The sequence below is a fragment of the Sciurus carolinensis genome, chromosome 2 (genome assembly GCF_902686445.1).
Source record: "Sciurus carolinensis chromosome 2, mSciCar1.2, whole genome shotgun sequence".
In the NCBI taxonomy this organism is placed as follows: domain Eukaryota; kingdom Metazoa; phylum Chordata; class Mammalia; order Rodentia; family Sciuridae; genus Sciurus; species Sciurus carolinensis.
This window is the reverse complement of record NC_062214.1, coordinates 163966827-164180796: the sequence shown is the minus strand read 5'-3', so window position 1 is coordinate 164180796 and position 213970 is coordinate 163966827. Positions and strand designations below refer to the sequence as shown.

General features: G+C 47.0%; 2 protein-coding genes and 2 pseudogenes across 11 annotated transcripts; 2 read left to right on the top strand and 2 right to left on the bottom strand.

Annotated features, from left to right (window-relative positions):
* The first annotated feature begins 8684 nt into the window (after positions 1–8684).
* Positions 8685–9089, top strand: LOC124976612 (2-iminobutanoate/2-iminopropanoate deaminase-like; annotated as a pseudogene).
* Positions 9090–24762: 15673 nt separating this feature from the next.
* On the top strand, positions 24763–142095 carry Sptb (spectrin beta, erythrocytic). 2 transcript variants are annotated; one of them, XM_047538086.1, is made up of 36 exons: positions 24763–24955; positions 76183–76381; positions 89956–90107; positions 91357–91530; positions 92443–92534; positions 93142–93222; positions 93525–93640; positions 94167–94279; positions 95069–95256; positions 97079–97196; positions 97855–98013; positions 99023–99325; positions 100033–100183; positions 100860–101730; positions 102730–102867; positions 108181–108937; positions 109377–109579; positions 109682–109772; positions 110896–111042; positions 112894–113157; positions 113525–113731; positions 114219–114308; positions 117014–117292; positions 117684–117814; positions 118768–118972; positions 119246–119620; positions 120922–121166; positions 122781–122919; positions 123357–123441; positions 124220–124416; positions 124682–124731; positions 125167–125245; positions 135942–136189; positions 138401–138574; positions 138871–138913; positions 139057–142095. In XM_047538086.1, exons 2-36 carry the CDS (start codon positions 76234–76236, stop codon positions 139222–139224), a joined length of 6981 nt encoding a protein of 2326 aa, XP_047394042.1. In that variant the 5' UTR covers positions 24763–24955; positions 76183–76233; the 3' UTR covers positions 139225–142095. The 2 variants fall into 2 exon arrangements, with proteins under 2 accessions (XP_047394042.1, XP_047394044.1); XM_047538088.1 differs by lacking the exon at positions 24763–24955 and adding an exon at positions 73609–73627.
* LOC124978349 (uncharacterized) lies at positions 121872–121972 on the bottom strand (annotated as a pseudogene).
* Positions 142096–143339: 1244 nt separating the features above from the next.
* Plekhg3 (pleckstrin homology and RhoGEF domain containing G3) lies at positions 143340–186298 on the bottom strand. 9 transcript variants are annotated; one of them, XM_047541382.1, is made up of 18 exons: positions 185387–185405; positions 159670–160056; positions 158481–158578; positions 157295–157364; positions 156980–157026; positions 156723–156873; positions 156504–156635; positions 156166–156348; positions 155879–155971; positions 155532–155618; positions 155297–155330; positions 154862–154960; positions 151052–151090; positions 150671–150693; positions 149837–150199; positions 149219–149332; positions 145279–146698; positions 143340–144830 (listed from the first exon to the last, which is right to left on the bottom strand). In XM_047541382.1, the coding sequence occupies exons 2-18, from the start codon at positions 160015–160017 to the stop codon at positions 144103–144105; spliced, it is 4029 nt and encodes a 1342-aa protein (XP_047397338.1). In that variant the 5' UTR covers positions 160018–160056; positions 185387–185405; the 3' UTR covers positions 143340–144102. The 9 variants fall into 9 exon arrangements, with proteins under 9 accessions (XP_047397338.1, XP_047397339.1, XP_047397334.1 ...); XM_047541383.1 differs by lacking the exon at positions 185387–185405 and adding an exon at positions 183648–183666; XM_047541378.1 differs by lacking the exon at positions 185387–185405 and adding an exon at positions 171801–171819.
* Between the last annotated feature and the right edge of the window lie 27672 nt (positions 186299–213970).

Here is a 213970-nt window from a genome sequence, read left to right as displayed (position 1 = left end):
CAAGCACTCTACCAGCTGAGCTATATCTCCAGCCCTGATCTCATGTTTTGAAGCATAGAAAACAATCTGCATATTCACAAGTGTCCTTTTCCCTTCTAAGGGCAATATTGTATCTTGTTAATTAAAATGAGCAAGGGATTTTGAAGAAAAAAAGTTATCTTAGTCATAAGCAGAGAAGTTAAAGAGCTAAGGACTATCTGCCCCAGGAAGTCCTCCATTCAGATCTAACCATGTTTTTCAGGAAGAGAGGCAGCAAATGAGACTAGGGGAAGAGGTGGACAGAATTAGACATTTAAGTCTGATTGTAATAATAGGAATATAAAAGTATCTGAGGGTGACAGGCAGAAGAAGGGAAAATTGAGACTGTAAAGTGGGAGATTAGCATTAGGAATGAAAAATTAGTGGCATAAAACAAAACAGCAAAGACCTATTTTCTCTTGTGGGCCACTATATAATATAAAGTTTGCAAGAAACATTTTAGGATTATCTTCTAATAAAATATTCTCTGGGACATACCGTATCCATATGAATCATTTTAAAGACTTGTGATGTCAATGATGTATATCAAATATACCAGGACCTGTTGCAGTTTTTGCTTCAAAGTGTCTCTTGAAAAATGGAATCAGCTGAGCACAGTGGTGCACACCTGTAATCCCAGCGACTCAGGAAACTGAGGCAGGAGGATCACGAGTTCATAGCCAGCCTCAGCAACTTAGTGAGACCCTGTCTTTAAATAAAATATAAAAATGAAGGACTGGGGAAGTGTAAGCATCTGTGGTTACCAATAAAAAAAAAAAAAAAAAGGGAATCAATTTAGGAAAATCTAAATGTTAAAACCATCCTACTTGCTGGTTTAATTGCTAAATTATATATCCCTGGAGCAAGATTAAAGTTTTCCCTAAAGAGCACAGTTTGAATCTCCTTTTATTTATTTATTTTTATGGCTCTGGGGGATTCAACCCAAGGCCTCAAACATGCTAGACAAGCATTCACCACTGACCCACATCCCCAGCCCTACTTTTATTTTCTTTTTATTATTTATTTATGTATTTATTTATTTTGGAACCAGGGACTGAATTCAGGGACCCTTAACCACTGAGCAATATCCCCAATCCTTTTTATTTTTTATTTTGAAATTGGATCTTACTAAGTTGCTTAAGGCCTCACTAAGCTGCTGAGTCTGGCCTTGAACATGCCATCCTCCTGCCTCAGCCTCCCAATTCACTGGGATTACAGGCCTACACCACTGCACCTGGCTTATTTAAAAAAAAAAAAAAAAAAAAAAAAACAGGTAAAAGAACACACAAAATTTATTATATGCCAAAGACATGGGTGTATTAGAGTCCTGAATCTCCTTTTAATACCCCCTTGTGTGTGTGTGTGTGTGTGTGTGTGTGTGAGAGAGAGAGACAGAGAGAGAGAGAGAGAGAGAGAGAGAGGGAGAGTTACTGGTGATTGAACCCAGGGGCACTTTAATACTGAGATACATCCCCAGTCATTTTTATTTTTACTTTTTAATTTTGAAATAGGGTCTTGCTAAGTTGCCCAGGCTGGACTCAGACTTGGCAATCTTCCTGCCTCAGTTTCCCAAGTTGATGAGATTACCGTCACGTGCCACCATGACTGACTTGAATTCCCTCTTTCTATCAGTTCTTTTCTTTTGCTTTTTATGATGCCCCAAACCAAGAGGCTGGAAGAATACAGTGCTGATCATATCTATCCTCTCCCTCCTTTGCTTAAAGGGGTTAAAGAAGTTCTCCAAGCCTTCGTGGTAATATTGTCAGGCCAATTTCACAGATGGAGGGAAGGAAGCTCACCTGCCTGGCAAAGGCATATGCCACTCTTTCAAGGACAGTGTGAAATAAGAGTCTGTGGTTGTCTTTATCTGGCATCCCTGCTTGGGATGAATGAACAAGCAGCAGTCCTGGGTAAACACAGTATACACAGGCAAGTCTGGCCTAGGATGGGTACACCCAAGCTCCTAAAAGTTCAAGGCTGTCAATTTTATTTTTCTTAGCTCAGTGGCCAAGTTGGACTTTCTCCTTCATAGACCACTTTGGGTCACTTCCCTAGTAGATTATAAACTCCAGTCTTTCAAACACATGACAGTTAAAAGAGAGCTCCACCACTTATTTTTGATTCCATTTCTTCAGTTCTGTTCACTTTCTTTTCAAATATGGATTATCATTTCCATATGAAATTTTCATGATATATGTCAAAAATCTCTGCTGTAGTAGCCTTCAAGGAAATATTGTCTTTCAAATCTTATGTGGTTTGGAATGAATTGGACAATTGAAACATAACCAGGTGTTAGACATGTTTTATTTTGTTGTGTTTTGTTTTGTTGTTGTTATTGTTGTTTTTTCTTCTTTTCACTTAGTATGTGCCCCAAGGATACAATAGCACTCAGAGCAGACTTTTGTTCTCTCCCACATGTATTGACTCTGAGAAGTAAAGGGGTTTTAGCATTTTTTTTTAGAAAAACTGGGGAAGCACAGAGAAGGAAATCAGGAGGCTCCTGTTCATCCTGGAGAATGGACAGCTGATGGAGGATTTAGTCCAAGGCAAATGGGACACAAACCACACTGGAATCAAGAAACCTAAGTAGTGTGGAAAAGAGTAGTTTTGACTCTGAATGAAGAAAGGGTGAACAGAAGTTGCCAGGGATATTTGGGAAATAACATGGTGACTTAGAATTAAAATGTTAGATTCTGGTTCTAATTGCATTTTAATAACATGAGGATAAATTTCAATTTTCTCATCCGTAAAATAATGACAATAACAAATATACCTCTCTCACAGGGTTGCTTATCAAGTGATTCGCAAATGGTATGATATATGAGTATCTCCATGTGATGCGAGGTGTTAAAAATAACTCTGGTCTTAAGTCTGAGGTGGTAGAAGGGAGGCTCATAAATGAGGAAAGGGAACTGGTAATGACGAAAGCCTGCTGGCAATGGGAATCCATCCGACTGAATGGGGTGAGACTGGTGCCCTAGTGGTTCTGCCCAGGTAGTCTGTGTGTACTTGAAGACGGAATGAATAGGTGAACTGGAGAGGACAGTGACCTGAAGAGTGGGTGAGGGAGGGAAGCCACAGGAGATGGAGGGAGCCAACGGCCAGGCTCTTCCAGGAAGGGGACTTAGAAAGTTACCTAAAGGCACAAAGAGGCAGGGAGCCTTCTCTGTAAGTGCCACTTTGAGTTCACCACTGATTGCAGATTCCCAACCCTGCTTCTGGGTCATTGTACTTCTTTCTCTTTACAAAATCATCTGTGTAAAAGAAGTATATGGCAAGGTTTGAGAGGACCAAGCCCGTAGACAGTGTCAAGAATATAACAGTTATTATAAATCTCATTATGTCAGTACTTTACAGGCTCCACAGTTCTCTGTTCCCTCAGGATAAAGACCACATTTCCCCCCCACCTGGTGCTGAGGATTGAACCCAGGGCCTTGAGCTTGCAAGGCAAGCACTCTACCAATGAGCTATATCCCCAGCCCAAGACCACATTCTTTACTGCAGCTTTCTAAGTCTGTTAGACTTCAGCCCCAGTATCCTTCTGCAGCCCCGCATCCTGTTGCTTCCCATGCTTTTCCTGCTATTTCTAGTCTAACAATTTCTTCATGACCTTAACCACACCATTTTTTTTTTTTTTTTTTTTTGTACCAGGGATTGAACCTAGGGGCCCTTAACCACTGAACCACATCCCTAGCTTTTTTTTCTATTTTATTTGGAGACAGGATCTTGCTGAACTGTTTAGGGCCTCACTAAGTTGCTGAGGCTGGCTTTGAACTTGCAATCCCCCTACCTCAGCCTCCCAAGCTGCTGGAATTTACAGGCGTGTGCCACCGTGCCGGGCCCAAATTCTTAACGTCTTCTTTCTAGTTTTTTGTGCACCATTCCCCCTGCCCACAATGGCCCTTTGTCTGCTCACTGAACTCCTATTCAGTTTCTGGGATGCAACTCCCACATCACCTCTTCCATGAAAAGTAGACATCGGTGTCCCATCCTCAGTTCCCATAATAACACTTTATTCATTCTCCTGTTGTGGCACACACTGTGAAATCCTTGAGAATGGTGCTCGTTCCCCAGCTCTTAGCATCAGGTTTGGCACATAAAAAATGCTCAGTATTTCCTTTATTGATTACAAAAAGTTGCACAGTTTTACACATCCCACTACCTTACCCTGAATGCCATGGCCAATAGCAGCCACCATTCTGTCTCATGGGGACTTCACTTTGTTCATTCCAGGTTCTTCTTTCAAAAGGTTTTAAAATTTCAGAAGGAAAAAAAGGAAAACTTTTTTTAAAGGAGTTTTTGTTAAAAAAAAAAAAAAAAACTTTTTGAAGTCCAATGTCCTCTTCTTCTGTAATAAATCACCCAAAATTTATTACTAAGTCATGTCTTCATGCTATACTCACCAGAAGGAAGATCTGCCTAAGGCAAGGGCAACAGTATGCCCTAAAATCATTTGATTTAACACTTCAAAGTTCTTTAGGAAATGATCTGTAAACCTTAGAGTTCGGTTTGTCACCTTATTCCTGGAAGTTTAGCAATAGCTTCTTGACTTCAGTTGGTTCTTTGCAGTAATTTTTCTTTTTCTTTTATAGATTACTGAATCTGTAATGGTGCTGTGGTTTGAGTATGGTTTGAGTGTGTTCCCCAAATGTTCATGTGCCAAAAGCTTTGCCCCCAGTATGGCCATGTTGAGAAGTGGTGAGTCCTTAAGAGGCAGGGCCTAGTGGGAGTTAGGCCACGGAGGTATCACCTTTGGAAGAGATTATTGAAGTTCCCATAGGATCCTGAGAGCAGGTGATTTATTGAAGAAGAAGAGGATATTGGACCTCAAAACAGTTATTTAACCAAAATTCCTTTTTAAAAAACTTGCTTTCCTTGTGAAATTTTAAAACCTTTTGAATGTGGGACCTGGAGTGAACAAGGTGAAGTCTAAATGAGACAGCTAGAATGGTGGCTGCTTTGGTCCGTGGAATTTGGGGTAAGGTGGTAGGATGTGTGCAACTGGGTAATCAATAAAAGAAATACCAAGCACTCATTACGTGCCAGACCTGATGCTAAGAGGTGGGGAACAATAAAAAAAAGTGAGTCTGACTCTCTCTTGCTTCCTGTCTCACTATGTGACCTCTCTCTCATACACACTCCTAAGCATGATACCAACCACCATGTTGTAATGTAGCCAGAAGGCCCTCACCAGAACTGAGCAGTGCCAGAACCATGTTCGGGCATGGGTCTGGCACTCCAAATTGTGAGCCAAACAAATTTCTTTTATATGAAGTACCCAGTCTCATGTATTTTGTTACAGCAACAGAAAACAGACTAAGAAAAATAATTTGTTGGTTTGAATTGAAGGAAGGTAGAAGACTCCTCTACCGGTCAGTTAATACTTGAGATGTCTACATCAGAGAGCTTTTCATTTTCAAAATAAAAGTGGTGCTCCAAATGTAAATATACCTTAAAAAGTATATGATAACATTAATGCTCAGGAATTCAATTCAATTCATATAACTAATGTTTGGAATATCTCCATGCCTGCCTTCAAGAGGTTTATATTCTGGGAAGGGAGTAAGATAAACCAATGGTCACAATATAGTGCAGAGGCTACTCTTTGGGATGTTCCTGGGGCCCAGAGAAAGGGCAGACATGTTAGCTTGGGAGTGGTTAGAGATGAGAGAGGACATAGACTCAGCAAAGACTTTCCAAAAGAGTTGATGCATCAGGAGACTCTTTAAAATTGAATAGGCACTAGATAATATTAGGCAGTGTATTTCCCCATGTAGCATAGATCTAATTAATGTCAAGTTATTTCATGATAAGAATAAAGTTTTGACCCTTCAACAGGGAAAGATGACTTCATAATTACCTATAGGTCCATCCCTGGTAGATTCATGCAATGAATTTTAAAATCACTCAGGTTCTTTTTACTATATATCAGGATTACACTTGCCACCAATGTGTTCATGTTGTGACATACATAAGTGTGTTGACATACGAAGTCATATTCTCGTTGTCACTTATTAACCATGAAACACTTGGCAAGGTAATTGCCTTCTCTGTGCCTTTTATCTCATTTGCAAAATGGGAATATACTTTCTCCATCAAGTTGCTGTGAGATAATTAAGGAGATAATCCTCATAACACAAGATCTGCTCTATGTGTTAAGAATTCCATAAGTGTTAGATTGATGATGAAGATGAGTCCAAAGAGCCTACTGAAGATATGAGAATAAGTAAGTAGTTAATCAAGGGATGGTAACTAACTACAGACTCCCAAAGCAAGAAATCTTAAGAAGTCATCTAACGTACTCCTCTGCACCTCGGACAATCAGTGCTTAAATCAATAGTGTTTTGCCCTGCCTCCCACTAAGGGCCCTGAATATACAGGGGAAAGGACTGGGGGTGGAGGGGAAGAATGAAAAGCAATCACAAGGGAGGAAGAGAATGAGAGGTAAAGGGAAAAGGAAGCAAATGATCAGACAGAGGAGAGAGGACATACACCTCAGTAGCTTGCTTGCCATTAAAGTTGCTTATTCCTGACTTCAATTTTCTAAGGAAGATGGTGACTTTATTTGTGTTAAAACAATCAAAAAAAGGGTTTGGGAACTCCAAAACGTCATTTATTCAATAATCCAAAGAGGTCTAGGTATTAAAGGTCCTAGAAGGAAGAAGTGTGTCTCTGGAGATGTTAGGTTAGGGAGTCCTCTTTTTTTTTTTGCACCAGGGATTGAACCCCTGGACCTCATCATATCCCCAAACCTTTTTTATTTATTTTTTTATTTTGAGATAGTATCTTGCTAAGTTGCTGAGGTTGGCTTTGAACTCACCATCCTCCTGCCTTAGCCTCCCAAGCTGCTGGGATTGCAGACGAGCGCCACCGTGCCCAGGGGGGAGTTTTCTTTTCTAAGGAACTCTTTATTAAACTCCAGAGAATATTTAGAGGGCTTCTAGAGAGATTCTTGTGTTTCCTAAGACTGCTGATGTTGCTGGGGCTGCTACACAGAAACAAAAATGTCAGGCAAATGTTTACAGAGGAAATCTCTCTAAGAACCAAATTTTAGAGCAGTCAAAGGCAAACATCCTTTTATTACCCCATGTAAAACTGAGGAACACTGCCCGTGCCACAGTCACCTACTCGGTAGGAGGGATTTTGGTAAGGCCTAAGCTGTTGGTAGTCTGAAAAAAATTATTTGCCTTCCAGGAGTTTTTCAACATTGACTCACAGCCCTCTTTGATTTTGACCTGATGCTCTTTTGCAGCATTGTTAAGTATTTAATCCTGAGAGATGATTCTGTCCTAATTCTCTCTCTCCACATGTCTTTCATTTTTCAGTTTGTGTTCCAGTTTATTTTCAGAGCCTAAGCTATCCAGACTGCCTGCCTCCTTTTTTCTGTTCTTATGTCTTCTTCCTTTTCCTTTGGCTACTGGTAATTTAGCAGGCATAATGCTGAACTGGGGCCAGATGTTAATTAAACAAAATAAGACAAGCAAATGAAACTTCCCATATTGGGTTTTGGGTTAGTCAGCCACAGCAGCATTTTCTTAGGTATTTTGTTTTGTTTTAATGTGATTTACATAAAGGCCCCTTGGTTGGGGATGTCCTCTTTATTCTGTGTGACAGAGCAATGGAAAGAAGGTGCTGTCAAGAGAGAGACCAAAGACATTTCTAAGAGACAGGGCAACGAGGCAGAATCATAGGCTGTGACCACAAGCTGGGCCTCACCAAAATCTTGAGGAAATTTTGATGTCAAATTCTGTTTCTAGGGACATCAAGATTTTTTACTTCCTACCAGAATGACCATTTGGCAGGTTATGAATTTATTGCTTTGAAGATTCACTCCTAACCCCTGTTTCATTCTTAAATAACAGTAAAGACATCATCATGATGAACAAGCAATTTTTGGTTCATCATACATGTAAGACACTGATCAGGCACCATATATATATATATATATATATATATGTGTGTGTGTGTATATATATATATATATATATATATATATATATATATGTTTAGCAAAAAATAAAAACTGCCAGATAACACAGACTGAATGCCAAGTGAATATTTTATAAGTAGGCTGACCATAGAGCCCAGTTTGTCCTAGACAGTCTGAGTTCATGACCGGTTTATGGTTCAGAGTAATTGTGCCCCCTTTAACACTCAAACATCACAATTTGGGTGATATATTCATTATTGTTATTGTATGTACAGACCAGTCCTCTAGAATTTAAGGGGAGGGAGTGATTATCAATGGCTAGGGTGTTTGGTGGGGAGTTCAGGGAGCTGGTGGAACTTGAATAGGACTTTGAAGGAAGAGTTAGGACATAGGCAAGAAGAGAGAAGCCTACAGGGAGATATCAGGAACAAAGGGATCAAGATGGACATGGGAATACAGTAAAGCCACAGCACAACTCCAGGGGACGTGGTCCACATCATGTTCCTCTCTGAATGGCCCCCTCTGGATGGTGCAACTCTTGGTTCTACATGTCTAACATATTTGGGAAGCAAATTAAATATTCAACTGGAGAAGAGAATTTGTGTAAGAACAGAGTACAGAACAGACAGTGGAAAATAAAGATGTCAGATTAAGAAATTAAAGTTTTAGGTGAGAAGCAGGTGGGGCTGGTTGTAGGGGTTTCTTCTCCTTGAGGAGTATGAGAAGAAGGTCTAACATGTCATCCCTGATCAAAAAAGTGATCAGCACCATGAAAGCCCCCAGGGTCACTGGTCCCTATCCTAAAGCAGTTGAAAGGACCATTTACATCTCTGGACAGACAGGCACAGACCCTTCTAACAAATAGCTTGTATCAGGAGGGGTAGTAGCAGAACCTAAACAAACCCTTACAAACATGGGTGAAATTCTGAAAGCGGCAGGGTGTGACTTCACTAATGTGGTCAAAGCACCTGTTTTACTGGCTGACATAAATGATTTTAATACTGACAATGAAATCTACAAACAGTATTTCAAGACTAATTGTCCTGCTAGAGTTACTTACCAGGCTGCTGCTTTCCCCAAAGGAGCACATGTTGAGATTGAAGTAGTAGCTGTCCAAGGACCTTCCCAATTGCAGACATAGGGTTGTTCTTATCACGACTTTAACATTTTGCCCGGGTGCGGCAGCGTACACCTGTAATCCCAGCAGTTCAGGAAGCTGAGGCAGGAGGCTCATAAGTTCAAAGCCAGCTTCAGCAATTTAGCAAGGCCCTAAGCAACTCAGTGGGACCCTGTCTCAAAAAATAAGTAAATAAATAAAAAGGGCTGGGACATGGCTCAATGGTTAAGTGCTCCTGGGTTCAATCACTGTACCAAAAAAAAAAAAAAAAAATTAACATCTTGATTTTTACAATTGATGTTGGAAAAATATATATGTATCTAACATACCTGAAATTATCATGGAAATACTATATGATAGAGAGATTTCATATGAATTGAATATTAGATAATGAATCCAGTTACAGATGCTATAAATTATAGCTATGTACACTCATTGATGAATGTGGGAGAAGAGACAACTCATTACACAGTCACTCAAATAAATAAAGTATGAGAAAATAACACGTAGGAAAGCTGAGTTATTATTCCTGAAAAGTAATAAAGAGCAATCTAATTCAGTAAATTCTATTAATTTAATGATGTGAAATATTATTTTTCATGTTAGACTTGTGATTCTGATTTTACTTAAGTAAAATAAATATTCAATCTTGAATGGTAGAAGTAAAGGAGAAGAAGGCTGGGATTGGGGTTGCAGCTCAGTGGTATAGCGCTTGCCTAGCATGTGTGAGGCACTGGGTTTGATTCTCAGCATCGCATAAAATTAAATAAAATAAAGATCCATTGACACTATAAAAAATTTTAAAAAAGAAGTAAAGGACCAAAATTTTATGTGGACATATTTTTCTAATGAAAATAAAAACCATGCAGATTTCAAAAAAAAAAAAAAAAAAGAAAGAAAGAAAAAGAAAGAAATTAAAATGTTGTCCCATGGGTGATAGGAATCTAATTGAAGATTTTTAAGCAGAGAGTGATACTTACAACAAAATGTTTTTGGAAGATTAATATTCCCAACTGAACTGATCACTGTTTTGAAAGGAAAAGAAAGTAGAAGGAGAAGTAGTTTTAGAAGTGTTGGAAATGCCTAGGAGAGACATGATGAGTCTGATGTACTATGGAGGTTGAAGGAAGGGGATATGAGGAGATAGACTTGCGAGAGCCGCAAAGGCAAGACTGATAGGGTTTGGTAACTGCTCAGCCACCCTAGGAGAGAGAACAGTCAAGAATGGTGCAAGATTTCTGGGCTGGGGGGTGAGGCTTGGTGGTAGAGCACTTGTTAATCATGTGCTGGGTCCTGGGTTCCATCCCTGCCACTGGTTGGGGTAGTGGTGATAGGATGAAGCCTCCTCTACTTGTAGTTTTAGCTGTTTGGGAGGCTGAGGTGGGAGAATCAATTGATCCCAATAGTTCAAGACTACCCAATGTTGCAAGACCCTGTCTCAAAACAAAACAGGAAAACTTGAGATTTCAAACCAGAGGACTGAGAAATGGATGGTATCATTGATAAATGTGGAGTCAACAGAAGGAGTTAACTTTGGGGGGAAAAGATGAGCTCTGTTCCAGATATGTTGACTTGGAGACATCCATCTGGAAATGTCCAACAGGAAATATTAACATAGAGCTGAGACGGTCATGCTAGAGATGTGGATTACCGAATTCTGTGTGAATTAAGAAAAGGTGTTGCCTTCAAGATTATAAATAGTCCAAGATTATCACTTGGGTTTCAGGTCTATTTTGTGGAGTAGGAAGGAATACAGTTTGCAAAGACAGCAGAAGAGAAGGCCCAGAGATAGGGCAGAGTGGAGTCAAGAGGATCAGAGAAGAAGGAGGCTTCATGCTGGAGAGGTTGGCCTGCAAAATTAAATGACTGAGGAAAGTCATGGTTTTGCCAGTGTGGATAACTTGGAGGTCTTTGGCGGGGGTGTAAAATTTTGCTGTTATTTTATAGGTGGGCTTCCTGCTATAATATAATAAGGGTTAGGAATGAATAGGTGGTGAGTCAAGGGAGATAAGGTATGAAGTCTGACCTTGTAAGGAATTTGGCAGGGAAGGGAGAGAAAAATAGGATGAAAGTTCATGGAATGGCCAGGATTAAGGAAGGATATTTTTAAAGGGCATAAGAAATTCTTGCTCTCTGTTGAACTATGGGGAGTGCTTTATTGGCTTAGAATAAATTCCAAGTTTTCAAATTGCTTGCAGTACCTTTCTTCCTCTGAATTCCAACCAAGAAGCTTAGTATAGCAAGGGGGTCAAGGGTGGGGGTGTAGGGGAGGAAAGCCCCACAGGGAGAAGAACTTAGAAAGGATTCAACAGGGAGTCCTCAGTGGGTGATTGAAAGGGACATCATCTTTTCTCATGGAGTTGGAGCCCTTTCTGTTCAGGCAGGAACCATATCTATCCATAAATGGCACAGATATTCACCTTAGGAGAGGACATCCCTAAAATACTGAGGAATGGGGCTGATGGTGGAGCTCAATTGTGGAGTACTTGCCCAGCACATGGGAGGCTCTGGGTTGGATCCCTAACACCACAAAATAAATAAAAACTGAGGAATTTTTAGGTCGTGTTTGTGTATTTGAGATTTTTCTAAAGCCTTCAATCAACCCCTTACTTAAACAAAAAAAAAAAAAAAAAAAAAAAAAAAAAAAAACCTTCCATGGTCCACAGATTGCTCAGCCCAACATCCATCCTTCCTGCTGTCCCGCCCACCATCCTAGTTCAGGACCCAGTACTTACTTGTCCCCTTGACTGCTGTAATGGCCTGTCTCCTGTCACTCTCCATTCCTGCCATTGCTGCCACTCAATCGCCTAAAGCACCCTTCTGATCCTATCTGCGTGTTACCTAAAAGCCTTCAGCAGATTCCCATTGTCAACTGAATTAGCTTTCAGGTTTCTCACCCTGATTTTTAAAGTAACCACAATAGAGCTTTAGTTTACTTTTTTTTTTTTTCTTTTTGTCCCAATTTCCACACTTTCCTTGTATCCAAACTGATCTTCAGCTTGACAATCAACAAAGGGGGGTTACTTGGCCCTTCTATTTGAAGTAGCCATGCAAAATTTCCCTAGGACAACAACAGCCAATTCACACAGGAAGGTGGGTGGAAGATGCAAATGAGGGTCATTTTCACTTTCTGCTAAGCTTGATCTTGTTGTCTGAACCGTCCCCTGCAATATTTTTTTTTAACTTTTATGTGGTATGTACCAAATTCTGCCTTATATTGGAGTCATTTGTGTGCTTCTATCCCCACCCTGCTAGAATGGATGCAGCCAGAAGACAAAATAGTCCTCATCTCTGATCAAGGTCTAGTACTGTCATGCACTGGGGGCATTTGATAATTTTTTTCTTTTGGTACTGAGGACTGAACCCATGGCTCTCTACCACTGAGCAATATTCCCAGCCCTTTTTATTTTTTGCTTTGAGTCAAGATCTCACTAAGTTACCCAGGCTGGCCTTGAACTTGTGAGCTTCCTCCTTCAGCTTCCCAAGTTAATACATGTTTTAAAATTCCCTGACTGGAATGAAAAGAGATTTCATGTTGCCTTTGCTCACCATCTCTCAAGAAGATCTTACCCCTTCCTATTAAGATGCAAATGTTATTTTAATGTAGCATCTGTGTGTCTCTCCCCTGGCTATAAATACCTTATGAATTAGAATATAAGAAGCTAGAAGACAGGCACTGTATACAAGTTAACCTAATTTATCAAATGCTCAATTCACAGATTTATGTGAATTTATGCTCTTAGTAGTGTTTTTAATAATTTTAGTGATAAATCTACTTACAGGTTATTTTACCAATCAGGGCTCTTCCATGAGAATAGAACTACATGTAAAATTAAGTATTTGTGTATAAAGTTCCTTATTTTTTTTTCCCCCTGGGGAGAGGGAAAACAGCTTTCATCAATACTCAAATATTGGCCTGTTACCCAGGAAAGAGTAAGACCCATTTGCTGGACTCAGTGCATTTAGAGAAATGTTTTATTTTGTCCCCGTTGATTACTTGTGAAGGAATTTTTTTAAAACTTCAGTAGTTGTTCCACAGACAGCAAATATAGCCAAAGATAGAGTTGTTTAGGATAATTCCTAATGCTGCTTCCTAACCTCTACCCGGTTCCTGCCTATGTTGAGTCTTGCCTGTCACTGGACTAAAGAATAGCAGCATGCAATCACAGACAAGGTGTATAAAGAACTCGCCATCTGTCACCTACATCCTCCTCTGCCCTCCTTCTTTTGGCATTAGGGGCCTCTGCTGTTTTCACCGGAGGTTTCTACCCAGGTGCTTGTATCAAAATTCCTATGTGACTCCTTCTTTCTCATGCCAACCCTTCTGGTGGAGCCTGCAGTTATAGTTAAGAGCTTCCTTTAAGAGGAATAAAATCTAACAGCGCCAATCTCTGACACTGGATCCATTAGCTTTGCCTGGTGAACTTTAGGAAGAAGGGAGTGAGAGGCAAACTTTAGCTTATTGTTAAAAACCCACTTCTTGGTTAGATTTCTGCAAAATCTCTCCTACTCATTATTACTGATTTTTCTCCTTTCTCTCTTATTCCCTTTGGGATTCAGTCTTCCCTAGTGACTTAATTTACTTAATGTTCTAATTAGTGCAACTTCCACTCCAGCGGATTTCCTGGGCTTTCACATCAGTGCTTTTCCATATGATAAACTCCATTAACAATTCTCTGAACATTCAGAAAAAGGAAGCAGTTATTTAATGCAATGAGCTGTACCTCATTTGCCCCCATCTTCTGGTCCAAATTTCTTGGCTATCCTGGAGCTTCCTCAGCAGATAATTTCATCAACAGAGAATTAGGACTGAGCGGTGGCATCAAGGCCAATGATTGAATGGACTCATTTTCTAGCAGTTACTGTCCATATCATCACTGAGTTAAAAAAAAAAAAAAGAGTTTTTTGTTTTGTTTTGTATTTTGGGTACACAGGGGCACTCGACCACTGAGCCAGATCCCCAGTGCTATTTTGTATTTTATTTAGAGACAGGGTCTCGCTGAGCTGCTTAGTGCCTCATTTTTGCTGAGTCTGGCTTTGAACTTGTGATCCTCCTGCCTCAGGCTCTTGAACTGCTGGAATTACAGGTTTGTGCCACCTCATCCGGCTAAAGAAAATATTTTTAATGCCCACGGAAAGCACCAACACTTGGGAAGTTTTTTTTAAAAATGCCATCTTCCCAGTAGTGATGTAGATTTGTCCTGATATACTCTTCTTTTTCTTTGAATCTCCTTATCTTATCCAGACATGATTAGGAATATAGTATAATCTGGACTAGGGAATAAAAAGTCAAGTGAACCACATAGACTATTTGATCTGACATTCTAAACAATAGTTCTCAACCTTGGCTGTGCTTTTGAACCAATGGAGGGCTTTTAAAAAATTGATGCTTGGGTCTCAACCCCAGAGATTCTGACTTAATTGATGTGGGGTGCAGCATAGCCAGTGGGAACTTTTAAAAGCTAATCTAGCTGCAGGCAAGGTTGAGGACCAGCAGTCTAAAGTAATCAAAAGGACTAACAGTCAGCTTCAATTAATGAACAGTGTCATGATACTGTCAGAAGACAGTAGAGGGCAGAGTTGACTTAAATTTATATACAGATAAATTGTATAATGGCAAGTAGTTAATAAGGTAAATAGTGTAAAAAGTAAGTCGTTAATAATGTACTTTGCGGTTGTCTTTTGCTACAAAGCTTTCATTTAACTCTAAAGTCAAATTATTTTGTGTATTGAATTTTTGCGTATTAGGAATTGTCCAAACCAGCACACTTTTGAGATTCAAAGGAGCTCTCTTAATGATCATGCCAGGACCACAGGTACAAAAATCAGGATTGTCTTGGGCAAACAGTGATATGTAGTCACCCTGTGGCCACCAGGTCTTCTGTAGAGAAGAGATAGGATCTGCAACATGGCAGTATTACTTAGAACAAACAGCAATTAACTATGTACTTGTGCTAAATATTAAAATCTTCAGTATTAGTTTTGTGTATGCCCATCTATCATTGTTCAGTACCACAGTAGTACCCTGAGTAATAGAAAATAACTTAAGACAGATTTTAAGTGTCAGGCATTATATAATTTGGTCAGGAAGAAAAAACTGATATAGGATATTGCTCTGGTAAATAAAACACAAGAAACCTCCTCAAAGATCCTTTCAGGGAGCAGAGTATGAAATATAAAATAAATGAAAAACTACTCACAAATACTACCCTAAATTGCACACAGGCTGTCCTTGGCCTGTAGTGACTTTTTTGGAGTTTTGCACTGTGGTGCTTGCATACCTCCAGCACTTCAGTATGCAGACACCAGTGACCTTCCGGAGTTGCTCTGGATCTGAACCTTTGAAATTCTCCTTGTGAGCACAGCTCCTCTCATAGGTGCCCTCTCTAGCTCCTAGATAATGAACCTAGATAGCCATTGACCACCAATTGAATCAATGGACTTAATTCAGTATGGGAGGCCTGATACAATTGGTGAAAAGCAACTACCTGAGAAGTAACAGAAGGATCCCTCAAGGAGCTTAGACACAGACCTCTGATCCCACGTGGAGCTCCTCCTATTGGGTGTTGCAGCCGCACCCCACACTTTCTGAATGACAACTCTGGTGCTGACTGTATTTATGACCTCGCACAAGGTTTTTTTTTTTTTTTTTTTTCCCTATCAGTTTTTAATTTGGGTTCAGTTTTATTTAGGAAGCCTATTTTCCTCCTTTGTTGATTTCTCATATATGGATCCTTATTTAATTTAAACTGCACTTTAATATCCTGCTTTTTTTCATGCTTAATAACTGGTAAGTGTAAGTATCAGGATTGATTAGGCGACCTTAGGAAACTCACATAATCAAAGCATGTTCGTAAAGAAAACAAAGCTATGAAGATCTATCTGCCCTGTCCCTTAAGTAGTTAGGATTATTTCTTTCCGTAGCCTCAAATTGGATCCCAAGGCCAATCTGATGGCTTGACAAATCTTCCCATTGTGCAGGGGTTGGACTGGGGAGGAAATGAGGATGGGTCAGTCCAATCCATCTTCACACTGCTGATATCACCAGCTGAGGAAAACAGATCAGCTGTGCTGTGTTTGTGAGACGAGATGAGTTCTTCACTTTGTGGCACATTTATTTCATGCTCTGCGTTATTGAAGATAATATTCAGGCATTGTTTTCCTGCTATTTTATTCTTGCCCTGGTCCTCATCCCTATCAAAACTTATTTGGAAGAAGATTTAATATTTTCTTCTGAGGACTCTACTACGCTTTTCCCAAGTTGAAAATAGCTTTGTTGCTTACCTATTATGAAAATATTCTATGCTTGTGAAATATCCAAACGTCATAGAAAATCACAGAAAGAAATAAGAATTACTCTAAATCCCACCACCTGAAAATGAGATTTTGGGAGTATTCTTCCTGATACAAATTTTGTTGTTATTTTTATGGGCTGAGGATGGAACCTAAGGGTATACCACTGAGCTGCATCCCTAGCCCTTTTGATTTTGAGATAGAGTCTCACTAACTTGCTCAGGCTGGCCTTGAACTTACCATTCTCTTGCCTCAGCCTCCCCAGTAACTACAAGTACAGGCATGCACCACCATGTTCTAACTGGTATAAAATAATTTATTTCTTAGTTAAATAGAAATAATTTGGAGCCTTAAAATTTTCAATAAGTCATGACATTTTCCCTTCTCAATAATTATAAAAACCACATCATCTTTTAAATAGTCATTTATGTGTATATGTGTACACCATAATTGGTATTAAGAGGGAAATTCCATAGACCAATTAAATTTAGTAGAGTTCATTCAGAGCAAAGCAAAACAAAACAAAGCAGAGCAAAACAAAAATGATTCATAAATCAGGCTGCTTCCAGAACCAGGGAAGGATCTGAGAACACCAACCAACACTATCAGACGGCATTTATAGAAAAATGGAAGTAAGGCATAGAAAACAACTGATTGGCTATAGCTTAGTCAATCAGGCACTCAGCTGGTTATAACTGAACCAGTTCATTGGTTGCAGGGCCTCCTGCAACCAGCCAATGCTCAGTCACTCTATATTGGTTTGGTGAGTTGGACTTGGTAAGGTGTCTATTCCAAATCCATGGACTTCCGCAGATTTTATTTAACTTTGGTTTAACCAATTCCATTTTGATAAGCATTGAACTGAATTGTAATTTTCATTATAATCAACATACAATCATATTTTTGTATGTTATTAGCACAAGTATTAAATATCAGAAGTTAGATCTAGCTGGGCATGGTGCAACAAACCTGTAATCCCAGAGACTCAGAGGCTGAGATATCAACTTTGAGACCAGCCTCATCAACTTAGCTAGGCCTTAAGGACTTAGCAAATGGCTATCTCAAAATAAAAAGTTAAAAGAATTGGGCTGGGGTTGTGGCTCAGTGGTAGAGCATTGCCCAGCATGTGTGAGGCACTGTGTTGATTCTAAGCACCAAATAAAAAATAAATAAAGTTAAAAAAGTGGGGTGCTGGGATGTGACTCAGGGTTAAGCACCCAGGTTTAATCCCCAGTATCCACCCCACAAAAACAAAACAAAACAAAACACAAAAACAACCAAACTGAAACAGTCTTTAGAGGCCAGTTAATTCAGTGCCATCATTTTGCAGATGAGAAGCATGCAGAGTGTTAAGAGGAGATATGATATGATCCAGGTCTTTTGATTCTGTATCTACTATTCTTTCCAGCTCATTCTGCTACTGTCTGAAAAAAAAATGTTCTTGGCTATTAAAATTTTGCTAAGTGGCACCAACTTTTCTTTCTTGTTCCAATACCAAAAAGTTGTACCTTAAAACTAACTTCCCACCAGGGTCATTGCATTTGATACTTTATTTATGGAAAAAGATAACCAATTCCTGTACAATCTTTGGGATGAGAGCAGGAGGTTTGTCAAGGACCTGAAATCACATGACCTACTTGTTTGTTTCTGGCAGTATTTGGTGGAGATGAAAGGTAGGAGTTGAGAAACAGGTTAGGCGGTGCGTAGGTCAGCGATGGAATCCTGATGCTCCCTCACAGCTCTAAACCTCTTCCATAAGAAGGATCTGTGGTTCCCTTGGTTATGTTTCTGCCCTGGAAGGTCCAGAGCTAGATGCTTAATTAAGGACATTTTGAGGATGAAGATGATAGAATAGAATAAGCAGCACAGATAGCATAATTATTTGGCACATGCTCAGCGTAATTGGGGTCTAAATTCTTGAGTTAATTATTTAACTTAAAATATTAGATATGATATGGGTCCCTTACATTAACCATCATAGCTTCTTAAGTTAAGAATCATGAGATATTGCTTCCTGAATAAACAAGTCTAATAAATAAGGGGTTTGAAGTTCTGCGTGATGTTGGAAATTGCCTAAACTCTTGAATTTCTTTATTGAGCAATAAGAATAATGATAGCAATTTACCATACAAAATCAGATAAAAATCATTGTAAAGCATTGGCAAAAAGAAAATGATAAATAATCTTCCAAAAATAGAATTTGTCACAAACTAAAGAAAATGAGGAAAAATTATGTTTTGATAAGAATCAGTTGTATTCTATAAAATACATCATGTTTGAGTTGAGTTCCTTGTAGACTTTAAAGCACTGAAGAAATATTCAAACTGAAGTTGAACAGTTGCAGAAATATTCCAAAGAATAGAAAATGAATGAATTTGCAGAGGTAATGGAGCCTTTTATTGTAATATCTTCCCAAACTTTATTGAAATTTCCCAAAGGTCTTGGTTAGTATTATGAGAAAATCCTTGTGAATTTATAAACTGCTCACTGACAAATAAAAGCAATTAACACAACCATTTATGTTGCAATAATTTTCACATTAACACAAAATAGTTTAATCAGTTGAATTGTTAGAATGCTAGCTGTCACTCCTTATTAACAAACTCAGTTTATAAATTATTTTTCCTCCCCTTGATTTGAGTTCCTAGCTTGATAAATATTAATAAAGGAAGAGAACAAAGGCTTTGGGATTAGGTACTGTTGATTATTCACATACAGGCTATCTCAAGATAGAGTGTTAATGTCAAAATAACATTATCTTACTCATTATCATTCATTTTGACCCACTTTCCTTTGTTTTGTTTGTTTTGTTTTGTTTTGTGAGACAGAGTCTCAGTGGGTTGCCCAGGCTGGTCTTGAACTTGCAATCCTCCCATCTCAGCCTCTAAAGCAGCTGGGTCTATAGGTTCATGCCACCATACCAGTCTCTTCCTACATTTTTAATTCTGTGTGTTCAAGGTGTGGGCATATTCGAGCATAGGGATTGGAACAAGGCCAATAACCAAGGATGAGGTCTAAAGATGCCACTGAGGCTGGAACAAACACAGACAAGTCATTGACCATCACTGCTTGCTATACTTTGTTATCACCTTGGAAGATGGAAGACCCTTGCCCCATAGGTGAACCTGATGGTAGCGGTGAGAGTAAGATCTGATATTTGACCCCATTTCTCACCCACAAAGGGCATGAATGTGCTGAGGTAGCTGAGGAGCTGGAGAAATTCAGGCACGAATACTGCCAGGTATGTCTCAGGGAATGTGGATTCACTTAATAACTTTATTCAAACATAGAGAAGTGAATCACTTAAATATTCACCTTTTAGTTTCCATGATTTGTTTATTCATTCATTGGTTCATTATTCATGCATTTGTTCACTCATCAGACCTTTATCAAATTCATCATAAGATGTATCAGAAGTACTATGCTAAATTCTGGGAACTATATCCTGAAAGCAATGGTGAACCATGGGCAGTTTAAAGTAACAGAGTGACATGATCAGATTTCCTTTTTAGAAAGTAGACTGGCTGTGTTGTGGAAGAATTTAAGGAGAGTGAAACTGGAGAATGGAAGAATGGTTAGGAGGTCACAGAAACAACTGTTTGAAGTATCCAAAGGGAATAGTTGGATCCTGGTCCTCAGCCTCTCTCTATTGTAAATGTGGACTTTTCAAATTATACTTATTAATAGTTTTTTGTTTTATTTATTTTATTTTTTGGTACTGGGAATTGAACCCAGGGACACCTAACCACTGAGTCACATTCCCAGTCCTTTTTAAAAATATTTTATTTAGAGACAGGGTCTTGCTGAGTTGTTTAGGACCTCACTAAATTGCTGAGGCTGGCTTTGAACTTGCAATCCTCCTGCCTCAACCTCCCGCGCTGCTGGGATTACAGGCGTGTGCCAACACACCTGGCGCTGACTTACTGCTTCTTCACCTTTGAAAACTGGAGGATATAATGCCCCTAGATGTTCTAGACATGGAATGGAAATTTCAACTTAGTATCATGAAATGTATAAAATGGTAAAAAAAGAAGAAAGAGTAAAGAAGAAAGAGCTAATGTTATTATTCTTATGCTTTCTTGTGTTTTGTTTTGTTTTTGCAGTACTGGTCATGGAGTCCTGGCCCTTGCACATGCTAGTATCTTGAGTTCTTGATTCCTTCATTGTTGTTAGCAAGGATTCGAATTATTCAGATTTGGTTTGCTATTTATGTTTTAAAGTAGCTTTCTAATACACGTTTGTAATTTAAAGTGGCTTATTTATTTACTTCAAATGAATGGCTTTGGTTCTGTGATTCAGTAAAGACAGTTTTTATTTTTTATTTTGATTTTAGGATCAGTTTAACTCAAGGCACAGTGTTTGTCTAGTTCATTATAGTTTTGATTTATGATTTAATTTTATTCAAGATTCTAGATTTTATAAATAAAATACTAAACTTAAGCTGTTCATAAAACTGCAAATTATATTTAAAAATCTTTATCAGGCTCTCAATTCAGTAGGATTTTATAATTTAAAATTAATATTTTTCTTCAACTCAGAAATTTTATTCTATTTTCTTATTTTTTTCTCTCTCCATTCTCTTTTCTTTCTTTCTGTAACTTCTATTAGACAGGTATTGGACCTTGGATAGCTCACCTCCATGGTTTTCAACCATTTTCAAGAGGTTCTAATCTTCTTGTTTTTGCCCTGTATTTGGGGAAGTAATTTTTTTTTTTTTTTTTTGGCTTCTGCTTCCACTAATCCACTTAGTAACTTGGTCTGTTCTGCTTATCAACTAATGAATTTTTAGTAACAGAAATTTCTCTATTTAAGACTTCTCACTTATTTTTTTTTTTTCCTCATGGATGAAATATCCTTTCCAACCTTGCTGAATAAAATTCATTTATCTCCTGTTTCCTTTATTTAACTTGGTTTCCTCTGATGCTATTTCTGTAGCTGTTTGGTGCTTCTCTTTCATCGTATTGGTCTTCCTCCTCCCACAAAATGTTTGGTGATTTTGATGATCCAGTCATCTCTTGAAGATAGGCATGGAGATATTCCAAACATTAGTTATATGAATTGAATTGAATTCCTAAGCATTAATGTTATCACATACTTTTTAAGGTATTATTCTGTCCCAGGATACCCTCATCTTATATTGTTTGGCTGTTGCCTAAAATTTCCTAAATGATTCCTTCTAAACTTTTGTTTTGTTTTGTTACTGGGGATTGAACCTAGAAGCACTTAATCACTGAGCCATATTCCCCAGTCCTTTTTATTTTTTATTTTGAGACAGAATCTAGCTAAATTGCTAAGGCTGGCTTTGAACTTGTGATCTTCCTGCCTCAGCCTCCTGAGTGTCTGGGATTACAGGCAAGTGCACTGCAACTGGCTTGAACATGTTTCTGTTTCTTCTGATTTTCTCTATGAATCAGGGCTTACCTCTTTTCTGTATTTCAGTATTTCCTAAACATTGAAAAGGAGAATCACCCTTTCCCTTATTTCCCTGTGATTTTAGATTCCTAGTCTCTTTATAGCATATCTTTTTATGTAATTTAGAGTTGTAAGAGAAACTTAATTCTTCTACTCAATCCTCTATCTCCAACCAACCTTCACCTATTATTTCCTTTATCTCCTCTATTTATTACCAAGTAATACAAGCTCATGGTAAAATTTCAGAGAATATGGAAATAGACAATGAAAGTTCCTTCCCATTTTAGAACCTTCTAGTGTCCTGACTTGCATCCTCTTGGCCTCCCCTATTGATTTCAGTTGGAGTTGGGTAGACAGTTCTGTGAGGGTTTCCCCAACTCCTTGATGATAGCATTAACTGAGCCTCAAATGTATAACCTCCCCTTTTGGCTCCAGAACTCTCCAATGCTGCAGATTGCCTGGGGTAGAGGAGGTTGAAAATGACGGTGTTAACATGGGCAGGGACGTTGGCAGAGCCAGCTATTTGACGAACAAGAATGAAGACCAATTTTCTACCCTGCACATAGACAATTCCAAGAGACATTCTAAACACTTCTGAGAAGGACCCTGCAGACCTGACCCACTATTGTTCACAACAATGACCTCAACAATGGACCCTTTTCTCAACATTTCCTTCTACCTCCTTAAGTCTCCCCAATTTCTCATTCCTGCTCCCTGAGATCTGCCGTTTTTCCTCCCTTATTTGACAATGCCCTTTCCCTCTGTACTTCTAAACTTCCTCTGTCCCTCAGTTCTGATTTATCATTTCACTGTAACTCTATTAGCCGTAAAGCATTTGAGGATGCTGTCAGGATAACAGGATCTGTAGCAAATGAGGTTGTATTGAATTATTTAGCTTTCAGCTAAAGTGGAGATAACTAAAGCAGCTGAGCTGGTTTGTAAAATCTTGGGGTAATCTGCTGCTTTGGAGCTTTTATCATATTAATTTTTTTCTTATGGTTGAAAATTATAAATTTTAAGAATACAAGAAAAATATGTATGCAACTATTCAGTTAAATGCTACAAACCTATAGCTAAGGAATTATCTCTTTGGGGTAGTATATAATTATGTAGTGGCAGAGCTGCAATTCTAAACCATAGTGAATTTATTTAATAAGTTTATTCATGCAAGGGTTTTTGAAAAACATAAATACATAATTTTTCTTTTTTTTTTTTTCTCTTTCAAAAATAGATCAAGGATTTCTACTTGAGATATATAACAGTCTCGGCTTTTGAAGTTGGCCTGCTTTTCTTGAGTTTCCTTGCCAGAAAATGGTTCTTAAAGATTTTTTTTTTTTTCACAAAAGAGACCTGTTTCTAACTCAGTAATAAAACAAACGATTCTTTTCTGTTCTTTTCTTTGTGCTTGGGATTGAACCCAAGGCCTCCGCAAACTGAGCTACACTCCAGCCCCTACAAATGGATTCATAAATGTTATCAGCAAAGCAGAGAGGGGATGACTGCTAATCTAATAAATGACCATGACTATTCTTGTATCATCTTTCCTATACTACTAGAGTCTCTTGGGAAATTGAGCTGTAATAAGGTCCTAGCAAGAGGGGATGGAGTGAAGGGTCCTGTGGCTTTGTAATACCTGTCAAGTTTGTCCCACTTAGCACTTAGTGTCCAGATGCCTACTCTGAAGAAGTATTGCTGCAGCAGACAGTGAACTATCTTTGCATACATTCAATATATAAACTAAGCTTGAACATCTGGCAATTAAATACCCTTTCCCTGAGAATCTTGGAAAACAGCATAATTATATCCCCAAACAAATAACTCAAGAGTAAGGCTGTTTGCTTGTTAAGAATACCAGGCAGCATCAAAGTTAAAATTCTCTTCCACATCTATGCTCTTTTAATCTCCACTGCCATCTTCATAATACCTGAGATTATCTGGGTTGATGGCTAGTGAGAAATCATCCCAGGCACAGCAGGTAGAGAAGAGAGATGAAAGCTAGAGCGAGGCGTACAACAGAGGCGTACAACAGACCTTACTGAGCAATGACCTTGTGTTGTGAGAAAGTCAAGAAAATGGACTGCCTTGCAAGCTGCCCGTATTTTTCTGTCTCTCTCCCGAGGTGACTCCGAGGTGCCTGTGGTTCCTCTTTGGCACAACTGGTTTTAGTGTTTACTCTGGCCTACTGTATCCCACCTTATCCAGACTTGCAGTGAGGAAGCCCACCCCCGCCGCCCCGATTCCGGGACCTGGGCCGACCAAGGGGTGCAGGTGGGCGGGTGTGGCGGCTTGCCTGTTGATTATGGTGCCTGCAATATGCGATCGCCGTGGGACTGCAGGCTGCGCGCCGCCAGCACTGCCCGGTTCGCCCGGACTGCACTGAGTATGCAAGCAGAAAACAGCGACACTGAGCCGGCAGGCTGGGGGCGGGGGCCTTGGGCCCAGTGCCCACCCCCTGCGCTCACAGCGTCTGCTCTCACCACCAGCCGGGAGGACCCCGCCCGGGAGCACGCTTTCTAACGCACCAGCCCCCGGAACAATCTGTCCGTCCCCAACACGCCGCGGCGGGGGCGCCACTGCCTGGGCGCCGGTCTAGCCCACCCTACGTCCTAAGAGTGTCTTTTAATGTATTTTAAAAAACCGGACTGTATACAGTGGGGACGCAGGGCGGGAAAAGCTGAAGGGCTCATTTTTGCCGCCAGGTTCGCCGCTCTGGGCGCACGAATTAGGCCTGAGCTGCAGAGTCAAGCCCTCTTCCCGCTGTAGGGGTCTCAGGGTGGCACGGGATTAGGGGACTGGAGTGATGATGGGGGCGCCCTGGGTTCGGGCTGGGAGGCAGAGGCCGGCCCCGGCAGCCGGTGGAGGCCGGGCAGGTGCCCCCGGGCGCGGAGGCTGATTGGCAGGTGCAGGAGTGGGTGGGGAAGGCGGGGGCTGGGCCTGGCGCTGCGGGAGGCTGCGGCCCCGCCTCCCCGCCCCCGCCGCGGGACTATCTGGTCCCGGCAGCAGCGATGTCCCCCGGCAGGAATGTCCCTCCTCAGATAATGTTATTTATATCTCTGGGCGGGTCCGTGGCTCGGCAGCACCAGGCGCCCTGCGGCCGCTGTGCCAGGAGCCCCGCGCTGCCCTCCTCCCCCTGCGCCGCCGCCGCCCCCAGGCTCGGGGTGGCCGCGGCTTCAGCCCTAGCGCAGGTGAGTCCCAAGAGGGCCCAGTGACTGGAGGGAACTGGGTGCGGGTGCGCAAGACTGGGGCGCGCGGCGCGAGCGCAGGGCCCAGGGGATCAGGTGGGGGCCCTGTCCCAGGTGCCAGGCGTGGAGTGGGTCCGGGTACAGGGCCCCGGAGGCCCTGGCGGCTACGACAGCAGTCATCCCGGGACGCGGGAACCTGTGCGGGCTTCTGAGGCGCTTGGCGAGCTGGGCGCTAGCTTTGGAGAGCCGGCTCCTAGGGAATCACTTGGGGGCGCTGGGAGGGAGGTGAGGGGGTGCGCGTTCATGGCTTCCTCCTCCAGGACCCCGGCCTGGGAGCGCAGGGGATCCGACCTCCGCACTGCTCCCACTGCCTCCCACTGCCTCCCACTGCCCGGTTTCTCAGCCTTGGTGCTGCTCAGGTCCTCTTCTAGAACTTGGCTGCGCGTTCTCCGGTCGCCCTGCGCCCAGGCGGGGAGGACAGGACAGGGCAGGGCGGCAGAGGGGGACGGGTCCTAAGGCGCTGGGCGCCACGAGAAGAATCGTGGGGGCGGGTGGCGGACAGAAACAAGATCTGAGTGCCCCGAGCCATACTTTAAAGACCCCTATCCTTCCTCTCCGGAATAGTTGCTCTCCTCCAAGCTTGCACAGTCCACGCTACCCTCACCGCCTCACCGGCTACTCTTCCTCCAACAACTTGGCCCCAAGAAATAGCAGAAAGTGGAGAAATAACCGGAGCTTTTACGCAATCCCCAACTCCCACCAACCCACCAGACTTCCAAAGAGGGAAAGTAGCTGAAGGGCTTGGAACACTGTTTCCTTGACAACGAGTCTCAGGTAGAGCCTTGATTTATAGGCTATTAATATCTAAACCACTGTTTTCAGTGAGCAATTAGAGGTGCCATGAGTTAATAATAACAGTTTAATACACTGAAGGAAAACGAAAAGAAGCCACCATTTTGTGTGTGTGTGTGTGTGTGTGTGTGTGTGTGTGTGTTTGTAAAATTTTAGATGCATCTTATTGGGGATGGGGTGGGAGATTATAGTGACAGTCTTTTTGTGCTGAGAACTTCTGTGGGGAGGTGGTAGGCTGTCACTTCCAGAGAGGAGGCAGCGGTGCGAAACCCATGCCTGTGGCAGTCACGAAGTATACTTAAGTTTCTAAGGTGATTCAGATAGCCCCTCAATGAGACGAGTCTGCAAATAAAAAATTCTAGGCACATCTATACTGCCCGCTAACTTATCCATAGCTTCACAGATGGTTCTGAATTTTATTCTAAAAATGACCCTTTGATCACTCCCTACATTGTGACCCAGGGCAGGTCATCTCCTATACTAGGATCATGCTTTTATTCTTGCAATGAACCCAGAATGCCCAGAATACCATTGACAACTCCTTTATTTATTTATTTTTTTATATTTGTTTTAGTTGTAGGTGGACACAATACCTTTATTTTATTTTATGTGGTGCTGAGACTCAAACCCAGGACCTCATGCATGCTAGGTGAGCGCTCTGACCTCACTGAGCCACAACCCCAGCCCAACAACTCCTTTTTAAGTACAAAATGTTTGTTGATCTGTACTGGACAGCCAGCACCCAACCTGGAGAGGCTGGTGCTTCCCTGGAGGTTTTTGGGCTAACTAGCAAAAGGAGTATCAAGCTTACATTGAAGAAGAGCCTACCAGCCATGAAACCAGCTGATTCCATAGGTGGGTCATAGATTCAGAACTTTATCAAACGCCTGAGTTAAAGCACAGTTGAAAGACAAAAACTCTGTATTATGAAAATGTGATCCCTTACCTATTGCTACAAGTTTTATCAGTGGCCTAGTGGCAATGGTTGGGGATGAGCCAGCCCTGTAATCTTGAGTTCTCGGAAGACTGCTCATGGAATTGAAAGCACCCAAAAACTCTCAGGCATCTAGGCCGGGCCTGGTAGCACAGGCATATCAAGTTTTCCTGAGTGGCCTGCCCAGCAGAGAGCTGGGATACCACCTTTCACTCCTGTCATTGCTTCTTTCAAGTGTTCTGTAGGTGTCTTATAGCAGGATACCTGCTGGATAATTAACTTTAGCGGGGAAAGGCACAGTAGGAGGCAGATTCCCATCCGGAATCATATTTGGCAAAGTAAAAATGACTGTTTTTAAGGAAACAAGGTGTGAATGAAAGTTTTGAACTGAAGTCAGACAGTCTGCCACAGTTCTGGAAACAGATTGTTTTTAGTAAATAAAAATAATAGGTTTCACTTCTTCTGTCTTTTATGTACCAGTGCCTAACTTGGTACCTGTCTGGTTAGTGGATTCTCAGTTAATCTTTGTTTAATGAATAAATGAATGGTCAGAGTTTTCTTTGTATTATGCTATTGTCACAGTAATTCTGCAAGTAGGCTTATATCATCAGCGTTTTAAGTGAGGAAACAGGTTCAGGGAACTAAATAACTTGCCTCACATCACACAGCTGATAGGAGATGGGCTGGGATTCAAGCTCAGCTGTTTGGTTCCACTGTCTTTTTGAGGTTAGACACTCAGCAGAGGATACAGAAGTACAGGTTGGAAAGATTTGGGTGTAGCATTGTCTTTTAGTCTCACCACCTTTACTCCCAGGACCTCAGACAATAATATTGTTTATATCACAGAAGCTTAAGAAATATTGCCCAAAGACAGCATTGGACACTTATTTGCTCAGAGGTTTTTAGCCTTGCCCATTATTTTCAGGTCATTGTTTCAAGGACGGAATTGTGATTTTGGCAGTAGTCAAAGCATGGATTTTTTTTTTTTTTAAACAGATTTTCCTTTCAGTTCTGGAAGTAACCAGGAGGGCTTGATGATGCATAGGGACAGTGTGATAGGACAGAGGATGATTATAAAAAATTCATGAGGCAGACACTACTGGAGTTGGAAGGGACCTTGGAGGTCACTGAGTCCAGTCTTCTGTTTGTGTAGTTACTTGCTTAAAGGTGAGACCTGGCTGGTCATTTTTATGTCTTCTGTACTTCTTATCATTCTACCCCATTTCTTTATTCTTTCTCTTCTCTCTTTCTCTGTCTCTGCCAGCAATGTGTATTTCCTGAAGTTTTGCCTAACCAACTACTGAGATTTTCTTTCCTTTCTGGAGAGCTTATGAGAAGACATATTTTAATATCCAATATGTTCACCTTAGTGAAATCTAAAAAAAGAAAAGGTATTGGGGACAGGCAGGAGAGGAGACATTCATGAACATTAAATGCTAAACTTAGTTTCTAATCTCCCTCTTGCTAGTTAGGTATACAGACGTATACATTTTTACACAAAAGGTGTGCACACTACTATCTGGAGACAGTGCAAATCTTAAGGCAAATGATAATGTGATATTTCTGGGGGAGGACTTTAGGGAACTATTGGGACTATTGGATACCTGTTTTAATCTAAACCTAATCATCAGATTGCTTTTAAAGAGTTTTGTTTGAAATTTCAAAATTAAAACCAAAATGTTATTCTCAGCTCAAGGCCAGAAATGGTAGGAAATGTGACCAGTGGGAGGTTTGAAGTAATATAAAATATATTTCTTCATTATCCATGATTTTTTTTATAACCTCAGACCTGTAGGTTACCATTTATCAATTGACTTGGGAGGATTGGGAGTGAAGTTAACTGTGCTGTGTGAGCTGATGAGAAATTTTATTTTATGATGAGGTCTAGCAGGGAAGTCCATGGATACTGGACTCTGGAACCATGCAGTTATTACAAGCCAAAAATGTAGGGCAAAGAATACTTGCAAAGAGGTATTTTATCTTCAAAGTAGTTTGTGTTGACTCAGTTGGTCTTTATAGACAAGTCTTTGGTTGCTTCTCTATTTTAAAGAAATCTGGGGAGAAAGAGTACACTCAGTGGTCTGTGAACCAGAATCATCAGGCACCATTCACTGGGGTTATCTTAGAGATGTCTATTTCCTCTGACAACCCCAGGAGGTAAAGGTCTCCTGTCTTTGGAGATGGAGATCAAGGGAAAATGTAGGAGGCAGTCTGGAGAATCCACTGTCAGATCTGACTCCACTCACTGAATGGGCCACTCCCCATGGTAAATATTTAGAAAATGCCATAGGGTTTCCCTTTATTGCTGCGCTTGCTTGCTCACTTGCTTTCTTCTTCTTCTTCTTCTTCTTCTTTTTTTTTTTTTTTTGTTACTGGGGGTTGAACCCAGGGGTGCTCAACCACTGAGCTACATCCTCAACCTTTTTTATTTTTGATTTTGAGACAGGTTCTCACTAAGTTGCTTAGGGCCTTGCTAAGTTGCTGAGGCTTGTTTTGAACCTGCAGTCTTCTGCCTCAGCCTCCTGAGTTGCTGGGATTACAGGCATGAGCCATCGCACCCAGCACTCTGCTTATTTCTTAATTCAGTCAAGCAATTCAAGTTCTTCCATTTTCACTCAGCCTTAGCTGGACATCAGACCACCAGGGGTTCACCAGTCTCGACACTCACAGAGCAAAGGCAGGCACAGAAAATGCTTCCTCATTAAATTGGCTAGCATATGTCATTCCCCGATCACCTCTTCTTTTGCTCTTTCCTTCCCTTGGTTACAGGAAATATTAAAAGCTGTCTTCTTCCTCCCTCCGCAAGGCCTTCTCAGGCTTTGCCATAATGTTTTATTTCCACTCTACCTGTGCAGACCTGGCTGAGGGTATAATTAAAGGGCAATTAAAATCCAGACATATATCGTGTTAGCAGTGGGGGCAAAAGCGGGCTTCCTTTCTTTCTTTGATTTGAATGCTATAAATTTAGCAATGAAAAGGCATGAGACTAGAAAAAAAAGGGATTTAGCACTGAACTGGGCTCAGATCATCCAGAATACTTATGAAAAGAATAACAGGGCACTTTGACAGTCAAAGAACAATAATTGCTTTGAATTATAGTCAGTTCAGGAAGTTTCCACCATTGTGAAAAGGAGCAGAAACTTGGATAATCCTGAAAATGAATAGTTTGAAAATGATTTCTATTTGTACCGGACTTAAATATGGGTGTATCTTATATGAGAATTTATAGCTCTTCAAATAAAACTAGGCGTGCTTAGTGACATAGCTCATGGGAAGTGGAAGGAGGTTTGGAGCCTAATTCTGACCCTGTTTCCAAAAGACCCTTAGGAGTGGTGGAGCAGCTTCCCCTTCCAGCATGTTTCCTCAGAGTGCACAAGTAAGAAAGGGCCTTTCGTAATGGAAGCCACAAGTCATAGAGAATCAGAGCTGGGAAGGCCTGAGAAAACAACTGAGATGTAATCAAGAAAAGCAAACACTGGGTATTTACTGTGTGCCTTACACTGGTATGGGCTGAGGATACAAAAAGGGTTCAGGTGGAGACCCACTGATCTGTTGGAGAGCAGACTTGCAAGCAACCAAGGATTCGATAGCATGCTTGTGAGAACGGTGTTCTGAGAGAAAGTCTACAAGAGGAAGGTCCTGGAAATCCTCTAGGATTTCTGTGGGGGCTTCTCCTTCCACATCCCACGTGGATGAGGGAAAGAGTTTCTGTTGGAGGATGGTGCCAGCTATCAATTAATCACCAAGAAACTTATCTAATCAAACACAAGAGTCAATAATGCTTTCAAATGGAAGGGGGTGTGGCAGACTGGGCCATGCCAGATCTGGCTTCTAACAAGATGGAGAAACCCACCTTCACCTTTATTTATAGTTGCACAGGTAAAGAGGGACTGGGAGGGGCTCCTTCTGTGAGGAACAGGATGGGGTGGAGTTAGGGAAGCCATTTGTTTAGAGAATTCGCATATCCTCAGATGGTGAGCCACCTCTGTACAGGGCCACCTACCCCTGACTGCCTGAAACAGTCTCCCATGACTGCCAGTTCCTGGGAGTCAGACCTCTGTATCCCAAGGCTCAGCCACGTGTGATTCTGCTAAACATGGATGGCTTCCCACAGATTTCCATGATGGAACAAGGGGAGATGGGTAGGTACATGGCCAGACACAGATGTGCAATAGAGTAGGGAATGAGGAGCAGTTCCATGTGCATGGAGTGTAACCAGAAGATGACAATGGTTTGGGATCCGTTTGTAAAAAGTTTTGAAGTGCATGTTAAAATCAGTGCAGGTTTTTAAGTGGAGGTGTGGGGAGTGGGAAGACCTGATTCAGATCTTTGTTTAGACAAAGCTCCCTAGCAGTGGTGAAGAAAATGTGAATTAGAGTTCAGTACAAGATGGACTCGTTCCAGTGCAGGGCGACAATCACACAGTTGATGTATAGCCCACTCCAGTTTTCAGTATGCCTTTGTATATCACCTTTTATAACAACCACGCAAGGGGAAGATCTCAATATTCCTGCTTTATAGGTGGGGAAACAGGATTAGAAATGTACCCTGATTTGCCCAAGGTCCCCCTACTTGTTCATGGCAGAACCTTGACTTTCACCCAGTTTCCTAGTTCCATAGTTGGGGCTTTTTTTTTTTTTTTTTTCCCCCAGATCCTCTCCTCCATAGTGTAAGTGAATATTCTGGGCTCTCTAATTGAGACAGTGATTGTTTTCTTCCTTCAGCAAAACTTTCCAAGTTCATTGGTTTTGGAGAGAGGGAGAGGGAAACTTGTTGTAGTATTTACTTTTTAAAGTAGCCACAAATCCTAAAGAATGGCCCTATGGAGTATACATTGATGTTGTTGCGAAGCAGAAATTAATGGATTCCCAGTAGCATGACACAGATAAATGATGGTTTATATGCCTGTCAATTGGTGTTTTCTCCTTTTCTATCCTTTTCCCCAAGTTTACTAAGTATCATTATGCTCATGCCTTATTTTGGACTTCTAAACCTCTTTTTGTTCAGCGATCTCGAGTGCCTTGATTTGTGCTCACATTCATCTTCAACAAATATTTATCAAGCTCTTATTTATTTGTCAGACATAGTCTAGACCCTGGGGATATAGCAGTGAATATGGAAAAAAAAAAAAAGTCTGACGTCATAGAGCACATCTGAACACTAAATGACAACAATAAGCAACAAATGGATATAGATGATAATTTCACGTCTTAAAAAGAAAAATAGCCCCAGGCGTGGGAGGGTCCAAGCTACAGGGGAGACTGAGGCAGGAAGATTCCAAGGTGAAGTCCAACCTGGGCAACTGAGTGGGACCTTATCTCAAAAAGAAAACTAAAATGGATTGGGGAGGAGGCACAGTGGAAGAGCATTTGTGTAGCATGCGTGAGGCCCTTGGTTCCATCCCCAGTACCAAAAAAGAAAGAAAGGAAAAATAAAGCACCACGTCACAAGGAGGGGTTCAGTTAGGCAAGGCAGGACGGACAGGAAAGGACTCTTGGATGAGGTTTGAACTCAGCAGAGACACAAAGGATGTGAAGGGGGGCACCCTGGAATGTTTGGGAGAAGAGATTCTGGTTTGGATTTTAGTTGGCGTGAGATAAGAAGCCACTGGAAGTTGTGGCAGTGTAGTGACTTGGTCAGAATCATGTTTAAAGAGGATCTCTCTGAGGAGTGAGTGGTTGTGGGGAACAAGAGTGCAAGTAGGAAACCCAAAGACAGTCCAGGAGAGAGAGGATGGGTCAGGGTGATGGTGGTGGTGATAAGCAGTTGGATTTTGGGTATATTTTGAAGGTAGAATTAATGGAATTTGAATGTACAGGATGAGAGAAAAATAATAACTCAAGGACATCTTAATTGTTTTTGGTCTAAACAACGACAAGAATAAAAAGGCCATTTACTTGAGATGGTGATGTATTTTATCCAATGTACCGTGGTCTATTAGTTTTGATTTCTGTTTTCATTGAAGATCTGATTTGGAGTCGTCTCAGGCAGAGTTTTCGATTAAACATATCCAAAAGGAAATGTTTTATTGTGGGTGATTCATGACATCTGTTTGTTTGGAAGTGAAGCCTTAGACGGGCTGTGCACTCTGTGCTGTTTCTTTTACGTCATTCTCACAACATCTCCATTATGTGATGGAGATTAAGATAGGGTAGAAATGAGATTGAAGTACACTTTACTTTATGATTAGAAGTGTTTTGAACTTACTGGTTAAAGCCCAAACATTTTTTTTAATGCTTTCAGATTTTCAGATTAAAGAAAACTTTTGAAGTTGTATGAAATGAATTCACATACATCGTTAAAATGTATATCCACATTATACAGGGTATATAAGGAAAAATAGAAGTCTTCCCCTACCTCCAGTCCTACTCTAAGAGGCTACCACTGTCATGTCCTTTAAGAAAACAGTTTTCGAGAGCCATGAGCAGTGGTGTACTCCTGTAATCCCAGCACCTTGGGAGGCTGAGGCAGGAGGATTTTGAGTTCAAAACCAGCCTCAGCAAAAGTGAGGCACTAAGCAACTCAGACCCTGTCTGTAAATAAAATGCAAAATGGGACTGGGGATCTGGCTCAGTGGTCAAGTGCCCCTGAGTTCAATCTCTGGTTCCCCCCAAAAGAAAACAAAACAAAAAAGTTTTCTACCAATGAAGGATCTCCCTCTCAAACCATTACAGAATCTCAGGGCATCACATGACATCCTTCTCAAAATCTTCCAGTGGCTCCCTGGGTAGAGGTGGAAATCTAGACTCATCAAGTTGACATTTAAGAACCCTTGTACTTTGCTCCAACCTTTTTTTTTTTTTCCCTCCCCTTATCTCTTACGCTGTACAATTGCAAAAGCTCTACTTAAACCAGCTTGTCTGCCTCTGCTCACTGAGTCCTAAACATCCATCAGAACCGGGTCGAAAGGGTGGGCAGTCTTCCTGGAATAGGCCATCCCACAGTGATCTCTGCCTTCTTCAAACGTGTTAAAGAGCCAGTTATTTGAATGCAAATACTGACTGTGCATGTGCGTAGTACTGGAATTTAACGCAAGAGCACTCTACCTCTGAGCTACATCCACAGCCCGGTTTTTAATTTTGGGACAGGGTCTCACTTAGTTGCTGAGTCTAGTCTCCCAAGTTGCAGTTCTCCTACCTCAGCCTCCCAAATGGCTGGGATTACAAGTGTGTGCCACTCTGCCCTTAAGGGCAAGAACTAATTTATTAGTCGTAGTTATAGGTCTTATATAAAGCTGTTGTGCTTTTTGCATATAGAAATTCAATTAGAATTTTAAAAATATTATTCAATTTTAATTTTTCTATTGACATTTATACTTAGAGTGATTGTTGAAATGTGCACGTTGGCAATCATCTCTTCATGAGATGGTGCTGGCACACAGGGATTATATTAACTAAAAGTTGTCAGACGGTGGCTGCCCACAAAGCCACCTTCTTAGTGGGTTACAAAGGCGTCCATTCCTAAGCTGTGGTAACTGGATACTGTTCCTTCACACAAAGAACTTTCTGACATGCCTTGACTCATGATCTCCTGCGTTCTTCAGATGTCATTGCATCTAGTTGTCAGAAACAAAATGTTTTTCTTTCTCCTAAAAAATGATGACTAGTTAATGAACATAGCAACCGTGCAATCAAAATGTAGCTCAGTGGTTGAGTGCCCCTGAGTTCAATCCCCAGTATCCCCTCCAAAAAACATTTTTTTAAACTGTGATGGATATATATAACATACAATTTACCATTCTAACCATTGTTAAGTGCATAGTTTAGTGGCATAATGACATTCACATGCTCTGTAACCATAACTGTTATCCATTTCCAGAACTTTTTGCAGCTTCCTAAACTTAAAACACTCTGTCCAATAAGTGCTAACTCACATTCCCTGTCCTCCCCATCGATTGATGGACACTTGGGTTGCTTCCACTCCTTGCCTATTGTGAATAATGTGGCTGTGAATGTGGTTGTGCAAGTATCTCTTCAAGACCCTGCTTTCACTTCTTTTGGATAATAATATACCTAGGAGTGGAATTGCTAGATCATTATATATTCTATTTTTAACTTTTTGAGAACCCCATCCATCAATTTTATTATTTCCCCCTGATGTCTGATCTCCAGAGGGAAGGCAAACACATATTCATGCCCTCACCTTTGGGACCACATTAAACTTGAAAAGTATTTGAGGACACTGTCTTTGGAGGATGGTTTGTCATCAAAGTTCTAGGATGTGTTCAAGATTAGTTTGCCTATTTTTAGATTGTACACTTTTGGAGGACAGGCAGGTGTTTGCTTTGGAGAGCATGTAGCCCAAACTCAGGTGGGGAAGGTGTACATATTTATATGATGATGTACTTCAGCCACAGAGTCTCCTTGAGCAGGATGACGTGAGTCTGGGTTGCTTCCAGCTCCTTTTCTCTTGCTGTTTGCCCTTGGGCAAAGAACTTCCTCTTTCTCTGACATTTTTTTCAGGGATTTTTTGTGTGTGATGGCCCCTTAATATTTATTATCCTCAAAAATATCGTTGCAGATTCCCTGTAAAACTGAAGTGTCACTCATCATCACTGCCTTCTTGACAGTCCCTTCCCTGTCAGGTCTCTGGGTGGCACTGAACACCTCACACCTCCTCCTTTGTATTTTAGGGCACCTTTCCCATTCCTTTGTTACGGGATGGGTCATTTGTTTTGTTATTGTCAACTTGCCTTCAATACCATTTGACCAGGCTTCTTGTGATGGAGAACTGGGTCTTATTCTTTTTTTTATTTAATATATATATATAAATATATATATATATATATATATATTATATATATATATATTTTTTTTTTTTTTTAACTATTCTCAGCACCTAGATCCTTGCTTGGTACAGAGGGGAGCAACTCAGAAATATTTATTGATTAAACAACTAAAGAATGAATGTTTGAAATTATGTGTAACTGAGTTAGTGCATATTTTAACTTTGAAATGAAGCCCTATTATAATAATGCATTTATCACAACAATGAATCCTCACCTATTGAGAACTTAGATGCTAGGTACTGTGCTGAAAGTTTTCATGTGTATTTATTTAATGTCATATCCAAAATATTATTATCCTAATTCAGAGATGAGAAAGATCAGGCTTGAAGAGGTTAACTTACCCAGTTACCCACCTACTACTAGAGTTAAAGCTGGACTTGAACCCAGGTATGTTTATTTTAGAGTGCTTATTTTGAATGACTGTGCCAGCTCAGATTTGGGTGGAGGTCAATATAACATTGCTGTTAATTCTTAGAGTTTCCTTTCTTTTCTTTTTCTTTTTTTTTTTTTTTTTTTTTTGCGGTGCTGGGGATTGAACCCAGGGCCTCGTGCTTGCGAGGCAAGCACTGTACCAACTGAGTTATATCCCCAGCCCTCCTTTTATTTTTTATCCTGCTTTTTTCCTGATTCCAGTACTCTACCACCAACCTATACTCCCAGCCCTTTTTATGTTTTATTTTGAGACACTATGTTACCCGGACTGGCCTCAAACTTATCATCCTTCTGCCTCAGCCTCCCAAGTCACTGAGATTACAGTTATGTGCCACTGCACCCCACCTATTTTGCAGTGTTGGGAATCAAACTTAGGGTCTTGTGCAAGCTAGATAAGTGCTGTATCACTGAGCTATATACCTATCCCCTATCCTGCATCTTTAGTAGTCTGAAATGAGAGGTAATTAATTGTTACTTTATATTTGCAATGATTTACCCTAATAGGTTTGAATTCCATTATTAGCTTTTAATAAATAATTAATGTTCTGAATCCCACTTACAACATAGTTCTTCGACATCCGAGGATGGAGATGCTAATTAGTACTGCACCATATAACCATGTCACAAGACAGCTGTACTAAAACTGCTTAAGAAAGGTCCAGGGCTGGGGTTGTGGCTCAGTGGTAGAGCACTTGCCTAGCATGTGTGAGGCACTGGGTTTGATCCTCAGCACCACATAAAAATGAATAAATAAAATAAAGGCATTGTGTCCATCTACGACTAAAAAAAATATTTATAAAAGAGAAAAACTCTAAATTATCGTCAGATGTGTTGGCTTCCTTCCAGACTCCAGGTTTCCTAACATTATTTGCAATATTTGACCAATCTTGCTTTGAAACGAGGTCCTGCCTCAGGTTCTGTGGCCACACTCTCCTTGGTCTTTTTCTCCCTTTTTTCCTTGCTTATCACTATTACCTTTTATTAAAAGAAAGTTTTTTGGTCCTTCTTGTTGGGGTTGCCAGCACATCGAAACCCAGCTGCCTAACCCTGCCTTCCTCCTCAGTTCCGGGTCTGCCTTTCAGCTTTCTCCTGGCTTCCTCATCTGGCTGTATCAAGATGTCTCACCCCGACCTTGTTGCAGTGGGACCTCTCGGCTTCCTCCTTCAGCCCCAATCCTGATCTCCTACCTCTTGTCATAGCTAGGTCCACGTTGTCACCATCCCTTTAAGAAAGAACCTCAGCAACATTTCTGGTGCTGCTGCTTTTCCTAATTTCAAGTCCACTTGGCTGCCAATTCCTGTTCACTTTCCTCTGATGTTTTCAAGTTCGTTACTTACAATTTCTGCTGTCACTCTTCTTATGTTTGAATAACTGGTCTTCAAGTCTTCCGTCTTTTTTCTAACCCATCCTACAACCTGACCTCAAAATTTTTATTTATGTATTTATTTTCTGGTACTGGGGATTGAACTCAGGGCCATTTAACCACTGAGCCAGATCCCCAGCCCTTTTCAATATTTTCTTTAGAGGCAAGTTCTCACTGACTTGCTTAGGGCCTTGCTAAATTGCTGAGGCTGACTTTGAACTTGAGATCCTCCTGCCTCAGGCTCCCATACTGCTGGGATTATAGGCATGCGTCACTGTGTCCGACCTCAGAATTATTTTAAAAACTTATGTCTCAGAGGGGTGGGGGGAAGGGAAAAAATAACAGAATGAATCAACCAACATTACCCTATGTAAATTTATGATTACACAAATGGTATGCCTTGACTCTATGTACAAACAGAGAAACAACATGTATCCCATTTGTTTACAATAAAAAAAACAAAAAAAAACAAAAAAAAAGCTTATGTCTGAGGGCTGGGGTTGTGGCTTAGTGGTAGAGCACTTGCCTAGCATCTGTGAGGCACTGGGTTCGATTTTCAGCACCACATATATATAAATGAATAAAATAAAGGTCTATCAACATCTAAAAAATATCTTAAAAAAAAAAAAACCAAAAAACAAACTTATATCTGACCAAGACATTTCACTGATTAAAAATTCTCTGTGTTCCCCCAGTGCCCCCAAGTAAAGCTTAAATGGGCAGGCAGGAACTTTCACAGTCTGTCCAACAACTCCAGCTTGGTTCCCCCTCCACTTACCCCACCCTGGTTGCTTGAGACTGGCTCAACATGAGGCACACTTCCCCCCTCCGTGACCTTGCTTCTACTGTTACTTATGCCTGGAATGTATTAAGGCCCCACTCAGCTAATCCCTCTGGGACACGTTCCTGATACCTATTTCCCTCTTCCCTGACATGGGAAGATAGGCATTTTCTCATCTCTTTTCATGTTGGTTGGTCATCTACAGGCCTCACTGTTGGATTATGAGGTCCTTGAAGAAGGGACCTCATCTGGTCCCCATGGGAATCCTGGTGCCCAATTCAGTACCTGTCTCATAGGTGAAGCTGCGGAAAGGCTGGTTGAATTGAATGATGGGTCATGTTTCAGGAATATTCAGCTCTGTACATAATCCAAACATGGATTACTCCCAGAAGATTCTGAAGAAGGGTTCATGGCAGACACTCAGTAGCGCTGGGGTGGGGGCAAGGAGTCAAGAGGAATGCTTTAGACCTGAGGCCTGAGTTGAGGCTGTCTCCCACCCCTGTGTCCTCCAGCTGCTGTCTCCATTTATTAGAGGAAACAGTAACCACCGATTTTAACTTACATCATCAGAATATGTCTTTTGCTTGAAAAATGTATTCATCCAGCCGACGGTCACTCCCACCTCATTTTTTCAGCGAATGTTTAAGGCTGACCCTCAGAATGCAGCTATGAAAGGCTCTTTGAGTGGGTGTTTAGTCCCGTGTACACAAGATGGGTTTTATCATGGGAGAGAGTTAAGAAAAACATTTCAGAAAAAAGACCAGCATTTCTCTATAGAGGTTTTGATTTTCTGGGTATATTTAACCTGCTTGGTTGGCTGGTTGTCCTTAAGCATGTCAAAGTAGAAACTACCGTGTGAAATATTATAGTACTTGTTAGTTAGCTTGTTCTGCCTTCATTTCTGCCTGACTCGGACAAAAAGTGAGTTTCACTAATGGCTGGACTCACCAGAATTCTGCTAGCTCAGGCCTTTGAGCATGTTTTGTTTCTTTCAACAAAACTCTCTGTCATGGACACACTCCCACTTTCATCCAGCGTCTCCTTCCCTTGTCCTGCTCTGGGCCCAGTGATTGATAGGAGCTGGTGTTTAACTGCCAAAGTCCAGGAGTGGCACTAGGAGGCCTTTATTAATATGTGTGGGGTTTGAGAAGAATGGATAAACGGAGGCCCTCAAAGGCTTTGGAAAGGTGGACCCAGAATCAAGAAGGGCAGAGGATAAAGTTAGGCCTTGCAAGGGGGATCCGAAGCAGAGGGCAAAGGGAGGGACTCAGCCAGGCCACCTGAATGGATCCCAGTGAATTTTGAGGGGCGTAATGAGGCCAGCGGTAAGCAAACAGCAGTCTGCAAACTCGATTGCGAAGTGACAGTGAAAGTCACAAGTAGCAGCTTCTAGAAGCCCTGGAATGCCACGGATGCCAGTGATCATCACCCCACCTCACGCATTACCAGGTGCCATAGCAGAGGTCACCAGTAGGCTATCATTAGTGGCCTAGTAACTGGTGAACAGTCCTTTCCATGTTCAGAGATGGTTTACTTTGTAGGGTTTTGCCACACTCTGTTCTCTGTTTTTCTCTTTTTTAAACTCTAGGCTACCATTCGTAGAGTAGGTAAATCAGACTCTGCCTTTCTCTGCAACATGGACGTGTTGTTCATTGTGTGTTTTCTGCAACTTTTGTCAAGTCTCAATGCCCTCCTGTTTAACTTAATGTCTGATGCCAGAGGGTTCTTCATTGTGCGAAGTTCTGAGAAGTATGGAGGTGTTTTCAGGTATATGGAATAAGGTACCATGGTCGGATCAAAGCCAAGGGCTCTAGGAGAGGAAATCAGTACCCTTCAAGGCAGAGACCCGCAACTGTGAGGACAACCCAGGTCACTTGCATTGCAAAGCTCCGCGAAGTCGTTTTGCCCAGGATACTGGAAAAATACTCAGCTGGGCTAGTCCAGCTGGGCTCCTCTCACTGGGGTTGCTGGGTGAGCTCTGGGTGTGTAGTAGAGATGTTAACACAGTCCCGCGCCCTCAATGTAGCAATCCACTGGCAGCCTCAGTTCGGCTGCTCTCACTGCTTCTGACCCAGAAAACGCTCAGAAAATGACTGCAGTGAAGCGCTCATCTTCAAGGTGAAGCTTTGGGTCCAGGTGGGGGAGGGATTCAGGATGCAGAGTTGATCCCAAGGGTTCAATATTTCCTGACTGTGCTGGGAGTGAGCTTTGTTTATGCTGTGACCCAGAGGAAGTCACTTTACATCTCACCCTGTTTCCACCAGTAAAGAGTGCCTTCTGCTTGTTTTGCATAAGCCATGTGCCTCCTCTGCAGAAGAATCACAGAATGAATTGGGAGCTAAAAAACTCCTGGCAGTCATAATTCTTTGCAAACAGCCGAGTCTAGTGAGCAATGCATTTGGTTGGCAAGTGATCATTACAGTCTACACTTGGTTTCTCTGTCTGTAAAACAGTGGGAAAGCTTTCTCATTAAATTGCAAAGGGGATCAAAATGAAAACATGTATGCGTTTTCTTCTTTTAAAACCTCATGCCTAAAGCATCAGAACTCCTCCCAGGAAGAGATGCTCTATGATCAAATGTACTCAAAGCACCTCATAGGCATCATCTAATAACCTAAAAATCATCTTAGGAGAACATCTAGTTCCACTACTTTATTTTACCAATAGTATAATAGTTGCCAAGCAAGTTAGTTGCAGGATTCTAAGTGGAACCCAGGTCTCCCGATCCACAGCTTAGACCTCCCTCTCTCCCTCTCTCTCCTACTCCTTCTTCTCCTTCATCTTGTACAGCTTTTTAAATCTCAGCTTTTAGAAATTATAACACAAACATATGCCCATGGTAAAAAGAAGTCAAACAATGAAGAAGAATATAAATGGCACTCCTGGACTCTTAACAGGAGGCAAACACTATTAGCGATTTCTTGCATATCTCTCTAGAGCATTTCTAGGCAATTGATATAGATAAATATTTGCATATATGTGTGTGCATATACACACTGTACACTCATGAATGTTGTGGTGGTTTTTATTTCATACTGTACTGAATCTTGCCCTTCTTGCTCAATGATGAAACCCCTTGGACATCTTTCTATATCAGGCGGAGAGGATTGACCTATTTCATTCTTAACAGCTGCATAGTGTCTCATGCTCCTTCTATTTCATCATGATGACTTTCAGAATTATAAGCAGCATCATAGAATCTGAGACCTGAATTCACGATGCTGAAGTAAGAATCTCTATTTTATGAATACCCAGGAAGATTACTTCTGATAGTCACGTGGTCCACATGGTTTGAGAAATCTGAGACTGCTTCTATTTGCTGCTAGGACTTACTTTGAAGTTCTTCTCATGTGTCAGGGTCCACACCAGGAGTGTTAAGTGCCTTGACTTCTTTAATTCTCATTAACAGTCCTTTGAGATATTATAATTCCCATTTTACTGATGAGGAGACCGAGTCTAGTTAAGCCACGTTTGCTTGAGGTCACACAATTGAGTGCTAGATTCCAGATTTGGTAAAAGAAAAGCATTTCATATCTGGTTCCATAGCTTCCAAGTTTGATTGGCAACTAGGAGTTCACTGTGCACACAGCAATGACAGGGACCAAATGACAGGAGCCGAGAGAGAATCTATGATGCAGGAAGGTGGGAACAAGAAGCAGCTGCTCTTCAGGACACATCATCATCTAGTATGTGCTAGGTGTGGGAAACACAGGGGTGATCAATGAAGGTGATCTCTGCTTTTGAGAGACTTGTGATATCAGGGTGGGCACAGACACAGGTGCTATTGAGTGTAACATAGAGTCATGCAGGTACCATTGTGGGGCTCCAAAAAGCTCCATGGCTATAGAAAACCAAGATTGGTTTGAGCTGAGTACCCAGGGAAGGCAGCCTTCCCTGAGGAGCCCATGAAATAAGTGCAAAATTTTCACTGACCAAGTAGGGGAGATGGCATTTTGTGGGTCAGATGGTCGGGGGGTTGTGGGGTATGGTGAGTCTAGGTGGTTTTGGCACAAAATGTGTGGAAGGATGTAGTGATGGAGAGGTCCAAAAGCTAGGTCGAGGCTAAATTTTAGTAATTATAAAAAGAGTTTTTACTTATATTGAAGATCTTGGGGACACAGCAGAATTTTTGGACAGAGGTGTGATACACCATCATTGTATATTCAGATACCCCACAGAAATATAACAAAGGGCTCCAGAGGTCTAAACAGGGGCAGTAGGAATGGAATGGACACGGTGAACACAAGAGCTTCTGAGAAGTGAGCCTCAGGACTTTCTATCGGTGGTAGGACCCATTGCATAAAGGACCAAAAGCTATGACAGTTTACCAATGTTTTGCTGACAAAAAAAATATTTGAAAGGATTTTGGAATTATGATTAATTTTCATTTACAGTTTTCATTTTATTCATTGAAGACAGTCTTTCACCCCCCCCCCCATCTTAAAAGCAGCTTTGCATATCCTTTTGAAACTGGTAGGTATCTAGTACTCTGGAGCGAGGGAAGGTTGGTGTTGGTGATTCCTGGAGATTTAATTAAGTCTTAAGAGGAAGCAGTTCTGGGGATAGGTTGGAGATGCAAAGAAAAGAATTCAGCCTTGATGGCTTTAGGTGGGAAGGGAAGGAAGGGGCTTGTAGCTACAGAGCTGCTGTAGTGACTCTGGAGCCCAGGAGAGGCTGGGACTGAGGGTGACAGCTTAACAGACCTCAGTCAGCATAGAGAGAGCATAGAGAGTCAGCAGAGAGAGCACAACAGAAGCCTAACTGGGCAACTTGGTGCGGGTGGAGGAAGAGGACCTGGTAAATGTGATTGGGATGTAACAGACATACTGAGAACCAAGAACTGGGACAGTCCAAAGCCATGGGAATCCTGCTTCCAGAAAAAGATGTTAATCATGTTTCATGCAGGTGAGGGATCACCCAGGAAGGGGGTGAAAGAGGCCTAAATGACCCTCAAGAGGGCAATTTTAGCTCAGGATCAATGCTTAGCTGTTAGGAATTAGAGTCAAGCCAGGGCGAATTTGGACTGCTTTTCTGAGAACTTGGAGAAGAAAGATGGTTTGAGACAGGTCAAGGGAAGTTTTGTGCGCTGGAGCAGGTGAGAGGGTGAGGAGAGGGAGGTGGGTGATAAGACCCCTAGGAAGGGGGAAGGGTTGGTGGATGGCGGTAGGTTCTAGGAGGCTGGAAGCCATTCATCACGACCCTGCCTGTGCTGTGCTACAGATGAGCCGTGTGAATTCCGCAACAGTGGCCGAGCCCCTACCACAAGGTGGGTGGTGCCAGGTACCACAGTTGGGGGAACAGTGGCTTTCCACACTTACACCAGGCCAGGGACTTTTCGTTTGCCCCTTGTTCTTTGTGCCTACAGGATATATCTGTCAACAGACCAGTGGACTCATTGCACCTGCCCTGCTACATCCTGGGGCGGGCTCTATCCCTTTTCTTTTCAGAGCTTCCTTGTAGGATATAGGAGAGGACAAAGACTAGGAGAACCACAAGCAGGTTTGGAAACAAAGTTGTAAAGTGACAGCCTTTGCTGTCATACTTTTGCACCTACCTAGGTCCCTTCACCCCCCACAGCCTTTTCCCAGGTTCTGTTTCTCCTGAAAATGTGCACAAGTTTTTACAGGAACTGCTCCTTTGCCTCTCGGTGCTGAATTCCGGGGCACCTGGGTGTTCTGCAGAGGCAGGAATGAATATATGATGATCCTTTAGGGGGAACAAAGGGGCTCATTCAATGAGTTGGTGAAAGATGAGTCTCTTGGTTGATGGTGATAAGAGAAGATCTTGTTTCCTGAAAGCTCTCTGGGTGTGAACGTACTTTCTTTGCTTGGTTCATGTCACTGGGGGATTTCCTTCTTGCCCGATGAGCAGAAGGGCTCTTAGCTAAGCAGTCCAGCTTCTGCCATCCCGACTTCTATTTTTGGGAAGGACTGAAGCCCAAGGATTGGGTCATATTTGATGTAATTCTCTTAGCTTCTAGGAGATTAAAGCATTTTATTCAGTGGGAAATGTCTGATTTCTTTAAGTCTTAGACAATTTTACCTTTTCTCATTGAGATGAGATGGAAGACAATTTTTTACTCATCATCTTTTCAGAGACACTTAATTTTTTTTCCTTTTCCTTCTTCTTCCTGATTACAAATGTGATACAAAGTTTTACAAATTATAACATACTGCAGAAATATGAAACATAACAAATGAAAGTTCCCATCACCCACCATCTTTATCTCGAAATCATCGATTACAATTTCTTGCATATTCCCGTAATTCTAAATAATACAGTAAAATATAATTGCTCCTTATTTTTACAGAAAACATTTTAATTTTGCATGCTTTTAAAAAAAAATTTAGTTGTAGATGGACATGATACCTTTATTTTATTTGTTTTTTATGTAGTGCTGAGAATTGAACCCCTTGCCTCACACATGCTAGGCAAGCGCTCTACCACTGAGCCACAACCCCAGCCCACATACATTTTAACAGATATGTTATTTTACTCAGTACATCAAAGTGATCTTTCTGTGTATACGTACCTATAGATTTACCTCATTCAAAACTCTCCCATTATATTCTACTGGATGGAAGAATCATACTTTATTTAATCAATATTTAAGTGATGCCAAGTTAGGTTGTTTTCCTTTTCTTGTTTTGTTTTTGTTTCATCCAATAATATGGAACAATTTCAAACTGCTAAAGGTGGGTGCTAATAAAATGAGGCCAAGTTTTGTTGGAGAAGTAGAAGGCTCTCCCCCATTCTTTTCTGACAGACTGACAGGATAGGAAAAGACCTTTCCTGTGACCCAGGGGAGTCCCTGCCTCTGCTCCTAGATGGGGTCCAGGCACCAACTTTTGTCATGAAGGAAACTGGGACCGAATGACATTGCCATGTTATTTTGCTTTTCCTCTTTCCTCCCTCCCTCCCTTCCTTCCGCTCTCTCTCCTCCTTCCTTTCTCTCACTGACTTGGTGTCCCCTTGCAGCTTCCTCTCCAATTCCTCTTTCATCTCCCAGACACCTGTGGGTGTCGGGCTCTGCTTACCTTCCCATCCCCCACAGGGCTTCCCACTGCCCCTGACTTTGATCTCATTTTTATCCCTTCTCAAATTTCCATTTTCTCTAGATGGTGCCCTTGTTAGTATCTGCTGGCTTCCCCTGTGGTCCTCTCTGTAAACTATGCTAACCCTGCTACTTCCCTGTCATTTGCCCTACCTATCCTTTAAGAGAGTTACATGAAAATCAAGCTCAACAGGGCTGCTCCAGCAGCCTCTTTCCTTGATGGCACCTAGTACCTCTCGTCCTCAGCTTACTGTACAGTGAATAGTAAATTTCCGTTCCTTACGAGGCAACTTCATTTCTAGTAGGAACGCCTGGTGTGGCAGAGACAGTGCATGCTTTGGCTAAGGTCTGACCCGGCTTCTAATCCAGGTTCCAGCACTCACTAGCTGAGTGACTGCAGCAGGTAATTTAATCTTTTTGAGCTTTATTTTCCTCCTTAGTAAAGTGGGGAATAATAATACCCACCTTGCAGATAGGATTGTGCTATGGTGAGGATAAAAATGTGTGTCAGATGTCTGGCACCTGATAACTGAGCCAAAATGCTAGCTTCTATTGTCACTATAGTCACTATTTGCTTCTCATTAGCAAATTTGTTAGTGTTTAGCTGATCTCATTCTGTGTTATAAAGGACCACAGAATCATTGCATCCACGATTCTATTAGAAATGGATCCATAATGATGTAAAACCTTGAAAATAACTATTTTGGCAACCAATGGTTCTATTTCTGGTGATAAATAAAATAATGAGACAAAAATTTAGGGTAAGAATTTAGATATCTCATTGAAGGCCCCTTGTGCTAGAAATAATTTGTATTTTCTAGACGATAATTGTTTCCAATCATTCTAATTGCTTCCCTGAATCTGTCCCTACCCCAAGATCCAGCAATTGTGTCAGGGAATGTTCTTTGTGGTTTAATTATTGACATAGTGTGCACCACAGAGTTTCTAAGCAAAGACTTTCCCAATTTATTTTAGGGCTTATCACAGATTAATATGGTGATAGCTTGCTGGCATCCTTACTATCAAATCTATGTACCCTGTTTGCTTGCAGAGGACATTCTGCATTTGGGGGTTTCATACTGAGAGTCCTGGAGTGACTTGGTTGGAGGTCCAGTCTTGTTTATGATTCCTGGTGCTAATCCCTTAACAGGTTTCACTGGACCTCATGGAGAAATGATAAGGCAATTAAAGCATGGAACTCTCATTTTCTTTGAGTCCCAAACCAAGAACATTATTCCCTGCACACACAGGTAGTGAACTTGTCCAGGGCCTCGGAGCTATCAACAGTAGAAGCAGTTTGCATTTGATCTTTTGAGCCAGTGACCTTTGTGGCCCCTGACAGCAGTTCTCCCACACTGGAGGCTGAATTGTCTCTCTCTGATGCCAACCCAGAAATGTTAAAAGGACACCTGCCTTTTAACAGAGCCCATCTCCCTGGAGGTGTCTTGAACCTTTGTATGAATGGGTATTCCATAAACCCTGGGAATAGTTCACTGCCTTGCATGAAAGATGCGTTCTGCCTGGGAGGTGTTAGTAAACTTAAGGCATACAATTTGCTCTTGCTAGTTCTTTTTTTTTTTTTGTATCAGGGTTTGAACCCAGGGGCCTTCAACCACTAAGCCAAATCCTCAACACCCCACCCCCCACCTTTTTAAAAGGTTCTTTTTAGTTATATATGATAGCAGAATTTATTTTGATATAATTGTACAAGCACGGACTATATCTTATTCTATCTAGTTAGGACCCCATTCTTATGGAGGTACATGATGGTGGGATTCACTATGGTGTATTCATATAAGTATATAGGAAAATTATTTTAGTTTCATTCCACTGTCTTTACCCCAGTCCTTTTAAAATATTTTTTATTTTGAGACAAGGTCTTGCTAAGTTGCTTAGAGTCTTGCTAAATTGCTGAGGCTGGCTTTGAACTTGTAATCCTCCTGCCTCAGCTTCCCAGGCCACTGGGATTACAGGCATGTGCCACGGAGCCTGGCTGTTCTTGCTAGTTCTTTTGGGGAAGGTTGGGTAGTATGATCCTTTCCTTTTCAAATGGAAGAAGGACTTTATTTATTTATTTATTTATTTATTTATTTATTTATTTATTTTTTGCGGTGCTGGGGATTGAACCCAGGGCCTTGTGCTTGACAGGCAAGCACTCTGCCAACTGAACTTTAGCCCCAGCCTACGGAAGAAGGATTTTGAGTAAGAGAAATGATTTGCCAAGAGTATCCTAAAGTTATTAACAGATCTGAATTTTCCCTTCAACACCTTGAAACCCTTGCTTCCTCGCTATGTTTGACTAAACTTCTTGGGGGACATTGCTGCCAATGGCTCAGAGGCGGGTGCTGTGAAAGTTGATGTAAGGATAGGATCTCAATGGTGGGCTCCTCCCTCCCTGCAGCCGGATGTTCCAACTCAGGTGGCAGCTGTGAAGAGTCCCCCGTGAGGAAGGGTCGGAAGGGCTCTAGGCCCAGCCTTGTAATGTGAGCATCAGGAAGCTCCTTTCCCAGGAGGTGAGTCGCCTAGTAAACAACAGTAGTCCTGCCTGTCCCTGGAGCCAGAGGCCTGGGATTTAGAGTTTTCCTGTTTAAGCCAGCAGGAGCTACAGACCTCAGCCTCAGGCTCCTGCTTTCCTTTTTGAAACCTCCATTTTTTCTTAACCTCTTTTTCTCCCCTTTTTTCCCTCCCCTGAACTGGGCAAGAAGGCTCCGAGGCCAGCTGGGCCGTGAGCGTCCTCACCATCTGCCAGGCCTCACTCCTCAGGCCGGGCCTGGGCTTTGGCCAGTGCTTCCCCACTCAGCCCTGCGTCCCAGCCCTGAGATCTCAGCAGCACTAAGCAGGGTGCCCCTGCTCCAGCCCTACAGGAGGCTCTGGGAAGCTCCAGCAGGGCCCTCTGGGGCCCCAGAAGGGTGCTCTCAGGCACACCCTCTGTTCCCTCATTTCTTCCTTTGTTGTGTATTTATTTTCCATGAGTTTCATGGTCCCAGCGGCTTCAAGAAGAATGTGTGGAGGCCACTTGTGCAGAAGAGTTCTCATTTCTCTCCAATTTTATTGAGTTAGGATAGCAAGGTCCATGACCTTAGGTATCTCATGATAAAAATATCTTATCTAATACAATTTATCTCTATTCTCCTCAAATCATTAAGAATAACTGGTTAGACTTTTCTTTTCACTTTTCTCAAATAGTAGTGTTTAGAATAAGTTCTTCCTGGTGATGATGCAGATCTGGCTGCTGGCACTCTGTGTTGATCTACCTTGTGGTAAGAGCAGTGGTTATTGCTAGATTTTTCTTCTCGTAGACACCTTGTTGACTGTCTGTCTTCTGTCTGTGTGCTTCTCCCTCTTCTTCTCCCTCTCTTTCTGCTTTTTTAAACTTTTGCTTCTCTCTTTTTTTATTTTATTCTCTGCTTAAAGCATTTTTCCAGGTGTCCATGCGGTCATTCGACCACAGCGTAGTTGTAAAAGCACCTGCTTTCTGGCAAGTTGCCACAAATTCAGGGCAAGGGCCCCAGGATGATCTCATTCAGGCGCCACTTCCTGAAAGGGGTGATCACAGGGCCTGGCCCATCTGAGGGGCATCGGTGACCCTTCTCAGCCAGCCTCCCTGTGCACAGAGGCCCCATTTTAGGAGAGTTTCTGGGGTGAGGTAGCAACTGCTATTCTGTTCACCAGGAAATAATACCAAGTTTCTCAGTTTTCCCCTTAATGAAGGGTAAGACCTTGACCTCAAGCAGGGGTTGAGCCACCCAGTATCCTGGAAGACGGGTTGGGGAGTAATCTGAGGTGCTGTCCTCTCACCCATGTGACTTTCTAGGTTCTGCCCGACCCAGCTAGCTAGTTCCACAAGACCAGCTAACGTGTAACTGATTTAGGGGATACAGAGTTGTAACCTCTGATGGAGAGAGAACCATCTCTCGTCAAGGGTCCAGAAGGCTATTGGATGATTTTGCCCAAAGATTATATTTTACTAAGATCCCACTGTGTGTGAGATACTAGGTCAGTAGACATAAGGAACATTCCAAAACTCTTCAGGCCCGGCACATAGCACCAATCTTCAATCCTTCCCCTTTGCTAACTGTTTTTCAGTAGCCTACAGACAAGGTCAGGATTCTTCCATTGAACAAAACAACCCCTTGGCCGCGCCTCCCCGTCTACCCATCTCCAACTCCCCTTACCTCCTCCCATCAAACATGTTGAAGGAATGAGATATACTCATTATTTTACTCTCGTTTATTCCACTCCCTGCTGCCACTGGACTGGAGCTCTACAGGAACTGTTCCCCCTGTGGTCACCAGTTGTGAATAACTAAAACTCTCTGGGAATACTGGACACTGTTGTTTACTTCCTGCTTCTGGAAAGGTCTCCCCTGAGACTTCCTGATGTGGTCATCTCCTCATTTGCCTTGTTCTTTGAAGGCACACACCAAGGAAGGAGTTCCCAGGATCTGTTCTCAGCTGCCATTCTGGGCACTATATACACCCTTTTATGATATTACCCACTTTTGGTGTTTTTGCTGCCATATATACTGCAGATGACCCTAAATAGCTCCTACCTCCAGTCATTTCTCTAGCTTCAGGACTCGATGTCTGAACTCAGGCTAAGCATTTCCACCCACACATCCCAAAGGATGTCCAAGATTTATGCTGCATACCTTGCACATGATCTTTACTCATTCTTTATCTACTTTGTCATAGGTATTCATTTAAAGGCCACTTCCTCAGGAAAACCTTCCCCAATACCCCATCTAGGCAAAGCCTGTCAACATTTGCCTAATACCTATACTTCTCTGCAGCACCCTGCAATCTGCAAATTATAAATTAATTGTTTATAATAATTCATTAGCTATTTGTCTTCCTCACTGGACCGAAAGTGCCAAAACCCAAAGAGTTTCTGTTTTGCTTCTCTTACACCTGACGCCGTGGCTACTACGGCATAAGGGCTTGATACCTATTTTTGACATAATGGACTCATCATCTCCTCCTGTAAAACGTCCTCCCTTTTTGGTAATCACCAAACTGGTTGATAGGACCACTGTCCCCTTAGTCATCTAAGTTGGAGAAGTCATCCTCGACTCCTCCCTTCCTCTCACTTGCCATCCCCACTCACCCACCCACATCCTAGTTTTGTAATATGACATTTTTTCACCATTTTGGCTTCCAAAGCTCTAGTTCATGCCCACATCATCTTTTATCAGAATGACTTCAGTATCATCCTTATCGTTTTCTCTGCCTGTGATCTTGTCCCTTCTTCTTTTAAATCAATCTCTCTATCCACCTGCCAGAGGGCTCCTTCCAGAAGGCAAACCTACCCATGTCATTCCACTTAGAACCCTGCATTACTCGAGTTCCTTAGCATGTGGTCAAAGGGCCCACTGGTGGCCTCCCTGGACTCAGGCCGTCCCTTCCTTCCTTCCGTCCTTCCCCGCCTTTGCTTCAGCTTCCTCCTACTCAGAGTGCCCTTGCCTCCCTTGCTGGCCTCCGCATCTCCATCTCCCCCAATATGTCTAGGTCACTCCTGCTCCTCAAAGACTCAGCTCTGAACCAGGCACGGCAGTGCACGCCTGTAATCCCAGTGACTTGGGAGGCTGAGGCAGGACGTTCACAAGTTCAAGGCCAGCATATTCACAAGTTCAGGGCCAGCCTAGGCAATTTAGTGAGTGAAACCCTGTCTCAGAGTAAAAAATAAAAAGGGCTGGGAATGGAGCTCAGTGATAGAACACTTCCCTAGCATTCGTCAGGCCCTGAGTTCAATCCCCAGCACTGAAAAGAAAAGTCAAAACAAACAAACAAACACTAAACCCTCAGCTCTGCTCCACCTTCCCATCCTTGCAGAAGGGTTTTGGTTTGCAGCTATGTGCGCCACAGAGCCTGGGTGTTTCTTTCTCCTTGTCTTCATCATGTGCTATTAGAGCCTAGTCTGTTTTATGACTGTCTCAGTTACAAGCTGCTAAGGGCAGGGACCAACTTATACAGTCATCTTTGTAAAACCTCCATGCCCAGCAAAGGCCTGCCACATAGCATGCCTTTTATTTTATTTATTTAAAAGTATTTTTAGTTGTAGATGGACACAATATATTTATTTATTTATTTTATTTTTTTAAATTTTTTATATTTTTTTTGCAGTACTGGGGATCGAACTCAGGGCCTTGTACTTGTGAAGCAAGTACTCTACCAGCTGAGCTATCTCCCCAGCCCTATATTTATTTTTTTAAATTTATAAGTGGTGCTGAGGGTGGAACCCAGTGCCTCACATGTGCTAGGCAAGTGCTCTACCACTGAGCCAGGACCCTAGCCCCATAGCATGTCTTTTAAAAGAAGGAAAGACTGAGCTGCAAGCAGTGGGATTGAGGGACACACTCATACCACTTCTACTACTGATACTGGCATGTATTGCATGTATTGCACTCTTTCTCGGTGCCAGGTATTGTTGTAGGTACTTTCGTAAGTGAAGTCTATCAGTTGTACAACAACCCCATAAAGTAGGTAATGTTAGCAGTCCCATTTTGTAGAAGAAGAAGCCAAGGTACGGAGGTTAAGTTATTTTGTCCAAGGTTACACAGCTCATGAGTAGCAGAGCTGGGATTTGAATTCAGCAATCTGCTCCAGAGCCCTGGCTCTTAGTCCTTGTACTGCCTTTCTGTTAACAGAGATAACATGCATGAACCTTCAAAACTATGTGTCCAACTTTTTCTTTATGTTGCTTGGTGGGCTTGATAGACTTATTTGTCCTTAAGGTAAAAAGAATCCAAAAGTGGCTATGAGAGCAAGTGGTGGGTCTCTCTGGACACTTTTTTTTTTTTTTTTTTTTCTTTTGGTGCTGGGGATTGAACCCCACCTTTTTAATTTTTTTATTTTGAGATGAGGTCTTGCTAAGTTTCTAGGGCCTCTCTGAGTTTCTGAGGCTGACCTCAAACTTGCAATTCTCCTGCCTCAGCCTCCTGAGTCACTTGGGATTACAGGCACGCACCACCACACACAGCTTTCTCTGGATATGTCTATGGGAAGTGAGCTATTACCTGGGAAACTGTGTCAAGTTTGTAAAGAATATGGCATGTAGGTAGACAGCAAGAAGGACCAGATTGGGGTCAGATTCATCTCATGTTTAACACTTCTTCTATCTCTAATGTCACTTTTGTGACCTTTGTCACTTTATTTAATCACCGGGTCCTCCAACTGTTACCCTGTGTGATGAGGATGCGAACCTTTCAAACTCTGATCACCATTGGCACCTAAAAAGAACAGGATTTGATAGGAGGAAAAGGAGAGCAGAAAGAATTATGAACTCATTGGGGAAAGGAGGTCATTAAGAAGGAGGAAAAGCTGGGATCACCATAAAAACAACTTTGTCAGCTGCAAAATTTTCACATTGACAGGTTACCTAGAGAATGGGAGAAAATACAAAGGGTTGTTGTTCTTTTTCTTTTTCTTTATTATTATTTATTTATTTATTTATTTGCAGTGCTGGGGATTGAACCCAGGGTCTTGTGCTCGGAAGCACTCTACCAACTGAGCTATATCCCCAGCCCAGGGTTGTTGTTCTATTATTTGGTTTCTTCCAAGAACTGAAACTAGTGACTGAGCCCAGGTCATGGGACTCTGGAAGAAGCTAGGGTTTGTCAGGTGCAGGGGTGGGGGCTGGTGAGAGACCTGAAACACTCTAAGGTGTTTGTTGATGAGTCTGTATGGATGTGAAGGGGGAAAGGTACTGTAAGAAAAAGTGGGCTGTCTTAAAAATAAGTCTGAGGTTGAATCAGCTAGTTCTGAAATCCTGCTAGAGAGTTCCAAGGTGAGATCCACAGGTGTGTGTGGACAGGGTCTGGGGAGGTCCATATTCTGTGACTGCTCTGGAAGTCACTCATCAGCCCACCTGATGTCCTCTGTCCTGTGTTCCAGTAGTGATGATGAGCCATACAAGCCGTCAGTGTGGGCGTTTGACCTCAGTAGGCATTCAGACTTCCCTTCACTCTTCACAGGTGAGAAAGTAGGGTCAGTGAACTTTTTCCGTGAAGGGCTAGATAGTAAATATTTTCAGTCTCATGAGTCATATGGTCTCTTCCACATATGCTTGTTTGTTTGTTTTACAATCCTTTAAAAATGCAGAAGCTTGGAGCTGGGGTTGTAGTTCAGCAGTAGAGCGCTTGCCTAGCATCTGTGAGACACTGGGCTCAATTCGCAGCACCACATAAAAATAAATATATAAAATAAAGGTATTGTGTCCACCTACAACTAAAAAAAATATTTTAAGAAACTTAGAATCTAGCTCACGGGCTGTACAAAAACAGTCTGGGGGATGTCATCTGATAATTTCTGGTCCAGAGTAATAACCAACTTGTAGTTTTAGACCCTGCCCTGTAGAGTGAGTGATCAAAAGACCCAAGTTATGCTAAACTTTGTCTTTTTTTAGTATCGGGAATTGAATCCAAGGGCACTTAACCACTGAGCCGCATCTCCCACCCTTTTTTTATACTTTGTTTAGGCCCAGGGTCTCAAGAAGTTGCTTAGGGCCTTGCTAAGTTGCTGAGTCTGGCTTTGAACTTGTGATCCTCCTGCCTCAGCCTCCCAAGGCACTGGGATTAAGGCATGAGCCACCATGCCTGGTTTAAACTTTGTCTTTGACTAGTAGAGCCCACGTGGCATGAGATGGGTCAATACTCTAGTAGACCAGAGGTCTGCTGACTGTAGCATCGTGGGTCAAATCTGGAACTCAAGGACTACTTATTGCTTGGGGTGAACTGACTGCCATAAACACAGGCCCTCTTCCTTGCCTCCTGATAACAGTGGCCACAAAGGTGAATTTTGGTTAATGAAAACAGAACATGCCCTTACTTTATTCTGAGGGTGGCTTCACACTAGTAGTATTATCTTGATAATAACCTGGAATCCCTGACAGTGGAGTTAAAAGAAATGAACTGAAATGAGGAGGATTCCATTCGGGAGGTAAAAATGTGAAACAGGAGGCAGAGATATTACTTTGTCTGGACTGAGTCAGGCTCTACCATCCAGGTTTTCATGAAAGTGGGACTGAAATTTCCAATTATATTGTTGTCATTGTTCCTATCTTTTTTCAAATGGATTAGGTAAACTCAAATATTATGTGACTGGGGCTGAGGTTGTAGCTCAGTGGTAGAGCGCTTGCCTGGCATGTATGGCACTGGGTTTGATTCTCAGCATTGCATGTAAATAAATGAATAAAAATTAAAGGCCTATCAACATCTAATATATATATATATATATATATATATATATATATTTTTTTTTTTTTTTTTTTTTTTTTTTTTTTTTTTGCGGTGCTGGGGATCAAACCCAGGGCCTTGTGCTTGCAAGGCAAGCACTCTACCGACTGAGCTATCTCCCCAGCCCCTAAAAAATATTTAAAAAAATAAATATCATGTGACACTTGTTATTTATAGAGTAATTTTTAAGACATAATAGTGAGAACCAAAATAGTAACAGGGCTAAAATACCTTTTTAAATTTTTTAATTAATTTAATTTTTACATACCTTTTGCCTAATTCTCCACTCAAAGGGGAAGCTTGAGCTTGTGCTGTTCCCTTTGCATCATCGACTTTCAGTTTCATGGTCCCATTAGAAGCCAGTAGGGGATCTGTATTTTAGAATTTTAGAATTTCTTAGATTTAGAAATGTCACACAGTGTTGAGGGCATCTCATAATCAAACATACTATTTTCATAACAGACCTTGTGAATATTTATGCAAAAGAGGGATAAATAAAAATTATAACTTAGCCTAACTTCAATTTAGGGCAGATTTTGCCACCAAATAAATTATAAATAACTTTTTTGCTTTTAGAGCTTTTAGAATGTCAGAATTGTTGAAGATAAGGGATGATGGTCCATAAGATGCCTGTTACATTAGACTGGATGCTGTGTGAGTATAAAGGATATACCCCCACAGAGCCTCACATAGTGCTTGCACATAGTAGGTGCTCATCAAAAGTCAATTGTTTAACATAAACTTGATGACCTGAGTCAAGACTGTTGTGTGGCCATTAAATCACAAGCCCTTATTTATCTTTTTGTTTTTCTACTCTAAAAATATATGTTTTGAAAGTCTTGGAACTTCTCTATATGCTCTAATTAAATCAAAGCTACCTTGATGGATCATAGGTTGAAAAGTAGTAAATAAAACAAAAGCAACTGGACTCTGCATTGGTGGGGTGAGTAGATACAGAACTAGTTAACTTGTAGAGGTATCTTGCAGTTTTCTAATTCCATAACTGTATAATGTGCACAATAATTGACTGAACAATATTGAATAAAATCAAATATCTGAGAGGGATTATGTGCCCTAGTGCCACTACTTATTTAAATCATGAACTGAAAATGACTAAGTGATGTAGTAACAATATTGAAATGGTATAGAGGAGCCGTTCGAGAGGTCATCCTCTCAGAACATCTGGCCAGCTTTCTGTGTGGGCTAAAATCTCCTTTGGGAGCTCCTGTTAGAGAGAAGTCAGGGGAATTAAGAGTAACGACAGCAAAGAACATGACTGTGATTTTTTTTCCCCACTACTGGGGATTGAACCCAGGGGCACTATACCACTGAGTTATACCCAGCCCTTTTAAAAAAATTGAGACAGGGTCTTACTAAGTTGCTCAGGCTGATTTCAAACTTGCAATCTTCCTGCCTCAGCCTCCCGAATTTCTGGGATTAACGGTGTGTGCCTCTGCACTCGGCTATGGGTTTTTAAAATTGGACTCACAATAAAAGGCTAAAGGGATTTGGATAGACACCAGAAAGCAACAGAGTGTCTCTCATCAGATTTCTACCTTTGGTGAAAGTAAAGAAAGAGAAACCATCATTTGGTGCTGGTGGTGGTGGTTGTTTTTGTGTTTTGTTTTTGGTACCAAGGATTGAACCCAGGGCCTCTTAACCACTGAGCCATATCCCAGCCCTTTTTACAAATATATTTTATTTAGAGACAGGGTCTCACTGTGTTGCTTAGGGCCTCACTAAGTTACTAAGGCTGGCTTTGAACTTGCAATCCTCCTGCCTCAGCCTCCCAAGCCACTGGGATTATAGGCATGCACCACCACACCTGGCTGGTTGTTTTTAAAAAGTAGTCAAGGTGTGAAATCAATACATAAACATATAAATGGGACACTTGTGAGTCACTAGGAAAGATTATCAAAGGGGAACACAGACTTTCCTATTTTCAGAAGATATATGAGAGTGACCTTGGATGATCAATCAGTATAAACAGGGGCATGCAGATGAGAGGGAGGAGAGCACCTCAAGGTGAAAGATGCCTGCGTTCTGGCCACCACGGATGGAGGAGGAAGCAGAGGTGTGGAGCGCCTCCCCAGCCTCACCCCAGAGGGAGAGGGTGTGCCCCCCAGGTGTAAGAACCTGGGAGACAAGGCACAGTACCAGTCAGAGCTGGTCTGTGCTGAGTGGCACCACAGCACAGGGTGGGATGCTCCAGTAGGCATGAACTCTGCAGTGAGTTTCAAGTGGTTTATTTAGAATCTGGCCAGAAAAGGAAGGCAATGTGACAGGTCAGCATTTCCCACCAGCTGGCTTGGTGTCTCATGGTAGTAAATGTTGTCATCTCAAAACTTTCTTGAGCTCTGCTTGATGTTTTGACCTAGGAGTTTGGTGGTTCCTCTCAGGCCCTTGATTCCCACTTCTGGGTCAATGTTCTGATGCTAAACCAGTAGAGAGGAGCTATAGCCAACCTGGACAGGTGTCTGAAAACTAGATGAATGGGCTTTTCCCTACTTGTCCACCCATCCCCCCGATCCCCCTGGACATAGGTTTGAAAATCTCCCCCTCCCCCAGATGCCTGTATAGGGTCATCTCATCCCGAGACTCCATCTTGTACTTGGAAGAGGGCTGCCTGTAGATATGTTCTGCCCACTTTTTTTTTTGGTACTGGGGATTGAACCCAGAGACACTTTACTACTGAGCTACGTTCCCAGTCTTTTTTATTTTTTATTCTGAGACAGGGTCTCACTAAGTTGTTGAAGCTGGCCTTAAACTTGCGACCCTCCTGCCTCAGCCTCCTGAGTTGCTAGGATTAGTCATGTGCCACTGCCCTAGGCTGCCCACTCTTCTTCATGTGGGTGAAACCCATGTTCTCATGTGCTCAGGATTTTGACCTCTGATGTTTTTAGCAGAGAAGACCAGAAAGCTAGTTGAGTTCTAAGCTTGTGAAAAACTGGGGAAGTCACATCCTGCAATGACCCTACACATAGACAAGTGACTTTTGTGACTGTTAAGAAATAGGGAGATGGAGGCATGACAGGTGGGTGATTGGCTCCTGGAAGCTCAAGGTCAAGACCACAGACTGCCCTTGAAGCTGATGTCCTTGTTGCCAGCAAGTACTTCCCCGGCTACACACACCGCTCCTGTGTTCCAAAGCTGTGGCAGGAGCTCCCGATGTTCACTTTCACCTTATCGCAGAACTCCAGAGCAGATTGGGATCTGCTGGTTGAATTGACCGCTGTGAGCATCCAAGATTGTGAAGGCTCAGAGAGACCAAGGCCACATCTGTATTTAGACCCAATTATTCGTACCTGAATATACCTAGTTATGTCCTCTCCCCCCCATTGTCTTCTTGTAATGAGACCATGAGTTCCCTGAAGGCAACCAATGCTGTCCTTCTTTGCTCACAGTATGGGGCCCTGAGCCCCCCAGGTGCTCAATGAATATGAATTGAATTAATCAGCTGCTGCTGCAGAGGTGCACACAGGTATCTGCCTTGTGCTTTTTGCCCAGCTATGGATACTGACAACCTGTGCGTTCAGCTGCCCTTGCAGGAGCCGGGGTCCTGCCTCCCTCTGACACAGCACAGGCTCTCTGCGGCTGTGTGGTCTAGACCCCTGTACCCAAGCATGCTTTGCAAAGTATAAGGTCCCATTAATCTTGCACACACAGCCTAAATATCACATACCCCACTTTTGAAGGTCTCTCCAACTCTCCCTCCCCCTCCCACCCCCAATGTTTCCTTACCCTTTCAAAGGGTTTACAGAGAATGAGGTCCATTCCCTGCTCCACTTCTGGGGCAGGGTGTTTAATTACCGTGTAGTCTTTGTTCTGTGGTTGAGATCAGACTTCTCTGTGTAGGGAGAAGGGAATTCCAGCCATCCTGATGCATTATAATCAAGTTACTTACCACAAGTCAGGAGTAACAGTTCTCTGCTTTCATTCCGATCACAGGGTGATACAGGGACGAAGTGTCTAGTGTTGCGCTAGGTGCTTTGGGCTGTGGTTGCAACAGCACTTAACATTTGTGGTATTCAATCTTTTAAAGACCATGAAGCCAATACAAACTTATTTAAACTGCATGATCTGCCTACTTTATGTACAAAATGTAAAATGGATTGAAAAATATTGATATTGGCCCTTATGCCTGACCAAGTACTGTATTTATCACCTATATTCATTAAAAAATCAAAATGGTAAGTTTTTATGAAGAACTTTTTTTCTATTATTGTTGTTTTCTTGTTTTGGTGGTGTCAGAAATGGAACTCAGAGCCTAATGCGTGCCACGCAAGTGGGCTACCCTTGAGCCACATCCCCAGCCCTAAAAGCATAAAATTTTTAAAGCTTCAAAAATAATTTGACTCAAAACTGAAGAGAGTAGATGAGCCTGTGGCAGAGTTCATCATTTCACAGTGTCAGACACACACAGAAACTTCTGATCCCCAGAAGACGATAATTTCATGTTGTCAAAGGCTGCAGCAGCTTGGTGAGTCTGGGAGTGGGTAATCCCACTGTCTCCTGATACTAGTGTCACAGAAGGGCCTCAGGAAAACCTCTGGCTTTTCATCTCTGGAATCCTATAGTTTGGTGAAACTTGACATTTGAGAATGGAGCATTGTGCTCGGAAGATATGTGGAATGAATTAACCATCATTCATAGAGTTTCCTTCTCCTTATTTTCTGGTTGATACGGATGAGGGGATGGGTGAGTATGTTAGCAGATGGGCAAAGACCTCGCTTATGAATAAGGTATGTAGTTTGCAAAGATGCCTGACCACTGGTGCCATGCAATCAGCATCTGTTCTGTACCCACAAGCTTTGTGTATGTGTTTGTAATACACGTTCCAAAAGGCGCTCATAGAATCATCTGTCTTTTGGCGGGCTAAGGAGCTACTTCTGTTCAAAGGCCCAAACTTGTTAAGTGGATATTACTGATAAGGACATTCACATGCAGTGGGTGGAGCAAACTGTGTAGGGGCACAAAGAGATAAGGAAGGGGAGCAGGCCAGTTCTGCCATGCCTAGATAATGGGGTGGGGGCTCAGGAGGAGTTCATTACACACAGGGAGCCCAGCTTGGTTTGGTGATGGATGACTTTGGATAGTTCATTTGCCTAGTATTTTGTTTCTTTCCATGACTGTCTCTTTAACAAGAGAGCGCTGTGTGTAGGATGGCAGCAGCAATTCAAGGACACAGGACTCTGCATCTTTTTTCTGGTCAGGCTAGTGACATGAAACACTCAAGACTTTGAGGAGCAGCAGCTTCCTTTCCATTTTAAAAGTAGCTTCCTGGATAAAAGGAACAGGAACCAGACATCTTTCCAAACGTGAAGAGCAGGTGTTGTCCCTGGAATGTGATTTGGATGTGTTTGGGATTTTTTTTTTTTTTTTTTAATAGATATGGGATAGGAAGAGGGGGAGGAGAATAGTAAATCTGACTTTTACAAATAGGAGGTATTTATGGGAAACCCTAGCATCTTTTTCACATTTCCTTTCAATTAAGGCCCTACTGAGTGTTTATGTGAATTACTGGATTGCTAACAAAGTTGAAATTTTTCGTTAGAGGCAATTCATGCAAAAGTGATTGTCAGACCAGCATTAGGCAGGCTAGGTCACACTTCACCCTTTGCTTCTTGCTGTGTGTGACCTTGGGCAGCCTCCTTATTCTGTAAGCTTCGGTGTCTACATTTATAAAACAGAATGAAACTCGCTCATAGGCTGTGCTGATAATGACAGGAGGTATTCCATTGGGCTTTTAGCCTCACATGCACTAAATATGGTTATTATCGTTCTCATCACTGGTGTTCTACAAGTCTGTTGTTGGAGATACAAATTCCTGTTGTGTGTTGGGGACCCGATCCCTTCACATATGTGTAGATAATTCACAACTGAGACATTCATTCTCTGAATGTAAAACATCAAGGGTACCTGTAAAAACAGACACAGGTAGGTTTCCTAGCTCATCATTTTTATGCCACAATTCCTGCTAAGCTGCTCTCAGAGACCAAGACCATCATATATGGTTCATCATGAGGGCCCTCTTTTCAGCTGGGATGTATATTTTGAGGATGGGTAGACTCCACTATTGTTGGATTTGAACTGCAGCCTTTTTGTGTTGGTATTTCCTGAAGGCCTGGCATACATTACTTTTATATGTAAAAATATTCTAGGGGCTGGGGTTGTGACTTAGTGGTAGAATGCTTGCCTAGCATGTGTGAGGCATTGGGTTCAATTCTCAGCACCACACATAAATAAATAAATAAATAAATATCCATTGACAACTAAAAAATTTTTAAGAAAAAAAAAAAAAAGAACTAATAGATCCAGGCATGGTGACATATGCCTGTAATCCCAGTGACTCAGGAGGCTGAGGTGGGAGGATTGGAAGTTAGGCCCTGTTTCAATATAAAAAATAATAAAAGTCTGAGGATGTGTATCTCAGTGGTAAAGCAACACTGGGTTCAGTCCCTAGTATTCTGCCCTTCCCCTCACAAAATCTAATAAAACATACTGTGTTGACAGACACAGTAATAGTACACACTAATAATAGTACTGTCTACACACAAACTAAAACACAGTTCTTTTCTGGTATGGAAGGCTATGGACAGCAGTGGCTGCCTGCAAGGTCCACTCGAAAGAATGGGTAAATTCTGAATGGAGCATGGACTGGTTTGGGTCAAGGCCCACCAGTGAATGCTAAGAACAGGAGACGGATTCTGGTTTTTCTGAGGCTGCCAACCAGCCAGGTGAGGCGTTCCGCTGAAGTGAGCCAGGCAGCTTTCCTGCTATGCAAACCCACCATCTCTGAACCCAGCTCCTCAGTGGACTTGAAAGCTGGTGGCCTTTGTCCAAAGGAGGCAGCCACCAGCACAAGCCTGGAGTCTGAACTAACTCTCCACAGAATGTCACACGCAGGCCTTTCTCTTAGCTACAGAGGTCTGATGGAAGTAGGGTGCTGTGATGGGCTGTGACTAAGTAGCAATGAGGAAGTAATGAAGTGCCTGCTTGGTTTGTTGTGAAGAATTGTGGCAAAAATTCAGACATTGATTTTTTTCCCTCCCAGTGGAGTAAAAGCATCTTTCTTTCTCCCTATTTCTGAAGGAAAGAAGGGAGTGCAGCATGGCCATCTTGAGTGATAACTAACTGTGTGGCTGCTGTGCATCCTTCCTCTGAGCTTCTCTTCCACAGACGTTCCTGGAACATCATGGTGGGAGATGGATTCCTCATGTCTGCTTCTGGCACTGTAAAAGCCGTGAGCAGTGCCAAAGTGTATGCTACTTGTTTAATCAGAAATCTGTCATCCAATATTTGGGGACTCTACGCAGTTATACAGGGCACAATGGCCAGTACCTGTGTAGGTGCCATGTGAACATTGGATAACATATTTCTGATGACAAAAAAAAGGAAAAAACAAAAAACAACAACAAAAAAATCCCTCTACTTCTAATGTCCTCTCTTATAAGTGCCTTGAACAGAGGGGAGAATTGTTGCTGTTTTATAACTTGGAGAAACTGAGGCACAAAAAGGGGTTAACCATTTGTTCTTCCCTGACTTACAGCAGTGTCAATAGCCCGCGCGTCAGTTGTCATACCAGGAGCTCTGTCAAGGGCTTTGAACACATTATCTCACTTGATCCAAACAACAGTGTTGGGAGATGATGACTGTCATTAACTCCACTTTATAGATGAAAAATATAGATGCTTACAGAGTTTAAATAAGTGCCCAAGTCCACACAGCTAGTAAGTGACTAAGTCCAGAATTATCCCCAGGGACTCTACCTCCAGATGTGCCTAACTACCATGCAACATGGCCTGGTGGACTCCCCCAAAGTCACCTTAGTCTACTATTTCTGGCACCAAATCTCCTGCACACTACCCTCTGCTTCTTTCTGGAAACTGTCCCTTGCTTAATGGAGGAGTGCTGCTACCATGTACCAGGGAACGCTGGGGCCTGGCTGGCACTTCGGAGTTGCTCGAAGACTATTTTAGCAATGACCACTCACTTCTCCACACCTTTCAAATGACCTACCCTGGCTTATGTGTCCACTACTACCCTGAACACGCAGGCACGCGCCTTCCCAGGAATGGCTGGCACTCAGTGGCTCTTGCTGCCCCTTTTTCCATGCAAGCTATTTGGAGTCAGGTGGCCGTGAGAGAGGAATGTGGATGCAGTTACTCTACAAGCAGCTCAGCCTGATTCTGGGTGAGTTGGCGACATGCTGCCTAGTTGGTAGCTTCTGGGTATCCTGTCTGCAGTCCTCAGAATTAGGGGTACCCTTGTCCCAGCTGCTTCCAGATGATAACACTTCCGCGCTTTTTAGCAGATACGAGGAGGGTGTTAATCTACTACCGTGTCTGCCTCGGGAAACCTGCTAGAAACCCTCTTCTGGTTCACACACTGAGGTTTCCCTTCTGCAAATAGTGGATGTGTGCTGTGTTTAAAAAAAAAAAAAAAAAAAAAAAAAAAAAGCCCTAAAAACATAGAGGTAGGACGTAAAAGGGGTGCTGGGGGATTACATATTTCCCTTCTGACTCTGCCTATTGTCTGTTCCAATGTTACTCCACCTTGCTGTCTGTGGCAATTTGGGGATAAAAGGTACCTGGTGACCCTCACAAGAAATGGGGATCTGGTGCAGGTTGGAGACCTGGTGTGTTTGTGTTCTGAAATCCCAGGGTGCGGATTAGCTGTGACCCTAAAGGGCCTCTTGGGCCTCCCAGCAAAGATCATCTTTCTTTCCTGTTGCTTTTCTTGATGCTCTTGTTGCCTGGTGTTGAGCTGGATGTGGAAGAATTTGTCTCAGATGATTTAAAAACTGTTTATAACCTCCCCACTCCTTTGATCTCCACATTCCTTCCTGCAGAGGGCTTGGGTCAGGCTGGGCTGATGGGGCAGTGACCACAGCACTTAAGGGGCTGGGGCTGTGTGCCAGACTGCCTGGCTTTGAATTCCAGCTCCTTTACTTACAGGATGAAAGGCTGGGGCAAGTTGCTGACACTCTAAGCCTCAGTTTCCTGACCTATCAAGTGGGGATAAGGAGGGGGCCTCCTCTCAGGGATGTCCTGAGGATTCCACGTGATGGTGTTTGCAAAGCCCAGTCAGTAAATATTCCCTTCATATCAGAGAGCCGGGTGGGAAATCTAGAGCACAGAGAGCAGGAGCCAGTTTCTCCAGCTGTGCCAATAAGGAATGTGCTCTCTTTAAGAGCACAGATACAGCACCCACTCAGGAAATACTTAATTGATATTCGTATTGATACTGCATCACATTATTTTTTAAGTTAGTGATGAAAGGATGGAGATAGCAGCAAATGTACATGCGGTAGACAACATCCCTCTGGTGCTAGGGCCTCTTCCCTAGAGGACTGCTCTGTTGCTGCTGTTCATTAGTCCAGTGCTTGACACATGGACTCCAGAAGCAAGGAGTTCAGTGCGTGTGTGCCGCGAGTGAAGGAATGGTGCAGAAAGTGCTCTGGGAGCCGTGACTTGGCCAGGAGTGTGTGAACATGGGTTCTCCTTCCGGTCACAAGGAGGCTCCTTGGAATGCCTCAGGGTTCTTTTTGGGAACTGGTCCCCTCCAAGAACGAGCACAGCTTTCTGAATTTGCACTACAAAGCTTGGTTATGTTGATGATCATGCATTTGAAGCAGCCAATATTATCTCTGTGACTTTTAAGACTTTTTTGCTTTTTTAGTGTTTAAACCATGAATCTAAATAAATGCCACAAAACCCTGCACTCTTTGCTGTCCCTTCCATAAGCAGAGACTCAAATAAGTGTGTCAGTAACATTGAGTATTCTCGATGGCCAGAGAGGCAAGGAGCAGCCAACCCCTTGTAGGGATCCAAAGTGGAAGTGGACCATCAACAGTCTCTGTCTGTCTTGTGAGAAGGCGGAGCTCCGCTTCTGAATGGACACGCCATGAAACAGGGCACAAGCCACGCTCTCTGAAGACCTGAGTTCCAGCCTTGGCTCTGCTACCCAAAAACTTGACCTCCAACTCTTAGTTTATCTAACTGTAGTTAAGATTAATAGTACCTCTCCTTCCTATCTCACAGGGTGATAAGAAGGACCAAAGAGGAGTCACATGAGGAAACCTTCTGATAAATGTTGTTTATATTGAATAATAAAAACCATCATTCCCTATTATAAACTGTTTCTTCTACAAAGACTTCTCTAGTTTCTCTAGCTTTAAATATTCTTTCCTACCTCTGAAATCCCATGGCACTTTATTTATGCTTCCCTTTTGACGTTTACATAATTCTGTCTTATTCTGTCATTATTTATTCTATATCTTAGGCAACCTGAGGGCAGAATTCATGTATATACCATATTTATAGCCTCCATTACAGTACCTTGCTTGAGAAAACCTCCCATTACTGAAAAATAAGCTGAAATAATTATTCTACATCACTATTATTGTCAGAACAGTTAATAACAATGGGTCTGCCAGGTAGTAGATGCTCTAGAATTTTTTAGTCATGTTTGTTTATATTTTTAGTCTTATTATTTTGTTTTTAGATTTTTTGAGGCTTAATTTACATGTGATGAAATTCACTCATTTCCATGTACATTTCTTCTGTAGATTGTTTTTTATTTTTCTTGACATTTTTTTATCAGTAAGTAAAATTCCATTGTATGGAGGTACTGTGTTTGGTAGATCCATTCACCAGTTGATGAACATTTAGGTTGTTTCCAATTTCAGGTCAGTATAAATAAAGCCACCATAAATATTTTCATAGAGGTTTTTGTGTGAATGTAAGTCTGCATTTCTCTTAGGTAAATACTTAGAAGAGGAATGCTGAGCCATATGGCAAATGCATGTTTAATTTTATAAGCAACTGCTAGACTGTTTCCAAAGTGGCAATATAAGCAATGTATGGTAGTTCCAGTTTCTTTGTATCCTGATCAATACTTGTTAAATTGTCAGGTTTTTTTAAGCCATTCAATGGGTGTATAGCAGTATCTCGTGGTTTTAATTTGCATTTCCCTAATGACAAATGAAATCAAGTATCTTTTCATATGTTTGTTTGCCATCTATACATCTTTTTTGGTGAACCATCTGCAAAAATCTTTTGCTCATTTTTAATTGAGGCTTGTTTTCTCTTTAATGAGGTTTGAGAGTTCTTTATCAGATACATGTTTTGCAAATATTTCTTCCCAGTTTATCATTGGTATTTTCATTCTCCTAGCAATGTCTTTTTGGTGGTCCCGTTTATCAAAATTTTTCTTTTATGATACCTGTTCTTTTATGGATTATGCTTTTGGTGCTGGTTCAAAAATATTTTGCTTACCCCTGTATTGCTAATATTTCTTCCTGCTTTTTTTCTAGAGGTTTTATAGTTGAGGTTTTACATTTAAATGTATAATATTTTGAGTGATATTTGTGTATGGTGTGAGGTTGGCCAAGGTTCACTGACTTTGCATATGGCTGTCCAGCATTGTTCATTAAAGTCTATCCTTCTTCCATGAAGTTGTTTTCACACCTCTGTCAGAAATCAGTTGATCATATATGTCAATCTATTTCTGGATTCTCTTCTGTTCCATTCATATACTTCTCCATGCTTTTGTCAGACTTTCCTGTCTTGATAACTATACCTTTATGCTAAGTTTTTAAACCAGGTAATGTCAGTTCTCTAGTTTTTGTTCTTTTCAAAATGTTTGTGATTATTCTATTTTTTAACTATTTCATAGAAATTTCAAAATCAGTTTATTGATTTCTACCAAAATGTTCTGTTGGGATTTTGATTGGCATTGCATTGAATTTATAGATCAGTTTGGGGTGAATTGATATCTTAACAATATTGGCTTTTCCAATACCTTAGGCATTGGATATATTTCTACTTATTTAGATTTTTGAGTTTCATCAGTATTTTGTGTTTCTCACCCTATAGATCTTGCACATATTTTTGTATACTTACAGCTAAATATTTAATGGATTTTGGGTATGCTATTGTTCAGTAAGTATTTGTTGAATTCATGAATAAATAAACAGTGCCAACCTACTTGTGAGTACCTGTCTTGGCTCTGTAATCAAATACAAGATGTTAAGATAGGGTTGGAAAATTCACAAATTTCTCAGTTATAGACAGGTCAGCAGTGAGGTAAGAGGTCTAAGTATAACTCTAAAAGGCAGGAAATCTGGATTTCATTTGATACCCTCCCTGCCACATTCTTTAATCTTGATTAAATATTAGATATTTTAACCAGGTAATCCCAGCAGCTCAGGAGGCTGAGGTAAGAGGATCATGAGTTCAAAGCCAGCCTCAGCAAAAGTGAGGTACTAAGCAACCCAGTGAGACCCTATCTCTAAATAAAATACGAAAAAGAGCTGTGGATGTGGTTCAGTGGTTGAGTGCCTCTGGGTTCAATCCTTGGTACCAAAAAAAAAAAAAAAAAAAAAAAGATATTTTATTTATTTTAACAGCTTCTCCCTGGCCTGGGTCTGCCTGCTAGCACAAGTTGTAGGTTAAGAAATCTATACCTTTCAGGGACAGAAAGAGTCAAAGTGACTTTCTCAGTAGGTGCCATAGATAGTTGCCTCCCTTGCATGATCTGAGGTGCTGAATAGTCTGTCTGACCAGCTGTTTCTCACCCATTGGCCTGATCTGGCTCCAGAACTGCCTCTTTTATATCATGCCTTTTAGTCCTTTGTGTAAGGTGTTATATTTCCATAAGGCCTTAATCATGTGGTCCATGGGAGATGTGGGTACTTACATTTATTCCATCTGATTAACATGTATCAATCGAGGCCCTTTCAGACCTCCAAAGTGAAATGGCGTCCTTCCCTCAAGGAGCTTACAACCATAGGGAATTAGGTCATCCAAGTCAGTTTTGCTTGGAAGCAGCCAAGGCTGATAGTCTGTGAAAGGCGTGCCGCGTGGGTGGCTCAGCTCACTGAGGAGCCTGACTTTGGGGTCGGCTAGTGAAGCGAGGATGCCTGAGGAAGGAGTGAAAGGAAAAGAGGACCACAGAAGGGACATCGGGGTAATGACAATAAACTCCACCTACTATATTCCTTGCTTTTTGCCATGAGAGCTACTTGATCAAACTCAAAATCTTGATACCAAGAGATACAGTGTGTAATTTATTAATAACAATACCTCGGGCTACATAGTACTATAGGGTTTATACATCGTTGTCACATAACTTCATGCAATCTTGTACAGCCACTTCATGCAGTAGGTCGTGAATGGCCTAATTAGGTACTAACTGCTCCAATAAAGAACTGCAAAATGAGGTTCTTGCTTACATCATGAACAACTAAGTCAGTGTGAATCAAGGGAGAAGCTTGCTTCCCAAGTTCCTTTCATCCTTACATGCCTGGAAGACTGGTCCCAGCAGGAACCAGCTCAGGACTGGAGCTGCTGTCCCTTGGGGACACCTTCCCATTTGTCCCCAGAGGACAGCTCCACAGAGTCAGGCTCTACACCCTGGCCAGCGATGGGAAAATCCCCTGGCCAGCATCCGTTCCCTCAGGAGTCCTTGTGGGCTCCAGCAACTTCTAAAAGATGAGTTTTAATTATTATAAAAGCTCCAACATGAATGAATAACTAAATTGGCACCCTTCACTCATATATTATTTATAGGTTAGACTTTTAAAATAGCTCTTCTCGTTTGCGTGGCAGAGATGTCGGGACAGAAACCAACTCCGTGACTGGCATTTCTGTGACACGAGGAAGGAAACATGAAAGGCTTCTCAGCAGCACAGAGTTGGGGGGAGAGGCTGCCGCTCTCATTGGATTTGCGGCTGAGGATGTTGAGGTGCCCGTTAAGCCAGAGCTGCTCTGAGGGGTTTCGAGATGTGTAGAGATTTGTGGGAGCTTGGGCCTCGATGCCACTGCCCATCCCTTCCACCATGTGGTCCAGCAGCAGAGGAAGAGGCCTCTGGGAATGTGTGGTTGAGGCAGCAGGGGCCACTAGGACAACACCGGGCATTATGGTGAACCGATCCTTGGCACTTCTGCCACATGTAGCATTTCCAGCCATCTGGACCTGCAGATTGGCCTCCAAATAGTGTGTTCTCAGCACAAGTGGCCCTTAGCATCTCACAGAGCAGCACTTTGCGTTTCTCGGTTCTCATCTACTTATTCAACATACGGTTTTCAGCCCCATTTCAGGTGTCCGCCATGATGCTGGGGCCAGTCCACACCAGCACCAGTAGGGTGCAAGATTCTGTCTCCCCAGTGCCACTGACATCTGGCATTCTCTAGTGGGCTAATACTTGCCTGTAACATCTCCCTGCTTTAATCTGAGCTTCCCAGGTCGCTGGGAAGTTTGAATGTTTTCATGGGATCTTAGCCTTTTGGTTTCCTCTTTTATAAATGACGCTTTCATGTCCTTGGCAATTTTCTCAAGTGCTTTGACTCTGAAATGGAGATAGAGGATGGCCAGGAGATTTATTTAAGGTGGGAAGAACTCAAACATGTTAAGATGAAGATGGAAGGACTTCTTTCTCCCAGGTGGGGCAGAGGAAGGACGGTGGGGATCTAGCCTCACCTGACTGGGGCAGTGAGGTTGCGGGGAGGGGAGCTGGTGCACGGGCCACTCCCAGCTTTCAGCCTGTTTTGACTGTCCCTTGCACTAGAGGTCTCATGGAGTTGGACAGGAGGGAGAAGGTAACCCACTTAGATTCTGAGAAAATGCTCTATATTATGTTTTTTAAAATATTTTATTTTAGTTGTAGATAGACACAATACCTTTATTTTCCCTATTTTTATGTGGTGCTGAGGATCAAACCCAGCATCTCACATGTGCTAGGCAGGTGCTCTTCCACTGAGCCACAGTCCCAACTCTATATTATGATTTTAAATGGTGAAAACTGTATTTGTTTTATAGTGCCAGGGGAGGGACACGATGGTAAAATTTCAGTGTATGGGATGTGGCACAAATAAAGTTGTACAGGCACATGACAGAGTGGTAGGGTTCATGACGTAGACCCTCCTGACTGAGAGTAGTCAGCGTAAAGGAGAGTTTGAGCTCAGCCCCAGTGGTGTGGCTTCAGGTTCGACTGTGTTGTTGGAAGCTGACGGAGGAAGGGTGTTTATAGGAGGGGCTGTGCAGGGGGTTGAAGTGGCAGAACATGGGCCAAGGGGAACATGGGCCAAGGGGGACCATTGCACAAGGCCAGGAAAAAGTGGTGAGGGCCTGCAAGGAACTAGAAGCTTTAGAACATAAAGAAATGATGATTGAAAGTTGCTTTAGAGGCATGACCACTGGCCTTGGTGATGAACAGATGCTGAACAAGCGCTTAAATGGGATAACTGAAGAAGTGCGTGCATGGGCCAAGGAACATGGTGGAAGAGGCTTAAAGAAATTCTAGAGCTTGAGATTAGGTCTCTAGGAGTGAGATATTTATTGAGCACCTCCTACATCCCAGGTACAGCAGTAAGATACCAGAAAAGAATAATGAATGAGGGGCTGGGGATATAGCTCAGTTGGTAGAGTGCTTGCCTTGCAAGCACAAGGCCCTGTGCTCAATCCCCAGCACCGCAAAAACAACAACAACAACAACAAAAAAAAAAAGAATAATGAATGAGGCATTCGTGGCTGCCACATACCAGGAGCCTATTGTCTATGCAAGGAGAGTGAGGGGGGAAGCAAACCAACAGATATCTGAATCAGCACGGTTAGGGTAAGCCCTGTGGAGTTATGCACAGTGCCAAGACCCAGGATAATGGGGGGGGGTGGCTTCCTTAGAAGGGGCCCCACATTTTTGTCAGGGACACCACACACTATGGTGTCCTCCATGATGCATCCAGTCAGAGGCACACAATGCCAACTTGTCCTGTTCTTGGTGCTACTGAGATTCATCAGAGAATTCAGGTGTTCAGAACTCGATCCTTCCCCCATCAACCTGTTACCTAATGGTTTTATTTTTGCGTATGCTAGGTGAGTGCTTTCCGAGAGGAGCCACCGCTTCAGCTTAATGGTTTTATTTTTGATGATTTTTTTCTGAATCAATCATTTCATTAATTATTCTTGACGTCTTCCAGTGTTAAGACCTCACTATTTCCCATAGTGTTCATCAGAGAAGAGAGAAGTCAATATATGTTATTGGGGAAAAGTCCTCATGGAACAAGAGAAATTGGGTATTTGACTCTTCAATTCAGTTACTGTAGAATGCTCCTTTTTCTGGGAAGTGAGTCAGGACAGATGAGAGGAAGTAGGACTGGATAGTAACGGCTTTTTGTAAATGTAGATATCGAGCGTAGGAATCCCAATAGAGGATAATCTTTGAAAACTGTATACAGGTTGAGTATCTCTTCTCTGAAATGTTTGGAACCAGAAGTGTTTGGGATTTCAGAGTTTGGAATATTTGTGTATACATAGTCAGATATCTTGGGAATGGGACTCAAGCCTAAGTGTACAATTTATTTATGTTTCATATACATCTTACAGCTTGAAGATAATTTTATAAAATGATTTTTGTGAGCCTGAGTATTGACCATGACTGGTTGCATGGGGTCATAGTGGCATCATGTCAGCACTCAAAAAGTCTCAACTTCTGGAGCATTTCTGATTTTAGATTTTCAGATTAGGGATGCTCAACCTGTATATCAGAATAGAACCTCTCCTCTTGCCTTCAGTGTTTCCCACTGGGTGTTTGTCTCTGGGCAGGATGAGAGGTGCTGATAGACACCGTTGTTAAGACAGCGAACTGGTGAGCCAGCCCCTTTTCCAGAGCTGAGTGGCACCTGTTCCCCAGCCAAATTCCTGTAAGAGCGGTTGGAGCCACGTTCCCACCACCCCACTGCTATTCCAGCAGCTGTAGCATAACTGGAGCCAGTTCTTAGTAGGAGATTTTTCCATGGTGAGAGTGAACAAGTCATGACATGTGGGTCTGAAACCCCTGACTGGTGACAGAAACCAGAGCAGAAGGATCTGGGGTAGGCCTCATCCAATAGCAGTGAACGAGAATGACCAGGATATTGCAAACGCATGGGGATCCTTAATGGTGGCAGCCATGCACAGGAATCTTGGGGCTTGAAGAATCCTAAATTGTGTCCTGTTGCTGATGGACCTGTAGCTGGCTGGGTTAGGATAGGAACCACAGGGCACGCAAAGCAGAGTGTGCCCTGGGGCAGAGGAATGGCTTAGGTAGGCACTGCTGGTTACGTCCAACTGCTGGAAAGCCCATCCACACTTGGCATATTTATCTGGACCTCACCATCACCCTACGGTGGTAAAACTTTCCTGTTCTGCTGCCCTGGAACCATGTGCTCAGTCTTAGCCATATTAAGATTGAGCTGTAGTTTCTATGTAGAGATGTCTGGTAGGAGGATGGAAGTGCCAGACCAAACCATGGGGGTGGAGAGGAGGTTAGGGCTACAAGTAGATTTAGATAAGAACTAGGTGGCGGCCTCGCATCTGTTTTAGCAGGTGTATGTGTGTGCTTATGTATTCCTTCTTTAGGTGTCTGTGAATATGCAGTGAGATTATGATCAGAGGAAGTGGAAGGGGGCTGTTCCTTCATTGGTGCTGCTTTGGCAGATAAGTTACCAGGGGAACTTCAGGATTTAATCTCCCGACTTGGGTTGCCATAGAACCCAAATAGGCTAAAAGCAGGTTTAGGGTAGAAGAAGGGGCAGGGCAAACCAGAAAGCAAGTGAGGGGGCAAAACTTACAAATAGAGAGAAAATAAAAGAGTGGGTCTAAACTCTGTTTAAGGATATTAGGGCTGCATCGACCTACACCTCAGCCCCACCGAGGAAGAGTGGCAACACCATCTATGGCTCCCATTGCCCAGTGCTGAAGGAGATCTGTGCTTTGTTGCTTCCTGCTAATGTGTGCCCAGGAAAGAGAAGGGGATACTGGTTACTTTGTTGTGGGGGGTGGCTGGTTAGGAGAGGGAGAGAAGAAAAGAGTGTCCTTTCTGCTCTGAATTGTGGGGAGGGTGATGTGAGACCTAACTCAGCCTGGCAGGGAGAGCGCTGCGACCACTACCATTTCCTCTCACCACCCCAGTTAGATGCATGTGAGCCTGAGATGGCAAGGCATAGCACTTGACCCAGTGGCAGATGGGTTCCCTCGGTTCTGGGGACAAGCAGGAAGGGCAGAGCTGTGGATTGCATCAGTGATGTTGTGAAATTCGTTTACCAAGCAAGCGTCCCCTTAGAGAGTGAGCACTCTGTGGATAGGCAAGTTTACAGGGACCCATCCTACTCAAAATATCACCTGGGGACAGGTGGTGGCAGAAACTCACAGATAACGGTGACTGGAGTTGGCACCACTCAGCTGCTAGACAGGCAGGCGGATGAACAGGACAGGTGAACTTCCCTGGGCATGGAGTCACATAGACCAGGGAATCCCCACCCTACACTTTGACAAGGAATCTGGTGGCTTAAGAGGAGGACCTCTTGGGGGCTTGAGGGTAAAGTAGGGAATGAATGGAACAAGAGCTACTTCCTATGCCTTTTATCCCCTGAGTTTGCTAACAGGGGCATGAGGTCTAATTTTAGCTGTGTACTTACAGTCCTCTATGACTCATGGAGGGCCCCTCCAGATGCACAGATGACTTACATCCTTGAAAATGTGACCAGACCATTCCATCTCCAATTTTCCCTCAGGTATCGACTTGAATGTCATTGCCAAGGCTCCTCATCTGATTAGGTGCTCCCTCCATAATTCCCCAACGCATCCTATTCTTTTTAGTCACAGTGGTTTCTTTATAGTTGGGGCCAATGTGACAGTCATGGAAATAGACATGGTTGACACTGAGAAAGCAGGGTCGAATTTGGTTTCGGGCACTTCTTGGGGGTTTTCTTTCTGGAATGACCATCTGTATGTAGCTTTCCTGTTTTCTTATTTTCTTCCTCTCTGCTTCTCCCACCTGATTCTCTGAGAGCTTCCCTGCCTGAGCTCATTGCCTCCGCCCCATTTACCATCTGGGCAGGGGCTGGGGTGGGCCTGGGGTGGGGGCAGGAGGAAGAAGAGGGCCTGCCTTTCACTTTTGAATCTTCTGTCCTTGGTGTTTGTCTTTAGGGAACTGACCCTTCCAAAAACAAACAAACAAACAGTTGTGTATTTAAACACGTGTTTTTTTCACATTCCTGGCAGCCGCGCTGCCTGGCTGCTGCCTTCTCTGAACCGAGGCTGCAGGAAGGATGGCGTTTTTAAGCAGGATGAATTGCTGTCGAGTCGCAACTCTTCTGCACCCGGGACCATCAATCTTGCCTTGAAGGCTGGTTTTGCTGGTCTGCCGGCTCTGGCTCATCTTTCTGGGGCAGACTTATTTACGGAGCCATGGCTAAGGTAATCTCACTCCCTGGCCCTGCAGCCTGGGCCTCTCTCGGCCACTCTTAAAAATAGCCCAGGATGAAGAGACAGAGAGAGAGAGAGAGAGAGAGAGATTGAGAGATAGCGCCAGGGTCTGGTTACCTCCTGTGCTCAGGGGCTGATCTCACCTCGCCTTCTGTGTCTGGCAGCTCGGTCCGTCTCAGGGGCTGCTGGACAGGATCATGGCCCTGCAGGAGATGGTCAGCCTGTCAGTCCCTCTCCAGCTCTGACTTCCAAGCCAGTGGTAGCTCCCCTTAAGGGACCAGGGGGAAGGCGTGGAGAGTAGAGAGTCCTTCCCAGTTCTCTTTGCTCAGTCAGTTGAGTGGGAAATCTCAGCCCTGGAAGCAGCATGCCCATTTATGGACAGCTATTCACAGGACAAGGGTGGTCTTGGGCATTGGCCTAGCATGGTGGGAATACAGTGTTGAGGGTAATAGCTGCTTTCCCCACCCCGCACTCTCCCTTCCCCCAGGTTGCAAACACCTTTGCCCATCCTGGCATCTGGGAATGCCCTCTATCCACAGGGCCATATTTTTTCCCCAAATGCATCCCTAAAACCCCTCCAGTGCATGGAGACAAACAAGGCTACAGTTTGGTCTTTGATCAAAATAAAGCAGTCATCCCCTCAATGACCTTGGGGAGGCCTCATCCTGTGTTAGGCCTTGTTTTCTCTCTCATGTAATTAGGTGGATAATGCTGGCTCCTGTCTCGCCTCCAAGGGATGTGGTGGGATTGATTAATCAGACTGGGGGAAGAAGAGTCCAAAGTGACCCTGAGTCTGAAAACCAAGGGCTACAGCCCTGCAGCTCTGCCCAGGCTGGCGAGCAGGTCTCCTTTTGTGTGTGTCTGTTCCTGCTTGGGTGTGTGTGTACCGGTGGGTGAGTGTGGGAAGTGAGCCTGTATGTGAGAATGAGATACGTGTCCCCCACAGTTCACTGGTTGTCAACATCTGTCATTTGCCTGCCAGCCTGCCTCCAGCCCCCACCTTCCTTTCGCTCTCTTGGATGTGAAGACTCCTGGCCCCCTGTTCTCTCTTTCAGACTCTTTCTTAGCCGAGCTCCCTAAGCTCCAGGGAGACACCTGAATGGCAGGTGCAGATGAGATAATCAGTCATTTTCCAGAGGCTCAGAGCACTGAAGAGCCAGCAAGCCCCTCCAGCTCCCCTCTCGCTTTTCTTCCCTGACCCTCCCTCATGCTCTAGTTACTTCTTAAGCCTCCTCAATCTTCTGTTTGTTCGGCCTGCAGAACTTTGCATCTGCTCCTTATTCCCTTCATTTGGACTCCTATTCCTTTCCACCTGTCCCTTGTGGGTACTTCCAAGTTTCCTTGAGCAATCACCTTAAATTTCCCTTCCTGACACCCAGTCCCCACCTTACCACTTTCTCTCCCAGTAGTGGCACATGGCACACCTCAATGTAATTGCTCATTTAATTGACTGTTGCCCTTGTCAGGTCATAAGTTCTATAGGGACAAGATCGTGGTGTGTGGGCAGTCCTAGGGATCAAGCCCAGTGCCTCATGCATGCTAGGCAAGTGCTCTGCCTCTGAGCCACACCCCCAGCCCAGGACATGGCCCTTCTTGTCTTATGCACAACTACCTAGCACAGTGCCTGCCTCCTCATTTGGGTTTGGCACACATTTGAGTTAATTATGAGTGAATGAATGAGCAAGCAGAAAGGAGTGCTAGGCAGGTGATGCTCTTAATGCCCATGCTCATTGCAGAGGTAACCGACCCACAGCCCTGTTGATGTCCGTGGACTACCCCTCCAACCATCTCAGCCCCTCATGCCGATGGCCCTCACGGACCACGGGCTGTTTGGTCTGACCTGGGATTCAACAGGAGATCTTGTTCCAGCACCTGGGCGCACTTCAAAGAGGGCAAAAACAAGAGCTCAGCTTTCAGAATATTGGGTGCCCAGGAAAGAACTGAGGACTCTTGAGCAGCCTCAATGAGGAGTAGACCCCCCCTCCCCTGCAGTGTGAGCAGCTGCCTGGACTGGTGGCATCCGTGGCAGCTTGAGGCTCGCAGCCACCACCCCCACACACTCCAGTTCCTATTGAACTCAACCGACTTCCAGCTTCTCCCTTCTCCTTGCCTGTTCCCATCTCCCCCACCACGCTGCTCCTGGCCCCGGTACTCAGGGTGGGGGCTGCTTTTCCCAGCTCGTCCTCCACCGGCCTCTGGCTCTGAAGAGAGCTGCGCCTCTTGCTTCCCCGGGTGGCAGCGGGTTTGGAGGAAATGGGCTCACTGCGACTGACTGACGTCTCCACCTGCTGGCCATCCTGACCCTTGCTGCATGCAGCTCTCCGTGTCTGTCCCCGCCACCACTGGCCGTTACTGTTGCTGCTGCTGCTGCTGCTGCAATATTTATAACACACGACCCAGAGACCCCGGTAGGAAGCATGCCCCAGCAGAGGACACGGCATGCAGCTCCCGCCAGGACCTGCTCCTGTTGGATGCTCCGAACAAGTTTCCCCTGAGGAAAAGTGCGAAGGGGTGGGGAGCTAACCCTCTGTGTTGCTGTCCCCTAGGGACCCTTCCATGAAGACTGAGGCCAGCATAGCTGCTAAGAACCTGCTGGCATGACATCAGCCACGGAGTTTGAAAACGTGGGCAACCAGCCACCGTACAGCCGGATCAATGCCCGCTGGGACGCCCCGGAAGATGAGCTGGATAATGACAACAGCTCAGCCAGGCTCTTTGAGAGGTCCCGGATCAAGGCCTTGGCAGGTACTGCTTGGGGCCACAGGGGTTAGAGAAGCATGTTCACAGTCCCAAGGTCCATGCCCCTCCCCATGACAGTGAAGCCTCTGTGCGTGTCCGGTGAGCCCTGGTGTGGCAGTGACAGAGATGTGTTTGCCAGGCTCAAAGAGGCTGGGCAGCCCTGGCAGGGAGCAGAGGCTCTAGCAGGCTTCCCCTGAACAGCCCCCACTTCCTCCCAGGAGCCTCTGAGGAGCAGGACAGAGCTGGAGTTGGTGCCAGGTGGGCTCCACCCTCTGCCTCTGTCCAGAGTGACCTGCGGCCAAAGTCAGAAGTATGAGAAAGTCTGGGCAAAGGAGTGTCTGAGTGCTGGACAGCCAGGCACAGATGCAAGGGGCCTCCTGTGCACCCCAGTTTCCTGCCTGGCCTTGGAGAGAAAAATTATCATTGTCCTCTCTGTGTTCCCAAAAGAAAAGAGTAATTCAATTGGAAATTGAGAAGAGATAGCATCCTTTCCACACTGCCTTGGAAAGAAGGGTTTTCTGCATGGAACCTCTCATCCTTAAACTGGAATTAGATTTGTACTTAGCAGGTTCATAATAGATTTTTTTTTCTCTCTCTCTCAGAGAGAATATCTTACATCTCTAGCAGAAATGGCTTCTCCTCCCCCTGCTGGCTGAGATCTGATTCTTGGGATTTTTTGTTTTTATTTTTTCCCACCAAACCTTGTGACTGTTGTTTCCCTGGAACTTGACTTGGGGTAACTAAATTCTGGCCCTATATCCTCGGCTAATAAATAGAGGCTGAGTATTCTGGGGGTGTGTGGGGAGCTTCCTTCCCCTAATTCACCCATCACAGCCCCACCTGTACCTGGTTCCCCATGGCTGATTGTGCCCATCTTGTGAGAAGAGCACAGCCTTACCCAGGAACACTTTCTGGAATGATTCTTGCACTGTTTCTTATGGTCCTGCTGGAACTTGAAGTTCATAGAAATCCTGCTCCTCCTCCTCTTCTTCCCTTCCACTCCCAGATACTGTGATCTCTGCTGACCTTGAGGCATGAGCAGGGCTCTAGTCCCTTCTGGAACCATAATGACCATTTATCTCAGAAATATCTAGGCTTCCCATTCCATAAAAGGAATATGGTGTCTCATCTCCCTTGTCATGACAGGAAGCTCACTAGGGGCTTGGCCATCACCCTTTTGGTCCTGTGCTTTACTGGAAGCTCCCTTTCTTCTTCCTTATCTCGCCCTCACCTTTTCTGATTCAAAACAATCCTTCCTTGGTTTTCCTTGGGGAAACATAATAGCAGTGATCCCTTGCTTTTGCTTATGACATTTAACCTCTTTAAATAACCAAACTAAACTGAAACCCTTGGTTTTGTCAGTTTGGTTTTATATTTCTGCTGGCTGGGTTTGGCTATGGTGACCCTGGTGATACAGATGGAGGGAGAGTGTTACCATGTTCCATGAGGTGTGCCAAAGAATGGAATGAGAAGTGGGACTGTCCTGTGTGGACATTATTTGATCTGTTTTATACATTACCTATATTTTAGGAAACAAGGTAAATTCCATTTTAATAGTTATTTATTGTACTCTTACTAGGTTTAAAGCTAAACCCCCAGCCAGACACAAAAGGATAGGAGTGAACCAAAGAGACGAATTCAATATAGCATCTGTCTCTAAGGAGTTTTAATCTATTAGGGAAAAATGAACGATGCTCACAATTAATTAGCCTGAGTAGAATTAGAGAATTGTAGGAAAGGCATATAATTTAAATAGCAATGAGAGAGCAAGGGAGGATATGCAGGGAGAATTGTTCCTAGAGGAGGCAGCCATCGAGCTGGGGAATGGAAAGGTGCCTGCAACTGGGATGGGCAGAGAGGCCGAGGGTTTCTCCAGTTGACCTGTGGGTGCAGTAGCCAGGACTGATCTGCCTGGGAAGCTGCTGGAGATGGATTCAAGGGACAAACACATCAAATGGAAACAACGGTTAGTCCTAGGTCCATCAGGAAAGAGCCTTCATTAACCGTGGCTTTGCCTGATTGAACCTACCCCTCACCAAGAGTGTGTGTGTGTCTATCTACCAAAGGATCTGAATGCCCCTGGAGAGTCTCCTTCCAGGACCTTAATGCTTCAGAACTTCTGGCTCACAAGTAAACACTTAAGTTTGAGGTCCTTTCAAGATTTTTACAAACAGCAAAGCAGTTTATTCTGAGAGCCCACCGGAGTGACCTCTGCTAGAAGCTAAAGCTTTGAAAAGATCCCAATAGTGGCTGACTGCGTGCATTCTACTGAGTGCAAGGTGAAGAAAGGAACTGTGTTCAGCTTCCCCAGTTTCGACTTCTTGACATTTTGTTTTCCTTCTGTACTGTCTTTGGGGTCACCTCAATAGTCCAGACAGGGACAAGCCTTTCCAATGAGGCCTTAGGAAGTGGAAGCTGCCTTTAGTCCCAGCATGTCAGAGTGTTCTATGATTGTTCTCCACTTGTAAGAATATTAAGCCCAGAAGGAATTTAGCCCCGTGTTCCTTATATAGTGGAGGCGGTCTGGTTGGAGGTTATATGTGAGGTGGAGGAGGTTGGTCTGGCGTTTTGCTCTGCAATTGAAGGTGTAGGGAGAGGAGGAAACTGTCACAAGAACCAGATTTGAGTCCTGAGTCCACCTCTCGTGCTACTGCTATGGAAGATCACTGGCTCAAACTCAATTTCCTGTTTTAAAAAATGAGACAGTAGTACTTTCCCAAGGTGGTCGTGAAAATCAAATAAAGTGTATAAAAATATTTCATCAATAATAAAATGCTAGGTAAATTTTGGATGTTCTTAATACTAAGAACATTTCCTGTAAATACTTTCTGTTCTTTCTCAGCCTCTTACGTTCAAGATCATCAGCTCAGTCTTTGTCCCAGTTACCTAGGCCTGTTCCCGGACCTGTTTCTTCTGCTTAACCCCCGCCTCCTTTGCCTGAGAAGTCCGGGGTTGTAAGAAGAACAAGGAGCAGGGAAAATAGGCAGAGGCTTATGCTTGAAGCTCTTTGCTCTGTGCCCTGCCCCTAGACCTTAGGCCCATGAGGTTGAAGCCTGTGCCAGGCAGGTCTTTCCCTCTATAGGGCCATCCAGTTCAGGACGGCAGCTGTGTCTCCACCATCCAACTGGATGACATGGGGGACCAAGAAACCAGAGGGTGATAGATGCTCTTCTGACTTGGCAGCTCCTCCAGGTCCTTCTCCACCCAGTGACCTGTGGTTAGGAGACCACTGGGCTATCAGGACTCTATCTTTTCTGCTCCTAAAGTCAACTTCCTCTCTGCTCTACAGGAAATATTCCCAGCTCTTCTTCCCTGGGCCTAAATATGCAAGCCATCTGGTTACTCCATTTTTGAAAAAAATATATAGAAATCTGACCTCTCTCGAGAATGAATGACTTTTGATTTGGAATGGGGACTCAGCCTGGCTAAAGTGAAGGACAAGTAGGGAAGAAAACTTGCAGAGGACTTGGAGTTGACCTTGGCAATGCCAAGGGGAGGGCTTGGAACCGGCAAGGGTATCTTCCTTAGATTCCTAAATAGATTTTGGCTTCTTAGCCTCAATCTCTTGTGACACTTCACAGGGTTAAGTGGTGGGTCACAGGGGACCATTCTACTCTGCTTTGATGACTGTCTTTGATGTCTTTCTGCCTTTTGGATCTGCTTGAAGGGATTAGAGGAAGGGGAGCAGTGGAGAAACCCAAGTTCCTGTCCTTCCAGAAGGGTCTAGCCTTTGTGTTATGGTAGGAAGGCTTCTGGTGTCTCCTAGAGCCACCGTCATTGTCACTGTTGCTCAAAGCTGGTTTTCTCACTCCCTTTTTCACCCTGGAAGCCACTCTGTAAACAAGTGGCCGTCCAGATGAGGGATGAAGCACTGTAGACTGCAGGGAAGGACCAGCCAGAGTGCCTGTCCTCTGTACTCTCTCTCCTCAGGGCAGAGGCCCCTGCCTGCCTGCGCATCCCTCCCTGCACCAGGTTACGTCCCCCACTGACTCTGGTGAGGATGCCTCCGGGCAGAAGTGACCCAGCAGGGAGAGGAGGGGGAGGGGGGACGCAGTAGCAAGATGCCCCCAAAGGAGAAGCCCTGTGCATTAGCCTCCCTCTATTCTTTCCTCCCACCCCCTCTTCCTTCCTGCTCCCTCTGCCCTGCACATGCACACAGCTCAGCACCCTGGCCTCCATGTGCCCCCTGCTGGGTGATTTATGGCTCCTTAGTGCACAGAGGCGTCTAGAAGGTAGCAGCACATAGAGCAGTCCAGAGCCTCCTGAGAGGGACCTGAGAGGACGGCGAATGACAGGCTCTGTCGCAGTCTTTCTCCTGTTCCTTATCCACTCAAGCAATTGCTAAGGGAGAAACTAAACAAAGCTCCTTCGTTAAAAAATGAGTGTGTGACATCACGCAGCCTGCTCCATTTTGCTTTTAAATTAGAATCCAGGGATGTCTGAAATTGGAGGCGAACTTCCTCTCTGCATTATGTCCTGTAGCCTTCTTCCTGGAAATGGGAGGAGGCCCAGTGGTGAGGGTAGATGAGGACAAGCCCAAGAATGTAACAGGGTAGCAGGTGCCTGGCAGGCCGTGGTCCTGTGCTCGGAAGCACAGAGTTGCTGCCATTTTGAACCTTGACCATCTTCCTGACCCACTGTGTCCAACTCAAGGTTAAGTTCTGTAACCAGCAGATATTACGTCAGAGCCTCAGGACGGTGGGCCTCAGACCCTGCTGCTCCCTGCACACCCTCCCTGGCTGCCTCTGAGCTCCCGAGAGGGTGGCATTGGCTCCTTCCTTCTAACTTTGGTGACCAAAGGCCCTGAGAGCCCCTCAAGAGATGCTCGGCCTCTCCTTGGACCCCTCTCTTCACCTGTACCAGGATGATACTGATCCCAAGTGCCCCAGTGACCTAGGAAGGGCTCTGTGTCCAGAGGGCAGATGACTGGGGTCCACTGTGTCTTGGCAGCCCATGAAGTCAATAGATTGAGAGGCAGCTGCTGGAGACCATGGCTTCAGCTCGTCCTGGTCCCAGCATCTCTCTCCAGCTACCTGTGAGCATGGAGATGGTGTCATCAATGGGAAGTTTTAAAGTTTTTCCTTCTCAGATTTCAAAAGCTAAAATTGAGTTTTATTTAGAGACTACATATTAGGAAAATGTACTATTCAAGGAAATCATTTTAACCATCAGCTGTCATTTTAATGTACTATCAGGAAAAAAAAAAATTGGATTAGCAGCTTTCTCTTGGAGGTGAACCATTGTAAGATTGTACTCACCCCCACCCCAGGCAGGCCCCTGTGTAGACAAACCTGCCACCTGCACTGTGTGGTCCAGGACAGGTCTCCCTTGCCTGGGATCTTACACCTTGTCCTCTCGTCCCTCTCGATCAAAGCTGTTCTTCCTCTTTGAAAACTCTCAACAAAACCAGTCGGTTCCACCTTCTATGGTTGACTGCTATCTATCATTGTGAAGATGCTTTATCAAATATTAATACACCAAGGTTAATAATAAAACTGTCCCCTCCCCATGCCGTGCAGTCTGAGTGAGCCTTGTTAATAGCCTCCTCCATCTCTGGGACATTCCTGTGGGCTGTCCACTTTGTTCCCAAGGGCAGGCTCTGACACCAGGCTTCCTAGGAGCAGCCAGCACTCATTCCCTGTCCCCCATGGGCCCCTTTGCATGTTGCTTGACTGAAGTGTTGGGGGGCAGGGGTGTCGTTTTCAGAGCATCTGTTCATTTTATCGTGTCATGTAGAAAAATGACAGGGAGGCTGGTAGCAACTGTGTCTCTGGGAACATTTTGCCTCAAAACCTATTGGCCTCCAGCCATTGGAAACTGAATCAGCCAGGGAATCTCACCTTACAGTCTGGTGAAAGGGGGGCAGATCGGATAATCACACACGTGTCTGTCTACATATAAACACACTTACTTAATGACAAACTATGGTAAATGCTATGATAAAAAACTAGAGCCACTGTTCATCGGTCATATAGATATTTTAATGCCTACAGATACATGACTATGCATAAATACTAAAATGTTACAAATAATATTATAATTTTAGAACTTTTTCACTTAATATAATATGAATATCTTTCTGCACTAATAAATATACAGATTATCACTTTTTGGCTTTATGGCCCCCTTTTACATTACTATACCCCAAGCTAGTTAACCAGCCTCCTTGTGTTCTACTCAGTTCACTTTCCTTCTTTTTTTTTTTTTTTTTTTTTTTCTGGTACTGGGGATTGAACTCAGGGGCACTTGGCCACATCCCCAGCCCTATTTTGTATTTTATTTAGAGACAGGGTCTCTCTGAGTTGCTTAGTGCCTCACTGTTGCTGAGACTGGCTTTGAACTCGAGGTCCTCCTGCCCCAGCCCCTGGGCTGCCGGGGTAACAGGTGTGCACCTCTGTGCCTGACTCAGTTCACTTTCAAAGTCAGTTTTATTTTTGCATTTTGCATTTTCAGACTTGTCTAAGCATCCTACAGTCCTATCTTGGAATCAACCCTAGTTAGGTGGCAAATCCTTCAGGGCAGGAGATCCACTATTCACAGGACTCGTGTGATGAACTTAACTGGTTGAAAAAGAAATTCCCCACTCCCAAACCTCTTACGATGTGGTGGGAGGCAGAGTGTGCCTGCCTGCCCTCCTTAGGACCCCAGGCCCCACTGCCCCTTCTCCGTCCCTGGGTCTCAGGGAGGGTTTCCCCTCCCCACTCCGCCCCTCCTCACCCTTGCACTTCTCTTACGGGTTCTGTTAAAGATGCTTGTGATTTTTGCCTATTGAAAAATCCCTAAGGTAAGGAAACCAAAGGATCTAGGCTGTGTTGGAAAGAGGGGGAGAGAAAAACATTTTCATTTTCTTTAAAAAAAGGAAGATGTACTTATTTCTTTTAAATAAATATTTGTATACCTAGCAGGTAAAACTCGAAAGCTATAAAAGGGCAAATAACAAGTTTTACTCCCTCCTTGGCCTTCCAGGCACCCAATTCTTCTCCCACAACCTGTGTTAACCATTTCTTGTCTCTTTCCAGGACTCTTTTATTCATATCTAACCAAATAGCCTATATTGTTTTCTCCCCACTTTTTTTTTTTTTTTTTTACTATACACTGTTCTATCCTTTTTCATTCAATACATCTTGAAGTCGTTTGTGTTAGTATACAAACAGCCTCCTCATTCTTTTTACAGTTATCTAGTATTCCATTATGTGGACATAGAATTTTAATTTAATTAGTCTCCTATTGGTGGCTATTTAGGTTGTTTCCAATCTTTATTTCAAAAAGCACAGTGAATAAACTTGCATGTAGATTATTTTGCAAATGCACAAGTTTATCTGTAGAATAAATTCCTAGAAGACAAATTACTGGGTCCAAAAGTATGTGCATTTGTAATTCTATTCGGTCTTGCCAAATTGCCTCTCATAAAGGTTGCCCTGTTTATGCCCTTTCCAGCAACATATGGATGCTTTCTTCCCCACTTCCTTGCCAACCTCATATTTTATCAGACTTTTTGATCTTTGCCTATCTAATAAGGGAAATATAGTGTCTTGGTGCACTTCCACCTTACTTTCTGACTTTAAGTATGAAAAACTTCAAACATACAAAAAAAATCAAAGACACAGGTGAAATGAACTATATCCTCCAAGTTTAATAATTGTTAATAGTTTGCTATATTTGCTTATCTATTTTGGGGATTGAAGTATTCTAAAAATAAAGACCATCATGACATTTTATCTCTAATTAGTTTTAGTATATACCTCTGGCAGACAAGAACATTTCCCACCTATGCATAATACCATTATTATACCTAATAAAATGAATACTGATTCTCTAATATAATTTAATACCCATTTGATATTCAAAATTTTCTACTTGTCTCACAAATATCTTTTATAATTTGTTCAAATTAATTAAGGACCACATGTTAGACTTTGTGTGTGTGTGTGTGTGTGTGTGTGTATGTGCTTTTAGTGTATACTTCTGTTACAAATAGGCTGGACAACTTTTTACATTTTCAGAGATGTTCATAATTTTTTCTGTTAATTAATTAGTTAATTAATTAATTTCTTGGTACTGGGGATTAAACTCAGGGGCACTCAACAACTGAGCCACATACCCAGCCCTTTTTTGTATTTTATTTAGAGAAAGGGTCTCACTGAGTTGTTTAGGGCATTGCTAAGTTGCTGAAGCTGGCTTTGAATTTGTGATCCTCCTGCCTCGGCCTCCCAAGCTTCTGGGATTACAGGTGTGCACCACTGGGCCCAGCTTCTGTTAACTCTTGGTTCACTTTGTTGGTGTTTTTCCTTATTTATCTTTACACATTTGTGTAAGTCAGCTTTCTGTCACTGTAACAAATACCTAAGATAAACACCTTATAAAGAGAAAAGGTTTATCTTGGATCACAGTTTTGGAGGTTTTGGTTCATGATCTGTTGACCCTATTGCTTTGGTCCTGTGGTGAGGCAGCACATCATAGTGGGAAATGCACAGTGGAGCAGGACTGCTCACTTCATGGCCAACATGCAAAACAATAGGGGGAAAAAAAAAGAGTAGGGTCCTGCAGTATCCTTAAAAGGCATAACCCCTAGTGACCTGAAGACCCCCCCACCAGGCCCCACCTCTTAAAGTTTCCCCCACCTCCTAATGCCAAACTGGAGACCAAGGCTGTAACACACAGATCTTTGGGGGACAGGCCAGATCCAAACTTTAACAATGTTCTTTATATATTCAGTATATCAACCCAGTGATGTATGCTACAAATGTGTTTCCACATAGTTTGACTTTTTTTCTGGTGTTTTATTCCACACACATAAATTTTTTTTAATGTAGTTGAACTTTCATGCTTTTATTTTATGGCTTTTGGATTTTGTGTTGTATTTAGAAGGCTCTTTTCTACAGTAACATTATTTTGAAAAACATTATAGCATGGTTGATTTTGCATTTTATGACTTTATTTTGTACAGTTCAGTTTTCAATCCAGATGATATTTAACCTAGAGTTTGAGGTTAACTTTTCCTGGATGGTCATCTAGTTTTACACACACCTTTTATTGAATAATCATCTTTCCTCTTCATATTTGAAACACACCTTTATCAGATATTAAATGACCATATGTATTTTGGACTAATTTTTTTTTTTTTTGGTACCAGGGTTTGAACCCAACGGTGCTTAACCACTGAGCCACATCCCCAGCCCTTTTTTGTGTTAATGCATATATTTTATTTAGAGACAGATTCTCCCTGAGTTGCTTAGGGCCTCCCTAAGTTGCTAAGGTTGGCTTTGAACTCGGGATCCTCCTGTCTTGGCCTCCCGAGCCGCTGGGATTACAGGTATGTGCCACCACACCCAGCAGTACCACACAGTTTTACCATAAAGATTCTTTGAAAGAAGAAATATCTGAGAAAATTGGTTGCCTTTTATTACTTTCACTTTTGGAATTTTCCTAGTTATTTTTGTTTGCTTATTTTTCCACTGAATTTTTGAATCATTTGTCTAATTTCTCCTAAATTTAAATTACTTAATTAACTATGTTTCAATAGGGGCTATAGTTGTGGTTCAGTAGCAGAACGCTTGCTTAGCTTGTGTGAGACAGTGGGGTCGATCCTCAGCACCACATAAAAAATAAATAAAAAAGATATTATGTCCATCTACAACTAAAATTTTTTTTAAAAAATATGCTTCAATAGTGTTAAATATGTATTCATTCAGGGTAAATTGATATGTCTTGCTGGTGTTGAATTTTCTTACTCAACATCTCAGTGTGCCTTTTCATTTGTTCAAATGTTCTTGTTTTGGGGGGGATCCTTTTAAAGTTTTCTCTGTACGAATTTTTCATGTTTCTTTTGAAACATGATCTGAAACATTTTGTCACTTTTTTATCGTTTGGTAACCTTACAAACTAACATTTCAGGAAACGACCAAGCCACTCTTCTGTGGCTCCCTTTGCCTCTAGGATTAAGTCTAAATGTCTTAGCTTTTCATTCAGGGATTTCCACATCCTGTTTTAAACCTGTTTTCCTTCTTCTCACTCTCTTTTTTTTTTGGGGGGGGGGGCGGTACTAGGAATGGAACCCAGGGCCTCACACATGCCAGGCGAGCGCTCTACCACGAGCCACATCCCCTTTTAACCTGTAGTGTTCAGTGGCCTATGAACAAGCTGTGTCCTTTTGTGCCTGTCTGCTTGGGCTCCTTCTGTCTTCCTGACTTTCCTCCCTCTCCACGTGGACAAAGTGATGACTCCAGTTGAAATGATCTCTCTTCTTTGACACCTGGAACATTTATTGTATGCGACATTTATCTTGTAACTAAGCCAATAATACCTTGTAGCAGCATTTGTGTTATTAAAATTCATTGCCATTTATTTCTCATGTGGTTGAAAAATGAACTGTTAGTGAGTTTGTGTCGTGTTTCCTCAACTCCATCCTGAGGCCTCAGGGAGTGTGAGGCTGCCTATGCGCCGGCATTCTCTGGGACAGGCCCATGCACGTAGTGACAGTAGCCGTGGTGATGATAACTCACACGATGGCATGCTGTCTGTGTGCCAGCACTTTCCATGTATGAACTCAGTGGAGAAATATGTGAGCGTTTTAGTGTCATGTGTATATTTGACCTCAGACTTAACCTTTGAGAAAGAGATCACCCATCAAGATACCCAGAGAGTAATTCTGGGTTAGAGCTGACCAGTGAGGAAGATGAGTTTTCTAGGGGCAGGCCTAACGCATGGTGGGAGTGAGGGTGGCCAGGCCTGGGAAGGAAAGGGGAAGGAGGAGAATCACGGAGGCCCTGGGTTCCATGGTGGCAGAGGCCGTGAACCGTCTATGCTCACTCACTCTTTCCTGCGTGGGCAGGGTTAGGGCTCTGGAAATAAGTCCTGGCTCCTACAGGGCCTTGCTGAGGCTTCCTTCCCACAGCCTGGTCCCCTGCAGGATGGCTCAGGTGCCTTGGGGACAGGCCTATGCACAGTGCCTTCCCTCCTGTCCACAGTTCCAGGGTTCCCTACCCAGCGGGCTCTGGGCCACTGGCTTCTCACTTGGAAGGTTCCTGAGGAGTGCCCAGGCCAAGCGGGAGTGAATGTGCTGGAGCAGCCGAGCAGATGAGCTAATGGAAATTAATCCCCACCCCTGGGCCTTTTCTCTCCTTTTGATCACCATCAGCCTCTCGGAATCTTTCCTGTGTTTCAACCCTACAAAGCATTTCCGGATGCTGGGGACTGTGGGCAGTTTCACCCCAGCCTTCAAGTTACGGCAGCCAGCCATCCACCTCCTGTGCTCTAAACCTGCAGCTCCGGCATTTTGGGGCCTAAGGGGCTCATTTATGTGTTGAGAACTGGGGAGCTCTAAGGATGCTTTATGAGACTTCTGCACCAATGTGTGTGCCAGCCCTGTGGCCTCGAATCAAATTCCACATCCCCAGCTAGAAGTACTTCCTTATCCTTTTACCAGGTACAGATAAACAGCTCTTAGCACCGTGTCATGAAATTTTGGGATTCTTAAAGAGAAGATAATATGGAAGAAAATAAAGAATTTAGCTTTGGGGGACACTTAGCGCTAAAGGGACTAAAAGTTTCAGTGCCTTAGTCCAAGGTTGCACATCTGATTGAAAGGATGAGCCACTTAAACAACAGATCTGGTTTCTAGGGAAAACCCTGGGGGACTGTAGCTAGCTTTGTTGAATCCATAAATGCCCCAGAATAAATGTAGCTGCTTTCTGTCCAGCATTATCATCAAAACTTCGGATACATTTTGCTGAAGCCATCTTTGAAACTAGGAAAGCATTTTAATTTGTCACAGACAAAAGGGTTTCCCTATGCAACTTTGCTCAGAGTTCCAGAATGCATGAATGCCATTTTAATTTCATATTTATTTAAGGTTCATATGATTTGCACTAGTACTTTTCCTCTTCTTGGAAATCTTATTTCAGTGGCTGCCATAGAATTTTTCATATATGACTCAAACACCCATCATATTTATAATAGAGTCTGCCTCAAGGATGGGGACTGTCTTGTCCTTGAATTCCCTACCTCCACCCAGAGCCTGGGCACCTGCTGGTTGTACAGTAAACATTTGCTGAATGAATGAACAGATGAATAAAGAGGCTGAGTTCCGAGCACTAAAATAGCCATGAAGTAGGAAGGAATTTGATGCTGGAGCCTCAGAAACTGCCAGCTTTATACCCTTGAGGCGGCACTGGCTGGCCTCCTCTTTTTGTTACCCTTAAGTCAGATATTTAATAATTGAAGAAGCCAACCCTTCCACGGTTTGGGCTCTGTCGAGCTCACATCCAGCCTGCTTCCACAGTGCCAATGTTCCCTCCTGGCTTAGCCACGCTCTGGCTGTGACCCACCCCCCACTCACCTTCCCCAGGGATCCTGCGGGGCCCCAGGCCCAGCCACGCTGTCAAGTCAGCTGGGCTCTGAATTTCCAAACCCAAGTGGCCGGGAGCCAATTGCCACAAACTGTTCACAAAACCAAACAGAAGGAGGACTCATGCCACCTTCTCTCTTGTTTCTCTCTTGTTTCTTTTTCTTCTTGTCTCCCACTCCCCTCTTTCTCCGCTTTCTTTGTGTTATCCCAGTCTTCTCTCTTCTCTCCAGCCCTAACCTGGACAGGTTACTAGCATATATTTATACACAGGTACCGAGAGTTACCCACTCAAACTGGCCCAGCACAGGCTGGGAGCTTGTTTGGGGCTGATATTGATTTAGGGTGGAGGTGTCTTGTCACCATCCCAGAACTGAAGATCAAGAACCCCTGCCTGCCATTCTGGGGGTGAGAAAGATAGAATAATGCCGTGGCTGGCTCCCAGCATGAGCATTCATTCTCCTTAGCCTCGTTCTATGTATCCTAACTCTTCGTCACTCTCCTCTGCCTACCGGGAACTCCTTGTAGGCAGGTAATTTGTTTTACCTTCCTACGTCATCAGGATTAACATAGGCCTGCCACACAGCACAGTCATCCCCATTACAGCTATGAAGCAGCAGCTGTGAGGCACCAGGCCCCGGGGGCGGAAAAGCGAACAGGCACCAAGGAGCCTACAGTCTTGCAGGAGAATCAGACGTTCAGCTAATACTTGGAAATGCAAATGCAGAGGTCAGGACACACACAGGGAGACTGCCCAGCCAGGGGATCAGGAAAAGCTCTCCTGAAAAGTCCATTTACACCGAATCTTGAAGAATGGATGGGAATTAGGTGAAGGGGATAGAGAAGAGTGGATGGGACAAGAAAGAACATTCTAGGCAGAGGAATATTGAATGGATGGATGGAAGGAAGGGTGGAAGGTTGGATGGAGGGTGGGATGAACCTAGCATTGAAGTCTGAATTCAGTGGCACAACAGTACAGAATATTCTGACTGGAGGTGGGAACTGACTCAGGGGTGTCTTGCTGGGTGCATGGTGGTGGAGCAGCATCTTCATCGCCTTGGTACTGTGGACCTGTGTTGCCAGGAATGGCACTTGCTCCTGGGAAACAGGGTTAAGAAGGCATCAGCCTCCTCTGCAGGCACAGAGGACCCTGGGATCAGGGTGAAATTCCTCAGCCTAGGTCACATTCGCCCTGCCAGCCTCGGGGAGCTCACCCAAAGCTCTTCTCCCCACCCAGATGAACGGGAAGTTGTTCAGAAGAAGACCTTCACGAAATGGGTGAACTCCCACCTGGCCCGCGTGTCCTGCCGTATCAGCGACCTCTACAAGGACCTGCGGGATGGGCGGATGCTCATCAAGCTGTTGGAGGTGCTCTCGGGAGAGATGCTGGTAAAGCCCCTCTCTGTGCTGGGCCTCTTCCTGGACCCATGGCCGGTGCCGTCAACCCCTTTTTAGGATAGACACGGTCAGGGTACCCTGAATTCTCATGGCCTGCCAGGGTTTCTCCCTATTCTTTAGGAGTTGCCAATATTTACAATGTTGAGTTTCCACGTGACTGACTGGGTCCTCTGACCTTACCCAGAACTTCTTGTCCCTTCTGACCACTCCCACAGTTACTTGAGCACTTCCTATATGCCAGGCACGCTCCTCCCAGAAACCATGCAAAGCGCTGTTGTTTTCACTGGCGTCTGGGCGTCTGGAGCCGCCTGCCATGGCCTGGGCCTCAGCCTCCTGGCATGGGCTGAAATGTATGGGTTGCTGGAGAAAAATTTACATCTTTCCTGGAAGCCAGAGGAAAGTGTGGAGGTCGTTTGCTGTGTGCCTTCCCACACATGCTAGTGGAATCTCTTGGAGGCCCTCTCAGCAGAACCCAACTGGCGGTACAGTTACCTCTGAAGGAGAAGTAGGTGCAGGTGCTTCTTTTGCTCTGTTACTTCCTTGGTGACCTTGGGCCTGTCAGATGAGACCCTCTTTGCCTCCCTTCCTGCCATGCGTAGACTGAGAACAATGATACAAGTACCTGAGGAAGTACTCTGAGATCCTCTGGGTTTGAATGAAAAGGTACCATGTTTTTCTGTCACCTTTTCAACTCCAGGCTGAAGTCTGTCTCTTACCCTGTGTTGAAATGCCACTAAAGAGCATACCCCTGAGATCCCTTTGAATGGAGCAGTTAGCATCCATGATGAGCCCCCTGGGTTTGGGCTGGAGGCATTTAGTGCAGGGAGGAGCTTGGTTGGCAGGGATGGGTCTGTTGTCAATCACCACGCTTAAAATTATTCTTGTCACTGACCTGCAGTAATTAGTTCTTAGAACTATGCCTGGCACACGGTAGGTGCTCAGTTAACTGCCTGTCATATTATTATACTTGAAGGCCATATGGTGCCTGCTCAGAAGGCTGTGTTCAGACCCAGAAGGGTACCCCTTGCAGCCTGGTTGCCGAGCTCTGAGTGCTCACGACAGGGAACCTCCTACTTTTGCTAAAAAGAAGGGTTTGAAAAGTGGCAAGAGTAACCGTGGGCCTTGAAGGTTAGCCAGGAGAGTAGAGGGTGGTGCTGATGGCAGGAGCTGGTCCAGGCTGCAGCCACCTCTGGTAACTGTGTAGTCCCTTTGTGCCTACGGGTGCCATTGCTTTCCCCAGCCAAGGCCCACCAAGGGGAAGATGCGCATCCACTGCCTGGAGAATGTGGACAAGGCCCTGCAGTTCCTCAAGGAGCAGCGTGTGCACCTGGAGAACATGGGCTCCCACGACATCGTGGATGGCAACCACCGCCTGGTGCTGGGCCTTATCTGGACCATCATCCTACGCTTCCAGGTGGGCCCCAGTGAGGAATTCGAGGAGGCCTTTCAACAATGGCCAGGGCTCAGGGATTGTACAAAATGGTGACTAGAGAGCCATTGTTTGTGCACATTCTGGGAGATTAGAAACCCACCTTACGGGACAATGCTCTTTGGAAGGAGAGCCTATCTTGTGTGTCCTTCCAAAGTGCGGAAGCTCAGGGGTATTGCTCAGTTGCAGTGTTTTGAGGGAAACGGTAGAAGTCAATTAGTAACTAGGTTGCAAGCTGCGGGAGACCCCCTCCTGTGTAACTTCTTGGTTTTTTAAATAATTTGATTCAGAAATCGCAAACAGCACAGAAGATCTGCTTTTATACTTTTCAGTCAGAAACTTTTCTCATCCTGAAATTCAGGTTCCAGATTATTCATATGGAAATTTGGAAAGGGTAAGGGAAGAAAAACAGGGCTTTCGACCTGCTGGCGGAGGGTGGCTAGGAGGGAGAAGAGAACACCCAGCCCACAGACAAGGCCTCATCTTAGAGGTCCTGGAGGTCTGCTGTCACTCTGCACGAGTGCCTAAGAGTAGGTGGTAATAAGAGCAGAATGAAAGGGCAGGAGGAACTGCTAATGAAAAACCATATCATCCAACTCTTACGTTGTTCTTCAACCTTGTGGGGCATCGTTCTGTCAGAGGAGGAATCGGAGTGTGGTGCCGTTGATTCTCAGAGTCCTGCTAGAGTTACCCAATTAAAACTGTCTCCTCTGACTTGAGGAAGCCATCCCATGTGCTCTGGCAGACTGAGGCGAAGGGGACCCAGGACCTCAGGGTGGTGTCGCGGCAGAGCCCGTGCATGCTGCGGACGGATGGCTGCAGAGGAAGAAAGAGGAAGGGAGCCCCTCGGGCCCCATGCTAAGCTACTTCATCTCTCTCTCTCTCTGCCACCCTCAGATTCAGGACATTGTTGTCCAAACTCAGGAAGGTCGTGAGACGCGGTCAGCCAAAGATGCATTGCTGTTGTGGTGTCAGATGAAGACGGCAGGGTATGTGTGCCTCAGCAGCCTGCTGCTACCAGGTTCCCCACTGCCCCTGGCTTCCCGGGGGCTGCCATCCCCAAGGGACACTAAGAATCACCACCCAGAACTATAACAGCTCCAGTGTTATGGATGCTGCCTGTCCTGACCTGGTTCTTTGCGCTGAGGAATGCAGATTCTTTTCTAAAGTTGCCTGAGGTCAGACCATGGGTCCTGTCAGGTGTATAGGCCACAGCCGTGGGAACTGGGTTGTGTGGCTTAGGTCTGCCCCCTGCTGTTGAAAAGCTCAAGAAGGGACAGATCTATCCCTCTCCTGGCATGTTGGCACTCACTTCACACACTTGTTTGTGGCTCAAAAGAATCTATTTCTCAGATTTTTGGGGGGGGAGTTACAGGGGATTGAACCCAGAGATGCTTAACCACTGAGCTACATCCCCAGCCCTTTTTTGTATTTTATTTAGAGACAGAGTCTCACTGAGGTGCTTAGCACCTTGCTTTTGCCGAGGCTGGCTTTGTGAACTCGTAATCCTCCCGCCTCAGCCTCCCAAGCCACTGGGGTTACAGGCCTGTGCCCCCGCACCTATTTCTCAGATTTTAATGTTTCTCTTCAATACAGTTACCCCCATGTCAACGTCACCAACTTCACCTCCAGCTGGAAGGATGGCCTGGCCTTTAATGCCCTGATACACAAGCACCGGTAAGAGGAAGGAGAGAGCCATGGGGACTGACGGGGTATTTGGACATGTTGCACTTAACTTGGAGGCCAAGGGAAGGTTCCTCTGCAGTTTCTTCTCCTTTCGTCCTTGGTCTCCCTAACATCCATGCTTCCCTTAAGTTCCACTCGCACCTGATGCCCACTTCCTCACGAGCTAGTGCTCACAGCTGCCCCTCTCCTCTGTTCCTGTCTCTCACTTCTCCTGCCTGGCACCTCCCTGCATCTGCCCAGCGTCTTCCCTTCATGCTAGAGCTGCCCTCTTAACAGTCCAGCTTTTTCCTCAGGCCCGACCTGATCGACTTTGACAAGCTGAAGGACTCCAATGCCCGGCATAACCTAGAACACGCATTTGATGTGGCTGAGCGCCAGCTGGGCATTATCCCGCTCCTTGACCCTGAAGGTGAGCCACACACCCCCTCCCTATTCCAGAGGGAGCCAGGCTGAAAGGGCTCCTGGAGGCTGGCCAGGTGCCAGGTGCACTCAGGCAGGGGGAGGGTGTGGGGACAGGCTAGGGCTCTGCACTGGACTAGCTCCTCAGCTCCTAGCAGGTTCCAAGCGCCTCACCTGCCTGTACACAGGTCTTGTGTGCCCTTGGACCCCACTTCTTCCTGCCTTTGTAATTGTGGTCCTAATGTGCATTTCGAATCAGACCTTCCCTCACCCCGTGGGTTGTCTTTTTTTTTTATAAACCTTTTCTTAGTTGTAGATGGATATAATACCTTTATTTTATTCACTTATTTTTATGTGGATCAAACCCAGTGCCTCACATGCCAGGCAAGCGCTCTACCACTGAGCCACAACCCCAACCCTCATTGGTTGTCCCTTGATGCCTGTAGTTGAACTTCTGCTGGAGGAACAGAGGCTAGACCTCAGCCTGACTTTTCTGGCTTTGGCTTGGTGCTGAGAGGGCACCCTTCCCCCTTAAGATGTCTTCACAGAAAACCCTGATGAGAAATCCATCATCACGTACGTGGTGGCGTTTTACCACTACTTCTCCAAGATGAAGGTGCTGGCGGTGGAGGGCAAGCGCGTCGGCAAGGTACCGAGCTCTCCTGTCAGTACAGCGTCCCTTTCCGTTTGCCAGCCCCAGGCCTTGATGAGAGTCTCCCTGTCCATCCTAAGAGCTTTGGTCTGGGCCCCCAGCTGCAGTGGGGGTGCAGAGCACTCCCCCTACCCTCCTCTAAAGCTTCCTGTAAACCCCCAGCTGACTTCCAAAGCACATCTTTGTCCGGACAGAGGTTGCCACTGGCAGCCCTGGTGTCTTCCACCTGGAGACCTCATGAACATTCCCAAAGGAACCCCTGTGAGCTTATTTGGTTTGTCTGTGGCTTCAGACCTCTGAGGCTCCCACAATATACCCACCCTTCTGTACAGATCCTCCTGCCCGATTCCTTTCATTTGCTGGGTCATTAACTTCTCAAGGAGAGGGACCATTTCTCATTCATCATTGTGTCTGGCGTTTAGCAAAGATGGTCCTTGATTCCTAATAAACATTTTAAAATAAATGAATCCCTGTTTTTAAACGGATGAATCCCTGGTCACTCAGGAACTGGTGTCCTGGTGCAGTGAGCTTACTAAGCTTTTATAGGGTTAGAAGAAGGGGGCAGATTCTTCTGAACCCCAGCTCTCTTGCCAGTGCAAGAGGACTTCACCTCCTTCTAGTCCATCACTGTTGCTAAGGGTCTCAGGGGACAAACCCAAGCTAGAACTCTCCAGGGCTTGAGAAGTGGGAGCCCTATTTCAGGACACCTTGATTTTGACCCTCATTGGTGACCTCATCAGTGGCAATGCCATTCTGATGAGAATGACTAATAAAGCAATTCCTTAGGTCATTGACCATGCCATTGAGACTGAGAAGATGATTGAAAAGTACAGTGGGCTAGCCTCGGACCTACTCACTTGGATTGAGCAGACCATTAGTGTCCTGAACAGCCGCAAATTTGCCAATTCGCTGACCGGTGTCCAGCAACAACTGCAGGCCTTCAGCACCTACCGCACAGTGGAGAAGCCACCCAAGTAAGGGCACTTGGGAGGGTGGTCATCAGGGGCTGAGAAACTGACTGTCCAGAGGTAGAGCATGGCTCTGGGACTTACGAAGTGTATCCATGAGCCACACCCTCAAGATTCAAGAGCTGCACAGCTGTCACCTGCATCGTGCCCCTCTTGGCCACCCTGCTCTCAAGTCATCAGTTTATAGGAAACAGGCATTGATGAGAAACCCTGACTCATAACCAAGGAAGGTACTTTGTAGACCCGCCCCCCAGTGAGAAGCAGGAGGGGAACTTGAGGCTCCTGAGGCTCCTGGGAGCACTGATGTCGGAGAGCTCTGCTTTTTTCTCTGCTCTGAGCTGCAGGTTTGTTTTCTGGTGATGCTCTGTATTCTCAGCCCTGAGCTCTCTCTGTGTGGGGCCTTGTGATCATCAAGGATATCCATCTATGTCTCTCCCATCTGTCACTGCTCCTCTGCAGAACACTAAGCCTGCTGCTCAGGATCTCTGCACCACCACACCACCATATGTGTGTATATATACACACATACACGACCATGCAGGCTTACCCTGTTACATATGTGGGCACACACAAAACTGCATGTGCATGCACACGTGCACAACCACACACATGCATAGGTGTGCACATACAATTATGCAGGCACACACACAGCCAACCATGCACACTCATGAACAAATCCCTAACCATGCACAAACACAGCATATCCACACATGCACATGAACACATGTACATACACACACATACATCTGTGTATAATGCTGTTATGCAGGCACATATATACTCACAACCATGCATACACACAAGTGCATGTATTCACAAACCAGCACACAAACATGTATGTGCATGTGTGGTCTCCCCTCCCATCTCCCACACTCTCCGTTCAAGACTCTCGAACAGGGAAAGGTGAGAACCAGAGTCTAGGATGTTCTATAAACAAGGATCTGACTTCTAACCTGACACTTTTAAAGTCTAAATTCAATACAGATAACATTCCCTGTGAATCTACCAGGCACTACACACAGGATGTTACCCATTGGCTGTGTAGACAGTGCTCCAGGGCCTCAGCCTTTTTAAGTGCCTGTGAGCACTGAGATCTGTTAGGCTGAGCTTGTGGTGGAGACCTTGCCGATAGCCAATCCCAACTGCCATGTCAAGGATGTAGAAGTAGGTAGACCCCTGGGTTTCATGAAGATGTGAAAATTTCCAGTTACCTGGAACTTAGAGCCCCTGTGGCAGACATCAATACTGCTACCAGTTCTTGTCTCCTGTACCCAAAATCCTCCCAGAGCCCAGCCTTTCCTGATCCCCTGGAAACATCTGGTCTATGGAACTTGTTGGGAAATCCAGCTTATTTGGATTTGGGGGGCAAGTATTTTCTTATGTGGCTAATACTGCTCCTAAGGTTTTTATTGACTCAAATTAAAAAAAAAAAAAAAACTGTCTAAAGAGCTAGTCAGAAACCTTCATCCTTTGCAGAACAGGGAAGGATTTCTTTATATCGATTGCTAAAACCTGACATTTACAGGAATTACCAGAGTATTTCAGTTAACTGTTCCCCATGGAAGCAAATGATAAGTGCTATGGTAGCCATTGTGTTTTCTCTCATATGCATTATGAAAACCCAAACCCACTAAGATCTCCCTTGGTAAGAATGATAGATGTTTTAACAGGTAAGCAGACCTCTTGCTTCCCTTTACCTTTCCTTTGTTTTAAAATGAAATGCGCTTTGCTATCCAAGATCCAAGAGGCTCTGGCTCCTGTCAACTTCAGCGAGCAATTTGGCCATGAGGATCACCACACCAATTTCCTATCTCTGTTTTCTTGACAGGTTTCAGGAGAAGGGGAACCTGGAAGTCCTACTTTTTACCATCCAGTCTCGGATGAGAGCTAACAATCAGAAAGTGTATACGCCCCACGATGGGAAACTAGTGTCTGACATCAACCGGGTACCGTGGTGTTTTCTATTATGCATTTTCAGTGGGTTGGTTGAACTCCTGATGTGGGCGTGGGGAATGGCCCCTGGAAGAGGTTAAACCAAGTCAATTTGTTTAGTGGTATTAGGTGCTTGCTGGCTATTTGGGGGAGTGATTCTGAGAGATCAAATTCTACCCACCATCTTTTGGTTCAGCACCATGTTTGAACACCCAGAACCATTCTTTGGAGCCAGCTGCATATCCTGTCACCTATAGAACCTTGCATTTATCTTGAATGTGGAATATTAATTATTTATAACAGAAGGAAAATGCCTTATGATGTTTCCAGGGATTAGAGACTTAATACCATCTGGAAGTTCTAATAGATTGGAGATAACCATTTAGTATTTACTGAGCTTCCAGAGAATTGGAAAACACAATATTAGGTCAAGAGTCTGAGGCAGATTTAGGGGAAGAGGGAAGAGGGAGGTCATGACCAGTGCTCTTTGACTCTTTGGTTGGCCCAGACATGAAGCCGTAGCACTGTTTCTGAACTTTAAACTGTCACCACCTCACCCAAGAGCATTGAGATTTACCTAGATTCCTTAAATCACTCTGTCTGGTGAAAGAGATGGGAGGCCAAACCCACCTGTTTCTCCTGCCCCAAGAATTCTCCTTCTGCCCGGCACAGGCTTGGGAAAGTCTGGAGGAAGCTGAGTACCAGAGGGAGCTGGCCCTGAGGAGTGAGCTCATTCGACAGGAGAAGCTGGAGCAGCTGGCCCGGCGCTTTGACAGAAAGGCTGCCATGAGAGAGACGTGGCTCAATGAAAACCAGCGCCTTGTGACCCAGGTAATGGGGACGCACTTAGGGATGGCAGGAAAGGAGAAGTGCTTCAGAGCCCCTAGCTCTCAACTGACCTGGAGCCTGAAAGTCCTCTCGACAGCAGCTGAATAAGCCTCTCCTCATCCTTGCTTCCCAGCTGCTTGTAATTGACTGGATCAAGAACTGTTTCTGAGGAAGAAGTCTCTGGAATTTATTAAGTCTATCATTTTTTTTTCTGTGCTGGGGATTCAACCAAGGGCTTCACACATGCTAGGCAAGCACTCTATCACTGAGCCGTATACTCCCAGCCTATGTTAAATTTCCTTTTTAGGAAAGAGCCTCAAAGTCCAGCAGTGACCCCTAAAGTTATGTGGGCTGTAGCAACAACAAAATTGGGGGTCAGAGTTGCCATTAAATGATGGTTCTCTGGGAAAGACGAAATCAGGGTACGTTTGTCTATATCACACACACCTTTTGGAATCTGGCCTCTAGGCTTGGGACATATTTTACCAGCTAAGAATGGACCCCAGGGCTGATTCTCCACCAGAGCATCTGTTCCCTCCCACTTAGAGCTTAGAATGAAATTAAATTCTGTCCAGAAAGGGGGTAGCGAGTATACTGAGAGCAATGGAGAGTGTACGTGCGCCCCAGATAGCACAAGGGTAAACCATCTGTTCGCAGCTTTGTGGTTTCTGAGAGCAAGCAGTCCCTCCTACCCAGAATCAAACAGGTCCTTTCTTGGCAGGGAGTGCCAGCAGGCCACCAGAGCTCTGCTAGTAATATGCCTGTAGCATCACCCACGTATGTGGCACAGAGAATAAAATAAGGGACTGCTTTAAAAGGTTCTTGCAAGACATTTCATTTTTGGAACTTGGCTCTGATAAGATCGACTGCCAAAAGACAGCAGACTGTCTCCTTGTCGAGAATGCGTTTTCCCACCCAGCCACTGCACTGAAGAGACCTGCTTTCTCTCTGCATTTGGGAATGAACTCAGGGGAATCTGATTGAACTGCCTGTATTTTTCCCTGGGGTATAGGATAACTTTGGGTACGACCTGGCAGCTGTGGAGGCTGCTAAGAAGAAGCACGAGGCCATCGAGACTGACACAGCTGCCTATGAAGAGCGGGTGAAGGCCCTGGAGGACCTGGCCCAGGAGCTGGAGAAGGAGAATTACCACGACCAGAAGCGCATCATGGCCCGTAAGGACAATATCCTGCGCCTGTGGAGCTACCTGCAGGAACTGCTGCGGTCCCGGCGCCAGAGGCTGGAGACCACCCTGGCCCTGCAGAAGCTCTTCCAGGACATGCTGCACAGCATCGACTGGATGGATGAGATCAAGGTGGGTCCCAGGGACCACCTACCCCTTCCCCCACCCTGGTGACCCCAAGTGGGTTCACCGTGGGCCTCAGTGGCCCTGCAGTGAGCATATGCTTCCTTAGATGCCACCTAACCAGTCACATCCCTGAATCAAAATGAAGAAACTGAGGCAGTAGAGTGTCAGCAGCATCTGCCTGTCTGCTGGTTGGCTCATTCTGCTCCATCCTGGCAGCTGTCACCACTTCAAGTGCACAGTATCCCCAGCGACCAAGAAATCTTGGGTTTGTGGTCACACAGGGGCCAGCCTGCCAGGTCAAGAAGAGACAATGTTAATCAGGAGCCTGGAGAATCAGGCTCTCAGTAATTACAATATGACACTGGTTAGAATCTACTCCCAGCATAGGGCCAACCAAAATCTGAATTCTCCTCTCTACTACAGTGGGTCTTGACTGAGAAAGCACATCAGGCTGACTGTGGAGTATATTCCCAGGCGCCAAGCCTTGAGACTGATGTAGTAGATGAGTGTGGGTCTTGGGCTTTCTGTAGGACCATCCATGCATGATGCAGATAGGCACCCTCAGTAGGAACTCCTGCTCTGTAATTTCTTCTGTCCTGAGCAGAAGCCATGTTCCTGCTACATCTGTCTCCACCAGCTCAGATACATGGACCCCTTTGGAGGGGTCCCATCTCTTCACTTCTCCTCGTCCACTCTACCATGTCTTCCGCCAGGCTCACCTTTTGTCTGCTGAGTTTGGGAAGCACTTGTTGGAGGTTGAGGACTTGCTACAGAAGCACAAGTTGATGGAGGCTGACATCGCCATACAAGGGGACAAAGTGAAGGCCATCACCGCAGCCACCCTGCAGTTTACTGAGGGGAAAGGTGAGCCCCAGGGTGTCTCCTCTGTTGAGCCCCATGCTCTGGCCTGGGCTCTGGCCTGGCAACCCACCTTGGATGAATCTTTAGAATTCTGCTTCTTTCATCAAGTAATGGTGCGTGAAGCTTGAGGATAGCAGAGCTCTCCACAGAGCAGGCAGCTGCCTTGGTAATCATACTCAGAAAGGCATTCATAGCACCAGTAAGGTATCACCCATCTTCCATTCTCTCTGCTAGTTCATTATGTCTGAGACCATTTAAGTTTTTAGTTTCTGTTCTTAAATAGACAATATCACTGCCTCTTTCAAATATCTTTCTTAACTTTTTAATAAATACTATCCTGCCATGGACCGGGAATGTAGCTCAATGGTAGAGTACTTGCCCAGCACACACAAGGCCCTGAGTTCAATCCTCAATACTATAACTAAATAAAGTTGTATCATGCATTGCTACTGAGAACTGATTTAACTTTTAATCTCCTTTATTCCTAAAGTTTAGTGGGAACCAATTGTAAAGAATTTGGCCTGACCTCTGAGTAACTGGGAACCCCGGCATCCAATCCCAAAACCCTTCCAAGATAGAAGCTTCGAGAGTGTATGGTTCCAACCTGGCAACTGATTGGAAGGTTGCCCATAAATGAAGCCCTTCTCTCTCTTCAGCCTCCCTCTTCCTATTCCTCCAGGGTACCAACCTTGCGACCCCCAGATCATCCAGGACCGTGTCAGTCACCTGGAGCAGTGTTTCGGGGAGCTGAGTGACATGGCAGCTGGGCGGAAGGCACAGCTAGAGCAGTCCAAGAGGCTCTGGAAGTTCTTCTGGGAGATGGATGAGGCCGAGAGCTGGATCAAGGAGAAAGAGCAGATCTACTCCTCCTTGGACTACGGCAAGGACCTGACCAGCGTGCTCATTTTGCAGCGCAAACACAAAGCCTTCGAGGATGAGCTGCGCGGGCTGGATGCCCATCTGGAGCAGATTTTCCAGGAGGCTGAAGGCATGATTGCACGCAAGCAGTTTGGGTACCCGCAGATTGAGGCCCGCGTCAAGGAGGTGTCAGGCCAATGGGACCAGCTGAAGGAGCTGGCTGCCTTTCGCAAAAAGAATCTCCAGGATGCAGAGAACTTCTTCCAGTTCCAGGGTGATGCGGATGACCTGAAGGCCTGGCTGCAAGATGCCCACCGGCTGCTCTTGGGTGAAGATGTGGGGCAGGATGAAGGTGCCACACGGGCCCTGGGGAAGAAGCACAAGGACTTCCTAGAGGAGCTGGAAGAGAGCCGTGGGGTGATGGAGCACCTGGAACAGCAGGCCCAGGGCTTCCCCCAAGAATTCCGGGATTCCCCGGATGTGACCAACAGGCTACAGGCCCTCCGGGAGCTCTACCAGCAGGTGGTGGCTCAGGCAGACTTGCGTGGGCAGAGGCTGCAGGACGCCTTGGACCTGTACACAGTGTTTGGGGAGACAGATGCCTGTGAGCTGTGGATGGGCGAGAAGGAAAAGTGGCTGACTGAGATGGAAATCCCAGACACCCTGGAGGACCTGGAGGTCGTGCAGCACAGGTCAGGCGGCTTAGCCTCTGCTCACCTCCCCAGCCAAGGCTCCCCTCTAGGTCAGCAGGGGGCTCTGAGAGGCCATGGGATGTCCTTGGTGCAAAGTCCAGGCAGCAGGAACCATGAGTTCTGTTCTGGCTTTGTGGCCTTGGTGCTTCACCCACAGAGGCGTGGGGTTCCTCAGAGGGATTTGCTAGTCCAGTTACTCAGTTACTTCTCAGCTATCGCGGCTTTGCTCAATGAACTGTATATGGAAAGTAGAGCTGATCAGAATAAAGGGACTGAGAAGCTAGGACTGACCAGCTCTAACTTTCTGTGGCAGTCCCTAAGCCACAGAACTCCAAGAGGCTGCAGAGACCAGTTTGTAAACTACCAGGCTGCAAGGCACCCTAACTTCTGGTGTTCTGATTCCAGCAGCCCTCTGGAAGGGGAGGCATGCTCAGTGTATGCATAGAGAAGCAGCATCTCAGCAGCCTAAGCTCAGAATCCAGGGATGGAGGAGGACAGAGGCTGCTCCCCAGAGCAGTGCTCAGGTGGCCCCGCACTGATGATGAAAGGTCCTGGGCTCTTACCCAAGAAGGCCGACCTTCATAATCACAAAGCCCTTTCCCCTTGGCAGCTCTCCCTTACCTACCCAGTAATAGAGCACCTAGCTGCAGAGGGTATCTTTGGGTCAGGGTATCAGGGTAGTGGAACCAGGTCCAAGAACAGCAACCTGGATGGTGGAATTGTGGCACTGAGTGATTGACTCCTCTCCCATACACACACCATAATCTCTTCAGAGTCCTCCCTCCCTTCACACCTCTCTGTGGAGCCAGAAGTAGTAGTAAGTAACCAGCCTTCTCCACCTGGTCCAGGAAATGCTAACCCATGGAATTGAACCCATGAACCAGAAAAGAAGGCTATGCTAGAATATCTGTTCCCTTTCCCCGCACACCTGGACAAATGCATTTAGGAGGTAGAATGAGAAAGCACCTTAATGCTCCTCATTTTCTCTGTCCCTATCAGGTTTGACCTCCTGGACCAGGAGATGAAGACTTTAAAGGGTCAGATCGATGGCGTGAACCTTGCCGCCAACAGCCTGGTGGAGAGTGGCCACCCGCGCAGCGGGGAAGTACAGCGGTACCAGGACCACCTGAACACCAGGTCAGGTGTGGGTAGGGCTTGGGCTGGGGGCACTTTCTCCCGCACCTGACACACCCCTGGTAGCTATGCTCTGCCATCTTTGTACCTTCAGCGTGCCTGTCTTTCTCAGCCAGTCTTATACCTAGACCTGGGGCTGTGCATGGAGGAGACGGGTGGGCAGCAGGGTGAGCATCCAGGAGAGGCACCTTCACAGAGCTCTGATGGCTGCTGCTGGATAGAAGAGGGTATAGACACTGGCCCTGGAGGGGACGTTCTGAGTGTGTTTAGATCAGCTATGTGGTTCTCACGCCATATTTCCCTGGACATCCTTGGGCAGGGTAAATTGCTTTCTGAGAGCTCTTAAGTACTGTCCATAAAAGAATGCTCCTGCCTGGGCCAAATGCAGATAATAAGGCTGGCTTGAATGAAGAGGAGAATTAGCAGGGAGCCTCAAGCAAGCTTCATGTTTGGAACAAAAAACAGGCCCCGCAGAGCCTTTAGAGAGGGGGGTGCTTTAGTGCAGGGTGTAATTGCCCATTAGTTCTTGGAGGATCTTTGAGGACAGAGCAAATGTCCACAGTCCCTGTTTTTACCCTGGGCTCTGCACACACTGCCATGTGCTCCTCACTTAGGCTTGAGCCTTGCTCTGCCTGCGGTAATCTGGAAGATGGGCTTAGGGAAGACGCCCCCCACCACCTTGTAAAGAAATGAACCCATGTAGTGGCGATTCCACTGAGGACCCAAGGGGAAGCAGCAGGGAGTGGAATTGACACTTTGAAGTCACTAGAATGGGGTTGATTGTCTCAGCATCCAAGGATGGAGACAGTAGTTAGGAGGTCCCTTTGTAAGTCTGATGTTTATACAGAACAGGGAGACACTTCTTCACTCTTCTTTAAGCTTGTTAGGTAAAGGGTTGTGTGTGAGAGAGGTGGGAAAAGAGATTGAAAGATTGAAGGACTGAGAGATTATTGTAGCTGCTACTTAACTGAGGAAATTTGAGCAGTCCAAATCAAAGAAATTTCCAGATAGGAAGAACTTGTCAGCTACACAATGAGCTAAAGACAGAGACTATTGATCTTTACAGACCCCTAACACATGCCTCATCCCAAGTGAAAAATATCAAGGTGATTCTGAAGCATGAAATGGTAAAATGGTTCTGCATTAAGGTGGAGAGTTGAAAAGGCCCGAAAAGTCATCTGGTCTACCAGGGATAGGAAGTCCTGCAACTCACCAAGCAACTCACCCCATTTTGGGGCAACTCCTTTTGGTTAGAGAACCTGACTTCACGTTGAGTGGAAATTGCCTCCTGGAATTCATACATGTGGCTTTTGTACACTCTGCTGCTTAGAGATGTCAAAGCTTTCCTGATTCATCTTCCATGTATAACTTTTCAAATATTTTTCAAAATAACAGTTCTACTCCTCCACTCCAGTCCTACTTCCCTGTATCTGTTCTTCTCTATCAATGTGCTTCTCCCCTGGTACATATCCTGTCCATCCTTTAGGCCCGTGCAAGTTCATCTCCTTCCCATTTTCCTAGATGAAAAATGATCTTTCCCTCCTTTGCCCTGGTTCCAAGCTTCACATCCTACGTTGTATTATAATTACAGTCACACATCACTTAACACAGGAATACACTCCAAGAAATGAGTCATTCAGCAATTTCATCATCATGTGAACATCGTAGAGTGTACTTATGTAAACTTAAATGGTATAGACTACAACACACCTGTACTCTAAGAGCGTGCCCACGTGTGTGTGTGTGTGCGTGTGTATCGTAGTCTATTGTTCCTAGAACCATGATGAACAAAACAGTTTGAGATTAAATCATGCCCAAGAAAAAATTACACAATCAACAGACGTGGTAAACATGAAATGTTTGAGGCTGCTGCTGGCTAACACAGCACACTGTTTCACAGGAAACTTTTACAAGCAGAAGGAACACATTCTAAAATAACATAAAGAAGTATGTATAGTAAATAAGTAACATAGAACCAGGGGAGTTGCTCAGTGGTACAGCACTTGTCTACATGGGTGAGGCCCTGGGTTCAATGCCCAGCACCACAAAAAAATACCACCGAGTAACATAGTCTTTTTTTATTATTATCAAGTATTATGTACTGTGCATAATTGTATATGCTCTAGTTTTATACAACTGGCAGTGCAGTAGGTCTCACACCAGCATCACCACAAGCTTGGGGGTGACATGTTGCACTGTGACTTTTTGACAGCTACAGTGACTCTAAGTGGGAGGAACCACAAAAGAAATGTCATTATATATGCATGACTGTACTTGGGAGCTGAAGGACTTTCCTACTTTTCCTATAAGCAAATAAAGGGCTGTATCTCTGTCTATGCCCACAATGCTTTGCATACCAAACACATTCTGGTCTGAGGCTCACTCTGTGAGGAATATTCTTCTCTCAGATAGCCACTTGACCTACTTTCCTCCATTCTCAGGCCTCGGCTCTGCTGGAGCAGAGACAACCCCATGAAAGAAGCACATCTCTCCTCATCAGTCCTCTCGGACTCTGTACCATAATCTGGCTTTATTTTTTTTCTTGGTATGTTATCACCCTTGTGGATTACAGATGCATTTATTCATCTCTGCCCTCTTGAGTGAAACAAAGATTTTGCTCTGTTCTTTGCCATATTCTGGGTGCCCCGGTCAGTGTACCACACACAGCAAGTGAAAGTTGTCTGACAGATGCTTAGTGAATGAGTGAACAGCGACAAAGCTGAACTATTTCTGCCTACTTGGCACATATGAGTCATTCAAATGCTCATCAAATGTGTGATCATCTTCACTCTGCATTCTAGTTAACTAAGATTTTTCTTAAAAGTCTTGGGCCCAGGACCAAACCTGAATTCCCAGTGTTGCCTGATGCCAGTAACTAGAGTGACTGCACCAACTCCCTCCTTGGAGATGGTGCGATGTAAGAGGGAGGTGTGGGTTGGGAGGAAGCCTAGACCCAAACCCCAGCTCTCTCCTCATGTGACTTCACTTGGTGGCCACATGGAGGCCACACAGGAAAGGCCTGGAAAATCCCTGTGGGACCTCTTGCCTAAGGGCACAGCCAGACCCTCTTGCAGAAGTGTCTCACTGTCCATTCCCCATGATTTCACACCAACTTGGAGAAAGCCTTCCGCTCCTTTTCCCTGACTTCCTAGCCTTGGAGCAGCCTCTGTGTGCCAGGCACAGAATGCCCCAGAGTGCAGGGACTCACCATCTAGGAGGAGAGCCGAGAAGTCCTCAGGCTCTTGCTCTTCTTGCTTAAGGTCTTCCCAGTCCCTTCCCATGGGAAAAACTTCTTTCTGCAGACCTGTCTTTCAGAGCAGACTAGCCACCATTGTCCACCTTGAGAATGACACAGTGACTTCCACCTGGCCCATCTGCCTGTACCCTCTACTTCCATCCCCTGGGTACTGGGATATGAAAGAGAGCCTCAGGGCCCTCTTCTTACATAGCTGACCCCAGTGGAGGCACGACTCATATGGCCTCTGTGAAGCCTGCCCCCATCTGCTCATCGCTGCTCAAGCTCCCTTCACCCTCTCTGCCTTGTGCGTGAGTCCTTTATACCACAGATATTTTGTGAGCTTGGCTTATTTTTTCTCAAAATCATATACTCCATAGGTCAAGATGTGGTTTTGTCAGTATTCTCCCAAAGTCTAATATAATGCCTCATTCCCTTGTGGGTAACTCAAGAGAGATGGGTTCAATCAGTGCATGAGCATTCTGCATCCTCTCATGTGCTTATAGATTGTAATGGCAGAATGAGTAAGCCTGGGCCAGGGAGGCACCTCTGGTAGTCTGGCCTGGCTGATAGGCAATTCTTTTTTTTTTTTGGTCCTGGGGCTGGGGAGCAGCGGGTACTGGGGATTGAACTCAGGGCCACTCGACCACTGAGCCACATCCCCAGCCCTATCTTGTATTTTTTATTTAGAGATGGGTCTCATCGAGTTGCTTAATGCCTCACTTTTGCTGAGGCTGACTTCAAACTCGTGATCCTCCTGCCTCAGCCTCCCAAGCCACTGGCATTACAGATATGCCCCATGGCGTCCAGTCACAGCCCTTTTTAATATTTTATTTAGAGACAGGGTCTCACTGAGTTGCTTAGGGCCTTGCCATTGCTGAGACTGGCTTCGAACTCACAGTCTTCCTGCCTCAGCCTCCCAAGCCACTGGGATTGCAGATGTGTGCCACCATGCCTGGCTTGATGGGCAACTCTTTAAAAGAGGCTTACGGGCTGTGGAGCAACCCTGGGTCCTGGGACATCTGCCAGACCTTAGTTGTATTTCCTGGTTTCATAGCAACACTGCACTTGGTGGTTAAGATTACGTTACCCATTTTAATTACTATCCCAGCCGAAGTCTTCCTCCCTCTCCTCTTTCTCTCCTCTTCCTCTTGCTCTTTTTCTCCAGGCCTCTTTTCTTTTAGGCCCAAGATGAAATTGTTCAGGCCCTAGGGCACTCTGAACATGCCTTGGGTGTCCGCAAAGTTCCTCTAGGCAGCTGGGCACTCTATGTCTTAAAGTATTCTTGAAGTTAATCAAGTAAGCTTTCTAATTATTTTCAACATTTCTAAAACTCTGGGGAAGTTGTATACAGATGCTTCTTGACTTATGATGGAGTTACATCCTGAAAAGTCCATTGTCAACTGAAAATATTTTAAGTAGAAAATGCATTTTTGGCCAGGCATAGTGGCTAGTCCCAGCTACTTGGGGACCTGAAGTGGGAGGATTCCTTGAGTTCAAGACCACCCTGGGCACCATAGCAAGACCCTGGCTCAAAGAAAGAAAAGCAAATGCATTTCCATACCTAACCTATCAAACACTCCAGCTTAGAACACAGCACATTGTAGAGTATCCTTTGTTAGCCTCATGGTCTCATGGTTGACCAGGAGCTGCAATCCACTGCCACTGCCCAGTATCTCCAGAGAATATTGTAATTTATATCAATAGCCCAGGAAAAAATTAAAATTCAAAATATGGTTTCTACTGAATGCCTATTGCTTCTGCACCACTGAAAAATTAAACTTTGTGTTTACCTGAAGTCCAGCGCCTTGACTCGCAAGTTCCCTTCCCTGTAGTTGGGATCACATCACTGCTTGCCCCTTGCTGGTCAGAGATCTGATTGTCGGTTAGACATATCTTGAGTAAAATTGGACAAATGAATTTTGCTTGTCCAGATTGTTAGGTAGGTAGTTTTTTTTCTTTTTTCAGCATACAAGGTCTATGGTGGAGACTCATTGGACATCTGGGAAGGGATACCCTATGGGAAGAGTTAAGGAACAAGGTATCTCTGTTTCCTCTGGGGCCTCATCCCCCTCTGGCAGGTGGCAGAAATTCCAGACCATGGTGTCAGAGCGGCGGGAAGCGGTGGACTCAGCCCTCCGGGTGCACAACTATTGTGTGGACTGTGAGGAGACCAGCAAGTGGATCATAGACAAGACGAGCGTCGTGGAGTCTACCAAGGACCTGGGGCGGGACCTGGCAGGTGTCATCGCCATCCAGAGAAAGCTGGCAGGGCTGGAGCGTGATGTGGCTGCAATCCAGGCCCGTGTGGGTGCCCTGGAGCGTGAGTCACAGAGGCTGATGGAGTCGCACCCCGAACTGAAGGAGGACATTGGGCGTCGGCAGGCGTACGTGGAGGAGCTGTGGAAGGGCCTGCAGGAAGCCTTGCAGAGCCAGGAGGCCTCGCTGGGTGAAGCCAGCCAGCTGCAGGCCTTCCTGCAGGATCTAGATGACTTCCAGGCCTGGCTGTCCATGGCCCAAAAGATGGTGGCTACTGAGGACATGCCTGAGTCATTCCCAGAGGCCGAGCAGCTCCTGCAGCAGCATAACTCCCTCAAGGATGAAATTGATGGACATGAAGAAAACTACAAGCAGGTGAAGGCCTCTGGAGAGAAGGTGATCCAAGGCCAGACAGACCCGGAGTACCTGCTTCTAGGTCAGCGACTGGAGGGTCTGGATATCGGCTGGGATGCCCTGTGCCGGATGTGGGAGAGCCGCGGCCGTTCCCTCAAACAGTGCCTCGGCTTTCAGGAGTTTCAGAAAGACGCCAAACAGGCTGAAGCCATCCTCAGCAACCAGGTAGAGAGGCATGCAGGGCTGGGGATGGGGCTCTCTTGGTGCAGCGTCACTGGTGGTGAGTCTCCAAATGAGCTACAGAACTCTGGGGCCAAATGTTGCTTTTCTTGGGCTCTTTGTAGCAACTAACTGGGGTGGGGTTGGGGGTCTCTTTCTTCTTCCTCATGTGCCTTTTCCAGCCCTGAGTGCCAAACTGTCTTGTTCTTGGGTCAGTCAGAGGTTAGAGAAGTGAATCTTGTCCTAGACGGCTACCTTTCCATGTGACTTTAGACACACTGTTCACAGGGTACCCTGGGGTGGGCATAGAGTCTTTTTGCCCAAGTCTTTTTGCCGCCATTTACACCCCAGCCTCTATGACTGCATGTGGTGTTACTGCTTGGCAGGAGCCCTCACCGCCTCCTCAGTTTGTCTTCATGCCTTGTCTGGGAACTTGCTTCCACAGGAATACACTCTGGCTCACTTGGAGCCCCCAGATTCCCTAGAAGCTGCAGAGGCTGGAATCCGCAAGTTCGAGGATTTCTTGGTGTCTATGGACAACAACCGGGAAAAGGTCTTGAGTCCTGTGGACTCTGGAAACAAGCTGATCATGGAGGGAAACCTGTACACAGACAAGATCATGGAGAAGGTGCGGCTGATTGAAGACAGGTATTTTTGGCTTAAGAGCTGCCCAAACTACCTAGGGGCTTGGGATGCTGGGCAAGGGCCCAGATTCAGCACTTTTGTGATGGGTTTTGGCTTCCCTTCTAGATACCAGAGGAACAATGAGAAGGCCCAGGAGGCCTCCGTTCTTTTGAAAGACAACCTACAGCTACAGAACTTCCTCCAGAATTGCCAGGAGGTGAGGCCAGCAGGCCAGGCTCTCTTTCCAGGAGATTCCTGTCTAGGAGCAAAGTGTCCTAGAGGTGGGAGGTCACAGGGATCCTTTTCCACCCAGGAGTGGTAGAATTTCATGAGTGGAAAACTCAGGGTCCTCAGCAGCTTAGGTCATCCTCTCAATCTGCAGTTCCCCGGGACTCCACCCCCAACACCCATCTGAAAAATCATCCTTTGATTTGCCAGGTCTAGAACAGGAATTCTCAAGGAGTAGTCTGAGAATTCTCTATATTGGAATCACCCAGGGCCTGGACAGGGCTGGTCAAGAGCGTGTGACCCTGTGCTTGGGTAATGCCCTGCTGTTTCCATCCGGAAATTTGTAATACTTTTGAACATCTTCATTTTGCCCTGGGCCTTGCAAGTTGTGGAGCTAGTCTTGGACCTCGTTAAAGCAGACATTTAGACCCCAGTTGAGCACTGATGGATCAGAACCTTAAAGAACAAGAGAGAGAAGTATCCATCTTAAACAAATCTCCCAGTTGGAGAACTGCTGGCTGAAAAGGTCCTTGCTTACCTGGGGCTCATTGTATAAGGAAAGTCTTTAATCTGCCCACCCAAGTCCTTCCATTGATAGGAACTCCCTTGTGAGTGGGGTTTCCCTGACTTCCTCCCTACGATCCCCCTTCTTCCCAGCCCAGACAATTTTGTTTTCATCTACCTGTGCCTTGGCACAAGGCAAGCTTGGTATGGTGCCAGGACATCTTGGAAGCATTGGATGCTCATCACAGTTCTTTCCTTTCTTGTTAATTATTGGATCCTCCCTGGCCTCTTCCTCACATATCTTTTTCTCTGTGTTTATTACTGATTTCTCAACCTACTGCCAAAGAAGGGATTTATCCATCCATCCAGTAAAAACTTACTGAGCTCCTACAATTTGCCAGGCCCTGTGCTAGGTTCTGAAAATATGGAGAGAATAAATTATCCCTGGTTGGGCACCACACACTGTCTAGTGAGGAAGACAAGTCTGGGGCCACATGGTCGCCTAGGAATCCAGAGTTAGAGATTAGTTCTCTTCTGTGCTCATGCTTCCTCCCCTTGGCCAAAAATGTGCAGTCAGGGGCCATCAGGTTTACTCTCTCTGCCCGCAGCTTACTCTCTGGATCAATGACAAGTTGCTGACTACTCCGGATGTCTCCTATGATGAAGCACGCAATCTTCACAACAAATGGCTGAAGCACCAGGCATTTATAGCAGAGCTGGATTCCCACCAAGGGTGGCTTGAGAACATTGATGCAGTAAGTAGAATGAGTAGGTGGTGGGCAGCTCACTGCCTTGATATTGTTTTGGTCAGCTTTTTTGTTGCTGGGACCAAAAGAACTGACAACAATTTTAGAGGAGGAAAAGTTTATTTGGGGCTCATGGCTTCAGAGGTCTCAGTCTGTGGATGGCCGACTCCATTGGTCTGGGCCCAAGATGAGGCAGGACATCATGGCAGAAGAGTGTGGTGGAGGAAGGGCCACCAAGAAGCAGAGAGGTATTTCCTCTCAACAAGGACAAAATGTATACCCTAAAGGTATGCATGCCCCAGGAACTTACCTCCTCCAGCCACACTCTACCTGCCATTAGGGGATTAACGCACTGATTAGGTTTAAACTCTCATAACCCAATCATTTCACCTCTAAACTTTCTTGCATTATCTTACACGTGACCTTTTGGGAGACACCTAATATCTCAACCATAACAGATATTCATATGAGAATGGGGCTTCACCCACAGCAGAGACACTGTCCTGAAGCTTGCTGGATAGTATAGAATTTGGCAGTGGAAAAAAAAAATTCTCTAAATAGTTATTCAATCTTCAGAGATCCTGATTCAGCAAGTCTTGTTAAGTCTGCTCATAACTGGTACCTCTTCTGTGGGTCACCTGACTTGGGATAGTCCAGAGCAATGAAGACCCACCCCAGTTGGAGCTTCAGCATCCGTGCCAGGACAATAGATGTTTCTATATGCCTTCTATTATCCTTACCAGGACTCCAGTACCATCCTGTCCAGGGTCAGGGGAATACATGAAATGACCAGTCCAAGGAAGCTAATCCTCATTGTTTGGAAAAATGCCAGGAAGCAGTCATTCATAGCCCTCACAGTGCTCTGGATAGAGGGTCCCTTCTAATGGGCTTGCACGGTAACAGGGGTTAGATCTGGGACTCATGTCCCTTTGCTCTGCTGCTGTAGCTGTCCAGGAAGAAGCAGGCCCCTAGGGTCCACACAAAGCCATGCTGTATAGCAGTTAATGATGCAGCCTCTGGAGCCAGATTATCTGGCTCCTTTGCCTCCCTGGACCTCAGATTCCTCTCTGAAATGAGGATAATAACAGCACTTAAGCAATGGAGTTATGAATCCTGAATACTTGAGGACAAATAATGCACTTAAGATAGTATTTGGCAATTGTAAGACTCTCGATAAGCCAGGTATGGTGGCACATGCCTGTAATCCCAGTGACTCAGGAGGCTGAGGCAGGAGGATCAAAAGTTCAAAGTCAGCCTCAGCAACTTAGTAAAACCCTATCTCAAAATAAAAAAATTAAAAGAGCTGGGAATGTAGCTCTGTAGTAAAATGCCACTGGGTTCAATTCCCAGAACAAAATAAATAAATAAATACAATAAAAATAAAAGATTCTCGAAAACATTGACTACTGTTAGCAGAATATGTCTCTAGGCACAAGTCCTATCACATGGTATGCACCTCAAAAAATGCTTTTTTATATAGGTGAAAACCAGATAAGGCAACCTTAATAATTAAAGGTATCACCAAAGATTAGCGTCAACCTCTGGAACTCAGGAATGCTTGTACCCAGATAGATCGTGAATCTTTTATGTTTTCAGTACCAGTTGACCCCTATCTGCAGCCCCCCATACAGTGGTCTCCCTGAATCATTTGCCCTCAACAGTGCTCTCCCTGCCCTGCTCTCCCCTGCCAATGGCTCCAAGGGTTCAGAGTCTGTTCCAGTGGAACCTTACCGAATCAAGTTCTGTGCTAATTCTTCACCTTACTGACCTCCCATCCCAAAACCCCTTGCAATGCCTGGAATGGGGCTGCTTGTAGGCCACCGAGATCTCAGAGGGTGAGCTATCCCCATTTCCCCTCAGGAAGGAAGGCAGCTGAAGGAGGAGAAGCCCCAGTTTGAGGCTGTGGTGTCCCAGAGGCTGGACACATTGCACCGGCTCTGGGATGAGCTGCAGGCCATCACCAAGGAGAAGACCCGACATCTCTCAGCAGCCAGGAGCTCTGACCTGCGCTTGCAGACCCACGCTGACCTCAACAAATGGATCAGTGCCATGGAGGACCAGCTGCGGTCGGATGATCCGGGCAAGGACCTGACCAGCGTCAACAGGATGTTGGCTAAGTTGAAGGCACGTGAGCAGGCTATAGACTCAAATCGTTAGACTGGAGAGGATCTTGGGGAGAAAACCTGAAAGCATAAAGCAAGTACCTTTGTTCTTCATGGTGGACTTGCTCTTATCATGCAAACATGTCTTAGGATTCCTAACCTGTCCCCTACCCCTTTGGCAGTGACAGGGTTCCAATCAAAGGATGCATGAGAAGTACAGGGCAGGCCCTCAGAGGAGGGAAGGATGAATGAGGACTTCCAGGGGGGGCTTTGGAGGAGTCTGAGCTCAAACTGGGGCTTACATGATGGGCGAGGGATGGATAGATGAAGAGCAAGAAGGGGCTGCCCAGGTGCTGAGGCCATTGCTGTGCTGTCCCCTTGTGTCTCAGAGAGTGGAGGACCAGGTGAATGTGCGGAAGGAGGAGCTGCAGGAGCTGTTTGGCCAGGCACCCTTATTGGGAGAAGAAGCGGGAGACACTGACCTGAGCATCGAGAAGAGATTCCTGGACCTCCTGGAACCCCTGGGGCGGAGGAGGAAGCAGCTGGAATTATCCAGAGCCAAGCTGCAGATCAGCCGCGACTTAGAGGATGAGACGGTGCGTGGGCTGCGGCTTCTCCACCCCCAAGGGCTGAGCCGCCAGCTGCTACCAGGGGTAGCTGGCCGCTGCCCACAGCAATTCTTGGCAGCAGATACTGGTCATCTCACCCACTTATTTCAGAGGGTTACTGTGATGATTACATTAACTAGGAAAGCAAAGCCAGCGCATTTTGAATGGTAACTCAGTGGTCCCTGGCTGCCTTTGATGGTAATGACATGGGATTTGGGTTCAGACAGGCTTGGGCTCAAGATCCAGCCTCAAGTGCTTTCTCATAGTCTGACCAGGAGCAAGTTATTTGGAACCTTAGTTTGAAATATTGGAACATTCCCATCTAGAAAATGGAAGGAAGAAAAAAAACAAAAACAAAACCTCTAATGGGTGTTGGGAGGAACCAGGGAGACATGGCTGGCAATGCACTGTCCAGCTCTTGGGAGGAGGCAGCTGTGATTGTCATCAGCTGTCCCTCTGCCTTTTGTCTCTGCAGCTCTGGGTGGAAGAGAGGCTGCCATTGGCCCAGTCAGCCGACTATGGCACTAACCTGCAAACGGTGCAGCTGTTCATGAAGAAGAACCAGGTAAGCCTGCCTCACCTGGTCAGTGCACCTGCCTCTCCTGACCCTGCCTGGCTCTGATCCCGGAAGGTCAGCCATAGAAGATTATTGCTTCCATTGGGGACTTTGGGATCCTTCAACTGTACTTGATGTCTCACTGCAGAAAGAGCAGGGAGAATTCTGGAAGGATCACAGAGGAAAGAGAAATTGTGGTCCTTGGGGACTTGGGGTCATTCAGACTCCATCAGGCTCAGGTGGGTGCAGGACCCCCTGAGGCCCTGGCCTGGATTTAATGCGTTTTCAGTTCTGAATTCACTGGCCTTCCCAAGAGAAGCTCATAACTCCTGGGTTTTCTCCTCTGACATTGCCTTGTCCTCTTCTTGGGCTGAGCTTGGAAAATGTGCTGTCATCAAGGTACATAGACCCCACTTCTCTGGACACAGAAGGATGCTTTGTGGGAGCTCAAACCCCATTAGAAAGCTGCTGAACTTGAACTTGGAGTCCTAGAAGCAAACATCCAACTGATGTTCAGTTCTCTGAGGCCAGACTAGACTCTGATCACAATCCTGGACACAGCACACGCCAAACACTTCCTCTGTGTCAGGGCAGTAGAGGGAGCCTGAATTTTCAAGGAAGCCAGCTGGAACCTTGCCAGAAATGCAAAGCATCAGGTTCCACCCCTGAGTCTGATTGGATCCGGGTGGAGCCAGAGCAACTGAGTTGAACAATCCCCCCAGGCCAACGGGCACCGAAGTTAGAGCCACTGCCACAGAGGGTGTTCAGGGAGGAAGTTATACATGGGTTTGTGCTTTAGTAGCCTAGCCCCTAATAGTCTTTACTAGGGCAACCATGCACATTAAAGTCACTTGGGGACTTTTAAACATACAAAGGTCAGGTCTCAATTAATTAGTTTCTCTGTGAGTGGGGCCCTGGCTGTACCCGTTTTCCTGGAATATTCAATGTACCATCAGGGTTAAGAACCATCGCCACACCTGGTCTGGCTCCTGCCTACCTAAATCACATCTCTTATTCCATTCAGCCTCCTTCACTAGCTCTCCTCTTCCAACCTTGCAGCATCACACAGTCCAGGCTCCTTTCTACCCCAGGGCCTTTGGATGGGTTCTTCCTTTTTCCTGGGAACACTCACCCCAGACCTTTGGTTGCTTCCCTCTCACTGTTCATGTCTCACTCCAATGTCATCTCCTCAGAGAGGCCTTTCCTGATTCTCCTCGCTAGAGGAGCCACTGCCACATCCCACTGTGTATTTTTCCCATAGCACCAAAGGAAGATGGCATTTACATGCTCACATCTATTTCTTCTATGCGACTATGAGCTTTAAGAGGGTAGGGGTCGTCTTCATCTCTCCATTTAGTCCTTAGTACCTAGAACAAGGTCTGGTGTGTAGATAATACCTTAAAAAATTGTTGAATGAATGGGAAGAAGATATCATAGTTTTGTATCCCAGAAAGACAAGAGGGTAATTGCTTAAAAAGCAAGAGAAATATCTTTTTAGGGCACCATGCAGAGATCATAAGATCTCAGAGAAAGTAATGAAGCAAAATGGAGCTGACAACTTGAATATAATTGCAGAGACTACAGAAAATTGTCAAAATCAATGTTTTGAATATTAATACAAAAATGTATTTCCCCAGGTGAGGTGCCTTGTGGATCTTACTAGTCTAACATTTTTCTTTTTCTTTGTTTCTGCCTTTTTTCTTTGTTTCTTTCTTTCTTTCTTTTTTTTTTAAACTGGGGATTGAATCCAAGGGTGCTTTACCACTGAGCTATATTCCCCAGACCTTCTTTTTCAAATTTTTGAGACAGAGTCTCACTAAGTTACTGAGGCTGGTCTTGAACTCGTAATTCTTCTAACTCAGTCTCCCAGACCACTGGGATTACAGGCATGCACCACTGAGCTCGGTTTCATAAATATTTAAAATGCTGGCAGTCACCTCTGTGGACTGCTCCCCACTCTGCCTTCTAGATGTTTTTTAAAGGCCATGAGAAAATGCTCTTTAAAAGAGAGAGAAGAAACAAGGTGTAAGGAGGCCAAGAACCCACGTGAGAAGCAGCTAGTTTGGCTTCAAGGACCCCGAAAGGATTCTTTCTATATACGTGTCAGGGCCTCCTGAAGGTAAAGGTGACCCAGTCACCGGAGGCAGAGGAAAAGGCCATTTGGGTAACCAAAGGGGCAAACAGGACATAATACACAGTTCGCAAAGGACTAAAAAGTAAAAAATGGAGAAAAACAAAACCAAACCCAAAACTCTACACAGGGGCCACTACCAGCTGTTCTTTCATCTGGAGCAAAAGCTGCTGAAAGAAGACATCAAGGAGTCGTTCTAAAATTGTTTTCCTTCCCTCCGGTGTGTACACCTGAGAGATCAAGCTCTGTTGATGCGGAGAGGGAGCGGGGAGCAGCCAGGAGCCTGGCTTTGACATCAGGCAGGGCTGTGTTCCGCTCCTGCTCTGCCACTCGCTGCCAGCAAGTTCCTTCAGTGCCATGTGTCCGTTCCCAAGTGCTTTTCTCAGACCTATGAGGGTTGAAGGAGGAGGCCCGGGAGTGTTCACTGCCCTGCTGGCCGGTGGGCATGGGCAGTTTTTCTTGGCATCACCTGCTCTACTCCAGCAGGAGGGGGAGAGGGGCCATGAGTGCCCTGGCCCTGCAGAAATGGGCTCCCGTGCCTGGTGGGAGGACCCCGCCCCTGAACCCTTCCTCATGGTCACAGACACTGCAGAACGAGATCCTGGGCCATGCGCCGCGGGTGGAGGACGTGCTGCAGCGGGGACGGCAGCTGGTGGAGACTGCAGAGATCGACCTCCAGGACATCGAGGAACGCCTGGGGCACCTGCAGGCCTCGTGGGCAACCCTGCGAGAGGCAGCGGCTGGGCGGCTGCAGCGCCTGCGGGACGCCCACGAGGCACAGCAGTACTACCTGGACGCGGGCGAGGCCGAGGCCTGGATCAGCGAGCAGGAGCTCTATGTCTTCTCTGATGAGCTCCCCAAGGTCTGCTGGGGCAGGGGCTGCCAGCCAGGGTGCCAAGGTGGACGGGAGAGCTGGAGCGGGCACTAGTGGGGTGGAATCCAAGCATGTGAGGGGTGCGAGTGGGTGAGGGTGTCCAGGGGACCCACAGAATCTCCCTGCTGCCCCTTAACTGCTGTGGAGAAGGGAGGGGAAGGGAAGGGGTCTCTCAAAGCTGGGTTGTTAGAAAGTTTTCATGGGGGCAGCAGGTCGGTAGTGGGCCAACCCAGAAGGACAGACAGAGAGCAGATGATGGAGAAAGGCAGGGTGTGGGTGTTGCTGGGAGTCCAAGGGGCAGGAGGGGAAGGGCTCTCCTCACCCAGCACCTCCAGGAAGCTGGGCTGAAACTCTGGCGCTGACCTCTGCTGCCTCGTAGGATGAAGAGGGCGCCATCGTGATGCTCAAGAGGCACTTGAGGCAGCAGCACACCGTGGAGGAGTACGGGAGGAACATGAAGCAGCTGGCTGGCCGGGCCCAGAGCCTGCTGGCCGCAGGACATCCTGAGGGGTGCGTGTGCCTCCTGAAGTGACTCGGCAGGTCATTGGGCATCAGGCCAGTGACCCCACCAACCAATATCCCTCCAGGTTTAAGAAAGGAAAATGGGAACAATTTCCCCCAGATACAGAAGTTTCTGGACTATTGATGGGCCCAGTCCCTTTTGGGGGTTGTTGATTGGCCCAGTCCCTTAGTCTTGTGTGAGGGACGCCAACATGGGACACCTGAGGCCTGGTTTGCAAAAAGATCAGAAAATGGAATAGCAAAATTATGCTTTGGTGACCTTAGAGCTCCAATCTTTTGAAGATTTAGAATATGCTAAGAGACACTGAAGACTCATTTTGCTTTTCTTTTTATGGTTCAGAAAGTACTTCAGGACCTCATAAAATCCTCAGCAGACTCCTATGTCAAAGTGAATGTAGAAAAGTTATACCCATCTGAACCATTGACTTGCCTGGGTTCTGAATAAATGAGAACCCATTGACCAGACTCCTCAGGCTGCCCTTGTCATGGCCCTGTCCTCGGCTGCCACTGCTGGTCCTTGGCAGCCACACAGCTCCCAGAGATCCCCAAGGACTGGGCCCCTGGTTCTGTCTCTCCCTGAAGAGCTCGGCAGGGGCACCACTGCTGGAACCCGCTCAGCCCGGCCCCATCGACCTCCTGAGAAGGATAATGGAGTCTGCCCTGTGCGCATGAACCTGTGAGCTTCCCAGAGAGAGGGCCACAGCAGCAGGTGCCACACCAGGGCAGAAGTCCATGACTCAGTCCAGCCCTCCCATGAGGCACTGTGGCCAAACAGGTTATTCCTTCTCTCACCAGCTCTTCCCCAGGAAAAGCCACTATCACTTCTCCTAAGCTTCACTCCCCTACGTAGGGATCTAGGGAGGAGAAGGTCGGCTCCTCTGAGCAGGCTGCTCCGGGTTCTTGATCACCATCTTTAAGGGATTTCTTGGATCAAATTCCAGGGAACAGATAATCAGACTTCAGGGGCAAGTGGATAAGCAGTATGCCGGGCTGAAGGACATGGCAGAAGAACGCAGGCGGAAGCTGGAGAACATGTACCATCTGTTCCAGCTGAAGAGGGAGGCTGATGACTTGGAGCAGTGGATTACAGAAAAGGAGATGGTGGCCTCATCCCAAGAAATGGGGCAAGACTTTGACCACGTGACCGTGAGTACCACAGCTCCCGCCTTCTTTGCAGTAGACACAGTCAGCCATGGTTCCAGACCCTCACGATGCCCCTACCGTTGCAGGGCATTGCACAGGGATGCAGTCACACCAGGGTGAGGTGTGGTCAGAGGGCCCACGCTGCCCTGGGGAAAGACTGAGGGTCAGCACCAGATGGTCACAGTGGCCACCTAGCAACATCTGCAGCTGGGAGCAAGATGATACCCACCTGGCCCTGAGCCCCACTAACCCCATTTCTGTCTGCCCCATGTTCAGATGCTTCGAGACAAATTCCGGGACTTTGCCCGGGAGACTGGGGCCATTGGGCAGGAGCGGGTGGACAACGTGAATGCCACCATTGAGCGACTCATTGATGCGGGCCACAGTGAGGCGGCCACCATCGCCGAGTGGAAGGATGGGCTGAATGACATGTGGGCGGACCTGCTGGAGCTCATTGACACGCGCATGCAGCTGCTGGCAGCCTCCTATGACCTGCACCGCTACTTCTACACTGGGGTGGAGATCCTGGGCCTCATCGACGAGAAGCACCGCGAGCTGCCCGAGGATGTGGGGTTGGACGCCAGCACTGCCGAGTCCTTCCACCGGGTGCACACTGCCTTCGAGCGCGAGCTCCACCTGCTGGGCATGCAGGTGCCCACAAGTGCCACCACCCTTCTGGCTCCTGGAGGGGAACCTTCTAGAATGGGCACCTGGAGATTTCCCTTCCTTAGAGAACTAACAGCTCAGGGCAGGGAGTAGTGGCTTTCAGATACTCTTTAACTTCAGAAGTACTTTAAACTGAATTCTCACCAAAAAAAAAAAAAAAAAAAAAAAATCCATAAAATACCTTATGCAATATTATTAGCTAATGCATAGTGCTTTTCTAGCACTGGATCCTCAGAGCCATGCTCTGAGATACTAACCCTGTCTGCATTTTGTAGGTGAGGAAAGCAAGGCGCAGAGAGCCAGAAAGTTGCCTGGGAACTTGCAGATACATAGTGAGGCCAAGGCTCAGACTCTGGTGCTCTGGTTATAAATCCCACATGTGTGTGCCCACCAGGCAGTCCGGTCTTTCCAGTGGGAACTGGGGTGCTCCTAAGATCTGCCTTCTCGACACCCCCTTAATCACTGGGGATATGCAGAGGCACCTCTGCAGATCCCTAGGTTTCCCCAGAACTTGGTGTGATAGAACAGGACAAAGGTGAGAGACCCTAGCTGCCAAAGGTTCCTCAGGCCTCCACTGGCTATGCGGTCCCAGGGCAGCCCAGTGGAGTTCAGGGATGACACCAAGGTAGGTTGGGCTGGGCCCCTGATTCACCTGGAAGTAGACCTTTTAGGGATTTATCCTCCAGCTGAAGGTGGGACCTGATGTGCAGCTATTGTCTTTGGAGGTGCCGGAGTCCCTGAGACAGGGGACTCTGAGGTCCCACTGAGGTCTCAGGAAGAAGGTTTCATTATCCCTGGGGATCTGGTGTAGCCCCTTCCTTAAAGACATGGCATGTAGGGTGGTTTAAGAACAGGGGCCCAGGAGCACAGCTCTAACCCCACTGACCCTAGTTAGTATGAGGGATCTGGGGCTATTTACTTGACCTCCCTGTGCCTTAGTTTCCTTATCTCAAAAGCGGGGATAATGAAAGTTCCTCTTTCATGGGATTATTGCAAGGATGCAAAGTTAATATGAACTTTGTAGAACAGTGCCTGGTTCATAGTTACTCTCATTATAGTTCCTTTAAGGAGATCAAAGGGTAGTGAGTTCCCGTCACTTCTAAATCCTCACCAAAATCCTTGGGTAGATAGAGGTGTCCAAGTAGGGATCCTTCTACAGCATCCGCTGGGCAGAGGCTGGAACCTTCCCATGGTGTGCTAGGGAGGAGATAGGACAGATGCCCTTCCAGTGCCAGGTCCCACATGCCTCTGTCCAGGGAACAATGTCTGGTTTTGCCTGACCACAGGTACAGCAGTTCCAGGATGTGGCTACCCGCCTGCAGACAGCGTACGCCGGGGAGAAGGCAGATGCCATCCAGAGCAAGGAACAGGAGGTGTCTGCTGCTTGGCAGGCATTACTCGATGCCTGTGCTGGGCGCCGGACTCAACTTGTGGACACAGCAGACAAATTCCGCTTCTTCAGCATGGTCCGTGATCTGCTTTCCTGGATGGAGGGTATCAACCGGCAGATTGAGACCCAGGAGAGGCCCAGGTAAGGGGGACATCCTCAAGGCAGCTCCACTCCGTGCCAGGTGAGGCCCACATGCCCACGGCTCCTCCTCTCCTGAAGGGCACCTGAGATGAATTTCTGAGTGGCTCAGGTTCTACTGGGAGGATCAACCATTTCAGAGCAAGGGGAGAGAGTAATTCAAACTGTCCAACGGGGGACAGTGACCACTTCAACTCACACATCCAAAGCTGGACAGGTCCAAGACTGCTCATTCCCCCAGAACCATCCTCCTAAAACTCAGGATGAAGCTGATTGTCCATGAGGGGGGGGCCAGGCACCTGAGCAGTGAGCACCCAGCAGGGCTCAGAGCTGTCCACTCAGTTAGTGTCCGTTCAGCAATTATCCCTCTGCCTGCAAGGTGCCTGCTTACTGAGATATAATCTATGCACTGCACTTCATCCATTTAAAGTGTTCCATTCAGTGGTATTTATTTATTCCTAGATTTTTTTTGTTAGTGTTTTTTTGTTTGTTTGTTTGTTTGTTTGTTTTTTTGCGGGGGTAGGTATCAGGGATTGAACCCAGGGGTGCTGAACCATTAAGCCACATCCCCAGTCCTTTTTTTTTTTTTTTTTTTTGGTGGGGGGGGGAGATGCTTTTTAAAGAATAGGAAATTTTAAAAGATGTATGAATGGCCACCAAAATAATAAAAATGTGCTTAACTTCATCAATGATCAGACAAATTTATATTAAAATATGGAACGCTTCACGAATTTGCGTGTCTTCCTTGCGCAGGGGCCATGCTAATCTTATCGTTCCAATTTTAGTATATGTGCTGCCGAAGCGAGCACCCCAGTCCTTTTTAAAATATATTTTATTTAGAGACAGGGTCTCATGAAGTTGCTTATGGCCTCACTAAGCTGCTGAGGCTGACTTTGAACTCGAAATCCTCCTGCCTCAGCCTCCTGAACCTCCAGGATTACAGGCATGCGCCACTGCACCCAGCGATATATTCCTAGTTATACAGCCATCGCTACCATCCAGGTTCAGAAGATTTTCATCACTCCCACCCCCAAAAAAGCCCATCCCCATTAGCAGTCACTCCCTGTGCCTCTTGCCCCTGAACCCCTGGCAAGCCCCTGGCAGCCACCACTTCCTCTCTCCCTAGATTTGCCTATTCTGGATAGTTCATAGATATATTATCTTTTGTGAATGACTTCTTTCACTTAGTCTGTTTTCAAGATTCATTTTGTTGTACCATGAAGCAGCACCTCATTCCTTTTTTAAAAATTATTTTAGTTGTAGATGAACACAATAACTTTATTTATTTATCTTTTTAAAGTGGTGCTGAGGATCAAACCCAGGGCCTCACACATGTTAGGCAAGCGCTCTACCACTGAGCCACAACCCCAGCCCCACTTCATTCCTTTTTATTGTTGATTAGTATTCCCTGGCTCCTCCTGGGGACCCTGCACCCCTGCCCATGCCCTGTCCACTGAGCAATGGAAGACCTTAGGGCTCAGTGTTCCTGGGGCTGGACTTCCTGGTTGAGCAGAGAGAGAGGAGGGAACGGGCCAAACTCCCTGAGGCAAGTGGGAGGTGGCCCCTTCTGCCAGAGTGACCCAGAGGCTCCCTCTCTGGCCCTTGCCTTGTCCCCAGGGATGTGTCCTCTGTGGAACTACTCTTGAAGTATCACCAGGGCATCAAGTCAGAGATCAACACCCGGGGCAAGAACTTCAGCACCTGCCTGGAGCTCGGGGAGTCCCTGCTACAGCGGCAACATCAGGCTTCAGAGGAGGTGAGCCCTTCATGTCCTTGTCCTCACTATTACTGGCCAGGTAGCTTCTTGGTGGGGACTGGGGGAGCTCTGAGGAACCTATCTTTCACTCGTGGAGCATCGGGTCTGCCAGCGGGTCAGGACTTGGAGCCACACCAAGCCTGTTCTCCATCTTAAGGAGTTGGCCTCTCCCTGAAGGACAGCAGGCTCATAATCGACCCATGCCCACATGTGTCCTTGCTTAGAAGTTGATGACTCCATCTCCTAGGCGAGACATATTTAGGTGCCTGAGAGATTAAGTAACTTGCCCAAGACTGCACAGCTAACAAGTAGCGAGGCCAAGACTTGAAGCCAGGCCTGTGTGACCAAGCCTGGCATTCTCTGCAGCCATCTGTGCACTGCCTCAGAGAGAGGGAAGTGTTCCCAAAGCCCATGCTTTTCTCCTTCCCTCCCTACAGATCCGGGAGAAACTGAAGCAGGTGGTGGCCAAGAGGAAGGACATGAATGATAAATGGGAGGCCCGAGCTGATCGGCTCCACATGTGTGAGTGCAGCGCAGGGCCTGGGGACATGGGGCAGGGCCACACACCTACTGGCGCAGGGGCAGGGAGGGCGATGCTGCAGTAGGGTGGCTTTTCACCACTGCCTGGAGGAGACCCTCCCCACAGCACCAACCATTGGCAAAGCTCTGGACCTTGGGCCAAGCAGAAGACCAAGCAAACCCTCTCTGGAAGCCTCCCTCCAGCGACCAGGGCCCCACTCCTGGCCCACCTGGTGCTGGGCTGCTGTCTCAGCTGAGCTGTGGCTGGGGAGGTGCAGGGTGGCGCTCTCCCGCTCTCGGTACTCTCGGCATGCTGGGTATTTGCTCTAAGGAGCGTCAGTCAAGGGTTCCTTCCTCCAGCGCTGGAGGCTGAGGAGAGGTGCAGAAACGCTCGCCTTTTGGGTAGGAGCTGTGAGCCAAAAAGATCCCTATGGCTGTTTATCCACAAGTTGAGACAAAGACAAAGGCCAACAAGAGAATTCAGGGCAGAAGACTATTCCTCAAAAGAGAGGCATCTAAACTGCATTTGGTTTCTAAACAGAGTTTGTTTCCATTCATGTGTTTTTAAAATATGGCTATTGGTGGAGATGAGGTAGGACCCCAGAGTGGGGATGGAGTGGCCTTGGGCAGGAGGTCGGGACTGAACAAGACATCCATGCAGTTTAGGGACACCTGTCTCTCCTACCTGACCACCGGCCGCCCAGGTCCCTACAGGAATGACTGTTGAATGCTAACCGGCCCCTGGGCCTTGTGGGTGGGTCTTCGGCTTGTTCTCTGGCAGTGTTGGAGGTGTGCCAGTTCTCCAGGGACGCCTCTGTGGCTGAAGCGTGGCTCATTGCCCAAGAGCCCTACCTGGCCAGCCGAGACTTTGGCCACACTGTGGACAGTGTAGAGAAGCTGATCAAGAGGCACGAGGCTTTTGAGAAGTCTACAGCCACCTGGGCAGAACGCTTTGCTGCTCTGGAGAAGCCCACTACGGTGAGGGGGACAGGCTGGGAGGCTGGGGTGGGCTGCAGCCTTGCCTTGGGGGAGTCTCACAACCAGAACTCCAATGTAAGATGCGGGCATGAAAAGCCAGCAACAGAAAGTACTCACTTTGAATGCCAAAGATGAAAAGGGGCGTCGGGGGGCGGGGGACAACCACCAGGGTGTGCTGGGGTGCAGCGCTGTGATTAGAGGGAGGTCACCTGAGGACACAGCTCTGCCCTGTGCCTACTCTGACCTTCACCTTTTCCTTCTCCAGCTTGAGCTTAAAGAACGCCAGACCCCAGAGAGACCCGCAGAGGAGCCTGGGTGAGTGGTGGCTATGTGGCAAGGAGCAGCAGGGTGGGTGGGAAGGAGGAGGAGGCTTTTGATGGCAACTGGACATCTGAACAAGACACACTTGGCCCCTTGTCAGTGAAACCCAGAGTGCACAGAGCTTGAAGCCAGAATGTTCTGTTGCCCCAGTCACAGGAAGGAAGGGGAGGCCAACGTGGTTGCGGCTGAGATAGGGCGCGCCCTCAGGGGCCCTCCAGCACCACCCCCAGGGCTGTCTCAAGGGGCACTGGTCCGATTCTGAAGCACTGCTTCACTTTTCCCATCTATAAGCCTCTGGGCGACTCCTCGCGGAGCACCTTTGGGCAGATGAGTGGCGCTCCTGCCACACGTGTGTGAAGCCAGGCCTCAGAGGGAGGCGCCGGCTTCAGAGGGTCACCTGGCATTAAAGAGAAGCTGTGTCTTCCTTAGGCCTCAAGAGGAGGAAGGCGAGACAGCAGGGGAGGCTCCCCGCGTCCCCCACCGTGCGGCGACTGAGAGAACTTCCCCGGTCAGTTTCATGTCCCATTTGTCTAGTTCCTGGGAGTCGTTGCTGCCAGAGCCTCCTCATCCCTACTAGGCTCCTCCAGGGCAGAGGGCAAGAATGGGGCATGCGCCACCCTGCTCCCGGGCCCTCCTTGTCCTGCCTGTGTCCCCAGAAGCCTCACTCCAATCAGTCTACTTTTTCACTTAGGTTTTCTTAATTCTTAGAATAATTTCCCTCCTCCTCCAACCCAGACGAAACTGACTGCCATCCCACTGACATGACTCTATTAGTTTGGTTTTATCTAGTCTAATAAATTTTATTATATAAACATATCACTATTTACATTCAGGGAAGCACTTTATACAGGGTATAAAATTTGGGCACACTGTCCTTTTCCCCATTTTCCTTCTAACTCCATCCTCCACACGTACACCCTCCATACAAACACACGTGTACACACACACACACACACATACACACACACACACATACACACACACATGAACCAGTCGACATCCTGTCCTGCCTGCAGGCATTTTTGGCAGTGAAGTGGGGAGACCCACCCTTCCAGCAGATTCCTCCCTCTTTTGCAGAGCCCTCTCTCTCTTTCTGCTGACCTGGGCCAGTGAGTTAGCATGTGGAGCTGGTTCTGAGGCAGACAGACTTGAAGGGGTCCTACAGGAGTGAGGGAGAATCCCAGGGCTGTGGGTGTCAGGGGGCTAGCCCCAGGTGTAGGAAAGGAGGGTGTGATGGAGGTCTGACTGGAGGAGGGGCTGGAAGGGCCCAAGAGGGCCACTCTGGGGAGCAGTGGGCTGAGAAGAGAGCAAGAATCAGCATGCAGCTTGCATGGCTTTTCTGCTGTGTGGACCTCTTGTGGCATGTGGCTCTGGGGGTCAAGAGAGCAACAGATCCTTCACGTGCCCCTCATCTCCAAGTGCCCAGGTGAGCTTGCCTGACTTCTGAGGGGAAACTAAGAAAGATTAGTATTCTCGGTGGAAATTTCTGGTACATGAACCACCCCAGAAAAATACACATACAGCTTTTCTAGAATGCACAAGGACCTGGGTGCGGGGAGAGGGGGAAAAAAGAAAAGAAAAATGCATATAGTGATTCCTCCCTGTGCAGAATCTCTGTTAGACTTGGATTTGCACTCCCTCCCTCCCTAGTCGCTCTCTCACTCTTTCTCTCACACACACATACACTCTCAGCTCCCTCTGCCTCCCTTCTAAGCTATACCAGCCCATCATGCCCAGCAGAGGGCACTGCCAGGCCCTGCTGAAGGGCCTCTGCCGGGAGTCCCCTCTGAAATGTCCATCATCCCTGTCTATGGCTGACCACGTTCCAGTCCCTTTTCCCAGCACCAGCCCTCGTTGGAGGGAGAGAAAACTCTAGGGGCTGAAGTGGACTCTGGACACAGGCTGGGGCTGTCCCTGCCTCCTGCCCCCACCTGCGCTTCTGCCCTGCATCCCTGTGTGTCTGCATGCCGTGGTGTCCTGGTGTGCGGGCTCCTTCGTGATCACCTGAGCAGCTCCACCATTGTCTGTGTCACATATGTTTGTGCAAATGTAATTACATGTGCATCAGAGCCTCCTCCATGCAACACTTGAATGTCACTGGGTTGAGGGAAATAAAATTTGCTTGGACCTGAGTGTCTCTCTGGGGGAAGATGAGTGAGTCCACATCTGAGACCCTTCCTGGAGAGCCAGCCACTCTGCCAGATGGGAAAACTGGCCCTTGCCTGGTACCAGAAAGAAACCAGATGGCGAATCAAATGAACACCAGACCAGAGGCCTCCTGGAAACAGATTTCCTGCTGCTTCTCCTTTCTGAGCATCTTAAGTTTTCATGAGGATCCATGAAACACAGAGGGAGGGCCTAATGCCCAGTCAGTCTCTGGTATGAGAGACAGGAGGATGGAGAACCACCAACCCACCTCGGGAGCCTCCTCACAAAGCCAGCCTCTGACTCCTCCAGCCTGTCCTTTATAGAACCTCTGGCCTATCCCAGGAAGGTTTGGCTTCCTCTCTAGGACAGGCCTGGGGTCCAGTGGCTCTCCTGCTGGTCCTGTGTGTGCAGTCTGGTGTTGGTGCCCTCTAGAGTAGATACGTATCGCTTCATGTAAACCCCTTACTAATGCATGTGGCTTCCTGCTGGGGGACAGCTGGGAGTGGATGGGTGCTCTTGCCCTGTCCAAGCAGGCGCATACCCCCCACCGTCCGCCTCTTCCCGGTGTGCATGCGCACACATGTGTACACACAGTGTCTGAGCTGCCATCCCATCACTGTGCAATAACACTGGCTCCCCTCACCTCTGGCCTCTGCGCATTAGTGCGCGTCCTGGTTAATCCCTTCCTACAGGTAAGTGTGTGCAAGGTCATGCAGAAGAAACAGGGTGTCACTCGCCTAAAACAAAACCTGTGGAGTGCACATCAGGGCATCTGGGTTCCAATCCATTTTGCTGGAACCTTGAGTGGGGTTTTAGATAATGACCCCGAGTCTCTTGCCCTTATGAAGGCCTCTCTGTGGGATTACAGAAAGTCCAGAATGTTCCTGTATGTCAGCGGTGTAGCTAGTCAAGGGAGGGGCTGTGGAGGTGGTTTTCCCACTTTCCTGTGATCTCGTTCTTAGCTCTAAGATACCTGGTTGGTTCATCAGGCACCAGCCAGTGCCAGGCTGGGACAGGGAAGGAGAGCTTAAGGCCTGGGTGTTTGTCTTTTTTCCTGTTTGGGGAGGAGAGAACAGGTCAGACCTTTGCTGCTGCCAAGGACAGAGCCCTGAAGGGGGCCTGCTGGCTTCTCCGTGCCTGTGGCAGCAGTGGCAGGCAGACTTGCCTGGGCCTAGTGCGTGAGAAGGTTCTGGTCAGGGTGCACCTCACCCCACACCCTCTGCCCCTGCAACCCCCTTCGCCTGGGTGCATAACCCTGAGAAGAGCTGGAGGGTCCCTCAATTTCCAGGCCCCAGATGTAGCATTTGTGGTGACGTGTTCTTTTCTCCTGGGAGAGAAAGAGATGATCCTTGTGGTGGTGGAGAGAATGGGGGTGCCCCTAGACTGAAGGGTCTCCAGGTCCCACATTGCCTGTTTCCTGGCTTTGGGGTGGAAAGAAGGGTCCGCCGTAGGAACTCACCCTCCAGGGCTGCCGTGAAAATGTGAGTAACATCCTTCAAAGGGATTGGTGCTCCCAAGGGCTGTGACAGTAAGAAAGAATGCCCTTCATTGTTTGGGGACAAACATGCCCTGACGGTCCACAAGCTTCTGGGCTAGATGAGTCTGCACTGCAGAGGGGACCCTGGGACGCAAGATCACTGCAAAGAGCAGCTGTGTGGGTGCCCTTCATGAGAAGCCTTCAGGAAATTGTCATGGAATACTCTGACCCAAGGGCAGCTCACAGATGCCACTCTTGCAAGTGGCCTTCTAAGACTGACCCCTGGAGGGGGGGTTGAGCATCCTGTCAGGGCTGAACACGGGGAGTCAGAATTCCTGGGTCTCTTGCATCTCCCTTCCATGGTCTCCCCAGGGCCTGGCTGACTCCAGCTTCCGTCACCTGCTTAGCAACCTGGGAAACTCCCCCAGCGCGGGCTCCTCTCAGCTGGGAGCTTCAGGCCGCAGCCACAGCCCTGCGTCCTCAGGTGGAAGTGATGTGGGTGTGGAGGCGCAGCTGTGTTCCTTCTTGCCTCAACAAGCTTCCCAGGCTTTCCTCCTCCCCCATGAGGGCAGCTTCTTCAGACATTTTGCAGCGAATGCAAATCCTATGTTTGTTCTTAATGGGCAGAGCCAGCCTGGAAAGAACGTCAGCTTGCCCCCAAACCTGGGCGTGGCCCTGTCTCTCCAGGATGCCTGAGTCAGCATGGCAGGGGTGTGTCTGCTTGCAGTCTGGCATGGCTCCCTGAACATCTGCCCACTGCTGGCTGTGCCCAGCCCTCTGCTATGGTCAGACACCATCTTTCTGGCCCTGCTGCTTAAGAAGAACTTCCACTCTTCCTAAGTTCTTTCCGGTTGTATTTCAGAGCATCCCAGGTACCGGTGGACTCAGGATGAGACTCAGTTAACATTGGAGGTGTCTCAGAAATGGGTTTGAAGTTGACAACTTGACCACTGGGTGGCAGGTCTGGATGCAGAGGTTGTGGTCTCTCTAGTCATTCTAATGCTCCGGATCCCCGAGATTGAGCAGCACCAGCTCCTCCGGGACAGGGACCCAAAGACACCACACAGGCTGTGGGCGAGGTGGAGAGCGCCTCAGGAAGCCTTGCTTTCCTCTCAGCCACTGGTGGCAGTGGACTGGGTCTCCCTCCTCCCTGTTTAGGGAGGCCTAAACTGCCATTCCCCCGCCCCTCACTCACTCTACCTGGTGGCCTCTGCCCTGCATCCCTCCCTTTGGGCCTCTTGCACAAGCTCCTCAGTTGCCATCTCAGACAGACAGCTGGGCCTTGGCGTACAGCAAGGAGCAGCTCTGCTTGCCCCACCAGCCTGCCAGCCTGGGGTTCACTCCCCATCTCCCCAGCCTCAGTTCCTCCTCAGTTCTTCCTTCCCATTCAACCATAGCCGCTGCTTTCTTGTTTGAGCATTTGTCTCTGCCTATCCAAAGTGGCCATCTCTTTATCTTTGACTGGTTTCAAATCAGCAAACTTTTTTTTTTTTTTTTTTTTTTTTTTTTTATCTTGCAAACAATTGTCTTCTGAACAACCCTCCTAACCTGTCTAGACAGCCCTGCCACCCAGGGCACAGGAGTCAAAGCATCAGACACTAGGGAGGCTAAACATTCCCAGCTGCCTGAGTGCTAAGTCTCCCCATCCTACTGTCACCCCATGCTACTTAGTTGCCTAAGGCATCTAGCCATGGGTTTTGTCTGGCCCCAAGCTCCTCTTCCAGCACCTTCCAGTGTGTCCCTAACACAATCAGCAACCTCCATGGACCAGCCATGTGCCTTACCTAAGCTGGGCACATCTTACCTAGACCGTAAACCCATTGGATAGGAGGCCTCCCCCTCTTGCAGCAGAACTTGTTAGGAAGAGCACAGAGTTGAGGCCAGACGGACCTGCAGCCTCTACTTTCCATCACAAGATATATGTGTGGGCAAGTTACTCATTTGCTGTGACCCCCGGTTCCCCTCATCTGAAAACAGAACCTGCCTTGCAGAGGACTATGGGGCTTGGAAGAGAGAATATAGGGAAAACATCTGGTATTTGGTAGGTGGTCTTTTAAGTCCCTTCATCTCTTACACACACACACAACCTCTATATACACTGGGCTCATGTCACATATCATCCTATGGCTAAGTCTCTGAGGTACATCCTCATGCCCTGGCTTACATTTACCACCATTACCTTTAGAAGATCCTGTCACCTATGTTTCTTTGCTTGCAGCATTTCTGAATTCACTTTGGAATCTGGGAAAGACCCTTCGGTTCCCAGCCAGATTATCAGGGCCTGGAGAGTGTTGTGTGTAGTTCCCTGCGCCACCTGCTGTCCAATCTTGGAACTACACCTTCCATTCCTTAGTTCAAAAGAAATTGACCCATCCTGCCCACGAGGAGTCACTCCAGTTTTGAAAATTCTCTGTGGAGAAAACCCCCCAATCCTCTGTCTGCTTCCCCCACATCAATCCAGCTTCCTGGAAAGACAGAGCTCTAAAAAGTCAAGTTCATATGATCCTTGCTTGACTCTGCCAATCTCTGCCAAGACTTTGACGCAGCCATCCCTCCCATCAGGAGCCCAGGACCTCTCACTCTTTAAAATCAATCCTGTGATAGCCAGTAAGACCCTCCTGTCTGTGCTCTTCCCACCCCTGATTTCCTTTAACCAGCAACCAGTGCCACCTGTCCCCTGCCCTCCTGTGATGTGGTCCCAACATCCAGCATGCTTTCCTAATGACTGAGAGCAATGGCAGCAGATCTTCTGCCTCAGAGCAGAGGACAGAAGGGATCTCAGACCATCTCCTACCCTTCGACAGAACCTGCCTATCACCACAATCATGCCTCAGCAGCTCTGAGCCTGGCCAACATCCCCTTCTCCTGGCACTCTCTAACCAAATTCCTCTAGGAATAGCATGCTTCCAGAGATGCCAAGAGAACTGTCACCTCTTCTGTTGGTACCTGGGCAAGGATGGCCCTTCTATCCAAACCATCCTGACTCCAGGTTCCCCAGTTGGGATGGGGTCATTGCTTAGATGGGAAGTCCTTGCTGGAGCTGGACTAGAAAGAAGCAGGAACTTCATCAACACCACAGGCCTCAAACTCACTCTGCAGCAGGTTTGGAGCCCAGACCACAAGTAGGTCTCTGCCCAGCCACTGGGCTCCCCCTGTTTCCTGACCACCCTGCATGCCAGTACCACCAGCAGCCGTGTGCTACAGCCCTTTCAGATTTGAAAGACGTTGCATGGACAGGGAAGCAGAAGACATGAGTTCTTGCTCAGCTCTGCCACCTGCTACATGATCCCAGCTGCTCCCTGTGCTTTTCTGGAAGCCAGTTTTCCCATCTGTAATAGGAAGGGCTGAATCCATGACCTCAAGGCCTCTTTCTAGTTCCAGAATCTCTTCTTGCTTCAACTTCATTTACCTTTCTCCATCATTCTCCCTCCTCAGCCTTCCCCCATGGGGTCTGCTTCCCTAACAATGTCCCCCTTTCTGGTCCTACCTACAGATCTTCCCAGTGTCGTGGCTACAGATGTAATTCCCCAGGGAAATTCTTGATCTCTTATGAACTGCCAAATAAAGTTCTCTCCAACACACTCACAGCTTTCCAGCACAGGGCTTACCCACAGGAGAGGAGGAGAGGAGGTGGCGCCCTCCTGCTTGCTCTCCACTGTCTTGTGAACTTGTCCTCTGCAGATCAGAACCATGACAGTAGTTTTTAAAATTGGTTCGGCTTTAGGTATATGGATATGTGTTGAGGTATTGTCTAGCTTGAAGTCTTTTCTTTACAAAATTGTGAGCTCTTTATAAAAATCTAATTCTGAATTCCCAGAACTCTCTTCTAAGGAGCACTCTTGGCCTCAGCCCTGTCTGATGACTTCTGCCTTCACTGTCTTGGGGGTCTCCCACTTCATGCTGTGTGGAGCCTTGGCTGCTTCTGTCCTGCCTGGTGGGCTCACCTGTTCACCATGGTCATCCTGTTCCTGACTGGAGTCTCAGAATGCTCCAGTTGAAAATGGTAGCAGGAGGAGGGAGTGAGGTCTTGCCTGGCAGAAGCGGAAATTCCGCATTTCAGTCCTGAGTAGCCTATGCTGGAGGCAAAGGGGTATGTGAGATGGTCATGCTGGCCACCTAGGGCACAGGGCACAATTGCTCAGCAAAGCTCTGCAGTGGTGGGTGGAAGATCACAGAGCAGCACCTGCAGATGCTCCAATGCTTTGAAATGCTCCACACCACCTGTAAAGTAGGTGCTGGTACCAGTGCCTCTGACAGCATCGGGAAAGGTTAGCCACTTGATACCCTCCCTTCCCCCAGACAGATGCCCAGGCTTTTCACTCCAGGCGTTTGGCTCAAACCCTGGGTTCCATCCCTGGAAAGGAATGAGAAGGAATTACAAAGATTCAGTGGGGAAGGAGAAGGTGGCTTAGGAGCACTTCTGTCTGTTTCTCCTCTTCTGGGAGTTGCCAACCTCCCTTAGGAGCAAGGAGAAAAGATTGATCCCCAAAGCCCCTTCCCCCTCTTCTGCATCCACCTTCATTCCACCCCCATCTTCCGTATCTGTGTCCCTCCCCAGCCCAGGAAGGAAGGGGACCCTGCCAAAGCCTAACACCTTCATCTGCACCCTGGTTCTTGGCTCCTCCTCTTGACCTTTGAATGGGGTGAGGGGCAGGATGCCTTTAAACCATCACCATACAAACAGGAACACAGAAGAAAGCTCTGCATATAGTGGGAACCCCCATCCCAAAGCCAACCCATGACCCAGCCGGATTGCTTTTGAACACACTGGCATGGCCTCTCCCTGCCAGGAAGCATGGATGAGGCACTCATTCGGAGGAGACATTTCGTTGGGAGTCAGTCCTGGCTAAATCCATCCTGATTTTCAGAGACCAGTTCCCTAAAGGAAGGGTCATGGAAGTAAAAATACAGGAAGCAGATGTGGACACAGAGGTCTCCAGCAGAGCCACTCCCAAGGGGGTAGAAACTGGGCAAGAGGGCAGGCGGACTTCCCTCCTGTCTCTGCCATGACATCTTTTCCAGGACTCCAGGACAGGGCTGGGAGTACCCGGCCTGTCACCAGGAGCAGCAATGCACTTGCACCCTGTCCTCTGGACAGTCTCCTCTCCTAGAGGAAGAACAGGACCAGCGGAGCTTGAGGCTGAGCCGTGGGGCAGTGGGTGGGGAGAACAAGGCTTCCCTTTCTGCATTAATAATCCTCTCCTGCCAGGCACAGTGGCCCATGCCTGTGATACCAGGAGGCAAAGGCAGGAGGATCCCAAGTTCAAGGCCAGCCTAGGTGAATTAGGTGACTCAAAATAAAAATACAAAAAGAATCAGGGAGGTAGCCCAGAGGTGAAGTTCAATTATCAGTATGGGGTTGCAGCAGGGGCTGGGGGTGGGGTCTGTTCTTGAACCTTATTCCCAAAGCAGAGGGTTGACCTGACTAGAACCACAGAGGGGCTCATTCCAGCCACTCCTGCCCTTCCTCTAGCTAGAGGATGATCCAGGCAGGGATTCAGGGTTTCCAGAACTTTGTGGCCAAGACAGGCTCATCACAGACAGTGCATAAGCTCTTAAGATACAAAGACTGCAAATGCAGACAGGAGTGTGGCCCAGTCACAACCCTCAAGGGATTCTAAGGAAGGAATAGATAAGTGCCCTGAGGATGGCATAAAAATTCAAACCTGTTTGATTCTGGAGTGCATGTGCCCACTTGCCTCCATACCTATTAGCTGTGTGACTGAACAAGTTACTTAACCTCTCTGAACATTGGTTTTATTATACGTAGAAAATGTGAGAAGAGGCCAGTGGTCTCTAAACTTTTCCAACCACATTACCCTTTATTTTTATTTAAATTCAATCAATTATTTTTTGCTACTGGGGATTGAACCCAGGGATGCTTTACCACTGAGCTACATCACCAGTCCTTTTTTATTTTGTGAGATAAGATCTCACTAGGGGGCTGGGAAGATAGCTCAGTTGGTAGAGTGCTTGATATATATCTCACTAGGTTTCCCAGGCTGGAACTTGTAACCCCCTTGCCTCTGCCTCCCAGTCACTGGGATCACAGGTGTGTACCACCACGTCTGACTACCCTTTACATGAAATCTTACCAGGCCCTCTACTTAAAACCTGCTTGTTGAACAGCCCTAATTTAATGGGTTACATACCTGATCAGCTTTTCCTTTCTTCTGAACACTACCTTCAAACTTCTCCGCTGAACCTCTGCTTCACAAAGCCAGTCTGTTCCCTATTAAAAAGTCTACTCAGTTTACTTCAGCTTAAAGCTTCAATCTGATGTCCAACATGGTGCCCTCCTCCATTTCTCTCCTTCAGATTTGGCCCATGGCCTAAGGAACCCACACTACAGAGGAGAACATAGTCTGCTCTTTCCTCACTTCTCCCCAGCATTTTTCTGGACCTCCATGTCAGTTTCTGGGGCAGGGAAGGGGAATAGAAAAAGAAGCAGAGTCCCTTTACTACCCAGGGTGACTCTGGTCCTCCTGGGCTGTCATGTCCTTGGCCCTTCAGGCATCCAGACATGGTTGCTTGGGGCATCTTCCCTCCTCTTCCTATAAGTTTCCAGCAGCCACCCTGTGCTGGCTAGATGGACCAAGTGAGCCCATTCATAACCCTCAAGGGATTCTAAGATCCTATTCTTGCTAGCTGCCCCCAGTATCCAGTTTGTCCTGCTGCGTGAGGATATGTCCACGCAGCATAAGGATATGCCCAATCAGGGAACAGGAAGTGTGCTTTCCCCTTCTCAGGTTCACCTGAAAATAGAGCACCCCTTATTTGACTTGGGCAGGGGCTGGAGATCACCCCAGGCCTCCACAGGGAGGTAAAATCCACAGCATTTCCCCAAGGTAAAGTCTCCTTTATGTGGGCAATTCTTGGCTCATATTGCACATTAGAGTCATGAAACACTTATCAAGCAACACCAATGTGCTAACCCCTCAGGTCCTTGAGAAAAGGACCTGAAAACATTTTGTAAAGCTTCCAAGGTCATTGTCAAAGGCAGCCAGCCCTAGAAACCACTGCTCCATCTAACAAATTCTCATTAGATGATGGGAGGGGAGCCTGTTAGACCCAAGGAAGGCCTGGGAGTAGCATGGGGTGCTTTGGGGCCCAGTATCCTTAGCTTTAGGGCTTTGACAAGAATTCAAAAGTACCAGAAGAATTCCCAGTCAACGCCCTAGTAAAAGTGGTTTGCAAACTCGTCTTAGCTGCAGAACTTTTCTTCAAATGAACTCTTGCCAGGGCCCGGGTGTCACAGTTGGAGTAACTGGTAGAAGCAGGGCTGAGGGGCTGGAGCCAAGCCCTGAACCAGAGCTCAGCCAATAGCCTTGGAACCTGCCCTGGATGTGACCATTCCTCAGGCCCCTCTGAGAACCCTCTGTTGTTAGATGGGGGTGACAGGGAGTGGGGGAGCTGGAGCCAGAGGTATGGAAGAGGCCCGGGAAGTGGGTGGGTGCCCACGGCAGGCCATGGAAGCCAGGGCAGGTCAGGCAGCATATTGAACAAGGGAAGGAGGTTCAGGTGGGGGCCCTGCCTGAGCCCCCAGGAAGGTATGCTCTTCCCCTGTTCCCCTGAGCAGGGGGAAGAAGAGAGGCCATGGCCTCAGGACCTGCAGCCGCCACCCTTGCCTGGGCAAGAGGAGAAGTCCGACGGGAATGAGAGGCCTGCCACAGAGCCCCTCTTTAAGGTCCTGGACACACCTCTGAGTGAGGGCGATGAGCCCACAACATTGCCGGCCCAGCGGGACCACGGGCACAGCGTGCAGATGGAGGGCTACCTCGGCCGCAAGCACGACCTGGAGGGGCCCAACAAGAAGGCATCCAACAGGTGTCGGGAGGGCAGCCGGGCGCGGGGAGGCGGGCAGCTTCCAGGGATCGCTCCACCAGCAGAGCCCTGGCCACCGAGCATGTACTGGGGCAAGAGCCGCCCTTGGCTTCTGTTTGGGAGAGCTCCTGGGCACCCATGGAGGCAAAACCAGGGCCACTTAGCATGATGGGAAAAGCCTCAGTTCTGGTCCAGAGTTCAAATCCTATGACTTCGCACGCCTTACCCAACCTCCCTAAGTCACAAATGGGATGATGACAATAGTAGGACTGTTGGGTAGGGGCACTGTCCCTGGCACAGAGTAGGGCCGTGGTGGACACTGGCTGTTGATATGACAGTTGTCACGGGGCTGGACAGCCAGAGGGAGTCTTGGTGGTAACAACATGTCCTTGACCAAGTCCTGCTTTTATTGATCTGGGCCTTTTTCCTCAGCTATAAAATAGGAGGTGCCTGGGGGGTCCATGACCCAGATGCCCTCTGCAAGTCCCTTCTAGTGCTGTCTTAAGTGACTCCATGACCCTGAGAAACTATTTCCTTTTCTGATTCTGAGCCGATCATGTCCTTGGATTTGGTCTATCCAAGGCTGCCTCTGCCCAGGTCCTTGCAGCCTCTTCTTTCCAGCAACAGTTCAGGGTCTCAGGGAAATGAAACCAAGAGGTTGAGGCAAGACACGTTCCCAGGGACACTTGGAAGCACACAGAGCTCCCTATCTTGGGGGATCTCAACAAAGCTACTTCAAATTCTGAAAAGGAACAATTCAGTGACCCAGCTGCCCTGTAGAGGTTTATTGCTTAAATGGGAGTCTACCAGAAAAGGGAGGCTAACACTTAATGAGTACCTACTGTGTGCCAGGCATGATGTTAGGACTGATCAAATCTTCCCAACCACCCCGCAATACTGACGTTTCCATTTCCAGATGGGGAAACCGTCTCAGACAGGTTGTCATTTACTCAAGGCACAACCTTACTCCAAAGACCCAGGTCCCTCTAAGCAACTGCCTTACTGCTAGAGGAAAGATCCCTGAGTGGCAAGTCAGACTGAGGCTTCATAAAATGGCTCTGCAACCACTTTGTAGGGTCAAGTTCACTTTTTGACCTTCCAGTACTTCTTATCCATGCGCCTTACTAGTTCTCCACATTCCTGCCCTCAAAAAGGGGCTGGAAGTACAGCTCAGTAGTAGAGTTAACCTCGCATGTAAAAGGCTCTAGGTTCAATCCCTAATCACACACACACACACACACACACACACACACACACAGCACCAGGATAATATACTGTGCATATATCATTAAAACAATAATAACAAAATCCAAAACAAAACCCTACTCAAGTCACGTCATGTATTCAGAATCAATTTTGCCAGTGAATGTGGGAATACTCTGAAAAATTAAGTTTGTGCTATTGATCTTAGATTCAATAATGCTACATCTAGAAATGTTATCTCATGGTAAGATCAGAACTACAGGCAAAGATGTATACATAAAAACTATCATCACATCACTATTTAAATTGTGGATAAATTTTCCGGTATTATAAGGACCATCAATAAAGGGATTGTGTGTGTATATGCGATGGCATACCATAGAGTCATGCAAAATCACTTTCAAGAAATATTTGAGGATATGAAGAAATACTCATAGTGTTTATCTTAAAAGCAGGATGTAAAATTGAATATACAGCGCTGGGGATGTAGCTTGGCATTAGAGCATTTGCCTAGCATTCATGAGGCCCTGGGTGTGATTCCCAGCCAAAAACAAACAAAAATATATACATATATATAAATATGGTATATTCCAATTTTAGTTATCTATAGTTATCTATAGATAAAATCTGAATGTGAATAGCAGAAAAACTACAATATGTAAAATGTGAATAATAGTTAACTTTTGGTAGTGAATTACATGCAGATGATTCTCCCCCAACTCCCCCCCCCCATTTTCTAAACAATAATCTTACTATTTATCAGGCAAAAATGGTGCAATAAAAAGAAACAGAAAGGGGGCTGGGGCTGTAGCTCAGTGGGAGAGCACTTGCCTAGCACGTGTGAGGCACTGGGTTTGATTCTTAGACTGCATAAAAATAAATAAAATAAAGGCATGCTGTCCATCTACCACAACAAAAAAATTTTAAAAAGAAACAGAAAAGCTATAGGAATTGATCCTAGAGATATTATAGTGCGACTGTGGGTGACCTGCCTTGTTCCCGTCTTTGCAGGTCCTGGAACAATTTGTACTGCGTGCTCAGGAATAGTGAACTGACCTTCTATAAAGATGCCAAGAACCTGGCCCTGGGGGTTCCCTACCATGGAGAGGAGCCCCTGGCCCTGAGACATGCTATCTGTGAGATTGCTGCCAACTATAAAAAGAAGAAGCATGTCTTTAAGCTGAGGTGAGCCTTCCTGCCCACTGCCCCTCACCTAGACCTTGAACCCTTTGAACCCTCAGGCTGATGACTTTGGCATGAGTGACCAGATAGAGGTTCACTGTAAGGGACTAGTTCCAAGCAAGCCCATGCTGCTCCTTGAAGATTTTGCAAATCAAAGTTGGTTCATGATCCAGATTTTACCTCTCAGAAGGTGCTGAGAGGGGTGTGCATAACAGGCTCAGGGGACAGGGCGATCTTAGCCAGCCTACTCTGTCCAGGTCATGGCTTCTGACATGACAGGAAACTCTTCGTTCTCCTAGGCTAAGTAATGGCAGCGAGTGGCTCTTCCATGGCAAAGATGAGGTAAGTGTGGGGTGGCCCAACCTAGACGTGTCTAACAAAGGGGCAGGTAGAGGAGACCCAAGCCACTGGACCTCAAGGCTCCTGCAGAATAGGCAGTCCCAGAAGCAGTCCCTGGACTTGGGCCTGATGCTCCCACCCCCTAGGAGGAGATGCTGTCCTGGCTACAAGGCGTAAGCACCGCCATCAACGAGTCCCAGAGCATCCGTGTCAAGACGCAGAGCCTGCCCCTGCCCTCCCTCACTGGCCCGGATGCCAGTCTTGGCAAGAAGGACAAGGAGAAGAGATTCAGCTTCTTCCCCAAAAAGAAATAGCAGCCGGTGGCCCCCGCTGGTGGGGCCAGCCAGGCAGGCACAGCGGTGCATCGGGGCACACAGACCGGGCACCTGAGGCCGTGGGCCCTGACCTCTGCAGTGGATGGTCCTCCTCCCGCCTCCTGCCCACCAGCTCGAGAGTTGCCAGGCCAGCTCCTGGGGCCCCATGCTGTGCTGCAATAGCTGCCTTTGCGCCCTGCCTGGCAGCCCCGACGCCTGCCAACATGCCCTCTGCCCGCGGCACAGGCAGCTTGGCTGCAGGGGGCAGGAAACGGTTCCCGAGGTGCATGCCCTCCTCTCTCTGCATCCCCATAAAAGCAGAAGGTGGCTGATGGAGTTCCTCCAATGCTGCCCACTCCTACAGCAAGTCATGCCTGGGGTCACCTCCCATGTGGTCACAGCCAGGAAAGGGGAAGGAAAAGGAAGGGAGACACTGGCAATGCCTGACCTGCCCTTTAGGGGAATGAGGAAGGAGACTTGACGAGCGGGCACAGAGCCCTGGCCCTGGGCAAGGGGCTGCTGGGGGACTGAGGGGACAAGGAGGAATGCAGCCTCAGGTGCCGCCAGTCACCTCCCCACTGGGCTCTCTCAGAACTGGGTCCCCCTCAGGACCAGCATATCCTTTCCTCTCCCCTTCTCCCACCAGGGGGGAAAAAGCCCCCTCTCATCTTGTGGGTCCTGAAGGAGCCTCCTGCTGCCCCTGGAGCCCTTTCTTGCTACCAGCCCAGGCTGAAGGAGGGAGGACCAGCAGTTCTCAGACCATTCCTCTTTGAAAACCCTAGTCAGAGCTTAGGGCTCAGGGCTCGGACCTGAGGGAGGGACAGACAGATCCCACACTGCCTAAGGCTCAGCCTCTCCATGCTGGGATCCTTCCCACTCCCAGGAGCAACCAAGCCAGCAATATGTTAGATGCAGGCCCTCTGAGGATCCAGAGTAGGCCCCCAGATATGGGATGGGTACCCCAGCGCCTGGAGTAAAGCATGCCAAAGTCCAATGCCCACTGTGTCCCGTCTGCAGCTGGTGCCATCCAAGGCTACTGACTCACCAGAGAGCCAGGTTATCAGAGTGGAGTGGCAAATGCGGCCATGCCTTGGTAGTAACACCATCTGACACAACTACCACGGGGCAGCTGGGATACATGCTGGGGCCAGAGAGGTGAGGTTGTGCCCCCTCTTGATCAGTTTCTATTAAAGGCCTGGCCTTGGGTTCTGAGACACATAGAGATTACCAAACATCTACCAACCCCCCTCCAAACACTAACAGGGGCTCTGCAATCTCTGTCCCCATGCTGTGGAGGGGAGAAGTCACAGGTTCCATGAGTCATTCCCACCACTCTACTCTGAAAGCAATACAGCTCCAGCCCAGCATCTTAACTGGGGTTAGGTTCAAAAGAGGGGTCAAGTTAGAGGCAGCAGGTGTTCTCCCCTAGGGAGACTGTAAGGGTTCCCAGGTTCCACAGCCATTTTTTCTATTGCCTTCCCCATGGGAAGGAACCTTGGCTTTGTGGAGATGAATCGGGTAAGACTCAGGGAGAAGCCACACAGGCAGATGTGAGTTAGGAGGTCTTCCCAGGAACCTATAGTGCTGGCCAGGGCAAGTACAGCTCAGACAGCACTGGAACCACAGCAGGGAATAAGTTACCCAATGGAGCCTGGTCTCCCACCTCTATAGTGAGGGTCTTCATTTGGCTTCAACTCATAGGACCCTATGACCCTCTGCTTCTACAGGAGCCTGGTGTGTACCATTAGTCAGTCTCTGTCTACTGCTGGGGAAATTAAGGCTGGAAGATGACTATACTCACCTGGCAGTACAAAAGGCCTTTGGTGCATTCAAGGGCATATCCAGTTCTGGGGCAGAGAGCAGGCTTCTTGCTGTGGGCAGAAGGTGGCAAGCAGCTCTCAACTATTTCCCTGGATCAGTAGGGAGCCAACAGATAAAGGTCCACCCTCTCCCCTCCATGTATGCCCAAGTAGCACTAGAAGTGAGGAATTTCCAGCGAGCAACTCCACAGAGTAAAGAAAGGGCTCCATGGAAGAGCTAGAATTTCACCACCCCAGGTCCCCGGGCTCGGGCAAGGGCAGCCAGCTGCATGTGACTCATCATCTAGCGCCAGCTCCCCACGCATCTTGCCCACATCACCCAAGTCCCGAGACGCTCAACCAACTGGACTGACATTGCAAGTGCTCAACTTCGGGAGACCCTATGCCACTCCAGGACTGAGCTCTCCTGGGGCCCTGGCAATGTTTCTTTTTTTTTCTTTTTTCCCTCATATTTTCTACTTTGCAGTCTTTTCCTTGACAGCATTTCCAAATTAGGTTGACACAGCTCCAGTCCACACCAGCAAAACAGGCTTCCTCCCCAGGGCAGCTTAGAGGAAGCTCCTTCTGGGCATGTCAGGCATTCTCCTTCCCACTTTTCTTCCCCTTTGTCCCTGGCCTCAGCTGACTCCAGCTGAGGGGGGAGTGGAGGGTCCTGGGGCTCCCCCTACTCCCTATTTTCACTAGCACCCATAACAGGAAGCCTGTGTCAGGCTCGGCTTCCCCTCTACTCCACCCCTCCTTTCTGCCTGTGGGAGGGCAATCAGGTCCCCTAGCCTGGTCCTGGATCTCCTTGCTCCCTCAGTGGGAGGGGGCAGAGATCCAGAAGAGAAAGAGACCAGCTGGCCACATGGCTTGGTCCCGTGGACAAGCACGCTCAGGGAGGATGCAAGAGAGGAGGCAGCTGCAGAGGAATGCAACCTGTTGGGTACAGACTATGCCATCTGGGGCTGGCCCTGGGGCCGGCTGGGCCTTGTCCTCCACCTGCTCAAATGTGCTTCCACCAACCAGAGGAAACCCATTTACTAGTTTTTCTAATAAATCAATAACGCTCCACATTTGTCTGTTTCTTATTTGACTAGCCTCATTTCCCTTTGAACTGGGCCACAGAGGGCCCGCACCATGAAGACAAAGGGACGGCTAGGTTCTGACCTGTGCCTGGCACCAGACCCTGGGCCCCTCCTGAGACCCTAAGCCAAGCTTCCTTCAACTAGAAGGTCTAGGCCAATCGGTTCAGGCCTCACTGGATATCAGCGTCCCCATCCTCTGTGCCGGGATCCATTTATAGAAGGGCAGTTTCATTTGGTCTGGGTAGATGGAAACTGGCACAGCCAGGTTTCAAAAGGCTCCCAGATGATTCTAATGGGCAGCCAATAAGACCCTCTGCCCTGGCCTTGGCCCACATCCTGAAGAGGGAGTTTGAGAAGCAGAAGCTCAACCATCACCTTCAATCTGTATAGAGGAAAGGGCAAGAGTCGTGGTGACAGAGTTAGCTGGTGGCAAGGCTGGGATGTAAGTCTGAGTCACCTGTCTAGTACACCTGTGGCTCCCCAGTGTTGTATCCCAGGACTGGCCTGGGAGGAGCCAGCTCTCTCCTCAGTGACTGTGGACATGACCACAGGAAATTCAGGGCAGCTGGTAGGACACAGGCTAATTTCCCTGCCCTGCTTCTGCACAGGAGACTCACCTCTGGTCTTCCCTTGACCTCAGGACTCATGTTCAGGTCAAGTACAACCTCCTAGGTCAGAAGACTCAAGGGCCCTGACTCTGCGAGCCTACGGGAACACTTATCCACCTGGGCCCTGCAGTCTCTTCCTCTCCAACCCCAGTCAGAACAAACTGGGCAAAATGAGACTGGTCCTCCATGAAGAAGGGGCAAAAATCCCAGTTAGAAATAGGGAGGCATCCCTAGCCCTTCTGAACCCAGACTTTTCCAATAATGTGATGCAAACAGAGGATCCATCCCAGCAAAATACATTTGCACTCCTCACCCAATGTAGCAAGTCACTTGAGGACATTCCCAGGGCCCAAGTTTGGAATCCCTGCCTCCTGAGATGCTTTCTGGGATGCCTTCTGGGACTGGAGAGGGGAAGATGAGTACAAGGCACCAGATAAGGGTAACTTTTTAGAAAATGTCCCATTTGCCCCAGCACCCCCCCCCCCCACACACACTTTTTAGCACAATTTTGGCCCTAGAGGAAGAGAGCTAATGGCGGGCATGTGAGGCTCTCTTCCCCAGACAGGACACCAGGCCGTGGGTAGACAGAGAAGCAGAAGTAGCAGAGAACAAGCTCCTTTCTGTACATCCTGCTGTCCCTGCCTGCCCCACGAGCATCCTGGTGCCTGGATGACCAATGTGTGTCCCTGCCTACTCTAAGACATCCTTAGTCCACAAGCAACTCTCCCCACTTCCCACCAAGCCCAGGAAGGAGGCCGCACACAGGTTGTTGGTCAGCAGTGGTTATTGCACCATTGGCACACAGTGAAATGTGTATACATTAGCGACAACCACAGGGACAGCAAGTCAACCCTCAAAAGTACCTGAACTAAGTCGGTTACATTCTTCACGGGAGGGGAATAAACAGCAGGGTGCATACTCACTTGCACACACATACCACAGGATGGAAAGCAATAAATTATGGGCCTCATTCCTGCCTGGGTCCTAAGAAAAGGCACACTTAAAGAATAAAGCCTGCCCGGGCAACTCCCAGGTCTCCCCCCGTGGGTCCTCAGCCTGGCAGTGGCAGGCCAAGGGCCTGAGCAGTGCTTGCTCTCCCTGGGCAGAGGTGAGCTTAAATATTTGGCTTCTTACCAGAGAAATATTTACAAGGGAAGCGGGACGCACGACTCATCTGGGCCCGAGGAAAGGTGTCTGGAGCCCCCAGAGAGCACCAGCACACAAAACAGGCTGCAGGTGAGGTCGCGCACACACACTGGGGCGCTCCTCTAGGAGAGCAGGGGCGGCCTTCACAAGAGCAAAGGGCGCGTGTGAGCCCAGACATGGGGGAGGTATACCAGGTTCTTCCACACCAGCATGGCTCCTGCCCCCCAAAGGAGTCGGTCAACCCACAGAGTTCAAGGCCTGGAATTTCTCCCTCAGGTTTCTCACTCTACTCTGTTTTCTTGGGTCTGCTGGGTCCCCGGGACCGTCTTCCTTTGACCCATACTCTGCAGACTCCTGGAAATGTTGGCCTTGTGCCCCTGTGGCTGCTGGTGAGCGTGGTCCCTGCCCACCGTCCTCCTCATCCAGCCCTGCAGTGGGGTTGGGAAGGGGTTCCTTCTCCATGACAATCACCCGCCGGTTGTTCTCCAGGGTGAGGTCTGCAGTGACATACAGGGCTTCACCTCCATTCAGCCGGCTTTGAGGCGGCAACACAGGAGGTGGGGACTGGGCACCTCCCTGGCTCCTCTTGGTGCTCAGGCTGCAGCAGCGGCCCACCCTGCCCGACAGAGGGGGCTCCACCATGTTCTCAGGCACAGAGTGGCTCCGGTTGACTGGCGGGACACGAGGCCGGCTTCCCTCGGCCTGGACAGCCTCGTCGTGGGAGGCATACTTGGAGCAGAGCTCTCGGACATCGGGCCAGTTGAAAGTCTCAGTGTCGAAGGGGCTGAGGGGACTCCGAGTGTAGGGCCGGCCCCCAGGTGAGGTGGTTCTCGGGCTGGCAGCAGAAGGACTGAAGGAGAAGCGGCGTGGCGACGTCTCCCCAGCAGAGGAGGGTTTGGGGGGGCTGTGCTCTTGGGCCACCAGCTGCTCGTAGCTGAAGAGGGAGAGCAAGGGCCTTCTCCTGCCTGAGGAGAGAGTGAGCGGCATGAATGGCTGTGAGAGGAGGAGCCCACAGGGAGGGCCCCTGGCTGCCCTCTGCTCACTTCCAGGTGAGGCTGGTTCCTGGGGCAACCAATTCCATCAACCATTACTGTCCCTTTATCAAGGGCAACAGGAGGAACGAACCAAAGACAGTGGGGGAAAGGGGCCAGGAGTCAAAGGAAGAGATGAGAGTTCTGCTCTCATCCTGACCACATTCCTCCCTGTGCTCCACGGCAAGGGCTGTGGGCGGTACTTAGAGGGCTCACCCAGAGGCACCGGCTTAGCCTTGAGTGCTGGACCAGAGGCCAGGACTCACCCCATGTCAGTGGTGCTGGGGGTCCAGCCCTCTCTTTGACCTGGGCTCTTTAGAAGTCACTTTCCCCAGGTTCCCAAATGACTTTTTCACCCCCCAGACCATCGCCCCCATCATACCTTTGTCACCTGATAGGTCTCCAGCCTCCTCCTGTGGGCAGGGAGTGGTGGGGCTCTTCCTGTCCCTCTCAGGAGCTGCCTTTTCCCACTGCACTGGCGGCCTGGCTGTCATCGACTTGATGTTCTTGATCCGGAGGCTGTACTGGCGGGCCAGCTGGTAGACCTTGTTCTTGACACGCTCACTCATGTGGCTGTCCATCACGTGAGAGAGCTGCATGATGCGGGGGTGCAGTGGGGTGACCAGCTCCCCCTGGGCACTGTTGCTCAGCTCCTTCACCAGTTCTTTCAGCTCTCGAGCCAGGTGGGCTGGGCTGGGCCGCTCGGTAGGGGAGGCACTTTCTGGTGAGGCGGTAGCCGACTCCTCTGTGATGGCCCCCAGCTCATGCTCCTCCAAAATGAAGAGCGGCTCTTGTAGGTCAAAGCCATTGGCCTGGCCCTGGCCTTGGCCCGTCCGGGGGCTTGCCTCAGCAGACTCCATTCTCTCCCACATCTTCACAATTTCAGAAGATGGACGGAACTCAGCATCTGTGATAGGAGCAGAGTCCCCTGTTCCCACCTGGCTGGGTCCTGGGAGATCAAACAGGGCCCACGAGGCTGGTCGGGAGCCCCCCTGCCTCTTGTACCCCACTGGAGCTGCTGGCTCTTGGTCTGGCCTGGGAAGGTTGTTGAACCTGGAGACGGAGTTTCTCACCAGTCCTTTGGGGATGTAGGAGAGACTCTCCCGGCGCCGGACGCTGAAGCCTGCATCGTGGTGCTCTGCGTTTTCATAGTAGCTCTTAATTTTGTCCAGCAATAACCTGTCCTGGGTAGAGAGTGCGGATTCCTTCTTCTTGCAGGAAGACCTGTCAGGCTCCACAGGGCAGCCTGCACTTGGGGGTTCTGTCCCATTGACAGAAGGGCCACTCTCTGTGGTCGCCCCTGTGCTGATGTCCACTTCTGGGGTGGGCTGGGAGCTGAGGGAGTCCGTGGTGCTGCCCCACCGGGTCAGGCCCTTCTCACTGCCCTCTAGGCTGAGCACACTGCTGCTCCGGCTGACCAGCCGTGGTGTCCCAAAGCCACTGGACTTGCCATCCTCCAGTGCCAGGCTGCTCCGCCGAGAGAAGCTGCTGACAAAACGCTCAGCAATGACACTGGCCTGGTCTAGCACAGAGGGTGGCAGGAGGCTCTCTGGCTCCTGGACTGTCCCCATTTCCTCCTCCTCCTCCTCACTGCTCAGGGTCTTAAGGTCCTCGTTGCTGTCAGCCACCACTAAGTCCACCATGTCACCTGGGTGGTCCATCTCCAGCAGCCCCTGGTGGGTATCAAGCTGTGTTTCCAGGATCTCTGGAGACTCTGCATCTGAAGGCATGTCCTCGGTGCTGGGACCTTCCACGGCAGTAAAGACCTCCTGCTCCGTCCCAAGCTCAGGGTCTGGCTCAACCTGAGACACAGCAGAGAGAGCTCCCGTGAGTAAAAAGCCTCCTTCAAGAGTCTGGGAGACAGAGGATGGCGCGGCGGCTCACAGCCCAGTGAGAGGGCCTGCAGGGTAGGGCTGGAGACAATCAAGGTGAGTGTGACTCAGAAGGAGGGTGATAGGTCCTCAGAGAAAGGAAAATGACGGTGCTGCTTTTTGGTTCTGTTTTGTTTTGTTGGTACTGGGGATTTAACCCAGGGACGCTTTACCACTGAGTCACACCCCCAGTCCTTTTTGTTCTTCATTTTAAGACAGGGTCTCACTAAGTTGCCAAGGTTGGCCTCAAACTTGTGATCCCGTTTCAGCCTCCTGAGCTGCTGGGATTACTGGCGTGCACTACCCTGCCTAGCAATGACGGTGTTCTTCAGTCACCCCGCTGTTAGGGTGCTGGGCTCATGTCCTCACACCAAGGAAATCCTGAGGAATGGGGAAGGGCAGGGACACCTCTCGGTGGAGCTTGTGAACTACAGGCACAAGATGGAGATTTAACACTATGCCAGGTACTGCCCCCGACGCCCAGGGACTGGCTGTCACTGAGCCAGGGCACTAGAAATCCCCAGTCTGAAATAAGGCTCCTGTTCAAGTTCTTGAGGCTCCAGACTCAGGCCTAAGCTACATGAGAGGACATTCCAACTTCCCTGAGGGACCAGGGCCTCCGTGGGATGTCAGTAAGGAGGGCAACACAACCCGTGCTAGAACCCTGTTAGACTGTTGAGGACAGGGAATTGGCTTCTATCAGCCAGGCCCAGCGCCTGTGGGCCCAGCACAAACGCATATGCCGGGGCTGGGGTTGTGGCTCAATGGTAGAGTGCTTGCCTAGCACATAGGAGGCACTGGGTTCGATCCTCAACACTGCATAAAAATAGATAAAATGAAGGTCCATCAATATCTAAAAATGAATGAATGAATGAATGAATGAATGCATATGCCCAACAGATGGGCAAGGAAAGAGGCAAATTTGAGAATTCCCTCTTGACCACCAACCGAAACAGGGCTAGTCTAAATTGAGGATACATTTCAAAGACTTTGTATAAAAAAAGGTTAAAGTGCATCCATAACATGTTAAAATATTTTGGACCTATGGGATTAAATAAAATACACTGCTGAAATTAATTCACCTATTTAACTTTCTGCCACAGCGATTGGAAAACTGAAATTACACATGGGGTTTACATTCTATTATTACTGCACAGTACCACTTCCTATGGTCTGAATGATGGTGTCACTCTAAAATTGATGTGGGAGAACCTAACACCCAGTGTAACAGCATTAAGGGGCTATGACTTTGGAGAATTGATTAGGTCATGGGGGATCCTCCCTCATGAATGGAATTAGTGCAAGAAGGGAACATATTTGAAGGGGAGAGTAGTCCCTCACTAGATATAAAATCTGCCAGTCCCTTGATCTTGGACCTTCCAGCTTGCAGGATTATGAACAATAAATTTGTTGTTCTTTGTAGTACTGGGGATTGGACCCAGGGGTGCTCTACCATTGAGCTACACCCCCAACCCTTTTCATTTTTTGAGACTGGGTCTTGCTAAGTTGCTGAGGCTGGCCTCAAACTTGCAATCATCCTGCCTCAGTCTCCCAAGTCACTAGGATTACAGGTATGTACCACTGCACCCAACAAATTTCTGTTGTTTTATAAGCACCCAATCTAAGGTATAGCAGCTCAAACAGACAAGGACATCATGTTCTATCCTTATCCAGTGTCATCCAGCTTCTCAGTCGTCTCCTGGCTAGGAGGTGCAACCTGGGGTCTAGCCTTAGTTCATGATCTTTTCCCTGTAACTTTGGGAGTCAGCTGGACTTGCCATCCAAAAGAGGTGGTAGAGGTAGAACAATGTAGAGGAGGAGGAGGAGGAGGAGGAGGAGGAGGAGGAGTAGCAGCAAAGGAGTCAGCTCCATACAACCCACAGTCAGAAGGAGGTAGGAGAAGAGGAAGGTGGGCCTCTGAGCCAGAAATCCAGATCTGCTCTTAGCTCGGCCCAGTTGCAGCCCACCACTCAACATTTCAGAGCCTCTTTTCCTTCTAGAGCTATTACAGGGGAAGAAGAGACAAAAGATAGACGTAGGAGGTGTCCAACAGATGTCAATACCCTACTCCTTTGTCCAGGTGGCTGCAGGAGTGATTTAAATGTCTGGCAGGCTGGTAAGGGCAGAGCCTTCTGCCCTCCACAGGTGATCTAGCTAAGAAGACCTGAAGTCCTGGTTCACTTCCATTAGCTGTGTCCCTTGGCATGGGACTGCATCTGTCTCAAGGAGAGGTCATCTTTTTTATAAATTATGGAAAGGGCTATCTATTCACCAAACCATACACCCTAGACTAGACAGGTCTCCTGAAGGAGTAAGAGTTCTGGGGAGGTGAGGAAGCCCTGTTCTCACGGGCCCAGTGGGACACTCCCTGCCTGAAAGACCTGCCTGCAAACCTGGAGACTGGGGTTCCAGGCACCCCCACATTATCTCCATTCCACTTGCTGCACTCACCTCTGGCAGGGAAGAGACAGACTCAAAGCTCAGATGCTTCTCAGCACTGGTTGGAGAGCGGTTGCTGGGCCTTCTGCAGCTCTTGGGGCCTTCAGACTCCCTGTGTCCCTTCCCCTGAAGCAAGAAGAGGTCAGTCATCAATTCCAGGACAACTAGAGCAGGTCCCTTCTGCATCCCAACATGGACAGCACGTCCCACACCCTGAGGAGATTGGGCTGCCCTGAGCTAGCCCTGGACCCGAGACATTCCAGAGCACCTGAACCACCAGGCCCGGGCCGTAGAAAGCCTTGCCAGGTGTGCAGCTTTGGAAAAGCCCAGCCACTTTTCCTTCCAGGCCAAGTGCCCTTGACCTTTCTCAGCCCTGCTGTGTGCTGGTGTCTCCTCCCCCACTCCCCTTACCCCATTAGTCCTACTCAGTGGGTTAGTGCCCAGTCCTGGAACAGCGCATGCTGGGGACTCACCGGGGCATGACAATAAGTGAGGAGGTTAAGACCAAGAAGAGCTGACAGGAGTGAAGAAACAGGGCGGGGTGGGGAGGGGACAGGAGGGGACTCTCAGATGGGCATGCATGAGCCAGGGAACATGCAAGGAGGAGGGGAGATCAAAGAGACACCTCACCATAGCACCCCGGGAGAAAAGTAAAGCGTTGGCTCGATAGTGCCAGCAGTGGAGGGCGGCCAGCAGGGAGCTGGCAAAGTCGGCTACCTGCTCTGCCACTGCCAGACTTTCCTCCTCCTCCTCCTCCTCCTCCTCCTCCGAGCCTGGGGGCTCCGGCCTGGCCCCCTTCTCGCTGCCTTCATGCCCTTCCAGGTCCTCCAGAGAGACCGGAAAGGCCTGCTCCTCCTCCTCCTCCTCCTCCTCCTCCACCTCCTCCTCCTCTTCCTCCTGCTCCTCTTGGGCAGCCCCTTCAACCTCTGGCTGCAGGCCCCGTGTATGGAGGGGCTGCCCAAAGTCCAGGAGGGCAGCAGCACTGCCTGCATGCTGTGCGGAGCACAAGAGCCCTCGTGACCAGCCTTGTGAGCAACCTCCTCTCCTCCCCACAGGAAACTGGGCAGCGGGTGAGGGGGCTTCACATGGACAGCCACACCCATGTGCCCAGCCTCCACCTCCATGGGGTTCCAGTGAGGAGGGGGGGCGCTTCATGGCCGGGAGGCTGGGATCAAGTTGGGAACACAGGCCCTGAAGAAGCCTGACCACCTCAGAAAGGGAAAACTGAGAGAGGATCCAGGCTGAGCAGGCTACCCCCAGGATACCCTCCAGAAGAGGGTATTAAAAGGCAAAGATCTTATTCATCCCTGTGACCCTTGTGCCAGAGCCTGGCACACAACAGGTGTTGACAGGTATGTGGTGAATGAAGACGGTAAGAGTAGCGGGGCGGGCTGACCTGGGCCATCCCCCCACCCTGGGTCCTGCCAGCCCCTCCTCCCGGGCCTCCGCACCCCCCGGCCTTACCTTCATTCCCGCTGCTCTGGCTGCTGATACCACCACCAGGTTCCCAGCACATGGGTGAAGGGCAGGGGAGGGGAAAAGACCAATAAGCAAGAGAAAAAGCCTCTTTTGAGAAGCGAGAGCCCAAAGGGAAGCCTGAGGGCTCCTACTCCTAAGACCCTTCACCCAGTCTCCTGGGATGAATGGCTCACAGACAGTCAGGAGCACAGGTCTGTGCCTGCCGCCTGGCTCCTGCTGTTGCGGAGTACAAGACGTGCATGTTGAAGGAGAGCTCAAGCCCCTCCGCAGATGACAGGAGGAACAGAGACTGGGTCCCCGCAACCTACTCTCCACAGTCCCCACCCAGAGCTCCCTGCAAATGCCATCCACCCCTCCCACGCTCACCTTTCTCATTTAGTTGCCTGAGCATGTGTCTGGTCGGCTCTGAGGAGGAACACAAATGGGCAGAGTCAGCACAAGCCAGGAAACAGCGACACCTGGCCTGCATCCCACGCTCACAGCACCAAGACCCATCACCAGCTCAAAGTCCCTTTGGCTCACCTCCAGCAGCCCTAGGGCCCCAGGGAGGCTCCCTCCACACTGTCACCAAGCCTCCTCACACCTTGCCTACAGGGAAGCAGGGCATGGGCCACTCCCATCCTGCTACAGAGCCCCACAGCGCAGCACTTTACCCCAGTCCCTGCCTTCGCATACCCACCCAGGGCCTGGGTTCTAAAGCCACACAGAAGGGACGGACTCCATGCTGCCCCTCAGACCAGTCAGCCACATCTCCACCTGGCGCCCATCTTCCTCTCTTGCAAAGACCACATCAGCACACTAGCTACAACCCCAGCAAGCCCCTTCGTAGCACCCCAGCTGGAAAGTGGAGGTCGCACCCGACTTTCTACGGCCCTTAAGGCCTGACATCACGAAGCCTTGCTGCCTGTTGGGGACTGTTGCCCAGCTGGATGAGGGGTGACCAGGCTCTGGGGATAGGACACAAAACACATCCATTAGGCTGGTGGTGCCACTGCCCCCTACCCCAGCTTTTCTGGGGGCAGACCTGAGGGGTAGAAAGACCTTTTCTCAAGAGATCCCTCTACGGAGCCCCTAGCCTACCCCCATCTTTGCCCAACTGGCTTTAAGTAGGAGGCTTAGGGCTGGCCACAATTTTCTAAAAACTTGGAGCTGAGATCTCTTAGCTGACCCTTGTCAGGTGAGCAGACTGAAAAACTTCTTTTCTCCTGAGACACACACACATATGTATATACGCTCTAACTGCATTGATATAAGTAAACACCTCACTGCTTTTGAACTGAGAACTAGAGTATGTTCTATTCTTTCATTTTAAAACTTGAATATTTAACAGGGGCTGAAGATGTAGCTCAGTGGCAAAGCACTTGCCTAGCACATGTGAAGCCCTGGGTCTGATACCCAGTACCATCAAAAAACTATATATACATACATATACATATATACATACATATACATGTACACACACACACACACACACACACATATATATATATATATATATTTTTTTTTTTTTTTTAAAGAACAGATTAAATGTAGTAATAAACCTTACTTAACCTATAGTGCACATGTCTGTCCAACTCTGTTCTTTGGAAGGAGAAAAGACCCTGAGGAAGGCAGAGTAGTTGGCTAAGCCCAGGCACTAGGTCCTTGCGGGTGGCCTGAGGGCCCCCTCTCAGCAACTCTCTAGTCTGGTTTTATCCACAGTTTCCATAAGTTCCATCAATTGCTTTCTAACACAGAGAAGGAGGAAGAAGAAATACTACCGACAAACATACTAAGACTAAGACTTCCTTCAAAACACCTTTTAGTGTTATGGAAGAACTATCATGATGAACACACATCTCAAATGCAGGCTGTCTCTATGGCAACCCACAGCAGCCCACCCCAGGGTTTCTGGAACATCTGGCAGCTCCCACCCTATCAGGGGTGCTGCACCAGTTCCAGAAAAGGAAAGTTCAAGTGTGGCCTGCACCCTCTATTCTAAATGGCTCAAGAGTATAAAACATGTTTCAAAAAGATGTCTATTGGGGAGGAGGCGGGGGAAAGAAAGATAATAGAATGAGACAAATGTCATTACCCTATGTCCATGTATGATTACATAAATGGTATGATTCTACTTCATGTACAACCAGAGAAATGATAGTTGTACCCCATTTGTGTACAATGAATCAAAAATAAATAAATAAATAAATAAATAAATAAAGGTACTTGTGTCAGGAGTTCATGTGCACAACTGGCCTTTGCAAATATACAGAGATCAAACTCCTGCCTCTGACAGGGTCTTGCCTGTCACAGTGGTGGCTTGCCCTGCAGATACACCACGTGTACTTATTAAATTATTACAGTTCAATCAGTAAACGCCTCATCTAAAGCAGCAAAGGGGCAGATTAGAGGACAAGTAACAAGAGGGGAAGTGAATTTATAGTTTGAAAACAAAGCAGTATCCGGTTCCATTGTTTGTTTATTTTTTTGCCACATTTCACTTGAGTTGAAATTTCTAAATAATGTAGAATAAAGACAGGAGATTTCATATTAAAAAAAAAATGTCTGTTTTCTTGACGTTAAAAGTAAAACCCATAAACAAGCGAATTGTTAAAACCCAACTCTTTTAGTATTTATTTATAGGTTAAAATCTCAGCCATGTGGAAATTTTGGCTATATAAAATGGCTCGTTTCCTGACTGCCTTGGTGATAGCTTGATTTGAGATATAATTTTTATACCAAAAGATGCATTTAGAATGTAGAAGTCGATGGTTTTGAAGTATATTCACAGAGTCGTGCATCAGTGGGAAAGTTGTGATGCTGACATTATGACAGACAGTGCTACCGTTACCATCACTACCATTACCTCTGGAACGTTTCCAGGTTCCAGAAGCTTCCACTGTTAAGCTATGGCAAGAGGAAAGGGAACAAAGTGAGCCAGAACCAATAAAGCAACACCCCCATTTGGAGTTTTTAACCATAAAACTTCTGTAACCATATCAAGTTTGCCCAGGTTCAAGATCTACCTGAAGTAGGGCTGGGGAGATAGCTCAGTTGGTAGAGTGCTTGCCTTGCAAGCACAAGGCCCTGGGTTCAATCCCCAGCACCGCAAAAAAAAAAAAAAAAAAAAAAAAAATCCAACATCTACCTGAAGTAATACAAAACAATACAAAAACACAAAAGCTTTCCAGGGACTACCTGGCTCCCCTTCTAGAAAGCCAAAGCCCACACATTAATCCACACAGGCACCCATGGGTCATAGTCAATCAACCCAATGCAGAGCTGGGGCTGGGGCTCAGAGGTAGAGCAATTACATAGCACGTGTGAGGCACTGGGTTCAGTCCTCAGCACCACATAAAAATAAATAAATAAAATAAAGATATTATGTCCATCTACACCTAAAAATATTTTTAAAAACAATCAAACAAACAAACAAAAAAACAATGCAGTTGTGGATCCAAGTCAAGACACTGTTCTCAGTCTCTCCACAATCTTTCTCTCAGGGCAACTGAAGGGTTCTCAACCCCCATCCCCAACCCAAATCTGTCCCCAGGCCTCAGACTAAATGGCAGAGTAAAAACAGACCAGAAAACAAATACACATCACTGCAGAGCTAAGAATAAAAGCAAGGTCTTCTTTTTCTAAATAGACGATTCATTATAATAAATCCAGAACACATTAGCAAGTCCAGCAATGGAAGAAAGCCCAGGGGAGGAAAATGGAACTCTTTCCTGAGACCCAAAGTAAATATTTCCTGTCTGGATTTGGTGCCACTTGGTCTAATTCACTTTCCTCATGTCCTGCTTCTGCTCTGCCATGCCAGATGCAGGCCTGGGATCATCCATGATGTCCAAAGGATACTCCCACAACTCAGCATTCTCAGTGTCAAAGGAGGAAGTTTAGGTGGAAGAGGCACTAAGAAGAGGTGCGGAGGCCTGAATGAACAAGTATTCCTAGGTCCCTAAAAAGGGGGCTGCCCCACCTAGTAGGCAAGAAGAGCCCAGAGGTACCTGGAGGAGGGCAGTCAAGTATGGGGGAAAAAGTACTCCACAGAGGTCCAGTGACTTACTATGTGACCCTCCCTGCTGCCCTTGCCCCAGTTTCTGGAGACAGCAGTTCCATGAATTGCCACAGATGGCCCCTGCCTGGCCCAGGGTCCTATGAAAAGTTCCCTTGCCCTCACAGTCTTTCCCTTACCAGATTGCCGGCGCCCCTGGCGCACATGCGTGGAAACCTCATCCTGGGAGGACCAAGCCTTCTTCAGCCGCTCTGGACTGCAGCGGTACCGATTGGGATCTGCAACCAGGACAGAGACAATCAGGCTTTGGATTCCCATGGACCTTGGCCTAGATCTTGCCCATACCAGCCACACCTCTGCTAACCAACCCCAGATTCAGGGCCCAGATGCCTCCAGAGCTCCCTCTATCTTCTTCCATCTGGGGTCTTCAGGACCAAGAGTCCTGTCCCTCAGCAGGGCTGCAACCCAATTGTGTAGCTGACTTCCATCACTTCACGAAAGGAGCCCCTCATTCTCCCTACTCCTGGAATACAATCAGGCAAAGCCTGACCAGGATGCAGCCTGACCTAATAGTGTACAATCAGGAATAAAGCAGGCAAAAAAGGGCTACTCACAATAGGAATCCATTTCCAAGATGGCTTCCTTCGCCTGGAAGGGAAGGAAACCCACGCGTTACCACCTGGCTGTGTGCTGTACCTCTCTTACCCACTAGGACATCCCACTGAGCCATAATAAGTTCTGTGTATCTGCTATACCAAAACCCACTGTCCACCAGAGCCAGCGTCCAGAGGGTGGGCCCCAGCTGACGCACTCTGTCCACACGCCCCCAGAAGCACTCTGAGAACTGACCTTCTGGGGAATGGTGGCATGGTGGTTCTCCAGGATGAGCCTCTTGATGTGATGAGTCCAGCTCCGTTTCTCCTCCACTGTCTTGGCCTGAGAGGCCCCAAGGGAAAGGGACCCCAGGGTTATTAATATAGACTGAAGCTGCCAGGCACAGAAAGAACTTCTGCCTGAGGGACAGGCGGGGAAAGGAGCTGTGCTGGGCTCTCCATGAGGTTGCCTTGACTCCTCACCACAACCCCAAGGTGTCTGCAATGAGGAGACACTGGGGCTCGGGCAGGGGGTGAGCTGAGGAACCGGGAATCACATGCAGATGTGCTTGATCCCCACCCCTGCACCCTGGCCCCCCTCACCTGGATGCTGTACTGTTGCTTGCTGTGCTTGTAGTGGGTGACTGTGAAGCACAGGGAATCTCTGGTGCTCTCAATCAACATCAGCGAGGAGCACTGGGGACAGAGGGAAAGGGGAGTCAAAAGGGAGGGAGCAGGGGGGAGGGGGAGGGGGAAGGGGAGGGGGAGGGCCCAGTCCTCAAAACAGTCTCACAAGGATGGTGCTGGAGCCTGATGAAGCAGACAAGCAGAGGGGACAGGACCCTTTGAGAGGGGGGAAGGCAGCAGAGGAGCTGGGGTGGCCTGGTTACCGGGATGTGACCCTTGTAGACAAAGTGGTCGCCCCGTTTCTTGGTGATGAGCAGTGTTTTGTCAAAGAGGAAAAAAGTCCTCTCGTTGCGCACACGGTGCACACGGAACGTGCCCTCTAGGACAAGCTCCCTGTAGGTGGTCAGGTCTGGCCCCTTCCAGTTGATGAGCAGCGACTGAATTTCCTGCAGCAGAAAGACACCAACCACCAGGGTCAGGCTTCACAGGCTCCAGAAGGCTCTTCAGACATCACCCCTCAGGTCCTCCCGGCAGGGCAGCCACATTCCCTGTTCCCGGCCTAGCCCCCCCTCCCAGGCATCTCCCAGGCCTCCCAGAGCACCTGGAGGCGGACGGCATGCTCATGCCTCCTCTTCATGTCGTTGATGTACCAGGCCACACAGGTCATGGTGACAATGGCATCCTCCACCACCTCAAAGCCATCCTCTTCTTCATCAAAATGTTTGGCAATTTCCTGCACAGGAGACAGGCGTTTGGACAATGTTGACTCAAAGGCCCTGTCCGTCCCTGGGGCTCACGTCCATGGGCGAACCCTGGCTACCTGGAGCAGCAGGTGGTACTTGAGGATGCGCTGGACTGGCTTCAGGAGGTAGGAGCCCAAGGGCAGTGAGTGCTGCAGCAGCTCCTGCCGGTCCCGAAAGAACTTGGCCTGCTGCTTGTCCCGCATACATTCCGTCAGGGCCGCCACGGAGCTGGGTAGGGACAAGGAGTGTCAGCGCTGGGGGAAGGCCTGGTGGGGAGGAAGGGGCCCCAGACTCACCAAATGGCTCAGCATCCTGTCCCACCCCAATTACTCACTTGGGGTAGTTGTTGCAATACTGGGTGTAGATATCAAACTCTTGGCTCTAAGAGAGACCAAAAAATAGTGATTTCAGGGAGTTTCTCATTGACTCTAGACCTAGGGGGACCCCTGGCCCCTAAGTGCACTCTGTCTCCCTTCCCCTGAGTGCCTGCAGGGACATCTTTGCATTCATTTCTCTAGGGCATCCCATCGCCCAGCACCCAGCCCTTCCCCTGGAGAGGGTTCCCCAGGGCTCAGGTGTCTTTGCATATTGGGCTTTCCTTTCCCTTTGAGCTCCCAGCAAGGTGGAACAAGGACCCAGCCCTTCTTACCCTCTCCACAAAGCAGCTGGCCACAGCCACTGGATCACTATTGCAGCTGTCCAGGTCTCTGAGTAGCTGGCTGGGTGAGGGGAGAGCGGCCATCAGGAGACATCCTCTGCTGCCTCATGCCCTCTGCCCCACCTCCTGAGACCCAGACTCACAGTCAGCTCTGCTGTCATGCTAAGAGCTAGGGCTTCCACCCTCTGGGTGAGCCCTGCCCCAGAAAGTATCCAGCACACCACAAACACAGGGAGCCAGGGAAGCCACATGCTCAGCAAGCAGGAGAGGAAGAGGGAACACTACTACCCACCTCAGGAAGGGGACACAGCTCCTCTGCGGGCAGGAGTCAAACATACAAAAGCAGAGATTAAAGCGGGAAGAAAAGAGGGGCATGGGAAGGATGCAGGAAGCTGAGAGACACGATAAGTCCTAGCACCCTTGATCTTAGATGGGGACACTGTAGGAACCCCAGAAACAATGCTCCCCTGCCTCCTCCTCTTTCCTAGCCCCCCATCTGCTAAAGTTTTGCCTGCACCCCACCCTCCCAGACTTGTCCAGCTGCAGAGGTCCCTATGCCCATCTTAAGGGACTTGGGGGAAGGGTCTTCTTGTCAGCTCTGCACCCCAGGCTCTGCTCCTCCTGACCAGTGCCCTTCCCTGAGGGTCTGTGGTCGCATGGCAGCAGACACAGGCCCTCACGGAGCCCCTCTGGCCCTGAGGCAGCTCCTGGCCAGGCCCTGTCTGGCCTCTCCCACCGATCTCGCCAGGCTTGTGCATTCCACTAATAGGTCAAATCATCCTCGGGGAGTCAGACTTCCCTTGGGATCAGTGGGAAGGAGGAGAAGAAATTGTAAGACGTGCGAGTGGGGAAGGAAGATGAGGACAAAGGATCCACCCAAAGGAAGAGCACCAGCGTGCAAGGGTCTAGCAGTCCCCTGAGAAGGCGCTGGCCCAGGCTGGACCCAGTGAGCACATGCCCTCAAATTCCCTATCTCCCTAAAGCACATTTTCCCAGCTGGTGCTTCTCCCCTAACTGTGCCCTTGTGTAGAGATGGAACTCCTTTTCCCATCTGCACAGATCAGATCCCAGACCCACATGTCAACAGCCCGTGCCCAGGGACATCTGGGGCTCCTCCCGAGGCCCCAAGGTAGGCCTCATCAGCACAAAGGGGTGAACATCGGGCCCATTCACACACCTGTTCAGTGCATAGATGCTTTCTATGTTCCCAAAGAGGGCACTGACTTGTTCTGGCGTCAGCAGCCCAGGTGTGTCAATGATCTTCAAGAGGTAGTCCTGCATGGAGAGAGGGGATCAGAACTGGGTCCCTCCTGGCTCCACCCTATCCTCCCTACCCGACTCCCCAACCGCCCCTCAATTCTGTTCTGCATTTTACAGCTATGACACAACTTCACAGACAGCACCCACTGTACTGGGATGGACAGTGCCCACCCAGAACTTCACAACCACTTGGCACCTCAGAATACAACCTTATTTGGAAATGGGTCTTTGCAGATGTCACTGGTTAAGGCTCTCAAGGTGATATATTTAGGTTGAGCTCTAAATCCAATGACTGGTATCCTTATAAGAGGAAAGGACACAGAAAGACACAAAGAAGGTGATGGGAAGAGAGTAGAATGATGCAGCTATAGGCTAAGGGACCCAGAGATTGCCAGTAACCCCCAGAAGCTAGAGGAGAAGGCAGAACACATTCTCCTTAAGGATCCTGAGAGAACCAACCTGGCTAACACCTTCATTTTGGACCTGTGAACTGACCAAGAACTAATTCCTGTTGTTTTAAGCCATGTGATTGTGGTGACTTGTTATACAGCCTTCATGAACTGATGTACCTCTCTCCCTAGCAGGGCAGAGGGATCCTCAATGGCAGTCACACATCACCATTTCCTGTGTGCTGTGCAGTCTCAAACGCTTCACCCACACAAGCCCTGCCAGTTAGGCATGCCCTTGCTTTGCAGATAAGGAACCTGAGGCTCAGGGATTTAGTTACGTGAGAGACTAAGACCCCACAGGTAGAAGATGGCAGAGTAGCGATCTGGATGTGACTGCCAGGGTTCAGTCCCCACGGGAACACCATGGTCTTGCAGGTGGGGCTGGAGTCCCTCCCTCCCTATCAATGGTGCTGCCTCCCTGGACACATGCAGAAGTTCTACTGCCCAAACTATGAACGTGGCTCAGTGTCATAAGGAAGCCCAACAAGTCAACAGCCTCCACAGGGTACAGCTCTGAGCCTCCCCACCGTTCATGGGAAGAATGTCCTGAGAAAATGTGTAAAGGTATAAGCAGGTTTATGTGAGACTGGGCCACTGAGGCCAGTGTCCCCAGCCCTGTGAGGAAGCAAATGGGCCCCTCCCGGCACCAGCACTCACCTCCACAATGCTGCGCAGGTCCTGCACATACATGCGCTCTGTTTCCACAATCTCCCTCACCACTCGGCCCAGGTAGCTGAGCTTGTGCACAGGCCCTGCTGCCGCCCGGCTATTGAATGGGGAGAGGGGTCCCTTCATGTTCAGCCAGCTGCTGGAGTTGTTGTTGCTGTTGGGGGCATGCCGGCCACGTGGAGAGCCCGCCCCATTCTGGGCTGAAGCCTCAGAGCCTGTGGGCTCCTCCATGGCACTGTGGCTGTCACGGGAGGAGCCAGATGAGGAGGTGGTGGATGTCAGGCTTGCTGGTCGCTCCTGGCTGCCATCTTGGCGAAGTGCGGTAGAGACAGGCATCCTGGCATTGCTGCCTGCTGGGTGCACTTCGGGGAGATTCTGGAGCAGAAAAAGACAGAAGAAGGACAACCTCTGAGTCTCCACAGAATCAGAAAGCAAAAGGTTACTAGGGAGAGGGGAAGGGCAGAATGGGAAGTTACTGTTGGCAGGTACAGAGTTCAGTTTTATAAGATGATAACAGTTCCGTGGATGGTCAGTGGTAATAGCTGCACAGAAGCATGAATGTACTTAAAAATGTCCACTTAAAAACAGTTAAGATGGTAAGTTTTACATTAAGTGTATTTTACCACGATTTAAGAAACAAAACTGAAAGCCAATGAGCATGGTCTCAGACTACATGAGCATTGGCAAGGGTGCCCATTTCTTCCCAATTCCAACCACTCTACCTCCATCCTTCCTAGAGCAGAAGGTGGCTTACACCAGGGAACAAAAAAAGGCCCAGAAATTTGAGGCCCTAGAAAAGCAGAAGGACACCTATGCTAGCATAGTGATCCAGGGGACCTGAACTCAAAGTCCAGTCCTGCCACTTGGACAAAGTGCTTAGCCTCTTAAGAGTCTCAGACTCAGCTCCTCACCTGTAAATGAGGGTGGATATAGCCTACCCCAGGGCTGTGTCCTCAAAGATGAAGTGACCTGCTATCTATACAGCCTGCGGCATGGTACATGGCACAGAGCAAATGCTCCACACACCATCAGTCTGGTGATGACAATGGAAGTTGTCAAAAAGCACATCCCTAGTGGCTGCCTGTCAGGGCCTATGCTGGGGTGAACGTACAGGGAGGAGCAAAGATCCAGCTCTTACAAAGTTAAGACAGCACTCATACCAGCAGGCAATACTCTCCCCAGAACTGCAAATTCCAGGCACCAGTGGCTTCACCATGCACCTGAAACTTTTTGGATACTGAGGGGGAAGACAGAAGAGATGGTGGCATGGCTGAGCCAACTGTACCCCCTGCTCCACCCTGGCACTTGGTACAGACAGGACCCTGACTCAGCCAGGTCAGGAAATTCCCCAGAGCTGAGCCATCACTGAGTCTCTGTGAGCTCCCACAGCAGAGCCTGGCCAGAGCAGCACAGCAGGCAGGAAACTGCACCCAGGTGAGGCAGACACAGCATTGGGTGGACTTTATTCCCCAGCATATGGTGCAGCTCACAGGCAGGCCCACCCAGAGTGGGGAGGGAGCAGTGGCTAGAGTCTACTTTGTGGCCTTTGGGGAAAACAAGACACCTCACACCCACTCCACAGGACCAGAGCTCACTAACACCACTTTCCAGAATGTTCATTTGATAGCTAGTTCCAGAAAAAAAGAAGTTCCTGGGCATCCTTCTCAACTCTGCTGACCAAACACTAGCCTGGGACTCAGAAGCTAGTGAATCACAGACACAGCCAAGAGGCAGAGGCTGGGGCCACAAGGAGAGAAACTAAGAAGCGCCATCACTCCAGTATCTTTGGCACTGGCCCCCTGGGTTTCTTGCAAGCCAGCACTCTGGACTCTGGCTTTTGCAAATATTATGCTCTCTGCCTGGCCATTATTTCTTCCCCACCTACCCGATGCCATTCCATCCCCCAACCTTCAATCTCAGATTAGAAGCCACTTCCTCCAGGAACCTTCCTACACCCCCTCAAACCTGGGGGACTCCTGATATGTACTCTTATAGTCTCCTGAGTTTCCTCTTCTGAGACCCTCTGCCCTGGACAGTAAATTACTTAAGGACAGCAGTTACAAGGGCTGATTTGGCAAATGAATGGCAATGGTGTAGAAGTTGATACTTTTACTAAACTAAAAGTCAGGCCAGGGCTGGGAATGCAGTAGTAGAGCTCTTGCCTTGCATGTGTGAGGCACTGGGTTTGATCCTCAGCACACATAAAAATAAAAAAATAAAAAAAAAGAAAGAAAGAAAGGAAAAATGTCAGGCAGGCCAGACCCACTTACCGTCCACCACTTAACTCAACCCAGCTGGCCAGGACCTTCTGGAGCACAGGACTTTGTCATTCTGGATCTCAGCTGGAGTGAGGAAAGGTCACCTTTGAGGTGCTCTATGAAAGCCTCTCAAGTGGCAGATTAGGACACAGTGGCAGCACTGGGACCAGCCTGGTGTTCCTCTCGGCTGTGCAACACAGGGAGGATTACCTAACAGGACTGTGCGGGGGAGTCTCAGGAGAGCCCCAGGGAAGATGGAGCTGCTGCTTCCTCCTTCAAAGGGCCTTTGCAGTTAATCAGTTCTGCTTCTCCGAAGAACCAGCAGCAGAAAGACCCAGGCCTCTCCTTTACCCTTGACCCCCAGCTCTGGGGCACTCTGATGTCCTTCAAAGCGGTTGCATAGTCAGGCACCGCCCCCATCCCAGCTGGAACAATGGGGCAGGGACTTATGGCCTAAGACCTTTCCCAGATCTTTGGGGTCAATCACCTTCTGTGGGGAGGCCAAAAGGAAAAGGCCCAAATCCTAAATGGATTTTGCAGCCAGGCAGGTCACAGCCTTAAAGCAAAGAATTAATCACAGACCCACTCGAACCCACACACACCAGGGAGATTGGTCTCTACAGGGTACCTTGTGAGGGTTACTCTTGGGGACCCCGCTGTGTGAGGATGGCAACCTAAGTACACTCTGAAACCAGAAACTAAGTCTTTTCTACTTGGAGAAGGTTTGCAAGTAGAATTCACACCTAAATCCTCCCGGGGCTAAAACAAACCAGAGCTGCCACCTGCTGCAAGGTCCTTCGTGCTGTATACACAGGGATGCTCTGCAGAGGACACGTTTAGGACCCCCACAGAGGCAGAGCTGAAGTCCCAGAAGTAGTAAGTGGTATGGCTGGCTTGGAAAGCAGGCTCCAGAATTCATGTTCTACCAGTCACTGCCGCCCTGGGGGACTTCACACCAGTCGGGGGCCACTAAGCAAAGGATCAGTCACAGCCCCTGGCGTCAAGGCTGTGCTTCAGAATAAGCTGGGAGGACACAGGGAGACTTGGACGACTACAGCCTGTATACTCTAAAGGACTGAGAAGGCTATTTCTGGACCTGCCTACCATGTGGCCTCTGGCCACTCGCTCTCCCATTAGAGCAACTCAGTAAAATACGAATTCCAGGTCAAAGGATCACAGGCCATGGGAAGCAGAAAGGAGAAGGATCAGATTAAAAATTTCTCAGATGACAAAAGAAACCCTGCAGTGACTCGGAGATCCACCCATGATCACAAGGCTCTCTCTCCTGGGCAGGAAAACTCACTGGAAAAGAACCTAGAGGCCAAAAAAGGGAGGGCTGAGGAGAAAGGGGCAGCAAGTAGAGCAGGCGGGCGGGACCATGTGTGGACTGTGGAGAGGGCCGCTGAGCGGTGACACAGCAGACATGACCCCAGCCATCCGAGCAGAGACAAGGACTACCCACGTGCTCCCTGGGCAGGGGCAGCCTTTCCTTCCTACCTGATCTGGTAAGCATCACCCATAAGGTAAGATTCACCCCCAACCCAGGATGAGAAACTGGTTCCTCAAACTCATCTGGGAAAATGCTGCCGGGGAATGAGGGATGAGGCAGCCAGACCCTCAAGGCCACGCCCACCCCCTCCCACGACACCGGCTGGTCTCCATGTTCCCTTAGCATCTCCTGCAGACACCTCTTCCAACTTTGAACAGAGTCTATCCATGTTAGTCAGTCAGTTATCAATCCATGAATCAACCTGCTAGAAAACCTACATCCCACATCCTAGGCTGTGAAGCCCTCTTTGACAAGGTCCCAAAAGACCTTTCTCTATGACAAGCCTAAGAACCAGAGGCATATACCATTTTTAAGGATGCAGAAGCAGGAGAGGGAGGGAGGGAGAATGGTTTCTTTCTCTTTTCTTCTTCTCTCCTCCTTTTTTTTTTTTTGGGGGGGGGGGGGGGATGGGGGCATAACTGGGGATTAAAGCCAGGGCCTGACAAGCCAGATGAGTACTCTACCACTGAGTCACACCCCCAGCCCTTTTTAAAAATTTTTATTTTGAGACAGGGTCTCAGCTGGGCATAATGGCACGCACCTGTAATCCCAGCAACTCAAGAGGCTAAGGCAGGAGGATCATCAGCCTGCGCAACTTAGTAACACTCAGTCTCAAAATCTAAAAAAAAAATTGAATGGCTGGGATCGTAGCTCAGTGGTAAAGCACCTCTAATTCAATCCCCAGTAACAAACAAAAATAAATAAATAATGACAGGGTCTCCATAAATTCCCCAGGCTGGCCCCAAACCTGCAATCCTCCTGCCTCAGCCTCTTACTCAAGTAGCTGGGATTATAGGCATGCATCACCAGTGACAGGTTTCTTCCTTTTTCTTTCTAAACTTTCTTTAATTATCAGGAGGATTACACCCTTCCTCCACCCATACCTGTCCAAGTTACCCAGCCTCGCCTCCTGAGAACAGGCTCTAAATCTCCCCGGGCATGGACGCAGGCAGGCTGCAGCAGGTCTCTTGGATTCCCAGCAGGGTGGACTGGGGCCAAGTCTCACATCCTTCCCCTCCCAACCATGCCTCAGCATCATGCCCTCCATCTGACCCAGCGTGGGCGAGGGGACACCCCCAGGAAAGTGCAATAGCCTGTGTGTTCCGTCCTCTGTCCTCAGGATTCCTGTAAGTGAGCAGTGAGATCCTGCCCCCCCACCACATTCCCTTTAGAAAGGATCATCCCACCAGGGCACCCACCTGGGGCATTCTAGAATTCCACACCTCTGGTCCTAGGGAATCCCCAGGAATCACAATGCTCCCTCAGACCTCCCTCCCAGCCAGCCAGTGAGCTGAGAAGGCAGAAGGGGTGAACCCTCTGGTGGGCGGGCAGGCTGAGCCTCCCCAGAAAACAATCTGGTTAAGAGAGGCTGACGTCACCCTTTCACCTACTGCCCTACCTTCCCTCCACACCCAGGAACCGAAGCCCCACAGAGCCACACCTTCTGTGGAGGAGGTGGGCAGGAAAGGAGCAGGGGGTTCCCCCAAAGGTAGCTGCTCCAAAGTCCACCGCTTCAGCAGGGGAAGAATTCTCCCAGGACCTGCGCAGGGGAAAGTCCTCCCGCAGCCAGATGGTGCAGCCCGCCTTGGTGCCACCTCTTGGCCTCTCAGCTGTAAACATCCAGGTGTCCTAAAGGTCTCAAAAGGACTTTGACCCTCTCCAGAACAATCCCCCAAGTCCATCTCCAGAATCTCCTCAGCAAGGGTGCCAGAGGGAAGCCACAGAGAGCACCCACATCTTTTCTGACAACACGGTGGGGAGCAGCGTGACTTCCACAGAGATCTCAACTGTGACCCTGAAACCGTGCGGCTCCAGCCACACTGCTTCCAGAGCCCAGCTCTGGCCATCTGCTCCTGCTGCTCCTGACACAGGCCCTAGAGACTCTCAGGGAGGGGAGGACCCAAGGGGGTCTGGCTTTCTTTTTACCCTTTTGTCTCAAAACATTCCTCCTGGCTGGGGAGATGGCTCAGCTGGTAGAGTGCTTGTCTTGCAAACACAAGGCCCTGAGTTCGATCCCCAGTACCGCAAAAAAAACATTCCTCATTCCTCCTTCTGCCCCCTCCCATGCCTCCTGGAGATCCAGGGTCCCTGAGCACCCGGGCAGGCTCCCTGGGGAATGACTCTGTTTAAAGTGTGCAACATGCTCTGTAGACTGTGCAAACAGTGCGATCAGGGTTTCTGGACCACTCAAACCAACCCAGCTGGCTCAAATTCATCTTCCCTCAGGAATCTGTTTTCCCATGGCCTAAGAGCAGCAGGGGTCCATGATGTCTGAGTCCACGCAGCAGGACCACAGCTGCCAGCAAGGAAAAGAATTGTGGTTGCTGTGCAAACCGAGCCCTCCCACCTGAATTCCAGGAGGAAGTCTGGGCCTACTGACTGAAGTCCAGAAAACTCCCTCAGCCTGGCCTTGGAAAGGAAGGAGAGCCCTGGCACCTCGGTTCAGAGGAGAATGGTTCGCCCACACCCCAATGCTCCCATCTCCCACCACCCCAACATTTGCTTATGACATTTCTCAGAATGTAAGGGCCGACCCTCCCCCTCCACAAATTTAACCAAATCACTCCCTTTAGAAAGGCCTCCTCAGTCATTTCCAACAATATACTATACTATACTACGGTAGGTTGAGTAATGTCCCCTGCTACAGATATCTATGTCCACGGACATCCTCCGAATCTACGTCACTATGTAGGGCAAAAGGGACCTTGTAAATGTGATCAAATTAAGGATCGTGAGGTGGGATGATTATCCTGGATTATCTGGGTGAGCCCACTGGAATCATAAAAGGAACCCCACAGAAGTCAGAGTCAGACAGAAGTTTGCATGATGTCAAACACAGCTCTGTGGACTTAGCCTAACTCCTGACCTCGAGAACTCTGAGATAGCAAATGTGTGTTGTGTTAAGCCACTAAATTTGTGGCATTTGTTACAGCAGCAGTAGGAAACTAATACACACACTTCTTTGAATTCTAATAACCTGGACATCATTTAAAGAACTGGTCCATGGAGTTCATATATGCAAGCATTTCTTTAGCACTAGTGAATCCCAGCAGGCTGGGTCTTCACTTCCAGACAGCAAGACACCACTAGGTGCCCAACAGATGCCTGTTGGGAGGATTTCAGGACCATACCTGGAACACCTCACCACTCCCAGTCAGGAGAAAGGTAAAATGTGGTCAAGGTCAAGACCAAAGCCAGTTCCTTCTAGACTAATGAGTATCCACATTAGTCACTGCCAGCAAGTTTCCAGTGAGCCAAGAAGCAGCCAGGATCACTAACTACTTATTCACCAAGCAGCCCCATTCTACTTGGCCCCAGATAAGTGGCAAGAACAGGGATACTGCTGCCTTGCCATGCCACACACAAAGTGCTCAGTCACAAAAGACCAGGAGGAAGGGGAAAGTGACCAAATCTGGGACAAGCGACTGTGATGATTCCACATACAAATATCCCAGGAAAAGCTGTCTACCAGGAAGTTTCACATCAACACATACGAAAACCAAAGGAGGACAATTACTGTGGGTTGTAAATTGTTGTTGCTCACGGCCAAGACAGGTCACCAGGCTTCCAACATAACTTATCTCCACACAGGGAAATGATACAAGGTCCCAAGAAGATGAAGCAACCAAAGAAAGCTCTAAAAGACAGTGCTAGAAATTACTCCTGAAGCCACAGACAGATCCAAAGTTCCCAGAGTCCCTACTTCTCACATCTCTAGGACAAAATGATTACAGAGGGCTGGGTGTGGCGCTCAATGGTAGAGAGATTGTTAAGCTTGAATGAGGCCTTGAGTTCCGCCCCCAGTACCAGGGGGCGGGAGGGTGTCTCAAAGGACCACTGCTACCTAGTAGCAAAATTAGGGGCCTCAGCCCTGCAAGTTACCCGTGTTATAGGCACCATCTCCATTTTGAGCGCTGCTTGTTTTGAGGCCTCTAGGCTGGGAGGGGAGTTTCAAAAAAAAGGAAAGGGGAGCCACCCCTTCAGAGTGACAGCATTCGTCACTGGATCGGGTGCACTGGAGAACTTCAGTGGGAAACAAGTGGGAACAGAGGGGCCCCATTAGATCCTGCTGAGCTCAGCACAGCAGAGAAAGCACAAGTTTGCAACTCAAGTCCACAGGGGTTAATGCACTAAATTCACACAGGCCCTGGAGTTAGGCAGACCTGATTCGAATTCCATGTCCTCTACTTTCCTGAGTCTAAGTGTGCTTGGACAAGTCACTTGACCTCACTAGTCTTCAAGTTCCTCATCAGCAAAACGGGAACAGTAAAAGTGTCAACCTCACTGGATTATTTCCAAGACCAAGATGATACAAGGAAAGGCTGGGGTCATGGCTCAGTGGTAGAGTGCTTGCCTAGCATGTGTGAAGCACTGGGTTCGATTCTCAGCACCACATAAAAATAAATACATAAAATAAAGGTTCAACTGAAAAGGAATTTAAAAAGATGATACAAGGAAGTATCTGTGCACCCGACACTTAGTAAGCCCAACAAAAATAGTGGTGGTGGTGGTGAGGAGAATGATGGATAAATCTCTTATTTTTCCAAAAGCACAAGGAAAAAAGATTTTTCTGACTCGTACCTAAGTTTATTTTACCCATATCTCGTATTAATACTGAACATACAAGTTAAACTTGGTGAACCAGCATGACTTCATCCTGCCCCACCAACATAGTGTTTATCCATCCTCTATGACCCACCATCAATTCAGACCAAAAAGGAGCAAACACAGAGCAATTTAGTTAGAAAAAATAATCTGGTATTCTTTCCCAACAGAACGTTAAATCAGAAAATGAAGGGAAAATGAATCAGAGTCCCACTGCCAGGGCAGGAAGGGCACATTCCTTAGCACTCTGCAGGGAGAAACAGCATGTCCTAGTAGGATCTAGAGAGAACAGAGCCCTGGGGGACCACGGGCCTGAGCAGAAAACAGAGTTAAGGCATCCTGGGAGCAAAGGCACAAATAAGTGACCAACAAAAACCAACCTTGACCATGGTCCTTGGGTTTTAAATCCAGCTTCAGGATGGACATATGGGAAAGCCAGGGCAAGAGACAGGGCAGCAAGGAACTGGGAAGGGCTCTGATGTTCACCCATTTTCTAAGTCACAGAGAATTTCAAATAGTGGGGAAAGCAGAAAAATGAGTATAGAAGAGCCCAGGGAATATAGCCAGCCCTCCTCCAAATGAGCCCTTGCTCTCTTCCTAATGCACTGGATGGTAAGGAGCAGGGAGGTGAGCACCAAGCACCTCAATGTCTACTCTCTCATTTGGGGATAATGCTAGTTGCCCTTCCTACCTGAGTCGTGAGCTTCAGAATTCATTCATCTGACAAGTATTTATCAAGCACCTACTTTGCACAAAGACCTCATGGCAGCATTGTGGGTGAAGGGTTATGGAAAATAATATTCCTGTAAGGTAGCCCACAAAGAAAAATGGAGAAAGATGTAGCTCAGGAGGAGGGAGGATAGACTAGCCCAGGACCAACCTTCCAGCAAATTCTTTCCTGATAACAATGGGCCCTAAAGGAAAGGAGCGGAAACTGAATGCTGGGCCCTAAAACCTTGACCTTCCCCCACGGCAAAGTAGTCCTAAATGGAGACATAGCAAATACCAATGGGCAAGATTTGAGTACTCATCCCTCAGGGTCTGACTGTTATCTCCCCAGACAACGAGTTTCAACCTTTTTACAACTACCCTCCCTAAATTAAAGTTTCAACCTGTACAACTAGCCCCTGACTGTCAAAACTGCACATACAGGATTACATCATCCTCACCGTTCCCTATAAAACCAAAATCCCCTCTGTAACTGAGGGCCATTTTCGCATCAGGAAAATGTGCCCAATGGCACCCCGAGTCCCAGAAAGAATAAAGGATTCTCTGAATTCATTGAGGTCTGCCTCCCATTCTTTGGCGCTTACAGTGAAAAATACAGCAGTGAATCACACACACTTGTCTTAGGAGAAACAAGATAAGTATCTCAATGATAAAAAGAAGCCAAGTTGTGTTGAGGGCTTAAGATGAAGCTCAGTGGTAGAATGTTTGCCCAGCTATGCACAAGGCTCTGGATTTAAGCCCCAGCGCTGCGAAAACAAAACACAACAAAAATCCAAGGAGAAGTGTCTTGGGAGGCACAGGAGATCCAATCTGACTGCACTTTGGGATTTCATTCAACACTTCTGTGTATGATGCTAGGCCCTGAGGACATTGAAATGAATGACACATTGTCCCAGTCTTTGAGGAACTTGAACTCTAGAAGAGAAAACGGCCATATAAACAGATTATCCACAAAATAATGCCTTGAGTGCTGGTACAGAAGACTGAATAATGAAACCACACTAACATAATAGAGTGCTAGCACAGCCGGGGGACCAGGGCGCTTTCCAGGAAGAGGTGGCATTTTGGTGAGTCATGAATGATGAGCACGCCCTTGCCAGGTGAGGAAGAGATCTCTGATGCCAAGGGAATGGCATATGGGAAAGATGGATCCCAAAAGCATCTGGGCCACCGGAACCTGAACATCTGGCAGCAAGAAGTCAGACTGGAAAGCAGGCCAAGGGCAGTCTGAAGAGAATCCACCTGGTTTTGTGGAATTGGACACATCCAAGGAAGGTCTGGAAGAACCACTGCTGAGACAGGTGGAAATGGGGCTCCAAGAGACAAGGTATATAAGAATGTGCCCTAAAAAGGAACAAATTGAGATATGTGGGCTGTGACTACAGGTGTCCATAGAGCCAAGCACCATTCAAGAAGAATGCAAGGTCCAAGAGGTGCTAACTGTTCAGGGTTTCTAGGAGAGAGACAGCCCCAGGCAACACTGGCTCAAAAGAGGAATGAGACCTATTCCAATCCAAGTGAAGAGGAAAAAAATGTGCCCAAAATAAAGGTGAAAACATGAGCTATGCATAAATTAGAAGCTCCAAAAAGCAGAGACTACCTCCTTGAGAAAACTGAGTACCAGGTCTTAGCCAGAGGGGAACTGATCCCTCTGGGATCCCAGGCCAGCAGCTCTCCCCAGGGCTGGGGGAGGGGCTCTTCCACATCTTACCACCTGAGGGTTTCTTTCTTCCCCAATCCTCACTTTCCTTTCCCACACTGGTCAGAACTGGGGGGTGAGGCTGCCAGGGTGGCTTCCTTCCCAATTCCAAGCAGAAGCCTCCAGGCCCAGAAGAGAATGTGCACATATGTGGCCTCTTTGCATTATCTGCTGCAGTTGGTTAAACCCTCCAGGCCTTCCCAGCCTCCCAGGCACCACGGTGGGCAAAAAGCTCTGATAATTAGCAACTCCACTGCCTTTGTCCTGGGCTCTCTCTCACCTGGGGCCTGACGGAAGTTACAGAGTAGATTTTCCAAGGCGGTATTCACACACAATGTAAATTCTCTACAGGGCCTCAGCACTTGCCTGGGTGGATCCCAGTTCTGCAGACCCAGGAGGCCCCCTCCACCCAAGGCACCAGGCCCCATCCCCCATGGGGCTAAGGCACCTCAACCAGGGAGGCCTAAGGAACTCATCCAACCAGTTCCTAGGGGAGGAGAGGAACCTCCCCCCACCCCCAGGCCCTCGCTGAGAGCCTACAAAGACCAGAATTCAGAGGGTGGGGCAGCTGTCACCAAACCCCAGATGCTGGGGTATATGGAGAAGCACAGCCCAGGCAGCTGCATCTACTCCTGGAAAAGTGGGCCCTTGATTCAGGGGCAAAAGAAATTGCCAAGTCAGAGCAACAATCTGCTCCCTACGCTCCCCACCCCTGCTCCCTAGAGCTACAAAAAACGGTGGGCGCTGACCCAGCGTCCATCAGGGTGGGGAGAACTTCCTTTCACCTGCTCTACCAGCCACCACTTGATCTGACACAAAACAACCAACCCCTGTGGATTCTGGGAAAAGGAAGCTTCAGGAAGAAATGTGAGGTTAACTCTGCTTTTCCCAGGGTAAGTGTGTGCAGTCGTGTGTGCTGGGTCCCCCAGGACCTTCTCTCTCCAACCACCCAACTCTGAATATCCAGGTGAGAAGACCCTCGGAAGTGCCCTAGCAGAGCGTTTGCGGTCACCTCCAAGAAGAGCCCAGGGCTGTCTCCCAGGCACATGGATAAGTCCACGAGAAGCAACCAGGGAGGGCAAAAAGGGGCCGCTCCTGCTCCCTGCACCTTGCCCAATGGCCCTCAGTTTCTGAACCCCAGGGGGAAAGCCTGTCTTTTTCCCCAAACCTGTGGCCAGACAGGTATCCTGGAGGGTGTCAGACAAGGCTTGAAGGCCCGGAGGTGACAGAACTCCAGAGACACCACTCGCACCCCAGGCCTGGCCCCAGCGGTACCTACCGCCTTCCTCAAAAGGGCTCCCATCTGAGCACCAGCACCGAGAGGGTGGCAAGGGGCTGGGGAGCGGCATTCTCCCAGGGGAGCCGGCAGCCCAGCGGTTAACAGGCTCAGGGCGAGCAGCGAACTGCCACCAACAGCCTCAGGGGGGAATTAAGCGCCCCGCCAATTAAAGTGCCCGCCACCTCCTGCGAAACCTCTTCAATAAATGTCCTATTCAGATCCAGTTCTGCGTGTGGGTCAAACTTTCTGCATTTCTCTCATTCCTGACTGCTGGGGGGCCCAGCACAGGAAGTGCAGCTGCCCACAACTCAAAGGTCCCTGCTGGGTGAGGACCCGGGCCACAGCCCCAGGAGGTGAGCTCCGTATAGCTAAGGACATGCAAGCATCTCCAGCAATTAAGCACATGCGACACTAAGTGCAGGAAGTCAAATACTGAAGACTCTCGAACAAAGCCAGATCATTCACCAGCACAACAATACGCCATTTGTGCTGTGCCTCCCCCACCCAGGCCCTCAGAGTCTGAGGCTATTAACCCTTAAGTCCTCAGGTCAGGGAGGGCAGAGGGGAGGGGCAGGTGGACCTCGGTTATTATCCCCATTTTGCAGATCAGGAAAACCGAGGCACAAGTGGCTCCTGAGATGCCCGACTGAAATCATCTCCACTGACATTTATCAGGGTGCATGACCATTGTGCTAACACATTCTTAATACCCAGGGCCACCCAGTTAGAGGTGGGAAGCCAGAGTTTGCTGGAATCCAAGGTTCCTGTGCACCTCACCATGAGCAAAATCATCCCCAGCAGGCCCAAGAGGTGGAGCCGAAGAAGAACAGAAAGGCATCATCCCTCAGCACCCCTCCAGAGAATGCCCTTGGACACTTTCTGCCCTTTCACAAGTTAATGCTTTTGCTCAGAACAAGTTACTACACCATGGGGCAACCTCAGAATGAGGCCACAATGGAGTCACCGGGAATTCTACCTCATCTTTAAGTTACCTGTAAGAAGCCTCCAGAAACCACTTGTGGGAGCAAGGCTGAGGAGGGCACAGACTGGCTGTTCTTGTCCATCCCACTCTCACCACGGGGTGCTTATCTGCACCCTGGTTCAGCGAGCCCAGCGGTCATTATCCTACACTGCTCGGTCACTTTTCCTTACGCCTCAGAGTGGCAAGTCAGGTCCTCCAGAGTTCTGTGCCCTTTCTCCCGAGGTCTTTTCACACTCAAATCCCTACTCCCATTTTTCCCCCAGGGCTGGGGATCGAAACGAGGGCTTCAAGCATGCCAGGAGAGTGCTCTACCACTGTGTTACCTCCCCAGCCTTCTATTACCAATTTTGGCAGCTGTGTAAAGACATACCAGAATCAGAACAAAGCACACAGGAAAGATGGTGTCTGTGGGTGATTGTATTGGGACAGGAAGGCACCCCCAGTGGAGGCAAGGTGGAGGTTTGGGACTGGAAGCCAAGCTGCTCCTCCCTACCGCCTGGTCAGGCTCAGTCCAGACTGAATCACAGGCTCAGAGCTGAGATACCCTCCTCTCTGAAGGGAAGACTACTGGAACTCACCTATGTTTATTGACAGCATAAACCATATGCCAGGTGCTGAGGACACGGTAGTGAAAAAGACAAATCCTTGTTCTCATAGAGCTTACGCCCCAGTGGGGAAGACAGCCATAACTGGCAGACAAATTAATATGATCCTGTTTTGTTTTTGTTTTGGTCCTGGAGATTGAGCCCAGGTTTGCTTTACCATTGAGCTAAGACCCCCAGCCCTTTTTATTTTTTTTTTTATTTTGAGACAGGGTCTGGCTAAATTGCAGAGGCTGGCTTTGAACTTGCAATCCTCCTGCCTCAGCCTCCAGAGTCCCTGGGATTACAGGAGTGCCCCACTCTCCTGGACTTGTTTTGTTTTGTTTTTGTGGTGCTGGAGATCCAACTGCCTTCACACGCTGGGCAAGTGCTCTCTGAGCGCTGAGCTATACCCCACTCCCTAACATATTTCTGGGTAGGGCTAATTGCTATGAGGAAGAGGGAGCAGGGAAGACAGTGGGACAGGGGCATGGGAACTTTGATAGGAAGGTAGTCTGTCAAGGCTCTGCAGAAGCCACTCTTGAGCTGAGACCTGTATGGTAAGAAGCAGCAGGACATGCAAAGCTCTGGGGAGAGAGCCTTCCAGCCATCTTGTCCACTGTCCCACCTCAAACCTCCACTCACTCATTATGAGCCTAGATCTCATCATCTGGAAGAGCAGAATTCCAAAATATCTTGCTTTTTGGAATTCCTCCCCCTGCAACCAATGAAGCGGAGCTCAATCTACAAATTATGAACCACATGAGGAAGCAGACCATCACAAGGGAGTCAGAAGATGTAACAGACACTAGAAGGTCTGAAAAAAACTTTTAAAAAATAAAACACTTTCCAATTTCAAAATTCACTACAAAGCTCCTGTTATCAAGACTGTGCTGTACTAACCTAAGAACATATATATACATCAATGGAACAGAAATAAAGATACACATTTATAATAAAGATACACATTTATATATTATTTTACAGAAATAAAGCCTCACATTTATAGTTGACTGATTTTCAACAAGGGGCCAAGATAATTCAATAAGGAAAGAATGGTATTTTCACCAAATGGTGCTGGGAAAACTGGATATTCACATGCAAAAAAAAAAAATGAATGTGGACACCCACCTCACAGCACCCACAAAAATGTCAAAATAGATCACAGATCTAAATAAAAGAGCTTAAGTTATAAAACTCTGGGTAGGAAAGATAGGAGTAAGTGTTTGTGACCTTGGGTGACCAAGGGTTCCTTGGCTTAGATAGTCAAAAGCTTAGAAAGATTGGACTTCACCAAAATTAAAAATTTTTGTGCTGAGGGTACAGCTCAGTGGTAGAACACTTGCCTAGCATGCACAAGGCCCTGGATTCAATCCCTAGCACAGCTCCCCCCCCCAAAAAAAATTGTTTTTTAAAGATTAACTACAGAAAATAAAAGAAAATATCTTTAAGGTAAATACTTTACAATGAACTTATATCCAGGATATATAAAGAACCCTTACAACTCAACAATAAAAAAGACAAACAGCCCAATTTAAAAATGGGCAAAAAATTCAATTAGACATTTCTCCAAAGAAGATATAGAAATGACCAATAGGCACATGAAGAGATACTCAATAAAATCAGTCATTAGGGAAATGCAAATCAAAACCCCAATCAATACCACTTCATACCCACTCTGATGGCTAAAATCAAAATAATGAATAACAGGTATCTAGGAGGATTTGGAGAAACCAGAACCCTTGTACATTGTCAGTAGGAATGTACGATAATGCAGCCTAGGACACAGTGGCACATGCCTATATCCCCAGCTACTTGGGAGGCTGAGGCAGGAGGATGGTAAGTTTGAGGCCAGCCTCAGCAACTTAGTGAGACCCTGTCTCAAATAAAAAGGTGGGGGGCTGGAAGAAAGCCAGTACCACAAAATAAAAATAAGTTACAAAATCAGATAGTAGTGATGGTTGTACAACTCTGTGAATATACTAAAAACCAATGACGTATATACACAGTACCTGGGTGAATTTTAAGATGTGTGAAATAAATCTCAATGAAACTACAAAGAAGGAATTAAAGAAAGAAAAAATATTGAAAGCAAAAAGTATTGAAAAAATATAGACCATTTAATAATCAATGCTGGAAAAACTGGCTACTCCTCTGGAAAAAATGAAATCAGTTCCACCCTAGAAGACTGGGTAGCCCTCAATCATGGCTACCCGGAAAGCCTCCTGAGTACTTCCTAACCGGGCCTGGGCCTCAGCTCAAGACACTTCCCTCTTGCTGGTCTGATCTGGAGCAGCCTCAGGCATCAGGACATTCATAAAGCTCCTCCAGAGGCCTTCCCCAGCAGCCAGAGTGGAGAAGCCACTGTCACATAGATGCATACACTCCAGTCGAACAGAGAAGGTAAGTGTGAGAGGCGAAACCTGAATGTATGAGAAAATATCCTAAGAGCTATATTTATAATATCAGAGTAGGGAAAAGATGTTTTTTCCTTTTCTGTTTTTGCAGTACTAGGGATCAAACTCCAGGCCTCACACATGTCCCAGACCAAAGAAGAACAAGACACAAAGTACAAACAAAAGACTGGTAAATATGACATTAAAACTAAAAAGTCCCCATGAAAATGATATTATTTAATAAGGTTAAGACTATGAATATTTATATGTAGAAACTGTATATAATCCACAAAAAGATTAATTAACAGACAGGTATATAGGGCGGGCATGGAGGCGTACTACACTCGTAATCCTAGAGACTCAGGAGGCTAAAGCAGGAGAATTGCAAGTTCAAGGGCAGCCTCGGCAATTTAGGAAGATTCTGTCTCAAGATACAAAATAAAAAAGGGCTGGGGATATAGTTCAGCAGTATAGCACCCCTGATTCAATCCCCAGTACCTTCCCCCAAACCAAAAAATATATATTATATATACATATATATATATATATATATATGCATTATACATAGGTATATATGTGTATATATATAAACATACACACATACCCCTATAAATCAAAGAGAAAAAGATAATGGCAATTAAGAATGCATAAAAGAGCTGGGCATGGTCCTGTGCACCCATAATCTAACTAACTCAGGAGGCTGAAGTAGGAGGATTGAAAGCTGGAGGCCAGCCTCAGCAACTTAGCAAGACTCTGTCTCAAAATTAAAAAAAAAAAAAATGAAAAGGGCTGGGGTGGAGCACCCCTTGGTGCAATCCCTAGTACCCCTCAACACACACAAAATGTGTAAAGTATAGAATTAACTCTGAAAAAGTACCTAAGAAACTCTTATCATGTCCTAGGGTGGGGAGCTTCATGACTAGGGAACAGGGGGAGACTTTTCACTGTATTCCCTTTTATTAGAGTTTGAATCGTATAAAGTATTAGCTGATTTAAAAAATTTTAAGATGGAATAGTAAACAATTAGCCAACAGACATGAGCATCCCTAAATTAGCATCAAAGTGCTAATTTTTAAAGCAATTTGAAAATATTGTTTTGTAGTTCCTAGATTAGAAAAGACAATGCAAATATTAGTGAAATAGGAGCTCTCATATTTCTAGTAAGATATGAGTTACAAATCACTGGGGGGCATTATTTGGAAGTATTTTGAAAACCATGCTTAGGATGCAGTAATCCCCCTGCTGGTCTACAGGACAGAATACTGGCGTGTGGATGTTCTGTTCAGAATTTTCTGCAGGGGGTGAGTACATGGACACAATCTGAATGTCTATCAACAACAGAGCTGTGATAAAAATCACACAATATGCCACAGAGCAGTTAAAACGAATAACCTAAACAGCTTCTTCTCAGCAAAAGAAACAATAATGTGAAGAGAGTGACTGTAGATTGGGAGAAAATCTTTACCACATGCACCTCAGATAGAGCATTAATCTCTAGGATATATAAAAAAACTCAAAAAACAATACCAAAAAAAACCACCAAACAACCCAATCAATAAATGAGCTAAGGAACTGAACAGAGACACTCAGAAGAAATACAATCAATCAACAAACATATTTAAAAAATGCTCAACATCTCTAGCAATTAGAGAAATGCAAATCAAAACTAAGATTTCATCTCAGTCCAATTAAAATGGCAATTATCAAGAATACAAGCAACAATAAATGTTGTCAAGGATGTGGGGAAAAAGGTACACTCATATATTGCTGGTGGGAATGCAAAAGGTTGTAACCCTTCTGGAAAGCAGTATGGAGATTCCTCAGAAAACTTGGAATGGAACCACCATTTGACCCACTTATCCCACTCCTCGGTTTATACTCAAAGGACTTAAAATCAGCATACTACAGTGACGCAGCCACATCAACTTTTGTAGAAGCTCAATTCACAAGAGCTAAACTATGAAACCAACCTAGGTGCCCTTCAACTGATGGATAAAGAAAATTGTGTGTGTGTGTGTGTGTGTGTGTGTGTGTGTATGATGGAATACTACTCAGCTTTAAAGAAGAATGAAATTCTGGCATTTATTGGTAAATGGATGGAGTTGGAGAATATCATGCTAAGCGAAATAAGCCAAACCCAAAACACCAAAGGCTGAATATTTTCTCTGATATGCAGATGCTAATTCACAATTGTGGGGTGGGGGGACGGTAGGAAAGAATAGAGTTACTTTATATTAGGTAGAGAGGAGTGAAGGGAGGGGAAGGGGCATGGGGGTAGGGAGGATAGAGTGAAACAGACATTATTACCTCATGTACACATATGACTGTATGACCAATGTGATCCTACAATATGTACAATCAGAAAAACAAGAAATTTCACTCCATTTATGTATGCTCTATCAAAATATATACTGTCAACTGTCAGGTACAACTAATTAGAACAAATTTCAATTTTTTTTTTTAATTAAAAAAAAAAGAATGACCTAATTTTAAGTAGATAAATTGCAAACAAGGTTGGATTTTTTAAAAAAAAGGAGAATGTAAGTCCAAGAAGAATACAGTCAACACAATTCTATATGTGTCAAAATTAAGATAACATGATACCATGAATAACTTATAAATAACATTTTAAAACATAAAGACATGCATAGGAATGATAAACCCCATGTCAGGGGGATATGTTATTTCTGAGGAGGGAGGGAAGCAAAAAGGATTAGGGAGAAAAAGCTTTGGTTGCATCTGTAACATTTTATCTCTATAATAAATGAGGAAAATATGGAAAATGAACATCTGCCGAATCTGGAAGGTGGCGCAGGGGTCCCTAAGCAGCTAACAACCAACAAGACTGTACAGCTGGGTGTCTGGTCAGCAGCATTCAGAACCCAAGCAAAGCTCCTGATGGAAAGAGGCCTAGGATTATTGAAATTGCACTCCTCCCTGTCATTTCCGGCCTCCGAGAGAGAGAAAGTTCGAGAAAGTGTGGCTCCTAAGTAGGTGCTTTTATATGTAAATGTTTGAAAGCATTCGTATTTCAACTACAGCAAGAGCTAGCTCTCTGGGAAAACTGACAATCTGCTAGGGTGGAACTGAATTCAGGCTGAACCTATCCTTGCTCTACAGTCAGGCACACCTAGGCCAGTTGGACCCCCGTGGACAAGGAGCCTTTCGGAATGCCTCCTTTGAAGAGCGCCGCTGGGCGTGGTCGTGCACGCCTGTAATCCCAGCAATTCAGAAACAGGCTGCAGGGTAGCAAGTTTGAGTCCCGTCTGGGCAGTTTAATGAGACCCTGTCTCAAACTAAAAAGGGCTGGAGATCTAGCTCACTGGAAGAGCACACCTGGGGGCGGCAGGGAGTGCCCAAAGTGTCACAAGAGAGAGAGCACTCAAAGTGTCAAAACAGTCTGAAGCAATGCTAACAGCACATAATCCAGAGTTACTCAGAATCCCCCACCTAGGGCTGCCGTGCTGGCTCCGTGCTACAGAACTGAGCTCACACAAGGCCCTGGGTTCCATCCCCAGCACCAGCCCCTACCCCTACCCTCCTCAAAGATGAGAGAGGGGGAGACAAGGGGGGGGGGGGAGAAAGAGAGAGAGAAGAGAAAATTCAAACCTCACCCTTCCCAGAATGTTGGCTGAGTGGTCCTGGATAAGTTTACCAGACCTATAGGGACTCAGTTCACTATCTGTGGAAAGGATACACCACTTATTTTGCCTTATTGAGAGGATTTAGGACATTATTACCCAATTATCAATACCTTTGAAATTTTTAATCAGTCTGACTGGAAATCTTTTAAAATATATTTATACTTCCCTGCCATCCTAAACAGAGTCAAGGGAACATCACTCAGCCTTTTCTTGGTGACTCAGGCTTACAATTACCAGCAGAACATCTATTATCACACTGATGATTCTGGAGGTGGAAAGTGTGCCAAGCCATTCCCCCTAAATAAATGACCCCGGGCTCTTCCACTAGGAGTTGTTTTCCTAGTGTTTTGATCACAGCCTGCTCTCACTGCCAACTCTCACTACGCTGCGGTCATTTGCCCTCTCTGGCTTCTTTACCGTCTTTCACGTGCTGCTTCTATCTGCCGTGGGCTTGGAAATAGGATGACAATGATTACATGTAAAAGTTAAATAGGCCGGACATGGTGGTGCACACCTATAATCCCTGCAAGGGAGGCTGAGGCAGGAGGATCACAAGTTCAAGGCCAGTCTCAGCAACTTAGCAAGACCCTATCTCAAAGTAAAAAATAAAAAGGGTCAGAGATGGAGCTCAGTGATAGAGTGTCCCTGGGTTCCAACCCCAGCACCAGGCATGAGGGGTGTAGGGAGTCAAGGGGTCTGAGGAGGCTGGTGTGACTTTCGCAGGAACTTGAGTCCTCGCCTGATGCAAGGCATTCTTGGCTATATGTACCTAACCAAGGCTGCAGGGTAACTGCTAGGTGGTTAGGATTGGAGAAGTATTATAGGATATTATGGGACATATCTCCAAGACTATAAGCACACCTGCTGTCACTTCCTGCCCAACTTGCATGGTGGCAAACTGTGCAGCAAGCCTGGGAAGACAGGTTCCACCAACTCCAAATTCTCTCACACTTTTGTAGGCTTGAGGAATGTGGGTTGCTTGCCCCACGTCAGTCCAACTGACCACAGATTTACTTCTTAGAATCCTATATCCTGGCCACTTTCAGGCAGGAGTAGAACATTTGTGAAGCACATGAACATTTCTTTAATTCCTGAGGTTTTGTCACACAGTAGCAGTTTGCTCATCTGACAAGTATTCATTGAATTCCTACTATGCTACAGGTGCTGGGGGTGCAGAATGCGCTGGAGGAACGAACACTGGTTCCTTTTCCTTTCAACAAACACTTGCCGTCTCTTGGTCAAAAGCCTCTGGTTCATGCACAGTCTCACAGCCTGAGGGGTAAAGGATACAGTTTTTAAGACCTCCCAGGTGCTTGCAAAACCCATCTCTCCTCTTGGGATCCTGTTATCATGACAAAATGAACTTCACTCCTCTTACAGCCCTCCCTCCCAGCTCACCTCAGACTAGCAACAACAAAGCAAATGCTGTTCCACAGAAGGCCACATGCACAACCACCATGGTGTCCACCAGAACACTGTTCAGGCTCTGAGTTCAGCCCCAGAATCCACTTAACATGGAAGAGAGTAGCAACCCTCAAAATCCAGATCTTGAGCTTGAATCTGGACTCCTTCTCCAGAAGTCAGCCAAGAGAACCGTACAAAACCCCTCTGACCTTTTTGCTTGCATTCACAGGTGGCAGCCGCTCACCCAGGCTGGACCTGATCCCTACCACTGCCTTCCTGTCCCTGGCACAGTGGAACGAAAGCTGGAACAGATAAAGGCACCACACCCAGACTGCTCTCGGAGTGGGAACCAATACAAGCCAAGCCCAGTTCCTGCCCTCTGAGTGCTTCTAATCAAATAAAACTAACGGAACTCAGCCCCAGCAGGCAAGGCCACAGGGACTGCCAGCTTCGCCAGATGGGTATACTGCTGATCACAGCTCTGGCCCTGCCCAGGTTTCCTTTCTCCTGACTTCAAGTCACCCAACATCGCAAACTTGCTTAAGGCTCCACAGGGCCCTCTCTCCAACTTCCTCTGAAGGCAGATTATATCTAGCTTTACCCCAGCGGACAGGCTCAGAAAGTTCTTTCATCACAGGGCCTGCCTGGCTGTCCCGCGCGGTAGGCACTCAGAGGGAGTGGTCTGGTTGATGACCACTTCCCTGGGCTTGCCTGCCACCACAGTCTCTCACTTCCTGCGCCAGGGCTGGGCCCCCAGGAAACCATTCACCACAAATTTTGACAACAGCATTTTAGATTACACCCTTTTGAGGCCTCCAGTTCTGAGAGGGGAAGAGACTCATCAGAGGGGCTAGGCAGAAAGAGTTCGGAGCTAGCCAGGCCTGACCCTGTGTTCTCACTATGTCGGTCATTCTGCTTCTTTAAATTCTGGGGCATCGCTGGGTACAGTGGCACATGCCTGGAATTCCAGCAACTTGGGAGGCTGAGGCAGAAGGATTGAAAGTTCTAGGCCATTCTGGGCAACTCAGGGAAATCGTGTCTCAAAATAAAAAATAAAAAAGAGGTTGGGGATATAGCTCAGTGGTAGAGGGACCCTGGTACCTTAAAAAAAAAAAAATCTGGAATATGGTGGCACATGCCTATATTGAGCCCCAGCTACGACAGAAGGTTGAGTTGAGAGCATCACCTGAGCCCAGGAGCTGGAGACCAGTCTGGGCAAAATAGTGAGTCCCCATGTCAAAAGTTATTAATCAATTAATTCTGACCACTGGTGAACCTATGTCGAAGGTCTTGTCAGGGCTGCCTCAGAGTCTCCATCAGAATCCTCTTGCCACCTGTGGGCTTTGCTGGCACAGCTCCCCCCACCATCTGCCCCTCTCCCTCTAGACTCCTTGTTCCCACCCCCAGCATAACTGATCCACACAAGGTTAAGGGGAGGGGCGGCCAGCCTTGCAGCTGTGAAGCTAAGTGGGGAGGCCAGGGACAAAGGTGTGATTCATCATTGGTTGCAAACCGGGGGAATTCCAGAGCAAGAGAGGGTCAGGGCTGCCCTGGGTCCCTATCTATCACAAGGGCAAGGGCCAGCACACATCTGGGAGTCCTGCATCCTCAACTATTCACAATCGAGGATAGAGTAGAAAAGGCTCACTACTAGGAAGGAGTCACTCAGGTCTTTCATTTTCATGACCTTGCAATTCTCCACTGCCCCGTACTTGACATGAAAAACCCTCATCCAGAGTCCTTCACACTGACACCAAATACCATGCCACTCCTGCAGAATCCAGCTATATTTATTGGACACCTGTACTGGCTTTGCTAAGCATCGAACACATGTTACTTCATTGCTCATTCTCACAATGCTACATGTGGTAGGTCTGATGACTAATTTCATTTTACAGGTGAGAAACACGGGTTCAAAGGAGTTTAGTGCCCAGTCAGCAGCTGTGAGGCTAGTGAACTGCCAAGCCAGGATCTGAACCCAGATGTGTCCAACTCCAAACTCTGCCCCTAAGTGCCACAGCACATACTGACCTGGGATTCAAGGAAGGGAAATCAGAACTGCAGGAAAAATACCTCCTCTGGGCATCAGCAAAAAAGTCCCTCCCTTGGGGGAACATCTCCTGGCCATCTAAACTGTCATCTCACCTCTTCATGACAATTCATGTCTACCTTCCCTATCACAGTTTTCTGATTATCACTAACACGCCCTATATGTCTATTATCTATCTTGTTTATTGTCAGCTTCCCCCACTAGAAGTCAGCTCTGAAAGGTCAATGGTTGTTGAATAGTGTTATTTTGTTCACTGCTGTGTCCAAGTCTAGCATTTATACATAATAGGTGCTAAATAAATAACTGTTGAATGAACACATAAAATAGAATTAAGAGGCACGAACAAGCATAGGAAGAAGGGGATGATATGTCCCATTCAGGGAAAGAGCTGAGAAAAGACAGTGAGGGAATCCATCAGGGTAGGGGTCCCAAGGTGAGCCTGGCAAGAGGAATGAGGGTCTGCCAGGTCCCTTGGGGGTTCCAGAAGAGATTTCCTGCTGGCAGTTGTGATTTCCAGCTGCCAGGGCTCCAGCCTGAGGGCTTCTGGTGGGATAGGAGGGCACCAAGCAGGGTAAGCTGCAGCTCTGGAACAAAAGGCCTGTGGACATGCAGCTGGCCAGAGAGGCGGACAGAGTAGTGAGTGGCCTGGGCCAGAGGGGCGCCTGGGAGGGGGGAGGGGCACGGATGAGGAGTTGAAGACAGCCCTCAGTGCAGCTGCAAAGGCGACACCCTCCCATCACCCAGAGTCCCCTCCACCACCAACACAACAGAGAACAGCTTCAGAACTAACCTTCCACAGCCAGGGCCCATGGCAACCTCCTGGGCTTGGGGCCAGAGCCTTCGCTAGGTTCTGAGAGTGGGGTGGAAGTGCTGGGGCAAGCCATACATCTGGAAAACAGACCCTCTCACCCTACAGCCCTGGCCATCCCTCAGGCCATGGCCTTTGGCCTGCTCTGGTGTAAACACAGTGACCCTGGGATAGCAGTGGATTTGGTAAGGCCAGTGTTTACTCTAGAGCTGAGATATTATAAGCCAGGGGAGTAAACGTCCACCCTTGGTTCCTGGTGTCTACGGTCTCTTTGGGGCACACATGGGACCTGTCCAATAAATTGTAAAGCCCTTGAGGGCCCCTGCCAACCACCACGCATCATTTTTTCTTTTTCTTTTTTCTATACACAAGGCTTCATTTGATCCTTACCATAGCCCCTATAAAGAAAAGCAGGCAAGTAACCCCACTTTATTCATGTGGAAACTATGAAAAGACAGGTGAATTGTCCAGGTCATGTTAGGAAACAGATTAAACAGGGGGGAAATCAGAGCTCTGGTCCCTACTGGGCCAACAGGGACCACAACTGAAATCACCTCACCTCTGTGGGCTCTGCTGCCTTCCTGTGTAAATGGAGTAGGCTGAACTGAGGGGCCTACAGCCCCGGCCACTATACTAACCTTTGATGCTATACAGTATAGCCAGGACTATAGCAAAAACTGAGGCTGAACTCTCAGTCCAGGGCTCTTTCTACTCTCCCTGGGTCTTCTAAAAAAGGTACCAGAAAAACCCCATGGTAACTCAAATGAATCACTCCCTCAGCAGCAGGGACTTGGTCTGGGGGTTTACTTCATCTTCAACTACCTGCCTCCTCCCCCAGGAAGCAAAGGGGACAGTAGAGGCAGCAGCAGGGGCATCAACAGCAGGTGTACAAAGGGGAAGGGAGCAGCCAGCCAGGTGTGAACCCAGAACCACAGGGAAGGGATGAATTACAGAAAAAAAGGTTCACCTTTGGGCCCTTATTCCCTAGGTTTTCTGCTGGGGACATTTGGGATTAGTGGAGAAGAATCCCACTCCCATTCCAGCAAAGAAGGGGCGGGAAAGGTGCTTCCCTGAAGGCCAGGGAAGTTGATGTGCTCAGCAGGAGTGACCCCTCTCCCTCTCTGGGCTGTCATTACTCTCCCTGCTTATTATTTCTTGAGCAAGGGCCATATAATCGGGCTGTGTGCAAGAGGCACCGCTGAGAAGACTCTAGGAACCCCCAGGCCTGAGCACCTCAAAAGGTGATGCAGTCTGGGTTAACTTCTGGGGGCTTTGAAACAGCGGACCAGCCCCTACATCTGCCAGAAGCTTAGCCAGGGGACCTCCAGAGGGAAACTCTTACAGCTCTCCACTCGGCCCACCTCCCTGCCAAGACTCCCTACCCTCCAACCACTACATTTCGAGCTCCATGTTTCCTTTTGTTTTCGAAAGGAGTTCCAAAGAGTAAACGTAGCTACCAAAACAACTTACTTATAATTTCAAGTTTGCACGCCTTACCCTGAGATCCCAAACCAAAGGGCTGAGAGTGACCTGCAAATGATCACATCGATTGCAAGAATGGGCGAGGGCCGGCAAGTCAGTGGCAGTCAGAGGCTCTGTACTTTCAACACCCAGTTTCTGGCACCCACTCTAATCCCTCTTGGACAGAGGGCTGGGATTCCCAAGAGTGAACACCGTGTGGCACCAACCCGGAACAGGCTGCGGGCACCTCGTGGACTCACGGGACCAGAAGCTCGTGTCCTTCCCCAGAAAGGTCCACAGCCCGAGGCAAGGACCAGCCCACGGCGACCCTGCGCGCAAGGGAGCTGGTGGGCGCAGGTCGCGGGCTTCCCGGATTTCACACTGAGCCTCCGCTGAGCCGTCCGGGGCACTCGCTCCTTTTTCTTCCGGGATGGGAGTAAAAGGACAGAAAATGTCTCCTCGAACGACCCTCCCAGGCTCTAGCCACCTTCTGGGAGGGTTGCCCCGGAAAGAACCAACCCAGCCCTGGGTCCTCCTGGGTAGCCCAAGTCCTCACCCCGCCCGGGGCTGGCACGAGGAGGGCAGGGACCCAGCCTGACTCTGGGCATTGCCACTTCGGCGACTACACGGGCAAACCGAGAGGAGAGAACCCAGGGACGCTTACCGAGCGGTCGCCTCGCCGCTGGCTCCGTACGCTCTTGGCGCGCTGGGCTGTCCAGGTGGCGCCGGGCAGCCGGCGCGAGTTTGAAAGTCGCTCTCGGAAGGGGCTGAGGCTGCCGGCTGCTCCCGCCCACTGCCAGAGGGTCGGCGGTGCGCTACGCGGCCAGCTGCGAGCGCAGCCCCTGGGGATCCCAGTCCGCGCGCGGCTTCCCAGAGCCCGGCAGGAAGTCGGGGCCGAGCGGAGCCCGGGCTGCAGCGGGAGGGAGGGAGGGAGCGAGGGAGGAGCGGACCAGGAATTTTTCCAGTGGGTGGAGACTTGGGCCCGCGGCTGGAATCCAGCAATCGGCAGCTGGGCGGGGGTCGGGGGAACCTTCTCTGGGACCCGGGCTGAAGGCAACAGCCGCGGCGGGGCTCGGGCATGGCTAATGATTAACGCCCGCTGGTGGGGCGAGCGCGGCCCGAGGGTGTTGGTCCCGCGGTCGTCAGTCCTTCCCAGGCAGCCTAAGCTACCGGGTCGCACGTCGTGGCGGGGGTCACACTAGTGTCACAGACCTGACATCAGTGCCTTTCGAGAGAGCGGCGAACACACAAGACATTCCCACTGCACAGACAGGGAACAGGAGGCTCCGCAAAGGGGGCATTCTGCAGTGAGGCACCGTCGGGATCGCACGTGCAGGTCCTGATCCTACCGGAGCCAGGCACTTCGGTTGTTGTTGTGAATCTGAAAGGCTGATCTCGAATTCCTCACCGAAACTAGGTCTCTGTGACCCTTAACAAATGTAAACACAAACTTCAGAGACGCTGATAACTTGTGGCGGGGACTCCACAAGGGACTGTTACGGGGGAAACAAGATGCAGAAACCTGGGTGATAAGAGAGGACCCCGTTTTGAAAAACACAAACAGAACCTTCTGTCTTTGTGTCTGTAAAGGATCATGTGCGCAGGGAAAGGTGCACACCTGTAAGCTGACGAGGGGGTGAAGGTAGGGAACAGGTTGGGTCTAAAAACCTGTTACAATTCATCAATAAAGAACTTGGAATAAAGATGGTGTCCCAACACAAACCCGGGAGAAAGGAGCCCAGGGTGGGACCCCAGAAGAGGAACGACTCCCACTGATTAGATGCTACCACCAGTTCCTTGGAAGTGGTCATCTCAGCAGCACTGGGTGTATTTGATATCCAGGTGCAGAAAAGTGTGTCTAGTAAACGGTTTATAGAGTTCTTTTAGAACAACACAAACTCCCTCCCCACCCACTGCCCCGGAAAAAAAAAAAAAAAAAGGCTGCTCCGGGCAAAAGCAACTCCAGGTGATTTACTGAGCGGGGCGGGGCGGGGCGGCGCGGAGGAAATGGCTTTCAGGTGACTTTGAAACCGGATCCTGGCTGAGGGTGGGGTGAAGACAACCCCGCGTCCTCGCTCCAGACTGCGGGAGGCCCTCGGCCTGGCGGGCCCAGAAAGCGGGAGCCACATTCCTCAGGGAGGGAGTGTCAGTTCCAGGCCTGCCGAGCTGCAAAGGTGACCGCCTGAGATTGCAGAAGGGGCGTCGGTGATGAACTTCCGCCGCGACTCCACTGCACGCAGGCGGCAGGACTCCGAGCTATAGGAAAAAGTGAAAAGTCCGGGTCCCTTCCGGCTTTCCAGGGGTAGGCCATCCTCAGGATTTCACCTTTATTTCCACCTGCCTCTCTGATCACCTGAATCCTACCAATCCCTCCCTGCCCACCTCAAATTCCAACTTCCAAAGTTGCGCCTTGGCTAAACCAGCCAGGGCAGGTAATAGTGTCACTGACCGTGATAAGAGCTCTCCTTTAGTGAACACTTACCCTGCGTGGGGCCTCTTTACATACACTGTCTCCCTGCACCCTCACAGCCGCCTTGGAACATAGTAGACTTTTCTCCATTTTATAGATAGGATACTAAGGCTCAGAGGGATGGAGCAACTTTGGCCATGATCATCTAAATGACCAACCACAAGCACAGTCTGTCAAGAGTCCAGGTGGGTCCAACATTTGAGTGCTTACTGTGTGTTCGCCATTATTCTAAACGCTTTACAAGAACAATTGTAGTTACTGGAGAAACTGAGGCAAGGCCATCTAGCTAGTGGTGGCAGACCTGGGAGTCACCATAAGGGAAAAACTTGTCTCTACATCACCACCACCTCTACTTTCTGACAATTGTTATGTTCAATTCAGCACTTGATTATAATGTCTTGCATTGTTTCTAATTGTTTAATTTATATCACACATTTCCGGAAAAGATCATAATCTCCCTATGGCAGAAGTCCTGTAGGAAGCACTCAATAAAGTCAGACAAAATAATTGAAAGAGTTTGTGAGAAATCACACAATCTCACCTCCAGGAATAAAAATCTAGATTTGGACCTGGGGCCCCCTGCTGCAGCCCCTCCACCGTTTTGAGCCTTTCTCCTTCCTTTCCAGTTCTTGCTTCAGTCACCTCACCCTGCTATTAAATCATTTATTATTATAATAATACCTTGAATCTCAGTAATGCCTTTAATCTCAGATCTCAAAGTATCCTAACAAATACAGATTAATTCATCTTCACAGTACCCCGCCCCCACAGGAAATAGAGGTGTTCTCCCCATTTTATGGGTGAGAAAACCAAAACAACCAAGAGTGAAGATGACTCACTATGGAAACCAGTGGCAGAGTTTCTTTCTCTTCCCCTCCTCCTTCCTAACTCTTGGCTGCCAACACTTGCATGAAAATTTCAAATCCAGAGACAAAGGCCATTGAGTTTTCACAATAAAGGACATTTCCAAACTGTCATTTCAGCTGCTCTATTGTGGTAGACCTCAGGAGAGGGAGGGGATACCAACACAGAGAAGGTCCCCAGGGCTCTGTTCCCTGGCTCCCAGAAGGAGCCATGGTTTGCTGCGATGAAGGAATGAAACCCCAAGCATGGGAGAAATCCTCCTCAAAGGCTACCCACAAAAACCCCACTAAGCTCTGAAGAGTCAGTGCCTTTCAGTGTCCAGCATTTTAGCAATGTTCCTCAAAGCATAAACCACATACAGCAGAAGAAAAGAAAAACAGATAAACTGAACATCATCAAAAGATTAAAGATTTTTTTGTTTTTGGTAAGCTGCATCCCCAGTCCTTTTTATATCTTATAAAAAGGTCTCTCTAAGTCTCTCTAAGTTGCTGAGGATCCCACCAAGTTGCAGAGACTCGCCTCAACCTTGTGATCCTTCTGCCTCAGACTTCCAAATTGCTGGGATTACAGGCCTGCACCATACCTGGCAAAAAAAATTTTTTTTTTTTTTTGGTACTGGGGATTGAACTCAGGGGCACTCGACCACTAAGCCACATCCCCAGCCCTATTTTGTATTTTATTTAAAGATAGGGTCTCATTGAGTCGCTCAGTGCGATCCTCCTATCTCAGCATCCAGAGCTGCTGGGATTATAGGTGTGCGCCACCATCCCTGGCTATACTTGGCAAACTTTAAAACTTTTAGGATTCAAAGAACATCAAGAAAATGAAAAGACAACCCAAAGAATGGGAGAAATGTTTGCTAATAGATCTGAGGATGAACTTACTATAATACATTAAAAAAAAAGAAACCTATAACAAAAAAAAAAGAACAAAACCCAGTTTAAAAATAGGCAACATATCTCAATAGATATTTCTCCAAAGATATACAAATGGCCAATAAGCACAAGAAAATATGCCCAACATCATTAGTCCTTAGGTAAATGCAAATTAAAAGCACAATGAAATACTACCTTAACCTTCCTGGCATACCTATAAGCAAAAATATATAATAACAATAGTTGGTGAGAATGTGGAGAAATTAGAGCCCTTTTGTGCTCCTGGTGGAAATGTAAAATAGTACAGCTACTTTGGAAAACAGTACTTGCTGCATGACCCCACGATTCCAGTCCTGTATACTTGGGAGAAATGGAAATACCTATCTAAACAAGAATGTGTACACAAATGTTCAGAGTAGCATTATCCATAATAGTCCCAAAGTAGAAACAACCCAAATGTCTATCAGCTGATGAGTAAACAAAATGTGGTATATCAGATATAGAGAAAATGGGGAAAAGTCTACTCCCATGTGGAGTATTTCTTTAGCCATAAAAAGGAATAGTATTGATTCCTGGGTGAAAAAAAAAAAAAAAAAAACAGACACAAAGGACCAAATATTGTATAATTCCATTTATATGAACTGTCCAGAATAGGCAAGTCTATACAGATGGGAAATAGATCACTGTTTGCCTAAGGTTGGGTGTGGAGGTGGGGGAGGTTGGGGGGAATGGGGAGTGTCTGCAAACAGGTCCAGGTTTCTTTTTTAGCAGTGATACAAATGTTCTAAAATATTGTGATGGTTGCACGACTCTGAATATACTAACAGCCACTGAATTGAGTTTGTATTTGTTTGTTTGGTTTTGGTTGCTGGGATTGCACCCAAGGCCTCTGCATGCTAAGCATGTGCTCTATCACTGAGCTATACCCCAACCTGAACTGTACATTTCAATTTGGGAGGAGGGATACGGGTCTCCAACCCAGGGCCTTGTGCATGCCAGGCAAGTGCTCTACCACAGAGTTATATTCCCATCCCATTTTTAAATTTTATTTTGAGATGAGGTCTTGCTATGTTGCCTGGGATGGCCTCAAACTTTCAATCCTCCTGCCTCAGCCTCTGGAGTGGCTGGGATTACAGGAGTGCACCACCATACCCAGCTGAATTGTATATCTTAAATGGTTGAAATATGTCTCAATAAAGCTATTATTTTAAAACAAAAACAAAAAAGGTGTGAGCTACTCTCCTGATCCAGAGTTACTAGGGCTGCTAGTAATCAGAATCTATCAGAATCTTAGACCCTTCGATGGGCCTGGGCTGACCCAATTCTCTGCATTTCAGCAGGGGTTGCTATATGAAGTTAGAGAATCACTGTAATGCAATGCCTTAGAACACTCAGCCATTCAAAGCCTTGGGCCCCAGGCTTCCTGAAACAAGTAAAAAGGAAGGTTTGTAATTAACTCTGAGAGGGTGGTGGCCTCCGGGAATGGGGGCTCCCCTTCTTCAAGTCCTTTATTTATAGCTTCATCTGGACTTCTTAGTGTCAGAAAAAAATTGACATCAGAAAGGGGAAGAAGCTTTGGGGGAAGGAAGATGACTTCTTCCCTCCCTTACCAGGTTCAGCTTGCAACTACTGCAATGGGGCACTCTAGAGGAAATGAGCTGTTTGTTTGAGTTTGTGTCTACAACAAAAGCATTTGCCAATCACTTGTGGTTTTTAAGAACCAAGGAGCCCCATGTGAACCACTTCTGGAGATCACTTATGTGCACCTTTCTTATCAGTAGATAAAGGGGCCTTCTCAGCACTTACAACACCTGAGACTACAGTTGGCAATTGAGACAGCCTTTGATACTCTGTGGTTGATTTATACCCAAGCTTGCTTTTCCTTCCCTGACTTCTGGCCTTTGGACTGTTTTTTCTATCTGCATCTCCATGTACAGATAAGCTTTACCCTGCTTCATGCTAAAGTAAAAGATTTCTAGAGCTGGGCATCATGGTATACACCTTTTTTTTTTTTTTTTTTTAAAGATGGTTTATTGCCTTGCTACCAAAGGAAACATGGGGGACACCTGTTCCAATGACTGTGATTTTGCCTATCTATAATCAGGAACTGGGAGGTTTTTTTTTTGTTTTTGTTTTTGTTTTTGTTTTTAATTTGTTTTAATGATAATAGACCTTATTTTATTTATTATATGTGGTGCTGAGAATCGAACCCGGTGCCTCACACATGCTAGGCAAACACTATACCGCTGAGCTACAATCCCAGCCCCCATGGTATACACCTTTAATCCCAGCAACTAGGGAGGCTCAGGCAGGAGGATTACAAATTCAAGGCCAGCCTGGGCAACCTAAAATAAAGAATAAAATAAATCAAAATAGCTGGGCACAGTGTCTACACCTGTAATCCCAGCATTTCAGGAGGCTGAAGCAGGAGGTTTGCAAGTTCAAAGTCAGTGTCAACAACTTAGTGAGGCACTAAGCAATTTAGAGAGACCCTGCCTCAAAATAAAAAAATAAAAAGGGCTGGGGATGTGGCTCAGTGGTAGAACACTTACCTAGCATGCATAAGGCCCTGGGTTCTATCCCCAGCATACACAACAAAAGAGGTTTTCTGGAGTGTGTATGATACATACTGCACTCAGAGAAGGGGAGAACTCCAAACTTTATTTTATGCTGGCGGGCCCAGAGGAAAACAAAAACTCCAAATTCTGAGACCTGATCCACGGTTTCTCACAATACTTACAGGTTATTTGACATCATCTTGGACCCATTCTACCATTAGGGCTTTTTCTTCTTTTTTTAAAAAATCCCTAATCTATGCGGCTGAAGACCTGTGCAGGGTCTCTAATGTGAATCATGCTCACAGAACAGAGAAGAAGAAACAGCTCTTTTCACAGACATCTATTACATTTCAGGAGGGAGCGGTCAGACTCTTAAGGCAGTTATTAACAATCCAAAAGTAGGGACCCATGGCTTCCTGGAGAAAGGCAGAGAGAGGGGGATGGAACTGACCCCTTCCCCAGTCATTGGTCTCTTACCAAATATTTTTGTAATTTCATTTCATAACCAGATCTGGTTTTGCCATCACACTACCAGCTGAAATGGTGTTTGGTTTGTTTGGTGGTCTTCATGGGTCCACGTTGTTAAATATTGCTGAAAGATTTTCCTTCTACCTGAGCTTTGCAGGCCTGGGTGTTCACAAGAATCACTGAAAAGTTTCTGGCTCAGAATTGATGCAGATCCTGGGAATCTGCATTCTCAAGAGGCAAGTGACCCAGAAACAAAAGAGATAGATCCATCCTCTACAGTGTCTTTTCTCCTCTTGGTGCTTCCTCTTCTTTTTCCTCCCCTGAATTATAGAGAATTCAAAAGAAAAACCCTGTAATTCCTCCCAGAGCTCCAAAGATAAAAGGACACCATTTGTAAGACTTTCTGAGGTTGGAATAGGTCTGGCTGTTATATTAGTCAGATGTAAGCATTCCATCTTTATTCATGTGAAATGTTTAACCTTCTACCTTAGTGACAAGCAGGGCAGGGCACATCTTCCAAGCACTACACTGTAACCCTCAGAAAACAAACTAATAAGAGCTTAATTAGCAAGTAATTGCCCAGTTGCTTGCAGATGGAGGCAGTTCTTCCTGATGGTAATTGTGGTTGTTGATGTTTTCCTCTTGGGCAGGGGCCTATGAGTTAGTTCCCAGCCCTGGCTTCTCTGTTGGGTTGCTGAGCCTAGAAAACCAAGAGAACTAGCTCTGTACCCTCTTCCCTTGGTTTCTGTGTCAGACCACATAGGAAAATGGATTGGTTATGACCATACTATGGCAATGGGACCCGAACCATCAATTTCCTAAGTCATCAGCAACTCCTCCAGGAGAAAGGAGCAATCTGCCCAAGGATGGATGGTAACTTTTCTTCCACCTGAGCAGTGATGGGACCTATGGATCCTACCCAGTTCCATCCTATTCTTAGCTGTCAGGCATTCCCATCAAAGCCTCCAATCTCTTCATGCCGGGTACTTTGTGGAGGACCCTCTGGCCCACTCTCTTTGTCACTCTCCTGAAACAAAGCTGTGTTCTTTTCGGTCTTTGGGGATTTCCAGGATCTCTTTCCATCTAAAAATCTTGGATTCTACCATCTTAAAAAAATCCAAACTGGACCTTTCAGCTTACAACAGTGTCTCTTATCCTTTGCCTTCAAGCTTGTCTAGGGAGAAAAGCCTGGCTTTATAACCTCTCATTCTGTAACCCAAACACCCTTATCCCAGGCCTGTGGTTGTCATAGGCCTGCCTGGGAGATTGGGGGTGACATTGTTCCAGGAACCATGCTAAGTGCTTCCTAAGCACTCTGGTTCCACCCTCACGACAGTCCTCTGAGGCTGGTATTTGTTCTTTCCCACTTTACAGATGAGAACTGAGGCTCAGGGAATTCAAGTCACACATCCCAAGACAGAGCCAGGAAATGAACCCAGGCCCCTCTACAGCCTAAACTGGGCTCTTAGCCACCATTCTACCACCAAAATATCCCATCTAAGCTTCTGAGGAGTCAGATACTAAGCCAGAACAGTGGAAGTGAGAGCAGTTAAGCAAACTAAACCCAAGAAAAGAAGTGCCCCCATTCACCGGGCACAGAGGCACACACCTGTAATCCCAGAGACTTGGGAGTCTAAAGCAGGAGTATGGCAAGTTGGAGACCAGCCTCAGAAATTTAGCAAGACCCTGTCTCAAAATAAAAAATAAAAAGCACTGGGGATGTAGCTCCATTCAATCCCCAGTACTACAAAAAAGAAAAGAGAAAAAGAAATGCCCCCATTCTCTGCTCAACCAGTTAGATTTGAATTACCTTAAAATTCACCAGAAAGCCTTCCAGGCTCACAAGAGAATTACAAATTTGTTCCAGAGACTGGTAAATGAGTGACAGAAATTGAAGGAAGAATGTGTTCAGGGTCATAAATAAGCTGAGAAGAGGGGAAAAAAAGCATAAGTCTCTAAATGCTTGTGACGTCTCCAGCTAGATGGCTATAAAAGGTGAAGCAGGGCCTGCGCTCAACAGCCACAGACTTTTAAACACTATCACAGCCCTGTGGCCTCATAATCTTGCTGCTGGAAATCAGAGAACATCCTGTCCTACACTTCTGGGGGACAAAGCGGAGGTTTACTAAGTGTGACTGAATGGACTTGGCCTCCTGCCCCTGCAGACCTGATGTGGACAGGAGCCCTGCAATTGTCTTCAGAACCTTCCTCAGCCCCCCTCCCCTGCCTGCCACCCCTCCTCACAGAGGATCTTGCTGTTCCTATGACAACGCTCGCCCCTCCCTCCCTCAACTCCACGTGGAAAGGCGCCTTCTGGGGCACGGAGGACTTTACGGAATCTTTGGAAGCAAGGTGTTCCAGAGCACAGATTTTGGAGTCAACAGAGTCGAAAGCGTCCTTAGGCAAATCATTCAACCTCTCAATACCTCAATTTTAAATGAGAAAATTTCTATAACTTAGCAAAGTTCCTAGCTCATAGAAAAGATTAACCAATAAAGTTATTTTTATTTGATCACTAAGTGCCAGGCTCCCAAGCCCTAGAAGCCCTAGAAGTCACCTAATATAATTATTTTACCCTATGTAATTTTTGCATATACACATTTCTAGGAATGAGATAATATATCAGTGAGGTACTGAACATGTGCCCGGGCTATAGTAAGTGCTGAACAAACATTAGTGTTTTTGTTGTTATTCTTGGTTTATCTACGTAGGTATTCATTGAGCCATCCGTGTACCCAATAGCCACTTATGGAATGTCCTGGTTCCTGGGAATTGCACACTTAGTATGACATGGCATTGCCCTGGGAGAGAAAGATATAACCAAATCAAATAAATAAACCAGAACACAATGAGAAAACATTTGAGGACCCGTATTTTCTAAACTGTATTTTCCATGTGACTATTTTCATACCTGAAGGGAAGAGATTCCCTCCCTTCTTAAGGATGAGTCAGAATGCCACCCCTCCTCAGAGAGGATCTTGCGGTTCCTATGACGAGTGCCACTCCCTCCCCGCCTCCATGTGGCCCGGTGGAAAGGCGCCTACTGGGGCACAGACGACATATTCAAATAGTGTGGACTTTCAAAGAATGAGGGTATGTGCTTTTTTCAACTATCTCATCACTCAAAAGACCTTTCAATTATTTTAAAAAGTTACAATGTTGGCAAATCCTAAACTTTTTAAGGGGGAAGATGTTTGGGAAATAGAGGAACTCCATTCAGATTCATGTCTGGTAGGAAATGCCATCTCCAGCTGTGCCACTCCAGAATGAGGAGTAACTAGAACGAGGACACCAGTGCTTGGGAGACAACATGGGAGAGCCACCTCTGAAGTTCCAAAGAGGAGCTGAGTCAGACGAACCATCCCTGTTTTCCTGCCTCCCCTCCCCGATCCTCACTCCCTGACAGGCAGAGTCCTTTCATAAGGGACCAGATAGCTTTAATGCAGGAACACAGCGCATTGGCCATCCTGAGTACTTGAATCAAGTGCTTGTCTCTCCACTAAGAAGAGCTGCATAGACTCGACTCCAGCTGCTCTCACACTGCGATGTCTCAGCCGTTTTCTACCTTAAAATCATTCTCAGGGGGCTGGGGATGTAGCTCAATTGGTAGAGTTGTGGGTTCAAGCCCCAGCACTGCAAAAAAAAAAAAAAAAAAAAAAAAAAATCATTCTTAGGAAACGAAATGATGTACCCCATTTGTGTACAATGAATCAAAATGTAGTCTGTAAAAAAAAGAAATTTAAAAAAATCATTCTTATAAGTTTTCTAATTCCGGAACATTCATCCAGATCTGTTATGTGCCAGGAATTATGCTGGCCTCTGTCAGGGACACAAAAGCATCACACCCTACCTCTGACATTGACCCTGTAGATTTTACTATGAGCAGCAATATCTTTAAAGTGCCTTTCTTCACAGTGGAAACAGCGTAGAAGACTTCACAGCTCTTCAGTAATTGGTACTAAAAGGCAGAGGGTAGAAAGCTCACTGCTGGGCTGGACCAGGAAGGCTTTGTAGGTGGGGGCCCTTAACCAGAGTCTAGAGAGATGGGGAGGATGCTGGATGCTGAAGAGGAGAGGAAATATCAGGAGCAGAGGACAGTGTCAGAAAGGCCATTCCTTGCCGGTATTCAGGCAAGCACCTAAACTGGGTCTTTAAGCAGAGGATTCCTCTCTGCAAAGTTTGTGACCTATAAATTTTTATTAAGATTCTTTTGACTGGGCTTGGTGCATATGCCTGTACTCCCAGCAGCTTGAGAGACTGAGGCAGGAGGATCAAGAGTTCAAAGTCAGCCTCAGCAAAAGTGAGGCACTAAGCAACTCAGTGAGATCCTGTCTCTAAATAAAATACAAAAGCTGGTTGGGCATGTTGTTCAGTGGTTGAGTGCCCCTGAGTTCAATCTCTGGTACCACACCCCCCAAAAAAGGATTCTTTTGTTTGCAAGTGACAGAGACTCAACTCAAACTAACTGAAGCAGAAAGTACTTTTATTGCCTGTTATATCTGGGAAATCCAATATGGAGTTACATTAGTTCGCAAAGCATCGTGACACAGTTGATACTAGGGGCTCTGAGAATATTGCAGGATTCTCTTTTCTCTCCCTTTTCCTACTTCACTGAGACCCACAATACAGGCTGGTGCTCGGTGCGAGGGAAGAAAGACAACTGTGTCAACACTACACTCATACTCTTGGAGCTTAGCAATCCCAGTGGAAAGAGAAGTCTCTGGTCTCTCTCTTTAGCTTCTTGTCAGGAGACCAGACAAAGCAGATAAAGTGGATTAACTGATAGAGTCCCAAAGTTAGCCATATTGTGGGGAATACCTGGTACTGTGGGGTAGAACCAAAAGACTAAAAGGACAAATTTGGGCTGGTCTGGGGAAGAAGGCAAGGCTGTGTCTCAGCCCTGTTACAGAATTCCCAGATCCCTGCATCCTCCCAACGTCCTGGTCAGACTCTTCTCAGGGAAACATGGTGCATTTCAGGAAGGCCTGTGTACAGACAACAGCAACTATTGCCAGAGCCCTGAAGCAGGGTAAGCTCCTGGAGAAACACCCAAGGAGATGCATTAGGAAAGGGATCAGATCCAAAGAGCAGGTTAGGCTGTTGCAGCCTCACACCCTGCCCAATTCATTAAGTGGATTTGTTGTTGAACACGTGAGCAGAGCAGAATTCCTGCTGCAGGTCAGAACTCACTTTAAAGAGGCTGGTGAGTGACTTCTGGACTATAGATGTCATAATCAAGAAGGATGAGATTTCGGAGCTTAGGTCTGCCCTGGTCTCAATATCAAGTACTCAAAGCACTCTATTTATTCTCTGCTTTGTGTGTTTGTGGTTCTGGGTTCAATTCCTTGCATACTAGGCAAGTGCTCTACTGCTGAGCTGTGTCCCCAGTCCTCATTCTCTACTTTGAATTCTCAATAGACAGGGAGCTCTTGGGTTCCCAACCTAAGGGCAGCTTCCACTCACTCCAGATCAGAATCACAGTCAAAAGAGAAGTTCAGCTATGTCTTATAGAACTTTGTGTGATAATGGAAGTGTTCTGTTATCTGCAATACTCATTATAACAGCCACTAGACACATATGGCTATTGAGCACTTGAAATGTGGTTAGTGCAATTAAGGGACTGAATTTTTCATTTTATTTAATTGAAATTAATGTAAAACTTCAATAGCCACCTGCAGTAATAGCTATGTATTAGACACCAAGCCTCAGTGAACACCCTTCCTCCATCCACTTCCAGGGCTTGGAAGGGAAAAAGGCAGGATCATTTGGAACGGAACATCCCAATCAGTGGTCATGTCAGGAAAGGCAGATGGTGTTAAATGGGAAATGGGGAAGACCCCTCATGTCAACCTCCTTCCTACACACAGCAGCTGCCTGAACTCTGGCAATGGTCACCCATCTCTGCAAGCCACTGCCTGTAAAAAAGGACTTTACAAAAAGTCATCTGAGGCTACCAGGTGGCCCCAAAGCCACAGTCCAGTGAGGAAGGAAATAACTTCCACACCTTCCAATAGCCCCAAGGGAAAAACTCCCTCATGATTTTGGAGACCCCACATCCCATACTCTTCCGCTACTATGGAAAGTATCTCATGCTGTGCCTGAGGATCCCAGCTCGAAAGCCCATTCAAGGCCAGGTCCCTGCAGGATGTCAGTTTCACATGTGTTAACTGAATGCTTCCCAGATCATCAGAGGAAAAGTGGAACTTAAATAATTTCCTGTCCAAGAACAAGCTGTCAACTCACACAGTGGGAAACTATCCAAGTCAGATTACAGGAGTGATGCGGGGCTCCACCCACAGCCTCCAGCCTAGAAAGGGATCTGCTCTATCAGGACAGTCATGGACAAAGTGGATGGGTCCTGGTAACGCAGGGAGACCTGATCTAGCCCTGCAAATCAACATTAAGGCACAGGCCCAGGAATTTTTCTAAAAGAATGAAAGTGAGATTGTGGGAAAGAGAGTAGGACTATTTCATTAAATTCCAATCCCAGCTACTCACAGACACCAAAAACCAGACCAGGGCCCTGGGTTGGTATGGGCATGGCTGGAGAACCCAGCAGTGGGAAATACTGCAAAGGCCATTCATATCCATGGATGATTAGATCACAAAGAGGACCAGGTGCCAAAGTGATGCCAGCTTGCTCCTTTCTGTATGCTTTCCATTCTAACCCATCTCACAGTTCCTTTCTGTATGCTTTCCATTCTAACCCATCTCACAGTTCCTTCAGCTTACAGAGTCAACCATCCCAGGAGAAGGGACCCTGACTGGCTCCCCCACTGCCAGGAAGATAAGGGCAGGAGTTCATGCACTGGACTTGCCCTGGCCCAGGAGGGACTTATCCAAGTTCTGGACTTTCTCTGACCATGGTTTCCATTTCTATTTGAGGCTTTCTTTTTAAAAGGTAAAAGAAGTTTACACACCCACATGCATTGCAGCATTATTCACAATATTCAAGACGTGGAAACAACCCCAATATCCATGCATGATTGAATGGATAAAGAACATATGGTATGTCCACACCATGGAATGCTATTCTTATTTAAAAGGAAGAAAATCCTACCAGAGCTACAACATGGATGAACTTCCAGGACTCTATGCTAAGTGAAATAAGCCAGCCACAAAGCACAAATACTGTCTGATTCTGTCCATATGAAGTATCTACAGTCAGAGTCACAGAAACAAAGTAGAATGGTGGTTCCAAGGAGTGTGGAAACTGAGAGTTTGCAGTTAATGGGTACAGAGTTCTTGTTTCACAAGATGAAAAATTCTAGAGATCCGTTGCACAACAATGTGAATAGCATTAACACAACTGAGCTGTACACATAAAATGACTGAGATAGTAAATATTAGGATATGTCTTAACACTATTTAATGTTTTTATTTCAGTGCTGAGGATGGAACTCAAGGCCTTACTCATCCTAGGCCAGCACCCTACCACTGAGGTATATTCCCAACCCTTTTCATTTTATATTCTAAGACAGGGTCTCATGAAGTTGCCCAGGCTGGCCTCGAACTTGAGGTCCTCCCTCCCCAGTAGCTGGGATTACATGCATGCACCACTGTGCCCAGCTGCGTCCATTCTCAAGGGTCTTCTGGAGTAGTAAAATGAGTTTATTAGAGTCCTTACCTGTCTTTCCACCCCTAACTTCTGTCAGTTGCATCTCTACCATAATAGTTGATAACGCTTAATTCAATTCATCTTATTTTATAATAGATTGATTTTAGAAGTTGAAAGCCAGTGCACCATGTTTATATAATTTTGACTTTGTCCACATGGTTCACGGGATTCACCACATTTTACTCTTGATGGATCCACTGTCATAATGGGCAGGCCCTTTATCAGGCATGGGGAATACCTGCTTATCAAGGTGTTGGATGACCATGAAGGGCTCAGAATCTCCCACACTTAAGCAACTGTTTCATTTCCAGAGGTTCCTCATGGATAAACAACAATAAAATCAGAGCAGAGATCATGGACAATGCCACGCTAAACATCCCAAATAAGGCAAACTGTTGCCCATGTGGGAAGGTCCCTGTGATCCACCCAAATAAAACCTTCCCACCTGTCCAGCCTCTGTAATTAGCAGTTCTCTCCTTTGCTATTAATCAAAGCCGTCAACAATTGTTTCTGGGAGGGACACTACATTAAGTGCAGACACCTTGGTGCAGCCCATTTTATCAGATCTCTGCCTTCCTGTGTGTCAGGAAGGGTGAGCCTGCTCTGATAAGCACTGGAGCAGCAGGCAGGTGGGGCCACTGTGGCCCTGATTCTCCGGTGTGGCTAGCCAGCCCTGGCTGGGGAGGGGAGGGGAACGGGTGGCATCTGGGCTATGCTCACAGTGTAGCTTCCACTCACCAGTGACAAAAGGTGCTCTTCAAGCCCACCAAGACTCATGTCAGGCAGCAGTGGAGACTGAAATGCCACTGTGGCTCCAGGTATTCCCAGGGTGGCAGCATCTTCCTCTCAAACCAAGCCTGCAGGTCTCTGCCTGCCCAGAGCAGGTGAGGGAAGAAGGTGAGACAGTGGAAAGGAAACCAGGGCAGAAGGCCCTGAGGTGGCTCCAGGGAAAACCTGAGTGGGCTTCAGGAAAAAAAGAGTGGAGAGGTAAGCCTCCTTCTGCTCCCAAATGCAGGGACTGGCCTAAGCAGAGGAATATTCTTTCCACCCCTTGCTTGGCGGTCATAACTCATGTCACTATGAATTCTCTGTTTTGTGTCTGTCTCTGCCACATGACTGCAGGCTCCTTGAAGGCAGACTGACCTATCCAGTCTCTGCCATGCCCTCATCCCTAGTGCAGGGCGTGACAGGGTGTGTGCATCTGGCAACACTTGCTGATTAAATGAAGCAACAGTCAGGTACATGAGTGATATGCTCTTTGGTTTGCAAATGCCCTTCTCTTCAGCAGGTCTATGTTAATAATCTGTGTCCTTCCACATCCAGGCTGCAACAGCCATTTCACATGGATTGAGTCCAGGTGAAATGCTAAGAATCAGGGCTGTGGTTGTGACTGAGTGCAAAGTGCTTGCCCAGCATGTATGAGGTACTGGGTTTAATCCTCAGCACCAAATAAAAATAAATAAATAAAGGTATTGTGTCCATCTTTTTAAAAAGGCTAAGAATTGCTGGGGTTGTGGCTCAGTGGTAGAGTGATTGCCTAGCATGTGTGAAGCACTGGGTTCAATCCTCAGCACCACATAAAATAAATAAATAAAATAAAGGTAATAAAAAAAAGTTGGGTGCAGTGGTGCACACCTATAATTCCAGTGACTTTGGAGGCTGAGGCAGGAGGATCTCGAGTTCAAAGCCAGCCTCAGCAACTTAGCAAGGCACTTAGCAACTCAGTGAGACCCTGTCTCTAAATAAAATACAAAAATAGAGCTGGGGATGTGGCTTAGTGGTTGAATACCCCTGAGTTCAATCCCCAGTACCCCCTCCCCCCCAAAAAGATAAAATGCAAAATGCTAAGAATCAGAGGAAAGGGTTGTCTCTCCAACCAAAGCAAGGGTTTGAAGGTTGGTTTAGGACATTAAGACAGTCCATTGCCCATACATGTAAAAACCATTTGGACCAATCAGAGGTTGGAAAAGCAGAGGGAGAGACCCAAATGGTAGATAAAACTCTGTATCCATTTTAGAATATTTACAGTATTAATGGGTATACTCACATCTATGGGGAATAATGCCTATACAAGTTTTTCACTGCAGCTTTGTTGTTTGAAATAGCAAAATATTAGAAACAACCTAAATGTCACATCTATTGAGAACTGGTTAAATAAATGACAATACCTCCATATAATGAAATTCTCTGTGGCCATAAAAAAAAGAGGAAGCCCTTTATGTGCTGCTAATATGGAACATTCTAAGACATATTGTTAAGTGAGAAAAGTAAGACACAGAACAGTTTATAAAGTACATGCCACTTGTCAAAAGAATCAAGAAGAATAGTTTATACATATATAGTTGCATATGTAAAAACATCTCCCAATAGGAGTCTAAGAATCTGGCAACCCTGCTAGTGGGGTGGGAGCTGGGTGATTTGGGAACAGGTGGGAGGGAAACTTGTTTTTCTACTTTAAGAATTTTTAATCATGTGACTGTGTGTCACTTATTTTAAAATGCAAATAAAATTGAATTTTGAAATTGCCTCATTTACACCGGTCAACCTTTATTAAATTTGTCTTCTAGTTTTAGCACAATTCTGTGAAATGGAAAATAAAATACCTCAAATTTCCAAGTAAGAAAGAAATTCAGAGAAATAAGGCCAGTACTAAGTGAATGCAAGCGTGCAATGTGAGGGTGCAAGCCTATGTGCATGTGAGCGTGTGAAGGTGTGTGCAAAGAAAGTGTGTGCGTACATGCAAATGTCAGTTGGTACACGTGTGTGAACATGTATAGTGTGAGCATGTGCAAACATCTGTTACCAAACATAGTGCATGTAAACATGAGCGTGCAAACACGAATGTGCTTTGAAGTGGAGGATGTATGAACATGTGCTTGTGTGACTGTGTGAAGAGTGTGTGTATGTGTGTGAATGTCTGTGAGCACATAACTTACAGATGTTCCTCAACTTAGGATGAGGTTGCATCTCAATACATCCATCGAAGTTGAAAATATTGTAAGTCAAAAAAGCATCTAATACCCTAATCTACTGAACATCACATTTAGCAACACAGTATTTGGTGGGTGTTGTTTGGGTGCTGGATGATGGTGAGGCTTACTGCTGCTGCCTAGCAGCGCAAGAAAGACTATAATACTGCATATCCCAGTTTGGGAAAAGATCACAATTTTAAGTATGGGCCAGAGATGGTGACACACACCTGTAAACCCAGCTACTTGGGAGGCTAAGACAGGAGGATTGCAAGTTTAAGGTCAGCATTAGCAACTTAGCAAGATCCTGACTCAAAATAAAAAGGACTGGGGATGTAGCTCAGTGATAAAGCTCCCCTGGGTTCAATCCCTAATACCACCTCCGCAAAACATAAATACTGTTTCTACTGAATGTATACCCCTTTTGCACCATTGTAAAGTTGGAAATGCTTAAATCAAACCATTAAAAATTAGGGGCAGGCCATAGAATGTGTGTGAGTGTGTGTGAATGTGTGTGACTTCCTGGAGTAAGTGAGGAGGAGTGTGTGACCTGAGGCCTTGCAGGCTCCCTCGCTGAGGACGGGAGAAGCTGGAGGACAGAAAACTGCAGGGGAGCCCATGGGTCATCGAGGGGACTGGCAGGGCAGTGGGTGAAACTCAGTGGTGGAGCGCTTGTCTAGTGCTGGCAAAGTCTGGGCTCAATCCCAGCACCAAAAAAAAAGAGGAGGTTGGGCAGGCCAGGCATGCAGCTGGGCCCAGGCCTTGGAGAGGAGGTCTGCGGCTCTGGCTGACAGGAAGAATACCAAATGTGCCTGAAGCTGAAAGTCCTTTGGGCCTGTACCTCTCAGGTCATGGGCCCAGGAAGCAACATTTTCACCCCCTCCCCCTGAGGCTTCCCCTGGCCTACCAGATGCCTGGGGGCGTTAGGCAAGACCCAATAGGAGTAGTAACTAACCACACAGGCTAACTTGGGTATAGCTGGCTAGAAGAGTGTCTGTCACAGGGCTGCTCCCTTTGCCCTGGTGCCCACTGATTATCACTCCTGCACCAAATGCTAGAGCTGCAGTGACAGGGCCCCCTGCCTCTGTCCCTCTGAGAGTGCAGGGAAAGCCTGGGGAAGGAATGGTGGAGGGAGAAGAGTCTGGAAAGGATATGGGGATTGGAGGGGCAGTGGGGATGTTTTCAGAAGGGATTTGTTGTGGCCTGTTCGACCACAGGCTGGGTGAGTCAAGTGTGCACTGCCGGCTGCTTCCTCTCCATTCTGCTGGTGCACCTGGCCAGATTTTTTTTTTTTTTTTTTGTACTGAGGATTGAACTTAGGGGTGGTTTACTTCACATACAGTGGGGTCCACATATTAACGTGGCAGTTCAGCCTCTTTCCTGACCATTGCTGTCCCTGCCAGGTTGAAGCTCTGGATATGGGTGTATGTGTGCGTGTGTGTGCATGCATGTGTGTATGTGTGTATCATGTGAACAAATGAAAAGCTCCCTAGGAGCTGGGGATAATACCACCCTCTTTCAATGCTCCTAAGCAAGGCCCAGTCACCAGATGAGGCAGGGAAGGGTGTTATTCTGGGTTTAATTGTGTCTCCCAAAAGTGCAGCAATATCCTTCAGTACCATGAATGTGACTTTATTTGGAAATAGGGTCTTTACAGATGATCAAGTTAAAATAAAGTCATTACGTGGGTCCTAACCCAATGTGACTGGTATCCTAATCATAAGGAGATGTGAACTCGGCGATAGGTATGTATGCCCGGGACACCTTGTGAAGTTGAAGGCTAACGTCGTGGGGTTGCATCAGCAAGCAAGGAACACCCGAGACTGCCAGCAGACACCAGAAGCCAGGACACAGGCATGGAAGTGTTTTTCCATGGGTCCCTCAGAAGGAACCCATCCTGCCTCCACTTTAATCTCAGACTTCTACCTTCCAGAACTGTGAGATAGGAAATGTCTGCTGTTCTAAGCTACCCAGTTTGGGGAATTTTGTGTGGCAGCCCTAGGAAAGTAAGAGGTGCTAGAGCACAGCAGCTCCTGGCTCCGCCACCTAGCTCTGTGGCCTTGGGCAAGTCACTCAGAGTTCTAGGCGCCTTGGATTCTTAACACCTTCTAGTACAAGCCACCCTCCCTGGCTGCTGTGAGGATTCTGTGGGTTCGGCCGGGTGCCAGCACGTACAAAGGGCTTAGTAAGCTGTGGCTGTTGTTGCTAGGAAGAACACAGCTGCTTTCAGGGTCTCTGTCAAAATTCCTAATGATAAAATTACTTCCGACCTGCACAAAGTCCAAACTGGAGACACCAGGAGAGGAAGATAGAAAGGAAAGTCACGCTGGGGAGGGCCTTCCAGAAGTCATGGAAATGCTAGCCTCCAAAAGGCTGAAGAGAAGGAGATGAGGACCCAGGGGGAGGGACCTACTGGTGGGGATGGAAGGTGAGGGGACCAGTCTGATAGGGGAGCCCTGGCAGGGACCTCAAGGGTGAAGGACGCCCAGGCCTGAGTGCCACTGTGCCCTCTCCCTGCCCAGCCTCTGGCCATGGCCGCCAGCTGGAGAGGCGCCTTGTGGGGGTTGTGCAGACCATAAACATCACGGCCAGTGGAGCTGGAGTCACCCAACCCACAATAATACGCCTTTCTGCCCTGGTGGAGAGAGAGGGCATTGTGTGTGCCGGCTGCGTCCTGAGACCTGTAGCAATGGCCTCTCAGAAAGACCTGATTGTCTTGGGCAACCTCTGCGGCCTGGGGTTGCCACCCTGCACGTCACAACAAACTCAGAGCAGACAAAGGGACGGCCCCTTCCTGGGGACAGGGCCCCTATGAGATTCCCACCTTAGAGACCTCAAAGAATCAGGGTAGCAGGCCGAAGTGGGAGCTCTGGGACAAACTGGATAATTCAGAGCCGTGCAAGCACTTTTGCTGTGTTTGTGGTTTTTGCTTTTGCTTTTTTGCTGTGCTAGGGATTGGACCCAGGGCCTTGTGCATGCTATGCAAGCCCAAGCTACCTGCCCAGCCCCGTGGGAAAATCTTGAAGGCCCATGCATGCGATAAAACCTCACAAAACCCACCACCAGAACATAGGTCTGGAAAATCTGGGATTAAAAGCAGGGTGTGGAGTTAGAAGGCCTATGTTCAAATTCCTGCTGGGATCATTACTAGCAGAGTGATTTAGTGCAACATTACAGATAAGGCAAAATTTCCCTCGACCCACAGATAGGGGGGTTAGTGAGGATTAAATGAATTGATGTCTGGACCCCTGGTGTTTATATCATTCCAACTGAGATTAGAAAAGCAAAACCTTTAGTACAGAGTGAGTACTAGTCATATTCAGTACCTAGCAGTTGTTCAATAAAGTTAGCTTGTGCTCTGCATCCCTGATTTCTGTCAGGGGAGCCAGTTTCAGAAGGCTAGTGGAGGGGCCCCTTCTCTTCAGATGCATCCTTTCTCCAGCAAAGAAAGGTGTTTGGTGGATGGGATAGAATGACCTCAGGCAAATGGTCCTGCTCGGTTTCCTGCTCGCTGCTGGGCCCCAGCCAGCAGGTCTGTATCCTCTGAGTTGCTGCTGGGAGCTGGCTGTCAATTGCAGACAAGGAGGACCTCGTTTGCCTGCCTCTGCTTTGCCTCCCAATGAATTCACATCCTGTGTTCTGCCTGAGCCTTGGCCAGGCCCAGTTCTTGGGCCTTTCCTCTACCTCATGTCTGAAAGAGCCAACACCCTCTCCCCAGTCAGCAACCAAATGAGCTTCCAAAAGCTCTAGGCAGCCAGGCACAGCCCTCCCCTGCCCACGGCTCAGGACCCTGCAGGAATGGGGAGGGAATGTGCCTCCTGGGCTCATGCCCAGTTCTGAGTGAGGCTGGGGTGAGGCCTCTCCTTATCCCTCCCCCACAGACACACAGGGCTTTATAGTCAGATTATGCCATGGAAACTATGCACACGGTCGGCCCCGTTCACATGGCCTCGGAAGAAAAAATAACAGAGCCTTCTCTCTCTGCCAAGACCCACAGTCCTAGCAGGCCTGGACTCCCAAAGCAGGCCTCCTGTGTGAAACAGGTCCCTATAAAAATCTCAGGAGGACTTTGGGGGGTGCCTGCAAATCAACCCCCCTCCCCCAGACTCCAGTCATCTGTCTCCCTCTCCTCTGAGTCCTGGAGGGTTCTGCTGCCAGGAACATGCTTCCTTATAAGGCAGTTTCCTTCTGAGAACAAATCTCACTTCCCTCTCCACTATCTTGCTCCTGGGAGTCCCTCTGATCCTTCTCCAGCCGTGCTCCTCCCTGTGGGATGAAGTCAGCAGAGCCGACAGGATGAGTCCAGTAGAACCCCCCTCCCAACCACCTTTAGACCTGTCCTGGCCAATAGGGTAGCCACTAGCTACAGGTGGCCATTTAAATTTATCTTATTTTATTTTTTGCAGTACTAGGGATTGAACCCAGGGGTGCTCTACCACTGAGCTATACCCCCGTTCTTTTTATTTTTATTTTGAGATAGGGTCTCCTGAAGTTGCCTAGGCACATTTGTGATCCTCCTGCCTTAGCCTCCCAAACTGCTGAGATTAGAGGCATTTGCCGTTGCACCCAACCCATTGAAATTTAAATGTTACTTAATTAATTTTTTTTTGCAGTACTGAGGATTAAATCCTAAATTAAAATTTGTTAGAACATTTCTTTTTTCTAATTCAGCATTTTTTCTTTTATTAATACATTATAGTTACACATAATAGTTGGGTTTGTTAGAACATTTCTTTTTTTAAATATTTTTTTGAATTATAGATGGACATGATACCTTTATTTTATTTATTTCCCTTTATGTGTTGCTGAGGATCAAACCCAGGACCTCACATATGCTAGGTAAGCACTCTACCACTGAGCTACAACCCCAGCCCTTGTTAGGACATTTCCAGCAACTCAGAATGTTCTATTAGATAGATAGCACTACTCTGGACCAAGATTCAGAAGTCTCTGGTCAAAGGCCCCTAGTCCACTTGGGCCTGTAATGATGTCTTCTTTGGGGCTGATGTCCCAAGGGCAAATCCTCCCCCTAGTGTGTACAACCCTAGCTCTGAAGCAACTGAAGTAGATAGAACTGGAACTTGTGAGCCTCCCTCACAGGCCTGTCAAGGCTCAGGACATGTGCCTGCCACATTGCCGTGGGCAACTCCAAGAACACCGAAAACCTCAACTTCAAACCTGGCCTTCCGAATGATCATGAAAGAATACTTTTCAAGGTGGAAAGAGAACATATTTATATAACTCTTAAACTTTCAACTTTTTAAACAATTTTATTGAGCTATAACTTACATACCATCCAATTCACTGATCTTTGTGTAGGATTCCGTGTGTTTGACTATGTGTGTGATTAGACGGTGTTCAGTATAGTCACAGAGTTGTGTGACCATCACCATAGTCAATTCAAGAACATTTTCATCCCCTCAAGAACCCTCATACCCAACTGTTAAATGTTAGCATTTATGCAGATGACAGGTCGCCTCCGCTGGCCTGTGTGAAGGTAAGCCCGTCTCCCTCTTACCTCTATGTTCAGCTACGTGAGACCTGTGTGTCCCCACCCCACCCCACCCACACAATGAGCACTCCCTAAGCAGAGAACTCCACTTATCCTGGGTCGAATGAAGAAAGGCCTAGAAATCCTGGAACCATGAGTATGTTGAACTTGGAGAAGCCTGAGGACAAGATGGGTAGGATATCAGCTCAAACTGACTATTACATAATCTAGGGACTAGGGGCATGGGGTCAAAGAAAACCAAACTTCTGTCCCTAGGAGAAGTATGGTAATGGTATAACAGGGTAGAATGTGGTGAGCTCTTTCTTCCAGAGCACCAGTACGTGGGACCTGGGGACACCTGTCTGGATGCCATGGTGTGGCCTCTTGCTTCAGTAAGGAAAGTGTGGGCCTAGATGAGGTTTTAGAGTTCTGAAGTCTTGTCTATGTCTGGGGTCTTGAGCCTGGAACTGCCATAGGCAGAAGGTTTCTAAGAGACACAGAAGCAAGCACCGCAGAACTTTGCTGTCTTCATGTTCAACTTATTAGCAAGATTCTGCCTCCTTTTCTTCTAAATTCAGGGCCTGGCCCCTGCCCTACCAACCTCCCTCCACCTGCTCCAGGGCTTGGGCCTATCAGAGGCTGTGGGTATATCTGCCCAGGAAGGTGACTGGGGTTGGCATGCAGAATTGAGAGTCTAGCAAGTGAGCTGAAACCAATAAACCCTGGCACTCACAGGTCCCAACAGGCCTCAGGGAGGTTTCAGGAGCCAGGCCTCATCCACAATGGTAAACCAAGCTCCCTGAGTCCAGCCAGGCAAGAGTCCGTGCTGGGCTGCACCTGGGCTGGGTTTTCACTCATTATTCCTGAGGTATCAAGCGTGGGTGGTAAAGGGTGAGGGAAGGAGGCATAGACTCCATTTAAGGGGTCAGTGTGGTGGAACATGTGACTCCAGTGACCAAAAGAAAGATGTTTACTATGTGTCAGGCAGAGTCCAAGATACCAGGAACCCACAAGGAGTGGAAATTGGGACATAGAGAAAATCAGTAGGGAGTTCGAGGCCACACACCTGGCCAGGAGTAGATCCAGCTCTAGCTGCCCTGCTCCAGGACCAGGTTTACCCACTGTGCTGGCTGTCACCCTAGTGCCTGTTTTCATTTCCATGACAACCACGGGGAGCAAGATCATGACCTCTGTTCTTACTATGGTAGAAGCTGAGGCTCAGAGAAGTTATGTGACTTGCCCTAAGACTTGCCTCTAGCTACACTGCCAAGGTTCAGCTGGGCCTGCGAGACCCCAAGGACCACACTCTTTCTGCCATCCCTCACTGAATTTCTAGGAGGGAATAAGGTGAGGATTTAGTCAGTCAGGACAGCTGCTTTTTAATTTACAAAATGCAAATTTTGTTTTTAAAGAAATAAAACAATGACACATCCCTTAGATGACAGGAACATAATTACATTAGATAGATTGGCTGGGCCTCAAACAAATCAGTAGTGAAGAAGCAAGGCCTGTATTTAAATTTATTCCACAGCATTGTTATTATAACTTCAGGTGCCAGCTGCTCGTGTTGTGTATATCGAGTGTGACAAGGGTTTTACACAAAGCCCACTTTCCAGTTGGAGAATAAGTTATACCAGGAACAGAGTTAAGTTTCTGCCTCCGGTGTCTTCTCACTTACTCCTGCCTACACCTGGCTGACCTACCTGGCTCCCTCTGACTTACCTGGCTCCCTCCCTCTCATGTAACGGCCCTGCAGGGTGGTAAAAGAACTCTGTTCCTGGAGTCACAGGACCAGGTCTAGTTAGGTCACCAATTGCTGTGTGAGGTTGACTGAGTTACTGAGTTTCTCAGTCACATTTGAAAAATACAAACTTGAACCCCAGTGACCTCCAAAGACTCTTACAGGTCCAGGACCCATGCTCATTGTTATTCATTCATTGACTGGCTTGGGCCAAGCACTATGCTACATGCTGGGGTAACTGAGGTTGCTACTGCCTGTGGCTGGCTCCAAGATCACTGTCTCATGCTGCGATACAATTCTGGCTGGCAAGTGACAGACATCTTGCTGGAGACAAGGAGGAGGAAATCTCAGAGGCGAATGTTGAGTGATAAGAAGGTGAGGAGGGACGTGAGAGGCAGAGGGGACAGCTTGCATGAAGACCCTGCAAGTCAACCTGTGCGGCTGGAGCAGAGACTGTGGCAGAGGAGAAGGAGACAGGTTTCCATGAGTAGGCAGGGGCCAGGCCACACAGGCAAGGGGACCTACAGAAGGGTTTTAAGCAAAAGAGTAATGTCTGATCTGGGTTTGGGAACATCATACAGTGGCAAGAAAGAGGAGGAGCAGGAAGCAAGTGAGCAAATCTGATGGAGAAAGACTGATCAGAAAATCACCCCAACATTCCAGTGAGAAGCCATCCCAGGGAGAGGGCCTTGCCAGGTGTGGTGGTGCATGCCTATAATCCCAGCGACCCAGGAGGCTGAGACAGGAGGATGGCAAGTTCAAGGCCAGCACAGTGACCTAACAGTCCTATGCAGTGGACCGAGACCTTGTCTCAAAATAAAATATATAAAACAATAAATAAGGGAATGTGGCTCAGTGGTTAAGCGCTGCTGGGTTCAATCCCTGGTACAAAAAAAGGAAGGAAGGAAGATCCTGAGGACCTTAACTAAGGTAACAGTAACAGGGAGGGAGGAGATCAAGGAGAGGACTTCTGGTTTGAGGAGGAAGAATGAGCCGTGACAGATGGGGAACAGAAGGAAAAACCAGACAAGGGACCGAGGAGAGGTGTGGTCTGACCTGGGTGCTGGGTAGGTTAGGAACAGAGGAACAGGCTGAGGGAAAGAAGCAAGTGTGTGTATCTGAGTGGAGGAGAATTCCACTAGTGTAGAGAATGTGCATTACTTTAATGGCTGTCCTATAGCCAGCCATTTCACTTCTCTGTATTTATCCCAAGAATTCAAGTCAGCATCCTGTAACCAGACATGCATCCCATGTTTTAGCAGCATAATTCACAACAACCAAGTTATGGAACCAGCCTATGTGTCCATCAGCGGATAAATGTATAAAGAAAAAAATATATATATATATGCAATGGAGTTTTATCCAGTCATAAAGAAAAATGAAATTATGGCATTTGCAGGAAAAGGGATGGAACTAGAGACCATCATGTTAAGTCAAATAAGCCAAATTCAGAAGGTCAGGGTCATATGTTTTCTCTCATATGTGGAAGCTTAGACAGGAAAAAGGAAATCCAAAGGTGGTGGTGGTGGTCAGGAGGGAAGCTCAGGAAAATCAAAGAGAGAGCAGTAGAACAGAGGAAGGCGGGAGGGGAGGGAGAGGGGAAATACTGGGGAATGATATAGACCAAATTATATTGTTATATTGTGTGAATGTGCAAATATATAGCAACAAATTACACCATTATATACTACAATAATGCATCAATAAAAATATGGACAAAATAAATAAAGGCAGTCCTTAACAGACTAGCTGAAGCCCTCCCGTGGGAATGACTATACCTTAATTCCCCAAACCTTACAGTAATGAAATTCTGTTCTTGAACAGTGCACAAAGGTATTTTTATTATCAGTAAGCTATGACTTTTACCTGCCTCTGGGGCTTATGGTCCTCGGGAAGGAGAAAGGTGGACAATGCGATGGGAAGGCAGTGTCTGGAAGGCAGAGAGAATGTGCAGATAGATCTTCTGGGGCTGGGGGAGGTCAGAAGCCAGTGCTCTCGCGCATGTCAAACCTTGACATGATTGACAGCGTGCCAGAGACAAAAGCAATTTGTGCCCCACTCCTCCATTGGAGCCCAGGGACAGTCCCCTTGCAGTGGTCCCTCTGTCTACCTGGAGTGGCTGCACAAAGTGAGGCCACTGCAGGGTATGTTCAATCTGGGAAAGGGACCTTAGGTGTCCTGCCCCCCCGCCCACCCCCAATTCTCTTAGCTTGAGTATGACCCAGGAGGAACCCAGAAATCCTTAAAAGTCACTAGGAAAGCAAAGGCTGCAAGTTGATAGGCTGGGGACCTGCCATAGGCTCAAGCCAGGAGGGAAATGGAAAGTGAGGGATCTCAGACAGTTTCTGGTTTGTACCTCCAGAACCAGCAGAGCTGAGATAGGACCACCAGCCTCGAGAAACACCCGATGTCCCCAGCCAGGACCCCAACTGTGGATGCCAGCAGACCAGGCGGGAGTAGAACATCTCCACAGGTGCCACCAAGGCCCAGAGGGACAGCACAGGGTCCGGCACCCAGTCCTGCTACCCTCGCCAAATGTCCAGAGTTATACACAGGCCAGGGAGGAGGGAGGGGCAGAGGGGAGGTCACAGTCCAGGCAGGGATTTGACTGAATATTTGTCCAAAACAGGGTAAACTCAAACTGAGAGTGGAAGAGACTGATTTTCCTTAATTATTGGGTTTAAACTCTACCACTTAATAAGAATACGAATGTGGGAAGAGTACATCCCTTCTAGGGAACCCCTTGCGCTGGGTTGTGGCTCAGTGGTACAGCGCTTGCCTACTGTGTGTGAGGCACTGGGGTGGATTCTCAGCATCATATATAAATAAATAAAATAAAGGTCCACCAAAAACCAAAAAATATATATTTTAAAAAGGTGCAGGGGGGGGCTACCTTTCTTTTCTTCCAAGCAGCTGAGTTGTAGTAGGTAATGTTGACACCTCCTGCAAATTCACTTTTAAGCCAGGTTTATGAATTATAATTTACATATGAGTAAAATTCACCCTTTTAAACTGTAATTTCCATACATTTCGACAAATGTGTATAGTTACATAACCATCACCACAATTAAAATGGACTATCACCCCAAAAGGTCCCTCGTACCCCCTTACACTTAAACACCTCCTCCTACTCCAGCCTCTGCTGACCCTACAGATTTCTGTCTGTTACTTTGCCTTCTCCAGAATGCTATATAAATGGAATCACAGAGTACGGAAACCTTTATGCTAAACTTTCAAACATATTTCCCTAACTGCCTCAGCTTCCTGACCTTCCACACTGCCTTCTCTGCAAATTGCTTTATATGGAAAGTTCAGGATCAGCAGCAGCTTCCTCAGTCTCCCCCAGTCCTACAACCCAGACCTTTGTGTGGCAAGAGTCCCTGTGGTCAGCCTACATGTGGATACTTATTCTAATCCTGTTGCTTTCCTTTTGAAGCTGCTTCTTTTCATCTCTCAGGACACAAGCCCTCCCTTCAGACCCCTCCCACACATACTCCCCTTCTTCCTCCTCACCTACCCCAGCCGCTGGGCATCTGCGGATCCATGTGGTACCTGGGGAATCCGTGCGCGCTGGCCTGGCCTCCTCTGGCCATCCCTCCTCTTTTACGCAAGCTTTCCCCTTCTCTCCTTCTCATCCCTGGTCTTCTGTTACCTTGGTTTCTGTGCCCTAGCCATCTTGTTTGCCACAGATCCGCCCTGCTGCTGCCCAGCTCCCTTGTTGGGTTATTTGGTTTGAGGTTTGTTGACAATTGAGGTTTTTCTCTCTCTGTGAGGAAGAAGCAAGGAATCC

Excerpts from the sequence above, each read along its gene's own strand:
- Sptb (XM_047538086.1), top strand. The coding sequence starts at position 76,234 with ATGACATCAGCCACGGAGTTTGAAAACGTGGGCAACCAGCCACCGTAC. Across the intron at positions 93,223-93,524 it reads GCCCTGATACACAAGCACCG|GCCCGACCTGATCGACTTTG; the intron begins GTAAGAGGAAGG and ends CTTTTTCCTCAG. Across the intron at positions 100,184-100,859 it reads GCAGTTTACTGAGGGGAAAG|GGTACCAACCTTGCGACCCC; the intron begins GTGAGCCCCAGG and ends CTATTCCTCCAG.
- Plekhg3 (XM_047541380.1), bottom strand. The coding sequence starts at position 160,017 with ATGCCTGTCTCTACCGCACTTCGCCAAGATGGCAGCCAGGAGCGACCA. Across the intron at positions 157,027-157,294 it reads CCAGCTGCTTTGTGGAGAGG|AGCCAAGAGTTTGATATCTA; the intron begins GTAAGAAGGGCT and ends GGTCTCTCTTAG. Across the intron at positions 156,874-156,979 it reads TATTGCAACAACTACCCCAA|CTCCGTGGCGGCCCTGACGG; the intron begins GTGAGTAATTGG and ends GTCCCTACCCAG.